The sequence below is a fragment of the Tenrec ecaudatus genome, chromosome 15 (genome assembly GCF_050624435.1).
Source record: "Tenrec ecaudatus isolate mTenEca1 chromosome 15, mTenEca1.hap1, whole genome shotgun sequence".
Classification (NCBI taxonomy): Eukaryota; Metazoa; Chordata; class Mammalia; order Afrosoricida; family Tenrecidae; genus Tenrec; species Tenrec ecaudatus.
Window position 1 is genome coordinate 61,856,694 of NC_134544.1, and position 288,358 is coordinate 62,145,051.

At 42.8% G+C, this 288,358-nt stretch overlaps 1 protein-coding gene, 1 non-coding gene and 1 pseudogene across 7 annotated transcripts; 1 reads left to right on the forward strand and 2 right to left on the reverse strand.

Annotated features, from left to right (window-relative positions):
• Positions 1–7,421: 7,421 nt before the first annotated feature.
• LOC142427480 (MICOS complex subunit MIC10 pseudogene) lies at positions 7,422–8,580 on the reverse strand (annotated as a pseudogene).
• Positions 8,581–13,620: 5,040 nt separating this feature from the next.
• Positions 13,621–185,300, reverse strand: EPB41L3 (erythrocyte membrane protein band 4.1 like 3). 6 transcript variants are annotated; one of them, XM_075533144.1, is made up of 21 exons: positions 185,141–185,300; positions 119,663–119,865; positions 112,007–112,204; positions 77,624–77,728; positions 75,366–75,408; positions 68,053–68,128; positions 60,517–60,735; positions 60,066–60,153; positions 53,940–54,092; positions 52,838–52,935; positions 51,746–51,921; positions 45,044–45,264; positions 36,082–36,135; positions 31,808–31,999; positions 19,837–19,959; positions 18,805–19,185; positions 17,955–18,086; positions 16,963–17,061; positions 16,483–16,563; positions 16,106–16,222; positions 13,621–14,739 (listed from the first exon to the last, which is right to left on the reverse strand). In XM_075533144.1, the coding sequence occupies exons 2-20, from the start codon at positions 119,852–119,854 to the stop codon at positions 16,112–16,114; spliced, it is 2,742 nt and encodes a 913-aa protein (XP_075389259.1). In that variant the 5' UTR covers positions 119,855–119,865; positions 185,141–185,300; the 3' UTR covers positions 13,621–14,739; positions 16,106–16,111. The 6 variants fall into 6 exon arrangements, with proteins under 6 accessions (XP_075389259.1, XP_075389258.1, XP_075389257.1 ...); XM_075533143.1 differs by lacking the exon at positions 185,141–185,300 and adding an exon at positions 184,251–184,593 and having other exon boundaries at positions 45,044–45,210; XM_075533142.1 differs by lacking the exon at positions 185,141–185,300 and adding an exon at positions 184,251–184,593.
• A 27,407-nt stretch (positions 185,301–212,707) lies between these two features.
• Positions 212,708–212,826, forward strand: LOC142428166 (5S ribosomal RNA). Its single transcript, XR_012780138.1, has one exon. It is a non-coding gene; the product is annotated as a 5S ribosomal RNA (ribosomal RNA).
• The last annotated feature ends 75,532 nt before the right edge of the window (positions 212,827–288,358 follow it).

Below are 288,358 nucleotides of genomic sequence, written 5' to 3' on the forward strand. Positions count from 1 at the left end.
TGTAGCAGTGAGGAATTGCTAAACTCAAATGAAGGCCGAACACGATGGTGGGAAAAGAGGAAAGTAAAAGGAAATAGAAGAAAGAACCAGGAGGCAAAGAACATTTATAGAGGTCTAAATGTAGCCATGAACATATGTAAACATAGATATGTTGTATTTTCATTCTTATTTGTTTCAAATACTCTTTTGATTATGTTCTTTATTCCTTCAGTTGCCCATGGTTCTTAATATTGTTCAATTTCTATGTATTGATTTCTAATTTTACAGCATTATGAGGCAGTACCCCCTCCCCCCAAATGGATTTTTCCCCCCAAAGCTACATAGGTATTTTTTTTTTTTTAGCAAAATGACTGTATCACCTTAAAATTACTCTCTATTACACTTAATACATTTGTCAAATCTGCAATTCCATTCTTGGAAACATTTTTCAAACTCATCTCTTTGAATGGCTGACAGCACCTCTATTTTTTTTTTTATTCACTTCTAGTCTTCAAATTGCTGTCCTTTCATGTCCCTCTTCATTTGTGGAAGCAAAAAGAAGTTGCACGGAGCAAGGTCAGGTGAGTAAGGTGGATGGGACAAGAGAGGCATGCTGTTTTTTGCCCCAAACTGGCACATTGAGATGGCTTCATGAGCAGGTGCATTGTTGTGGTGGCAAAACCAGTCCCCCATCTGCCACAAGTCAGACCTTTTTTTTTTGGGTGGGTTGGGGGGCACACACTGTTATGTAATCGTTTCAGTATCTCTAAATAGAAAACTTGACTAACAGTCTGACATGTTAGAATGAAACCCAAATGTAGCACAAGTCAACATTTTTGGCTTTTTGGGACGTTGATGGAAGTTCAGAACAAGGTTTGTCATCAAATGACATTTCACCTTTTTTGAAATGAGAAAACCACTTGTAACCTTGAGTTTTTCCCATAGCTCTGTCCTTGTAAGCTGCTTCAATATCACAACAGTTTCTGTGGCATTTTTCTCAACTAGGAAACAAAATTTCACAGATGCATGCCGTTCTCTTAAATTGACCATCACAATAAACATGGTTTCAATGAAACTGCATTTAAGAAAAAATTTACTATGACCAGAGGGAACCTTCCCAGGTGACGCCACTGGGTGCACTAACTCATAACCAGTTGCTCGATACTAACCTAGCTGGGAAAATGCATGCTATGAAAGCAGAGGTATTTCCCCTGGTTTGGGGAAGTAGGCCCTTGTATGACCTGAAAAAAATGGTTGGTATTATCTCAATGTCCTTGAATTTACTGATGCTTGCTTTATGGCCTAAAATATGATCTAGAATAGTTACCAGGGGTGCTAGTTTAAAAAAATGAAATAAATTTTTATTGGGTGACGTGTTCTATATATCTATCTATGAGATATAGTAGATTTTATTATTTAATTTTTGCATCTTTGCTGATTTTCTTTCTAGTTGATCAATCTTTAGTTTGAAGATGTACTGAAGTCTAGTATTACTATTTTATGAGCCATTTGACTCTTCATTTCTATCAGAATTTGATTAGTGTACTTTGATGGTCTTTCATTTGGTATGTATAAATTAATTATACTTATGGTTTCTTGTCCAACTAAAGCTTTCATAATTGTGTAGTGATATTCTTTGTCTCCCTTTATGCCATTAGCTTTGACGTCTATTTTGTCTGAGATTAATATTGCTCCTCCAGCTTTCCTTTGACTGCTTTTAGCTTGATGTATTTTCCCTCCTTTGATTGGTTTTTAAGTCTATGCTTACCTTTATACTAAAATGTATTTTTTGCAAGCAGCAAGCATATTAAATGTTCACATTTTTAATTCATTCTGTTAGTCTTTGTCTCTCAATTGGTGAATTCAGTCCTTTTACATTCAGTACTGTTATTGGTAAATGGTTTTTATTTATTTTTAATGCTGTTGCTGGTTTCAGTCTTCATGGGGATTTTTCATGTTGGGTTCCTGCTGTTTTTTGGTTGTCTTTTTGAGACTCTTTGCTTTTTTGTTTTAATCTTATTATTTGCCATGCTTATATGGTATTCATCTCGTTTGTTTTGCTAAAGTTTTTCATTTTCCTTTGTAGTTTGCTTGCTTTCTGTGGTTTTATCTTCAATTTCAAAACAGTCCTTATTGGATGAATGGTTCAATATCTTCTCCATTGGAGTATTTATTGTCTGCTCTTATTTATTTATTTTTATCTTCATCCCTGAATGTATTCTATGATTCCTTGTTTTAATTTGTTTAGTCTGTTTCATTTTGTATATAGCTTAAGTAAACTGTTTTCTTCATAATGATTTCTTTTCTAATATTTTAAAGTTTCTGTCTTTTGTTATTATATATTTTCTGTAAATAAAATTCCTTTTGATATTTTTTGTAAAGGTTGTTGTGCTTTTATAAATTCTTTGTTTTTCCTTATCTGTGTTTTTTTCTCCCTCATATTTGAGAGATAATTTTGCTGAATATAGATTTTGATTGCTGCCTTTTATCTTTCTGAATTTTGAATATATCATTCATTTACTTTCCTGACTGAATGTTTGGAAGCATCTGAACTTATACTGATCACTTGGTCTTTATGTAATTGCTATTTTTGCTGTGATGCTCTCAGGATTGTTTCCTTTCCTTTAATATTAGAATGCTTGATCATAATATGTTGAAGTGATTTCCTTTTAGGGTCAGTTCTGTTGGCTACTCTATGGACTTTCTCCTTACTTACTGTATGTTCTGTCATGATGTTAGGGAAACTCTCCTTTAATCTTAATCTTTCATCCAATATTTCTCAGTTATTGTTTCTTCTTTCTCTTCTTGGATATTTATCAAGTGTATGTTATTGAATTTGATGGTGTCTCATAGTATTCTTCCATTATCTTCAGGTTTTTCTGTTGTTGTCATTTTTCTAACTGGATCTTCTTGCATTTTGTTCTCAAAAGAGTCATCTTTAATATCACTAATTTTTTAATTCCAAAGCTTGCACACCTTGGTGTTTTGTGTGTGTGTGCCTTCACAATGGTGTCTAGTTCTAATATTGTTATTATTATTCTTGGAATCTGAAGCTCAGAATGTCTAAATAACTGGCTGACACCGGCAGAGTTAGTAAACAGCAGGTACAGGATTGCTGACGTTAGAGTCTTAGTTTCTTACCCTATTGGTTAAGCTGTGACAGAATTTCCTTTTCTGACAAGTCAGGGCTGGAAGTTCAAATTCAGGGCACCAGCTCTTGGGAAAGGCTCTCTCTGTGTGTTGATTCTGAAGAAAAGATCCTTTGTCTCTTTCAGTTTCTGTATCTGCTGCATCCCTTATTGATCTTTATATGTTGCTTGTTTACTTCTTAGTCTGTGCTGCTCTTTTTATCAGTTAGAAATGATTAGGTTTAGGGCACACCCATACTGATTGGACCTCACCAACAAAACTCAAAACATTAAACCTCTGCCAACTCAGAGCAACTCCATCTTTGTTTACAAGGCTTTGAATAATTATAGGAGCAGATAGACTCGTGTTTCCTCCCACAAGAAGACCCTGTATCTAAAGAGGATTCCAATCAGGACTCTGACACATGTATTAGAGGGACACAATTCAGTCAACTGCAGAGTTGATACTTTTCTCTGAAAGTCATGCTGTCTAGTGAGAGATCATTTTATGTAGAGAAGGTTAAACAAGCCCACAGATGTATTCTCTTTCACTTATCTTACGTTATCACCTAACACTTCTTTTATAGAGGACTAAACAGCATAGTTAACAAACAAATGCAAATCCTGACCTGTTGATGCACATCAAAGATTTGTCTTCATTTGCAAAGACCTAGCATAAACGGTTACTATAATTAATTTCATTATCTGTAATCACCATTCAAATTAGAATGAGACTAAAGGGGTCATTACTTAACAAAGGCACTTTATAACATTTGAAAAATTTAATGATGGCTTAAGAAGTTACAGGACAACCCATTTTCTGAAATTCTTTTAATTTACATATTTCTGAAGCTCCATTATTTTCAAGTTCTTTGACAGAATTATTTCTTTTTAAGTATAATCTTGGTGCTGTGCACTTGTTGGAGAAACTTTGGAAAATTATAAGAGCACAAAGAAGAAAAATATCACTTAGTACATCTTCCCCTCAGAGAAAGAAAAGCACTTGTTCCCACTATGCTGGGCCCAGCCATTTCCTGTCGTTATCTATGCCTTTCTAATTAGCTCCATAACAAACTGTCCCATCTACTTTTCCACTAAAGTATCATGAACAGGTCCTTGTTAAGCCAGCACTGTACAACTTTTGGTGGTTGCGTGATATTCTTCCTTAGGTGTTGTTGTTAGGTGTCACTGAGTCAGTTCCAATACACAGCGACCTTATGTCCACAATAATGAAACACTGCCTGGTCCTACACCATCCTCGCAATTGTTGCAACCACTATCCCAATCCATGTAGTTAAGGGTCTTCCTCATTGTCCTTGCCTCTTTATTTTACCAGGCATGATGTCCTTTTCTAGGTATTGGTCTCCATGACAACAGTTTCAAGGTATATTGGACAAAGTCTTGCCATTCTTGTGTCTATGGAATCTTCTGGATGTATTTCTTAGGTAAGAAGCATATATATTTTTTATTTGTAGATTTCTTCCGATGCTGAACACTGAATGTTTAAACTGCTTAAAATTTTTGGTTATGAGCAACATTGAGTTTAGCATACTTGTACCTTCTTTAGAGAAATTCTGAGAAATTGAATCTTCTGGGTTAAAAACCATTGTAAAAATGTAAGAGAATACTACTTCAAACAAAATACAAATTTATTCTCCTGCCAGCTGTCTGGCAGAACAGCATTCACCACTCTTATAATTAAAATTTTATATTGGCACATTTGGTTGGTGGAGAATGATACTATGTGACGCTATGTGAAAAAATGTGCATTTCTTTGTCATTACTTGTCTTCAGGGGTCATTTAAATTTAGTCTTCTTCAGGAAAACAGAGGAGGGGCAATCCAGCCGATTATGGTGGCTCTTATTCATGTGTGGTGCTCTGGAAGTCTACCTGGTATTATGGAAGAGAAGCTCGTTTTTTATCCTTGCAACACAAGAACTTTGCAATCTGTTAAAGATTATATTGATCCCAGAAAAACACGAGAACATGAGAAGTATATGTATGCATGTGTGGGTGATATATGTCAACCCAAACTCACTGCCATCGAGTTGACTGACTTACAGTGACCCTATAGGACAAAGTAGAACTACCCATGTCAGTTTCCAAGACTGTAACTCTTCATGATTAGAAAGTCTCATGTTTATCTCAGAGCAGCTATAGCTGCCTGTGTCAGTCCGGGTAGACTAAAGAAACAAATTCATAGACACTTATATATGCTTATAAGAGAGAGTTTTATATAAAGGATAATTGTACATTAAGAAAGCATCCCAACGCAGTCCGGCCCAAGCCTTAAGTCCAATATTAGCCTATATGTCCGATACCGATCTATAAAGTCCTCTTCAGACTCACAAAACACATGCAATGATGCCAAATGAAGGATGATCTCAGGCCAGTGGGCAGAAAACTTTTGGATCCAGTAGCAGTGCCAGCATCTCAGCTCTGGCAGGGGTCTCCATGTGGCTTCTCCTGTTCCTAGGGCTGCATCAGGGTAGGCCCATGTGGCTTCTCCTCAGGGATGTCTCACAGGGAGTCCAGTCTTGTCAGTAGAGTGTCCCCAAGGGTGTGAACCAAGAGAGAGAGAAATGTTCTGCCTCCAAACAGGAAATACAGGAGTTCCTAGAATTCTCAGGAGAAGGCCAAGCCCACCGAAGCCTCATTGGCTGTGACCCGATTGACAGTCTAGACTCCACCCCTTCCTTCACTCTTACCCTCTTAAGTGCCAAATTGACACCAAATTATGTAACTACCACACAGCCCAACCCATCATCCATTATGCCATCAGGGATTCAGACGTCCCTGGAAGTGGACATTTTGCTTGTCAAAGTAGAGAGCAGTGGGGAAAACAGAAGACCCTTGACAAGATTGATTGGCACAGTGGCTAAAACAATTGTGAGGCTGGCGCAGGACCAGGCAGTGTTTCATTCTGATGGACTTAGGGTCTCTCTCTCTCTCTAAAATATTCACAAAATTTCAGAGAAGTAATATTCTATTTAGGAGCTCTGATAGTACAGTGGTTCTAGGCTTCTAACCGAAAGATGAGAGTTCAAATCTACCAGCAGCTCCTCAGGAGAAGATGTGTCAGCCAGCTTCTGTCGGGATTTACAGCCTTGGGAACCTGTGGTGCTGATCTCTTCTCCCATGTAGGGGCACTTTGAGTTGGAATAGACCGGATAGCAGTGGGTATTTTGGTCTGCAAACAGCTGTAAAACACACACACACACACACACACACACACACACACACACCAGTCCTTTCTGAAGGACTTCAGAAAGTTAATGGAAAAAAGGAATTAAATGATAATGAAAAATTTCCACCATCTTTTTTGACGCTCACTCACGTGTGTGTTTACATTCAGAAATCTACTTCCATCCCACTTTAGTATTCTAATTTAGAATCCGGCCATGGGATGCAAATAATTTCAAAAGACTTTACTTGGGAGCAGTTTGAAGTCCATAATCCTTTTCTAATGTTTAAGAATCACTAATAAGCTCCTAGAGGTTGGGGGAGAGAGTAGGACCTCCTCCCGAGGCCACCTGTCTATTTATAGTCTAACGGGCACCAGGGAATCTGGAACCCACAGTAAAGGAGGGCCACCCAATCCAGCTCTACAGCGTAATGAACTACATCTCAGAGAAACTAAGTCACGTGCTTGTTTGGGATCCCTTCCTAGTAAGTAAGTGCAGCAGCCGCATCAGAACACAGGGTTTCTGTTTTCTAGTTCTTGGTTTCTAACCAACTACATTCAAAGTTAAGGACTTTGAAAATGTGTATCTTAACAAGTACACACATGACGGCGTAGAGACTAGTAACATCGTGACCACCCATCAGGCGAAGAAGCAGGATATTTCCGTGTCTGCTGTGCCCTTCCTGATCACATCCGGTGTCTCCCCCTCCCCCATGTAGAGGTCACCACAAGACAGACTTAAGTCCATCACTCTTTACCTTTTAGCTTTCCCACCTCCAACAAGGGGCTCACACACAGGAACAATTGTGAGGACGGCACAGGACCAAGCTGTTTCATTCTGTTGTGCTTAGGGTTGTTATGGTTGGGAGAGTCTTTTTTTTTGTTTTCAGAGGGGGGTGGCTTCCTCGTTTATTTCCTTCAAGACCATAAGACCACCTCCTTGCCATTCCTAGAGAGAAAATTATACAACAAGAAACAAACTTGGTCTCAGATGCATAAACCGTGTGCTGGAGAATGAAGCATTACTGATCACATTGTTCAGCCGAGTGGGAACTCACTCCAGGGTCCTTCAATCTTCCTGAGGAATAAACCCGTTGCCTCTTTTTCCTCCCACTGGGATGATCTCCGGTCATTGCTCTTTGACAAATTTCCCACGAAGATGTGGAGTGTGGAGAGCATGCGGGAGTATGCAGGCATTCCTGATCCCATGCCAGAACCAAAGGCTGAGGGCCACCTTCTTTTAAAGACGATGCGTGAGAAAAGAATGCCTGATCGCAAACCAGTACCTACCTTCAGGACCGCATCGGCCATGCACCGTCCACTTCCTGCTGAGCTCTGAGTCTTACGCGTGTGGACCGCCTGCACATCTCTCCCTAAACAAGGCTTGTTTGGGTAGCTGGCGCAAACCTAGCTGTGTAAAGAACACGCTCTTCTCCTTGCCATTTGGAAACATGTCCCTTCAAAAATGGGGCGCTTTTAAGAAACAGAATTATTCCATGCTCTGAAATTGCAGCTCTTTAGATAGCGCACTCCTAGATTTTCACATCGTTCGCATCTTACAATTCTTCCTAAGACATTTTGAAAACCTTCAAATTTTAATTACTGTTTTAATTACTAAACGCTGGTCATGTTCTTAGAAAGCTCCTTCCATAACCCCGTGATGTTGTGTGACTAGATGCTGCGCATGCCTTCATCTGAGGATATTACTGAAAAGTTTTTTATTTTCTTTTAAATCTACATTGTAGGCTCGGACCATCCCTTTCAGTTGGGTCTTTCATGTTAGAGATCTCCACTCCTCCCCCCTCGACCCTCCAATGCCTGCTTGTGATGAAGAGTGGGGCACTGGAGCTGGCCAGAAGCTCTGAGCATGTGTGTGGCTGCTCAACTCTGACCTTCAGAGCCGGCACTTTGAGAAAGAGCTTCACTGGCGTCTGTTTTCAGAGCGTCCGCGCGGGTTTCTGCAATATTCTCATAGGCTAATGATGTGACGTCGAGGGTTCTTACCAACGAGAGAGCAGATTGCCCGGCACCCCTTCTCTTTAGTGCGCATGTGTCACTTCATCTTCCTTTTCGGTGCGGCCTCCAACTCTCAGAGGGCTGGAGAATCTCAACTTCCTCTTCGTCGCAAAGCCTTCGAAGGTGGGAGGGGGCCACTAAGGCATGGCTGCAGATCAGAATTGTCTGGCTCTCCGTTTCTCAACGTGTCCTTACTAGTCGCACCTCCTCACGTCCCTTTCCTGCGGGTCCTGGTTCTGCACGTTGCGCAGACTCCTTTGTGCTGACGCCATGTGAGACAGGGCAGAACTATGTCCCACTGGGCTTTCTGTTGTTGCTGTTTGCCAGTTAGATCACAAACTTATTCTTTTTAAAAAAGGTTACTAACACTTCATCCACAAGTCACACAATTCAACAGTTCAATCATGAAGAAGAGATGTACAATCTTCAATTTTAAAACTTTTCTTCTTAGATGCCTCCGGGTGAACTCAAACTTACAACCTTTTGGCTCCTTGTTGAGCATGTTAGCTGTTGGCACCACCCAGGCCCTTCCTTAGAGGTGGAGAATTCTGTGGTGTAAATCGTGTTAGCGTTCAGGCTTTTTCTCTACCACTTAGAGATCCAGCTGCCCTAGTTCTGCGTTGATAACGTCTTGCCCATTTGCTTTCCGTGTTCCAAATATAATCTGGATTAAAATTCTGGCTCCCAGTTGAGTATGTAACCTTTTGCAAGTTTAGAAAAATATCTACTGTACTCTTAAGTTGTTCAAAGAACTTGAGAAAAAGAATGTGTATTCTCGCATGTGTGCCTATCGTGCCGTGTGGCTCAGTGCATTGTCGTATCCTTATTCACCCCCTTGACCTTGGTAGGCCTGCAGCTTTTGCAGTGACAGATCCCACAGGCTGTGGCCGGATTTAAGTCTTGACTGGTAAGGTTACTTCCTTTTTCAAGGCCCCCATTCTTATTTTTAGGATTGTTACCCACCCACCAATTTGCGTGGCCCCTCCCATAAAATGGCCACATGAACCACTCTCGAGATCTAGGGTCCCGTGTGGATTGTTCATGTGTTCATCACGTGCTAAGTGCATTCCATGTCTTTGCGCTTCGATTCACAACAGGGAAGGCGTTTGGACAATATTGAATAGATAAAGCTGTGGTTGAGAGGATCAGAAAATACCTATCTTCTAGGATTGTTGTGAAGGCTCTATGAACATGTAAAGTGCTTAAAACTGTGCCAGACGTAAAATAACACTCACGGCATGCTCACCCTGTATTAACAGCAAAATGAATGGCTCCATGCAATTTGAGGTCCAGGAAAGATGTAAAGTGGGGGAGGGGGTGGGGAATTGTCTGAAGTTGGGATAAGCAGAGGCAGGAGTGACTCGGGCTCAGCAGCCTTGAGAGGGTATCTGCTGGTGAGAGTATACAGTTGGAATTGTGAAACACAAGAAAAGTTAGAAAGTAAGACCAAGAAATCAAGAAAAGCAGCTACAGTGTGATTAGGTAGTTTCAGCTGGAGAGGTTAGAATTGAATCTGAGGATGGAGTTAGGAGGTACCACTGAGCCTTTTGGGGGAGTGTCATGAGCGGCAGGAATGGCCGAAGGTGTTGGGGGATGTGGGTGGATGGGTGAAGCTGGAAGACCAGTTAGCAGGTGCGCACAGTAGCTTGAGAGATGAAGGATAGAATGGTAAAGAAAGGTCAGATGCCGAGGATCTTCCACAGATGGAGGAAAAGAAGGGGCCTAACATTCTCAAGCTTGTACCCATCTCACCTCTGTGACGCCTTTTCAGGGAGAACGTGGTGAGTTTCAAATGATTTAGTCACTCTCAGTAAACACACACACACACACACACACACACACACACATTTTAAAGATCATTTTCTTGCGGGCTCTTACAGTTTCTTATTACAATCCATACATTGATTGTATCAAGTTTATTTGTACATGTTTCCATCATTATTTGCTAAACATTTACTCCATTTGAGTCCTTGGTAGCTGCTTTTTTCCCTCCCCCCCCCCCCGCTCCCCACCCTGCATCAAGCATATTTGTACATACGTTGCCATCATTTTCTAAACATTTACTTTCTATTTGAGCCCTGTTATCAGATCCTCTTCACCCCACCTCATGACCCTTGATAAATTATAAATTATTATTTTCATATCTTACACTGACGGCTGTCTCCTTTCCCATATGGTTTCTGTTGTTCATCCCCCTGGGGGAGGGGTGGTGGCGGTGGTGGTGATTTGGCCATCATTGCGATTGGCGCCCCTTTCATCCCCACCTCGCCCCACCTTCTCCTTACCTTTCTGGTAATTGAAGGAAAAGAAAAGGCCGCTGTGTATTTTACCTTTGTAAAGGGACAAATGGAGAAAACTGACAACTACCACTTTCAATTGGTTCATGCCATCCCTGAGCCTAAATATAGGACTTGTAGTTGGTTTCTGTGTCTGTTGGAACCAGATGTTTTAAAAAGGTGTCCTGATACTAACAGAGGCTTCCCTAGTCCTTCGACCCCCACTGTACAAAAAACAAGTCTACAAGCATGGGCGAGATCCGACAGCATAGTAGCTTGGTTCTCAGGCTTGCTTCCCCATAACCACTACGGACGTCATAAATGCCGTGGCAAGATAATGTTCTGTAGCCTTTCCAATAAAGGTTTATAAAAAATTGATCTTAGAAAAGAAACCTTTATCAAGACGTTCATTCGTTCATACAAATATAGTTGCCAGTGAGTAGACTCCAACACCTTGCAAATTGATCTAAACATGGTCCATGCAGTATGGGCTGATGTAAAACAGGGCCCAGCCCCATATCATCCTGGTGATCTCATCCCTCACTGTGGCAATTGTGGAAATCCAGCTTTCTGGGGTCTCTCAGCCTTGGTGGCCTCTACTTCACCAAACATAATGTCTTCCTCTAGTGACGGACCCCATAATGGCATCAGGCAAGCTGGCTGTTGTCCGGTGGTGAGCCATAGTATTTTCATTTGCTGAGGTTCTGCAGATCATCCGGCTTTGCTTTCTAGCTTTCGTCTGTAAACTCCACTGAAACTGGCCCACTCTGGGTGAACCTGATGGTACTGGAAAACAGTGGCATAGCTTTCAGTATCACAGTGAGGTAGTTAAGTTTATTGTGCCAAGCTGGCCGATAAACACATGTGGGGTTAATTGAAGGGTGGAGGGATAATTGGCTCGGTAAGCTTCACCTTTCTAGTTCTCGGGTCTCTTGCTCTCTGATGATCGGACCAGGGTGCAGCTGCCTTAGCCAGTTCCCTGCTTTAGCTGGCAAGGCTCACTTCCTGCAAGATATCCCCAAGGAAAAGCCACATGGACCTACCCCAATGCAGCTCTGGGTGCTGGAGCAGCCATATGGAGACCCCTGCCAGCGCTGCGATGCTTACATTTACTGACTCCGCTTTCCTCCTTCAGTCGGCATCATTGCGTCTCTTTTGTGAGATGGAGAAGGACTTTGCTGTTTGGTGTTGGACATATGGGTTAATGTTGGACTTGTGGGCTTGGGCAGCACTGGGTTGGGATGTTTTCTTGATGCGCATTCAACCTTCACAGTTACACACATGCCACCACAGTACAACAAATTGACAGATGGGTAGTGAGACAACTAATGAGCACAATTGTATGGGTTGAACACCTCTGTTTGGAGCTGGGGCAGCATCTCTAAGATCCATGACACTAGGAGAGATATTAGTGCAAGAACCTGGCAGAATTTTAAAAAGAAATTACAATCGCAGCATGCTCTATAGATGCTGTTTTGAAAGCTTATAAGAAAGTTTGGGGCAGTGGTGCTGGGAGTCTCGTGGACGCATCGCTGTTACTAGCAGTGGGCAGCGGCGCAGGAGGCGACGGCACCACGCACACAGCACCGGGCGCTCTAAGCAGCAGCTGCTCCTACGATCCCATTAAGGTCGAGTTAAGTCCTGACTGTCGTAGAGGGTGTGAACCAAGTCCCAGCCTTTGTTTCCTTGGTATCTAAGGCTACTTCAGTGGAGGGAGTAACTGTAGACACCATCCTTCATCTTTCTTGAGGGCAGCTTTGGCTAATAAGACAAAAACACACCTCCGCCAAAGCCATTCATCCCTCAGTGCTAAAGAGCCGCCAGGACACAGAAATCCAAGGACCTTGGAATTGCATATCCAAGATCTGTCTGAAGGGACGGGGCTGGAAGACCAGATACACCAGACAATGACCCAGAGGCTCAGGGGAGCACCTCCTAAACTATGGGGGAGCAGTTCCTCAACTGGCCCCAGGCTGGGATGGGAGACAAGAGCGACAGGGGGCCTGGCTTCATAGTGCAGAATGGCAAAAGCCAAGGGACCATGTGGCTGAGGACCAGAGCGACTTAGCTGCTGGCTGGAGAGGTGCTGTGGTAGACCAGTGTATCCTTACTGATCCAGACTGGTGTGACCCATTCATTCCCTCCAGAAAACCCTTCACTGCGAGTCTGGTCTGAGTTGTGTATGGCCATCGCAGTGACCTAGAACCCAGCATAGATGCAGAATGGTGTGGGAGGTACGGCTGGTGTCAAACAAGCTAAAGATGGACGGACCCTGGAGGCTTGTCTGTCCTCTGCCTGTGACAGTAGGGAAGCCAGAGGATCAGACGAGGCATACCACCCCCCACCCCACCCTGTTAACTGCACTAGTTATATATTTTAAACACCTGTCGGCAAGCATATTTACAAACATGCACACCATACACTGACACACATTCACGTGTGCACTCGCACATTTTGCTGCTGTCAAGTGGACCCCACATTGCCTGGTCCTGCACTAGCTTCCTGACTGTTGAGCAGGTTCAAGCCCATGGTCGAGGCCAGTGTATTTGGTCTGCCTTCCATCCAAGGAGCTCATTGTGTTTAGCAATCCTCCTGGGATCCATACAGTGCTCACTGGCTAACTGTGGGAAGCAAATTGCCAGTGCTTTCTTCTTAGTCCATTGTAGGCTTTTAAACTCTGCTGAAACCTGTCCACCGTGGGGGATCCTGCTGCTAGCTGCATTATCAGGGGCGGAGCTTGGAGCATCATAGCCGCATGCAAGCCCCCACGGTGTGACAAAGGGACAGACGGACGGATGGTCCCACATTATGGATATCCACACTACAAGTGGACTTCGGAGGGCAGCCTTTGCTCCAAGAAATAAGCAGCCTCATCCCCCACCTCCAGGATGGTGAAGGGGCCGTGCGGGGCAGAGCAGTCTATGAAAGCACGGGGTCGCTCTCCAGTGCGGACGGACGAGGCTTTGGATGCCAGGGAGACGTTACCTCTAGCGACAAATGTGGAACACGGACAGTATTAAACAGAGAACACGGGGGTTTTAACCGCGTTTGCCATTTTTATTTTGCTCTGCAGAAACATACATTCACCATGGGCTGGGCTGCAGCTGACATGTAATGGACAATAGATGCTGATGGCTATTGATAACGAAACACGAAATAGTTTAATGACAGTGGAAATTCTGTACAGTTTAAGGCTTGGCTCTGAACTAGATTGTAAATATGGACCAGATTTAGAAACAAAACTCTTTTTTCCACATAAAAGGAGAAAAATGAATTTAAAAATACAAAATACAAGGAAAGAGAAATGAAGAAAGAAAACAAAGCAACAAAAACCCATCAGATTTTTCTGGAATAAAATTTCATAATATTGTAAACTAGCAAAAATACAGGTTCTTCTTTCCCACCGTGTGAGTTACATATGTAGAACTTGTTAGGGGACTCTGGGAAGCCTTCTGGATTGAATGGAGACCCAAGCAGACACCAAGGGAGAAATCACATTGACATCCTGAATCAGTACGACTGTATAACGAATCAAATTAGATCCGTCAAGCAAGGGGTTAAGCATTCAGTATTTCTGCGGGATCAGAGAGTTGCTACTGTTCATGGGCTTGAGTACTGAAACCAGGTGAAACAAGTACAAGGTTCAAGTTGTTTACTGAATAAACTGTTGTTGGCACATCTAATCGGTGATAAACAGGGCACGCCAGACCTATACAGCTTGTAGCATTTTAGGGTAGTCTTCATGAACTGTAAACAAAAGATTCGTCACCTATGGAATAGCAGTTTGTTTCGACTTTAATAATAAAGTGTGAAAGGCATGGGTTATGTATTACATGGATCACGGTTTCTATTGTTGGCTATGAGCGTGCAGGTACAGCTGAAAACTTAGACATTTCGTGGAAATTAAAAAAGGCTGCTCTTTTGTAATTGTATCGTTGCTTCATGCAATATCAGTTGAGTGATGCTGATTTTCCGATTGCTTTATTATGGGAGGATCTCTCTGCCAGGGTCTTATTAAGGTCAAGGTCAATTCTTCTGGGTAGAAATGTTCCATGAACAGGTACAAGTCAGTTGGGTTAGAAGAGGGAACTCCGTATAGGCTCTGATTTTCCTAATGGTTTGCGTGTTGGGATTCACGTGGAAGCTAAGTTATTCCTGTAGAAAGGAGAGTTGACATATTATTCATTTGAAAACACCCAAGAGTTCTTCTCAGATCAAGGCCACAACAAAAGCATCTTGCAGATTATTCAATGCGGCTTTAAAGAAGACAGTTCAAGACACTGCCCATGACAGGCTTTTTAAAAAGTGGTTATTCTAACAGCATCGCAGCGGCTGCAGCTCATTCCAAAAAAGTTTTCTTCTCCTTCCTTCCAAAAAGATATCAATAATTTGACAATAGAAATTGGTTTTGTATTCAGTTTCTCTAAAGATTGATGTCACTCATCAATCTAAGAGTGTTAGTCCAATGTGAGCAAACTAATTCGTATCTAGTGGAGCCTATGAAGTGAGGAAGAGTCTTTGCTCATTGACCTCAGCTGGCGCCTGCAGTGTCTTCAGGCCTCTAGGAACGCCCACAGCCCCACACGGTCCAGCAGGAGGGTGAGTATCCCTGGCGAGTTTGCGCGTGCGTGCAAAACATACACGCACGCACGCGCACGCACACATACGTGGAGGACGCGGGCTGCCCATGTCCTCCAGCTGGCTAGGCATGCGCTTTCAGGAAGAAAGCAGGGCCACACAAGTGCATTTCTGCCTCCTCCTGAGACACAATGCTACACTGGGGGGTTGGGAGTGGGGGGGAGGGAAGAAGGACAACCCCAATGCATATAGGACATCCCAGGAGAGAGGGCTAAGCCTTCACAGTGAAAAGGAACAAGACCCAGCAGAGCGTAAACAAGCTGTCACCACAACATTGCAGAGCGCGCAGCTGGGGAATGCGGCTACCACCGGAGCGAGGAGTTTGCTTTCTTGTTTCTCAGTCACTGGCACCTATGCAACCTGACAGACAGAAGCGCAGAGCTCTGATTGGGCTGCCCGGAGAGCGAGGGTCAGATTCAACACTCCCCGGTTGGAGCACAGAAGTGTGCACTCTCTTCTTCATTCTCTATCTGGCAGTGTTTGCAAAATGTCCCAAGCGTATAAGCTCATTGCTGTTAGGTCCATTAAGACCCACTGTGCCCCACTGTAGAGGTTCTGAGGATGCAAATCTTTGCTGGAGCAGAAAGGCTCATCTCTCCCCCAACGAGTGGGCTTAAGGTGATGGCCTTGTGGTCAGCAGCCCGATACGCAACCGCTATACCTTCAGGGTTCTTTGTTCCTGGGTATGGGACCCCTAAATTGGGAAAACAAACGAACCCCCCAGCACCTGTGCGCTAATCCTCTCTCCTGGTTGTAACCAGCCCTACACGTAAGTGCCAGTGAGAGAAAAAGGAAAAGGTGGGGCTGACAGGTGAAGGGGGGAGAGGATGCCCCATGCCCATGCCAGGCTCGGCCAGTGCTAGCAAGCAGTGCCCCCTCTTACCTGCGGTCAATCCTCTCCATCTTCGGGTGTGATCTCGATCTCTTTATGGACCACTACTTTGGTCACTGACATGTCAGGGTGCTGCTCTTTGGCCTCTTTAATTGCCTGAGCCAGCGCCTAGCCCCAGAAAATCACAGAAGGGCAAAAACAAAAAGGGGGTGGGACATGCATGATCAGTAGCAAGGTGGAGACATATGAGCTAGATCTATATCCACAATTTACAAGTGAGGGACAATGATTACACTATAAATCATACATCAGCTACTGGAGAGTTCATCAAAAGTTTCTTAGAATGCATGCTGGACTGGAAGGACAGCACTGAGAGCAGGAGATCTAACGAGTTCTCTGCACGGGCTTTACGGTCTCACACATAGTACCTGGTCATGGTCAATGTCTGCATCCCCAGTGATGACTATCCGCTTCTCGATTCGTGTCTCTGAAATGCCTCCTTTTGCAGTCTGAAAAGAACACACAGGCTTCGTGAGTCGCCAAAGCGAGACTGTAGAACCGTAAGCAGCCACTGTTCCATGCAGGGAGGGCAGTTGTGGAAAAGGCTAGTCTCTCACAAGTGCAGGGGCAGCAGAATGTTTTGTTTGGCTCCTGCATTTCAGAGTCAACTACTGGATGGCATACACCGGAGTAAGTATAAAGCAAAGGGGATCAGCATACCTAGTCCCAAGGAGAAAGCAGCACACAGGCCAAGGGCATCCCAAATCTTTGACTAGCACTGTCAAAGCTCCCCCTGTATTGATCCTGACATCTGGCAGTCAAAGGGCTGCCTGCCAGTGAGGTCTGGCCTCGTAGAAGCGCTTCCCTCCACTTTCCCGGGCTGCGTGGCTGGGTTTCCGTTCACTTACTTTGGTGATGTGGGTGGTGGTGGTGGTGCTGGTGGTTTCTGAGGTGATTGTCTGTGCACTCATCAGCACGCCTGGCTCCAGATCGGCACCCGGATCCACCTACAGCAGCCACAGGAGACAGCACACCCAGGTCACCGTGCACGTTCCCCAAGTTTGCCCATGTTTCTTTAAGGCTCTAGGCAAGCTAGCTACTGTCTGTGTGTCCCCATTCATGGTGAACTGTGCACAACAGAACTAAATGTTCCTGGCTCCTCTGCGGATCAGACCACTGTGATCCAGGACGTGTTCTTTGGCTGACTGGTGGGGGTCTTTCTAGCCCATCGTAGTCTGGATGCTCCATGGACACCTGTTAAGCACGAGGACAACACGTAGCCTCCACTCACACATGGGTGGTGAATGAGTACGCGGTGCACTGACTGGAAATGGAGCCTGGAATTCCAACAGGACAGGTGAAAATTCTACCACTGCACCACTGTTGTTCTGTCACTTAAAGTAACGTGGCTATTGAATGCTCTCAGTGGGGTTTTCAATCAGCACTTTGGGGCTGTATATGCTCAATTAACTCTAAGCCAAACCCACTATCATCATGTAGATGGTTTCTGAGGCTGTATTGGTTATATAAGCAGCCAGCCTCATCCTTTATCCCTTAAAGCGGCTGGTGGGTTTGATCTGCCGACCTTGTGATTTAGCAGTCTAACGCTCTTCCAATAGAGCCAAGGTTCCTTACAGGCTCAAGCGGTAGCTGACTGCCGCAGTTAGCAACCATCAAAACCACGGCGTTAGAGCGGTGCGTGCTGCACAGCTGAATTAGTAGGCTTCCTCATCTACGTCCAAGAAAATTGTTTAGCAACGTTTGTCTACATTTCATGACCTGGTGACATCCTCGGCTGATCAGTTATTGACAGAGAGTCTGGCTACTGGGTCTTCTCAGTCTCACGCACTGAGTGTCAGAAACAAACATACTAAGTCATACAAATCACAGACTGACTTACCTGGGATGATTCATATGTTATGGTTTTTGTTTCTGTATGAACTATTGGCACTTCCTTGGTAGACATTTCTAGCTTTACACCTCCTGGGGAAACACTGCCAAAACTGATGGTTTCTGTTTTCACAGTTGATGACTGGGCCAAGAGAAAGTGAGCAGAGTTGTTATTGTAGGTTATACAAATAGACAGTATGCCACCCGCTCCCCCCTGGTGACTATAGCACCGATTGGTATGATGCTCATGGTTCCATGTTACATGGGTGGGGGTGGCGGTGTGAGCTGAGGAATGAGGTATAAACAGATATTTATCAAACTGGCTCCCAAAACTTCATACAACTTGTAAAACAGGGACTATTTCAGGTCAAGGAAAGTACTTTGTAGGAAATACGTCGGCAAGCCTAGACTTCACTACCGCATGGAAGAATGAACTTGACCGATTGAGAACATGTTTTTCTACAGAAACTTCTCAGAAAGCCACGGGCATTAAGACAGTGGCCCTCAGGATGCCGTAGGCTCCCAGTAGAGGCGGGCTGAGAATCTGCACCACCCTAGCTAGCACGTGGCTCCCTTTGAAGCATGGTTTCTGGTCCTTGGGGATGCCCACACTGATCGGAGGCTCTTGCATCGTATTTCTGAAGGCTGGGGCCGAGGGATCACAATGAGTGTGCATGCACCATTGGTTAGGACTTGACATTGCGATCAGTCAGTATGTATGGAGACCTGTGACTGCCACGCAAGAAGACCGGAAGAGAAGAGACAAACGGCACTTGAGAAGGAATTAAAAAAAAAATCACACTTATTTAACTTAATTCAGCTTTACTTTAGTGTTCTAAGTATTCTCAACTGCTAATTACCTCAAAATGAGGTTTTGGCTCCAGGGTCTCCAGAACGCGGCTGGCTGCACTCTGCTCCTCCTTGAGCTCCTGGGCAGCAGCGGTTACTTCTTCCTGTTCCCCGGGGGCTCCACTCGCCACCTCCTGTTTCTCCTCTTTAGCCCCCTCCAGGAGAGCAGAGCCCTCCTTCTCTTTAAGGCTGGACGCCTCCGCTGCTGCCTGTACTGCCACCTCCGCGTCGTCTCCAGCCGCGTACACAGCGTCCCCGCTGGCATGCACGTTCATCACGTGTCTTTCCTCCACCAGCACCGTCTCCTGCACAATCTTCTCGGTGCTCAGGGGCTGCTGGTGCTGGCCGGGTTCTGTCTCTGCTTCGCTGGAGACTGTCGTTGTTTCTATTTTCTGCATGGAAACAAGATGGTATTCACACTGTGATTCTCTACTGTAGATTACAACACAAAACAAGAACCCATTCACCCGTATGACTGAAGCCAGCGTCCAGGGTGGACAGCCAGAAAGGACCAGGGGAAACGGAAGTGATTTCTCATTCTTCCCACCAGAATTTCTGATGCCTATTTGCTGCTCCAGGGATCCCGGAATCTATCCTGTGACTTGAGAATGTCAGCTAACGAAATTAAAAAGCCATTTAAAATGGAAGTGAAAAAACCAAATGAAAAACCCAAATCCAAAACCAAATGAAAGCATTGTAACACTTGCATTGGGTTTGGCTGGTTTCTTAGACATAACCAACTGAGAGAAAAGGTTTTTGGAAGGAAATGCCGTTCAAAGCTTTACCAAGATCATCTTTTGAATACTGGCAGTATGTTGCTGAAATGGGATGAAAGGCAATGGCAGGTAGTCCAAGCCAGCGGAAAGGAAAGTACGTGGTGGCACTTTGGAGGTATTGCAGACACAGCCAATTGGATGAAAAACCCAGGCCTGCTTGCTTGCTTACATCAATGTGTGCGAGCGCGCCCATACACACCCCCCCTACAAAGCATAATGAAATGCAGATGGTGGGTCAGAAGCAGAAAGAATGAATGAATTGGCCACCTGCACCCAGTTTTGAGTAGAAGAAGTCACCCCTCCAATGAATTCGGTTGGCTTTCTTGCAGACTCCAATAAACTGAAGATCTCAGAGCCAGCCATGACTTTGTCACCAGAGGACTGTTTCGTCTGAGAGAACCAAGAAATGCAGAGTCAAGTACAAGAGACAGACACAAACACACTCACAGACGGTTAGACCAAACTGTAGGCAGAGGAAATAGGGCAAAGGAATGAAGGAATTTAAGGTTCTGTGTTTGTAAACAGAAAATAATGGGAAATAAAGTAGCCAATCGAGGTGACCATGAGCTCTTTTTTAGGAGAAGCAGAGTTATTGCGTTTGGAGAGATGCTGGAGAAAGCAGGTCATGTCCCCGTCATTGCAAGCCACAGCAGCGCTAGTACATCTTGGCAACAGGGTGCTGGAAATAAAACAAAGTGTTGTAAGGCCTATGCCGGACGGCGGTATTGACTTAAACCATGAGAAAATAAAAAAAGCTGGGTTGGCTGCTGTCAACATAAAGCCAGGCAACGAGAGAAACGGAAAGGCTGAGGGTTGAAGGGCACTGCCTCTAAGAAGGTCATGCTAGAATCTGAAACGGGGGCCCAAATGGACGCCACTGGTTACCACCACGCGGGAGGACGACGAGGACGACTCAGTAACGTAATGGGCAGTAGCCACGGTCACGGCGGGCTCCTGAGAGTATCTCCACTCAGACAGGCTCTTCTTCCTGGGACCAAAGAGTCCCACTTGCAAGGCTTCGCTCTCAGGGGCTTGCTCCGTTTTGCTGAAGCGCATGCTTTCCAGGCCGCTGTAGAGTCCCACGTCCTTGCCCAGTCTGTCAGCTTGCTTGAGGCCCTCCTCTTCGGGGCTCTGCAGCCTTGACTCCGCTTCCTTTATGGGGGTCAGAGACTCCGACAATTTCCTTTTGGGCATTTGCACCTCAGGCCCCGCCTTGGCCTTCTCATCCCGGATGGCCTCCAGGACCTCGTACTCTGTCATGACAGGAATGACCTTCACGGGCTCAGACGCCCCTCTCTCCAGTCTTTGAAGCATCTCCAGAGTGGAGGTGGGCACGCCTTTCTCCCCCTCTTTAGCTTTTCCCGTCATGGTAACGATTTTCCCAGACACGGTGTCATAGGATTTCCCTAAAGTGTATGTTTTCTGCTTGCTTTCTTCTCTCAGCTGCATTTCTCGAGCAATGTCGTCGAAGCCGTGCATTTCCAAGGTGCTGGATTTGAACATGTCGGCTGGGATGTCCCCGGTCTTACTGCTCACAGTCACCACCTTGTAAGTCACAATCTGTTTCGAATCACCATCAACTACCTCAGCGGGAACTTTGTCTACCATAACCCAGTCCTCTGTGCCCTATATTTGAAATATAAAAGCTAAATTAGACATTCTGGGGGTGGGTGCGGTCTCATTCTTCAAAACAGTGTAACAGTGGCATTCAAGGGTGTGATGTAACTGACCGGAGCTGACCTCATCACCTATTGATCATGGCTGTGATCTCTTCTCATCTGAAATATATAAACTACAATCTTCAACTTAAGAGCACATGTGGTCATGAAGTGCTGTGAAGGTCAGTTTCCTTAAAACCTGGAAACATATTCAGGGGGTGAAATTTGTAATGACTACATTTGATCTCCTGGTAAGCAATCATTTTGTATTTTGAGATTCGAAAGCGTTACTAAAGTTCTCTAAGTTACTTATCAGCTTTCATTTGGGCGGCTAAAAAAAGATGGGTCTCCACTTTAAACAGAATACAACATGCTTTCGATTTGTACACAAAATCTGCCAGCATTTACAGCCTTCTGTCAAAACCATTTTCCACTGAGGGAAATTACACTTAGTGATAGAGGGACGTTACTCCACCACAGCGTTTGCTCTCCACAAATCTGGAGTGGGTCTCTTTCGGGGATTGTAATGAACTACTTTCCACCAATGGGCTTCACCGAAGAAATTGAGGTCAACAAATCTTTCTATTCAGAAGGCCTAATGGTATTTGCCTAAGCAGCTGAATAGTTTACTAGGTTACAGAATACCAAGAAATCAAACCAGCAGCTGGTAAATGCTTTGGCTAACATTGAAAACTATGGTGTTGCTACTTTCCTATTTACTGCAGCCTAACGCCTTGAGTCTAGAAGCACGTGCCCTTAGGAAAAAGGACTGCAGACCTATACACATGCTGGTGTTGGAGAAAATGAAGTGAATGGAAACATAACCTCTAGGGTCGATGGGACAGTTTTCTGGAAAATTATTTGACGAGAAGTAACCACAGAGCCAGCAGAGTCTCCTTCCCACATTTTCTTTATCACACTTGGCTAGTGGGGAAAAAAATCAATAAAAATTCAGAAATTTCAACACTAATCAAGACCACCAAATTAGCTAATACCTGTCTTAGAAAAACAGACAGCAAAAGTTTTAATACAATACACAGAGTAGAATAATAAATTGTTAAAGACAGAAAATACAGATATAATAACCTTTGAGTAGAAACCATAAAGAGAAATGATTAAAAAACGGATTAACTACAATATTCAGAAAATTAGGGAAACCTCCCCAGGGTCAAAGCCAGTGGTTCTCAACCTTCCTAATGCCATGAACCTTTAATATAGTTCCTCATGTTGTGGTGACCCCCCCAACCATAACATTATTTTCATTGCTACCTCATAGCTGTAATTTTGCTATTCCTATGAACCGGGCGACCCCTGTGGAAAGGGTCACTCGACCCCCAAAAGGGTGGTGACTCAAGGTTGAGCACTGCTGGTCTAAGCAAACATTACACACTTACCTTAGTCTTAAACAGGTACATTTAAGAAGGAAAGCAACAACTAAGAGACCTATTAGTGAATGAAGTCTGAAGAGCAATTCCTGTGGGGCACTCCTTTTTGTTTTTACCTCAGACTCAAGGAATGAAGAGCTTCCTTGATGCAAAAATATAACTTTTTCAGAAATCTCCCTTTCTTCTTTCGTCTGTTTGAATAAAGGGGGTTGGGATGGAGAAGAGGAAGTAGACAGTTTCCAAGAAGGAAAGTTAGGAAGAGAGCTGGTATGGTGTTTGACATATCTTTAAATTTATATACACATTCGCATACACACGCTCAATATTAATTTTTATGAACAAGCAAATCACTATTTATGAATTCAAAAAGTATTCTGAAACGATCTCAATATTTAGCAATTATTTCCAAAGAGTAACATTATTTTTGGAAATGTGTGTGTTTATATGAGTCGAACATTTTTCACTTATGCAAACAAAAAAAACACAAAAGTAAAGCAAAGGGTTATATGTGTGGTTGCCAAGTGAGCGGGCAAATGCATGCTTAGAATTTGAAAACATTTATGAGAATAAATATCCTCACTTCTGTTTCTGACAAGTATTCGACTGTACTGGTTCCTGTGCTACCTGACAAGAGTTGCCGATCACTGCTTAGTCATTGCACTGCATCATTTGTCACCTTTAACAGTTGGTTTAAGCCTGACTTCATTATTGCCTCAAAATAAACATTAAAACTTGCTCTAGGTTTTAAGATTTAATCACACAGTGAATGTTTTTTAAGTCACTTTCAAATCAGAATTTTCTTATAGATAGTAATATGGTGAATATAATTGGGAGGGAAGCTTTAATGCAGTGAAACCACATGAGGAGATATTTTTAACTTTTTGATTCCAGCGTTAGGACTTAGTAGGTATAATGCAGGTGGGGATAACCCAGTCACTGCACCTCTCTGTGGTCTAGGTGCCCTCCATCGAGTGGACACAGAGTATGTTGAAGGATGAACTTCCGTCAGAAAAAAAAACCCAGAAAGCTCAAAGGTGCTTGAAGAAGGAACTCTTTAAACAAATCTTACCACGGTTGTAAGGAACATAGTCTATGAGGTATGCAAAACTCTTCGTGTTTCATTTACCTGCCAGGGGTTGCAATGGAGCATCTGGAAGACCCTGATACTCATAGATTTTGATAACCTGTTTCCCACGGGTTCCTTTTTCAGTATGAAACAATTAAGCCATTTTCAAATGAGGGAGGAAAAAAATCCCTGAACTACTACATCTTGGGGAAAGGTATTAGTAAGACAAAATGCATCATGCATAATTATTTAATGTGTGGGAGTTGGTTTTACAATTTTTCATTTGTAGTCTCTTTTTCAAACAGAAATGTGAATCGAGGGGCAAGGTCAAAATACCAAATCCTTTTCAGAATAGCAGTGCTAGGCTTCTAATTGTAATCACGGAGCTAAGAAATATTCCTAAAATGAACTGATAAGGAACAAAAACAAACCGGCAGCAGTGATTTTCCTCATACTCTGTTATCTGACTTCCACTGATTTAAAAAACACCTTTGTCCTGGGATGGAAACTGTCAGTGCCGACTATATTCAGAGCAGTGTATATCCACTCACAGGATAAAGTAGCAGATTGGATTGGATTGTAAAATTAAATTCCACATATAGTCAATCCCAACTCATTTTAGTTCAGCGACTAAAAGGGCAGTGGTACGGATACAGAGAGCTGAACATCTATCAGGTTTGTTAGGATCTAGAGTATAGTTAAGGAGCCCCTGGGGGTGCAAAAGGTTCAGTGGTAAATTGTGAACCAAAAGTCTGGTGATTCAAACCCACCACGATCCTTGAGAGAAAGACTGATTAGCTCCAGGGAAGATGATTAGAGCCAAGGAAACCTTAAGGAAAAGCTTTACTCTGTCACACGGGGTTACTATGAATAAAAATTGCCTTGATAGCACCTAATAACAGCAACATATACATAACTGAGTGGTGCAGGGAGCCCTACACCTGGTAGCACAGTGGTTATGCATTTGACTGCTAACAGCAAAGTCAGCAGTTTGAGCCCACTGGGTGCTCTGAGAGAAAGAAGGCTTTCTACTCCTATAAACAGAGTCTTGAACACTCACAGGGGCAGGCCTCCCCTGTTCCTTTAGTGTTGCTGTGAAGCAGAATCAACTTGATGGCAGTGAGTGAGTGAGTGTGTGGTACAACTACTTACACGCTGGACTACTAGCTGAAAGGCTGGCCCTGCAAACCAACCCGGAGGTATCTTGGATGAAAGCCCTGTCCATCTACTTGCAAGAGGCGACCCTTTGAGAACCCTGAGAGCACAGTTCTACTTCATACCCTATGAATCGGAGTTGACCGGATGCAACTGGCAGTAATCAGCCAGGTACTCCAAACATTTCATTCAGTTATTTATGTAAACATCCACCGTTCTTATCATTGATGGGAAATAAAGCCCTAATTAAAGAGCAAAATCTAGAAAGGACTCATTCACTCTTGCTGGGTTTCAGTAAGACACTGACTCGCACTTTTGGCTGGATCAGTACTCCTCACACTGGGCTTGTATTGGAGTCATGTGACAAACTTTTATGTGTGGGGCACAATCCCGAGTCTTTGATGCAAAAACGCAGCCATCAATGTTCTTAAATATTTTCTTAGGTGATCCTAACATGAATTGAGAGTTGTACCTGAGTCTTGTATATTGAAGTCATAGAAGTCAGATTGAGAGACTGGAAATAATTTTCTCTATATTCATCAATAGACAATCCATGGTGTACATAGATTTTTTGGGGGGGGGTTCAATTTAAGGCTCATTCAATATCTGCACAGCTAATGTAGAACTTAATTAGAAAGTAGAAAAATGCACAAATACTAAGTATTCAGCTCAACAAATCACTGCATGGTGAGCATCCTGTAATAAAAATGATCCAAGGGATAATACTGGAAATGCCTTAGTACTAAATTAGAAACTCAATTTATGAAGGAAGCATAATCCTGAAGCCCAAACCATGCAACTCCATTATCAAAATAGAAAATCATAGCCCACTATCCCTTATGAACACAGATGCAAACATTCTAGTCAACAGAATGGAACAAACAATTAAACAACAACACATCATGATCAAGTGGGATTTATACCAGGTATGCAAGTATGGTTCAACATTAGAAAAGCAGCCAATGCAATTTACCATATAAGAACCATATTATCATATCAACTGATGCTGAAAAGGCACCTGACAAAATCCAGCATCCATTCCTGATAAAAACACTCAACAAAATAGTAATGGAAGCGAAAGCCCTCTTTATGCTAAAGGCCATCTACACAAACAAATTGCCAGCTTCTTGCCCAATGGAGAGAAACTGAAAACATTCCCCCAGAGATTTTGAACCGGCTAGAATGCCCTTTGCTACCACCTTTATGCTCGATAGTTCAGGAAGTCCCATTCAGAGGTATTAGGACAAAAAGAAATCAAAGGCATGCAACTGGCAAAGAAAAAGCAAACCCAATTTCCAGATGATATGATTTGATACGTGGAAAATCCTTAAGACCTGATAAGAACATTGTTGGAACTAATTAAACATTTTCATAACACGGCATGCTATAAGATCAACATACTAAAATCAATACAATTCCTGTAGATCTAGGAAGAGAGCTCTAAAAAGGAAATTAGGAAAATACTATTTGCAGTAGCCATCCAAAATAGGAAATACTTAGCAATAATCCTAACCAGAGACACCAAAGACTTGTACAAAGAAAAGTACAAGCCACCAGTAGAAGGCATTACAAAACCTACACAAATGGGAGACTATTCTACGTTTCTGGAAGAGAAAACAGCATTGTTTGCTGAAGAATGACACAGGAGCTGTAACTCATTCCATATATAAAAACAAACTCAAGGTTGATCAAAGACCTAAGTGTAAACCCGAGAGCTCTAAAGATCATCAGTAAAAAAAGAGGGACAAACAAGGGCCTGACCACATGGCATAAATACACCATTAAATATCATGAAAACCACACAATAGAGAACAGCATTGCCTAAAAAGAAGGCATCTGTGTGCATCAAAAGACTTCATGAAACAAGTAAAAAGATAACCCACATACTGTGAAAGAAAACTTTGGCAATGATATATCACTCTCCAAAATCTATACAAAATAGCAACGCTTCGCCAAGAAAAACATGAATAGGCGAATAGGCAGAGGACATGAATAGTTCATCAAAGAAGACAACCGTGTGACCAAGACACATGTGAAGAGATGCTTGCTATCTATAACTAGCCATTGAGAGATACAGAACAATGCCACCACCTCACATGCTCCCTGACAGCAAATTCTCAGAAACATAAAATCCCCCTGCATGGGGAGAGGATGTGGAGCGCCTGGAGCCCTCCTGGCCTGCTGCTGGGCTGTGAGCTGCATCACCTCTGGGCAAACTGTTTCTCAAACACACGGGAATAGCAACACCATGTGGCCCAACAGTTTTCCCACTAAGCATATACTCTAAAGAAATAAGGAGCAAAGCACAAGCAGACATATGGACCCCATGTTTATCACAGTATTTCCCAGAATGGTAAGAAGATGGAAATAACCCAGATGCCTGTTGGCAGGGGAGGCGATAAGCAAAGTCTGGTACAGATGTACAATGGAATTCCTACAGTGGTGAAAATGTCCACTTGAGACACGGATGAATTTGGATGGTACACTGAGTGAAGTGATTCAATCACATAAAGACACTTCTCTAAGATCACTATCCTAAAAGGAAAAAAAATCAGGCTAAAAAGTGTTCATATCAAAAGAAACAGAGTTTGATGGTTATGGGGTATGGTGGAAGGCGGGCTGGGGGGTGAGGGAGAGAATGCAAAAAAAAAAGAAAGAAAGAAAAGAAAACCCAAAAAGGGCAAGAACATCAAAAGAAAAGGAGCAAGGAGGAAAGGAAACAGAATAGTGGTTGCTGCTCCCGAGCTGTGGCAGGACTTGGCTCAGAGACTGAATGGGGGGTTGGCTAGGTTGGGAGTTATCAAGCACACAAGAGTTCAGCTGGCCTGTGTCAGCCACACTCCGGAGACACCATCCACTCCTCCTTCTGCTGAAAGGTTCTCAATCACTATCTCAAATCTGGCTCACTGACATCCTGAGTTAAAATGGGTTTTCCACCACCTATGTGCATTTGCCAAAAAGCGGGGGGGGGGGGGGGCGGGAGGGAAGGGGAGGAAATCTGTTAAGTCTGGATAGAAGACTTACCAAAAACAATTGACCTGAACTCTTAAAAAAGTCAATATAAATAAAAGATAGGGTATTATTTTAGAGTCAAGGAGACTACAGCTACCCCTAACACAAGACACTTGATTGTATTTTTTTAAAATCATTTTATTGGGGGCTCATACAACTCTTATTATAATCCATACATGAATTGAATCAGGATTGTATTTTGTTTAAAAGCTACAAAAGCATTTTGGGGGACAGCTAGGGAACTCTGAATGATATAAACTCTTTATGAGTGAGATTATTTAATCATGATTACATGATTCAGTGTGGCATATCCTTGTTCTTGGAGAAGGCATGCTGAATTATTCAATGTCCAATGTCCTGATGGCTACTATGTACTTTCAAATGGTTCAGAGACAAATCTACTTTCTGCAGCAATAAAGCTCAATAGCAAAATCCAGGTCAACTCGTGTGTACAATATGTATTTTCAGGTGTAACTCAACTTATGGGGAAAGCTTTAAGTTTTCAAAATAAACATTTGGAAAAAAACTGGACTTCTTTTGGAACTCGCAGATAACTTTAATTAAAGTGATCCCCTTTAAATAAAATATCAAATGAGCAATCATATGCTTAGTTGGGAGGATAAAATCATCTTTTTTGTTTTTCAAGAAACAAGTAACAAAAGCCACGATTTTAATATAAAAAACAGGTAAGAATTTAGGGCAGTAGTTCTCAACCTTCCTAATGCCACAACCCTTTAATACAGTTACTCATGTTGTAGTGACCCTCCAACTATAAAATGATTTTCATTGCTATTTCATAACTGTAATTTTGCTACTGTTATGCATTGGGTGACCCCTGTGATAGGGTCTCATTTGACCCCCACCAGAGGGGTCGTGACCCACAGGTTGAAGTTGAGAACCACTGATTTAGGGTATAATCTTCTCATTTGTCTTTAGTTATACTATATCAGTTATTGTCAAGTCAATTTTAACTCCTGGTGATCGCATGCATGGGTTAGAGTAGAACTCTGCTTCATAGTTTTCAAAGGCTGCTTTTTTCAAAGGCTGCTTTTTTCAAAGGTCTTCTGAAATTCTAAGTGCACTTAAACCTCTTTCAGTTAGCAGCGAAAGAAGTTAATTGTTTACACCATGAGCCTGTTTGTGAGACCCATGAGCCTGTTTGTGAGAGAGACCCTCTAATGGAGTGAAACAAGCTTAGATGTCAGCGAGAACCACAGGGTCTTCTAGGAGAAGGCGTGGAAGGGGGGAGGCCATTCTCTACTGTTCTCCAGCCAAGTTTTGGAAAGCCGGCACCTGATCACTCCAGAGGGCTCACTTCCTACAGCACACAGCTGGCTGGAGCTGTTTTCTTACAGCTAATCAGCCTTCTTTTAAAGATATTCTTCACTTAATCAAGCTCTCTCTACAAATTTCCCCTTTCCACTGCAATGATGGTCCTGAGCGGTAGCTTCTGCCCAGCAACTTTGCCCACACTGGAGAGCAGCTACTAAGCATGCCGCTCATCGCCTTCTCCAGGCTAATCAGCAAACTGCTCTGCACCTCTGCACAGGCCATGCTTTCACCCTGAACGTGTAAAATAATAACAACAATAATAATTTATTTCCTGGGCTCATTATATCCAGAGAGGGGCCAGTGTACTCAAAGCAACATATTCTTAAAGCAATAATGCTCTTTGCGGGCATCTAGTGTGCGCTCTTACAATCAGAGAATTTCAAACACCTCCTCTAACAGCCTACACTTCTAAATCCCCTGGTCTAGTAGTCCTACCGTTTAACTTTTTGAACATACTATGAAGAGGCTTCAAAATGTTTGTGAGACACACGGTTGTCCTTTCTTTCCAATTTCTCACAAATTTTTAAAGCCCCCTCATATTCTAAAGTCTTCCATTCAAAATGCTACAACCTACTCCACTCTTAAATAAACACGGGAAGAAAGACTTCTGCTTGGGTTTGGTGGCTATTCGTTTTATATGTATAACTCGATCCAGTTTCTTTAGAAAAGACTATGCTGATAGTCTTGCTTCCTGTGGTAGTTAGATAATTTCATGTCAACTTGAAGATATATAAAAGTGTAGGGGTGGAGTTTGGCCTGTCAATCAGGTCACAGCCTGATGGTGACTCCTTGTGGGTGCGGCCTCCTCACAAAGGAGGGTTCTGGGACCCTCCCCTCTCTCTCTGCCCTCACCTTCCTGCTGTCGACACATGCTGGGACCTGTGAGAGCCTTGTGATGCTTCCACTGCTACTGGATCTACACTCTGCACCCACCTGCCTGTGATCCTCCTGCATCCTGCATCATTGAATGTGGCTCCATGAGTCTGAAGAGGGATTTAGGGAACATTATAGGACGCATGGACTTGAGTTAGACTGGACTGGGATGTTTTCCTGATTTACAATTACTTCTTGATATAAAGCTCTTTCTTACACACTGGATTTGTTCCTCTAGTCCAGGGGTCCTCAAACTACGGCCCGCGGGCCACATGCGGCCCACCAAGGACATTTATCCAGCCCACTGGGTGTTTTTGCCATTTTTTTTTACTTCGAAATAAGATATGTGCAGTGTGCACAGGAATTTGTTTATAGTTTTTTTTTTAAAACTATAGCCCTTCAATGGGACTGAGGGACAGTGAACTGGCCCTCTGTTTAAAAAGTTTGAGGACCTCTCCTAGTCAATCTGGCCCATCACACTTCCAAAGGAGGTAATAGACAACATAAACAAGGTAAGCCAAACTTGATCATTAACACAGTCAAATTTATGTGATCGCAACTGACAAACAGTCTTCTGAAGCATGCAAAGACTACTGAAATAAAATCAACCAGAATGTGAAGTTTTGTTTCTTGAAATTCAATTCAGATGGAACTGGCACATAGAGGTACAGGAAAATCTTTTGTAATGTTTCCATTTACTCCGTGTGAAAGGAACCCTTTCATAGCAATTTAAACAGTCCTATGAGGAACAATTCTTTTTAAAGCCACAGACTTTTGGCCGTCACTGTGTATGTATGTACCTCTGCCTTTTAACTGGGACTGGAGTCAAACTTGTAACTGGGGCTAGTGACATTGGGATCTTGGGTCACTTTTGACAGATAGCTTCCCCAAAAGGTTTAATAATCAACATTTTGAGTTTTATTTTCACTGAAAGGATCTAAAGAGTGTGTATCGACTACTGTTTACAAGATTTGCATCCCATTATGGCCTAAGTTTCTTTTCTCCGCTTCTTGAATAACTATCTCACAATGAAGGAGTCTTGATAAGAGACTAATCAATATAAATGCTAGTAAGATGCAGTGTCCAAAAGCTACTGTCAAAGAGAAAGCATGACAATGCCCGATGAAGTCAAATCAACATGACAGCAATCTGTGCAGGCCACAGTGGGAGCCCTAAGGCAACAGCAGAACCTTCACCCTGATCCTAAGAGGGAGAGGCTTAATTAAAAAGCCATTTCCAGCCCCTACCTTTGGCCATTAAAAACCAGGTCAGATACTGATTTGCACTCAATAGAAAAAACCTGCTATAGAATCAAAACTATACCTGAAACAATATAAGCTTCAGATTACCACTCACTCAAGCCTTCAAACAATCTGAAAAGGTCTCATAGTCGATGAAAAACATCTATGAGTTTTCAGGGGATTTGTTAATGCAGCAATAGAAAATATATTCACGAAAAGGGCCAGTTCCTTACGATAGTGTCTCGCTTTCTCCCTGCAGTAACATGTCAGGTTGGAAGGAGCCAATCTGCTGTGGAGCCTCTCCCTTCCTCAGTCACTGTAAGGATCATCGGGCTGATTTGGATAAGCCACCTCACCACTGCCTTTGCAGCCTCTCTTTGGCATACTGAATCTCTCCTTCGGGTCACACGTCGATAAGCGGCAGAATTCTCTACTCAGAAGCTCACACACTCTTTCTCACCATTTCCAGACCCTAAGGAACAGAAGACCATTCCAACGCCCAGCTACAGTACTGACCTCATCAGGCACAAGTGGTTCGATCATGGGCGCATCCTCCTGCCTGGCGGCGAGTCTCACTGGGGACGTGGAGAGCCTCTTTTCCCACTCATTTGTTATGGCAGTGTCTGTAGAGGTTTCTAAAAAGGTCCGTTTCAGCTCACTAATGTTGGTTTGATGTTTCACCAGGTCTTCTTGAGCTTTATCTAGCTCCTATGTTTAGAGCAGAAAGAATGAAAAAGCCAACATTTTTACAGGCTTCTTTTTAACCATCTGCTTTCTTTCCCTCTTTATTAACATCACGCCAATCTTATTAGTAGAATTTTCAACATCAGGGCTCATGACATGACCACAAACACACTGGTGAAAGTGTGAAATTTCCAAGGACAGAGCGAGTAAAAAAATCTAGTTCATACAAGCATAAAATCAAAAACAGTACATACCTTGTGAAGTATATAATTCACATAAAAACAGAAAGAATGAAATATGCACACAGGACACGGGATTCACATCAGGAGAGGGTAGAGTCAGTGGGGGCTGAGAAGGCCCACCCTCTCATTAGCAGGTGAGAGCACAGAGTGCATGCATCAAGGGGTGCCCATGGGTATGGCCCTACAATGCTACCACACACCAACATGCACCGGTATGTGCCAATACAAACCTCTAACATAAGATTACTATGTTTGACATACACATTTTCACCCTTTATTCGCTTAATCAGACTATTCTGAAAAAGTGAGAAAGTAGAAGGTAAGGGACACGGACCAAGGAGCAAATGTCATCTTACAGCTTGGGGAACTGACCATGGCGCATGTTCAAAGACTGGAAAATGCTACACAGACAATGTCTTATCACACAGAGATTTTACTTTACTATCTTTTTCCTTTTTACCTGTGCCTTGAGCTCGGTATCATCCTCCTGGTCCGACTGCCAGCATCAAGAGAGAGTGGGAAATAAAATCTTACCACACAGTTTATTCTAGGACTGCATAATGATGGGCTCTAGAAACTTGCTCTCTGTAGACGACTGCATGTGCAGGTCATTTCTTATGCACAAACGACAACACCCTCACAAACAAATGAAGGTGCTTGGCAGGAATATGTACGTAAAGGGTTATTTGCTCTCCGGGTCTTAGATATTTTAGCCTGGAGACTTTCAAGTGTGACCGGAAGATCCAGGTGTGTGGAACAATGACAACCTGTACTTCTGAGCGTTAGAGATGATTCAGAGAGTGACATTTGTGGGGTGACTGTGATTGCGTAACAATGAGAGCTCCCTGGCATGGCATGAATCCTCACAGCCTGAGGATTACCAAGGATAACTTGTTATCTCCTCTGATAGATGAGAGAACCCTGGCGCCAGGAATTTACCACCAAGCTCCCATGTTTTAAAATTTCTTGGAATCCTGAATTTCATGAATCCATAATATTACAAACAAATTAGGGAGGCTGACCTGGACTTAATATGGAAGGGTTTTTTTGTTTGTTTATTTTTTAATCATCAAATGTATCATTTCTTTAGAAAGATGACAGGATAATTTGAGTTTTTAGAAGAGGCAATAAATTGATCTGAAACACACTTAATTCTCATTTCACTCATTCTAAGGACTAATGTTGCCCTTTGGCTAACATCGAGGTATTGATAATTTGGGTTATTGATATCACCAGATGTACTGCGTAAAGCAAACACTACTGTGGTACAGTGATTACAGGGTGGGTTTCCATCCTCATGGTTGGCAGTTCGAGACCACCAACCACTCTGCTGGAGAAAGACTGGGCTTTCTCCTCCCGTAAACAGTTTCAGACTCGGAAACCCACAGTGGGTTGGTGATGGGTCAGCATTGCCTGGATGGCAGTGAGTTTGGTGTTTCAGCAGGGGCGTCCCAAGGAAACATGAGAAAAGCCACAATCCTAGAGTACGGCCTTCAACAACTCTCTGAGTCTACCTGGGTCTCAGTCTTCTTATCTGTCACTGAGCGTGGCTTGCCCGCCCTGCCTCTGTGACTGGAGCGTGTGGATAACTGCAACACAGTGCTGGGAGCATCCTAATTCTTACTTGTCTCATAAATTCACAGCTGTGTCTTTCTAAGCTTCAAAATCCACCTGTTGGTTATACATATGTGTACAGTTTACATGCAATATAATACAACGTAAAGCCTCTATAGACATTCCCTTCCCAGCGAAAGGTACTAAGTCATTTGCTAATTTCCTTTCTCTTAGAGAATTTATTTCGAATGTGCGGCCGAGATTGTATCCCAAAGTGAAAGAATATTTTTACTCTTAATGATGTTTTTTAAAAAAATCAAACAGGGTTTAAAAATATATCCCTATTCAATTTAAGAGCTGTGACCTGCATTCTCTCATTCATCATAGCTTGTGTACATAAAAATCCACCCACGTGGGGTAGAGAAATAAATACCTTTTTAAGAAGATATCAGTATATAAAACTGAAACGAAACTCACTTCCATCGAGTCAATGCAGACTCACAGAGATCCTATAGGACACGGGAGAACTGCCACTGTGGGTTTCTAAGAGTGGACCTGTTTAAGAAAGTAGAAAGCTCCGTCTTTCTCCCAGGGAGCAGGGGGTGGTTTCAAACTGCAGACCTCGTGGTCAGCAGCCCAACGCTTAACCACTATGACACCAGGTCTCCTTACAAACATATCGATAGAGTGTGCGGATTGTGACTCTATCAGGTTTCTGTGGCTGCAAGCCTTTTGGGAGCAGACTGCGTTCGAGGCTGCTGGGCTGAAGCTGCTAACGAATGCCTAACTCATAGTGTCACCAGGGCTCCTTACACATATACAACCAAACACTGCGACTGAGCCAATGCTGACTTATAGTGACCCTATATAAGGGCACGATGGAACTGCCTGTAGGCTTCCGAGGCTTTTAACTCTTTATGAGAATAGAAAGCCCAGTCTTTCTCCCAAGGACTGGCTGGCTGGTGGGTTTGAACTGTGGACCTTGTGGTTAGCTGTCCAACGTGTACCCATAACACCATCAGAGCTCCTTCCATATACATATATGATATACGAGGAGGTACACCCCCCAAAAAAAACTCAGATTTTTTTCAAAGCCATGTATTTAATTTTTTACAAAACAACCTTATCTCCTTCAAAGTACTCTCCATTAAACTTAATACATTTGTCAAATCTATGATTCCATTCTTGGAAACATTTTCCAAACTCATCTGTTGGGATGGCTGACAACACTGCTCTGGCTTTTTTCTTCACCTCTTCTATGTCATTAAATCACTCTCCTTCCATGTTCCTCTTTATCCGCAGAAACAAAAAGAAGTCACACAGAGTGAGGTCAGGTGAGTAAGGTGTGTGGGCAAGAAAGGGATGCTATTTCTTGCTAAAAACTGGGGCACTGAGATGGCTGTGTGAGCAGGTGCATTGTTGTGGTGGCAAAACCAGTCCCCCTGCTGCCTCAAATCAGGGTTTTTGTCACACGCCGTTAAACAATCTTTTCCGAACCTCTAAATAGAGAGCTTGATTAACAGACTGGTGGAATGAACTCCAAATGCTCTATGAGTTAACACTGTCTTCCGTTCAGGAAACTGACGGACATCCAGAATAAGATTTGTCATCAATTGATAGTTCACTTCTTTGAAAAGGGAAAACCACTCGTACTCTTAAGTTTCTCCCCATAAGAGCTCTGTCCTTGTAAGCTGTATTCAACGTCACAGCAATCTGTGCAGCCTTTTGCTCGAGGAGACAAAATTTCATAGCCACATACGGTTCTCTTAAATCGGCCATCACAAAAAACGAGGTTCGAGTGGAAACTGCTTTTATGAAAAATTTCACCGTGACCAGAGAACCTTCCCAAGCGACACCACTGGCTGCACCAAGAGCAAGTTGCTGGATGCTTGCCTAACGGGAAAAATGTGTGCTAAGAAAGCTCCACCCAGTGGAGCTTTTCCCCAGTTTTTATTGGGTACCCCCTTGTATACTATATAAATATATATAAAATTTTACACAAATGGTTTTCAAAACTGAGTTGCTACGCTTGGCGGACAGAGTTAACGTCACACCAAGGTCTGAGGTCCAAACCCACAAGCTGCTCCGTGGGAGAAGAATGAGACTGTCCGTCTGATAATGATTTGCCGCCACAGAAATTCTAAATAGGGATGCTATGAATCTGAACTAACTCCATGGCCATGGGGGTTTGATTCTTTGGGTTGGTTAAAAGTTAGATTACTCAGCAAGTTCTTCAGTAGTGAGTTCCCCACAAGGCATTTCTCTAGGCAACCCTGGCTGCCCCACCCCCAGTCCTTTTTGGGTACCAACCTCTGTGGCAGTGGTCTCTCCATCGGCAGCAGTATCTGTCCGCTCACTGTCAGTCTATTGATTACACAAGTGATTGGGTTCCAGGAAGAAGGCAGGGATAGAAAACAAACCCATCCGTTACACAAGGTATATGGCACAGGCCCAACAGCTCATTCCCTGTCTCTGTGATCTGCACCATACTACCTTCCCGCAAGAATGCAGATCCAAGTACAAGCGAAAGAAAGGCCAGTGCTGGGCTCACTCCCCACTGCAGACTCAGAGGAAGACTCGGTCACATGCAGCCTTCAGGGACTGCACTGGCCACACCCACCTGGTTGTTAGCTCAGGAGACCCAATTTGTCTCTTCCCTGCCCCCCTTTACCTAGGACACCAAAAAACAATCTCCTAAAAATGTTGAATGCAAATAAAAACAATATTTAGGTATATTTTAAAAATTTAGCCAGATGTCACATTTGAAATATGAATTTAAATGCAAATAAAAAGCTACTGTAACAGTCATCAGACTTTCAGCCCCTCATTTATACGGCTTTGATCATTTACATCCATTTATGACCATCAGAATGTCTGCATTACCCACTAATTATGAAAAAAACCCATGCCGGGAACTCACCAGCATAAGTCTTCTACATGAATAACAAATAATTTTTTCTAGTATTATTGCTAAATGAGATCATTTTCAGTTTATGTATTGGGTTTCTTTTGCCCACCCTCCCATATAAAGAAGTATATCCAACATATAAATTCAAACATTTTGTTCCAAAAATATCATTAAAATGAAGCAAAAACTAGTAAGAATAAACAGAGAGACATCTACTTGGGAGCAAATAAAACAAACCACAGCATTGACAGGGCCTCGGCATTCTGGACAGTTCCAGCCATGACAATTTCAGAACTGGTTTTAACCTGTTTCATAAACTTTATGGGACACAACAAATGCTATTTTTTCTTGTATGGAATGGAGTCATGGGCACTGACATTACGACATCTAAGTACCCCATGATGACACTGATTTTTCCTCCATAAATATCAACCTAATCATTAATAAAACTCCCTTGACCAAAGATCTGTGATGAATGTTTGAAAGCAAAAATCAGACGTGGAGCATTACGTCTGAGAACCTACCCTAAACCAGTGTCTCCCTCCCAAGAACACGGCTCTCCAGAGGGGAATCTTGGGTGGAACTGTCTGTGCCTACCTAGCTCTGGAGGGGGATTTCTTGGCACCACCCCAGAGCCTCATGCTATATAGTTCTTCCTAAAAGGAAAGGACTCAGAACCATGCTTGGCATATTCTCCCAAAGATACAATCTTGACAACCTTGCTGTTAAGCCCAAATGGGAAAGAATTTTTAGGCTGGTCAACTTCTCTTATCCCCAGCCCTACAGGTAACAACAGGGGAACGGGAAGGAACTAGCGATTTTCTTATTAGGGTGGACATTGCTTATGGGTCTTAGTCTGGCTTCACTGATGGGCAGCCTGTGGAAAAGGTCAGTGTGAGTTACTAAGAAGAATGGCCGACTCTTTAAAAGTGAGACATGTTACAATTGAAGCATTGAGAAGAACTCCAAGAAATCTAACCCAGGCATTCAATAGCAATAGTAACTTGTGCTTAATGTGTTAATTGTTTAGGTCAAATATGCCTAAAACGATCGTTCTTAAAACTATTTTTCCTGCTATGTAGAATTATTTCCTTTATGGTTTTGAAATTCACACCAGCAATTCTCCCAGCATTTAAACTTAGAAACGACAGTAGCTATGGATGCTCTGAAGTTGGACTGGCAGGAACTCAAATCCTTGCTATTCAACCCAGTTTCTTTTCCCGTAAGGAGGGAGCAATGTTGGGCAAGCTCTGGACTGCCATTCACAAGGCCAGTGGTTCCAACCACCAGCTGCTCCAGGGGGAAAAAGATGACGCTTCTCAGATGCTGTAACTATTCAAAGCCTTGGAAACTATATTGCTTGCTGTGAACTGGAATCTACCTGACGATGGTGGGCTCAGGTGGCTTTCTTCTTGTTATTTGGTTTTGTTTCTTCCCTATGAAATGGGGACAGTCGCAACCTTTACCGTCGGGGAGAGTGGACATTAACAGAGAGTGCTTCACACAAGGTCTGATGTACAATGTTATGATATTGTTAACATGTCATATTGCTTTGACTACTATTTTCCCCCTAGCTACACATACATAGTTTAGGCTAAAATCCCTGTAATTTCTCATCTGGCATCTTGTCAGTGAGTTGACTAACAAGAATAATGCCTGAATACGTAACAAATAAAATAATGGAGGAGGAATTTGTTTACACAATTTTATTCATACAATGTATGAATAATGTCAGGTAAAAAATGTGTAACTTGCTGTGAACTATGATAATACCATGTTTATAATCTAAACTGTTAAAAAAAAAGATGACCAAATGATTTTTTCCCTCTAGATTTGAATTTAACTTCTACTATTATTTTGCATTATAAAAAATTGATCTAGAAAATCCCATGAAATTATATTCAACAGAAGAGAGAGCTAACTTCCTCTTTGGCTCCTTTCTGTTTGAGCCATGGGGAGAGGGCATCACAAAGAAGACTGGCCCACGGCTTTGTGTTGGCGACGATTGTCTTTCTAATCTGATTTCACCTTGAGAGACGTTAAAGCCAATTTTTAAGTCATCCTGACACTTGAAAAAATGTAAACAGAATGCTAAAATATATTTTTAAAAATTACGTAGCCATTCGTGATTTTGGAAAAAATGACAGCTGAAATGTGTGTTAAGAAGTCACCCAGTTTCAGCTGCCAAAACGCCTGAGGCCGTGAGAGTAAAATAGGCCATGCTAGCAAATGGCACTTTTTAGAAAATAGAATGACCTCAATTTGAATCCTGTCTCAACTTGAGCTAGACCGCAGAGCCCTTAATGTGAGGGCTTAAGAGATGCTACTGAGCAGCTGGTCAGATAAGAATTGTGAGGCACAAGAACATGATAGAGGTGTAATCGGCTCAGTCTGGCTACAGAGGAGGGAGGGAACTGCAGCTGCCAGACCGACTTCATGGTCTCGGGTTTGGAACCATCAGGAGGGTTACGCACTGGGATACTCTGCTCACAGGTTCCCTAGCTTGCAACAATTAACTGCTGTGATTTGTTTTGCCAATGTAATGCAGACATGCCCAAGTTTAACATGAATTCTCATGCACTGATCACAACGAGATGAACACCCCTGGATTAGGCACAAGATCTAGGTGGTTTGCTATGTAAGAGTTCAAACAGTTATAAGGAATTTAGCAAAGCGTAAAGTTATTCTTTTTAAAATTTTTATTGACAGTCCAATGACTAACCCCATGAATAAGGAAACACTTATTTCTAGGATGGAAATCAGCTCATACAGTAAATCAGTTACTGTGCAGATAACACTGGGTTCTTATCAGATCACACATTGTAGGGCGGTCTGGACCTACACTGATAATACGGTTACTGGAAGAAATAGTGACATTAAAGTGTAAGATTTAAACTAAATACACTTTAAAAAATTGTGTGTGTGTACGAGGTAGCTTCAAAGTTTGTGGGGAAAATTGCATTTTCATTGAGTTTCATTTTCCCCCATGAACTTTTTGAAGGCCCTGTGTCGATCAGTTCCAGTGAAGGGCCGGCCACAGGGGTGCCAGGCACCTTGAAACTGGCACTAGTGCACTGCCACATGTTAAAGATTAAACTTGCTTTTAAACACCTTGGAGACCATTTGCATGTTTCCACTTTGACTGAAAAGAAACGGTCTCAGTGCCTCTGCATACACACACAGACCCCGTGATTCCTTACACTCCAGGCGCAGCTCAACTTCAGCCTTACTAGCTGAGCACAACACTCCAGAGACTTCCTTTTCTAGTGTCTCCCCAAGTAGGGAAACAAAAAAGAAATTCTCCCCCAGAACAGCAGCTGAATGAGCCCTGGGAGAGGGGTGGGCAGCACCCATTCTTCCTCCCTGGCGCTGTTGCCTGGGCCATCGCTGGGCTGCACGCACCCAGGGCAGAAGGGGTCAGGGAGCGAGCGGCCCTCTGTGAGCTGCATGAAGAAGGAGGGGAGCCCACTGGGTGGCCAGCGCAGGGGCAAGCCTGAGACCTGCCCTCTCTCTAGAGGCCTGTCCATCTTCTCTGACCTGACCATCAAGAACTCTGGGCGTACGAGGAGCTGAACGCATTATTGTCGTCAGCATGCGCACGGCCCCTGCTGGGCTTTCAGCCCATGTGTACAACAGAGAGAACCTTAGACACGCCGCCGTCTGATGCACACTATCGAAAGACCACTGCGCATAGATCTTGCTGGGGCTGTTCCTGGTTCCAGATTACTGACGCTGTGCGGGCAGCTGACGCTGGTCTAGATGTTCCTTGTGACCCAGCACACCGGGTGGACCTGATACACCCCGTCAGGCTGGCAGTGATGATCAAGAGGGCAGGGCGGGAGGTTGAGACCCTCCAGGGAGGAGGGGAGTGTGCCGCTTTGAGCATGTCCCTGGAGGACACTAACACCTTTGCTGCGGCGGGCGCCTCCTCCTTCCCGAGCCTCTGAAGAGCACCTATCCAGAGTACAGAGAAGACTATATATATATTTGCAACACTCACAAATCTTGTCAAGTCTGCCTTAGGTGTAATTTACTCTAGTGAATGATACTATCCTCTTACCATTATTAATATCCGTGTACATAACCCTAACAACCTTTCGCTTCATGCTTATTAGTCAATTCCAATTGAGGTCAGCTGAGTCCTCATCACACGGGCGCTCAGCGAGCGGGCAGCAGAGCGAGGCTGGGCGGCGCAAGCTGCTCCACACACAAGGTGTTGTGCCTAACCCTGGGACCTGTTGTCCTCCCCCCAGCACACAAGCTCTCCACACGTTGGCACAGACGATAAATGAGGCTCTGAAAGTAGGACGCCTATGGCAGCCACGCCTAACATCGTTTTGGACCGAAGCACTGAACACAGGGCAATGTGTCCTATGCCGAGGTACACACCTCTTCCTCTGAACTGTCACTCGGGTCATTGTCTAGTGAGGCACTCAAGGAGGCCGCCTTGGGCTCCAGGTAGCAGAGGCACATAGCCAGAGGGAAGGAGAGAGTGAGGGCATATGGCACTGAGAAGGAGGCGGAGAGCAGAAAGAAAAAGATGAAGAGGAAGCAGGGCACCAGGGAGGGAGAGCGGATGGGGAGGTAATGCTGCAGGCTCTGCGGGAGGAAGTTGGACTCGGAGAGGTTGGGGAAAGAGAGGTACCCATCATCATCGAGGAGAGAGGGGAATGACTCTGGGAGCTGCAAGGAGAAGGAAAACAGGGTCGCTCCTTTGCCGGCTGGCTGCTTGTAGCTAAAAGCCACCTCTGGATCCCCCAGGTAAGGCTTCCCTTTGGCATCAGTGTCCAGGGCAGGCTCACCGCGCATCTGCACGGGGTCTTTATCTTTACAAGGCTCGCAGCCCGTGGGCTTGTGGTCCTTCTCCTTGCATCTCCTGCGGAGCTTTGCAGGAGATGCAGGGGTGCTACATGCTGATGGGGGTGACGGGGGGCATGAGTCAGTGCCGAGCCCGGGTGACTGATGTGAAAAAGACAAGAGACAGCAGCAAACAGAGGTGCAAAAGGACAAAAAGAAAACTGCAATTAGTTAATTTTCTTATGGGCATCAATATAAAATCGTAAAACAAGAATTTTCGCACAAGGGTTGTTGCTCACAGGTCTTCAAGTATTCAAACTATGCCAAAGTCGTTACAAATGGCTACAATTCTCTCCTTAGCAAATCAGTGTAGGTTAAAAAAAGATGAAACCAGAACAGGACACATTTGTGAGCAATTCTACCTGTTTATGTGATAAAAAAAATCATTTGACCCACAATTCTAGAAAGTGATAAGGTTTTAAGAGCAAAAGTCAGTCTCTTGGCAACTTGAAATTAAGACTTTCAATAACTTTTTTTCTGATTTTCTGCTAAAATATCTCACTATCGTTTATTGGAGGAATAATAAAAAGCCCAATTTTAGGTTTTTTTCAGGTGCCTAGCATGAGCTCCTCCCCTGGTTAATCAATCGCCTCCCTACCAGATGGATGGTCAGACCCGAGTGTTTCTGGCCCCACTCCGAGGGGACAAGGTTATGCCCAGAGAATTCAACAATGGACACGCGAGGAACCTGACCCTCCCACCAAGAACCAAGGCTCCTTTGAAGACTTCCGTTTCATTCTGGCTCCTCTAGTCAAGCTCTAAAGGCAACTTCAACTAAGGTGAGTGGCTTCAACAACTAACTAGCAAAAGAATGTGTTTCCTGATGTTTTGTGTTTATATTATCTGTGGTCCCCATATAAAGCTAGCAACTTTCCATTCTTCTTTTTTTTTTTTTTAAAGCAGATAAACAGGAGGTTTCCATCGCTTGATCTGAGCCCTGAATGAAATAATACAAGCAACCTTTCCCCCAAATGTGAACGTAGGCTTTTGTGGGGAAAGTCAGTCTAGCTCCAGATCTCTCCAATTTCTCAAGTCCCCTCTTCAATGGGCCGAGCAGGGACTGCTGAGAAGGCGAAAAGGCAGTCAAAAGACACTGCCAAGCACCTGGGCAGCGGAAGGAAGCTGCTACAACTAGAGTTCAGGGTGGGGTCACAGGGAGCCGGCAGATAATTAGACTTCTGTTGCTTTCCTGTGAAGTTCTGTGTTTGTGTGTCTGCCTAGCAACCTGATAGCATGGCAATTACCCAGCCTGCTTTGCGGCGGTTATCCAACCCCGACTTTAGAGGCAAAGGCTAAGAAAATGCACAAATAAGATGATGAATTACTACGGCCATATTAGACTACAGAAGATTCCATTTTGTTTTACTATGAGGCCAATTCGCCTTTTCTCACAGTTACATTTGACATTAGGACTGCATTATAAATAAGAACCTACACAAATCGCAGTCAACTAAGAATCCTGTCAAGCTTGCATGCTAATTTCAGCACAAAGACACACTCATCTCCTAATGGCCAAGGGCAATCATTTGCCTACGCAACATGCCCTCCTCTCAAGTGAACCGGTAATACATTTTCATTTTGGTTAAAAAAAAGTATGCTCTATGTGACTCTGTAGGCAGACTGGCAGCAAAGTGGGTAACGAGGTGGCCTGCTAATGGTAAGTTCAGTAGGCAGAACCCACCAGCTGCCCCACGGAAGAGAGAGGAGGCTGTGTGCTCCCATAAAGATTTCCTGTCTCTGACACTCACAGGGTCCTTATGAGCCAGAATTGAGTAGCTGGCATTGAACACTTAATCAACCTATCACACAATCCAATAGTCAGTCATATCAAGATAAATGTTTTTTGTGTGCTTCTATTTCTGAAGATGGGGAAGAATAAAATTAAAGCTCAATCTTCCATGTTGCTTATTGAAGTAAGGCCGAGTACACAGCTTTGCGCTATGGGAAATAAAAACAGCCTATTTAAGCGCTAGGCTTCAGCTCTCTGAACGCATTTTAGTCAACGCATTGGCTTCTCAGAGACGCAGGAAGATGAAGGTAGTGGGTTTGTCTTTATTTTGCAGTGACAAAAATGCAACAAGGTGAAGACAGGTTACGACTATGCTTTATGCCAACATATTGATGATCTGTTAACATAAAATAAAATGAAACTGCCTGGAGTTATTTTTGCAGCAAAAAAAATCACCCACTTTTATGTGTCACATAAGTCATATTTATACATCCATGGGAATCAGAAGTTAGCATGGGTGATTTCCAGATAAGCATAAAAGCCACATACTTGCTGTTTAGGCACACCCTGTCCTATTTAAAATCTCCCTTAGCTGAACTGAAAAGGAACCACGTACATTTTAACAGTGGAAGAATCCAAATTTTCTAGCTATCACTTATGAATTTGAGTCGTTTGGAATATTGTAACTAAAGACATTTTAGATTTGTTGATCTATCCAGTAATATGTAACTGCTAAATCCTCGTCAAAAGGAAAATATTGCCATAGAATAGCAGGTGGTGCATCTCTACTAAGTAATACATACCGTATAGACTCATGTATAAGCCGAATTTCTCAGCACATTTATAATGCCGTTTTTGTGGTAAAACTAGGTGCCTCGGTTGATATTTGGGTCGGCTTCTATTCAAGTGTACATAGTAATCTGCATCCGAAGAAGCCCCGTGCAAAAGAGCATTTCTGAACCTAACCTTCTGGCTAGACCAATATCAGCATGCTATTTGCTTTTGCTCTGTACTGTCCATTCCAAGAGTCACCTATTTTCCTATTAATATCATGTATAAGCTTCCCAACCTGTCTTTTGATTTTTATATTCTTGTGCTAAAAACTGCCTTACAGCTATCGAGATCGCCGGAAATAAAAACAACCATGTTTAAAAATAAATCTGACTCTGGGTGAAATGAAGCCACAAAATATCATGAATGAAACACTTGGAGAAGTTGCTTCCAGGTTCGCTGTCTTGTTTTCCTGCGTAACCTTCTTCTAAACATCAGTGGTCAAAACAGGACCAACCCTTCTTTCTATAATTAGACTAGCCGAAGACTTAAGCAAGGAAACGGTATGTAGATGCACAGGCTACATCCTGTTGGGTAGTCAGGAGAATGGCAGCATGGCGACTGTACATCTAGAATAATCGACGGGGTTTGGGTAGGAGGAGGGGCCAGAAACACAACAGCTTAGTGGAAGTTCTGAAATATGAGCCCAAATGGAAACGTCATCAGCCAAGAAAAGCACTTTTCAGATCTACATACTAGATAGCTGTTGAAAGTCTCACAAAGCTCGCCAGTTGTTAAAATTTAAAAAAAAATTATAAAACTAAAAGAAACTTTCAGAAGGAAAATGTTGAAACAATAAGAATCGTTTAAAAATGGACCGTAGGGATGCGGCAGTTCTGAAGTGAACTGTGCGTTACCGGGACTCCTAACCCATGCCCGCTTTGCAGCCTCAAACTAGTGATGCAGGACGTCTGCTGTGCAGCCAGAGCAGACGGCTGGAGCTGTACCTTTCCCTCATGCCGCGCGGCAGTGACAGGCGTGGCTTCCTCTGCCTTTTTCCGACGGTCCTCTTCCTCGTCACGCTCCTCCTGGGCCTTTTTCTCGGGAGTCACAGTGGTGATCAAGTTGGTTTGGGAGATGCCCTTTGTTGCCGTGTACTGGCCAGTACCAACCTCTGCAGCAGACATAGAATCCTTCATGTATATTTCATGGTTTTCATTCACTGATGCTAAAAGCAAATACAATTGAAGAGATAAAATCTGAAACAGTTAATTGGGAAGACAGATGGACACCACAACTATTACTAAAAATCTAAAAAATAAAGTCCCAAATGCCAGGCTGATCTTGAAAACTGGTAGGACGCAGCCCTGCATGTTCCTTCTGCTAAGCACTAGCATGAATTCCGCTATCGGTATCACCTGTAACTGTGTTGCTCAACGATTGAAAGGCGTATCTCTAGAAACTACTATGTTGCCATCATTCCCAGGCTGGCCAGTGACGGGTGCCACAGGGTGGGGTGAGTGGAAGGAGGTGAGGCTGAGCTGCAGCCATGCCTGTTAACCCCACAGAGTAACAGCTGGGCAAAGGAGCCAGACACCTCGTACCAAGTTCCAGAATGAGCTGTGATCTAGGCAGTACATTCATCTTTGAGCAAAGCTTTGGATAGTCATGCACCAAATAGCTTTTGCTATTACAATTGTATTAATAATGGCTGAAAGATCTAGGTCTATTTCTACAATAATGAAAATAACTATCTTGGCAGATAATCTCAACAAATGCAGATAACAACTCTGTTCAATACAAGTCCAGAAATAAGTTAATTCTTGCTATGTTGTAAACCATACCCTGTGACATGCATACACACTATCATCTCTAACACAGGTATTTTGGGAAAACAAGAACAAAGTTGCTAACTGAAATCCATGCAAAAACAAGCATGCAAACATAAGAGATAGGAGACATAGCCTTTCAGCACAGCTATAACGTCTTAGTGAAAAAGATGCTTGGTTCAGTTAAGGTTTAAAAATCTGGTACCCATATAATCTTAGGCCTTAGATGCCATGAAAGTTATGTTTAAATGCTGTTTTTCAAATCCACTGTACCTAACTGCCAAGTACACGATTATCAGCATTGATAGTTCAGAAAACATTAATATCTAAACATTAGATAGGCTGCGGAAACCTTTTAAAATTGCTAGCCATTTATTTCACTAAGCATATGTATCCTCGCCTTGCTGAAAAAGCTCACGAGACAGCTGCCCACGAAGCAGTTCGGCTTGTCTAAATGAGATGCAGCGGTGCAAACAGCCGTCTCTGTGCCACCAAGCAGTGCCAACACCCAGCTGAGCGGCTGCAGAACAAGCACTAGACATGGCAGGTCCCCAGCGAGCGAGAGACACCACATACTAACGTCCCTTTGGGGCAGGGAGGAAGACACAGCATGAAACTGGCACACGTATTTCACAATTGTCTTCTGTCTTCTCAGCAGACATTAACACGCACAAAGTCGTCAAGGAAACAGTACGCATAGCAAACGTGTTTCCTTGTGTGAACATCACTGAATTCGGTCAGGGGAGGGGTAGGGGGAAAGGCTTGCTATACAAACTCCCCATTTACTCGGAGAAAATAGAAATGAGGTTAACTTCAGATTCTCTAAAGGAGAGAGGAGTATAAAGGAGACAACAACCATAAAGAAAAGGTTCAGTGCCAGGAAGATATCTTAGCACCCTCGTTTAACTATAAACCATTCTCCTGTGCATGGTATTCCAAAGACTTGGCTTTCAGGCTCGACACTCTGCAAACGGGAAACACTTGGCAGATACCCAACGCTAATGCATTTCCTGGGTCAGTCAAAAACAATAAAAACTGGTTAGGGTAATTACCAATGTCATTAGTGTTCAATAAATGACTAAGATGGCTAAAGTGGAGTCCTGAAGAGTTTCACCCATTTGCCAGCTATTGATAGAGAGTTGGACTGGACTTGGATGTGGATTTATTGAGGTGAGGCGCCATGGACAAAGGGCCTGGCAAATATCCCTGTGACACCGAGCAGCCATTGAGAGCCCTGTGGGGCTCGGGGCCATCAAGGTGGTTCGGACTCACAGCGACCCTGTGTACAACTGAAGAAAGCACAGATGTTACGCTCAAGCCCATCCCTGTAGTCACTGTATCAATCCATCTTGTGGAGGTGTCCTTTTTCTCGGCCCCTCTACCAGACCAAGCATGCTCTCCTTCTCTAGGGACTAGCCTTTCCTGATAAGATGCCCCAAGTATTGGAACCAAATTCCCCCATCTTTGCTTCCTTCTGGCTGTACTTCTTCTAAAAGTGATTTGTTTGTTCTTTGGTCAGTTCAAGGCACTTGCAACATTCTTCACCAGCACCATAAATTAAATGTATGGAATCTGGTTAAGTCTTCTTGTTCAATGTCCGAGTTTCCCATGCACACGAGGCAAGTGAAGACCATGGTGTGGGTCAGGAGCGCCTTAGTCCACAAAGTACCATCCCTGCTTTTCAGCATTTTAACGAGGTCTTGTGCAGCAGAATGACCCAATGGAATGTACCCTTTGCTTTCTTGACTGCTGCCCATGGATTGTGGATCCAAGCAGGATGAGATCTTTGACACCATGTTTCTCTTGATGTTGCCTCCTGGTCCAGGTGTGAGGATTTTGGCTTGCTTTACCATGAGTTGTAACCCATTTTGAAGGCTGCAATTCCTGATCTTCATCAGCAAGTCCTTCTCCGAGTTCTCCTCACTTTCAGCACGGAAGGCTGTGTCATCTGCCTATCGAAGCCTGTTAATAAGCCACCCTCCAATCCCGATGCCACATTCTTCTTCATGCGATCCAGCTTTTCTGATTATTTGCAGACAAACTGAGTACGTGAAGAGATTCAGCCCTGACACACACTTTCCTGATCTGAAACCACGCAGTGTCCCCTTGTTCAGTTTCCGCAACTGCCTCTCGATCTGTGCACAGGCTCCGCGCGAGCCCAATGAAGTGCTCTGTCAATCCAATGTTCTGCTTAAGACTACGCATCGTTTATGATCTGCACCAGCAAATGCCTCGGCCTAGTCGAGGAAACACAAGTAAATTCATTTCTGGAGTTCTGTTTTCAGCTAAACCCATCTGACATCAGCAACGATATCTCATGTTCCATTACCTCTTCTGAATCTGGCCTGGATCTCTGGCAGCAACCTGTCCATGTACTGGTACAACCACTATTAGATGATTATCAGTGAAATTTTACTTGTGTGTGATATTGACATTGTTCCATTCCATTGAATCACCTTTCTTTGGAATGGATACAAATATAGATCCCTCCCGGTTAGCTGGCCAAGTAGCTGTCTTCCAAATTTCCTGACATGGAAGAACAGGTGCTTCCAGTGCTTCATCAGCTTGTTGAAAGTCTATTAATTCCTGGAGGCTTGTTCTGGATGAAACACTTTCAGTACAGCTTGAACTTCTTCCTTCAGCATCATTAGTTCTTGCTCATATGCTACTCCCTGAAATATTTTTGTTTTTAAAAAAATGTTATTATTCTTTATTTTTAACTTTAATAAAAATAATTATTTATTGGGAAGCTCTTACAGCTTATAACAATCCATACATCAATTGTCTCAAGCACATGTGTACATTTGTTGTCATCATAATTTCAAAAACATTTTCTTTCTACTTGAGAGCCCTTGGTATCAGCTCCACTCCCCCCCCCCTCCCACCTTTGTGTACTCTTGATCACTTACAAATTATTTGTATTTTCATATTTTACACTATCTGCTGTCTCTTCACCTATGTTTCTGTTGTTCGTCCCCCTGGGGTAAATGTTGTGCGTGGATCACTGAAATTGGTTCCTCTTTTCCTCTTACCCTCATGGTATCGCTACTCTCATTATTGGTCCTGAGGGGTTTATCTGTCCTGGATTCTGTATGTCGAGAGCGCATAACTGTACCAGTGTACATGCTCTGCTTTAGCCTGTTGACTAGTTTTTTGGTACAATGACTGAATTCCTCCCATCTTCTTTTGTTGCTCCCACATCATTCAATATTTTGCCTGTGGAATCTTTCGGCATTCTAATTCAAGGCTTGAATTGAATTTTTTTCTTGAGTTCTTTCATTTTAAGATACACTGAGCATATTCCTTTCTGGTTTTCTAATTCTAGGGCTATGCACATTTCATGGTAATGCTTGACTTTGTCTTCTTTGACATTTTCTCTTTAGTTCTTTGGCAGCATCATTTCTTCCATTTGCCTTAATGACTCCATCATTAAGAGCAAGTTTGAGTCTCTTCTATTTTTATGGAACTCAGTCTCTCCTCTGACATACATTTTGATCTTGTCCTTCCTGTCTTTTTAATTTAATTCAATAAAATTAAATTTAAAAAACCCTCGTTGATGGGGCTAGTTGTGATGAAGAAGTCATTGGTCTTGCAAAATTCAATCATGTGATCTCCAACTTTGTTTTGATCACCAGGGACAACTACTGGTTTTTATTTTATTTCAATTTTTACATTTCAATTGCCAATAATTATCCTCACATACTGATTGTATGTTTGATCAATTTCAAATGGAGGATGTTGGTAAATTTTTCAATTTTTTCAACATGTTTTTGGTGGTTGGTGCATAAATGTGATTAATAATTGTATTGATTTGATTCCTCTGTATGTGAATAGCCAGTGCCCTACTACAGAATAGCTCTCGAAATGTCTTTGTGGATGACTAATTTGATAGCATTCCCCTTGAATGGCCACTCCTGGCACAGGGAACCATATGAATAACTTACTGAAATGGCCATTAGGAACCCATTCCAGCTCACTAATGCCTAGGGGATCAATTTCTATGGAGTCCATTGCATTTTTTCACAACTTGAAATTTTCTTAAGAGTCTTGCTTTGTACACTACAAGTTCCAATTTTTACTAAATGTTCAAATGATTGTTTTTGTGTGTGATTTTGAGCCATGCCTCATTAGCAAGTGAAGGTCCAGAAGGCTCTACTCCCCCCATGTCATTCTGGTCCACTCTGCGTTCAGAAGGCAGCCATAGTCACCTTTGGAGCCTGCCGACCCGAGGGGCTCATCTTCCGGCAGTATTTCTGACTATGATCCATTGCTATCCCTATGGTTTTTGGTGGCTACTTCTTCATATAGGGTAGTCTATGCCTTCTCTGTAGTCTGTTCTTAGTCTAGAAGCGCTGCTGGTACTTGAAACACCAGCAGCCTAGCTTCTAGCAACACAGCAACACAGAAGCCACTATAGTATGACAAACTGACAGGCCAGTGGTGGCTGGAAACCATATGGAGTAACATATCACTCTTCACCCCCTAGGAGTCACCATGAGGCGACTTACAGATAAATAACATAGCTTTAAGGAGAAATTCTGACTTTTCACATAAAGGATTCCATCAGGAAAACCCAAAGTCTTTTTTATCAGGGGATTTAGGGGGCACATAGCTTGAATCACTGTAAAGGGGCAAAGGAGAATTGAGACTATGGGGTGCACGACAGAAAAGGTAGCATGGCCCAGAGAGAGGCTGGGACCCCATTCAGTCCATATATTCAGTGTTGCTCTAGCTATCAGACAGCACACCTGCATATGACCAAGGACTGTAGGATAAAGCCATCACACAGAACAGTAAGAACGCACGAAACACACATGTTATCCCTAAGAAGTCTATGTAAAAGATTACCTCCCTACATATGTGAGCATTGACTCATTTGACTTAATGGTAGGATATGCCGAGAGATGGCTCCACACTCCCAGTACTTAATATTAACGAATTAATTAAGAGTTCCTTGCTGTTATTTGAGAATTATCCTTTCTACTATTTATAATTTAATGGACTGAGAAAGGCTACATTTTGTTCGCAAACATACTTTAGAAATAGATACATTTAACTTGCAGCTTTCTTTCTGAAATCACTTAGGATTTGTCAGCCCAGCGCAACTGCCATTAAGTCAACTTTGATTCACAGGGATCTGACAGGACAGGTGAGGGTTGCTCCCTAGTGATTCCAAGGCTATAAATTTTCATAGGGGAAGCAGCCTCAGCTTTCTCCTGCAGAGGAACTGGTGGATTTGAACTGAGACTTTGAGGTTAGCAGTCGAACATGCCTGCGATGCCTCACTGTGCCACCAGGGATCCCTGGATCTGCCAGTAAGTGAAATAAATTAGATGAACTTAAGAGTATGTGACTACGATACATATTTGGAATGAAAGTATCTTGATCCCAAAAAGGGTAATACCTTATATGAATGTTGCGCTTCTCGGTCCTAAATATCATTCTTATGCTCTTTTAGATAAAGTTCCAATAACAGAAGTTAGACTGACCGCGGCAGCTCTTTCTGACTTAAACACCTGCCACTCAGCCATACGTCAGTAACACTTCAATTCATACTATCTAAAGCAGTGCTTCTCAACCTTCCTGATGCCACGGCCCTTTCATACAGTTCATGTGGTGGTGACCCCCAACCATAACATTATTTACATTTCTACTTTATAACGGTCATTTTGCTACTGTTATGAATCCAGTGATCCCTGTGAAAGGGTCATTCGACCCCCAAAGGGTCTCCAACGCACAGGCTGAGAACCGCTGATCTAAAGGATCCCTGTTTGTCGAAAGCTTGTAATGACTTTACAGAGTCATGGAAGGAGCCTAACAGTTCCGTCTTCCTGTTTGAATAGCCATAGCCATGATCAAGAGCCAGAAGCTGAAGCTTACCTCCATCCAAGCTGCGAGACATGGTATACCGTTTGCTGGACGAGCGCTCGAAGTAAGGGGCTGGGCGGTCTATCAGCGCGCTGGCTCTTCTTGTTTGGGCCTGTGTTCTGCCACTGTAGCGGAACTTGGAACCCAAGGTAAGGAATTTCTTTGGAGGCGCCTCTGGTAATAACAGTCTAATGATACGGGGAGGGGCGGGGAGAACAAGAACGACTATTAAGTTAAATATTGGGGGATATGACCTTGATTTTTCTATGCTGTTATGGGAAGAGTTTCCAAGTGGCACAAACTGTACTCTTGTACTATTAACCGAACCGCTGGCAGTTCAAACCCACCCAGCAGGGCTGCGGGAGCAAAGCCTGGCAAGCTCGTTACATAAACATGACAGCCCAGAAAACCTTCGGTTCTCAGTTCTACTCGGGAGGACGTGGGGCTGTCACGCACCAGAAGAGACTCGACGGAACTGTTGCTTTTAATGGGGGTTAAAACCCAACATCTACCAACTCGGGTTCCTGTCGAGGGGACAGAAGTCAAAGAAGACTTGTGGCAAACTGGATGTGCTTTAACACGTCACACCACTGAGTCTGTGGTTCGCTTAAGCCCCTGTGTTAGTGAAAAAAGTAGTGACACGGTTACCTTTCAGTACAAAGTGTACGGTCTTTATGTGAGAAAAGAAGTCCAGGAAGTTGAGAAATTATTCAAGTAGTAAGGAATGGGTTGGACAATTCACAAAAATATGGATACCTTCTATAAATAATAAAATACTACAGTGTATAAAGAAAGAGGAATGAGGCAGGTAAGTACAAGACAAGTTAAGGAAACTTTTAAAATTTAGAAGTCCTTTTAGAATTTTTATAAAGTTTATAAGAATATATAAATGTACACTTTATTTATATCATCTATAAACATATAAGATATACTATAAAATATACATTTATATAATTCACAAGAAAACCTGAGATGACAATGAACTTGAAGGAACAGAAAAGACCGTGTTCTCAAACTTTTTCAGAGGAAAAATAATTCTCATTATTCTAATTCTCCATTAGAAAATAAAACAAGCTCCCCCCTCCCTCTAAGATCTTTACCTACCTGAAAAACGTATGGTGTTCAACACATACTTTCCATAAGCGCTTGGCAGCTCGATGGTTGGGTAGCTTAAATCCGATCGTACTTTCAAATTGTTCAAACTATTTAAAAACAAAAGCAAGTGAAGTTTGGCATTATGAATAACACAAAAACTTTGCAAATAATTTGCAAAATCACAACCAGCCACACCTAAATTCCTACTCTACTCTCGAAGCCAGTCCCGTATGACCGAGTCCATGCTTTAACGACAGCTGACTTTATCGGTGTGCTCTCACAGCGATGGTCCTGCTAAACCCTACTGCTCCATGGGAGATGCGTAAAATCAAGGAGGTCACGCTTTCATGTATTTCCGCGAGTATATTTCAGATGATCATCCATTTTGATTTTCAAGGTGAAATATCTAATTTTCTAGTATCTTAACATTACTTAAGGCAGAGGCACACTATTTTGCAAAGACAGTACACATCAGGCCACCAGAGGGCATCATCTTAAATAGCAAGGACTCTTCAGAAGAACACAAACCCACCAGACTAATGCCATCAATAGTAGCAAAGGTAATTTATGGGGCAAAGAACCATGGTGAATAGTTCTATGTGGGGCAGTTTGTTGAGAATGGCAGAAGGGAATGGAACATTTTGACGCTTCCATTACCGCCTATGATTTTAAAAGAGCAGGACTACACCTCAATGATTAAATAAACAATACACTGGGCTGTGGAAGATATGCAGCCATGAGTTTACACTTGGCATTGCTATTTCCAACCGTGCTTTCCCTGGATGCATCTACTCACTTTAGGGTGAAATCAGGTCTGTTCTCCTAACAAGAAAGGTAGGAAAAAGTGCTTTATTTTACTCACAAAGAGACTTACACTAAAGCCTGAAACATCTAAGAAATAATAGATCTTGAATTTATATTAATGCATGTTTAAGAGACCTTTCAATTAATGTACATAGTGGGGGGAAAGGAAACAAATTAATAAAAATGTAAAGAATGCATTATTTATTTTTTATTAGAAACCTATAATAAATTCTTTCATAAAACTCAAAATTCACAAGCAAGTAGTTTCTATTTCCCTCCATGTGCATGCACAGGCAGGCCTACTTACCTCTCCTGGTCTGATCTTGATGTAAAAGTTGTTCCGTTTGTATGAAATTTTTAGAACCTTGGGCCACGCAAATCTGTTTATTCGAAGGCGGTCACGATATATCAACAGACCACTAGCACAAACACCTAACATAATTTCTACTCCTTCTGAGTCCTGCAAAACAGTAGCAAGAAACAACAGCTCAGAGTCAGACTACTGTCTCCCACTCCTGGCCAAATACAGGAGCTGAGTTTCCTTGACAGGCCTATTAACGGATCACCTCTAGCTCTCCCGGAAATAGGAGAACTAACTAGGTTGCCACATTTGGAAAAGAAAAACCTACCAGGAATTAATGATTGTTAATGCAGGTATTTAGCAACATGGAGATTAGATATTCTGAATAAAATATGCTGCCAAAGTAAGACTTGTTATGTGAATATTGTACCCAGAGATAACTATTAAGATGAATGGGATACTATAATAAAAATAGTAATCTAATACCCACAGATGGCACCTGTTGCGCACAAGGCACTGGTCTAGCACTTGTACATATGTGACGGTAACGGTTTTGTCTTCAGAACGGTACCTTGAGGTGCTTGTTACTTCCATTTTACAGGTGAGGAAACTGAGGCGGGGACACTAAGCATCCTGCCCAGTTGAACGTGGATAGCCTTGGTTCTAAAGGAAGGACTCTTCTCTTTTTATTATTTTAATTTTTAAAAGTATCAAAAAATATACACAAGAAAACAGATCACTAATTTCTACATACATATCATTGGCACTGATTATATTATTTGAGTTGTATAATCATTCTTGGTGCCCTTTTTCTAAACTCCCTCACCACCATTAAAATAACTTCAGCACCCCCAAAACATAGAGCCCCCCTTCTTCCCCCTCCCTCCTAACCGTGGTCAAAGGTAGCACTAACGAGCACAACTAGTAATAAGAGGAACCTAGCTGTTTCATGTGAGTGTTTTGAGTTTTATTACTTTAAAAAGAGCCCCCATTTTTATGTACCATTATTATTGGAGTAAATTATAACAAATTTAATATACTTTGCTTTAAAAACAGTATGAATGTTCTCTAACAACACACTCCTCCCACATATAAGCACACTGCTCAGGGGTCACCACAGTTAACAATAGGGTTCACAAACTTAATAAAGAGATATTAATAAAGATATAATAAAAACATTTCCTACATGGCTATAGTTTCCCCCCTCCTTTTTAAAGTGGACTCATTGCAAGTTGAACACTTTGCTGCTTAAACATTCAGTAATTTCCTAGGAATGCGCAGATGTTCAGAGGACGTCCGAGGTCACAGAGGCTCTGGAGAGAGGCCACGTGCAGTTATGCCTCCTGGATGCGTGTTCCGATGGATCTGGGTAAACTCTCTCTTGGGGGTGGCCTTGGCTGGGTAAAGAAATGGCAGAGAGCAGGAAGAAGCGAGGTGGTCTCCTGTGCGCATCTCCCTGATGCTCAAGACATGAAGGGTGGTGGGCTGATCACACACGGGAGGCTACTCTTGGGCCCTGGCTACATTCACAGGCAGGGGCTGTCCATTCCCTGGCTTCCTGGAGTCCCTGCAGCTCCGGCAAAAACAGCGGGCGGTGGGGGTGGTGGTGTAATGGGAGCCTGAAACAGGAGCTGCAGAGTCATCTATATTGTGGTATGAATATACTACATAAAAGCTTGTCAATGTAAGGCACCAGATGAACATTTCTAATACAAAGTAACTCTCTTGGTTCCCTTTTAAGGAAAAGGCAGGCTTACAGATAGAACATAAGTGGGTCAAAACAGAATCTTTTCTATCGGAAATGTATCACTCCATTAGAGAGCAAATTACTCTAGAGGAGTGGAACTCATTAACCAGAATATTACAGCTTCATAAAATGTGAGAGGAAGTCGGCATTGAGTAGAAGCTGCCTCCCATTTATCTGGGGCTCTAATTGGAAAAAGAGCAATTTGAAACACTATACCCAGGTGCTGACAAGTGCTGGACTGACTGACTGACCTTTCACATCCAGGATACAAATACCTGCCTCTGCCAAGCCCTGGGGTGGCAAGGGACCACGGAAGGAACTGCTGCTTGAACCACTTGTGGTTTGCAGCCCAACACATAACCACTCTGCCCCTCGGCCTCCCCCTGTAAGGTTAGCGCAGCCTTATCCGAGGGCTGGATACCCTGCTCCTCGTCTCTGCCTCGAGTGGGCTGTAGTAGGAACAAATGGCTTTAGTCTCGGTATCCCACTGGCATGGCCCAGGGTTCGGCACTTACCAACTTGCGTGTTTTTGAAAGAACAGTAAATGCAGAAAGAAAATGTCAGGAATCAATGAGATTTTAAATTAGGCAAGTCTTCATTTCATTCATCGAAAAGCAACAGCAGAAAAAATATTTTGATATCAAATTTGCTACCACCTTATAGTTTTAGAAAGCCTTTGTATTATAAGCAGTCAATTTTGGGGGGCTTTGTTTTGAAAGTAGTTGTTTGGGGGGGGGCATATGCATTCATTATCAATAAATAAAATTAACATTCTCTTCGGTGGGGGACGAGAGCCCTGGTGGCATAATGGTTACGCATTAGGTTGTGATCCTCAAGGCCTGCAGTTCGAAACCACCAGTCATTTCTCAGGAGAAAGACAGGCTTTCTACTCATGTAAACAGCTGCAGTCTTGAAAACTCACAGGAGCAGTCCTACCCTGTCCTACAGGGTCGTGATGGGTCAGCACTGACAGAGTGAGTGGAGAAAACTGAACAACTGGATAGCCGGTCCCCTTCTAATCTAGCATCCCTAAAATAAATACACGAGTAAGTACACAGTGGTCCTAACTCTCATTCCTTTCCAAACATCATCCTTTGTTATCCCTCAGCCCATGGGATTGTGGATTTAGATCTACATTTAAGAATCAAATGGAGTGAATCCAGGACAGATGATCCCTGCTGGACCAGTGGTGAGAGTGGGGATACCGGAGGGTGGAGGGAAGGTGGGGTAGAAAGGGGGAACCAATTACAAGGATCTACATATAACCTCCTCCCTGGGGGACAGACAACAGAAAAGTGGGTGAAGGGAGGGAGATGTCGAACAGTGTAAGATATGACAAAATAATAATAATAATTTATAAATTATCAAGGGTTCATGAGGGAGTGGGGAGCAAGGAGGGAAGGGAAAAATGAGGAGCTGATACCAAGGGCTTAAGTGGAGAGTAAATGTTTTGAGAATGATGAGGGCAACGAATGTACAATGTGCTTGGCACAATGGATGTATGTATGGATTGTGTTGTCTGAGCCCCCAATAAAATGATTAAAAACATAAAATAAATGGACATTGAGCAAAGTCCATTAAGTGAGAAACAAGCAGAGACAATCTTTAAGAAAAACACAACATTCAACTTTCAAATATGGGAACTAGTCATGTAAAGTAGGTATTTATTTATTGTTATCCAGTCTGATATCACACTTCAGAATGTTTAAATGAATCCTGAAGCTCAGGGCCTTTCGAGCCATCAGCAGACAGGAGCCAGCTCACTTGTACTTGGAAATCAGCTCTAATTCAATTCAGCAAATTTCCTTTTGAAATGATGGTGTAAGCCTGCATGAGAATATGGAGTCTGTAGCCAAATCATTTGTTATAATTAATATTTGAATGAAATCTTATAACAGGCTGAATGTTCACTTCCTTAGTTCTATCTCCATTTTTTTAAATTGGCATAATTTTAAATCATATTACTGAAAGAGAAAATCAGCCATATACTTTAATTCAGTAGCTCTAGCCATGCTAAATAATTTCACTTTTACTGATAGGAATGTTGATAGATCCTGAGTTGCATTTTGTTAAATGTATCACCTAATCTTTTATTTGTTTATTTATTGCTGGGCAGTAAGTGAATCAGCACGCATGATAGAATTAAAAATCAGCTGCAGAAAAAAAAAATCAGCTGCAGATTCACTAAAATTCTCAGATAACCAGCCTTTATCTTTTAGCCACTCAACCACCATGGAAAAAATCTTGAGAGAAAAAGAAATCTTAGTGTGTGGTCCAGAGAGCAGTTTTACTTCCACTATCCACAGAAGCTACAGATCAGAGACGTTCCTCCCACCGGTCTTCAAGATAAAAGATGCTTGCTAAAAGAGCCAGCTGAAACTGTTTTCATGTTTCAGCCCTGCACCCAAATTTAAGTCACTTGCCTGCCTGGACACCAGTAACTGCATGTTCTTTTGATCTCTAGTTGATTTAGCAACCGGAAGTAACATATACATTTTCATATAGAAGAGATCTTAAAGTCTATTCCTACACAACATGCTATTTTGTCAGTTCAAATTAGAGACGGGCCCATCTTTTATGCACATTGACCTTTCCAACATTGTTCAAATACCAGGATCTATCCCCAAGGTAGATGCTCTTTGCCGGTGTAAGTTCTCATCAAACCGTGTCTGCAATTCTGCTACTGTTTAAACAGGGAAGTCATCCCATGCTCATTCTCTATCGCTGGAACGTATACTGAGACTCTAGAAGTTTGGTATAAAATACAAGCTGCTGAAGACGAATGTGTGCATAAGTATGTCTGGTGAAGAAGGCTGATGGTGCCCAGCTATTGAGAGATATAGCGTCTGAGGACTTAAAGGCTTGAAAGCAAACAAGCGGCTATCTGGCCCAGAAGCAACAAAGCCCACATGGAAGCAACACACCAACATGTGTGATCATGAAGGGCCGAGGGGCCCAGGTTTCAAACAACAAAGGCGGGGGGGGGGGCGGAAATCACATCACTGTGAATGAGGGGAGTGCGTGTTGGGGACCCAATGCCCATCAGTAGACAGCTGGACATCCCTTACAGAGGGGTAGTGGGGAGGAGATGAGTCACTCAGGGTTCAGTGTAGCAACAATGAAACTCAAAACCTTCCTCTAGTTCTTGAACACTTCCTCCCCCCCAATTATCATGATCCCAATTCTACCTTGCGGACCTGGTTAGACCAAAGGATGCACAGCAGTGCAGCAGGGATCTGGAAACACAGGGAATCTAGGACGGATGAATCCCTCAGGACCAGCAGTGAGAGTGGTGACACTGGGAGGGAAGGAGATGTAGAAAGGGAGAACCAATCTCGGGGATCTACATGTAACCTCCTCTCTGGGGGATGGGCAATGGGAAGGTGGGTGAGGGGAGATACTGGGCAATGTAAGATAAGATAAAATAATACTTTATAAATTATTAAGGGTTCATGAGGGAGGAGGGAAGCGGGGAGGGAGGGAGGGGGAGGGAAAAAAGGAAAACGAGCTGATTCCAGGAACCCAAGTGGAAGGCGAATTTTGAGAATGATGAGGGCAACGAATGTATAAGGGTACTTTACTCAATTGATGTATGTATAGATTGTGAAAAGAGTTATATGAGCCCCAACAAAATGGTTTATTTAAAAAAATTAAAAAATATACAAGCTGCTCGATTTAGATTCTCCTAATGGGGGTCCTATTACAGCCTCATTGCTACTTCTTTCTTTCCATTATTCTGTGCCTACATACATCTTCAATATCTTATCAAACAACAATGACATCCTGAACCTGTTCATTTAAGTTGAACATTAAAAAAAAAATCTTACAATAATCTACTGGTCAGTTGTTTAGTTATTTAAACTCAACAAGGATGCACTTAATGCCTGGGAGATGTCCAGAAGCCTGAACAGTGCCTGGCACAAAACTGGTGTGATACTTGGCTCTTCCATGACCAATGCAGTTCAGACAGGCAGACTGCAAGGCACAAGGCATTCAGCAAAGATGGGGCGAGAAGAAGGTCTAGGGAGCACAAGGCACGTCCCCATAGAGTGGGAGACGCTCTTGTGACAGGTGAGATGGGACGAAGGAAGAGCTTTCGTGGTCGTCTTAACTGAATCAATGGGAAAGCTGGGGCTTTGCCTGTGCTCTCTTCCCGGGGAATGAGACCCCAATGGATGGAGTGTGAGTCATGTAGGGCCAACTCCTCAGTATTTTTAACAAAGTCAAATGTGCTCATTTACCATCAGCGAGGCTGAAAAGCAGAACACAGATTTGAATTCCCAACATTCATTTACTAAAAGAGAAAAAAACCACCAGCTTAGATCAGTGACAACAAACAACAACAAAGGTCGTATTAAGTAAAAGTTTGCAGCGAAAACACATACCTTGGCATGATGTAAATCAACCCCATACATGGAGAGTTTTTTGGCATTTTCTAGGAAATGCATCTCTGCTTCTGCTGGGGTCATTCCTCTGATAGGAGAACAAAACAAAACAAAAGGGTCACAATGCTGCTTCTGCTTTCCTTGACTGGGCTCTCGCCCTCCTCCCCACGAGGTCCCTTGAGAACTAAAAATAAGCCAGCACAGCACCACCACAGCACAGACCCCTGGGGCAGGGGAAGAGGAGAACACAAAAGAACAGGTTTGGAAGAAATCCTTACAAGGAACTCCTGAATAAGAGAGGTTATCCATTTCAAGATATTACCAGGTAAAGACTCAGTAGACGACTATTCTTAACTTACTGAAGTACATGCTGGGAATGAGTTTGTACCCATGATGTTTCTCATCAAAGAAACCAAAATGCAATGTGCCCAAGGCACATTCTGCAACTCACCTGTGGCTCTTGTGCAGTTCGATCACTTTGTCTTCCAGTTCTTTCGTGTGGTTTGGTGCGAAGCGGAATTCGCTGATGTAGTCATTCCCACACTCGTCAGGGTCATAGTCCCCCAGCTCCGACTGCACAGTGTAAGAGCCCAGCAGGGCAAGAGTGACAAAGGAGCAGGGCAGCCGTCCAGACACAATGTCATCTCGCAACTGTAAGCAGAGGTAGTACCTTCCAGAAGCCAAATGCAAATTAAAAAGCTGATGTCAGGACAGAAGGAAAGAACACTCAACACGCACGGTGCTCACAAACAGGCCCTCCTCCTCAAAGCTGCTCACCAGGCAATTTTTTCACATTTATATTTTGATCCATATGTAAGAAAAAAAACCCTTAGTTATAAAACATACTATTTAAAGACATGTAAATATAAAACACGATTAATAAAATACAGAGCAAGAGGAACCTAAAGGTGTATTCCTCTAACACATTAGTTTTTGTTGTTGTTGTTTTAGGTTAAATCAACACATTTCCTCAAATCTTTGGTTACAATAATTAAAAATTTAAAATATGTTTATTATATACAATTATTAGGCTCCAAAGTACATTAAGGAGGACTCATTTTGATATCTCCATTAAAGGAATAATGAGGTGATAAAGTAATTTGACAGCTATGCCATATAAACTCTGATCTTTGTTCTGCATCCCTGAGGAGACACATCTCCTTACAAAGAAGCGGCAATTTTATCTCTTTTAAGTTATCACTTTTTGATTTAATTAAATGGCTAGAATCAGATAGAAAGACTCACTGTGAAGAAGTATTACTTTAAACCTGAGAACATCATCATTACCAGGAGAGTTTTAAACTGGGAGAATGTAACGTTAATTTTCCCAAGATGTAACATTTTAACATTAATTTTCCCAAGATGTAACCAAACTCCCTCCATTAGGAAATGACTTGTTCTCTTCGTTATTTAGTTTCAACCTCCAGAGAAAACCTCAAGGTAAGTGTTAACATGGACGAGTTTTAATAATGCCTATTACAGGTCTCCGGTGTGGGTTTGATAGTGAACTTCTTGGGATCAGGATACAAGCTGGTGCCCTGGAGAGACACTTTGCCCAATCCCTGTGCAACAGAGACACCCCCGAACCCCAAACTGATGGAAACTCAGACAACAGATGGGAATCTTGGATCTCTGAGCATCAAGCAAGAGGATGAAGAGTTGTGTGAAACACTGACTGGAAAGAGAGGGAGCACAAACACAGCGGCTGGGGAGGGATGGGGCAGGGACACACACTGCAGGGCCGCTGAGAGAGCCAGACAGAAATACACCTCATGGAATCCCTACTGGGACAGAGATAATGTGGGCAGATGCCAAGTGCAACAGTGTATACCCAGCACACGTCCCTCAAATTGGATGACTAAATGAGAGCATTTCCAGAGAAACAAAAATTAAAGGAATTTGTGAAACCAGACCACGCTTACAAAAAATTCTTAGATTGAGTCCTTTGGACAGAGAACCTGAGATTGCGACACATGACAACATAACTTGGAAACCAACCCAGAAAAATAATTCTCAAAACTAAAAAAAATTCCAGTCACAAATTCATATCCATCATTAACTACAATGAATGCCAATGCACTAACTGTATCCGCCAAGAGAAAGAGAGCGGTAGAATTGAGAAGAAATAAGGCCCATCAATGCTGCTTACAAGAGGCCCATCTTAAATACAAAGACTAATATAAATGAGAAATTACAGGGTGGGAAGAAATATAACAAGCTAATGGCCAGCAAAAAAAGTACAGCAGTGACAATATTAATTTCTGACATAAGGAAGGGCAATGAGTAATGTTTAAAGTCATTCCGAAGAAGACATAACCATAGGAAATATCCATGCACCCAAAGTGCCCTAAAATACCTAAAGCCAATCTAACAGGACTGAAAAAAGAAACGAATCGATAACATTAATAGCAGGAAATTTTCACAACCACTTTTAATTAAGGACACAACTAGAAATATATACATCAAAGACACAGAAAATCAATAAACTTAACCTCTTAGACATATATATCAAACACTGCACACAACAAAAATGTAAGTCTTTTCAATGTCCATGGATCATTTCCCACAATCAACCACAAAGAAATTATCAATAAGCTTAGAAACAATGAAACAACACAAAGCACCTTTTTTGAGCCCCAGGGTTATCAAATTTGAGTGCACACATCAAAAAGAAGGCTATGGATGTGACCTCAGAGCCCACGGCGCATTGAGGGACTCACATAGGAAATGAGCCTCCAGTGATCCCCTCTATCCATATTTGGGGAATGGGAGGAAAGCGGTTACTAAGCAGAGTGCATTGGAGAGATGAGTACAGAAGATCAAAGGGATAAACCCAAGTTGAACAATTAAGACTTTCTCAGTTGATGCTCCCTCTGATGTATGCTGAGACCTGGTCTGGTTTTCAACATTTTCTGTATTTTTCTTTATTCATATTAGGGTGTATCTTAGAGGTGTTATGTCATTGGGGGGTCACCCTCTTGAAGTTGCATGATATGTTTTTCTAGTTTTCGGTATATGGAACTCAGGATTGGTGAACCTACAGGGACAGCAAATAAATAAGGTTTTTTGTTTGTTTTTCAGGGGGTAACAGACATGGTGGGGGTGTAAAAGGGAGACGATATCAAGGAGTTCAGGAAGGAAAACAATGTGTGGAAACTGATTATGGTAGCAGTTGTACAATACTGCTTGACATGGTTGAACTATGGAATGATACATGTATTAACTCCCAATTAATAATAAATAAAAAACAACACACACATACACACACAAAAGAGCAAAAATAAATACTACGAGGATATACCCCCCCCAAAAAAACACTGAAAAAAGCTCCACTGGGTGGAGCTTTCGCAGTCCACATTTTCCCTGCTCAGCAAGCATCCAGCATCCAGCATTCAGCGACTCGCTCTGAGTTCGTGCACCCAGTGGCATCGCCTGGGAAAGTTCTCTCTGGTTACAGTGAATTCGAATTTCCTCATCAAAGCAGTTTTGCTTGAACCTCACTTTTTTGTAATTGGCTGACTTAAGAGAACAGTGTGTGGCTGTGAAGTTTTGTTTCCTGCTAGGGGAAAATGCCACAGAAACTGTTGTGATGTTGAACACGGCTTATAAGGATAGCACTAGGGGGGAAACTTGAGTATATGAGTGGTTTTCTCATTTCAAAAAAGGTGAAATGTCGATTGATGACAAGCCTCATTCTGGGCACCCATCAATTTCCCGACATTTTGACTTATAGTGCATTTGGAGTTCTTTCCCCAGATCAGCTTGTTAATAAAGCTTTCTATTTAGAGGTTCTGAAAATATAGTTTAACCGTGTGTGACCAAAAAGGCCTGATTTATGGCAGACAGGGGACTGGTTTTGCCACCACAACTATGTACCTGCTGCTTATGCAGCCATCTCAGTGCACCAGCTCAAGGCAAAAACAGCATGCCTCTCTTGCTCCACACACCTGACCTTGCTCTGTGACTTCATTTTGTTCTCGTGAATGAAGAGGGACATGAAAGGACAGCGATTTGACGACATAGAAAAGGTGAAGAAAAAAACGAGGGAGGTGCCGTCAGCCATCCAAAAAGATGAGTTTGAAAAATGTTTCCAAGAATGGAACCACAGATTTGACACATATATTGAGTGCAATGGAGAATATCTTGAAGGGGTTAAGGTTGCTTCGTAAAAGCAAAAACATAGCTTTTGGGGAAAAAGAGTCCCATTTTGGGAGGTGCCTCCTCATAAGCAGCCACAGGCCCTGGAGAAGGACGGATGTCTGGTAAAGCAGAGGGGCAGCGAAAAGGGAAGGCCTCCCACAAAATGGATGGACACAGTGGCTGCAGCACTGCGCTCCGGCAGAAGAACAATTGTGAAGAGGGCGCAGAACTGGGCGCTCTTTTACTGTGTGGCACAGAGGGCTGCTGAGAGGTGACCAACTCCATGGCACCCGTCTTCATCATCATCATCATCATCATCAACAAACCACTGCTCTTTCACACAAACGACTGAAATTACTCAGTGAAGGAAAGGCAATCTCTTCAACAAATAATAATGGAGAACCTTGATATCCACTGGCAGATTATTGAGGCCAGGTCAACTCCTCAGCCCATCTACAAAAGCTAACTCAAGATGGATCGAAGAACTCAATGTGAAAACATAAAGCTAAAATGGTCACAAAAAAAGGACCAAACTTAGGGGTCCCTAATTTATAAACAAAAATGCACAGGCAGCAGAAGTGAAACTAGCTGACTGAGAGCTTCTTAAAGTTTCAAAAGACTTCTCCAAAAGAGTAAAAATAGAACTCAAATATCGGGGAAATATTTTCTATCTGGCAATGACATAGCCAACAGGAGACTAATCTCTACAATTTATACAAGCATCAATAGCTCAACAATGACAAGGTAAATAATTCAAATGAAAAACGGACAAGACAGGAACATACACTTAGTAAGAAAGATATGTGGGCAATCAATAAACCTAAAGAAATGCTCATAAGCTTCAGATGGTAGAGAGATACAGACCAAAATCACAATGAGACATCGCCCAGCAATACCAGTGCAGCTGAGAACACTAAATGCTGGTGGGACTGAACAATGCTGCAAGGGCTACGGAAAACAGTAGGGTGCTTCCTTCCAAGGTTACGGAGAGACATACCATTCGATACAGCAATTCCTTTACAACCCCGAACCAAACACTGCCACTGAGTCATGCCGACCTACTCGACTCACAATGACCCCACAGGCTAGGGTTCGAGATTGTGACTCTTCATGGGAGTGGAAAGCTCCCTATTTCTCCCATGTCACAGGGCTCTGTTAGCAACTCCCTTAGAAGGCATTTATTTTAAAGAAGAATCACACACAAAAAGATGTAAGTACACCGATGTTCACCACAGCAGTATTCACAATGGCACAAAAATGAAGAGAACCCAAGGTTCTATCGACAGATGAACGGATAAACTGGTATGTGCACACAGAATACTATGCAAGGTTAAAGAATAATGAAAAGTCCCCCATACCTCTCATAATAACATGGATGAGCCCGAAGAATCGTATGCTAAGTGAAATGAGTTATAGCAAAAGGACAAAGACAGTCTTAATCCACTAGTATAAAAATGACAAGGGAAGGTTTGCACATAGGGAAAAAAATCTTTGATGTTACTAAGGATGGGAGGGGAAGGGAACTCAGTAGCCACAGACTAGATCCGTATTATTTTGGCTGAAAGCGTGATCACCACCACATCGCTAAGAAAAGGATGACAAAGGGAGATGTCCATGAGCCACAAATAATATGGTAAATACTATTACATGCATAACCCCGCATTCTCAGTAGGAAGGAGCATTAATCTCTAAGCAGATAAACATTGCCAAACAGGCAAGACAAACAGGTATAATTGGGGAAAAGGACAATGCCCATAACCACACATAGGCTTGGCAGACACCAATTTTTACAGACATATTTGTATGAGGTATAAATGGGCAAAATTGTGTAAACTTCTTAGTTACAACCTGATATCTTGAGAGTGTAGGAACTGGGTTTAGAAGCATAGCACCCTAGGAGGGTGAGACATTAAGTTCAACTGGCATAGTCTAGTTGGCAAAGGCAACAATTTTACATTCTACTTTGGTGAGTAGCCATGGGAGACTTCAACTCTTGCAAGCAGCCACCTAGGTAGAACTATGGTTTTCCTGTCTGGAGTAAAGAACAGTACAGAAAACCAGAGCAACAGATAGTGCCCAGCTATCACTGCTGACCACTCGGAAAGGGGTCACATAGAGAGGCCTGGACAGAGTGGGAGAAAAATGCTGAACAAAATTCAGAACCATAAAAAGACCAAGCTTACCAGAGACGGGTAGAACCTGACACAATGGCCCTTAATCTTCAGACCTGGAATTGAACTCATTTCCATGGCTCAGCTTTCAGTCAGACAATGGATGGGATGAAAGAGCACCACCAGGGAGGCACATGGTCTTAGAACAAGGAACCATGTAAGAACAAAGGGGGAGCATTTGCCCAGAGATAAAACTCACAAGGAGGAACTGGATACAAAAGAAAGATGAATGAAAACAGTTGACACAGGAGAAAAGTGCAAAGAATGCTAATACACCGTGGGGAGCAAAATCAATGCATTGAAACAAAATGCATATCAAGTGTTGAGCGGATAACCAATCAGCTCTGTAAACTTTCACTAAATGACAATTAAAAATTTAAAAATAAGTAAACACACCTGTACTGTTTATGTAAGAAGTGAACTGTCATCTGCTAGAGCAGACAATGTCTAAAAGTCCCCTGTAAGCATGATTTTGAGCTAGTGATAGAAGTAAACACCATATAATTGACAGACAAAAATTCTCCTTTAACAGGCTCTGAAAACAATTAGATGTAGAAGGAACATGCACCAATTTAGCAAATGACGGGATGCACATGCTTCGCAGGGTGTGAATTCAAAGGTCATAATCGAAACCTCCCAGTCATCAAGGTGCGTCAGCTCTGTCCTATAGGGTTGCTGTGAGTGGAACTGATCCGATGACACAACAGCAGAGGCTTGATAACAACTATTTACCTGGAGTTGAATGGTTTCTGAAACCAAGTACCTTTAAATAAGGAATTATATGGACAAACGTTCTCTGCTTTCATGCAAATATAAAAGAGATTCTGGAACAAGTTTCTACCTTTTCCCTGGTATGGCTGGAGGTGTGATTTTCATTAAACCCAGTGATTTTGAATCGTTCTGAGTAACCTCACTTTTCTGAAACCTACTAGAAAGGATGTCAGGCTGACAGAGAACAGCCAGGACACAGCGCACGTCTGCTCGGATGGCTGTGACCAACCGAGCAGGGTGGCCGGGGCTCTTGGGCAGGATGCGAGGAGATCTGGAGGAACGCAGGGCAACCCCGTACACCAGGCACCAGGCTCCCGTTCAGGCACCAGGCGCTGTCACGAAGAGAGGAGGTTTGAAAGCTAGCTTCTTCTCGTCACATCTTTCCAGAAAGTAAGTGAAGAACCATTTTCTTTTTATAAACAGGGTACAGAAAGTAAAAAAGAAACATGTGTGTGAATGTGTAGCTATATATGCGGATTTGTGGCTCTGTACGAATGTGGGTTGTTTTTAAAACAGCCGTTATGAACCAGATATATATAAGAAAAGCATAAACAGCCACAGATATATTTCCCAGCAAGTTTTAAAGTGGGGACTCTAAGCAGCACTGCAACATGTAAGCCTGAATTTCATCTGATTCGTCTGTGGTGAATGGGTTACATCTGTCAGTTCAGCATGTTTCTCCACCAGGGTCAGGCAGAAGGCAGTATCAGCCTAGCACCAAAGAGTCCACTGTGAATAGATCTGATTTGGAAAATTCTCTCGTCAGATGCTGACTCCTAATGAGTTTGCCTTTTAGTTGCTATGGGAGTGTAGATGACCTGCGGCTTCCAGATGCACGCATGTGCTTCTCTGGAGACGCTCAGCAACCCCAGTAAACCGCCTTTGAACAGTCCCCGATTCATTACCTGGTGATATCTTCAGAAAGCTGGGCAGGGTCAGGGGGGTAAAATTTCACGTTAAACGAAAAGTGCCAAGCACCACCTGCAGGGAAGGGAGAAAACATGAAAACCTCAGACACCGCAGAGATTCTTGTTCTTCTTGATGCTTCCAATGAGAGTATTTATTGCCTTCATTCTTGGCGTCAACGTCCAGACCACTTTGGATCATCTGTGCTACTAGCAAGTGCAGTAAAGTCTGAAGACTCATACAGTTTCTAACCTTCACACCGAGCAAAGCCTTTACTGGTGCGTCTATGTGGCAAGGAAATGGACCTGCCTTTTTCAAGGACAAGGGTAAATATTTGAAAGAAGGGGGACAATGAAGATACAGATAATCTGAGATTAGATGAGTCTGGGATTGACTGGATTTACTGCTATGAATTTCTGGATAGCTCACATATGAAAATTATAGCAGTAATTCCCTTTTTCTTGGTCCTTTTTGCATTGTTATTACTTTGTCATATTCTATTATAATAACTGTCAAAGTACTATTCAAACTGCTGTATATACTCGAATATAAGCCGGCCCAAATATAAGCCGAGGTACCTAATTATTACCTGGGAAACCAGAAAAACTGATTGACTCGAGTATAAGCCTAGGGTGGGAAATGCAGGATGTGAAGTAACACAGAGACCAGAGGGGAGAGACGGAGCGCAGTCACAGACACATCCTTACCAGTTCAGCTGCTGGTGTAAGTGAATCACTATGGGTGCTTCTGCAAATTGGAGCCGTCCATGTCATAGGACGGCTCTGATTGGTTAGATGTGAGTAAACAAACATTCAAAGCCCTGCAGTGTCAGGGGGGCTTTGAATGAACAGCGGAAGAACGGCAATCACGCGCGAGATGTTACACCTCGCTGGGGTACCACTGACCCATGTATAAACTGAACCTGTTTTTCAGCAATTTTTTTTGTGCTGAAAAACTTGGCTTATACACCAGTATATACGGTATCTTATGGGGGAAGATGGTATGGTGAATATTTCTTTAATAAATGTCGGTTTTAAATTCTTTTTTTGCCTCAGGGAGATTTTTTATTAAATAGACACCTGAATATATTTACTTTGCATCCTCAATTTCCATGTCTTTAGCTTATGATTTGGGCTGATCCTCTTGATGGTTTATCATTCCTCCTCATGTGTCACCTACTTTGGGGTTCTCCAACAGCGAGGTGCTCGATCTCAGGTACATGCTCACCCACTCCAAAACTAGTCTTACTAAGCCTCCTATTTTATTAGTACTCTAATTGTATATGGCTTATCATTATAAATATAAAAAAGCAGAACAGTTTGCTCCTTCCTACATTTTATCTCTACATAATTCCTCCTCCAACTCAGTCACTCTGCTCCCTCTCCCTGGCCTCTAGTGCAGTGATTGGCTGAAGTCTGGGGATTCCTTTTCTGAGACGCTGTATAGACACGCACCCTCCACCCATGAAAGCACCCTAGCCTAGGTCCAACTGTAGTTTGAAAGGACTACTGGGACATCTCTCATCATCTCCCTGGCTTCTGAAGTGGGATCCCTGAATTTACTTTAGCCACAGACTTGCTTATTCCACGATGGTGTGCTAGACTTTCAGCTTCAAATACTCTAGGACTTCTCCATATTTTCTCTTTCCAATTAGTTTCGTCTCCTAGGAATGTCATTTTTTCCATAAGCCCTTCCCACACAGTCAGAAGAAAAGCACAGTGTCACTAGTATTTCCTACTAGCCGTTCTGTGTACTGTGCCCTTGCCTTTGTGCCAATACTTCACACGTATCCCACATGTTTGTCACCAACAGCATGCACCCACTTCTTAATGAACTCTAGCTTATCCTCGACACTGAAAACCCATGTAAGGCAGGAACAATAGCTGAGCTGATTTCTGAAGGACTTACCATAGGTGTCATTTGGGGCTTAATATTATTTTAAAACCACTCAGAAGATATTACTGAATGTTACTGAAGCTGTGCTATGAGTAATATGAATCTATGTTCTGTCAAATAAATATAATTTTAGTGGATTTTTCAATGTTGTAAAAAAAGGATCTTCATTATAAAAAGTCTGATTAGTTCTCACTTTCCTATTGATTTCCAACTGAATGACATCCACTTTCTTTACCCAGTGGAATTAAGACTAAGGGTAATTATGGAAAATGAATTTACTGCCCCTTTTATAATTTGTATCCACTTCAAAGTATGCGTTAAATCAAATCCAGTGAATAGTTTATCAATGTAATTGGATGTAATCTTATAATTAATTTAGGGTAAAAAAAAACTACATTGAAAACTCATAAGGAATGAGAGCACAGGAAATGTATGTCTGTGTAAAAATTCTCATTCTGGGAAAGTAACATTCAAACCACAGTGGGACAAGAATCCTCTGTGGGCGCATGTGAAATGCTAATTGGGATTCAGCCCTAGAAATTTATTTTCCAGAGATTTTGAATCTGGTAGAAGAACTTGTGGCTTTCATCAATACTCATCTTCACGAAGATTATCACTGACGATAAGGGTGACACAGCAAAGTGTGATGAAGAAGCAGGTGGTGCCTGACTACCAATTAGAAATAGTGTCTGGGGTCTTAAAGGCTCGTATTGAAACAAGCAGCCATCTAAACAAGTTACACCAGCACACGTGAGAAAGATGACAGTAACAAAATCCACAGATGACGAAGGGAAAAGTGTCAGAGCTTAAATTGTGAACATACAATTTGTAGAAGGCTACGGAGGACAAAGGGAGCCCAAATCCATCTGCAGAGTATCCAGTCAGAGGAAGCCTCTGGCAGATCCCCTCTAGTCACGACAAGGGACCAGAACAGCTTGACTACCAACCAGAGGTGCTTGTCAATTTGATAATGGCGGATCAAACCATGCTCCATCCAGTATGATACTCGGTTAGCTGACCTCCCTCCTGACTGAATTTGCTCTACGCTCAAATGTTTCTCGACAGAAATGTCTCTGGCTTTTGAAATGTAGCTGGTGGTCTTTTCTTTCTTAGTCTTTACTTTTTATCTTTATATTATCATTGCTTTGTTTTATTTTCATTTTGTTTTTTAATTTTTTGTTAGGCTTCCCAATTTATGAAGCACAGAATGAGTGGACATGAACTGATGCAATGGCTTATCGGGGACAGGGGCTGGGGTGGGAAGGGTGAGGGGAATTAGGGAGCAAACAGTGATGCAGGAGTGGGGAAAAAGCATGAGGACTGGTTGTGATAATGTGTGTACACTTTTAAAAAATGATTTAACTATGGAAGTGTATGGAATATGAACACTGTATCAAGAAAACGACTAAAGAAAAAAGGCAAAAAGAAACCAATCTTAACCAATGGTTACCATGGGTGAAGGAGGAAGAGTTTTTGCTTAGGGGCATTGAGGTAATGGTGGTGGAATAATTTAGAAAAGCATATCAATAATGTTTGCACGTAATGAGGAGTATAATCAAGGGCACTGAAGTATACATATGGAGGTTGTTTAACTGGAGAATGTTTTGTTGTGTATGTTTTGGCCACAATTAAAACAATTACACAATAACTGAGGATAAGGAAGAGGAAAAAGATTTAGAGTTGATTGTGCTAACTCTGCTTGATATGATTGAACAACCAAATTGTATGATATGTGGACGAACCGCCAATAAAACTGTTAAACAAAAACATAAGCCTCCTATGGTTCAAATCCAGGGGTGGTGGCGGGGGAAATGGGACCACACTTTGAAAACCATTACTTCTAAGGACTCCAAATCACTTCAGGCTTTTATAAGCATAATTTTGAAAGAGTGAAAAAGTTTAAGAAAACTACAATCTGTACTGTAATCAGGTGCCTTGGTGGCCTAGTGATTATGCCTGGGCTGGTAACCACAAGCTCTGCAGTTTGAAACCACATGCTGCTTCTTGGGAGAAAGATGGCTTTCTACTCCAGCATCAGTTAGCCTCAGACACCCACAGGGGGCAGTTCTCCCCTGTCCTGTAGGGTCACTGAGGGTCAGCCTTGACTCAATGGAGTTATACTGTAGTCAAAAAGATAAAAATCCAGTTAAGTCAGACATAAAATTAGAAATTAATGAGAAAGGCAGATTAGCACTTAAATATATATCCCAGAAAAGTGAAAAATTCCACAGAAACAAATCAACTGGAAGGATAGGCTCACGTAATGAATGGGCTTATAAGACTATTTCTCAGATGACGGCTGTTCCTATTGAGCCACAGGAAATGAAGCCGCTTGAACACATTAAAATGACTATCTCTATAATGATGATAAAAAATTTATGATAAACAGAAAACTGTGGAACTGAATAGAGTCCATTCTTATAAGTAAATTCTAATTTTAGTAGGCTGTGCATGCTGAATCTTAAATTTCTTAATACAGTGCGTTTATATAATAAAATGACTATGCCATATATCAAAGTTAATCTATTATAAATTTTAAGACTTGGCATGCATAAAAGATGACTAAAATTAGAACTGTTTTATAAGGATGAATTCTTGGGTTTTATATGTATATATTTTTTATTGATCATAGATTTGCAATTAAAAATCCTCTCCCAACTCATTCTGTATTCCCCAAAGATTTCATTCTACAGACATACACTGGACCTTTAGAATAAAAAGGACGGAAACATCCTTTCATTTTTTTATACTGAGGAAGAGGAGGTGATGGTCAGTAATGACAGTAGACGTGATAAGCAGTGTCTTGGTAGCCTGCGGACTTGGTGGAAAAGGCAAAGTTAAAGACAAAAATGGTAAATGTCATCCTTTAAAGGAATTATCATTTTTCTCACCTCGTCCTTTATTTGAAGACTGTCACTTGGGCTTCTCCACAGTGCAGTCATTTGCCTAATCTGCATGATAGAAATACCCTGTAGCCCTCACACTCTGGTTGGCCTGGGTTCCACCCCCACTCTCACCGCCCCCCCTTAGAAAGGCAGGTAGGAGACAGGGTGTGGAAAAAAAGAACTCTGTTAACAATAGGAAAAAAAGATGATTTATAATGACTTTCTTGTAAGAATACTATAGCTTCTCTTTGAAAACTCTATATATGCAATTATTAGTCAGTCAACCACAAAGCAGCCAGTTCATTAGTTAGATGGATACAAAGGATTTTCTGTAGTGCTATGATATGTATTCAGCACATCTGCTTTTACGAGCTTCATAAATCACCCTTTTATTAAATATGGAGTACATATTCATCATCTGAAATGTTTTATTATGGCTCTTTGAAACCAAAAACAGTACGATTTCTCCTTTTTATCATAACTTTGGATGTAGCTGGTCAGTAGCAATTTATCTATTTCTATCAAACTATTTCAGTGTCTGGTGAGCAGATACATTACATTTTTCTTCCGGGGGTGATAAATCTCACGCAGTATAAATGCTTTAACTGTATAAATAACCAGCAAACTCCAAATACCTAGATGTGCATTTTCTTTTTCCTGAATATTATATGCTGTTAAACCATTTTAAACTACTCACTATTCATTTTTTTTAAATTAGTGCTTTAAATATTTTAATATCCCAATACTTTCAAAAGCACTAGAAATATTTGCGATATCTTTTAATAGTAAACTAAATGTGAATGCTTTTAAAATGCATTAGGTATGCAAGTGAATGAACCTTGAATGCATTGATATAAATATATATTGATTTAAAATTAACATTATTTCAATTATAAAGTTTACTCATCTTTATTGAAATGTTAACTACAGGAAAAAAAATTTTAAATTTTGTTTTCTCTTTTCCAGTGCCTCACACCAGGGGTGCCACACTGGCAGCCCATGGGCTGCATGCGGCCCCAAGGTAATTTTTGGTGGCCCATGATGCTCTGAAGTATAATGTAACGAGGGAAATGTGTGTACAGTATTGCCTTGATCTCCCCTAAGCGCTATTTTCTTCGTAACATTTTTTTTCTATTTTCTTTTATTTCAGAGCATCGTGGGCCACAAAAAACTGCCTTAGAGCCGTGGGCTGCCAATTTGACACCCCTGCCCTACGCTGTAGTCTGGAGGTAATTACTGTTGAAGTCTTTCATGGCCTCCCCAAAATTTCCCCTAAATTTATATGTACATGCCTTCCTTTAAACAAATGGGGTCTTGTTATGCTCTACTACGGCCTGATCCTCTCCAAGGAGAGCTACAACATCACTCTACCTCATTCCACTTTGACGGCTGCCTTGGACTTGATGTCATTCTACGATTGATTTAACTGTTTCCTGACAAACAGATACTTAAGTTGTTCTTAGTATTTTTCCACTGCAAACAGTATTCTAATGAAGTTTCATGTATGTACACATATACATTTTCCTTTCCTGCTCATAAATTGAATAAAGTTCTTTCTACATGTAGAAATCAGAACAAAAACAAAGTCACTGCCATCGAATCGATGCTGATTCACAGTGACCCTACAGGACAAGCTAGAACTGCCCCATACGTTTCCACGACTTTAACTGTTTACAGGCGTGGACACCCTGCCCTTTCTCCTGAGGAGTGGCTCGTGGTTTCAAACACAACACCTTTTGCGTGGTAGCCCCCCAAAACCACTACGTCACCAGGGCTCATGGCTCATGTTACATGTAGAAATACTAGTTTAATACCTCCCTGTGCTCATTCCCAGACATTTAAAATAAACACTAACAATTTGTTGTAACAAGGATTACACAACCCATACTTCTACCAACTGTATGCACACAGTTGCCGGGTACAGTGTACTATTTAAAAATTTGTTTATCCAAACTGGTGGAAAATGCATTTTAATTTAAACTTATTTATTAGTAAGTTTTAGCAATCTGCCACAGATTTATTAGTTACTTATAATTTAATGTTGTGAACTTCTCATATCAATGTATAAGCAAGTAAAAGCATGCATTTCTTAATCTACTTTTAGGAACCAAGCAAAGAGGTTAATCATAAGACAGTACATTTCCATCGGTCTTGCTATTCAATTTCTGAAACACCAAATAGCTATTTCTTTTAACTTGACTTTTATATTTTTGTGGCAGTTAGGCTCAATCTAGCCTTAGTACTTATATTTGCAAACTTTCAATGGTTAACTCCTGTTTGCAGCTTCACTTGACAAAATCATCTATTTGATTTCAGTATATACATAAGGTGATAGGCCAATGCTATACTGATTTAATCTCTGAATTCTGCTTATTGAATATGAATTCTGTCTGAGCTACCCTGACCTTCCAAAGATCAAATTTGAGCTTTTAATTTGTCTTTCAAAAAAGTACTGTCAAAGTAGTCAATTGGGGACATACTGCTGACTAAAAACCCTCACATTTCATATGAAATAGTCCAACAGAACTTACTTCGAATTTGCTTTTTTATTTCCTTAGAAGGGTCCAGCCAATTCTGAAAAGGAAATGACAGTTTAAATTTGAGTCAAGGGAGAATAAAAAACCACATCATGTTTATCAGAGACAGACGCCCACTGATGGGATCATCCCCACAGGGACACCCACTAATGAGGGTGCTGTTGGACGGCCTGAGCAGCAGCTCTTCCCTGCCAGGCACTCACGGTAGAAAGAAAAAGAGAAACCTCCTGTGTGTACACAATTTGTGCTTGGCAACGCACTTTTTCTTTTACCATTGCCTCCAGTTAGACATTCAAGCGAGCACAGAAATAGAGGGGAGCAGGACAGAATGGAGACTGATTCCCTTTCCAGACGAGTTAGCAGAATGAATTAAGAAGACATGTCACTTGCCATGCCGATGCTCTGGTCATCTCTCCCCACATCAGTGACTCCTGTGATATAAAATCTCATCTATCTACCTCGAAAACCTCCCTCACAAATGAACACTTGCTTGAAATGGGTGTCTTTGCTCATCCCAAAAACCATACAGGCAATAATGAAGTTAGAAATGTTCCTGGCAAATCCCAAAGCATGACTCATTTGCACAAGATCAAAATGAGTCATGAACAAACCTTCTGTGACCGCATTTCTATCTGTGACCGCATTTCTACCACCAATATAACAGAACCTTTTCTTATGTTTTAGCCAGTTATGGGGATTAGCAAAGCCCTGAATAAACTCCAATAATCAGGTGTTAAAATACTAGAGGGCTTGCATTAGATATGAAATGCTCATTGAATGCATTAGACAAGCTTAAGTCAGCAAATGACCCATCCATCTCAAATTATGACTTGTAGAAAATGCAGCATAATGAGATGGACTAAAAAACGACAGCAGCCTCAATCTTGCACTACTCCCATACTGTATGTCACAACTCTACTATCTTCATAGAATTTGGGGATATGAACAAGTTTTCTACCAAAGTATTAATGTACTTGATCGTCATTGGCTAAAATAATGTGGTGCAATATGGCACTCCCACCCCACTGTAGACGTTAGGAATTTAGCAGTTTCCTTCATGAAGGAATATGGTGATGAATTGCATTTAGGGATTCAATATAGAAGGTGTGGAGAGATGAAAACCAAAACTCACTGATGTCAGGTCAATTCCAACTCACGGCGATAGGACAGGATAGAACTGCCCCTGTGGAGTTCTCAGACTATAATTTTAAAATTAATAAATCATTTTATTGGGGGTTCTTACAGCTCTAATAACAATCAATTGTATCAAACACATTTGTACATATGCTGCCAGCATCAATTTAAAAACATTTTCTTTCTGCTTTAACCCTTGGTAGTAGCTCCTCTTTTTTCCCTACCTCCCCCACCCTTCTACCCTCATGGACCCCTGCTAAATTATTATTATTTTCATATCTTACACCATCCATGGTATCTCTTTACCCATGTTTCTGTTGTTTGTCTCCCTGGGGTGGGGTGCGGGGGTGCTACACATATCATTGTAATTGGTTCCCGGTTTCTCCCCCTGCTCCCCCCACCTTCCCCCTACCCTATGGTATCGCTAGTCTTATTACTGTTCCTGAGGGGTTTATCTGTCCTGGATTCTGTGTGTCGAGAGCGCTTATCTGTACCAGTGTACATGCTCTGGTCTAGCTGGATTTGTAAGGTAGAAGTGGGGTCGTGATAGTGGAGAGGAGGGAGCATTAAAGAACTAGAGGAATGTTGTGTGTTCTGTTGGTGCTGTACTACACCCTGGCTGACTCGTTCCTTCCCTTTGACCCTTCTGTGAGGGAATGTCCAATTGTCTACACATGGGCTTTGGGTATCCTCTCCGACCCCTATCATTTGCATCAATATATTTGTTTGTTTGGGGTCTTCTGATGCCTGATGAGAGGCTATAACTTTTTTTATAGCAGTAGAAAGCCTCATCTTTCTTTCTTTTTTTAAAAATCACTTTATTGTGGGCTAGTGCAACTCTCATCACAATCCATATATGCATCCATTGTTTCAAGCACCCTGTAGATTTGTTGCCCTCAACATTCTAGAAAGCCTCATCTTTCTCTGGAGGAATGGCTAGTGGTTTCAAACTGCTGACCTGGCAATTAGCAGCTCAAAGCATAACCACGATGCCACCGGGGCCCCGCAGGGAGATGAAGGAGAGGTGGAACAATCGCCCAACTCTTTCCTTGTGTTCACTTGCCTGCAGTAATAAGCAGCAGAATCCCCTGTCTTTTGTATCGCTTTTCATCTCTCACCTTTTGGTTTTCAGCATCTCGATAGGTAAGCCCAAAGTAGTCCTTTTCTAGCAGGTTCAGGTGTTCACATACTTTATCAAACAACACTTGGCCTCTGGCTCGTTTCTAAAGAAAACAAGATGGAAAAAGAAATCAACATACAAAGTCAACGACTGCCGTATGACACTGGTAATAAGGTTTGTTGTGAATGTTTAGAAAGCTAGCGAAAAGTCTGGTCATCTCTCCACCTCATGTTTAACTAGGAAAACGGTCCAGTGGAGTGGCCTACGCCTACAAATGGGTTTGCACCTGGATGGTCCATATGCCTAATGAGCTTGGTGAGGTGTACCCAGAGGTGCCTTGGAAGAGTGCCTTGGTCATCACTCTGCTTCTGAAAGCCCCGGCACTGAAGGTGCTCTGGAGCACAAGTCTCCTCTCACACACGTGGTCCGCCATCCCTTGATTCAGCTGAAAGCAATCCATTTGGGGTTTTGTTTGTTTAGCTTGGGAAAAGGAGAGTCTCAAGTATTTTGTCAAATATATAGAGCATGTACTAACGTCACATTTCACAATCCCCTGACTCAGCTCACCATAAGCTGCTGGGCCTGAGAAGAATGAGCCTGTTACTTGAATTAGGAAGATAGACGCTAAGTTCAGACGTCCTCATGATGGATGACTTTCTTGCTATGCAATACTTTCTAAGGCCTACGAAATGAGCTCTATCAGCTTATTTTTATTTTTCAATTATTTTTTTGTTTTAAAGTCTGTCATGAATTTTTGCTTTGTATTAGTTTTCAACATTCATTTATTTTAACTCACATCTTTCTAGTTACATGCAATGAGATCATCACTTTCCTTAAGGGATATTTCATTTCATCCATATAAGTATAAAATGTAAAGAAACATGCCTTTTCGCTGACGAAGGAGCTCTGGTGGCAAAATAGTGAGGCTGGATGCTACCCCAAAGGTTGGGGGTTCAAACCCACCAACCCGCTTTTTACAACGAAGGACCTAGGGACTTATTCCAATAACGGTTTCTGCCAAGGAAACACTATGGGGCAATTCTAGCCTTCCTGCAGGGTCATTATGCGTCAGAATCAACTTGATGGCTGATGGTAACAACGTATCTTTGACCATAAAAAGCTCATCTGGAGAAAGAATAGAAGTAATCAATTGGGGGAATCATTCAGCCTACTTATGATATTTTTCTCTAAGTCCAAGTGATGTTTTTCTAGTAGAAAGACTGAATTTCATTAGGGTCTTTAGTGACGATAAACCTGAATGATATGAAACCATACTGTACCACATTTTCATTTAATCCCGGCAAGGGCTAAACCTGGCCGTGGAGTCGGAAATAAATCAACTAGCAATAAGCATGCTAGTTTACTTCTGTTTGTCGACACTAGCACGACACATTTAATGCGTTAAGCATCTATATCTCTGAAGATTTAATGTAATAACAAGACATTTGAAAACTGATCAACTCTGTGCCAAAGTAAAAGCTTTCAAACGACCTGCATGTGCTATGTTACTGTGCAACCACTTTTATACTGAAAGTTAGTTAACCAATTACTTCCTTCAAGCTTATTTAGCAATATACTTTTTATGATAAAAAAGGAAAGTCTAAAGTGTAGCCAGTTAAATATTCATGATGGATCTGGAAAAAACAAAACAGTTCCACACACAGCCACGATCAAGGTGAAACCGTTATAGAAAAAGGCTGCCATCCTCCCCCTTCTAGCCGATGCCACACTCCCACTTCAAGCCTGAAGTGACCGAGGGCTAATGGAAGGTGAGCTGGGTACCATCCAAGCGCCTTCTCTTGAGTTACACTGAGCAAGTAGGTAATTCAACTAGAAATCACTGAAATGATGTACAGCTGAGGCTCAAAAGCTTAGTGTGTTTACTAACTTCAGAAGAATAAGCCCACAATCACTACTCAAACACAGCATGTGAAATAAGCCTTTCTGCAGCATGAGTGAAAAGGTCATTCACAAGATTTCTATAGTAACTTTATAAACCACTGGTTTCTCAATGGATGCCTCACCAACTGTAGAGCCTGGAAACTTCTTGAAGATGAAAAGTCCCAAGGCCTACCACAACTCTACTGAATCAGAATTTTAGGGGGTTCTATAGAGCCCAGAAATCTGTATTTTAACAAGCCCTCCAGGTGATGTACACATGCACTCAGGTTCAAAAGCCTGTGCTAGAGAAGAATCACAAATCTATAGAGTGCATAAAGTTCGTATCAAATTGTCATTCTTAGTTGTCAACTTAGAGAAGCAATTTCTGAAGATTATCTTTAAAACTGTTTTCAGTGGGGCATTTCAAACATATACAAGGGTAGAGAGGGTAATACAATGAAATGGCAAATATCTGCTACTCTGAAACATCTCAGTAGTAAATCACATGTGAAGTGGTTTAATGATTGGTAGAGAAACTCCACTTTCTTTCAACTACAATTTCTAAAACCTTTTTTGAAGCTTCCTTGAATATACAGATGTGGACACACATGTCTAGATGGACACACATGTATATATCATGGGTGAAAGCAGAGAAAATCAGAAAGATGGTTTTTGCGTTTTATTGACAAACATGGATATAACAAACTAAGGATAATATTGAGGACAATAGGAATTCCAGAACACTTCATTGTGTTCATACGGAACCTGTACGTAGAACAAGAGGTGGGTCTTTGGAAAAGAACCAGGGTTTGTAAATCACTGCATGGTTTAAATCAGGAAAGGTGTGTCAGGGTTGTTTTCTTTCACCATACTTATTCAATCTGTATGCTAAGCAGATAATCGGAGAGCTGGATTATATGTAGAACATGGTATCAGGGTTGAAGGAGTGTTTATTATCAGCCTGGGATATGTAGACAGTACAACCTCGCTTGCTGAACTGAGGAGGACTTGAAGTACTTGCTGATGAAGAGCAAGGATTGCAGCCTTCATGACAGATTACAATTCAATGTAAAGAAAATAAAAACTCTCACTACTGGACCAAATAGGTAATATCTTCATAACTGGAGAAAATACCGAAGTTGTCAAGGTTTTGGTTTGGAAACAGCAGTTAAGAAATCAAAGGATGCACTGACCAAATCTGCGGCACAAGATCTCTTTACAATGTTGAAGGCCAATGAGATCATTCTGAAGACTAACGTGTCCCTGACTCAAGTCATGGCATTGTCAATCGCCCCGAATATGCACGTCAAAGTTGGACAATAAGGAAGACAGAAGAAGAACTGAAGCATTTGAACTATGGGGCTGGGGAAGAATACTCAAAGTACCGTGGACTGCCAGAAGAGCAAGCAAATGTCTTGGAAGAAGGACAGGCAGAATGGTTCGTGGAAGCAAGGAAGGTGAGCCTCTGACTTACATTCTTTGGGCATGTAATCAAGAGAGACCAGGCCCTGGTGAAGCCACCATGCTTGGTATAGTAGAGGGTCATTGAAAAAGAGCAATATCATCAAGGAAATGGATGGACACATTGGGCGTAAGCGTAACAATCGTGAGGATGGCGAAGGCTTGTGCAGTGTTTCCTTCTGTTGTGCATTGGCTCATTAGGAAGCACCACTGAGTTGATGGAACAACAACAAATATGCATACATACATATATGAGTCTATAGATGTATAAGAATTACTTTAAAAATCTTAATGCCTTTATCACATCTTAAACAAACTACCAAGTAATTTGTTAATATTATCTAGTATTTAGTCCATCAGTCCTTTACTTTTTCCAATTGTTTCAAAGGCCTTTCCTTGTGTTTGAAAAATTCATACACTGCCATTAGTTGAACTTTCTCTTTAGTCTCTCTTACTCTGCAAGTCCTCCATTAATCCTGGTTCTTTCTTTGTGCGGCCTATAATTTGGTGGTTAAACCTCAAAGCTCCATTCTCATTTGAATTCTCCCCCCCTCCCCCACACACAGGTGATGCTGCATGATCTTATCAGGAGGCACACAATGACCGATTGCTTATTTCTGGCATTAGCAGCCACTGGTGATTAGCGCCAACATCCACTCTTGAAAGGCTGCAAAGTGGTGAAATCTAATTCCAGTCATCACTTCGTTTATTAGCAGAAATCTATCTGTAAAGACATACTTCTCTGTTTCAGAGTTATTTCACTCAGCGGCACAGTTTGATTTGGAAAGTCAGGACAAATTGTTCTCTCCTTTAATCCACTTTCAAATCATTGTGTTGGCTGACACCCCCAGACCCAATTAGAACCGCTCTTTATAATGTCACTATAAACTCAGGGAGGCCCGGGGTGGCTCAATACAGCACAAAGAGGTGTTATCCATAACGATGGTGCCAATGCCTCGGTGGGAGCATCTTTCCTGAAGCTCCTGCCCCGGACCAATGTCGATCTGCTCCGCGATGGTGTGGTCATTGCGTCTGCGTGCACTCCCCGTGCGAAGAGTGCCTTCCGCATTTCTTTTCTGGGAACACTGCTTTTCTAAATCATCCAGATGGCAAGCTTTCCTGGATCCCGCCCTCTCCTTTTCCCTGACTCTAGCGCTACCAACTGGGCTCATTTCACTGAGGCAGCAATCATCGAGCCTTTCTGTCCCCGTCCTCTGACGCCTCTCTACACCACGAAGAGACTCTTAACCACGTTCTCACCTAGCCTCATCACAACAGCCTGATTTGGGCAAGTAAACTGTATTACCTTGTTTAAAAGCTCTCCCTGGCTCCTTGCTGTCGAGTGAGTCAAACAGTCAATAATTATCAACAGGGAATCCTTAGTCTAATATATCTGTATTGGTACCTAGACCACACCCTGTGACTCCTATGCTCTGTGCTGGGACAATTTCCTGGAAAGGTGGGCATTCCTTGTGCTCTGGTAACTGTGCCCTGTCTGAAATACTGTCTGGCTCATCACCTGTCAAGGGTTCTCATCTGTCAAGACTTCTCCAGGGCCACTCTCAAAAAGCATTTCCTCTAAGGAGCCGATATTAAGGGCTCAAGTAGAGGGCAAATGTTTTGAGAATGACGATGGCAACAAATGTACATATGTGCTTGACACAATGGATGGATATATGGATTGTGATAAGAATTGTATGAGCCCCCAATGAAATGATTTATTTAAAAACAAACAAGCATTTCCTCTCCTACCAGTGACATGTGACTTTTGTCCTAGGCCACAGTGCTTTGTTGTGCTATGTGGGCACTTGCCATGGCCTTCCCCGAATCACCGCCACCGTTCTGTGTACTTCTCACCGCAGACACGCAGGGAGTGGCTGGCACGACACCCCCTGTAGTTTACTAAACATAGGGCTTCACATTTGGCCAAATGTTATTAGAAGATTAAGAAGGTAACTTAATTTGTTACCCAATGTCACAGAAACAATAATTAATGGTTGTAAATGTAAAAACCTTCACTGTCCAAACCCACCTTCGGCAGTTCTCAGAATTTCTGGTGATCGGCCCAAAGCCTTTGCATGTTTTAATACTCCCCAGGTGATGCATGCAGGCTTGACTGAGCACCACACTTCAAGCTTAAATGGGTCAATACGTTAAAGATATCTAAATATGAAAGCTCAAGTTATTACCTTAAAAAAAGTTAATTTGCAATGTTTTCTGATTGAGCTTAGGCCTGACTCAGGTCTCCTCTTACACCAAACCTGGGTTATTTACATATAGACATACACACATGCTTAAAATCGTAAGAAATCTCATCCAGTAAACTTTTGTACACGGTCTTGAGAAATGGCAAAGCAGCCAAATGCTTGAATATTCCCATGAGAAATGATAAACCACAAAATACTAAGATATCCAACTTACATCTAAAGCTATGGATAAAATGTATGAATTATAAATGTTCTGAAATTTACTGACTGTTCTTTATTATAAAATATGTTGGCCTTTCTGTAGCTAAAACATAGACTTTTACTCAAGATCCTTCCAAACTACTGGAGAATCGCACTGGTGGATTCACAAATGCCCCGGGTTCTGCTTCACGAATAGCGCACACACAGTGATGGCTGCAATGGATTGAGAGGAGCGGCCTCGGACCAGACCAGGGAAGGATGACAAGCACACGGGGCTTTCTTAAAATGTCCCTTGACATTCCCTTCTTCAATTTGTGCTGAGTGTGAAAGTAGGAATCACAAACTGCATCCAATCACAGCACAAGACTATAATAGAAATAGTTTTTTCCCTTTAAACTCATAAGGCCATGAATCAGCCTGACGGAAGCTCTCTTTGAGCAAAGGTGAAAAGCTGAAATTAGAAAACTTTGTCAAGTCCAATATAGTCTTCTACCCGTAGAAGATGGTGTACAGTTCTTATCTCTCCCACGCTGCACAATCATAAAGAAGACGAGAAAGTGCAAGCTGCTCTCCTCGAGAGCGGCAGGAACCAAGGCTAACTAACCCCCCAACTGGCACACAAGGGGCACAAGGCTCATCAGAATGTAGGCATGCAACTTTTTAACTATCGACGGCAATGAGGAAGAAGTAGAACACTCTCCTTAAGGGTAAAAAGCAATATTAATGCAAAAGAATATTTTAGAGTTGTGATAGAACTTTCTTTCAGAAAGAATTAACTATTATATTCTGTATCAGGATTTCAACTCCTGAGAGAATGTCAATAGGGCCATGTACTTCACTCTTTCTCATATATTTTCCTCAAATACACTGTGACTTTCTCATATTCTTCCCGGTATCACAGCATTGTGTGATCTATCGTTGCTTGTTAAGGACATCAAATGGTCCACCCATTTTAGTGCCCTTGATATAGTGTATTGAACACAGGAGACCACGAACATATGTGGATTTGAAAAGGTGTTTGCACATTTATCTTGGATTAACCTCAAATCAAAATATCATGTCTCCTTACCCCCATGGTATCTAGATTCCCTCAAGTGCGTTGCTTTTACTGAAGTAGATTCCATTTTCCTCATTTCTGAAGGTTGATCAAAAGTCTCTTTCTAAAAATGATTTCTATCACCCTTTACCCCAAATACAGCTGCATAAGAAATGATCATCAAAATATTTAGGTCAGAGCTTGAGCCCCAGCATGATGTCCTGCTCCAGGGCCGGGGCGCTCCTGATAACAGGCATGGAGATACAGTTCCGCTGTCCTTGCTTCTGAGGAGTATTCGTAGCTGTACTTTTCCAAGATACATGTGTTTGCTCTTCTGGCAGTCCATGGTCTTTGAAGATGCCCTTGCCCCAAATGGCCTTTAAAATGTATTGGGTAGACTTGAACATTTTGGTACATCTGACGCTGACATAAAAGGATCACATATGATCACATACATGGCAAGCAATGCAAATGAATTTTTCAAATGCAATAGTTGAACTATGTTTTGAATGAGAGCTTTCTATTCCGTGCACAAATACTTCCAGCTACACAAGTCCCCTCTTGCTCATTAAGCCCCTCTCTCTTTTCCTAAGAGACCCTTTTCTTTCAGCCACAAGCCCTTTCTGCTTTCATTGTGTTCTAGCAATCTCGGCCTCTGTTAGAAAGGAGACTTGTGTGCTCAGAGAATCCACTGTGGTAGATAATTGCTTCCCAGTGAAGCATGCTTCTTCTTGGCCAGCAAAAATACGGAGCTTGGTTTTTGACAAAGAGTTTCACATCACCCATATGAGTGGCTAGCAGGGAACTGTCAGACAACATTTCCTGCTGCTAATCTGCTAAGAATTCGGGTCATTAAGCCAATGTGTACAGAACGAATATAGCAAAGGATGCCTTGGAGAGAGGAACGTTTGGGAGGCAGAAACTTAAACTTGAATCCTGGGAAACAACCCTGACAGCTAGCTCTGTGGGGCATGGGACTTTGAGCTGTGCACCCCCTCTCCCCAACCCCGGCATGAGGAAATATGAACTCTCCTTTCCAAGACATTAAAAAAAAAAGACAAACTCAACCTAATAGTGATTTATTCATTTGGTCAAAAAGAGACCATGCAATGGAAATATTAACAATGACAACACCACTCTTAATCATGAATTTACAGTTCTGTCATTTTTCAATTCCTCTAGGCTTTGAGGATCAAAATAGTGCATGACTAATAATGTTACTGTCTTTCAAAATAAATTAACAAGTGAATTGTCTCTCTCCATCAACTGTTCTCGCCTGTTAGTAAGGTACAGCTGCAAGTCGGCAGGCAGAGGAAGGACATCAGCATTATTAAACTGCCTACCCACCTCACAGAATTAAAATGCAATGATACTATTATGCCACTTAAATATATTTTTAATTATCTTATACTCAATGTAAGGCTTATTTCTCCTTTGCCATTGAGTTGATTCTGGTTCACAGCAACCTCACATGACAGAGCAGATCTGCCCCACCGGCTCCAAAGCTGAAATCTTTACGGAAGCCGCCTGCCACATCTTCCTCCCGAGGAGCTGTGTGTGGGTTTACACCTTTCTGTTGGCAGCTGGAGGCTTAAACACTGCACCACTAGGGCTCACTGTAAGGTCTACAGTAAAGTACAAACAAGTATCTGGTAAAAGACAAACCAACCTGGATACATGACCACACTGTAAGTGACCACACTGTAAGTGTGACTTGGGTGACGCTCATTTCCCTTTGAGTATGTAGGACATTTTGGATTTCCGAGGACTTAAAACCCAGTACACAGAGGGGGAGAGCCTTTTGATTATTAATGATTTTGAGTCTGTATATATTTTCTTCACCTTTTCCTGATACCTTCGGTAACTGAAATATACCAGTCTGGGCTACAGTGAAATCAACACAGCACAGTCAGTATCATTTTCCAGCAGTCCTCTGTCAGACGCTTTCTGGCTTAAGTTTGCCTGAGCTCACAATCCTGAAAAGCCAGCACTAATCCTCTTTGCCTGGCAGTCGGTCCCCAGTCCCTCATGCAGGGGTGGGGAAGCGGCTGCTAAGCCCTGCTAAGAAGAGGGGAAGCTTGGTTCTAACTCCAAAGGAGACAGGACAAGCCCAGGTGTTCTCCCTTCACAGGCAGGGTCGGGAGAGACTGAGCAGCAGGTTGTCCTGCAGCCTATCTGCTCCAGCCTCTTCAGAACCTCAGCCGCCACTCTCACTCTCATCAGCGACGTCCATCGAAGCTATAGCGCTGTTTTCATTGAAGTATGAATGGGATCCGAGTATATTAATGGTAAGTCACATAAAACTTAAAGTAGGGCAAATAGAATCAAAAGCATATTGCTTGGAAAGCACGGACGACCTTTAGCCTGTCAAAAACCTGTACAGCTCTTCTGTTTTACAGGGAATGCACACCACTGTTCAAATAATAACATGCCACACGTTTCTTCAGATGATTGTTTTACCTCTGCCGACAAGAGAGCAACAATAGCCCTTGGTGCCTATCTGTCCTCAAGGTCGGACCACGGTGATTCAGAACTTAGGAATTTCAAATGCTACCAGAGACTCGGGCCTTCGGCACCGGGCTGCACCTAGCTGCCGTGCAGGCCGCTGGTGCTCACCAGCCACTCCACAGGAGAAAGAGGGGACTCTCTGCTCTTGTCCAGGCGGAAAACACCATGGAGCAGCTTTATTCTCTCCTGGAGGGTCACCAGGAGCCAGAGCGAACTTGCAATCGCAGTGGGACAAAGTGTTCACTGCTATCTGAGAAGTTGGGAGGTTCAAATCCACTCCTCCGGAGGAAGGCCTGGCTGCTTACTGCTGAGAAGTCTGTCATGGAAAACCCAGTGCTGCAGAGTCAATGTCGCCTCAACGGTAACTTGAATGGGTTTCTTTTTACTTAACAAAGGGTTGATGTTGTGAAACAGTCTAGCTGCTCTGAGCAGAAGATTGAGGGCTCACACCTCTGTTCCTGAAAACCCCACGAAGCAGTCTACTCTGCACATAGGCACTCGTCATGAGTGGCAATGAACCTGATGACCATGGACAAGAGCAGCCCCTCCTGGGTGGTTTCACAAGGAACAGCAGGCAGCAGATCAATCATAACCCACCTTCTTTTAACTCCACTCTCACAAGTTGAAGGAAAAAGCTCAAAGAAATAAATCCATGTGTGACGAACAGAACTGAACTATCAGATCCAGTGAGATGGTTCTCGGACGCAGCATGTGGGATCAGAACCCGCTCCAGGCCTGCATGGCCTGACCGGCCAGTTCTACCAGCTGCTTGCTGTCCACACCTCCAGTCATCCAACCCACCTCCCCATTTGCTCTCACAGGCCCCTCCACCAGAGGGAGCATCTAGACCAGTGGTTCTCAACCTTCCTAATGCTGCGACCGTTTAATACAGTTCATGTTGTGGTGGCCCCCAGCCATAAAATTATTTTTGTTGCTACTTCATCACTGTCATTTTGCTACTGTTATGAATGGTGATGTAAATATCTGATAGGCAGGATGTATTTTCACTGTTACAAATTGAACATAATTAAAGGATAGCAATTAGTCACAAAACAATATATAAGTATATATTGTGAAATTTTATTTCTAAAGACAAATAAATGAAATTTTGTCTTGAAGCATGGTGTAGCTTGGGTAACAGTCTTCACGCCGGGTACTAATATGTGGGTGTATCTGCATGTGGGCGGACCCACCTGGAGACGGACAGAGAAGCGGTGTCTCGGTTCCTAAGACCATGGGAAAGATGTGTTTCTGATGGTCTTAGGCGACTCCTGTGAAAGGGTCATTCAACCCCCAAAGGGGTCGTGATCCACGGGTTGAGGACCGCTGATCTACATGTTAGCTCCGCAGCCTGGGAGCGATCTCCCTGCTTATCCTTCAGATCCCAGACAAGGCACCTTTAGTCGGATCCCATCCTCAACTTTCCTGGCCATGCCCAGTGCTTTGTAGCTCCTGCACTGCATGTGCGGTGGGAACAAATGTACATCTTTGTCCCAGTAATTGAGAAGTGTTAAGGATAACCTCACAGATAAGCAGTGTTCACTGATAACTGTATTCTCCACACATACTACACAGTACCTGGTGATCACTTTTTTTTTCCTTAAAGAAAATCAAGCTAAATAATACATTTGGGATTTATTTCCTGCTTCAAATTTAGAAATGTGTTGTTTATATTTCTCTATCACATGGGTGTAATATTCCCTGGCCAGATCTAGAGCGCCCTTATAATTTTTTTTAATTTGTAAAAAAACCCTTTATTCTCACAAATGCAAGATTTTTTTAAATTCAACATCCCCCCCACCCCCACATGTTTCAGGTTAACTTCAAAGTGAATTTCTGGTCTGTTCTTCTTAAATTCAAGTTATCAAAAAGCAAGGGTTTCTGAATTGTCATTATTCCATTATTTTCACTTGATGGTCCTCGTGAAACCAACCAACCAACAAACCAACCCTAGGCTTCTCCTGGTTTTTAAGGATCGTCCCTTGGCTTAGTTGCCTTAGTTCAGTTTGGCCCCTCAGGTATTAATTAATGAACAGATCTGAGAATCTTTAGACGGCCTGCCTTGTCTGGACAGTCCTTTGATGGATGTGGACAGCAGAGACCCACGGGTTAGACATTTGGATGATAAGAATATTCTCTCTCTCCCTACCCAACCGGGGGGAATATCCTGTAAACATGTGGGTGACAGTTTGAAGAGTAAGTATGAAGAGTGGAAATTAATTGGTCTCATAACTGACCAAAACTCTAAAACTGGTCTCAGTGCTGTTGCAGCAGTCATCTATCACATCCAGTGAGATTTCAGTTAAAATTCCTAAAAGGCAGATGACCTCATTTGCATATCTCAGCAGACATTTTCCGTCAAGGTTATCTTGAAGTTAAATTGCTCAAGCTTAAATACGATACGGGAGCTTTAAAATGTTTATGGGACAAATGTGTCAACGACAAGCTCTGTTGAGTATGGAGTCTTCAGTTTCCTTTGGTTTGCACAACGGCCTAGATGTCAAACTAATCTTGCAGGCAAGTCGCAGCCCTGCTCCTGACATTTCCATGGCAGTCTCCAGGCAGAAAGTGGTGGTGTCCTGCTGTGGTTACGTCCTTGCGAAGCCCTCACCACCCAGGAGATTGAAATAGACAGTCATACATTATACCAACATCACAAAAAGGTGTCCTCCAGATAATTAACAAAGAACACAATCTCAAACTGTCAAGTCATCCCTAAACATTTCACAAAAGGTTTGACTCAAAGAAACAGCGGTCCCTGAAACTTTCCTGCGGGCTGTTCACAAGCCCTGCCGAGAATGCGCTAGAAGAGAGAAGTTTCCCTCCTATGACTGGACCAGGAATACGTGTGCTTCTTTTGCACGTGGGGTGTGTTTTTATTGTGTGGAGCCTGTGAGTCACCGCTTCCCCTTCACTGACTGTTAGAATTCTCAGAACACATACTCCGTGTCCTGACCTCATTCTTGGCTTCTCATGTTCGCTTGGTCCTGCTTTCTATAAATATTTCCTTCTCATTTTAATCCACATATTTATACAACTAACACACCTGAACTCCATACTAGATAGAATCTAGTGGGGAATAAGTCATAGAAACCCAAAGTTAAAATAAAATGTACTTTTAACACAAATGATCATTTCCAATGCAGTTTTTCCCCCTCCTTCCCTTCTGAGTGCTGTACTACAGAGCATGACATTCTGCGCAGCAGTTTCCCTCAAGGAATAAAGGGAGACACTGGCAGAGGCATTTTTGCTTTGGGTAATCATTTAAAGCCAAGCCTGTGCTTTACAAGCGCAGTCTCATGGAAGCTCCGTAAAGAATGTGGTGACACTTCAGTGACCTATTTGCTGTTACCAGGGCATTCTATAAGAAATAACAAGTCTTTACTCCTTCCCATTTTCCAAACATCACAACAAGAGCTAATTCCTTGAGCAGGCTGTGCATCTGCACACCGTCGCTCAGTGCTGTAACCGGCAGCGGGGGAAGGAGGTGCATTCCTAAGTGCACCGCATTAGAAAATGACTCCAATTGTGTCTGCCAGTTAGACACAGCTGCTGGGCGCACTGAACAAATACATTCCCACACGACAAGGGATCTTGCTTATTAACAAGAAGAACCCTTTGCTGGCCAAAGTAGTCTAATATACGGTCTAATCTGGCTTGCATTCCAGTTTGCCAGTTGTAGAAGTACCCTTACCTGGACTGCAAGGGGGGGAAAAATCAATCTTGGAAGAGAGGTAAATGGTAGAAAACGAAACTTCAAGCATTTAGAAATAAAATATCGGTGAGAGTTACAGGGCAAGGGGAATCACACCAACATATCAGGAAGACAGCTTTATTTTGTAGTGTCTCCCAACAAAAAGGGCACGCAACCTGGAGCTGATGATCCCGTCCTCTAACAAGCATATAACGAGCTGAGAGTTCACTCGCTGGTCAATACAGCACACAGTTGAAGAGGAAGAGGACTTCTCGGGTTCTGATGTGGTGAGAGGCAGAGAGACCAGCTGGTTCAGCACTAGGTGCCCGGTGCCCCCAGTCAGCAAGAGGTGAGGCCAGAAGGAGGAGGATGGAAGTTACCTCTGACTATAAACTTAACCTGAAGAAATGCTGGGCATTTTTCTCTACGGGTTTTCTCTTAAACCAAAGCAGAATTCATTTACTCCAAGTGAAGAAGAGTTTCTTAACACCACTCTCTCACACCTTGACGTATAATAATAGCACCTAAGATATCTCACTGATAGAGTATGCTAATGCAAAACAATGCCTGATACTCAACCCAAGTTGTTCACGGAAATGAGACATCAGTCATTCCTCATCATCAGTGCAATGCTATGGTTCTTATCACTGTGTGTAGCTGAAATTCTACGGCACAGAAGAAACGCAAAGGGCTAGAATACAGAATGAAGGGAGAACTGGCGTGAACTGGAGGAAGGCAGGGGAATAAATCACAACACACGACAACATCTCATTATGCTCACAGATAGTACCTTACACAACCCCTGGCTGCCTGCTGTCTACAGCTCATGGTGCAGCGTTGTAAATGGCATTTGGAAAATGAAGGTTTGTATACTTAGACCTGTTTTTCAAATCATTTGAAGCCAGCTCATTCAGTCATATGCCTTACTGTGATTTCCTCATGGGGTCAGACATAACCACACACATGGATTTATATATGCTGATAGATACACCCATAGGAGCCCTGGTGGTGTTGCCAGGTCAGCACTGGATTGGAACCAGAGGTTCGTGGTTTGAACCACTGAGGAAAAGATTGGGCTATCCGCAACTCAGAAATACTGTACAGAGTGGATATGATGAGTTGGAACTGGCTCAAAGACCTTGGGTTTGCCTTTTTGTTTTTTTAGAGATACGCCAAGAAATCCTGGTGATGTAAACCTTATCTATCTTTTTTCAGGGTTTTCCTTGTTAGAGAAGACTGATTTTTGTGTCTTGATCCTGTACAATCTTGATTATCACCTTGATTTCCCCTCCATATGAAAGCTCCCCATTTTGAGAGGAGCTCTTGGTGGCACAATGAGTTACAAATTGGACTAATGGCAAGGTCAGCAGTTTGAAACCACCAGCTGCTCCGTGGGAGGAAGATGAGGCTTTCTGCCCCTGTAAATACTGACCCCTTGAAAACTCACCCAGGCAGTCATTACTCTGCCCTACAGGGAGCTGATTTGATGATAATTGGTTTGATGGTGATAATTTGATTTGATTTGTTTACAGCTAATCAGATTCCGGTTTTCAAGTATTGCAGTTTCATTTGACTTTTTGAGAGCTCTTCATCTGGGTTGGCCTATAAGTGGCGCCATAGTGAGTCTTGTTCTCAGGATGTTGCCAGAGATCATCGGTTCCCTCCCAAGATCTCTAATATTTCTTGTCATGTTGACCTGGTTTTTACAAATCCCTTTTATTGATCTGAGAAGGTCCTAGTTGTGCTATGCTATCCAAAGGACAAGTTTGCTGGATGTACATATCTTTTTTTCGGCCATTCTTTCCGCCCAGGATTTTATAAATGTCATCTCACTCTCTCTTGTCTCTTCAGTTTCTGCTGAGCAGCGAGCCATTGGTCTTCTTGGTGAACTTGCTGGAGAGTCCGTGCATGGCTCTCAGTACCCTTGGTCTTTGGCTTTGGAAAGGGTGATCACAACGTATCAGTGAATTTTTTTAGGGTCGATACTGTAGGAGTTCATTGCACTTCTTAGATGGGAATTTTTCTCATCTTTCACGACAGGAGAATTTTCTGTCAATAAATCTTTTAAAATTGTGTGCTTTTGTCTCTTCTGGAATTTCAATTACATGTAAGTCCTTCCTCTGAATAGTGTCCTATTTTCCTTTCAAGCTTTTTTCCATTCTTTGATTGTGCCTCAAGCAAGTTAGTATGACAAGATGTGTGTGCTTCGTTGATTTTTCCTTCCATTGATTTAACTGCATGCCTCTGTCCTTCCATTGAGTTATCAATGTCTAATAATTTACTGCCAATCTTCTGGCTCTCTAGCAATGATTTGTGTAGGGTTACAAACGGTCTACTTTCGTCATTTTACTTCGTGCACTGCTTTCCTGAAGTCTTCCAGGCATCTTCCTGTGGGTTCCTTGGCCTCTCGAGGCGCCCACATACAGTGAGAGCACCCGACAGGAGTGGCAAAATAAGGGAGCGGGGTTACAGACAGACTTTGCCTGGTTCATTGTAGTAGAGCGGATTATTCTCTAGTGTCTAGTTTCAGTTACTAAAAGAAGTACATTTACAAAACACAAGCTGGTCCAATGGTTCCCCTGTGTAAAGTCCCTAGAGAGCACCCCTACTATGATGGCCCCGGAGCTTTCTATTCCATGATCTGCAAACCCTGCATCACGGCTGGCGCTGGGAACAGACTGGACTTTATCCCCAAGATCACTGTTGGCAGGGGCCAACAAGTTGGGGCCCACTCACAGCAACCCCATGTGCAACAGGGCGACCCATGCCCCGTCCTGTGCCACGCTCACAATTGTTCTTATGTTTGAGAACATCCATGCGGTCCTCATGGTTTTGCATGCATGTGATATCCTATGATTAGGTGATATTACATAACAGTGAGGAAGATTATTTAGGCTGGCCTGATCTAACCATGTGGGTCCTGTAGAAGCAGAGATTTCTTTGGCTGGTAAACACACAGTAGGTTTTCTGCTGCAGAAACGGGGAAGGATTTCAGAGTACACTTTGCACCTGAGAGCAATTCCTGGCCCAAAGCCAACAAAACAGTGGTGACCTCAATCCTGTAACCACTAGAAAATGAATTTGGCCAGCAATCTGAAGGAACGAGAACTTGGGTCTTACCCTATTCGTGCCCCTGATGAGGACGCAGTTAGTGAATCACTGAATTTCAGCTTTATGAGACACGAGCAGTGGATCTGCTAAGTCGTGCTACACAAACAACCCTCAAAAATCTGAGAGGCAAGACGTGTGTCGTTTTAAGTTATTGGTTTATAATACTTTGCTTCAAATGAACACATCAGGCCTGGCCTTTGCTCTCCTTTTCCAGCCTCACTTCCTCCCCTGATACTTCAAAACCTCCATGTTTAGAATGCTTCCCCTTTTCGACAGAAGGCAGTTACCGTTTTATTAACTGGGCAGTTTACAAAAGCAATCATGGCAGACACTTTGGTTTGTTCTTCTCATGGACCTGTTGCCTGTTGTCAGCATCTCCACCTCTTATGAAAGGGGTGTCCTTTTTCTTCATTCCCGAAGGTCAGTTGAAGGCCACAGGAAGTTATCTGATTCTCAGAAGTATTTCCCAACTGTACAGAGCTCTCGATTTTCATGTTTTATTATCCACATGACAAAGTTTCAAGGAGAATATGGTAAAGATCTCGAATATCACAAGAGCTAATCTGGGAAGAAGTAAACACAACTGTGAGGACACTACCTGAGTCTCACTCACTCTCACTCCGGGCGCCCTGGGGCGGGGAGAACAGCTCCAGTGGGTTTCTGAGACTGAGTAGAAAGCCTCATCTGACCTCGAGGTTCAGGTTCGCAGCCCCAAGTGTACCCCTGATGCCACCAGGGCTCCTGCGTTGCCCTTAATCTCACTGCAGGGGTAGCCCATCAACAGCTGCTAACACGATCAGCTAAGTCATGTTGGAGGCCTGTTCACCTTTTGTTACGAAGAATGAGCCACTGGTTGGGGACCTTTTTGGCCTCAGGGGCTATTTACTATCACATAAAGAGTTCCTGTCACGCTTGTTATACGGCCACTCCCAATTCATTTCAGGCCAGGGAGAAAGTTCTATGTAGTAGCAAGGATCTGTTCTGACATGAAAAGGAAGTGAGTCAGGCAGGCTTACATCTGTCTGTTTTTTCCCTAGATACTTTGAATTATGCACTTAGTATTTTATTAAAATACAGCTTTATCCAGACCTTCTAATATGATCAGAAGTATGAGCAGAACGTGAGGAGTGGCTCCCCAGAAACCGATTTCTCACCCACAATCTAACCTCAAAAAGCTTAATTTGGAGAGCAGGAAACTGATCCTACCTCAGAGATCACATACAGTATAACTTTAAGACGCTTAAAAACAAACCGAATAATTTAATAAAAAACCTCTTGAAACACTCCAGTCAGAGAGCCTAGTTTAAAAAAAAAAATCACTAAGTCCAGAGAGTTGCACCAAGTTAGTGGGATTAGAACGTTGGTTAGAATACAGGAGAGGGACCAGCATGGGGCTCCTTCCGAGGCCCCTTTACAAGAGCTTCCTCCACATTTCAGGGAGTCCACTCTCTCCTTGTGCACTCTGGAAGAGTCAGTTCAGAGTAAAAGTGGCCAGTACTGAACGTCAGAAACGGAGCGCATACAACTATTTTCAGGAGACCTTCCGTCTTGCTAAGTATCGACTGCTGTCTGCACAGCACTGTGACCTGAGCCACACTGTCTGTCTAAGCTTAGCAGGCCACAGTGGGGCAGCTTCTACATTTTCCAAGTCAGCTTCTCATTTCTACAGGCCTCTAGGTTAAGTTGGCTTTTCTTTGCCTTTTCTTTAATTGTTAACTTAAACGTAAGCACTAAAAGCTTCCCATTCCTATTTAACAAAATCATCTGCATGAATGATTATCTGGTGAAACAATTTCGATTAAATTCTAGAGTTAAAATAAATCTAGAAACGGAGACTCACAATGAAACTTACATGTTCACGTTTAGGAACTACTCCCTAATGTCTGATGTATTGTTAGGTGTCAAAAAACAAGACTCTACTTGGTAGGGATTCAGCAAGGGCAATGTAACCGAGAGAAATTACTGAAACCCAAATGAAGGCTGAGCATGATAGTGGGACAAGAGGAAAGTAAAAGGAAATAGAGGAAAGAACTAGGTGACAAAGGGTATTTATAGAGGTCTAAAGACTGGAATGTATATATGAAAATATATTTATATGAGTGTGGGGAAACAGATCTATGTACATATATTTAGAGGTTTACTATTAAGGCAGCAGATGGACATTGGGCCTCCACTCAAGCACTTACTCAATGCAAGAACACATTATTCTATTGTCATTCCAGGATGCACACCTCCCCAACACTATTGCTGAAAGAAAATGTATGCATAAGCAAATGTGGAGAAGAAAGCTGATGGTACCTGGCTACCAAAAGATATAGCATCTGGGGTCTTAAAGGCTTGCAGATAAACGAGCGGCCATCTAGTTCAGAAGCAACAAAACCTACATGGAAGAACCACACTAGCCTGTGTGACCACGAGATGTTGAAGGGATCAGGTATCAAGCATCAAAGAACAAAAAATCCTATCATTGTGGGTGAGGAGTGCAGAGTGGACACTCAAAGCCCATCGGTAGACAACCGGACACCCCCTTAATGAAGGGTTGTGGGAAGAGATGAGCCAGTCAGGGTGCTCAGTAGCAACGATGAAACATATACGTTCCTCTAGTTTTTAAATGCTTCCTTCCCCTCACTATCATGATCCCAATTCTACTTTACAAATCTGGCTAGACCAGAGGATATACATTGGTACAGATAGCAACTGGAAACACAAGGACAGATGACTCCTTCAGGACCAGTGGTGAGAGTGGCGATGCCTGGAGGGTGGAGGGAATGTGGGATAGAAAGGGGGAACCAATTACAAGAATCTATGTATAGCCTCCTCCCTAGGGGAGGGACAGCAGACAAGAGGGTGCGGGGAGACGTTGGACAGTGTAACATATGATAAAATAATAATTTATGAATGATGAAGGGTTCATGAGTTAGGGGAGAGTGCGGAAGGAGGGGGAAAATGAGCAGCTGATATTAAGGGCTCAAGTAGAAGGCAAATGTTTTGAGAATGATGATAGCAACAAATGTACATATGTGTTTGACACAATGGATTTATGTATGGATTGTGATAAGACTTGTACAAGCTCCCAGTAAAATGATTAAAAAAAAAAACCAAGCCTCTAAACAACATGGAGACTGTAATATTCTCTCTCTCTCTCTCTAATATATATATATATAAAATCATCACTCTCCCACAAAGGCCCGCATTATAAACCAGAAGTTCCACAGACTTAGAGGATCTAGCAAATGTGGCAACCATGTTCAAGCCATCAGGTGCCCAGCCTGTGTCTGCACCTGCAAAGACTTCCTCTAGGACACATGGCAGCCCAGTGAGGGCTATTTGACATGAGGCTTTCAAACTGAGGCTTTCAAACCTCATATACGATGGCGCACTGCACCCCAAATTAACCATTCTTGAAGTCAAAGTGCCAATCTCTGGTGAGAGGGAGGTGTGAAGGGGCCGAACATCTGTTAAGTCAGCGCTTCTCAACTGCGGGTCATGACCCCTGGGAGGGTGTCGAACAGCCCTTTCACAGGGGTTGCCAGTAGCAAAAGGACAGTGATGAAGTAGCAATGAAAATAATGTTATGGGTGGGGTCACCCTAACATGAGACACTGTTTGAAAGGGCCTCGGCCTTGGGAAGGTTGGGAACCACTGGGTCACGGGGCAAGAACCACCGGGGATGAGCAGTGGTGAGGGCTTACCACGTGAGGAACGTCGACACGGCATGTGTGTTCTTATCTATTTTTGTATCACACACACCAAAAACCATCACTTTGAAGAATCAATGAGGAAAATTTATTTTACTGTGCAATAATATTCCCATATAATTTTCTTCATGATAAACCCATAGAAATTAAGGTAGGTGATTCTTAAAATATTGATGCATCATCAGCAGTGTAGTGCATGGCATTTTAATGCCTGGGTGTGCATGATCCTTTTAGCTGAAATATTAAATGTCAACTCCATGGTTGAGAGAGTGGATTCAGAAGAAAAGGTGAATTAAACATTTCCACTACCCTGTCTTTAAGGAATCCTAGATATTTCAAGTAGTCTAACACGCAACATGACAAGGCAAATGTGGTGAGGTCTCCATCTATTTCAGAAAGATATACTTTTAGATATCAGAGTTTAACCTAATTTTTCAACTAATTTAGCATTCTAAGCTGATCCTCCAGTTGTCTGAATGAGGTGCCCGAGATGCTCAGAGTGGCTGACTGACATGGGAACCTTGACACAACAAGTAAGAATAGATAGGAGAACGGTACAGCACGGGAAGAATGAGTAAAATTGGTACTCCGTTCAGGTACTGATAGCCCGGAATACAGCTTCCATTAAAATTGAAGTACACTATTAGTCTTGAAACAGGAGCCCACATTAGCTGCTGCTTTTATTAATTACCCATAAAAACTAGCCATGGCATATATATTACTAACAAAAAGTATACGAAAGGAAGCGATCCTATTTCACTATAAAATATTTTAGCAGAGTTTTCTCTCCCTGATTTTGCCATGTTTCCCCCTCTCTCCCATTGGGCTACTTCACTGTCATATGCAAACAGCACACCAGACTGATACAAAGGGATACAATGAGGGCAGATCTCCTCTTCTTCCTCTGCTGTAAGGACCAGGACAGGTATGAAGAATAGTAATACCACCAAAAGTATTCCGACAAAGGCATCTTACACCTGCTTGTAGCTGCAAAACTTTCCAAACCAGTAGCTCCAAATTCTTTTTGAGAAAAAGCTTAAAAGTGCTGCCTTTCCTCAAATGTCCGTCAGGGCTGTGTGCCAGCCAACCCCTGAGACTGAGTCCTGCCTCTCCACGCCCGCTTCCTTCTCAGACGGGCTCGGCATGCCAGCACTGGGTCAGGACTTCAGTTTCCCTGAACTTGTTTCCATCTGAGCAGAAATCGTTTTCCTCATCACAATCACTTAACAAAATTTGTTGAAAACATGCTCTGTATACACACACACAAACACACACACACACACACAGTTTGGGGAATTAGACTAGTTATTGTCTTCCAAATCTAAGAACCTGAATGTTTTGATTGAATTTTGTTCCCCAAATTTATGTTGTACTCGGAACAGTTGGCACCAGTGAACATGACCTTGATTGGAACTCAAGTCTTTGAAGATTATCATCAGTTAACAGGAGGTCCTTAAAGTGGGACTCAATCTCACAGGGTCTCCTGTAAAAAGGAGAAGAAATGCCTCACAAACAGGGAATCCAGAGCAGATAACCCTCTGGACCAATAAGGGGAGCAGAGATACTAGGAGGGTAAAGACAGGTGGGAGGGAGTGAGGAAGAACCGATCACAATGATGGATGTGTGGCCCCCTCCCAGGGGGATACTCAGCAGAAAAGTATGTGAAATGAGACAGCGGTTGGTGTAAGACATGAAAAAATATATCTAATTTATAAATTATCAAGGGGACATGGGGGAGGGAGGGAAAGGAAGGGAAGGGGGCAAATGAGGAGCTGGTGTCAGGGGCTCAAGCAGAAAGAAAACGTTTTGAAAAAGATGATGACAACATGTGTACAGATGTGTTTGACACAATGGATATATGTATGGATTGTGATAAGAGCTGTAAGAGCCCTCAATAAAATAATTAAAAGGAATATATAGCAAATGTACAGCCAAAAAAAAAAAAAGAGGGGGGAGAAGAAACAAAGGCAGAGGGGAGAGAGATGGCTTTGTGATGATGGAGTTTCACTGTAGCTGTGAGCTGAGGATCCACTGGGGCTGCCTGAATATGTGAGAGAGATTAAAGGATCTAGAGTGGTCAGAGAAAGCCCAGTCTTTGGTCATTCTGAATTTGGATGACGAGCCTACAGAACAGTGAGACTATGCATTTATTTTCTTCAAAGCTATGCAGTCTGTGGTCTTTTGTTGTAGCGACACTAGGAAACTAATGATCTGTGATTCTACTGAGCTCAACATAAAATGTAAAAAGAGGTCATAGCTGCCTCAGATAAAAGGTGACACAGGCTTCAGAATTTGCGACAGAGTTAAAGAAAGTCTCCCTCTGAAATTGAAGCCAACAACAAAAGAGTGCTATTACAAGAGATGCCCCACCATGCAGAACTCTTCCCGGGCTATTCCCAAATATGAAAAGACTTTCTAAATTTGTGGCAATGTAGCCTGATTCCTAATTTTTTTTGAAGGGCCAACTGTATTTTCATGAAAAGAAAGCCATCAATTTAAATGCTAAGGAGAGATGAGCTGTAATCTTGAAAATTATATCCTGTCTTTCTTGAGGGGAAATGCTGTAATTATGAAATAAACTGGCAATTGATCAGGGAAACTGAAGAATCCCTGAATGGTGAAAACTGTCCCCTTCAGGGTCTTCAGCTGAGACTAACTTACTCTGCTTTGGGCTAGCGACGACTCGAGGGCTCTCTTTCAATCACCCTAGACTAAGGCTGAGCGCTGGGTCAGGTCTTGGACCTTATTCCATTGGCCACTTTAAAGAGAGTCCGTCTTCGATCTCTCTCCAAATACTTTCCTCTCTGGCTCAAAATAAAAAGCATTGCTTATTTTAGGAGAGTATAACCAAATTCAAAGATTTCAGCCTCATGTTTTAGAAATTAGGATCACTTAAGAAATTTTAAGAGAATAATATTCTTCCTACTGATCTTACCTGCTCCTCTTGAATAGGAACTGCTGCTAACACCCAAGCCTTCAGCTTCTTAAAAAATAAAACAAAGCAGAGTGGCCGTGGAGCAAACGCTGACTGACGGCAAATCTGCACGTGTCAGAGTACACGGTGTGCAATGGGCTCCCAAGGGCTGCTCTTCAAGAGCACATTACCAGGCCTTCATTCTGAGGTGCCTAGGGGAGCACCCTCTCCCCCGGTCTCCAATTCATTTGGTTAGTAGAGAGTACCCAGGAACGCTACATTAAAACCCTCACCAAATTACTGCAGACCATGATCAACATGCTTGGTCTCTGGATTGAAAATGGGTAGATATGAAGAAAGGGAGAATATTCTTTAAAACAGATCATAAAAGAAACGGAAAAGATTCGTTGCCTTGTTAAGAGAAACCATTTCCGTGTCCCGTATATACGCATGGATCCCTACGCCCTAGGACCTGCAGAGGAAAGCTTTCTGACATGGCGAATGACAGAGACCACGTCTGTGGGCTCTTCTGAAGCTGCAAGGGCGGTGATTTGAAGAGCTGCACATTGCATCTGCCTTCTAGACAAGAGCCTGGGAGCAGCTGCTTGGCAGCAGGCACTCCCTCCTGGGACTTGTCTTCGGGCTGAACCCATTCGAGAGGGAAGATGTGGTGTCCGCACAATGATGGGGATGACATCAGCCACCCTGGGTAGAAGAGTTCCCAGAAGATGAAAAGCACCCGTTTCTCCCTGGACTGTGGACTGAGTGGGGCCTGGACTCGGAGGCTTGGACGGTGACCTGCTGCAGGGCCGTGAGCACAGAACAGGCACCAGGCAGGACACACCGAGAAAGGGCTCCTCTGGAGTTGGGTTTGGGCAGGAGGAGTGGGAGGCGTGCTTTCTTCAAGCCTCTGGTAAAGCACAATCTCGGATGTGCTATGCAAACTAGGGAACCTCCACCACATTTCTGCACCGGTAGCCAAGAGGAACAGCAGCCTCTCCCCCAAACCTAGCAAGGGACAAGCCGCCGAGTCACCATCTAACGAGGGCAGTAGCGATAAGGGAGCGAGCAGAGAAAATTCTGAGGGTCGACTCCAGAGCACACAGGAAAAGTCCCAGAAAGAAGGTGAAGGGAGGTTCTGAAGGAAGATAATTTCTAGCAAGTAAACTAGATATGAAAAATAAATTACAGCCTGCAATTTTAGCCACAGGAGGGTGAAAAACTTGAATTATTTCAAACCTGGAAGGTTGCTTCCACCACAGCACACATACCAAGTGAAAAACCAACCACTCTTTTATACAAAATAAGGGAAAGCTTTAACGCACACAGTGCCCACACACAGCAATGACAGTGTTTTGAAGCTATGCCTCCCACCGGTTGGCAGATCCTCCAGGCCACGAAGAAAGGCCTGTGATCCACTTCTGAAAAGGAGCCGACAAAACACTCGGGATCCCCACAGAACCCTGGCCAGCCCCCTGGGTGGCCGGAGCCCTGGACTGCTGGCACGCTGGAGGGTGCAGGTGGTGCAGGGCCCCGCAGATTTCCGGCTGTACCCACATGTCAGTGAGTTAGGGACAGCTTCAGGGCAGCCGCCACCAACAAGGAAACTGAGCTTTCACACAGAGAGGAACATGATGGGCCCTTCCAGGTAACACACCTGAACATGAGCCCTCTCCCTTCCCCAGACCTACTCTAACTGACGACACTCATAAAAGGGTTTCTAGAGCAACATAATCCAAGCAGCATCATTAAATGGCTTAGAGAGGCAGCAGAGAAGCGAATACATTGACCCCGTCAGATAAAGAAAGCGAAAATATCCAGCCAAATGAGCAATGGAAACGTGGTCAGACTGCACCCTGTCGAAGGGGGTAACCTGGAGGGTCCGGAAAAACGTGCCAGTCCTATTCAAACTTTTGGCTCTTCCAGGTTTCCTTGTATCACGAAGTGATGAATTAACCTGCAAGTCACATCTGACTTACTGTCCTGAAACCAAATCAGACTAGATTAGACTAATGCCCACACAAGAAATACAGACTTTTCTAATTAGATGGCTATTAGGAAAACTGTGCACGATTCAGACAGACTAAGCACCGAGCAGAGACTGAAATAAATGTGATGAGTCCAATGTGATTGGGGTTTTTGTTTATTTTCCTTTTAAAACTTGTTTAACGAACAGCAACAATCACAGCGTGTGTTCTTTGACAGTAAAATAAAAAGAAGAGAATGGTGGCATCGGCAACTGTTTGTCAGCGTAAATGAAAACAGGGTGGGATGACCATGTTCCCCAATGGTATTGATCACATTGCCTATAAACTGGTCAGTTACCTGGTCCTTTCTTATATCTTAGATACTTGAGAAGATGAGCACATCACTGAGAACAAAAGGCGTGGTGACGAGCAAAGGATTGGAAGTGAAAATGTTGTATGCCAGGCCTTAGAGGGAAAGATGGCAAGTTGAACACAACTGAAAAAGAGCTAACAACAAAACAGGGGTGGTGAAGACCTACTAACTGCCCAATCCTGGGACCGAGTTTTCCCCGCGCAGCCCTGCAGGCAGGGCAAATGTGAGCTGGTGGTGGAAGAAAGCGGGGCGGGTGTATCTTTTGGCAGTAGGTCCTTGTAGAGAATGCTACATTCTAGAGGAAATGTGGTGGCGGACTTGAGCGTCCTTGATTTTGAAGACGGCATAATGAAAACACTGATTAAGCCACGGGGAGAAACACTATCCTGGGCATACAGAGTTCATTTAAAATGCAATCACCTATTTTAAATCCTTATTCAAGCTATAGCTGCTCTTGTCTCTCACATCCTCTCCTTAAATGACTGACAAAGTCCTCCACAGAGGGAAGCAAATCTGCCTTTAAAATGATTATTGTTACAGTTTTTGCATCTCTTTCCATGAGCCGGAAAGGGGCAAGAGTGTCTGGGAGCCTTCCCCGAAGAACTGCTGGTTTCAGAGATCGTGCCCCAGCGCCATGCTGACAGCCGAGGTAGAAAACTCCCACGTCTGTCCACTGACCACATGACTTCCTGGCACTCCTTGCCGAGTTTTGCTTTATACACATTAAAAGAGATGATGACAGCCCTTCCACAACCACCTTTTCCAGTCATTGGAAACAGTTATACTGTCCTCGCTCAACCTTTTTTCCCTCCACATTAAACACTCCTAAACAATTCTTCATGCAGAGGTTTCCAGATCACCAACGACCACAATTCTCTGCTAGTTGTGTTCACGTCAGAGACCACTGTTACTATCACCACCAAACAACAACCATTTAGCAAAATAATGCTACATCTCAAGAACGTGTTTAAGTAAATGGTCTGTGTTAATCATCTGAATAAAGCCCTTTTTTGGAGGAAAGCACATGGTTTCCTGTGGTTCTCAATCCCCAGTGTGGTGACTCTGGAGGGTCTGTCCCCCGTCTGAGCGGAACACACCACTCCAGATGTGCTCTCTGCACGCAGGGAATGGAGACAACCTACCGCCTTCTGTGAACACAACACTATACTTACATGGAAGCAGCCTATGATTATGCAGACGTTGTTGACAGCTACACGGCTGTTGGTTCGAGTTTGTCATCAACTTAAAGCCGAAGATGAAATTTACCCAAACTGTTATTAACCATAGCTGCCCCTTCCCCCAAACACATTTTTGTTTTGCACTTCCTCCTTAAAAATAGCGTGAAGTTTTGCAACCATTCCTGTTAAATGTGATCTCGCTGCTTTTGGCTTCATGCCCCACAATACTCTACAAAAAAACCTGGATTTGGACATCCAGGTTTAAAACCCCCGTCATCATGTCAGCGCGATGCATGGCGACCCCGTGTGTTCCCGAGTGGAAGGGTAATCCTTAGGGGGTGTAGTGATTATGTGTTGACCTGCGAACTGCACGGTCGGCAGTTGGAGACCACCAGCAGCTCTGTGGGAGAAAGACTGAGTTTTCTATTCCCCAAAGCAGTTACAGTCGCAGAAACCCACGGGGGAGGTTGGGAATGGGCAGTTGCTGTGAGTCAGCATGGACTCGGTGGCAGGGAGATTTTGAGAGGGTTTCTGGGTTGCAGATTGCCAAGTCCACCCTTAGCTTAATGTTACAGTTGTGAGCTGCTGTCACGCTGATTCGGACTGAAGCAACCCTGTGCACAACAGGGTACTGCTGGGCCCGGCACCATCCTCACCACCTCTGCTCTGTTGGACATCACCGCTGCAGCTGCTGCGCCAATCCAGCCTCTTGAGGGTCTTCCCTTTTTGCTGACCCTCTACTGCACCAAACACAATGTCCACCCCTAAGAAGTGAGCCCTCCTGTAACATGTAAGAAGTAGTTGAGGCAGAATTTTATCATTCTACCTTCGAAGGAGCATTGTGACTGTACTTCTTTTTTATTTTTGAACATTTTATTGGCACCTAATTCACATATACAATAGCTCTATCGTTCCATCATATCAAGAAGCACTGTACAATCACCACCACATTCAATTTTAAAACACCAGCCGCAGGGTTAAGTCACCGTTAAAATGATTGTGCAATCTCAGTCAGTTCTAGTGGTTCCTCCCCCTCCCCCATTCTTTACTCCTGAAATCCCCTCACCCCTCCCATCTCCCACTTCTCACCCAGCATCCCCTGTAAACGCTTGCATCAGTTATCATCTACACCTTCTGCGCTTCACAAACTGGGAAACCCAATAGAAACAGTAAAAAACAAAACTGAAATAAAATGGTAAGGATAAAATAATAATAATATAAAGATAAAAATACAAATAATTAGTAAGAAAGAAAATACCACCCTCAATATTTAAAAAGCCAGTGAAGAAATTTTTGTCATGGAACATGTACCTAGAACAAATTCAGTGTACTTCTTCCTGGGCGAATTTGTTCTCTCTTTTGACAGTCCATGATAGATTTGATATTCTTCTCAAAAATATATTTCCAATGCATGAATTCTCCCTTAGTCTTCTTTAATCACTGCCCAGCTTTTCAGGGCCTAGGAGTTCATTGAAAGTATCACAGCTTAGGACAGGCACACCTTACGCTTCAAAGTGACACCTTAGCTTTATCATACTTTAAAGAGACCTTTGGTAGCACACTGCCAATGCAGTATGTCATTTGATTTCCTGACTGCTGCTGCCATGACATTTGGTTGTGGATCCTAGTGAAATCCTCGACAACTTTGATCTTTTCTCTGTTCTTCATGATGTTACTTATTCATCCACTTGTGAGATTTTTGTTTTATGTTGAGATGGAATTCCTACGGAAGATTGTAGTCATTGACTTTCACCATTAAGTGCTTCGTGTTCTCTTTGTTTTCCAGAGGCAAGGTTGTACTATCTGCATTAGTAAGTCTCCGTCCAATCCTGATGCCACGTTCTCCTTCATATAGTCCGGCTTCTCGGGTCATGAGCTCAGCATACACAGTTTGTTGGAAGCATGCCCCCTTAATGAATTTAAATCACATACTAGTAATGTGGTACTTGCCTCTCTGCATAAGTGTATAATCCAGTTTCTTGCTACAAACCACTTTCTCTATAAGCATAGAAGTCTCACTGATTTTGCTTCTCTAGAGAATCCAGCCTAAGACACCCACCATAGTAGGCTAAATTATATGCCTGTCAAATTCAAAGTCATAAGTACCATTCCATATGAGCTCACTAAGGCTTGGATAGCAATGTTTATGCTTTCCATTTAATTTTTTACAATTTATTTTTCTAGATTGATATTTTGTACCTTCCATATTTCAATTATTATATCTTTACAGCGGTTTCTTCTCATTTTGAGTCACGCCTCCATCAGCAAATGAAGGCCTTGAAAGCTTACTCAGTTCATGTCATTAAAGTCGATCCTACTTCCTGTGGGCTAAGGAACAGGCTGCAGCGGAATCCCACCAGTCCCGCGGACAGTGAAAGATGAAGTGGCCACTCTCAGATTGACCGTCTCAGAAACCCTATGTTGGGCTGCTAATACCAGCTGGAACTGACACCATGGCAATTTTTGTTATTTTTTTTTTAATTTGAGGACTGGGACAGCTGTGTTTTATGTAACCTTACCTGGGCCGGGTTCTTAGTAGTGTGGCAGTGATCCCCCACGATGGGGTCTAGCACAATATAGTCAACTCCATGACAGGACTGACCTTAACAAATCAACTCTGAGTAGCCAAGCTCCCTTCATCAGGTCCCAGCATGATGCAATTAGAAGACGCCTCATGGGTGTCACCTGCTCCCTTTGAAGAAGATTCTGTCACTTCTGCTAGACACAGATCCTGCAGCTGGTTCATGAACGTCCTATCATATTGCCTGCTCATTTCAGGCGCCTTTAGCAGCCTGCTAACTTGCGAGTAATTCAACTTTGCATCCACTAGCTTGTGGTCCTCGTGCTCCTGGTTTGTCAGTTCCCAGCTACATGAATCAGGAGATGCCTCCAATTTAGCATTTAACCCATGGATATCAACTGGACGGAACTTACTCACTTCTACCACCAAGTGATCCATTTTTTGACATAGATGAATTTCTATGCACATAGAAGCCACACTGGGTCTGTTTTTGTAGAGAACCCAGCCTAACACAAGAAGGCAGTGCTTTCCTGGGGTTTTCTTCAGTGCTTTCCAGCTGAGGCGCTCACCTCCTGGTTCTGTATCCGACTCTGTTCGTCTGCCACACGTAAGGTCCTCACATATCATCAAGTAGCTTCTTCTACCCTATCTGCTTGACTCCAGAAGTTCTGCTCACACCTCCCGCCCACCCTAGGTGATTCTTCTCTATTTCACATGCCAGGGCCATAGCTTTGCACATCCCAGCAACATGCACACCCCCACTGTGCGACAAACTTGACAGACTAGTGGTAATTAGTTTAATTGGGAAGTGTAAATCTTTTGTGCCACCCAGGGATCCTGACACTAAGGGCATCAGTATTCATAAAATAGTAAAACTATATTGCTCGACTGTTTTTTGTTCCTTCAGTAGAGAGATGAGCAACGACTATAAAACATCTTCCTGGAAGAGCTAGGAGGCCAAGGGCATTTACAGAGGTCTAAATAAAGGCATGTACATATATTTATATATGAGGATGGGGAAATAGATCTATGTGCCTATATTTATAGGTTTAGTATTAAGGTAGCAGATGGACATTGGGCCTCCACTCAAGTACTCCCTCAATGCAAGAACACTTTGTTCTACTAAACTGGCATTCCATGATGCTCACCTTCCCGACACAATCGCTGAAGACAAAGCAGGTGCATAGCAAATGTGGTGAAGAAAGCTGATGGTGCCCGGCTATCAAAAGATCTCATGTCTGGGGTCTTAAAGGCTTGAAGGTAAACAAGCGGCCATCTACCTGAGAAGCAACAAAGTCCACATGGAAGAAGCACACCAGCCTGTGCGATCACGAGGTATCAAAGGGATCAGGTATCAGGCATCAAGGAACAAAAAAAAAATCTATTACTGTGAATGAGGGGAATGTGGGGTGGAGACCCACAGGCCACCTGTAGGCAATTGGACAACCCCTTATGGAAGGGTCTTGGGGAGGAAACAAGCCAGGCAGGGTGCAGTATTACACGGATGAAATATACAACTTTCCTCTAGTTCCTAAATGCTTCCTACTCCCCGCGCCCCCACGACTATCATGATCCCAATTCTACCTTACAAATCTGGCTAGACCAGGAACTGGAAACACAGGAAATCCAGGGCAGATGATCCCTTCAGGAGCAGTGGTGAGAGTAGCGATAACTAGAGGGTGGAGGGAGGGTGAGTTGGAAGGGGGGAACCGATTACAGGGATCTACATATAGCCTCCTCCTCCTTGGGGGGTTGGACAACAGAAAAGTGGGTGAAGGGAGATATCGGACAGTGCAAGATATGACAAAATAATAATTAATAAATTATCAAGGGTTCATGAGGGAGGTGGGAGTGGGGAGGGAGGAGAAAAATTGAGAAGATGATACCAAAATGTTTTAAGAATGATGAGGGCAATGAATGTACAAATGTGCTTCACACAATTGATGTATGTATGGATTATAAGAGTCGTATAAGCCACTAATAAAATGATAAAACAATCTTCCTGGGGTACTATTTCTCAATTTCTGTTTATGTATTACAGCCCCTGTATTTTGCTAGTCAAAGCTCTGCCTTCTCTAATGCGTAATCACACAAACAAGAGGTACTTTGAATTTATTTTTCAGCTAGCGTGCTATTACTGATTCTGAGCCTTTTCATGTTTTAATGCAGTCAATCAGTTACAAACGAATCCATCGAACATTGACAGCTAACTCAAATTTCTCCTCCACTCCCTTCACAAAGATTTCACTAGTGGCCCCTTTTCTGCTTCTTCTACAAATTCCTATGGTAAAACTAAAAATATTTTATTAGCAACGATGTTATATCCCAGGAAAAAAAAGTAACTCCTCAAAGTTTGCTGAATTTCTAAAGTTACTTTATTATAAAGGACACCAATGAATATTGCTGCAAGTTTTAAAAATAATGTTCATGGAAACATTAAAAGAAATTGAAATGCATCCAATATGAAGCACGAAATAAAACCTCTGTATCTCCAAACACAATGTTTACTTAAAACAAATTAAAAGCACAAGACAGCAAAATGGTCAAGAGAACAGAAATAAAAGCTATCCCTGAGGCATTTACGTGACATACCATAAACTCTCCTCTAGATTCTTCGTTAGAAAACTCTGGTAACCATGGCTGCCAGGTAGTGGTGGTTGTTGGCTGCTGTCAAGTTAATTCGGACTCATAACATTGTCATGTGTGATAGTACAACTACTCAATAGGGCTTTGGGCTATATTCTTAACAGACTCGGATGGCCAGGGTACACCGGATGATTTCCCCACTCCAAAAGTAACACATCTATATCAATAATAGAACATATTGGACTGAGAAATTAGCAAAATCAGAGCCAACAAAGTGCAAGGACCAGATCTGCGTAAGACCACTCTTAGGCTGGGTCACTGGGACATAGATGTTACCTTCTGCGGCAGCCCATCAACATTTGTCCAAGTTGATTAAATGACAAGGTAACTGAAAGTTAATACATGACAGAATAACTTTTGGATCTCAAAGTTAATTTTTTAAATTTAATTTCACATATTCCTACAATCTGTAATCATCTTAAAATCTACCCTCAACTCAACCAAAAATGATAATTTCAACAAGAAATGAAATGGAATCTTCTGATCCAAGAAATGTATCCCACATATTACATAAAATCTAAGTAATTTAAGTGGGTGACATGGCTGTCGGAGGAGACAAGATGAATGAGGGTGGAACCTGGGAAATGAGGCAGGCTGGCCTCATCATGAGCAGAGAGGGATAAAGATGAGTGACAGCTACATATTGGCACTGTCCCCTCCTGTGAGACCCAGAGAACTACAGTCCGGGCGAGGTCCAAGAGACAAGCTGTGCCAGATGGTGACAAGAGGGGGATAGGAATGAATTTGTGTGATGAAGGGCAGAGGACTGCAGGAAGGGAGAATGAGATTTTTGAATGGAAAACTGTTTATCATAATTTGAATCCCATGACACAACTGCTCACTCACTCTCCTTGCCTCATGCCTACTTCTGGAGTGGTCTTTGGCATGGAGGAGTCCAGGATGAGGCGGACTGTCCCAGTGCACCCCTACAACTTGTCTGCCAGTTGGTCTGTAGTGGCTTGTGCGTTGCTCTAAGCTATGCCACTGGTATTTCCAAAACCAGAAAGGTCACGTAAAATGAGTAGGTTTTAGTAGAGCTTCCAGACTAAGAAGAGACTACAAAGAAGGAATCAGTCGCTGATTTCAGAGGACTTGGTTGTCGAGAACCTTATGGATGGCATCAGACATTGTCAGATACTGAAGGCCTACTAAGCAGAAGCAGAACACTGTCAGAGATGGTACCAGAAGGTGAGAACCTCAGGTCAAAAGACACTCAAAATATGACTAAGGAAGAGCTGCCTTCTCAAATTAGAGTTGATCATAATCACATGGATGGAGTAATGCCCATGGGAACAGAGCCTTCAGGACATTTATCGGTTGATGGGATATGACTCAAAATGAAAAGAGACAGCTTCAAAAATCTACTATTAATGACAAATGGACATGTGCACAGTATGAATCCAGGAAAATTGGAAGTTGTTAAAAGTGAAACAGAAGACATAATGATTGAAATCCTAGGTGTTAGGGAGCTGAACTAGAATGGTATTGGCTATTCCGAATCAATAAACCCTATGGTTTACGATGCTGGGAATGACACAGAGGAATGATGTTGCATTCACCTATTTTTCAGGTGGAATGCACAGAAATCAAAAGGACCACATCTATGGGGAAAGATAATGGAGAAGCTCAATATCAGCAGCTAAAACCAGGCCAGGGTGTGTTTGTAGAACAGACCATCAATTGCTCATAACTTAAATGGAAAGAACTGAAGAAAACATTCAAACCTCAAGTTGCAATGTTGAAAGATTCTATGTGCAAAATATTGGAACGATGCAGGAAGCATTCAGAGAGTGGAAATACACAAAATCACGGCACCAAGAAGACCTAGTGATCACCCCCTCCATTTCAGGAGGGGAGATTATGAGTGCGAACCAAGCAGTAGCAAGGACGGAAGGCACTGAACCTGCCTGAAAGTAATAACCAAACACACCCCTGAGGAATAGAAATATTTCAACAAGCTGAACTGACACAGCAGTGGGCTCAAACAGAGGAACAATTGAGTGGTTGGCAGGGTACCCAGCAATGTCTCATTCTGTCATAGCCAGGGTCACTATATGTCAGAAGTGACTGGATGACACCTAACAACAACAAAATATGAATCCTGTTTTTGTTTTTAAAAAGCCACCTGGTCTTTCCAAGTCTTGGGGCAAAGACACTGTGGGTGGTTCTCAAACAGTCACGCTCCTATAGCTTGAGATCCTGCCCTATGTGAATGCTCTAGGATACTCAGCAAAACAAGAAATCTACTTCTATTAAGTTGCGTCTGACTCACAGTAACCCTGCACAGGTTTCCTGAGGAAAGAGAGTGGCTGGTGGCTATGAACCACCAACTCAGCAGTTAGCAGCCCAGGACCCACCATCAAGGCTTCTTCGTAGAACTCCAGACCACGTGTACTTTGGCCTTGCTAACCATCTCTCACAAGCCATTTAACTGTCCCTTCTCTAAGATGAATGTTCACTGTCTTTATAAAAACAACATGAAGTATATACTCTTTTAACCCCCAACAAAGCTGCAGTATGAATTTTGCAAGCCGCTCAGTAGCTGAGTGAGAAAAGCTTGTATAGCTTGACTAAGTCCTACTCCTATGGATAAACACGTACAAGTCTACCAAGTGCCCAGAGACTGGGCCATACAGTATTCAGATCGAAAAGGTGAGATTCACTTAAATGAAAATAGCTCAGAGTTAAGACATTACAGAAAACTTGATTTTTCAAACCTCAAAACGTTTCCTATCATGCGTATTTCATTATTAAAACTTAAAAAGGCAAATGGCAGTATACATTTTAACATTTTGGGATATTGCAAATAGTATTAGTAGTCTGATCCCCTATTATATATTTTGGGGGAACAAAATTTTCCGCAGAGTCTGGGTCTGAGTAATTTTTCAGTTTTGGGAAACTGAAAGAGGCCATCTTGTGTGCTTTATAAAAAGCAGCATCCCTCGGCTCTCAATCTGGGGCAACAAGCTGTGAAAACACCCTTACCTCCACATCACAAGTATATTCGGATCCATCCAGAAGTATCACTTTGCACTGCATGCTTTTGGGCTTTTTGACAATCTTCAATGGAGAACGAGATAGTTTGCTGCTAACTGATCTCTGAGAAAGTTTATCGTCTTCAAATTGCTGATATTCGAGCTGTTTCGCAGCTGCAGCGGCAAACGCCTGCTCCTTTTCAGTGGCCTGCGAAGAGCAAACAAAGACCAGTGTTCACTGCAAGACAGAAAACAAATATTGCATTGCTTGGGCACAATAGTAGAACACGTTAGAAACAGACTTTCTTATTTCCTAGAGGATTAGGGATGTTTGAACTAGGGCATTAAAACAGAAATACACATGTAGATACATATCATGATAGCCGTTCAAATAAGTAAGTTATGCTATTTAAATATACCTGCAGGATTTTACTTGAGGATTTAATTCAGAAGGATTGTGTTCGGCTGCTAACTGCAAAATGAGCAGTTTGAAACCACCAGATGCTCCTTGGGAGAAAGGTGAGGCTTCCTACTCCATCACAGGAGTTACAATCCTGGAAACATACAGGGGCAGTTCCACCCTAGCCGATAGGGTTACTTTGAAGCAAAATGGATTCATTGGCACGGAGTTTGTCCTTTCTTTGAGAGGTTTGTTATAAACTGAAACCAGTTGGAGTACAGTGGGCTGGGTTTGTTTCTGGGGTTTTGGTGTTAGCAGGTGCCATTTATAGTTCAGTGAGCAACAAAAGATATAAATGACTCCGGACTTAAAAAAAAAGTGCACCAGGTAGTATAAAAAATAAATCATCTGTAGTTTAGCTACCATACTCTATTTTCTTAATTCACTGATACTTTCACATTCAATGACTTGCTATGAATTCATCTTCGTGCAAGTTATCTTATCAAGCATTAAGGCCTGGAGTGTTTCAAAAGCCATAATCTTCTTAGTAATTTCAGTTATTAAAATATTTGATTCAGCAGCACTGAAAGTCATGACACAGCGATCCACTAACTCCATTAAACTGATAAGATTAAGAATTGATTAAATCAGCCCAAAAGCTTTTATCTGCTTTCAAATAAAAAATGCACTAGCCTCAGACAGACTCCAAATTGCACAGGATGCCTGTGAACCAATAAATGTTCCCCTTGAGTCAATCAATCCCATGGACACTTCTCAAAGCATTGCTCCAACTGCTCTCTTTGTACCTCTCTCCTGTCTATTCAACGACCACAAAGAGTCGAATAGCATCCCAGGCTACCTCTTCCACTAGCCTGACAAATAAGTCAAAGAAATACACGCAACAAAGTCTAGTACAGCCCCTTTCAGAAAGCGTGAGCATGCTAGCTGACTGGTAGGCTTGAGTGAAAACCCAGTGTGAGGACAATTTATCATTTCAACTTTTTAATTTTTTTAATGTCAGACTCAGCAATTTTACAACACTCCCACAGCATCCCAAAAGCACTCCGTTACTTTCCCAGTAATCTGAGGCAGAGTTTGAAGAGTTCTCAATAAAAACAGATCAATTGGCTGATCTTATAAGAGGAAACCAAGAAAAAATCGTGATAATCAACCTCAAAGGCCAAAAACATGGAGAAGGCAAGCTTTCGCTAAAATGAGCAAGCAACTAAAAGTAAGCTGCTCTAATACCTTGGTCCACTGCTTGTTGACTCCATGCCTTTCCAAACCTCACCCTGTGCTGCGGAGCAAGTTCCCACTCACAACATAACACAACACAACAGGATCTGGTCCTGCAGCATCCTCACGACCATAGCTGGGGCTCAGCCCACTAACATCATCTAGTTCATTAAAGGTCTCTTCCCTCTTTCACTGGCCTCTACTGTAGCAAGCTTAATGTCCTTCTCTAGGGACGGAACCTCCTTATATCATGTCCAGATTGTGTGAGACGGTCTCACCCTTCTCACTTCTAAGGACCATTCTGGCACCATTAAAATTGCACGTACCCAAAACGTCACAATGCTGTCATTAATTTTAAAGAGAAGTTTGCTAAAGTTGGAATTTCACATCAATAGCTATAACATATTTGTTAAGTGTTTTACAATTTACGTAAGATTTTTACACAATGAATTTAAATTTCAACCTCATTATTGGGTAAAGGCCACTATGTCACACTGTGATAGAAATTTCACCTAACATCATATATATATATATATGTATATATATATATATGGATTAATTTCATTTTTGTATACTACAAATAAAAGTATCTATATGAGATAAACTTTTTGGGTTACTTAAATGTCAATTCCATAATCATCTTTAACCACCAACATCCCAAGGGCAAGGCCTTGTTTCTTGGAACACTTGACACAGGAACAGATAATTGAGAGTCTCACAAACAGATCTTAAGCAACTTCAACAGCTCCAGAAGGGCACCACTGTGAAATGTCACATATAACAAGTCACAATCAGGAACAGGGGCAACCACGTTAGCAAATCCACCATTTGAGCTAGCCCTCAGAACGGCTCTGTGAGACAGGTATTATCATCATTTTCGGGACCTTAAAAAATGTTCTCAAGCTCATGAAACTTATAAATTGGAATTCAAGTCTTGCCAAAGCCTATGTCTTAATTGTTGCTGTTAGCTGCCACTGGGTTGCCTCCTACTCACGGAAACCTTATTATCCACCAGAACATAGTTTTAACTTCAACATAACTGGCTCCTGTTAAAATTAGATATCTTAGACTGCAACTATCTTCAAATATTTTCTTTCCTGAGCACTTAATTTTATAGATTCTGGGGTCCAGAGGACTTGAAATGAACTATTGCAGGAAGCAAGCTTAACTTGTCTCTCCTGACTCTGCATATGATCATATGGCCTTCTAGTGGCTACCGTATATACTAGAGTATAAGCCGACCCGATTATAAGCCGAGGTACCTAATTATTACCTGGGAAACCAGAAAAACTGATTGACTCGAGTATAAGCCTAGGGTGGAAAATGCAGGATGTGAAGTAACACAGAGACCAGAGGGGAGAGACGAAGCACAGCCACAGACACATCCTTACCAGTTCAGCTGCTGGCGTAAGTGAATCACTACAGATGCTTCTGTGAATTGGAGCTGCCCACGTCATAGGACGGCTCTGATTGGTTAGATGTGAGTAAACAAACATTCAAAGCCCTGCAGTATCAGCGGGGCATTGAATGAACAGTGGAGGAACGGCAATCACCCACGAGATGTTACACCTCGCTGGGGTACCACTGTCCTGCGTCAGCACATTTTTTTGTGCTGAAAAACTTGGCTTATACATGAGTATATATGGTAATTATTTTTCTTGCTTATTTAAAATATTTGACCATATGGATCAAAGGAAGTCTCGGAATATACAAACTCATCTTTTCCTAAAATTATCCCACATTGTTCATGTTATTTCATTTCAGAGGTAGGAGCAAAGAATAGGGAAACCAAACACTCAGCCTGGTAATTTTAAATGTTTGAAAAATTGAAACAGGGAACCACCTACCACCACCATGTCTCCTACACAAAAAGAAATAATGAGAAAAAAAAGATAAAGGGGGAAAAAATAAAGGAGAGCAACAGCTTCTCTGGATTGTACTGTCAAAGTTGGGATAAGATTCCCCAGTTCCTCACAAGGCAACTTCTTAGAACAGACAGAAGTACCAACTTCTGGAATATGAAAATAAATGTTGTTATTAATCCAGTTTAAACGCAGAACTTGTAATCCCTGGCAAAAGCAACTCAAAACCTGGCTGGAAACATAGTTAACATCACATAGTAAGGTGTGCTGCTTCCAAACCATTTCACCCAACATGCTGATTGCATCTTCCATACTTTCTGGCTACATGCATAAACTTCAAACCTATACAGGCAGGTACTCTAGGATTCTTCATTAAAGTGTGTATTTTGAAACAGTTAGTTCTAAAAGAAATTTAAAATCGAATTTATTTAAGGCACCAGCAAACCAAAACTGTGAGGTTGTTTTTAGCATGTGCTATAAAAACATACTGTGGTGAAATCCTAAACCTGTGTACTGCTACTTGGTCTGTCTTGGAAAAAATACAGCCAGATACTTGGAATCTCACGGGCATGTTATCAGAAGGGATCAATCCCTGGAGAAGAACATAATGCTTGGTAAAGAGGAGAGTCAACAAAACAGTGGAAGAACCTCCACGAGATGGATGGGAACAGCGGCTGTGCCGATGGTTTACAGCAATTGTAGTGATTGATGATGGCGCAGCAGAGGGCAACGTGGGGCTGCTCTGAATGGAACCAACGAGAGGGCGGGTAACAAGGACCGACGAACTGTGGCTTTCTGTGCTGTTCATGATGTAACCTGAACGCAAGGTTTATGTCTCTTTTTTGTGTGATTTATTATTCAAAAACTCCATTTGTATTTCTGTAGCTTTCTGACTCTGTGCCTTCAATGCTCTCACAATGACACTTTCTGCTCCTCCATAGGAGAGCCCACTAGATCCTGTCTTGGACACATTTGGCACATGTGGTCAGAAACGCAGCTGGTGATTGCAAGATAGAACATTGCAAGACTAATCATTTCTTCACAGGAAATATCTTAAAAACACAACTGGCGACTATCCACTTAAACCTCACCAAATGGAATACCAAGGAATCAAAATGACTACCTGTCTGGGAAGAGATGATGGGGAAGCGCAGTGTAATCAGCACAAAACTAGACCAAGGGACAACTGTGAAATAAACCATCAATTTCTGCTATGGATATTCAGGGTGAAGTTGCAGAAAATTAAAATAAGTTAATGAGGGCCAAAATACAATCTTGAGTATCTCCCACCTGGATTTATAGGTCATCTCAAGAACAGATTGACACACTGAACATTAGTGACCAGACAAGTTGAGGAATGACATTAGGGACACCATAGATCATAGGTTTCCAAACTTATTTGGTCTACTAACCCCCTTTCAAAAAAAAAAATCACTCAGCAACCCCATGACAATGAAATGCTTTTGTGTGATTGTCCACATGCAGGGTAAAGTTTAGCTATCTGCTTTTGCAGCGCCCTCCAGGGGGTGGCATCACGCACTCTCAGAAACACCGACACACTTAAAGAAAACAAAAGGGCATTAAAAAATGAAAAGACCAAAGTAGATGTCAGAGAATTACTGAGGCATGAAGCATCACAAGAAGGTGGAAAGAATCCATAGGGTCTTTGTACCAAAAAAAACATTGGCTGACTTTCAAGCATTTGAAGAGGTAACGATACGATTAGAAACCAATGGCACTGCTGGAAGAAGTTCCAGACGCATTGAAGGCACTAGCGGAAAGGAAGGTTCCAGAAATTGATGGGAGTGCCCAGCAACAGGCTTCAACCAGCTGATGACACACAGGAAGCACTCGCTTGTTTAAGCCAAGATTTCTGGAAGACTGTCTAGAAGGCATGGATATTTGTGCCCATGGCAAAGAAGTAGGACCCAAAGGAATGCAGAAATTACTAAACAATGCCATCAATATCACATGTAAGGAAATTTTTATGGAAGAATAATTCAAAACTGACTATAGCAGTTCAGTGACAAGGAGCTGCCGGAAATTCAAGTTGGATTCAGAAGTGAACGTTGAATGAGGAATATCATTGCTGGAAACAGATGGAACTTAGCCTTGTTTTACTGATTATGTAAACAGAGTCAGCTAGGTGGATTATAACTAACTGGGAATACAATGTTTAGAATGGGAATTGAAAACACTTGCCTGAGCGCCCGTAGAATCTGTATAGAGACCGAAAGGCAGTAGTTGTTGGAGCATAAAGCATGGTTTAAAATCAGGATTTTATTCTTTTACCATACTTACTCAATCTTATCCAAACATCTGACAAATTGGATTACAAGAAGAAGATTACACATTAGGGCTAGAGTAAGGCTTATTAATAACCACTGAAAAGCAAATGACCCAACCTTGCTTGTTGTAACGAAAAGGACCGATTGAAGCATTTGTCGATGGAGCTTCAGAGCTGCACCGTTAAGTATGGATTATATTTCAGAATACAGAAAACCACACTCCTCACAACTGATCGACAGACAGCATCACAATAAGTGAGGAAAGGACTGAAGGTGTCCCACAATCAACACTTATCGAAGCAGCAGTCGAGAAATCAAGTGCTGTATCTCATTGGGTAAATCCGCTGTAGAAAACCTCTTTAAAGTATTATTGAGGGCTCAGGTGCACCTGACCCAAGCCACAGTATTTTTCACTGCCTCATTTGCATGTGAAAACTGGACGAAGAATGAGGGAGACAGAAGAACAGATGCATATGAATTATGGTATTGGCAAAAAATATAAAAAGAACCATGGGATGCCAAAGAACAGACTGAACTGTCTTAGAAGTGCAGTCAGCACGCTTCTTAGAAGAAAGCCGGTAAGACTTAGTCTCATATAATTTGGGCCTGTTCTGCTGAGACCAGTCCCAGGAATTCATGTGGAAGGTCAGCAAAAACGAGGAAGACCCTCCCACAAGATGGACTGACCTGTGCTTCTGACAATGGGTGGGAACATCACAACAGTCGTGAGGATGGCGCAGGGCCGGGCGCTGCTCAGTTCTATTGTTTAGTTCTTCAGTTATCATTTAGTCACTATGCCTAGGAACTGAGTAATCACTTTTCCCTAACAACAAAAACTTAAGACACAAGATATCCATCCTATAAATGTGTATCAATAAAGCACTGATGGAGAATAGAGCTGGCAATTCCATAATAGGCTTTTTTATGGTTTAACCTAAGGAGTATAAACAACAGAAAAAAAAAACCTGTCTATTTAGAAACCACATAACTAATGCAACTAAGTAACACTACTATTAGATAATTTTCTTGAACCAATGACAGGACATACCTAAAACCATTACAAAATACTTAATGGCTAAAAGGAACAATAACAGTAATTATTGGTTGCTATGAATTAAGACAAATATTTTATAATCTTCAGTCCAGCTATCAGGAGGCATTTAAGTGTTTTAATGAAATAAACACATTACCAGGGAAGGTTGTGGAAAGTCATTCACCGAGAGAACTTAAAAAAACATAACTGAGGGTCAAAAGGGGGTTAAAATGGGGAGCTGATATCAGCGGCTCAAGTGGGAAAAGAATGCTTTGAAAATGATGGTGGCGGCATATGTGCAAATGTGCTTGACACATTGGATGAATGTATGGGTTGTGGTAAGAGATGTAAGAGCCCCAATAAAAGTATTAAAGAAAGTGTTGAATCAAACATGTCACCTTGTAGATTACAGTGTACTTGGCCTAACCCATGGTTTTCCCTTTTCTTTTTTTTCCACAGGGGAGAGTGCAAAAGCAGACCCCCCACTACCACAAGTTATGCAGTCGAATCTCCCACATTTGGAAAAACCACCTTCATGATCCTGGTATCTCCCCTGCCAGTAAGTATAAAACCATGTTTTCTTCCCACTGTTTCACATGTATTATACCAAAGTTGGACAATAAATAAGACAGACTGAAGAAGAAAGAAAAAGAGCATAATTGTCCATCTGCCAGGGACCAGACGCCCCTCACTGATCCTTCTGTGCTTGCATACTAAGGTTTAAAGAGCCACAGAAGACGCTCAGTAAACATCCTTTCATTGGTTTCCCATGGACGACAAAGACTCAGCTGACCCCAGAGAAACGAAGTGGAGGACGCAGTGGGGCGCTGGGTGACTAAAGACTCACCTCCTTTCGCACAGGGGTGCTGTGTGCAGCTGCGGCCTCAAACGGCTCCAAGGCCTCCTGCTGCTCCGCTCCGGGCTCTGGACCAGGCCCCGGTGGCTGTGCCCCAGCACCGCCCTGAGGAGCTGCAGCCTCCTGGGGCTCGGCCTCTTGGTCTTGCTTCGATTCTGAGTCTGAACCGGATTCTGTCGTCATGGTTGATTGATCTACAAGTAGAAAAAAGGAGACAGGATCCAGTTACACAGTGCAATTACATTCCTTAGGAGAGAAAACTAGGATGCTAAGTGATAGGGGAAAAAAATCACACTTGAGAACAAGAACAAATCTCTAAAATTCCAAAGACAATTCTTATACACCTAATAAAACAGAAACCAAAACAAAACTGTGCCATGTCAACAACTTGATGCTGACTCATAGTAGTGACCCTAAAGGACAGAGCAGAACTGCCCCACTGAATATCCGAGCCTGTAAACCTGGGACTCACTTGTATTACTTAAATCGAGCTTTAGGTGAAAGTTGACCAAGCCAATGTGGACGGTTCCCAGTGGCTGGTGTATAAACCTCAAGTGCTCTATACGCTGAGGGTCCATTCCCCACCATGAGTCAGCAAACTCTCCTTTCTGGCCCCACACTGTCCATTTCTCACCTACATTTCCTTCTCACCTTTGTTTGGGGGCAAAGGTTGTCCTTTTGCGGTCATATAATTGATGGTTCACTGGGGCATGTTCCCCTCTGTTGTTGTTGTTTGTTCTAGGGGCCCGTCCATTGTTTTGCTAGAGTGATGTCCAGAAATGGCATCAGTCCCAGATCAGAAGGGTGTGTCTTAAGTCCAGAGCCTAGAGCAGTGGTTTTCAACCTTCCTAAGGCCACACCCTTTAATATAGTTCCTCGTGTTGTGGTGACTCCTCAACCATGACATTATTTTCACTGCAACTCCATAACTGTCACTTTGCTACTGTTATGAATCGGGCGATCCCTGTGAAAGGGTCATTGGAACCACAGGTTGAGAACCGCTGGCCTAGCGGTTCTTCCCATCTCTGTCAGACCAGTTAGCACTGCGTTTTCGTGAATGTGATCTTTTGTGCTACATTTCCCTTCACTCTGGGGGAAGCTACTGGGATCTAAGTCAGAGCAGTTGGGAACATAATCGATTTCTTGCCGGCCCCATCTATAGCTCTTTGGGGAAACTCCTTCCTCCAAGGAATGCTGATGGGTTTGAACCACCACCTTTTTCTGGTTAGCAGCTGAGCCAGCCAAAAGTGTCCAAAAAGAGTTCTTACATGCACACCTAATAGATGACTCGCTAAATTTATCTAACGAATCCCCCAATTAAAAAAATCATTTTATTGGGGGCTTGTACAGCTCTTCACATAATCCATCCATACACTCATTGTGTCAAGCACATTTTCACACCATTTTCAAAACATTTTCTTTCTACTTGAGCCCTTGGTATCAACTCATTCCTCCCCCTCCTTTACCCTCCCCTCCATCATTAAACCTTGATAATTTATAAATTACTATTATTATTTTCATGTCGTACACTGACTTCTGTCTCCCTTCACCCATTATTCTGTTGTCTATCCCCTTGGAAAGGGTTATATGTAGATCATTGTGATCAGATAAGCCCCCAAATTTATAACCAACACATAAAATCATTAAAAAAAAATCAAAGCTTATTTGATTTTGCAATCCTCTTAGCTCCTTTAGCAAATCCTATTAGATTTTGCTACAGATGGCATTGTAAAAGGGCCTTATAGTCAGAAAAATTAAGTAATAGGTTAAGTAAATTTTACAAAAATGAACTTTTTGTATCAGGTGAATATGTATATATGCATATGCACATATACATATATATTTAATATGTGGAGTGGGAAGAATGATATATTTTTCTCAATTTACTCCCCCTTCAATATCTCCCCAGTCTGCCCTTCCCAACCTGAGAGTGTGGTTTCATCCACTAAGAAATGCAAACATTTTCTCATCATATTTCTCAAAAGTCTATCACACTGTTCTACACCAGCATTGACAAGCACAATTGAGGCCTGTTGCAAACACTGTCCCAGACTGAATAAGCACCTACCCCTGGCAGGGAGGGCAGCTGGCCAGCACACCTCTCCTTCTAAGACAATGCTCACATTCCCCCGTTCTAGACTCTGCCAACCCACCCATGTTTCTGGAATGTAAAAAGGCAGATTTGAAGCTCTCATGTCAATAAAGAACTCAAACCAAAGATCTTAAAATATAAGAATCGGATCTTAAATCCTGAAAAAGAAAGACCACTTAATAGATAATCACACCTCTAACAGTTGGCTAGTTAAGATATCTAAGTATTCTGTGCCTCAGTTTCCACCTCTGTCAAGTGAGGGAAGTGCATATGATCATACCTCTTGTGGACTTAGCTGTGTACCCCCCAAAAGTATGATGATGTGCTCAAGTCATACTCCCCAGACCAGTGAATGTAACCTAATTTTGAAATCGATCTCTGCTGATGCAATCAAGCCAATATGAGGTCATATTGGGTAAGGGGGGAACCCCCAATCCCGGGATGGGTATTTTTATAAGACTGCCATAGGCAGACACAGAAACACACACATGGGCCAGGCCAGGGAAACATGGAGACAGATGTCAGAGTGATGCTGCTACAAGCCAAACAATGAAAACTTAGAGTCAAGGCCGTGCTCTTCCCGGACGTCTCCAGGAGAGAGAGCATGACCTGGCCCGACAGCAGACTTTCGGACCTCTAGCCTGCAGAACTGCGAATAAATTCCTGTTGTTTGAAGTTGGTCTGCTGTTATGGCAACCCCGGAAAACCAATACAATATATCAAAAGGACTTTATAGTTCTTTCCATCTTGCCCCTTGCCCCCAACAATGCACCTGCTACTATGTTTAAAGTATTTTGTTTGCTCTGAACAAGAGAAATTACAAGGGGGCTTCAAAAAGTTTGTTGAAAAATGGAATTCAAAAATAATGGAATCCTCCCAGAGATATACTGAAAACCCCTCATCTCATTCTATGCCACCATGTCATTTTGTGTAATCTCTAATCATATGTGGGGCAAACTGAGGGATGGCAAAACTGTATCTCAGACTGTCATATAATTGCCCTGTCTCTAATTTTTATGTAAAATACCATGGCAGAGCAGCAGCATAATATTCTAAGTAAATGATATACCCCTGGTAGAATACAAAATTATGCAAAACAAAACTCCGAACTCTATAGCAAAACTCTATAAACTCTATAGCAAAAAAACACTCAGGGCGTCTCACCAATGTGTACTAGCACACTGGGGCATGCCTAATAATAATGAAGAGGTAAGGAGTGTTAAAAACACCAATCTGCTAAAAAATAAAAGCTAGATTCACGCTTTCTATTTAGGGTTACTTTTCTATGATCACCAGATAGCTTCTTCTGTTAAATGAAAGACTTATCAATATCAATCAGGTATCAAGTCCAAGCACGCAGCAAGATAGTGATCCAAATTAAGCCAACGAGCATGGTTTCCTCTCTCATTACACTTTAGGTTTCCAAACAAACCTTGAAGGTAAACTCGAGCGTCTCTTCTGTGTTCTCTCAGAAAAGCAGTGTGAGCAGAAAGAGGACGGAGGAAAAGGGTCCTTGAGCTCAGAGTTACAACCAACCCGCCCCTTTTGGAATGGGGGTGATCAACTTTTAATTCCATTCACCCACAATGTCCTGGGTCCTTAATACAAGCCAAGCCCAGCTCATGGTTTAGAAAACCAAGCTACTGTGTGCTCCCACTCCACCCCCTGGAGGCCCCCTCGTCTGTGGCCGACGACAGAATTGAACGTGTTACTGCAAGCTGACTCATCTTGGTCCTGTGCACCGGGTAAGAAACACTGCCCCCTCCTCAGAGCACACCCCCACCTTCGCAATCGCTCCTCTGCTCCTCATACAGTTTTCACTGCCTAATTTTCCTGGAAGCAGACCACCAAGTCCTCCCGCGAGTTTTAGTCTGTACACTTTGTGGAAACCTGCCTATGGGGCGGGGGGGAGGGCATCCTGTTGGTATTTGAAATGCCGGTGGCTTCGCTTCTGACATCCCAGCAATGTATAAGGCACCACAGTAGGACATCGGCAGAGAGACTAGAATACTAACTATACTGCCGTCTACTAGTTAAACTTCTACCTTCACTGCTGGTCCACCCCTCTTGACATCCCTGAGGTGGCTGCCGCTCACGTGTCCCTTGTTTTCTTTCCCAAACCCAGCCTACCTTTCTGTCCTTTAAGCCCAGATGCCAGTACTCACCCTGCTACTTCCCTTTCCTCCAGGTATTGGAACTAATACACCAGAACGGCCTGCTCATTGTGTTTCCTTGAACTGACCCCATGCAACTCTATGCACCATCATCCGCTCTTTCCTGACAGCAGTCAATGAACTCTAGCTGGCTAGTCCCGCTTCCCCTTCCTGACCACTTCAGGCCCTCCTCCACAGGGGCCTTCATAAAGGGTAACTTCGGTGTTACATCACACCTGCCGAAAACAGCACGCCTCGAATGAAATTTAAACCAAGGCTGTCTCCTTCTAGCTCATATGATCTTTGGGTTTTTAAATCACACCGAGTTTTCGTACACATGCTACCCCTTTGCTAAGAACATTCCTTCCTCTGCTCTGTGAAGGGCGAACTCCTCCTCCCTCAAGTAAAGCTGAGAATCAGTCTGATTTTACACAGGCAATCTAACTGTATCTTGTTTCCTTCCTATAATTTACCAAAGTTTGTAACAATTTCCCACCCCTCCCTCAATTCATTTATACTCAAGGGCTGTAAAACACCTGCCTAGACCTCAGTAGACTCCGTAGCAAAGCATACCCAGCACATAACAGGCAGTATAATGATTATTTGATGAATAACTATATAACATCGCTCTTTTACTTACCACGTATATGTTTTTAAAACTAAAGAAACAAGCTACATAGATGGAGAAAATATTTGGGAGCCAGATATTGGACGTAGGTTTAACATCAGAATATACTAAAAACTTTCCTATATCTCATCAACAAAACTACAAACAACCCAGGAAAGATGGTCTATGGACTAAAGACATTTTTCTTCCAGAGAAGGCCTACAAATGGCCTGTAGGCAGATGAAAAGTCACGTGTCACAGGGAAATGTAAACCAAATCCACATTAAGCTATGATTACTCCCCTACCCACTGCCAGCAACCCTATAGGACAGTGGTTCTCAACCCTCCTACTGTCACAACCCTTTCATACAATTCCTGATGTTGTTGTGACCCCCCCGACCATAAGATTATTTTCATTGCTATTTCATAACTGTCATGAATCAGATGACCCCTGTGAAGGGTTGTTTGACACCCCCCCAGGGGTCACGACCCACAGGTTGAGAACCGCTGCTACAGGACCAGGTAGAGACTAGCTTTTTCCAGGAGTAGAAAGCGTTATCTGTCTCCCATGGAGGAGCTGCTGTTTAATAGCCCAACAGGTAACCCACTACCCCACCGGGCCTTCTGCTACTTCCCTACGGACGGCAATGATCAGGAGCACAAAGCGTAGTAAGTGTGGGCAAGGATGTGGAGAAACTGAACTGCAACCCACCATCGCTGGTGGGATGTTAAATGGTGCCTTTCTATAAAATGATTCATGTCTGTAGAAAACAGATTGGTAAGCCCTCAAAAAGTTAAACACACAATTTTGCTATGACTCAGCAAGTCCACTGCTCTTAAATATAGACAAGAAGACTTGACAGCAGACCTCAAGCAGGCAGTGGTACAAAATGTGCACTATAATATTATTATTCACAACAACCAAATGGTAGAAGCTGTCTAACAATACAGGAGGATAAACGAAATGTGGAATACAAGAGGGCTTCAAAAAGTTCATAAGAAAACGGAATTCAAAGACACCGCATTTTTTCCACAAATTTATGAAGTCCTGTGTATATGCACACATATATTACTTATTTTTATGATTACATTTTATCTATATTACTATATATTATATAAACTCACTGCCATTGAGTCATTGCTGCCGTATAGGAACTCCCTGGTGGGTTCCCAAGACTAACTGTTTATGGGAGTAGAAAGCTCCGGCTTTTTCCCCTCAGAGCTGTGGTGGTTTCGAACATCCAACCATGAGGATCGCAGCCCAACACGTAACCACAGGGCTCCTCATATATGAGAGGGTATCCCCCAAACCAGGAATTGCACTGGGAGAAGCGGAGCTTTTGTAGTACGCATTTTTCCCACTAGGCAAGCATCAAGTAACTAACTCACTCTGAGTTAGTGCACCCAGTGGCGTCATCTGGGAAGGTTCTCTCTGGCCACAGTAGATTTTTTTGTAAAAGTAGTTTCCCTTAAGCTTCGTTTTGTGTGATGGCTGTTTTAAGAAAACAGCGTGCGGTGGTGAAATGTTTGGTGAAGTGTTGTTTCCTGCTGGGGGTGGGGGGGTGGTGGAATGCCGCAGAAACTGTTGTGATGCTGAACACAAGGACAGCACCATCTATGGGAAACCTCCAGTGCACAAGTGGCTTTCTCATTTCAGAAAAGGTGAAATGTCCATTGATGACAACCCTCGTTTTGGACGTCCATCAACTTCTGAAATGGACGAAAATGTTGACAAAATTTGTATTGTGCTCGGAGAATGATGATGGACCATTGAAGCAATGGGGAAGTTATCTGTACTGTCTTGGAGCTCAGTTCAGTGAATTTTAAGGGAAAATTTGGGAATGAAAAGGGTTGATATGAAATTTGTGCCTCAGGTTCTGACTGACCAGAAAAAAGTGTCAAGTGGAAACATGCGTAATATGATGAAGTAGGAGAGGTGAAGGAAAAAAAGAGGGAGCCATCCTAACAAATGAGTTTGAAAAATGTTCCCAAGAATAGAACTGCAGATTTGACAAATGCATTAAGTGTAATGGAGTATACGTTGAAGGTGCCAAGGTTGTTTTGTAAAAAAACTTAAATACTTGGCTTTGAAAAAAAAATTGGGGTGCCCCCTTGTATATTATATAATATAAATGATATATTCAGCCACAGGAAACATGAATTTCAAATATATACTATGGCATGGATAAGCCTTGAAAACACTATCATGAATGAAAATATTTAGACCCCAAAAGAACAAATTAGAGTATGATTCTTTAGCTGCCTGCTTCCTTTTCTATAAATGGCGGGGTTAGACTAGGAATTCATGATACCGAGAGTTCTCCACCATCAATGAAGTGAGGGAGGAAGTGGGACAGGAAACAGGGACAGGAGTGGGATAAAAGGCATGACACTTTCCGGGTAAGTCAAATAGTCTTGTCATCTTTTTCTGACTTCATACCAGTGTGTTCTAAATTTTAAGTTTAAAAGTGTTATTTAACAAATAAATGTTACAATAAGTATGTCCCTGGACAGATGATGTGAAAAATAGAAGGTACTAAAGTAGTAAAGTAATAACCTGTTTTCAGGTTCCAAGTTTTTATGCTAGTCAAGAGCCATTTCACACCTGCCTCTGTAATTCCATGACTTCCCTCCAAGGCAGAGTGCCAGCCACACAGAAGCAGAATAAAAATGCAAAATGAACACAGCCTAGCGACCACCTGTCAACTATTCAAGTTAAAAAGCTACCATTAGTATTTACCTGTGAATAAACCACGTTACACCTGCTTTAAATTACAGAACTTAAAAATGAATGCCTGTAGCTCTATTAAATAATGTCACATGGATGTAAAAGACGGGGAATGAAGAAGGAAGACTGAAGAATGTTACATTTTAACCATTGCTGAAGAATATTGAATATGCACCATGCACTGCCAGAAGAACGGACCAATCTGTTTATGAAGAAAGCACAGCCAGGGTGCTCTTTAGAAGCAAGAAAATACTTTGGACATGCGATGAGGAGCGCCCAGTTCCTGAAGGACAAGTCTCCTGACAAAGCAGAGGGCCCGTGAGAATTAGATCGTAATGAGATGACTAAGGTTAAGGATTCCAAGACTGGGCTCCAACCCATCGTCCAAAGTGAGGCTGTTGGTGCAGTGCTTTATTCTGCTGTTGATGGGGTGGCTATGGGTCAGAACTGACTCAACAGTACCTAACTGCAACAATGTTTATTTTCTCTAGCAGTAGATGCATAGTATAACAGATAAAAACCATTGTCTTTTGACTAATTTCAATAAAATTCATTGCTATTGATGGGCAGTGAAGGAGTAACCCTTAAATATGTAAGGCTTTCTAATTCTGGAATCTCTCTAAAATCAATATGCATTTCCAAATATCTGAAAGGGCACAGCATACAAAGGGCACAGTAAGTCCACAGCATACTTACTGGTGAGCCAGTATCAATTTCCAATCAGGAAATTCCATTTAGAACTTAAAAAAAAAAGTCTTCCTTCTTCCCATTGAAAGGATTTTGATGATTCTGTCCCCCTGGAAGGAAGCGGAAGCTGTTTGACCCAGTCAAGATTAACAACAGCCTTGCAAACCCTGGAGAGGGTCACTATGAGTAGGAATGAAATTGATGGCGGTGGGACTCTAAACTGAGTTAGGAAATCTGAAACAATGAGAACCATAAGCATCTAAATGCATGGACATTAGCTTTAATTCATTAGTCGGAGATTTGCCCTTTCCAGTATTACTTGGTTTTTTTCATCGCTGCTTTCAGGGCTGTTGATGGCGGATTGAAATCAAATGAAATCCTCGATTACCTCAATAGTTTCTCCACTAACAATGTCAGTATTTTCTCTGTTTTTCAGGCTATTGTTTCTTGGTCCAGTTTGCAGATCTTTATGTTGAGGCGTTCTCCATACTGGGGCTATATAGTCTTTGATCTTCAGCTTTCAGTTACGGGCTGCACATCCCTTTAATTTTCTGCAATTTGTTCCGCCATCTTTGCATCCTCCAAAGCCTAATGTGACGCTCCTTGTCTTCAAACGCCCTGTGCATTGGACACTCTGCCTTTCCTCCTGCCTTTTCTGGCACCTTGTCTCCCCTCTTCCACCGACTGCTCCTTCTCCTCGGGTATTATTTCTCATATACTGCTTCTAAACCTTGGTTTCACTCTTCACAAAACCAATTGCCCAAACAGCTCTTCATGAGGCAACCGTGGGCAAGCTACTCTTCCACGACACTGGTATCAAGACTGGTCATTACTTGAGCTTTAAAAGCCTTTGGCAATAAAGGATTGAGACACTCAGTGTTTGTGAGCAATCGCAGAAATGGTAGTTTTCAAAAGCTATTACAGAAGGAAGTTTGAATACTTATGAAAAGGACACATTAATTCATAGAATTTCTTTTACAGTGACCATTGTAAATCTGCCAAGGACTTCTCCCAACCTTGACTGTGGAGAGAAGAGGCCATGCCATCACTGTGCATCTACATTATTGGGCTGGGCATGACAGCGCTTTCCATGACAAAAAGCAAAGCCCTGGTGCCTGAAGCAGCAATGCAGTACTCGGAGAGGGGAACCAACCCTGGTGTCCAGGGTAGAAGAACTCAGTCGGGGGAGAGGGTGGTAGGTGTGTGGAGAGGCACTGACAAGGTTACAGAGGCAGGAAGGGCTGCTGCAGGACATAGTTTGTGTTCGATGGAAAAAACAACCACTAACCTTCCATTCCAAGGTAAATGATTAGTTGTAGGCCGTAGAAACACAATGAACAAGCAGACCCTTTGAAGAAGATGAAAGGAAACGCCCAGGACTAGGGGGCCAGTAGGGCTGTCCTGGGCAGCAGCAGAGACCTGGCCAGGAAGAGCAGTTCCCTGCCCCAACTCTGCTACATGCTCTGTGACCTCACTGGAATTTGGCTTTCCTTTCTATTCTAAGATTCTGTGGCTGCTAAGAAGCAGAGGCATTGTTTCATTAATAACATCACATCTACAGGAATTTTGTCCTCTACATGAAGACATATGGTGAGAGAACTTACTATTCATTCCCCAAGGACTGGCAACCCCCAACACCCTATTCAGTCCAGTTTCCACACAGCAACCATTGACTTGACTGCCAATGAGTGGACTTCAACGCAGGATGAGCCTCTGTTGGGTTTCTGAGACGGCATCTTTGAGGAGCAGACTACCTTTCTCCCACAGCTGGAAGGTTTGAACCATTTATCCTGTGGTTAGCACCCCTCTGCAGTGCTCATCCCACAGCCCGGCCAGCAGTCTGACCGTGAGAGCAGGAACACCATGCTCACCACAGCACTGTGCACCATCGCTTAAAGATGTGAACAACCTAAACGGCCACCAACAGATGAATGGTAAACAGAACCCGGTAGGTATATGCATATCATGAGATGTTGCTCAGCCATGAAGAAAAGGCCCAGTCCATGCTACAACCTGTGGATGAATTTTGAAAACATGGTAAGTGAAATAAGGTATATAACAACAAAAGGACAGATAGCATATGATCCCACTGAGTGAAAAAGCTAAAAGAAGTAAATGCATGGAGACGAAAGTTTATCAGTGTTTACAAGAGAAGAGAGGGCTAACTGGGGAGTCATTTCTTAGGGGGTGCTGAATTTCTCTCAAGGATGAGGAAAAATATAACTAGACAGTGGTAATGGTTATATGAACAAAATGTTACTAAACTGCATATGTAAAATAATGTTGAATTGGCAAATGTTAAAAAGATAGAGTTGCCTTGTTTTTTAAAAAGCCTACCACTGTATAGGTGGAGACCAGACTGACTTCTGAGTGGAAGGACAGAGACCAGTTAGTAGGTGAGGGCTACATTACTGGTGACAGACACTGCTGAAGCAGAGTAGTGAGAGAGGAGATAAAGAGCAGTGGTCCTTCTAGTGCTTTTGAAGAAGAGATGGCAAATGAACTGAGCTAGCAGGCAACAATTCTTATAAATACTGGGTTTCACATAAACATAGGGATCCTTAAAGAGGAAAAGATTGGACACTATTGCATTTTTTTTTGTTTCAGAGACAGGCCCATCCTTCAAAAAAAGCAAACCTAAAACATTAAAATAATTCAAAATCTAATATCAATAGAGTATAAACAAAATATTACAACCCCGACATAAAAAAAAAGCTTTGGGTTTTAGGGGTATAAAATGTGTTTCTATACATCATCTAAAAGAGTATTGGTTGTGTAGTGGGCTACATGTTGGGCTACTTAATTACAAGGTCATCAGTTCAAAACCACCAGTCATTCAGTGAGAGAAAGAGGACGCTTTCTACTCCGTACAGAGGTACTGTCTCAGAAACCCACAGTTTTACACTGTTCTATAGGATCGCTGAGTTGTAATTGACTTTGATGGCAGTGAGTTTTGAGACACCTCATCTGATCACTTAACCCTTGGCTCCATGGCACCTGTACCCAAACACTGGTTGGCACACACACACACACACACACACACACACACACACACTGGCAGAGAATTAATTTCTATCACCATGAAAGTATTAAAAATGGTTAATACACTTATTTGATTTGGGGGGGAGCAGTTTGAGATCACAACACTAAAAAAGTGGCAAGGTGGGCAAAACCCATCTTTCACAAATGTAGCAAACTAAACCAGTGAAATCACACCTATTGCCGCTGAGTTGATTGCAAGTCATAGGGGACCTATAAAGGGCTTTCTCTCTCCCGCAGAGTTGCTAGTGGATTTGAATGCCTAACTTTGAATCAAGGATCTGCGCAAATCCAATTCCCAGAAAGAGGTGGATCAATGCCTTCCCTTTCCACATTCCAACTCCTTGTCACCAGCCACTTTCATGGCTATGCCCCTCTGACCAGCGCTGGAACATCCCTAGCTACCTGAGGCCAGGCCTTCTGGGAACACAACTACAAGGCTCTATCCTTCTTCCCCAACTTCCCATCCGACCCCTTTCCTATGACCCAGAGCTGGCTCTACACAAATTGTGCTGCCAGCCGGTGCTGGCTCACTCCCCCTACAGTGGGTTCATTCATTCTCACAAAATTCACAGATTATTATTGTCTGCAGTTAAAGAAAGCCAGGGACCTGCTGCTCCCTCTTCAGTGAGAGTATCGATCCAGGAGGCCTCCAAAAGAGTGTTCTAAATCTCAGGTCCCCTAGTCAATGAGTAAGCCTGACTCTGGTCTTAATGCATAGTTGGGGTTGATTCCATCAATGAGTAGGCCTGATTGCACTGGGACCCCTCTCTTCCTGAAGTTAGGAACCTGGGTGTGGAGACAATGGCTCCCCTACTTGCTTTACCATTTTGGTATCAAAGGGCATTTTGGTTGCTTGAGTTATTTTCAGAGAGCCAAACCAAAGATTTATCAAAAACCCAAACAAAAAAAGCCTGCCTGTGCAGAAAATGTAGAATTCCCATATATGGCCTCTCCCTAGCAAGGTTTTCCTATGATTAATATCTTATGTTGGCGTGATGCATCTGTTTTAATTGACAGAATATATTATTAACTTCAGTCCCTGGATGGCACGCATGATTAAGTGCTGGCGTACTATTGGGAAGGATGGTGGTTCCAATCAATGACCTGCTTCTGAGGGTCAACGTCATGAAAACCTATAGGGGCACAGCCCTCCTCCACCTACGCAGGCTTGCCACCCACTGGAACTGACTCAAAAGCAAACAGTTTGTTTAGAGGTTGATTATTAACGAAAGTCCACAGAGTTTACAGCAGGGCTCAGTCTTTTTTGTAGAGTCTAACGGTTTGCAGGGGGGGGGCACACTGTCATGAGTCCACCTGAGGGTATCATAGAGCGCATTTTCACTGACTTCTCTATAACATGTGACAAGAGTATCACTAGGATGCAGAGGAGTGAGCCCTCGTGCTGTAGTGATTACCCACTGGGCTGTGATCCCCATGGTCTGCAGTTCAAAACCACCAGCAGCTCCTCAGGAGAAAGACTGGACTTTCTACTCCCGAAAACAGTTGCAGTCTCGGAAACCCACAAGGGGTTGCCAAGAGTCAGCATTAATTCAATTCCAGCGAATTTATCATTGGTGCAAGGAGCCCTAGTGGGTTACATCTTGGGTTACTAACTGAAAGAAAGGTCAGCAGTTCCAACCCACCAGCCACTCCACCGAAGAAAGGGGAGGCTTTCTACTTCCGCAAAGATGGACAGTCCCAGGAGCCCACGGGGCAGTTCTACTTTGTCCTTGGGGCGACGATCATCAGGGTTGACTCGCTAGCAGCAGGTGGTGATACTGGTTGATCTTTAGTGCTGTTGTTACTCAGAAATTGAGTTGACAGATACTGTTACAGTTTCGAACTGGTTTCTAAGGATCCTATTTGCACTCTTAGAGGGTTTTATTTAAGTTTCTAGGTTATCCACATTGAGAGTCCTATTGTCCCTCTGGTGAAATTCCAAGAACCGCCTCACCAAGCACAGAGTGGTGTTTCCCATATTTACATTTCTTCACAGAGACAGACATTCCCATGTATTACTCAACAGAAGAGGAAGTACTTCAAGAGCCATTCGTGACACAGAAGACATCTATATAAAGGGACTTCAAAACATTGCTGAACATTTCCCATTATCTTTAAAGTTCCATTAAATTAAAGAACTGTTTGAAACCTCTGGTGGTACTATTGGTTAAGTGGCTGGACTGCTAACCCTAAGGCTAGGGGTTCAAAACCACCAGCTGCTCCAGGAAGAAAGATGAGACTACCTACCCCTGTAAATACTTTTTTGGAAACTCTCTGCAGGGTTGCAAAGATTCAGAATAGACTCGGTGGCAGTGGGATTGGTCTTAGTTTTATGCCTATATGGTTTAAAAAAAAAAGAATTAGCATGGTATTTGAATTCCATTTCCAGGTAGTGGTCTGTATTGCAATGCATTGGTGTCTGCAAAATTGAAAAAGTCCAGAATTGACTATGGCTTCATTTCCTTTGACCAAAAGCACTCCCATCAGATTCCTGAGGTTTTAAGAAAATGCTAATCAAAATGTAAATTCCTGAGTACCAATGAGATACACCAAGTAAGAGCTAAGGAGTTGGCCCTTCTGTCAAACTGAATCCTGGAAAGTGTACGTGAACCAACTAAATATAGCTTCACTCCATTTCTGTTACCCATAAATTATTCTTTGCAAGGAAGAAATTTCCATGCCCTATGGTGAATTTTCTTAACTAAACTCGAGCCACAAAGCACTATCCTATGGTTCCTTTCAGGAGAAATTTCAATTTGAAAAATACATAGGCTATTCATGAGTATGACAGTCGGAAATGATTTCTCATAAGAAGTTATGAACTTTTATTTATTATTTTTTAAAATTAGCATGATATGGTGATTGAGACAGTGAAACTGTCACAGGGAATTCACAGTTCTGTGGGCTAATAAGCCACCTCATATGCCTTCACTCAAGTGACACCCGACCCCCTCCCTGCTAAATGTTGTGCTGTGGGAGCCAGATGGGGACAGGGAGATTAATGCATAATGTGGTTAAGGGCACATGACAAAAAATGCAGAGCTAACAGTTCATCTGAGTTTCTGTCACTACCAACAGAGCTCTTTCTCCCACATCAGTCCTATACCTGAAACTCCAAAGACAAACAAAAAAATCTACCCCTGGTTCATTGCAGTACATTCACAAAAAGGTTAATAACAACCCAATGTCCATCAACAGGTGAATGGATAAGCAAAATGCCCTGCCAACAAACAATAGCATCTAAAGAGAAAAGAGGTTTTCACACACACTACAGTATAGATGAACCTGGAAAGCTACGCGGAGTCAAAGAAGCCAGTCACAAATAGAACCACTGTAGGATCCCCTTACACGACAAGGGCCAAGGTTAAGAAATCAAACCTTATCAGTGGGTATCAGGAGTGGGAGGGAGGTGAAAGGGGGGCAGTCATTCCTCCGGTGGCACTGAGCAGCTGTTAGTGATGGTGAAATGATTTGGAAAAGGATAGGCTGTAACATGATGAACACAATCAATGTCACTGAATTATACATGTTAAACTCGTTCAATTGGAAAATGCTTCATGAGAATGCAGTTTTAAAAATCAAACCCTGGGGGGAAGGGAGACTCCGGATAGGGCAAGATATGACAAAATAACGATGTATAAATTACCAAGGGCATATGAGGGAGGGGGGAATGGGGAGGGAGAGGGGGAAAAAAAGAGGACCTGATGCAAGGGGCTTAAGTGGAGAGCAAATGCCTTGAGAATGATTGGGGCAGGGAATGTATGGATGTGCTTTATACAATTGATGCATGTATATGTATGGATTGTGGTAAGAGTTGTATGAGTCCCTAATAAAATGTAAAAGAAGAAAAGAGAAAAAAAATGATTAGGGCAAAGACTGTACAGATGTGCTTTATACAATTGATGTATGTATATGTATGAACTGTGAAAAGAATTGTATCAGCCCCAATAAATTGTTAAAATAAATTAATTAATTAATTAAAAAAAATCAAACCCTGGTGGGACAGAGGGTTAAGCACCAGGCGGCTAAGGGGAAAGTTGGTAGTTTGAACCTACCGGGTGCTCAGTGGGAGAAAGATGAGGTGGTTTGCTCCTGTCAACCTTCTGAAGTAATAGCTTTACTCTGTCCTATAGGCTTGCCTTAAGGCAGAACCAACTCAATGGCAATGAAGTTGGATCTATATTTTTCCACCATTTAAAAATATATCAAAGTTATTGTTTTATATATTAATTTATAATTGCATATGCCAATATGCCACCATATATTCTTGAACTTCACCAAAGTCCAACACCTGAAATTCAAATGTCTGTAAAATCATACTCTTTAAAAAATTATTTTCCAAAGATATAGAAAGCATCACCAACACAAGTTCCATCCTTTGCAAACAGAGGTTCCTGACTGAAGGGGGCCCTTCAGGATTCTGTCACAGGTCGCCATTTCATTCCTGGAGAGCCATCAATAAATGATCGTTGCTGCTTCCAGAGATCATATGACTGGAACCAACGCTGCTGACAGATTCTCCACAACCCATGTTGTTTACCCCGGGGTGCTTTACACCTCTCTGGGACAAGCCTAGTGCTTTTCAGGCCTTCCAACAAGAAGCCAGGACAATTCCTTTCATGGCTTAAAATTCCCAAGCGGCCCAGTGCTGCAATAAAAACGAGAGGAAAGCGGCGTCGGCGTCTTGCAGACAGCCTCCGCATGCCTGCCAACTCCAACTTAAAGCAGAACTAGTAGCAAAACGGCACCGTTGCCCCTTCATCCGGGAGCATATTTTTCTGTTACTCCACATCTGACTCTGCATCTGTGAGAAATGAAGTGTGAACCATAGAGAGAGAAGAAATTAAAATAGTCAGATTCTTTGCGGAGAAACCTACCACCAAAGAGGAGCTCTGGGACTCTTTCGGAAATGGGCTTCTGTCTCTCACAGAACCATTCCTCTTCAAAACAGAAACAATGTTACTCCTAAAATTGCTCAGGTATGTATCGGAGGGGCCTAACACCCTCTTAATATTTCAGTGTCTGATCAGGAATCCAACAAATATACATGGCTGGATGCTAATGCTCTAAATTTGAGGATAAGAACAGGAACAGCTGTCTTAAAACAAGCCCAAGGTCAATAGCTGTACTGCTGACTACAAACAGACCGTGAGCAAATAAGGAATGAATGCAGTTTCTATGGTGAATTCCCAAGAATACATACATGACAGTACAGAGGGCTGCTCATCTCTGAGAGCCCTGGAAACTGCGAGGAGCCTCCGAAGGACGGGAAAGCCTGTCTACCTTTTGTCACTTCAGGCACTGTTCAGGGCTTTTATCTCTGGGGCTGGCTTCTGACAGCAGGCTTCATTTACATAGTAGGCCAACACTGGGACAAGTGGAGAGAACTGGAAAGAAAACGAAGGGCAGGAAGATCTTTTCGGGGCCTGGAAAGGTAAGACTCTTTGGGTATTTGTGCTGCCCATGTAAAGGAGTTCCAAGTGGCAAGTCCTGAAGAGTCTCAGAGCATTAAGTTCAAGCAAATCAAGAAAGCAATATGAAACAGGGGCCTAAGGGAAAGAAAGCAAATACACAGAAATCACATAAAATCATACAACCCCGCAATTATGGACAGCATGGTGCCCATTAAATATTTAAATGAAAAAATAACTGAATGAGTAGTCTCATTAAACACACACGTCCTTAGTCTTATGTCTATATATGTATCAATATGCATAATATCTGGGGAAATCAGAGCCAATGCAACCTAATTCTGAAACCTCTTAAATTTTGGTACTACACTGTGTGGAACAGAAAGGAGTCCTACTGGTGCAGGGGGTTAAGCACCAAACTGTCCCAAGGTTGGTGGGTCCAACCCACCAGGTGCTCCCTGGGAAAAAGGTGAGGCTTTTTGGTCCTGTTGAGGTTTACAGTCTTGGAAATCCTAGGAAGCCATTGTACTCTGCCTTAAAGGGTCTCTGTGAGTTGGAACCAAGTTCACAGCAGTGGGTTTGGCTGAACAGGAATTAGTTCACATATGTCAACTCTTTTCCACATATGCTGCTGTTAGTGTGCTGCGTGGAGTCGATTTGGGATGCACAGAATCCCTGTGACGAGAAGAGCTTCCCCAGGGAGCTTTCTAGGCTATAACCTTGACATGTCTTTCTCCCATGGAACAGTTGGGTGGATTTGAGCCTTTCCATTCAGTTAGCAGCCACAACCACCTCGCCATATGTGAGGAGGGCTTCTTCCCCAGATGGAAAAGTTTAAGGTAATCAGGTACTCATCAACCGAGAGTTCTAGTTCCCTTCAGGATCCCAAATGCACATTAATATGATTTCATTTTCACAGTTCCATACCATGGTGCCTTGGCCATCCAGGATGAATGAAGAGCTAACAATATTGTTTATCTCAAGTCTTAGAGAGAGAGAATGGGTGACTCCGGGATTCAGAACCCCTGTAGAACCTTGACAGACTTGTATTTTTCTCACGCGTCAATACTAATAGGATGCCAAATACTTAATTATCTGGTTTTTGTCATATCAGCTTTTTTTAATCTCTAGGTTTGTAATTCATGACGACTATAAAGAATAAGCTTAAAAAAACGAAGAAGAAGAAAGAACCACCTCAGCAAGATCTCCTCAGGTGCTGAGAGGGATCCTCACACCAGGGATATTCACTGGGTGCTTGCAGACTGAAAGGGGTCCCCCATTTGTGTGTCAGATACATGGTAAGCAAAACTTTTAGAGATGTCTCAGTCGCCATCTTCTCTCCCACCTCAGAAGTGACTCAGCACTGTGGTTAAAACAGCACTCTCATTACGGGGGTGCATCTCCCACACAATGTGCTAAAAATGACTAGCCAGCTATAGGTATGACAGTCCATCTATAATCTTTCTTCTCCAATGGGCAATAAGCCAATAAATAGCTCTTTCCATTTTTAAACCCACATATTTCCAGTTCAGCCGGTCTTAGCTTAAAAGACCTACATACAAAAATGAACTTAAAGAAAAACTTAAAGATTGAAATGCAGTTCATCTGTAACAATTTTATAGGTTCATTACATCTAGTTTAAAAAATAGCTCAATCATTTTTTTAAAAAGCTATTTTACTCCATATGTTGACAATTTTTTAAACTACTGCAGTATTCATGATGCAGTTTTAAATTCTTAAATTTGTGTATTGAAAGGAAAGCAAAGTAAAATGTCTATATGTAATAAGTCACACTAATTCTTCATCTTAACACTCTTCTGTCCAGTACTACTCTGTATCAAAGAGAAATGATACTCCGATAAATACACCAGGGATTAGCCTTGAGAACCTGTGCTGAACGAAGTCAGGCAGGCACTAAAGGACCGATGCTGTATGCTCCCATGGAATATGTGCAAAAGGCAAATGCAGACACACACAAGTGTGTCAGTGATGAGCAAGGCCTTGGCTGGGAGGGAAAATGGAGGCATAATGAGGTAGTGAGCTTGAGAGATGCAAAACCTGGAAACACACAGTGGGTGGGTAAAAAATATTGTGCAAGTAATGAGCGTCACTGTATTGCACACCTGAAATGATTAAAATGGCAGATTTCGTTTTAATATTTAGTAATTAAAATGTTTTCTAATCTCTGCTCTTCTTATGTATTCAAGGTAAGGAGGAGGGATTGGTCCCTCTAGCAGACATTTGCAAGTACAAGGAGTAGAGCAGAAAAGCTGCACAGCAAGGTTGCTGCTCAAAGCCAGTGGAATTGAGAAGAGGGCTAGCAGGGGAGCCCGGTCTTCTCTGGGAAGGGTCAGAGGTTTGGGCCAGAAGGAGCTTCAAGGGCTCCCACTGGGTTTCTCATCTAAGCAAAGAAGATAGAGAGGAAGACAGAGCAAACATCCATAAGGGTGGGGAGGGAATTCTTTCTGAGGAGAGAGAACAACGGCTATTGACCAGGAGACAGAAGGCTGGAAAGAGAATTAAATTATAAATCAAAATATTCTTGACGATCATCTCTGAATGTAGAATAATTTTCTACATTCAGTGTTATAATCAGGAGGAAACAGTTCAACAAAAGATTTATTCTCAGAGATGAACAACAAAGTTATGTATATCATTAAAAATGTTTAAACTAAAAAAAATTTTTAAACTAGGTGGCTATCCTATTATTCTTAGTTTTAGAGGGAAATATGATTATTTCTAATATAAGTTAACATTCTGGAATTAGCCTATTTGTCCTGGTAGGTATTGCTGATTACAGCCCAACTCATAATAACAATCATATGTGAAACAGAACAAGACACTGCCCAGGCCTGTGCCATCCTCACAATGCCTGTCATTCTGTCCCATTGAGAGTCTGTCAGATACCATCATGACTTCACACACACACACACACACCATGCTGCTCCAATCAGAACATCTGGGGGCTTATTAAAAATTGATATCTTCTCCAGATCTAAGTGCACCAAGTTGGATCCATGGCCAATGTGCATGGAAGCAGGAGGAAAGAAAACAGACAACGTATGGCATTAGGTAAATCAGCTCTGCAAGACCTCGTTACTTTGAAGGGCAAAGGCATCCCTTTGTGGAGTAGAAGGTGCCTGATCCAAGCCAGGGTGTTTTCGTTTGCTTTATGTGAGAGACGGACAACAAATATGGAACACCGAAGAATTGATACACTTGAAATATGGCGCTGGCGAAGAACATTGCAAGTACCATGGACTACCAAAAGAACCAACAAATCTGTCTTGGGAGAAGTAAAGCCAGAATGTCCCTTAGAAGTCTCACATACTTTGGCACGTTATCCGGAGACTTGTCCCTGGAGAAAGACATTAGGTTGGTAGAAGGTTACTGAAAAAGAGGAACACCCTCGACCAGAGAGATTGACAACCGTGGCTGCAACAAGGGGCTCAACCATAACAACAATTGTGAGGATGGGCAGCGTTTCATTCTGCTGTACAGAGGGGGGTGGGGTAGCTATGAGTCAGAGCTAACTGGACAGCACCTATCATCAATAAACAAAAAAGCTGCAGGCCTATGAAACCAGACTGCTTGGTGTAGGTGCTTGGGTTCCACGCTACCCCAAGTCAACCCAAGTCTCTAGTGGTAGGTTCTGGACACAGGGAATTTTTAAAAGCTCCCAAAGACTCTCAACTGCAGCCTGAATTAAGGACCGTGAGAGAGATATTCAGTTGTCATGGCGCCAGATGGTTCAAACACAATGAAGCTGGACAGATGGAAATGAAGAGCCTCTCCACCCCAGAGCTATTAAGTAGCTGCACTTGGAGATAGAAGTGACACGCGGGTAACATGTCTCAATCAAGGCCATCAATTTGTGATTTTTTTTTATCTCTGCCACAAGAAGGGCCCAGCCATCTTAATCTGTCATGCACGGCTGGGGCTTATGCACAATTGTGTTTTCATTAGCTTTTGAAGGCCATGACCACTCTGCTGTTGAATTTTAAGATGGTAACTTTAGTAAAATTCAGCACTCATTATACGCCGTATTTCACAATAGATACATTCTTGCATCTTACTCAACTTTTACCCAGCGAAACATTAAATAATTATTTGTAGAAAGAATATTATTAGCACATTTAAGTAATGATTTTGACTGAAATAAACTTGAGAAATTTTTACTTCTTTGATATTAAGAAAATCTTCTTTCCAAAAGATTATCTCTGAATTTGAAATGGGACTACCATTGAGAAGAGGGCAGCTGGGGAGAAAGAAGTAGAGCCCATAGGGAAACAATACCCCAAGCAAACCCGAGGTCACCGAGCTGATTCGGACTCATGACAATCCCACACGTGTCTGAGAGTGACTGTGCTCCACAGGGTTTCTCAAGACTGATTTTTTTTCAGACGCACCTAGGGGTGGATTTGAACAACTAACCTCTGGTTAGTGGCCTAATGCTTACACATGTGCACTACTCAGGCATTCCTGAGTGGATGGAAGTAAGATTCTGCTAATTATAATTCACAGCCACTGGCTGGTGTTTGCCTCCGTGCTAACGCCATTCTGTCCCCTCCTCTTGTCACTGAGCCCTCGCAAACACTTTCATGAAAGTTGGAAAAATACTGCGGGGAATGGAATGCGGAGTCAGGGTCTTGGTCACCTGAGCCAGGTGGCAAACATGTACAAAACCTGGCTTTTTAACACGCTGACACGACTGACCCTCTTGGTTGCCTGATCCAGAACACCAGGCAAGTCTGTCAGACCCTTTGCTTGGGTTTTGCTTTTCTGTAAAGGAAACTACTGGAAATTTGGTTGGGTTTGCTTTGTATTTATAGTTAACTTTGTGTAGTACGATCATCTTGACAATATTAAGTTTTCCAAACCATTAACCTGGAACATAATTGCATTCTTTTAAGTCTTCCTTAATTCCTTTCAGCAGTGTTTCATCATTTTTGTTCTATGAATCCTTCACACCTGGTTAGAATAATTCCTAGGTATTTCATTCTTTTAGCTGCTGTTGTAAATTGTTTCCCTCAGTTCCCTTTCGGATTTCTCATTTCAAGTACACAGAAGTCCAGCGGATTTTGTATGTTAATCTTAACCTCTGCAACTATTCTTCTGTAAGTTCTAGAAAATTTCTGATGGACTGTTTGTTACAGCGGCTTCAAAAAGTTCAAGAGAAAATTCCATTATCTTTTACTGCATTTTCCATGATATTTCTGAAGTATTCTGGTATATTTTTCTGAGTACTGCTTTCATTGAATCCCATAGGTTTTAGCATGTTTGACTCTAAGGCATTTGTTATTTTTTTTACAATTTCTTCTTTGACCCACGGGTAGTTTAGTAGCATTATGTTTAGTTTCATTTCCAAATGCTTGTGTATTTTCTAGGTTTTTTCCTATGATTAATTTTAGTAGATTTTTGACTATTATTCCATTGTAGCCAGAGAAAATACTTCATATGATTACAGTCTTTTAACAGTTTAAAGCCTTCCTTTTTAACCTAAAATATGTTTTCTCAGTATTTAATGGGCTAACATTTACCTTACAAGGTTACTGTAAGGATTAGAAATGAAGCATAGAAAACATCGGGCATATAGTAGCTATTACTAGTATCTTCTTACTCATCTCTCCGAATGTTCTTGACAGATTGCTCAATGTGGACCGTTCTTTAATATATGAGGTAGAGCAAAGGTTCAGATATAAAAAAAAAAAGCCTGTGGGAGGAAGACACATCCGGGTCCTTGGCTGATGTATCTGTTGCCTAAACCCTGTAGGAGTCCTGGTGGGGTTAGTACTTATACACTGGGCTGTTAACCGCAAGGTTTGCAGTTTGAAACCACCAGCTGCTTCGAGGGGTAAAAGACGAGGCTTTCTACTCCTATTAAAAGGTACAGTCTGGGAAACCCCACAAGGAGTATTCTACCCTCTCCCATAGGGTCACAGTGAGTTAGAACTGACTCCATAGCAGTAAGAGAGAGAGAGAGAGAGAGAGAGAGAGAGAGAGAGAGAGAGAGAGAGAGAAACCCGAAAATCATAGTAGAGTAATGCTTCAGCCATGTGGCAGATCACAGATTGTCTCAAGTTAGGTGGGCTCCCTCCCTCTTTACGAATTAGGGCCTCTCTGGAACTAGGCTGTGAGCCAATCATACTACACCTTAAGAATTACCGCCATTCTTCCTCCTAAAACCCAGCTTTGGACTGGTCCTTGAATGGAGGGAGTCGCAAGATAGCTGCTTGCCTAGGCTGCACTGGGTTTAGCCCACAACACACACTGTGTGTCGCTGGAACCGAAAATGCTTGTACACGACACGTTACTCCTACTTCATGGAAAAGGCACCTGCTTACACTATTCTGTGTCAACTAACAAAGGGAAAAGCTACAGATTGGGCTACTAACTGCCAGGTCTCCTAACTATTATGACAAGCACTTTAAAGAAGCACCTCTCCCCATCCTAAATCCTAGTCCTGATGCCCCGTCAACGCTCCTCCTGTGAAAGAATGGCTCCCTAGCAGTCTGCCGGCTGCTGGCCAGAGCACTAGAGACAAATTATAAACACAAAGTGCAACAATAAACCACACACAGCAAAGTAGGACAATGTCTAAGCCCCAGCTGGTGGTGTAGGCAGAGTTGGTGGCTTGAATCCAGCCCGCGGGAGCTCCAGAGAAAGGCTGGGGGTTTCCTTTCCAGTTCAGAGTCACGGAAAACCAACTGGTGTGAAATGCAAACCCCCACCACTCAATTCACAAGAAAAAGGAAAACGCCAAGCCACCAAAGGGGATTTAGAATGAGTGTCACACGACTGTTCTGCCAAGACACACACAGGGGGCTTCAAAATAAAATGGAAAGACAATGGAATTTTTCCACCAACTTTTTGAAGACCATTAAGTATCACCAAGCTGATATTTAGCACTAGGCAATTTTATGTAAACTTCGTCTCTTTTAAGACACATTAATAATAATACCCAGGCAGATATTATTACTGAAGACATCATGAGAGATGTTAATAAGCATCATGAATAAGTTGACAAGCCCCCACAAAGTGATGAAAATAGATAATGTTCAGATTTTAGCTGTCTCTTATTAACCAGCTCTACGAACTTTAGTAAATGATATATCTCCCTGAAAACTTGTTTGCATCAATTATAAAATGCTGAAAATTAAGTAAAACAATGCACATAAAGTAGCATTTAAAATAGCACCATAAACATAGGTGGCATTCAGTAATCGGGGCTATTTTTGTTTTTAGAGTAATTTCTCCCAGCTAGAATTTATTGTACTATCAGTGAAACAAAAATCTTGTAAAAATGGAATAATGGTTGGGGCCGAGTTTCTTACAATGTGTGAAAGTTGTGGCCCCCTGGAGAGCTCAGTAGACTTTAAGAACTGCTTATGCTAATCTAATCACAATTAATAAAGCGAGCTAAGGGGCAGCTGAGCTCTGTCCCTGTCACTGTCAGAACCACCTGAGCAGCAGCTATCGCTTGCTGGCACTTGTCATTCCCAGGTGCACGCAGCACCTGAGCACCTGAGCAGAGGAGAACTAGCTGACCCCGGGACTTTCCCAGGAGGGAGGCCATAGGGGTGAGAGTTCGAGAAAAGGTTATGTGGGACAGAAATGTCCTTGGTTATCAAAGAAGATAAGGCTCAGACATTTTCTGAATATCAGGTCTCCAGACGGGCTGTGGTTCCTAAAGAACCACCACTAATAACCTGATAATATCCATATTTTGTCTCTTTTATTAACTTTCAAATTACACGATGAAACAAGTACCACACTCCACTCTCCATGCTGTTTGCTCTCAGTAAGGGGAGAAAAAGAAAACATTTAACTACACAATAATTTTTATATCAACATTGTCCACAAGAGCAGAAGCTATGCCACCCAGTGAAATATCTTGTGGACTCAGAAACCTTTGCAAAGTATCTTTCTCTTTCCTTTCCATGGCCCTTCACTGCCCGCCACCAGGTGTCTGCGTCTTATACAAAGCAGCATCTACAGCAGCACAGTCTCTGACATGGATTAGACATCTGAAAACAACACGCAGACCAGTTAGCCAATACTATACTCCCTGCCATTGCGTTAATTCCGACTCATAGCGACTCTATAAACAAACAAGCACTCTGCCAGAGAGTCCATCAATTCTGACTCAAGGTGCCCCTGTAGACAGGGTAACCCTGCCCCTGTGGGTTTCTGAGATTACAACGGCTTATAAGGGTAGAAAGCCTTGCTGTTTTCCCTGGGTGGCTGGTGGTTTCAGTCAGCAGTTCAACACATCATCCACTATGCCACCAGAGCGCCTAGAAGAGAGAGAAATAGCTCCAATCTTGTTAGCATTTGGATAGACTACTATCATACATAATGCTGAACCAATGAGCACAAGCACATTATATTCCATCTCAAATCTGAGGAACAAAACGTTAGACAGTGATTTAGAATCTGTCACTTTAAGAGTCCTTGGGAGGTGCAAGCAGTTAATACCTTCAGAGGTGAACCAAAAGGTTCAAGGCTGGGGGCTGAGTGTCCTCTCCTGGAAGGATTACAGGACCAAAGCCAACAAGGAAGGCAGGATTTCAGAGCATAGCCAGGCTCATGTGAATGACATGATCCCACCCTAGCAGACCAGTAATTCTTCACGATGTTCAAACCGATTGGACACGTACGCCCAAGGATTTAACAGAGAGGAATTCTTTGTGGATTTCTGGGAAAGGAAAATCAACCAGACCAGCCTTGTGGGGAACCAGGAAAGATGAGGGATGATCACGTAAGTCCTCAGTCAGAACAATCTCCGTTACTACCTTCCTTGAGTTACAGATGTGGGTCTCTTCCAGGGCTATACCGCAGGTATCTTTCGGACCAGGCTAACACTGATAAGTTGATCACACAGTGGGGCTCTGCGGAAGCAGGAGTAGGATGTGAGGGAAGGAAAGAAATGCTGCAAAGGTAAATGGGAGGAGAGGCCTCATTCTTCCTATTTCATGGTTTAGCACATCAGAATCACAATCATTGGAAAGGCTCCAAAGAAATGTGTAAAAGGTACATGGCTGGCTCTTTACTGCACAGGCTTCAACTGGAAGTGCTGGTTCACACCAAGGAGCTGTGAGTTCGGGGTCAGACTGCTCTGCACAACTTGTCTTCCAAAGTATATTAAGTTAATTTCTACTAATAGAGGCTGGGCTATTTTTCTGCTTTTCGGTCTACGAGATAATTCAAAATATTCTCGTTAAAACTACCTTTTAATTATAACTATTCACTCATTGAATCTATCATTCAGCAATATTTCTACACGAGGTGCAAGCTCCTGAGGATCCAAGACTGATGATATCTAACTTTCAATATGGTAAGACACTTTTTACTTTGGACACTGTTACAAACATTGCTCACATGTTATACACTATTATAAAATAGCTCACAGCACACGAACAAGTAATGATCAACAGGTGCAGGTGGGAAGGTGCCTGTAGTTCTCGGACGCACACATCCATTCCATATCACAGAGGAGCATTTGAACGTGGGGATCAAGATTGCAGTTAGCACCACCAGCTGCCACGAAGTCACTCCCTAGTCGAGCCTCCAGTGGGAAACAGTGAAACTACAAAGGCAGGTAAAAAAGTATTGCTAACAGGGTTCCAGTCCATAAATCTATATAAGTACACACAGGTTTATTCAAAACACGACGTGTGTCCATAAATCTATACAAGTACACACAGGTTTATTCAAAACACGACGTGTCTGAACATGTCTCTGTGATCAGGGAGGGCCGGAGGCAGGTTTTCTCAGTAACACATGTGTCTTGGTCTTATTAGGATGCCTTCCAAAACAGAAACCTAGTAAAAAACAGTCGCTTCTGAGAAGATCCGGTGGCCAGTTAAATTCAAGACAGAGGTCAGCTCCGGTTAGGACGATTATTTCCTGAAATTTCAAAGGGGATCGATTTTCTCAAAGGACACAGGACAATCACAGGGGTTTACTATAAAGAAGTTTTAAGAAAACAGCTTCACTGCATTGCTGTATAGCTGCACTGACAGGAACAAAGGCGAGGGAAGTTGTGCCAAGGAATTTTCTTTCCGTCATGCTCATTCTTGAGACGTTAGCAAGGGCTGCTGTTCAAAAATGTCCTTGGGAACTTTACCAAATCGACCTTATAGAACTGACCTTGCCCCTTCAGACGCCTTTTCCTAACTTCCAAACAAAAGAACATTAAAAGGGAACTCAACTGGGGTCGCTGGCAACGGACTAGCACAGAATTCTCTGAGGCGCAAGGAAATGCGGCCTTAGGACATGTGCAGCCCTAGATGGAGGCTGTATCAAGAACAAGAGCCTCCATTTTGATACTTTAATAAAGGCGTTTACTATTTTGCTGAAAATGTTGCAATGCAGCCTGGTTTGTTCCAGAGGGTTTCCAGTGGCTGATCTTTAGAAGCGGGTGGTCAGGCCTTTCTCCCAAGGAACTCTGGGTGGCATCAAACTTCCACCCAGATGAGCACTTAACCACGGCACCACCAGGGACGGGGTTACAACACAGGGCTTAAGGTAACACTTGGGAATCCGTACCGCTGAGAAAAACATTCTTTTGCACACCAAGAAAACTATGACCGTGACAGGACTGTATGTGCACTCTGTACTTTTTGTTGTAAGACCAGTCTGGGAGACCTGCATATCATGCGCATTGGTAGGATTTCAGCTCCAACAGATCACCTATTGTGCAGTCTGAACGTTGTGTAACCACTACTTGGAGGAATAGGGGGCTTCCTTCAGACCAGGGAAGCATCACCCTGGCTAAAACCAGCCCGATGCTGACTCCACATTCTTGGCATACTTTCCAGACTACTCTGAGTCTACCTGTTGCTCCCAGGCTTTCCTCAGTGGGGCGCAGGCAGGCCTTACTTCCACCCCAAAGCCGAGCACACAGCCACAAGACATGCTCTGTAAATGTACACTGCCTGGGACAGCAGCTACTTTACCGTCCAGTATACCACTGCCCAGCCATTTTGCCTGATAAGAATCATTAAATTTATATCAGTGTTGTTACTCTCAATGCTAGTTGCATATCTTGCTCATTTATTATGAGTCCATTGAAAATGAGAAATAAAAATCACTGCCAGCCCCAAATCTGCTGAAAATAAAAAGGAGACTTTTAAAGAAAACTATGTGTGTGTTTTATCCCTTTAATTTCACTCCCTGACTATGGACCCCCCCCCCCCCCAGCCTCTGGGAAACCTGGGCAGCTACAGTCGGAGGAACAGAGTAATTTATTTTTCACAAAGACCTTAATTCCCAATTAACCAGCTGCAGACTATGAATTATCATTTGCAGGCCTCCAACTTGCTGTAGCAGACCTTTTGGTATTTCGGATACGCAATAGAGCTGCCATTAAAGGGAAGAGGAGAACAGAAAGAAGAAACCTGCGAAATTCAAAATCACTTCAGCGCCTCTTCAATGTGTGCTTAACCTCCCTGGCGGTCTAATTATGTCAGTAATTTTGTACCCAAAGTAGTACATTGTTTTGCATAAAATGTTTTATATATTGTAGGCCTGTAATTCTTAAGAAATTACTCATTTTAATCTCTCTAGTAGACATTCCAGGTATGATAAACTTCAATACACAAAATCATAAATATAAAAATAATATAATTTTTTCAATAAGGTAATCAAATCAAAAACACTGCAATTTTTCAAAAAGGGTGCAGCATCAAGGGTGCATTCAATAAAAGTCCTGGGTGTGAACAATTTTGAAACATGGGGCTGCACAAAGTCCGACATCACAATCAGGACAATGGAACCTGGCTTCCTTTGTATTCTCTTTCCATCGCCATCGCCTTGAGCAACAAACCACACACAACCTTGTAGGTGCTGACGTTTTTTCGGTTGGTGGGATATAGTCCATGAATTGACAACCAGTCAGGCATTCTGGGTTGACAAGGTCAACAGCGCGACGTCCAGGTCTTTGCACAGCCATGGATGGTGTTTGGTGGTTCACAAAGATCCGTTCAGCAACTTTCCAAATGAAGTCAGAATGAACCAAAGGCTTGTCACTCTTTGCTCTGTGTAAAATGTATGTATTCCACAAGCATTGCTCGAGAAGCTACCTGAAGATCTTGTAGTATTTCTTTTGCTGTTTCCGCATTGCTGGGTAGAATATAAGTACTTGGTTGGTCTGTCGACACCTCCCATGGTTTGATTGTAGTCTGTCACTCCTTTCCTTGAGGCTTCATGAGTTCTTTCCCAACTTCCGTGCCACCGTAACAGTTGAGGGATTATGAACTGTACTCATTGGGAACATCTTTCTTGTCACCTTGCCTTTCTGCCAGGCAACCATTTCTCCGGTTTTTAGCTTCTTCTTGCCAGCCATTGCTGGCATGTCACGCCAGTTAGCCCTGATGGTTCCATAGGCATCGGTTTTGTTTTTTATAAAAAGAACTCATAAAGCTCAGGGGATGGATAAGTGGTCAGTTGTAACGCAATGGCTCAATGAGTGTTAGAACAGAAGATGTTGCCATTCCACAGTCGCTGCACTTTGGATTGAATTTTGTGCCTTTTCCAGTGTATATGACCGAATTCCAAACGTAGCCAGTTGACGATTCACAGAGCATATAGAATTTTAGGCCAAATCCTGCTCTTTGATGCAGTGCATTGTATCCAGCTGAGCCGTCCTTTATAGGCCATTAGACTTTCATTTATGCTGATGTCTCTTTCTGGCACATAGCTCTGCTGGAAATTCTTTACAATCATTTGAGATACTTGCCAAATTTTCGTTAGTTTTGGTGCAGGATGAGTAGTTTCATCAAATTCTTCATTATTTGTGAAGTGAAAAAAATTCATAATCAGGGAAATCTGTATTCTGACATGACAGTGCCAAAAAATGGAGTTGCAAGTAATTTATTGGCAGTCCAATCCCATTTCTGCAGGGTTTCCCCACCACTCCCTGAAATATTATTAGGCTCAGAAATTTCCAAATGTCATCTTTAGTCACTGGTTCCCACTTTCTGCTTCTTGAAAACTTTGAAGCAGAGTAGCGGATTGTTGCTCTTTGTATCGGTTTGTCTCCGTAACAATTTTTTCAATGACCTCAGCGGTCAGAAATAATTGTAGGTACGCCAAAAGGCTGTTGTGGTCAATGTCTACTTTCATACCAGGTGCTCCAGGAAACTGGAATCTTGGGGGAGCTGCCTGATCCGTACCGCAGACAATAGAGCACCAAGTTCTCACATCGCTGAGCTCAGGTGCGGAATGGTCACTGTCATCACTTATCTGATCGGTGTCAGTGTTGGATGATGAATTTCCCCATGAACCGCTATTGCTCAGTTCTGTGAGTAATTCTAAGTCACTGTCGCTGTCATTTATCTGGTCTAAAACTCCTTTTGTGCTAAAGTGACACTTTTTGATACCATGAACAAAAAATTTCCAGGCAAACATTTTTTCCAAATGACAGTAAAAGGGCAGACAGGCACTGGAGACTGATCTAAAGACAAATCTGAGGTGATTTGCTTTGATACAATGTAATCCTCACAAGTTACACTGTATCACTGCGAGTGTGTGTGTGTGTGTGTGTGTGTGTGTGTGTGTGTTTGTGTCTCTTTGAGACTTGCAGTTTTGAATTTCCCACCCAGTTCCGCCCGGTGCGGCGACACTGCACACAGAGAACAGAACTGAACAAGCAAGTCAGATCCCTCTGTGATCACAGCGGAGGAGACCGCTGGACCGGGGAACAGATAAGGGACTTCTCAGCAGTGTAATCCCGAGTGTGGCTTGGGGTTACCGCTTCTGACAGTTAACATGTAACCTGAGCCACACAGGGACGTTAAGAAAGAGGTAGTAAGAAGAGGGAAAAAGTACTGAGTTTCACTCTATCCTTTAATAGCTGCATTTTATGCATCAACATTTGACCTCTCCTGACTTGCAAAAAGTTGGGTAATACCTTCTTTAAGAGAGAGGACTAGACTCCATTTTGAAGCCTGGCGGCCTTATATGTGTCGGAGCAGAACTGTTCTCTGTAGGGTTTCAATGGCTGATTTTTTGGAAGAACATTGCCAGATTTTGAGATGTACATGGATGAACTTGAACTTCCAAACCTTCAGCTAGCCCAGTGTGGACATCACCTGTGCTTCAGTGGGGCCGGCCCTTAAGTTCTGGCCCCAAATTGTGAGAGGGCCTCTGACTACAGCTAAGAGATTTCCCCTCCGCCCCCCAGCTTGCTTTCCCTGGGTCCCAGGCAGGGGGCTTCCCATGCTTGAGAGGCAGGCCGCACGGCCAGGCGAGTCATCAGTGATTGTCCCCAGTCAAGAGCATCTTACAAAACCATCGCTGGGGTGTGGCTCCAGCAGGAAGTGCAACAGGCTCTTCGGGGGGCCACAGAGAAGATGCCTGTCCTGATTGCAGCGGCACAGACCGTCGATGGGGTGTGAGGGAGAGAGGAAGATGCCCACGCAGGGCTGGAGTTCACAGTGAAAAGGAAAGCACACGTCAGTCACGAGGAAGGAAGAGGGGGCTGTCTAGAAAAAGGAAGTACTTTTCTGTGATTTCGGTATTTCTGGAGCGGCTCCTCTGAGACTGTCTGGGGTGGAGGACTGCTCACTGGCCTCCAGCGGTTAAGGAGAAACAATAGCACCCAACGATTTCGAGGATGCCCACTGCAGGGAGACCGCCTGGGTTCAAACTCCAGGCCCACCTGTGGAACTTCCAGTGACTGACTGACTGACTGACTCTCTGAGCCCTAGCCGACTATTTCAAAGACAGGAAACACATCTGCAAAATGGGTCTCCTAAGAGTTTCTTCCTCACAAACTGCTGAAGACTGAATGAGATAATTCATAGAACTAAGATATCTGACACATAACAAGGACTCCAACATGGGTCATTGTTTACTAATTATATTTCTGGCCCCTAAGCCCTGGTGGCACAGCGGTTAAGCACTCAGCAGCCAGACAACAGGTCAGCAATTCAAGCTCAACAGCTGTTTCCTGGGAGAAATATGTGGCGAGCTGCTTCTACAAAGATTACAGCCCTGCAAACCCTACAGAGAAGTTCTACTTTGTCGCGACAGTGTTTTCCTGAAGCAGAATCAACACCGTGTCTGTGCGTTTTTAATGGAAACCCAATATGCACAGAATAATCTATTTTCCAGTTATTATGGTTTAACTAGACTAGAAAATCAACACGAAGTTTAATATGTGACCATAAAGAAATCGGATAACGATAAGAAAAAAATACATGAAAGCTAACGTTGCATTATATAACTTTAGACAGATTTCAATAAAAAATGACTTTGGTCATGTTAATAGGGAACCAAAAGCATAATTACACACTTATAAAGGGAAGAGAATGAGTGTCTTTTCAGTATATCTTGTATATTCAGTTACAACACTTAACAGAGACATAGTTGATATTAATCCAATTATTTCAGTCTGCAGCACTTATTTTCTGCTCTAACCTAATTAAAACAGAATGCCAGAACAGCTGTTAACAGTAGAGTCCTCACCATTGATTATGGTATCAGATTCATCTTTTCTGTACAGGATGAAATATGAAGAAAAATGAAGTTGATAGATATTTTTATATCTGATGTCCACAGTGACATCATTTGTGTGGAGCTCGTGCGTGCGTGCGCGCGCATGTGTGTGATGTGTGTGTGTGTGTGTGTGTGTGTGATGATCTGCTGCTGCTGGGAGGTGCCCTGGAGTCAGTTCTGACTCAGAGCAGGCTATTTACAACAGACATTATGTGCATGCACAGAAATATGTATGTATACATGTGCCCAGAGAGAAGAATGCTCTTGAAATATTTCATGCTCCAACTATGCATAAACATTCTAATGTGAAAAAGAATCGACGCATTTGAAGTATGGAGTTGCTGAAGAACAGTGAATACACCATGCACCGTCAGAAAATTAACCAATCGGTCTTTGAAGCGGTCCATCCAGAATGCCCCTTAAAAGTGAGGAAGGCAAGACTTCTGCCTCAGATACTTTGAACATGTCATGAGTGGGGACCAACCCCCAGAAAAGGACGTCATGCTTGGGAAGGTTAGCGACGAAGAGAAAAGACCATCCCTGAGAGGGACCGACAACAACGTTTCAAACACAGCAGCGACTTCAAGAGTGGTCAGCACTGCCCAGTGTTTGGTTGTTTTGTAGAGAGGGTTGCTATGTGTGGCAGCTAACTTGTAGGCATCTAACGGCAACCATGACCGTTCACCTACAAGTCACGGTTTCTCTGATTTCCAACCTGATTTTCTCCTCTTTAAGGGATAAGCACACAAATTAACCTTATTTCCATCAGATACCATCACCGTATGGATCTAATTTTTACAAAGAAGCAATGTAATTTTCCAGTGTACCTGTTCTGGAAAATGCGAAGTCTGCAAAATATATCATTATCACTGTTTCTTCTTCTTCTTCTTTGTAATTGTAGCAAAAATAGACACAGCAAAACATTTTCCAATTCAACGACTTCCACATGTATAATTCAGCGCTGCTGATCATACTCTTCGCGTGGCACAGCCATTGTCATGATCAGTTTCTTGGTATCTGTTCGATGCCACGGGGCTGCTTTTTTGTTTTATTTCAAAGCAGACAGAACATTATTTCTCGCACCGTATGTTTCTGACAAGGAGGTGGTATATCCTCGGTCCTAGCGACCTGCATATTCTGATATTCCAAATGACTGGTGTGGAATGTTTATTTCCTATGCTATCTTTAAACCAGCATGCACTGAGTAATCACATGTTTCCAGCATGCCATGTTGAACTGTACAAGAAATGTGTGTCTTCTCTTGTTTACAGGATTTTTTTCCAGTCAGTTATTACCATGATTTAACATCACTCTATTATTACTAACACTGAAAAGGGTGATTTTCACGAGTGGCTAGAGCCAGCATATGCTGGACAGTGTACTTTGCTTTTAGTCTACATGCACTTTGGCTCCCTGGTGCCCAAGGCAAACAGCTGTCATTTCCACCCAAGCCTTCTGCTAACACTTGTCATTCCTAAGGGGCTTCCCAGCCTATAATTAGACTTTCCAGCTGCCGCAGTTACACTGTTGGATGATACTAAGAATGCTTTACAGTATCCCCTAAAAAATCATCTTCAAGATGGTGTTGCTGGAATCATACTGCTTGGAATTCATCATGAATAGCAAATATGAATCCATCACCCTCTTCTGCAATAATCCAGTCTGCCCTACAAGCCTGGTCTCCTTTGAAAAGAACCCTAAATCAGCCACACAAGACAGGAATTGAGACTACGCATAAAGAATGAGGAAGTAGAAAATAATACGAGAAACTTCCCAATTACAGGGTGCAGAGCTCATCAGGATTGAGTCAGTTACCACGGCTCTGAGCCTCTTCCGTCAGCCTTCAGTTCAGACACCATCAGCAGGGGAATGCCCAGCAAGAAGGAACTACGAAGGACAGGCAACTCTCATCCTGCTTCAAAACTCTCAGGGTCAGAAATGCCAAAAAGAAAGTGAGTGAAATAATAAGTCAAAAGTAAAAGAGAAGGCAAACTCTAAACTGGAATTAGTCTTTAAAACAAAAAAAGTCTGATTTTTAACAAAAAATGAAAACATTTTCCACACATAGAGCTCATGCCTCCTATTCTGGTCAAGATAGCTGTTGGAAACAAAGCACAGACGTAGGTTTTTTTGTAACAGAGAAGGATTGCTGCAATGCAAAGGGGCTGATGGCGCCAAGGAGCCCCTTCAATCAACCCTAGCCCCGCCCCCCACTAGAAACAGGACTATTATAAAGAGCCAGAACTCCGGTGTCTTTGAAAGTCAGCTACTCTGAGCCTAGAACGGAAACCTTAGGTAATGTTCCTTACTAGCAACCGTCCTCAGGACTGCACAGGCCTGTCCATGGTCCATCTTTGCAGCCCCAAGTCCTGTGGGCTTGCTCCCAGGGTGGAGATTCCCAGGGACCCTCACACGGTGGATAAGCAATCTTGCCATTACTGGAAACTTACCAAGCTCCCAGGTTCTTAAACCTGAAGAATACAGCAACAACTCTCTTTAAAAAGGAGCCCTGGTGGCATAGTGGGTAATGCACTGGACTGCAAACCACAAGGTCTGCAGTTTGAAACCACCAGCAACTCTACTTTCTACTCCCATGAAGGTTTAGAGTCTCAGAAATTCAAAGGGGCGATTCTACTCTGTCCTATATAGGGTTGGTGTGAGTTAGCATTGACTCAAAAGCAGTGAGTGTTTGTTTGTTAAAGTATACCAAAAGTTAAACAAAACAGAGAATGTCTTTAAAGAAATAATTGAGAAATAGAGGTGAAGATAAGCTATCCAACCCAGCCAAAGATTATTGCCAATTAATGATCTGCCCATATTTGAAGGAAGGATTTAAGAATTCCTGTTCCTCTCACACATTCTAGGTTCAGTGAGAGAAGTTCTCATGCCAGAACTACACCTGCTAGGAGAGAGAAGTACAGCGAGGCTGCTTCCCAATGCTGCCAGTTGTTCGTCAAGCGTAATTCCCAATAAGCTAAAGGTTATTCCTCCCAGCGCTAAAGGGGGGTTTGAGATCATCTTCCGTGGGAATAATTATCTCATACTTCCACATCTCCTTAAACCAAAACACCCTGTACTCGCCCAACATTCCCTTATTCAACAGCACATAGATTATGTGTCCTCACTATCAGCTGTTTTGAATTCAGAGAATGTAAACTCATTTGGGGATTAGTTTAAGCAAAAAACAATTAGCAGAGCAGATTTTGTTTTTTTAACCCAGCAGTCAAAATGTCTATATTTATACTACTGTGTATTTCTATTAGCAGAAGTAAACAAGAATTTATTAGTGCACACAAAATCTGCTTAGAACAATTAAAGCCAGGGGATAAAAAGTTTTGAATTTGCCAATAAATTAAACTCCAAAATGCTACTTGTAAAATGGTTATCCAAAATTAAAAAAAAGAATTCAGCTTTCCATAGAAATAGTATTATAAATCAGTTAAGCTTCAAGGACTGTCTATAAGAGTCTAGGTAAAAATGCACGTGAACACTACTTTTGTAGACACACTAACCTCTTTGTGAAAGTCTGTCCTTAAAGCCAGCCTGGGACTGTGTACTTGGTGTAAGCATGGTCCTTTACTCCATAGCCCGTAACTGGCCTCCCTGATGCCACCCTTCTCTCCCCAACTCCTGGCCCCACATCATGGAACCTTCTCTTTACATGTCACCTAAAACCAACCGCTGAAAAATACAAGTTCAGGTCAGGTGAGTCCTGGGTGCAAAGGCCTCCAGGTACCTCCCAACACCCTCACTGCAGCCTCCATCCTTTTGAGAGTCAACAAGACCCCAGCAAACGTGACCCCATTCCTTCTCTGAACTGCTTGCTCACTGCTCCAGCCATACTGGCCTCCTTGCTCTCCTGAAATCCAGGTGTTAGATTCCTCCCCCTATGGTCTTCAAGTTGGGTGAGATGGTCTCTCTCTCTGACAGGTGAGGCCCTTCTCTCGCCTCCTGCTGGGTGGACTTTGCATTACCTTTTAGAAACCCTAAAATCAGCCCAATTGTCAGGGAGTCCTTCCCCACCCATAGTAACTATATAAATATATAGTTCCCATGGCTGTAAATCTTAAAGGGATTAGAGAGCATCATAGTTCTCCTATGGAGTGGCTGGTGGATTTGAACCAACTGCAGTTAGCAATCCAACACTTATCGGGCAGTGCCAACAGCCTTCCCTCATCACCCTACGTGCTCTTCCCTGTGATCCAAATGTTTAGCACCGCTGGGCGGCTAACTGACACATGAGGTGTGTCATAGATTTTTTTAAATACGTTTTTATTGGAACATAATCCACATATCATAAAATTCAATAGTTCAATCAGATCATGAAGAGTGTTCAATCATTACCATAATCGATTTTAGAACATTTCCTTCTTTCTTGTATTCATTAGCTCCCCATAAGTCCCAACCTCCCTTGCCATACCTCTAGAAACCATTGATCCAGTTACTCTCTCTATAGATTCACCTACCGAAAAACAAAGAAATGCTAAGAACAATAAAATAAGATAGAAAGCAGGAGATATTAAAAACTTTTAACAACTGTGAAATGGGTCAGAAGGGAGATCAAATGCTGAGGCGTTCAATTTCAACCTAACTACATCTGCCCATTATCCACTTTCCAATGCACTCCGCACGCCGGCACAGCCATCCCTGTGCTGGTCTCGCTTCAGCGGGGACTCACGGAAGGCTTAATCCACATGTATTTTCTCCTCACTTAAACAAACAAACAAACAAAAAAACCGAATAAAATATTTAAATGGGCCAAGGGGGGTCTGGATAAGATGTTACATTTTAACTGAACTCTATCTACTATAACCACCTCTGCACTACTCTCCGTCTGATAACAGGGCTATACACATCCCTCGGGCATGGTCAGAGGGAGGTCAGTGGAGGCTTAATTCATGCGCGACAATATTTTTTTTGTCGTAATAATTCACTGTGGGATGCCATCTGACACATAGACCAACGAGCTTTGATCACCGTAAACATTGTTTGCCTATTTGCCAAACAAAACAGGCTCAGGTGGTTTGGGGTGAGTACGATACTCTTCTACTATCGTAGAAGGCTGCCTTCCGCAAGCCAGGTGCTTATAACCAAAGCTCTGATACCATTCTATCTTACTACACTGTTTACTTCTGGTATTTTACCTCCAGCACAGAAGCTGCAGGAGGGGCCAGGATTTGCTCTCTGCCCCAGCCTAAGTTCCTAGAATATTAATGAGCACCCAGGGGAGGCACTTAATCAATCTTTGTTGACTTTTTTATTATTATTTCCTATCACGGATTCTTTTACTAGGTGGATAAACTATCTTCCTTCTTTTAAAAAAACGTGTGACTCCTTGCCCGATGAAGAGTCCTGGTGGCACAATGGTAAAGTGCGTGGATGCCAACATAGATTGGTGGTTCAAACCCACCAGTTCCTCCACAGGAAAAACCTCTGGTGCTCTGTATGAAAAATGATAGCTTAAAACACAATGAGGTAGTTCTACTCTGTCCTGTAGGCTGAGTTGGATTCATCTCAACGACACCTAACAAGAGTTGTACAGTGTAGGAATGTATACATTCATGTAATCAGTCCCTTTATATGTGGCCATTTACGATTTTCCAATCTTTTATTAATCTACAAAAAACAGTTCAATGAACACCCCTTTACATGAACATGTGTGGATAAAGAGGACGGACGATGAAACTGGAAAGAGTGTTTCCTTTTGATGTAAATCTCTCTCGAACCATCACCAATTCAACAAAAAGTTAACAGAAGTTATCATACTCACCCCAAACCACCGGAACCTGTTTTGTTTGGCAAATTAGCAAACAATCTGTTTACACAGCCAAACTCACTGGTCTGCGTCAGGTGGCATCCCACAGTGAATTATCACGATAATTATAGAGTTGGTAAGAGGGAAAAATTACAGGGAAAGGGATTCACAGTGAGCTCAGAAGAAAGGTAGGCAAGGATGGAAACACAAGCCCCAACATCAGCTTCATGGTGAAAGCACGGGAATTATGCTAGTAAAAACTGCCTGTCGCCTTGTTATGGGGAGAGAGGCAGGAAGGACAGGGATAAGTCCCACTAGGACTCTGAGATAGTTCAAACCTCAGTGTAAGTTCAGCGAAATGGAAATGACCAGTCGGTTTATTAGAAACTCTTCTTTCCTGTGTTACGCGTCTGCCTGCCCTACATGTCGGCTCTGAGTGTCCACAGTGTCTGCTATTTTCAAAACGTCTCCTGGGAAATATCTGATTTTTTAATATGTGTGTAAGCAAGAATTTCTATACCTCTATAAATCAAGTTCCAAATACCTATTTAGAAGAGAATGGGTTTTCTTAAGATGATTGAACTCATTTTTAAAAAGAAGGTATTGAGCCAACAGCTCTCAGCCCCATGCCCTTGGGCACTTAATGGGGGGACATGTCTGCAGACAAAATTGGGTATCCCCTGTGTTGAAGAATGCTTCTGATCGCGAGTCCCTCATTGTACTACTCTAGAACCTCTTGCCGGAGAAGAATGTAAGACAGACCTATTTTCCACGGCAAGAAAATCATTAGTCTATTCAATCAACATACAGGACACATTTGTCTTTCTTGAGGAAGAATTCATCTTCCCTTCCCTCCCGGCATTGGAAGTGGCTTTAGCTAAGTGATTATAGATAATGTCTCCTCCAACTCTTATCACACAAATTGACATCATTCTGCCAATCAAGAAAACCACTACAAGGACAAGCTGTCACGGTCTGCACAGCTCTGTATTCCTAGCTTGTCCACATGGACTACAGCAGGCGCTGATTCCTGGCAACAGGACTGTTTTGTCTTTTGAAGCACTGCGACATTCCCTACATCCCTGTTGGGGTTCACTGACAACAGAGTCTGACCACTCATGTTGACCAACAGCTTCGCGTTTCAAAGATAGCAATACAGAGATGTTTTATATATCCTTAAAAAATAACTTATTTCTCACAACAGACCAATGAAGATGTACTACTATTATTCCCAATTGAACAGATTGAGGCAGGCAGGTTAATTAACTTTTCTATGGCCATACAGATAGATACACACCTATTTCCAATACAGCACTAGTCACAATAGCAAATAGAGGGAAAGACCCCAAGTGCCCACAAACAGATGTGTAGAAAAGGAAAATGTGGTACACACAAATGCAGCTATTGAGAAAATGAGCTCCCAAAATGTTCTCATGTTTATGAAACGGCGCACATCGGTAAGTATACTGAAGCTAATATTCAGAGTAGGTGCCAGGTATGAGAGAGCACGGAAATCAGTCTCTCTTTAGATACCAGACATTTGTTATGTGGGGTGGTTTCGGGTATTTTTTGTAACACCAAACAGTGAAGTGGCAGAGTGACAAAGGTAAACAATGCCACTAAGATGAAGACAAGGAAAAAAACGGCCCTTAGGTAAGTGCGACGGCATATAATTCTGCAACAATCTCAGTAACAACCAACACTGTGTGTGCAGCTAGATGTGTACGTATCTAGGCATGTATATGCACAGACCTCGCTTTGTGGTACTCTGCTTTTTTTTTTTTAGTGTGGAAATTCTGCATGGAACAATTTTTCCAACAGTGTGTGAGGCTTTCTGTTCCCATAGAGTTATAAACTCAGCGACCCATAGGGGCGATTCTTCTCTGTCCTTTAAGGCTGCTCTGAGTCAGGATTCACTGGATGGCAGTGAGTGAATGAGCGAGTGGCACAGTTTGGTAATACAGTATTTGTAACTCTTAAAAATGTCATTGCAAACTTAACAGACTACCCACCCTCTGTCATCAACTCCATTCTGACTCGGCACTCTGACAGACAGCCACCCTACAGAGCAGGGGAGCCACTCCTCAGACTTCCTGATCCCATTCATCTTCATGGGTGCCCACAGCCTCTTTTTCGCCCATGCAGTGGCTGGGCCGCTGGACTTGAACTTCTGTCTTTGCAGTTAGAAGCCGAATACATAGCACACTTTACTACCAGGGTTTGTGAACAGATTACAGGATAGTGTAAACATAGTTTTATATACCCTAGAAAGAAAAAATAAATTGTGTGCCTTGCTGTATTGAAATACAGCAAGCACATTGGCATAATTTCACTTTTTTTTCCAGACAGGACCAAACATCAAACAGGAATAGTTTCTAGGTTTGAAGTCTTAGGACTGAAGTTTTGAGGGACAAGTTGGTTGACTGGCACAATACAGTTCATAAAGTTTATGTTCTGTATCCTCATTTGGTGAATAAGCAGTCTCTGTGATCTTATAAGCAGCCATTTAAGACAGAATTATTTGTCTCTACTCATCGAATGCAAAAGAAAAGGAGGAATCCAGACAGTCAGAACCAAAACTAGTCTGTTAAATTAACAGTCTACACAAACCATGGCTTTATCTCCAATCAGACCAGGAGACTAGACAGTGCCCACTGTCACTACAGGGCCCCATGGGTGGGATTCTGATATAGTGAAAGGAAGATGTAGAACAGAACGTCCCATCCTCCAGCTTGGCTGGACCAGTGGAGACTGCTGTGATGGAGCCCTCCCCAAGCCTTCCTCTGAAACCGGCCCCTTGGGTCACCTGTTAGCTAAGCAACAGGTTTGCTCACAACACAAGGAAGGTCCCATGTAAATAGCACTGCGGTCCTTTAAGAGTCATCTGGGCAAGTAGGAGGCCATGGGGAGGGAGCCCTAGAACTAACTCTGATTATGTATGTACCACTCATTTTAAAAGGGACTTAACAATGAGAAAAGAAGAAACCGATTGTGGTAATGATTACACAATTTTTCTTGATAAACTGAACTACTGAATTGTATGATAGGTAGACTACATGCCAATAAAACTGTAAAAAAAGGTAAGTAAAAAAATAGATGTGTTGACTGCTAAAAAATTACTTGTCCAAGATTAAAATGAGCAACCATTACTTTAAAAAAAAGAAAAAGGAACGATAAGGACATAGAAACCAGATTAATGAGAGTACAGTAACGAAAGCAGAAATAAGGAGAATTTTTGTGCATTCTCAAAAACCTAAGTTATTGGTGAACAATTAGTGTAGAAGTTGTTGAATGAGAAACTGCTATGCACACCCTTCACCAGAAACATAATAATGTATATATGTATATTTAATATAAAATGAAACAGAAGTCACTACAGTGTGACCTTAGTACTACATCTGAGGAGTTGTGTTCTAAAGGAGACACAGTGACTGTCAGTTTATAAGAACTGTAATGATGCTGGAACATCTACTGAAAAGCTCAACATTATTCAACCTCAGGCTCTTTTCAGTGTCAGATGAGAGGCCACAATAAAACAAGATAGCTATCAGGCAATTCCATTCCACTAGAAAACCATAAAAACAATTAACTATGCTATTAAAGACTCTCTAAGAGGCACTTCAAAACATCAAATTTACAGATACAGGCCAGAGATAGAATCCTGAGTACCCATGCTCAAGATTAATAGCTTCAAATTGAGTAATGGTTATTAGATGTCAGTGAACCCCAAAAGATGATCGAAGCAAGTAGACCAGCTGCATTTCCTGAGAAAACCTGTTCATGTGGCCCCACACCAACACAGTTCCCAAGCAATGATGACAGAGGGCCCAGGTCTGCTGCATCTTCAAATATCGGAGCATCTAACTTGCCTCCCTTCTTTACCATTTATTCTACTTTTTAACAATTAGACCCATTAAAATGACAGCAATGTTTTTAGTATCTTGTATAAGGGCAAGCTATGCTAGCATGCAGAAGAAAGGAAAGAAACGGAATGAAAATTTAACAATGACAAGAAACCATTTGATGTCATGAACATTTACTGTGTACCTGGAGCAACATAAAAACAAATCACCACAACAGACACATAGACCAATGGGACAGAATTGAGAATCCAGAAACCCACATTATCTATAGTCCGCTAAGTTTTGACAAGGATGTTAAGTCTATGTAATGGAGGAAGAGGAGTCTCTTCAATGCACGGTACCAGGAACATTTATATCTCCACATGCAGAGAACATGAAACAGGAGCCTCAAAGACACAAAAACAAATTCAAAATGGATTAAGGACCTAAATGTGCAGGCTAGAAGCATAAGATTATTAGAAAAAACAAACAGGGCCAATGGTGTCAGATTTAACTTACTACCATGGATTACTTAATATAATAACAGCATAAATAGCAAAGGCAATGTAAATAAATGGGACAGCATACATAAAAACTGTGTTCATCAAAAGACTTTACAAAGAAAATTAAAGATAACCTACCAGCAGGGAGAGTATCTTCCCAAATGCATATCCGACAGGAATGTAGTACTCAAAAGATTATATGACTTGAGAATTAACAACAAAAAGAACAATACTCAAATCATAATATAGGCAACGACCTTGAATTGACATTTCACCAGAGAACCTTTAGAAGGCCACCATGCACATGAAAAGATGCTCAGCATTATGAGCCACCAGAGAGAAGCAAATCAAAACTGCAAGATCATTTCAAGCCCAATGGGGATGGCTAAGATTTAAAAACAAAACAAAAAAAACCCCCAAACCCTAGTTATTAGCAAACACCGAGGAGGATGTGGGGAAACTGGATGCTTTTCATTGCTAATATTGTCCAATATAAAATGGTACAGCCACAATGGGAAACTGTATGGTAGTTAATGAAAGGCAGAATTAACAAACACCAGAAAAACCAAACCATATTGCCTCAGGTCAATTCTAACTCAGAGTTGTGGGGGGAGGTCAGGTGTTTACAGATATCCCTGAAAGCAATCACTGCCAGACTGCTGTCTCACACCACCACCTGGGTAGGCTTGCTCCCTGCTGCTGGTGACAATGGACTATTTCTCCCTGAAGCTTGCAACCATTAGCTTGGTTCCAGTAGGTGGGGCTTACACCCTACTGCTAATGGTTCTTATGGAGATCCAGCTGCCATCCTGACTCTAGGATTCGCCCATCATGTATACCCCCAATCCCTCCTCTTCCTATTGCATAGATACCCTAGATCACCCTCCCTTCCATTACTGTATTACCCATAGCACAACACAACCCCTTCCTAGGATGTATGTCTTCACCTGTAATTGGGGGGCTTGCATGTCCCCAGAAAATATAAAAGCCTTGGTTAGCATTAAAGATTCTCTCTCTCCCTCCACGTGGACCACCAAGCGGGGCTTAGGTGAGCATGTTACCATGAAATGTGTCTGACTCCATTTATTTCAATATTTCTCTTCTATCTCTCATGCTCTCTATAACTTTACTATAATCTTTACTTATTTTCACTGTACAATTGCACCTACCGGACCCGTAATAATGTGTTAGGGGCTGGCTGCCCCTGGCACATAGTGACTTTATATAAAGAACAGTATAACCTACAACATCACAGGGCTCCCTAGCTGGCTCTTTTGACCCAGTACTTCTACTCCTAAGTGTACACCAAAAAGATTTGAAGGCAGACATGCAAAGAGATCGCGACCTTTGGTCAGTGCAGTACTATTCACAACAGTCAAAAGGAAGAAACAGACTAAATGTCTATCAACAGATGAATGATAAACAAAATGTGGTAGGTACATATAGCTCAGCCAGAAAGAAAATTGAAATCTTGGTACTCACAACAGTATGAATGGAACTTGAACAGTTTGCTGAGCAAAATAAATCAATCACAGACAGACAAATATTGCACAGATTCTTATTAATTGCTGAAGAGGTCAAAGTATATAATTGTAAGATCTCTCTCTCCAGGCTAGAATTATACCTCAGTCCTTGGGTCCGCACGAGAAAGAATTCACGCCGAAACCTGGCTTGTGATCCAAGTTAGTTTAATGAGAGTTAGAAGAAGTTTCAGGTTTTACGCAGCATCCGTAGAATTCCTTTCGACCATGTAGCCTGGTAGAGACTGCTTGGCGTCAAAGATCTCTCTCCCAAGTTCTCTTCCAAAAAAAAGGCCTTCTCAAGTTCTTTCTCAAGTTCTCTCCCCAGTTCCATCTCCCTCCCTCTTGCTCCTGCCTTTTCAAGGATTCCAGGGGGAGGCGTGGTGGACCAGATCAACCCCATTGGCTGGACTGAATTCACCAGGCCCAGGTGGGCCTATCCAGGCTCAGCGCCCACCCATGCCCACCAGCGGGAAACCTAGGCCTCTGTGAGCATGTGCAGTCTGCTGCCCTGTGTTTTCGTTCTTGGCTCTCTTGAGCATGCATCAATGGACATCCCATCCCTGCCTATCTGCCTAACATAATGTTTAAAATAATAAAAAAGAATATCTGCTGAGACTAATTATATATAAGCAAATACCACATGGAATTTTGTTTCTTGGTTTAGAGAGTCAGGGTTAGGGTTCATTGAAATTTTCAGTTAATAATATGTTTAGTAATTTTGTTTTATTCTTTACTTCACTGTGTAGTGCCTGGGATCTTAAAAGTTCACAAGTGGACAGCCAAGACACACCTATTAGTCTCTATTCACCTGAGGAGCCAGAGGAGGGGCCAGGGACAGGAAGAGGTACTGGTATGTGTCGCCAACTGCCTCCTTCGCTAGGAGCCCAGGAGAACCTAATGGGGGCTGGCTACCACTCCGGACTATTTGATCAAAGATCCATAGAAGACTTGTTCAACGGGGGGCAATGCAGAGCAGGTTTTCAAGTTTTCATGGGTTCTATGCTTCCTGGATCCATAGAAACTGAGCAAATCTTTAACTGTAAACCAAAATACCCCTGCAGTCTTCTTAAAACCAAACAACAGTTTAGCTTTTTCAAAGTCTGCCTTGAGCATTCTGCTCCTTGAAGAACTTATCAAGATGGGATCTAACTGACAACAGCAACCCAAAGTATTAGATAGGAACCTCAGAGGCAGTGAGTTTATGCTAATGAGGAGTCACCCCAAAGAGGAGGGGAAAAAATGGTTGCCCAACTCAAGAAGGCAAACACTTGTACATGTAGAAACTGTCGAACTGGTGTATGCTTTGCACACACAGTCTCAAAAACAGCAACTATATATATAGAAAAAGGAGGGTGTAGGAACCCTGGTAGGGTGTGATCAAGGGCAATGTAACAGGAATTACTGAAGCCCAAATGAAGGCTGAACATGATAGTGGGACAAGAGTAAAGTCAAAGGAAATAGAGGAAAGAATTAGGAGGCAAAGGGCATTTATAGAGGTCTAAATATAGAGATGTACATATGTAAATATATGTATATATGATGATGGGGCAATAGATCTATGTCCATATCTTTATAGGTTTAGTATTAAGGTAGCAGATGGACATGGGGCCTCTACTCAAGTACTCCCTCAATGCAAGAACACTTTGCTCTATTTGACTGGCATTTCATGAGCTCACCTTTGTGACACGATCACTGAAGACAAATGGGTGCATAAGCACATGTGGTGAAGAAAGCTGATGGTGCCAGGCTATCAAAAGATATAGTGTCTGGGGTCTTAAAGGCTTGAAAGTAAACGAGTGATCATCTAGCTCAGAAGCAACAAAGCCTACATGGAAGAAGCCCACCAGCCTATGTGATCACAAGGTGTTGATGGGACCAGGTATCAGGCATACAAGAACAAAAAATCGCGTCATTGTGAATGACGGAGAGTGCAGAGTGGGGACCCAAAGCCCATCTGTAGGCAACTGGACATCCCCTTACAGAAGGGTCTCAGGGAGGAGATGAGTCAGTCAGGGTGCGGTGTAGCAATGATGAAACTTACAACTTTCCTCTAGTTCTTTAATGCTCCCCCTGCCCATCATGACCCCAATTCTACCTTACAAATCCGGCTAGGCCAGAGGATGTACAGTGGTACAAATAGGAACTGAAAACACAGGGAATCCAGGACTATTGAACCCCTTAGGACCAGTGGTGAGAGTGGCGATATCAAGAGGGTGGGGAGTAAGTGGGGTAGAAAGGGGAAACCATCACAATGATCTATATATAACCCTCTCCCTGGGGATGGACAACAGAAAAAGTGGGTGAAGAGAGACATCAGTGTAAGACATGAAAAAATAATCATAATTTATAAATTATCAGGGGCTCGGGAGGGAGGTAGGGAGGAAAAAAATGAGGAGCCAATATTAAGGGCTCAAGTAGAAAGAAAATGTTTTGAAGATGATAGGAACAAATGTACAAATGTGCTTGACACAATGGATATATGTATGGATTGTGATGAGTTGTGTAAGTCCCATTAAACTGATTTTTTTTCAATGTAAAGCAAAAAGAAACCAGCTCTCTACCTTCATGACATCTATAGAAAAATAATTGAAATTTCAACACAGAAAAAGAAATATCAGCAACAAAATTTTTTCCTGTGTAAGTATTCAAAAATAGTGATAAATGATTTTGCCAATGGAAAAGTAAAAATATCACACTTATACTGTAATTGTCTACCATAGTGTCAGTGAAAATGTATCATTAATTTTTATTTAATTAGAATGCACATCTAATCAAAATCTCATTTATCTGTAGCCTCACCAAAGAGCTCAGAATTAAAAACCAATGAAACTTTGATTTTCCTAGCACTGAATATAAAAAGTGAAAATGAGACATGCACAAATTAGTTTCCAAATTAATTTCCATTAAGACAATGGAATATTCATTGGTAAGGGGGGAGGCGTCCCTGTTTAGCTTACACAATGCTAAAATTAGAAGTAAGAGAGGCAGCCCCGCTAGTCAATCTAAGGAAGTATGAGCAGTGTAGAAGTAAATCCTCATTCTTTGGTTGGGGGGGGGGGGAGGGTGATAATACTATACACAGGGCCATGAAGAAGTCCAACTCCAAGTTCATTGAAAATGACCGCCCACCTGTCACAGAGAACATAGTGGAGCTAACAGCTCCCTGACATATAGTCATAATCAGCAATCCCTGTTCTGCATGCTCTCAAGACCCTGAGGCAGGGCAGGCATAGCCACTCCACAGGGACTCTCATTTTTAAAGGTATTTAGAATCTGAATTTAACTACCTTTGACAAAAATCATACCTAGTAAACGTTTTTAAAAAGTTGAATAGATCAATTATTTGTATCAGCTTATTCGCAAGTGCCAGATAGTAGAAGTCTTTCATGGGTGAATGGATAAACAAGCTATGGTTCATCTACATCATAGATTCCCAAAATTATTTGCAAACTTTTCAGGAAAAAAAAATTACTCAGCAACCCCGACCCTAGCAATTAAAAACTTTTGTTGCGTAGTCCACATAGCAACCCTATAGGATTGAGATCTCTTATGGGTTTCTGAGACTATGTATCTTTAAACCAAAGCAAACAAACCAAAATACCAAAACCAACCAAACTCACTAGCACCCCTGTAGGGAAGGGCAGAAGAGCAGAACTGACCCTGTGTGTGTCTGAGGCTATGATTCTTTGTGGAAGCAGAAAGCCTCTTCTTTTTTCCAACAGAAGGTTTTGAACACTGACCTTGAAGTTAGCACTTCAACAGTGACCTGTATGCCACCAGGGCGCTAAGATACAGTGCAGGGATCTGCTTTTGCAGCCCCACACTGGGTCATTCTAGCGCCCCCCCACCCCACCCACCCCCGGAAACACTGGGAAACATTGATCATCTACACAATGGAGTATTCAGAGATAAATAGAAACGAGTCACAAAAAGATGTGGAGGAACTCAAAGCATACTACTAAATGAAAGAAACAGATGGACAACAGGTACATGCTGTATGACTCTAATCTATGAAGGAGAGACCGTGAAGAGAAGACTGGGCATCGGGACAGAGGTGAGGGAGGGATGAGTAAGTGGAGTGCTGGATGTTCTGAGGCCAATGAAACTATTCTGTAAAATCCTGGTGGATATAAACCGTTTATTACACATGTGTTAAGACCCACTGAATTAAATGTTAAATACAACCCATGAACCTACTGGGAAGGGCCTGGCCAATAATGGGTTTGGTTTACTTATGGAGTTTAGTTAACAGTAACTTATCAATATCGTTCCATCAACTCTAACAAATGTACCACAGAGTTCAAAACCAAACCAAACTCACTGCCATCTTACAGTGACCCTATGGGACAGGGAGGAACTGCCCTTGAGGGTTCCCTAGAGCGTAAGTCTTTACAGAGTAGACCATCTCATCTTTCCCCTGTGGAGCGAGTGGTGGTTTCCAACTGCTGACCCTGCAGTATGTGCAAGATGTTAATAAGAGAAACAATGCACAAGCGGGAGAGGATGTTTATAACAATTCTTAAGTCCTGCACACTTTTTCTGTAAACCAAAAACTGCTCTAAAATACAAGGCCTATTGTAAAATAATTAAAGATTTATCTAGAGTTCTTCCTAAACCCATAGGATTGTTTGACATCTTAATTTAAATTATTCATCCAGTTAAATATTTACTGAGCTCCTTTCATATGCAGAGTACTGTCTTAAGAGTTAAGGTCTTCAGCAGTGAACAGATATAAATTCTGTCCCCAGGAAGCTCATATTCTAGTGGGGGAATTCAAGCAAAGAACAGAGACTGCCTGTAGTACATTGGAATGGAAAGCAGTAAGCAATATGAAGGAATGTGAACCGCAAAGAGGAGTAAGCAGTGCAGAAGGGTGAGAGGCAGTGAGTGGGGTGTGTGCAAGGCTCCACACAGAGGCGATGACGTGGAAAGGCCAGGGTGCACGGTGTATACATACACCAGGAGAGAAGGTTCCAGGTGGAAGCAGGATCAATTTCAGGGAACAATTAGGAAGCCACAGAAGCTTCCTTAAATGCCCAATATTTATGACATTTCTTGAATAAGAAACATATACTGGAATACTACACCTACATACATCAATCCCATTAAAGCACAGAAGGAGTAGATACATAGAGATAAGACCTGATGCAAGGGTTTACAGGGGAGGTAGGGGCAAGATGTAGGAGACAGAGGATGAGGGGAAGGGGAAACAAACTGTGTGGGAGTGGGGAGGGAGCATTAGAATGGATGGTGATTACATAACTCATTTTAAAAGTGATTTAACCAAAAATAAATAAATAGATAGGTAAATGGAATTTTAGGATACTAAATAAATAAAGTGATTCAACCATGGGGGGAGGGGAAAGAAAGTGTTCTAAAACATATTGTGGTAATGATTGTACAACTCTTCTTGATATGATTGAACTATGTGGGTGAAGTGCCAATAAAACTGTTAAAAAAAAGAAAAAAAGCAAGCTTCAGAACAACATGCCCAGTAAGTTGCTGGTAGCTTCCATCCAGTCACCCTGAGGCTCCTAGTGGCCACTCCCCCCAATGATTGATTCCAGCTGTGACTGCTGTAGTCTGCAGGGCTTTCAGAAGCACATGGCCTGGCCTTTCCCCCAGTCTGGATCCTCTGGCGACACCTGTTTGGCATGCCAGTAGCAAAAGTCTTGACTGGCAGGCAGGTGGTGGCTGCACAAGGCATGCTTGGGCTGCTCATCAAACCAGCCTCCTGATTGGAGGAGTGTGTGCCATCAACGACTGAATCATCACAGTGTGTCATTTTAAAAAAACTGTTTAAATTAAAAAAAACCCTTAAGACATGCAAAGCCATACCGCAGACAGTTGAGTGATACTACCGTGTAAGGATGGGAAGTGATAGAGAAGAGGCATGGTTCTTATCAATGTATTTGGAACAGTGACTCCGTTGGGCAGGAAGGGAGGTGCAAGTGTAGAAGGGAGTTCAGGGAGGCTCGGTGCTCGGTAGGTATGTTTGTATTTAACCTGGATCTTGGGTACACGGGTACTCATGTTATCATCTATCATTCAGCCTTCCTGTGTCGGAAATATTTCACAAGAATCTTTGTGTAAATCCTCACCGCTATCTCAGAGTCTTCCAGTTTCTTACTTAACCATCTTTAGGGCCTTTTAAAGCATTACCTTGGAGTCCTGGATAAGAGCAAACACGCAGACACCCAAATCCATTGTCAGCGTGTCAATTCCAACTCGTAAGGCTCCCATATAGGGTGGGTTTCCAAGGCTGCAGATTCTTACAGTCACCGAATGACTGTGGTAAGCAACCCAATCCTAAATGGACAAGAATGTGCCAATAGCTTGTCTTTCACTATGATCAAAAATATTTACCTAATTTCCGCCATCGGAGGAGCAGGGAGCAAGCTGAGGGCATTAAAAAGGTGTCCACATTGTTCTGGCACTAGAAGCTAACATTAGAGCCTTGTATGAGCTTTAGAGAGGGCTGCATAAACCAAAAAAGTCTGCAAACCTGTGTTTAGTGCTTTAAACTGAGCCGCCCGTCACAATTCTAAATACAGTTCCTTAAACATAGGAGGCAGGCATATTCAGCAATGTCATCTTTGCTGCTCAATGCACTTGTTAAAAAAAGAAGACAAAGATACATTACGGATAAATGAGAGATTTCCAAAAATGTGTGTATCTCATCTTTATCACCTCCAGGATGTTAGACGGGTGCTTCACCTCACCTGCTACACGCGCTGCAGTTTGCAAAAGAAGGAGAGTACGGAAACAGAAGAACAGAGCAATGGAAGGGGAGCGGACCCTGCCCCTCTGCTGCTCACTGGGGGTCACCAACAACGTCCCTGCTGGCCGCCTCAGTCCCACTACCACCCTGGCTCTCTAGAGTACTGGGCCCGCTCCCAGAAACACACTTTGCTCAATTCTTTCCCCACACCTCCTTTACAGTCTTTCTGGATTAGCTCCTGTTCAAGGCATCTGTGTGTACCTACAACGACATATGCTCCTCTACCTGGAACCCAAGTGGCATAGCAGGTTAAGCATAGGGTCAATGGTTCAAATCAACCAGCTACTCTGTAAGAGAAAGATGAAGCTCTCTACCCCCATAATTGCTGTCCAGGACATGTGAGTGTTGACGTCTTTACAAATTGAAGAACTTTAGAGAAAAAAGTATACAAAATTACACAAACGTAGGTACTATGTGGCCTTTGCCCTTGGCCCTCGGTTAAGAATCCTTGGTCTGACACTTCCGCATGATGTTGGTACATAGAGCTGGCCAAACCAGAACAGACTCACTGGGAGGCTGACACCAAGTACCCACCAAAGGGGTGATCTACTAGCGATCACACTGAACTTGCCAACAGAGGCTTGCCAAGCAGCCCTAGGCTTCAGACAGCTCCCTGCTCAGCCACCGTCAGGTGCCCTTTCTGAGACATGGCAAATCTGTGCTGTGAACCTCTCTGACCTAATCTCTGCACCTCAATTTCTGACCTTCTGCGATAAGAAAACCAGTTAAGTATATTAACTTACATACTTATATATTAACTTCTTCCTTGAGTTCTGTGAGTCACCCCAGCAAATTAACAAACCCCAGGGCGATATCCTCTTACCTTGTAAGGCCCAACCCAGCCTGCATCACTAGGGAGCGAGAAAGGGGGCTGTGTGGGTGGCTGGTGTCAGAAATGATGGAGATGTGCGTGGGTGGACATAAGACTGCTTTCTGCCTCCTGGGAATTGACTAAACCGATTCTCATCCACAAAAGGATTGTTGTTGGTCCCCACCTGAGAAAGGGGCTCTGCACAGGGGAGTATGAGTGAGTGAAAGGGGGGGTGGGAGGTCCTAGAACTAGAGCTACTTTATCCTCGTGGTGACTCCAACTGAGTGGATAAGGGAATTAAACTTGCATGAGAAAGAAGAGTGTGTAGGCTTTTAAGTGACAATGCAAGGCCCAGGAAAGAAAGGTTACAAGAGGAGAAATGATTTATTCAGCAACTGATGAGGGGCTAAGGTACCAAGCCCAAAGACACAGATGATTCAGACACGGACCATGGCAGCAGCTCCAAGTAGAACTGACAGCACACAGAGAAGGAATGCCATCAGAAATGGACGACTGAAGAGAATGTGAACCATCGCCAAAAGTGATGCCGTGTAAGGTGGCCCTCTACACCAGTCTTACCTGCGGCCTGGTCCTGCTTCAGTCATGTCCAACTCCCTGAGATCCTCCTTGCTTGCTGCCTGTCGCTCCACACAATGCAGGTTCCAGGAGGGCAGGGCTTCGCTCACCACCGCACTGCCCTCCTTCAGCACTGCCCCTCATCCACACCAAGTCCACCGTCATGTTCGCAGGAGAAGCAAACACATGGACTCGTGGACACACAAGGGAAACAACTTTACGAAAGGCTCAGAGCATCATGCATCGCCCAGTCTTTTCAGCTTAAAAATCTCGGTTTCGGCAGACTCTGGTGAGTCTTTTAATACCATTATTTTCACGGAGTAACTATCAGTCCAGAAGCGTTTTATTTCAACAAAGTGGGGATCGCAGGTGAGGAAGGAAAAAGGCACCACATGAAGACGATGTTGAGTCAAAGGGCGTGTGCCTCGGTGCGCTTGCTTGTCTAGTCTGGGAGACACTCGAACTGGCGGTATCTGCAGAAAACGGTCCTTGGGAAGCTGCCCCGAGTGAGAAGGGCTAAGTGCCTCCTGAGGGCATTTAAGTTTTCACTGAGACACGGAGGGTGGGTATCATTGGGGGGCTGGGGAGGTGCTCCGTTCAGGGGCTGCCCTCCATCTCATAAGCAACACAAACCCTAATACCCTTGTCAACAAAGATGACATTCCACAACTGCAGCGAAGAAAAACCGCAGACATGGAGATGACCAGGCTGAAATCCAACTCTTAAACAAGAACACAACAGATGGGATGATGAACTGATAGTCTAACAGTGAGCAGAAGGGGCGTGTCGCTGGAAAGTGAACAGACTAAATAAACACAATTATTAAATTGAATACACTTTTTGAGTAGTTACAGGCTCTTTCCTGTGCCAAAGACCTTGTCACATAGACGCGGGGGTCCTCAAACTGCAGCCCGTGGGCCACATGCGGCCCACCGAGGACATTTATCTGGCCCACTGGGTGTTTTAGTACCGTTGTTTTTTACTTCAAAATAAGATATGTGCAGTGTGCAAAAGAATTTGTTCATAGTTTTGTTTTTGTTTTTATAAAACTATAGCCCGGCCCTCCAGCAGGTCTGAGGGACAGAGAACTGGCCCCTGTTTAAAAAGTGTGAGGACCCCTGACATAGAGCATCTTAACACTAAAGTACTCTTAAAGGTTGAGGACACTGCTCTGGCCTCAGAAGAGATGCAATGCGGGAGAGAAAAGCCAGCATCTAAAGGTAGTTGAATAACTAAGTAGACTTGCTAACTTCCTTTATACCGACACAGGACCACGTTACCCAGAACGCTCCGTAATGTCTTTAAGGTTATACTGCAGCCACATCTTCAAAGACCAGAAGCATTTTCTTGAACTCCTCTTTGGATGGTAACAGAACGATTCTGTTTAGTTATGAGAATAACTGTCTTTTTTACCATCTCCGCCTCCTTTATGTGGCCTATATGCATGTGTTCTTATGGGATGCGACTAATTAATATAAACTATATGTAATCTGACCATTTAGCCTTTGAATTGGTCTCACTTAAAGTAGTAAACAAAAGAATATTTTAATCACTTCTTTACATTTCACAGATCTAAGAGCATCATGTCTTGAGAACATCTGTAAGATGCGGAATAGCTCAGTGTGATTTTGATCAGCAGAATGGGTCTTATGCACCGACGCACATCTTCTCTGCGCTCTGATTTCGCTCTGTTTGTCCCCATCAAGCATAAAGGTTGAAAATTAGCTCAACTGAAGGCACGTTAAGAAGGCACTTGCATTTAGAGTATAAGGTCCCACGCTTGTTTGGCCTACTGTCCTTTCCAGAAAACAAAAACAACCAAAAACCCTCAGTGCCTCACCTCTGGCCATTAAAATCTGTATACTATACCCAACAATCAAAGATAAATATGCAGGGATTTGATTTTACAGTTGCTCCTGGATCACTGCAGCACCCCCAAAGAGGGACTGGTACTGGCCACGTTGGGAAACGCTGATGTGGAGTCTCATTTAATTGCGGGGTCGCTATGAGTCAGCACTGACTTGACGGCAATGAGTTTGATTTTGTTAGTCCTCCTGACCACTTGGATATGTGATTACTATCATCCCTGTTTAATAGACAAGGATACAAACCCTTTACCCTAATTCCTTAACATTTAAAACGTTATATACTAAAGCACCAGGCTCAATCTCCCTGGTTCCAAGGCTAAACCTGACCCTTATAATTTGTTAGCATGCTCTTAAATATCCCCACAATTTACTTATTAAGACTTACAGTGCCGTGTGCATATGTTTATAGACTTGGTATTAAGGTAACAGATGGGCATTGGCCTCTATTCAAGCACTCCCTAAATGCAAAAGCACTTTGTTCTATTAAATTAGCATTCCAAGATGCTCACTGAAGCCAAATGGGTGCATAAGCAAATGTGAAGAAATCTGATGGTGTCCGGCTATCAAAAGATATAGTGTCTGGGGTCTTCAAGGCTTGAAGATAAACAAATGTCCATCTAGTTGAGAAGCAACAAAGCCCACATGGAAGAAGCACACCAGCCTGTGTGATCGCAAGGTGTCGTTAGGAACAGGTATCAGGCAGCAAAGAACAAAAAAATAATATCATTGTGAATGAAGGGGAATGTGAAGTGGAGACCCAAAGCCCATTTGTAGACAATTGGACATCCTTTTACACAGGGTCACAATAAAGAGACGAGCCAGTCAGGGTGCAGTATAGCACCGTTGAAACATATAACTTTCCTTTAGTTCTTTAATGCTTCCTCCCCTCCACTATTATGACCCTAATTCTACCTTACAAATCTGGCTAGACCAGCCAGAGGATGTACATGGGTACAGATAAGAGCTGGAAACAGGGAATCCAGGACAGATAAACCCCCCAAGACCAATAATGAGAATAGCGATACCAGGAGGATAAGGGGAAGGTGGAGAGAGATGTTGACAGTGTAAGACATGACAAAATAATAACAATTTATAAATTATCAAGGGTTTGGGAGGGAGGGGTCAAGGAGGGGAGAAATGAGGAGCTGATACCAAGGGCTCAAGTAGAAAGAAAATGTTTTGAGAATGATGAGGCAACATCTGTACAAATGTGCTTGATACACTGGATGGATGGATGGTGATGAGTTGTTCTAGCCCCCAAATAAAATGATTTTTTTAAAAGTTATAGTTCCAGCTTAAATGCTTATCTGATGATAGTTGGAGAGTCCTTTAAACATGATTTCAATAATGTATGTCAAAATGCAGCTCATGGCCCACTTGCATCAGAATCCACTGACATACTTGTTGAACAGACATTAAAAGACAATCTTTAGATGGGTCCCTAGAAATTTGTTAACAACTAAAGGGAAATTTGAAAATCCTTCCAAAGCTATTTGAAATTTCATATTTCACAAAATCATATATCTCATTGAGTGTGCTTTTGGATCAGGGAGCGTGAGACAAAATTATAAAATCATATAATCTCTTTGAAGGTATTCCTTGGATTTTCACAATTCCTACCATTGGTCTCCTGGGAATAAGCAAAGTAGCAAAGGACAAGTACTATTTGAGATAGGAAAAAACATTGATTATATGGTATCTCATTAACCACTACTCAAGAAAACTCTGTCATTAGGAGGTAGGTTACATACCTTTTTCGCAGCTGGGGTAACTGGTGCTGGAGAATCAGAGCAGCCAACCTGAAGCCTTCTAGCTAAAGATAGTAGACATGACACGCCCTGCCTTTTCTAGCTCATTATATTTTCTTTATTCTATAATACAGAATCTACATCACAGGAATTAAGGAAAATGACCTTACAAAGATATAACAGAAAAATTAAGGTTTACTTTGCCAAACCTATACTTAGACCAATGGAGCTCTGGTGGTGTAGTAGTTACATGTTAGGCTATTAATTACAAGGTCCACAGTTCAAAACCATCAGCAGCTCCTAGGGAAAAGGAGTGAGCTTTCTACTCATCAACCGTTATAGTCTGGGAAACCCATAGGAGGCCAGTATGAATCAGCAGTGACTTGATGGCATTGAGTTTGTTCATCCAGTCAATTCAGACCTACAGCAATGCTATAGGAAAGAGTAAACAGTACCACGTGGTTTTCAAGGATGTAAGTCCTTGTAGAAGCAGACTGTCTTTCTCCTTCAGAGCAGCTCATGGGTTTGAACAGTAAGACTTTTGGGGTAGCAGTCTAATGCTTAACCCACTGCACAACCCACCAAATGATGCAAAATTTTGTCAATAAAGAATTTTATGTAATAAAACTGCCCAAGTCTCTATATCTGTTATACGAGCAACCTTATAACTTATCAGCAGACTAATCTGCAGCTCATCCTTCAGTCCACCAACCCTGTATTAACATGACCTAACAGAAATCTAGGCCCACCATTCTGTTTAGCACCACCTGCAGGATAACCAGCCACCTTCAAGTACACTCTGACTCAAGACCGCCCCGTGTGTGCGAATGGAGCTATGCTCCAGTTTTCAATGCTGATCTTTCAGGATTATCAGGCCTTTCTTCCAGGTGCTTCTGACTGGACTGAAACATCCAACACCTTTTAGTTAACCCTTTGCACCAGTTTTCAGGATAGCAAAGCCATTTTCCTCAACTATGTAAACACAAAGAATAATAGACCGGGCTCTGAGTAAACCAAGGCGAAATCTTGGCTTGTCAGTAACTTAACAGAGGGCTCTAATCCTGGAGAATTTACATGAGATCTGTGCACTGAATCTGGTATTGCCAGCAAAGGGCTTGAACTCTGAACAAGACCAAGGGCGTTTTTTTCCCTCTGTTTTGGGGAACTGGATGTCCCACACTTTCTAAACTAGCTCTGATTAGAAGTTTGACCCAAAAGAGAGCTAAGCTTGACTACTGAGCTCAAACTAAGTGTCTTGAAATATTGGGAGGTGCTTGGGAAGGGTGGGTCCTTTGGAATTCAGCATTAGATTGTGTGAGGGGAGGTCAGCCCTCAGGGAATAGTCCACATCAAAGTGCAAAGTGCAGATACTATCACAGTTAAAACTAAATATTCATATACAGCATTCAAAAGTACCTCATCATCATTAGAGATTTTACTTCTGCTCAATGTCCTGCCTGTCTCATCACGCCTTCTGATGTGTGTGCTCCTAACGAAGATAAACGCAAGGAGCAGGCAGGAAGAGGAGGGGCTGGGTGACAACCCTTAAAATAACAGTAATCATTAAGTACTGAGCCTTTCACTAGTAGTTTACAAGACCTAGAGAACAAAATGTTTATTTTCCATTTAAAATAATAAGGTAGACAGAGATATTAGATTTGCGTGGATAAAAAAAGGTGCCTGAGAGATACTGTTAAACCAAAAAGAAAATGGTCGTCACATAACAGTACTCAGGAGAAAAGCTTATTCTTGTAAAACATTATGTACCTACCTATGAATCGATATATATGCAACATGATGTCACTGCTATTGTGTTGGGCTTCTCAAGACTCCCCCAGGTTTGATGATTCACCAGGAGAACACACAGGATTCAGTATATATATAGTTTGCAGTCAGAATTTATTATCGTGCCAAGATACAAAGCAAAACCAGCAAAAAGACAGAGCAAGCAGCAGAGCTGGAAAAAACCAAGTATACGATTCCAAGGGTCCACTCCAAGCCAAGTCACACACACCCCGAGCCAGCTCTCATCAACTCCAACTAACTCATGGTGACCCCAAGGGTGTCTGAGTAGAACTGTTCTCCGTAGGCTTTCTGACATAGTTTTATTGTTCCAATCTGGCCGATAAACACATGTGGGGTTAATTGAAGGACAGAGGGATAAACGGCTCGGTGAGCCTCGTCTTTCTAGTTCCCGGGTCTCTTGCTTTGTGATGGTCGGACCAGGGTGCAGATGCCTTAGCAGTTCCCTGCTTCAGCTGACAAGGCTCACTTCCTACAAGACATTCCCAAGGAGAAGCTGCATGGGCCTACCCTGATGCAGCCTTGGGTGCTGGAGCAGCCGTGTGGAGACCCCTGCCAGTGCTGAGATGTTTACACATTCACTGACTCGGCCTTCCTCCTGCAGTTGGCATCATAGTGTGTGTTTTATAAGATGGAGGAGGACTCTGTGGATTGGTGTCAGACATATGGGTTAATGTTGGACTTGTGGGTTTGGGCAGCACTGGGTTGGGATGTTTTCTTAATGTGCACTTAATCTTTATATAAAACTCTCTCTTATACATGAGTTTCTGTGGATTTGTTTCTCTAATGTACCCAGACTAACAGTTTCCAATAACTGCCATCTTCCGGAAGTAGACTGCCAGGTCTTTCTTGTGTGGCGCTGCAGGATGGAACCAAACCACTGACCTTAGTTATGCCAAGAGGAAACCATATGTCACTGAGAAACTGGAGTCACACAAACAAAAAAAACCTACTGCCACTTAGCTGACTCCAATTCATGGCAGCCTTAAAGAGGATTTCTGAGATTATACATCTTTATGGGAACAGGCACCTCATCTGTTTCCCTCAAAGGGCCTGCTGAGTTTGAACCACCAATCTTGAGGTTAATAGCCCAAAGTGAACCCACAGCCACCATAGGAGGCTCTTTGAAATCACATAACAAAAACCAGATCCACTGCCACTGAGTCAATGGGAACTCAAGGTGACCCTGTAAGACAGAATGGGCCTGACCTTGTGAGTGTCCAAGACTGTAACCCGTTAAAAGAATAGAAAGCCCCATCTTTTTCCCACGGAACACCTGCTGGTTTCAAACTGCTGACCTTGCCGATCACAATGCAACTCAAGTCACTACGTCATCAGGGCTCCTTGGAGTCACACATCCCCCAAGAGTTATGAGGACACACATCAAATGTAGGTAAGGAGGTAATGTTTGGGGTGCTGGCTCTGCGTGGGATGTATAAAATTCCAGGGTCCCAGGAGGAAAGCAGGTGTCCCACATAAATCACCTTGCCCGTATAAACAGTTAAGGCCCAGTAAGTGACTCTTATCAGTTCTAAAAATTGGTGGTACCCTCCCCCATCCAAGGTCTCAAGTGATTGCCAAAGGTCAACCTTATAAGCAGACCCAGTTTTCTTCATAGCTCGTTGCTAGGGATATGATGAAAGCATTCAGCTGCTAAACGTTAGAGGATTAGGTTTGCCCAAGGATGCCTTGACAATCTACTTCTGAAAACAAACAAACAAACAAACGCAGGCATGGAAAGTCCTGTGGAGCACAGCTCTACTCTAAAACACATGGTCCTGTCATGTTCAAAAGTGACTTCATGACAACTGGTAGCAATGGCATGCTATACCAAGTCCCCTGCTCAGTCCTCACATTGCCCTTGAAATGCAAGTATGATCTGTATTTCACAAACGAACAAACAGAATCAGAGGGATGCTGAGTCCCATTAAGATATATTTGCTACTTAAACTATCTATTTTTTCTCACATTCTTTTATCCCAAACAGCCCCAGTGTAGTATTTATTCTCAAACTAAATACAACCATGAAAAAATATGGTGAACTGCCAAAATATCACCCACTGAGAGAGAAACCATTACCTTCAATTCTGATGAAACAGTTCAGTCACAAATTAGAATTTTGGGTTAGTCCATTAACAAAAGGTCAAGTGATTGCTGACTTCCTTCCAGTCCATCCCACATCCACTGCTACAGAACATGTTCCTCCCCTCGTCAACCACCTCTCAAGGCCTGCTCCCATTAGAAGACACTAAACCCAACGGTTAACGGAGCGCAGCGCTAGTCTGACACAGCTGCATCCCCATGGGTCGGAGTCAACACAACAGCCCTCAGTACCACTCCTTCTTCCACTGTGAAGTCCAAACTACCCCCGAGGCTCACGTCATCAGACACGCTGCTCTTCTAAAACCCATCTCCCATTCCCAGAGGGGAAAGCTACCTTCCAGCTCCACGCAGACCTCTTAACTGTCCTATTGAAAATGTCTTCTCCAGCACAATTCTATCAACACCTGACTCTTTCTTTTTTCCAAGTCTCTTTCAAGGGGAAAAATGGAAAAGTCAAACTGGAAGGGAAGACCATTCAATAGACTTTTTCTATCAAAGAATGTACACTGAGAACATAATTGCTGGATCTAGGCAATGGGCCATGTAAATAAGCACTGAACATTATAAAGCATATTTAAAATAACCTTCAAAGCCCCATACTCTGTCAAACTGAGTCCTCCCAGTGAGTGGGTTCAGAGCCACAGTAACCGGATTGGGCAGAGTAGAACTTCCCCTCCAGGGTTTCTGAGACTGGAAATCTTGATGGACATAGAACGCTTCACTTTTCTCTCCTGAAGTGGTGCTGGTTTTGAACTGCTGATCTTCAGGTTAGTGGCCTAATGAGTGACCCACATTGCAACGCTGACACTATTTGATGAAAGCACTAATTGTAGGGCAGAGCCCGATAGGTAGCCATCTGCAAATCAATCTTTGACTTATGTATGCCTTAGGGATCAGAATGTTAATTTTCGACTTCTTTACTTATATACAGAACACTTTCAGACACAGTCAGGTATGCTATGCATGTAGAGAAAATACAAACAAGATACATAAATAGCCATGTGCTGGTGGTAACTGATTTCTTAACAGAATAGTGGTCACTGTCATCTCCAGAGCTTTCCGTCGAGTTTTGATGCAAAGGCAAGAATGCACAACTGTGTCCTGACTGTCACACGAACGAGGGCAACCTAAGGTACACCTCCATTCTGGAGCTTTTAAAATATGAGGGAAAAAATGTTTGTTTTAGAAATGATGAAAATGTATGGCTTTCAGAAAGTACAAAGTCATCAACTTCTCGAGAATGTACACACTAGACGAAAATGGGCCAAGAACAAATATCTACAGCAGAAAATAGTTCTTCTCTTTTTAGTTCAATGCTAGATCAATATCATCGCCCAGCATGAATTCATTTCAGCTTTTGTCAAACCCCAATCTGATCCTGCCAGTCCCCTTTGAGTATTCCCTCTACACCCAAGTCCTCCATGACGCCAATTAGAGCCGGCAGGAGGAGAAGCAGGCTGCCTGCAGTGCTTTCCTCAAAGAAGCTATTCTTTGTTCCCCTGGTACCTGCAGTATCTTCTTAGACAAAACCTCCAGAACCTACCCAATTTGAGCTGTGGACAGAGGCAGCAAGCTTCTTAGGAAGAGGATCATACCACTCAAGATAATTCCTAGACAGATGATTCCAGTAGAACCACACTTAAACAATAAAGCGTGTTTCTTAGCCTTTTAAAATTGTTTTGGTGGAAAAACCCAATTTTCAAAAGGCCTAATTTTTATTCAGTTCCATAAATATTAACTCAATGCTGACCATGTTGAGACCAGTGCTTGGTGTGAGGATAAAACCCCGTGAGGAGGAGGTTTCTATAGGCCTCAGGCGCTCACCCAGTGGAATGGGAAAGAAAAAGTCATACACGAGGCAAAGTTCAGTACTTCATTTGTTTTCTAGGTTTAATCTAGACCTCTGTTTCTTGTCTTTCTCCAAGTTTCTAAGGAAAGGCTACAAGAACAAAGTCTCAAAATGTCAGCAATCTAAAAATTAAGTTGTCAACCTTTTCTCTGTACTGCAAATTACGAAAGAATTAGGGGTTTGGTGGCAATAGAAGCCTACAATTTAACCAATCATCCCAAGGTCTAAAACTGTACTACCAAGACTCTTTAACCCAGTGATCTGCAGGGTCTGGGATGTAATTCCAACTTCTCTGCTTTAGCCATTCTTTCCTTTGTTCTTCCCTTGCGATTGACTGTGATCTGGAAAGGTGACAGAGTTAAGTAATTGAGCACTACCCAGAGCTCATACTACGCACACACTCTCTCAGAAAAAAATGAATGACCACCATCGCCCACAGGAGAAAGAGACCGAATAATGAACACTTGCAGTTATTGTGGTTCTTCATTTCTTTCAGCCTACATTAAATTCTGCAATTACAGCATGAGTGTACTTCCTAGTTTCAGGATTTCAGTCTTCTTTTTACAATTTATTCCGCACAGGCTAGATGGTGCGTGCCTGTGGCAATCTCTGCACCAGATGTCTAAATCAGGATGAAAAGGTTAAACTCTATGATAACTTTCAACTATGCCAACATCAGTGGAAATAAAATTCCTCGAATCAATGCCGAAATTTTAAATTGTGAACCCCCTGGGTATTTTTTCTTTTTTCCATCACCAACTGCAATCAGATCACTTCAAAATTATTCAGAGAGAACACTGCCTGCTCAGAAATAATGCTTATCTTTATAGACACCAAATACTTTAAAAGGACATCTCAATGCGAGCAAGAATGCTTGTTAAGTACAAAAAGTGGTGAGAAAAATATTCACTTCAACCATAAAAATCAGAGAAGCTATTCCTGCTCTTTTGATAACTTTGCAATGGCCTCTTTTGAAGATTACCAGATTTTCCTGCAGAAAAGGAATCGTTAACTAGTTCACTTAAAAAAGAAACCCATCTTCTTGGGTCTCTGAGATACATTCTCGCTTGCAGTCTCGTCTTCTTTCTACCTTCCACTTCCCAGACAATACCTTACAGTGAAGTTTGCCTGGAGAAAAGAGTCTCAATCACACAGGAGGCTAAGTTAAAGCCAGCAAGATGCTCCAGGCAGTCTGGTTTGGCCTGCCCCACCCTGCTTCCATGGAGCCATAGTGATGTCACAACCAGGGCTGAGAAATGACCACTGCCCAAGTCCTCCTTGCTGAGCACAGAATTCCTTGGGGCCAAGGCAAATGAAGTGGCAGCAAATAGCAGAAGTCTCCAGGAGCCCCAGTTTCTGGTGAATCCCAACAAATCAGCAGCTAGCCAAATAGATAAACCGCTAAAAGAAAGAGCGGCTACAACTGCATCATTCAGAAACCCTGTAGCATGAAGTGGCGCTAAAGATACAGTTGATTCACGGCTGTCAATGTGGAGCTCATATGCAAAACTGGCCATCGTGAAAATGACATTCAAAAGGGAGCATTGCGGTGGGATATATAATGGAGCTGCGAGGAGCCAAGCATGACTTTTTTAGGACCACCTAAAAAAACTCCCTCCACGTTATAGTGAAAACTTTTATAGAAAAGAAACCAGCATTTATTTTTTTTAGCCTACTCTTCGAGTTATAGTTTTATTGACCAGGGCAATGTTTATTTTTTAATTTTAAGAAAATATGAACTTAAAAAATGTGTATAGTAACATAGAAGGAAATACCTACAAGTTCCTGCTACACTTGGTCCAAAAGAGGCGGACAGGTTCATGGTATCCCATCTCACCATATATGAATGCCTGCTGCTTTTCTACCTTATTAACCCCTTACTTAAGATCAACCAGTTTTAACAAAACCATTGTCCATTTAAAGCATGGCTCAAGTAAAAGGCAAATCTTTGACCTCATATTTCAATATTGGTCAAGTATAAAACTGACCAAAGCCCAAACACAGATCAAGAACAGACAAAAATACCTTTAAAGCAAGCATTCATACAGAAACTGACTTAAAAATTAAATTTAAATATTTCGCTAAGACACTGACCTCTGACCTGAAGCTTTGCAATCTGTTCCCTAAAAGGGGAAATTAAATAAACTGGGTACTTTCTTCCTGTTACTGAGAGATCAGTCACAAAACGGCATGCTCTGTTTTGCAAAAATTATGAGCCAAAGGGATATTAACTAGAAAGAGCTTAATGCAGTAACCTGTGCATTTGCCTTTTCTAAGCCATCAAAAACTTATCATGCAAATGAGAGTGTATCCTACTCGGCTATTTTATTTTCACTAAATTCAACACATTGAAGTCACACTTCTCCAATTTAGAATCCCCAAACACATACACACACAATAACATTTTTTATATTCCAATGAAAGTTTTAAAAATTTGATGCCAAAATGAACATGCAGCGTATTAAAAAAAAAAAAAGCCCTCTCTCAGCTAAGTTATAAATCACCTCCCAGTCCCCACAGCATGCTGAAGCTGGCTCTGTTGGCTCCTGTTCTTTAGGAAGAGTTTTCTGTTTAATTGATGCGATGGCCATGGCCCTCAGAAATAAGAGACCTTAAAAAAAAAAACTAAAATTCAAAAGAATGACATGGGGTGATGAGCGCCCCCTGAGAACCTAAACTGGGCCCCCCCCCAAAAGGAAAGCAAGAGGGCTGCAGAAGTGATTCTGCCAAAGCAATGACACCCCACATTTGCCCACGTCATGGGAGCCCTGCATTACCAGCACTGCTGGACCCTCGAACGATTTCCCAGCCGGCCTTCGGCGCGTAATTCATACCATATGTGCTCTTTATCATTCTATTTGTTCTGGAACCATCTCCTCTCAACTGTAACTCTGCGGCTGCAATTGGAGGAAAGCCCTTGGAAAACTTTGGGTCGGCAAATATAAAAAACATGATAGGAAAACTGTTCCCACCGCAGAGGACCTCAGTTACAATTTACTAAGTCGCCACACCCACCGCATTGCAGAAGCCTTGAACTTGCCGAGGAGGGGGGTGGGGACAGGCAAGCAGGGGGGTGGGGCGGGGGAGATTAGAGGGGCAATCCAAGAGAGCAAGCCCCTAAAGCCAGGAGCAAAACTCGCGCGGTGAGAGCCCCGGGCCTCCCAGCCCAGGGCCGCCTTCGCAGACACCTCACCCGCGGGGGGCAGTCCGAGGCACCCCGGGCTCCCGGAGAGCAGCTCCGCTTCCACCCGGGCCATCGGGCCGAGCCCGGGCGCCGCAGGCCTTTCCGCGGGGATGCTCTGCGCACCGGGGCGAGCGCGGAGGCGGCGGGGGCGAGGCCGCCACGCAGGTGTTCAGGCCCGGAGCCACCTCTTTAGTTCGGCCCTCCGAACCGGGCCGGGATGCGGGCGGCCGCGCCGCTCGTCCGGGGGCCGCTGCCCCAGTTCGGGGCGGGAGGGACCACGGAGGGAGGGAAGTTACATAAAAGCGGCGGCCCTGCTCCCGGCGGGGATGCTTTGTGCCGGGCGCACCTTAGCGGCCCGCCCGCGCCCGCGGTTCCCCCGGCGAGGCGCCCCCCGCCCGCCCGCCCGCCCGCGCGGCGCCGCAGTGTCGCCGCCGCCTCCCCCTCGCGCCGCACCTCCCTGCGGCCCAGGCTGCGCTGCGGGGAGGGGAGGCGGCCGCCGCAGCCCGGCTCGCCCGCGCCCCGCACCCCAAGAGTTAACTTAAAACATGGCGCCCCGAACGGAGAATTTGCAGAAATTACGGAGGGAGGACGCCGCCGGGGCAGAGGAGCCCTGCAGCTGGAGGCCGGCGGCCAGGTCCGCTGGGCGTCCGGGCGATGCTGCAGCGCGGCGGGGCGCCGCGGGCTGGCCGCCGGGCGGGGCGCGGGGCGGCCGGAACGGGCCGGGGGCCGGCGAAGCGGGGCGCCCGCGGTTTGGGCACTCGGGCGACTCTGAACCCGAACCACGCGTCCTACCGAGGGACGCGCGCCTAGACCCCCAGCCCGTGGACACGTCCTCCCTCCGTCAGTCCGAAACCGGAGACCCTCCCAGCTCCCCCGAATCCCAGGCACCGAAAAGTTACCTGGGACCCGCGAGCACTCGCGGCGAGCGCGGCGTGGGAAGTGGGGCGCCCGGTCGCCTCCTCTTTGCTGTGCGCAGGGAGCGCCGGCGGCAGCGCGGGGCCGGGCGTGGGGGGGAGGGCTGCTCGCCGCTCTCCGCCCCCCTTGCAGGAGCGACGGAGGCTGGCGGGCTGCGGCGGGGGCACACGCCCAGAGCCGCGCAGAGCCAGCCAGCCTCGGTCCGGACTTCGCCTCCAGATGCGGGGGAGGGGGACACCGCAGTCCTTTAAGGACAGTGACATTGTAACAGTGCTCGCCTTCCTGGCGCAGAGTCAGGCTTCAGGGGACAATGCCCCACACAGTTGTCATTAGCGATAGCCTCTGGATTTCCGATTAGAGAGTTTATTGCCCCTGTACTCCCCATCCCCTCCTCACTCATCCCTCCCAGACTGACACTCTCTCTCTCTCTCTCTCTCTCTCTCTCTCTCTCTCTCTCTCTCTCTCTCTCTCTCTCTCTCTCTCTCTCTCTCTCTCTCTCTCTCTCTCTCTCTCTCTCTCTCTCTCTCTCCTCTCTCTCTCTCCTCTCTCTCTCTCTCTCTCTCTCTCTCTCTCTCTCTCCTCTCTCTCTTCTCTCTCTTCTCTCTCTCTCTCTCTCTCTCTCTCTCTCTCTCTCTCTCTCTCTCTCTCTCTCTCTCTCTCTCTCTCTCTCTGTTGGTTTAGGGACTGCAGTGATTTTTTTTTTTAAGAAGAAAAAAATATCAAATTGGTGGTGTCTTGGACATGGTGAATGCTCAAGAAATATTCAGTTGACAGCCATTGAGTCATGCCAACTCATAGCGACCCTATAGGGCTGGGTAGAACTGCCTCTGTGAGTTTCTAAAACTGAAAGCCTCATTTTTCTTCCTGTGAGGAGCTGGTGGTTTCAAACTACTGACCTTAAGGATCTCAGCCCAACCTATAACCACTAGACCACTAAAAAGGCCTGAATTAATGATTGAGGGAAGAAGCTTCCTGTCTTTCAACAAGTCTACCCCCTCTCCTCCCTATTCCCAGCCCAAGACGGAGTCATTATGGATCAAAGTTTCCACCAGAGGAGCAAGAAGGGACTCACATGTAGGACTCCCTATGGGCGAAACAAACTTCTGGTCAAGGCACAATATCGATGCTGGTACCAAGGTACCACAGCTCCATCCCTTACTTAAAATGTTAAGGCCTTGTCCAAATAGCCCCATATTCACCCCCCTGGGAGTTCCTTTAGGGAGGAAAAAGATTTACAAAATTGTTGCATTTACTAATGGGTGTCAGTCATGTGATGCACATTAAAGATCTGACATCTGTGGAGACAGGGAGATTAGTGGATCTGGCTTGTTGGTGCGGCTTCTGGAAGCCAGGAGCGCAGCCTGTGTTTACAGATCAGGAAACTTTAATGGGGTTTGGGGGCAGAAAAGGAATCCTGTTGGTCCAAGTGAGTTAGATATTGGGCTTCTAATTGCAAGGTTGACAGTTCAAACTCCCCTCACATGTTGCCAGAGGAAAATGAGGCTGTCTGCTCTGGTAAAGATTTACTGTCTCGAAAACCCTATGGGGTCAAATGTGAGTCAGTAGGTTTGATTTGAGTTTGGATGGGAAAGAAAGTTGGAAAATCATTGTCACTGTATTGCTAGGGAGTTTATGGAACTGCATTCTATAGAAGAACTTCAGCTCCCTCCCCCTATTAAAAAATTGCCCTAGTAGTAGTAACCATGAATCATAGTAACCATGTAGGACAGCGTAGAGCTGCCCGATGGGGTTTCCCAGGCTACGCTCTTTAGGGGAACAGTCACATCTTTGTTCCCTAGAGCAGCAGATGGGGTCAGAATGCCAATCTTCCCATTTGCAGCCTAGCACTTAATCACTGCACCAACCAAGGCCCTTTCCCTAGAAGGTGAGCAGGCAGAGCATTTTTTGGTAACAGTTTTATTGGTACTTCATCCACATAAACAATTCGGTAGTTCAATCATATCAAGAAGAGCTGCGTAATCATTACCACAATCAATTTTAGAACATTTTCTTCATCCTTGTACTCATTGTTATTCGTGTGACTATTTTTTTTCAATTGTGCAAAGATATATACAACAAAACCTTCTCCAATTCAACAATTTCTACAGGTATAATTCAGTATCCTCGATTATACTCTTTATGCTGTATAGCCATTATTGATATCCCTCTCCAAATTTTGATACCACCATTAAAATAAACTCAATGCCCCCTAAACAAATACTCTTTAGGTAAGGAAGCATGAATTAAATCATGTTTTCAAAGAAATGACCTGGTGACACAGGTTTGAACAGGGGCAAATGCCTGGGAGCTGATAGGCAGAGACTATGGCACCATTCCATGTGCCAGAGGTAACAAGGGCCCAAACGGTCTTTGAAGTGACAGGTGTAGGTGACAGTTTAACTAATGAAAAAGGTTTGGGGATTGTGTGTATTACCTTCTGATGAGGGCGTCGAAGTGTTACTATAAAGTCCATTGCAATCCACAGCAACCCTATAGGGCACGAGCCCTGGCAGAGCAGTGGTGAAAGCATTTGGAGATGCTTCAGACCTGCCAGCTGCACTGGGAGGGGGTCTGCTTTTGCAGATGACAGCCTTGGAAACCCCACAGGGCGGCTGTATTCCATCCTGTAGAATCTCGGCGTCTCGTGCTTGTTTCGGCAGCACCCGTACTCAAATTACAACCACCGCCTCGCTGAATCTACCCCAGAGCAACACGGTAGGCTTAGTTGTTAAGTTTCCTCCCAGGACTTGAACCACTACCACTGCACTGCCACCAGGGCTCCTCAGGGTCACTGTGAGTCAGAATGGACTCTGTGGCAATGGCTATACAAATGTTAGAGACATAGGCAGTAACTCCCTGGGTAAAGCAAGCTTGCCTTAGAGACAACACAAGGTTTCGAGTTGGAACACTAACCACAAGGTCAGCAGTTTGAACCCACCAGCAGCTCGTAGAGAGACACATGACCTGAGGCTCCTGTAAAGATTTATAGCTTCAGAAACCTACAGGGGCAGCTCTACTTTGTTCTGCATGGTGGCTGTGAGTGGGAATTGACTCATAAGCAGTGTGTTTCATGGTTATATCACTTGCACTTTAATATTATGTAAATTTACTCCCACTTTGAAATGACTGAGCCAGTCCTTACTTGTAACAGAGTCTTCAACATAACCACATGTGCAGCTTTTAAATCATTTGGAAGGCTTTTCTTGCACTAAGACACCAAATTAAGCCCATTGCCACGGAATTGTTTCCGACTCTTAGTAACCGGATATAAGCTTTCCAGGCTATAAATCTTGATGGGAGCAGACACCCCTATCTTTGCCCCTGAGTGGCTGGTAGGTTTGAACTGCTGCCCCAGTACTCCAATGCCTACCAACAGCAATACCAGGGTTCCTATTCTTGCCCTAAAGTAAAACTATTTGAGAACTTTATGTACCCATCCTACCTCACCCGCAAATTAAACATAAATACACATTTAGGCAAATACCTCAGGAAACAGTACTGGATGCACATATATAACTACATATATGTATATGTTGTGTATATGGTCTGAGAATGACAAACGATTCTGTTGTGTGCACACAAAAACATCCTCCTTTAAAAGTGGATGGCTTGCAATAAACACTAAGTTGGCATCATCATTCAAAAGAAACAGATGGTATCACATTTTCATTCATTTTATTGCCTATTTTTGCTATCCTTTTTTTAATTGAAAGAAAACTGTTGTATACATGACTCATTAATCTTAGACTTTCTGGCACTGAATAAAATGCAGCAATACCACAGGAATAAGTGAGTTGACACCGTTGCTGCAGACAGGGCAAAGTTGTGATGACTTGGGACCCAGGAGGGTGCCTTGCTGTTAAACATAGAGTCTCTAAGAGTCCATTAGCAACAACATGAAAATGACTAGTATCTTGGGAGAAAATGGAAAAACAACAACAACAAAAAAAACCATTTGAAATACCAGCTAACTATCCTAATCTTCCAAGTTTTAAAAATCTGGCTAAAATTTTTGCTGCATAGTTCAAGAGTAAATTTGGAAAACAATTACAAGAAATCCTTTAAAGGCTTCACAAAGGCTGTCTGCTGTCCTGTTTTTGTTTTTCTTAGCACATGATAGATAAAAAAGAAACACACACATATCCTCCACCAGCAGCAACCACTACCCCTACCCCCTCCAAAATACCAACTGATGAGTAGAAAATAGCTCTCCCAATCATTGGCTGGCTTACACCCCAGTGATAACACTCACTTCTTTCCACCTTGTTAATGTCGTGCAGGAGCCCCACTCAGTCATCTCTGTCTCCCCACAGCGTCTCACTGGGTACATTGCAAGCAGGCACTTTGTATTTTTGTCAAAGGAATGAACAGATGTCAAATATTGAACTCAGCTGTCATTTGACTTTGAGAGTTCAGATTCCTTGTATGTAAAATAAGGGGCTATTTCTAAAATGTCTTAGGGCGCAGAAATACTAGAATTCTATAAAGTAAAAAGACGTTATCACATCCTGCTGCCTGCTGAGTAAAGGCAATCATGAAAAAGCTACCATTTAACTCTCATCAGGAAATAAAATAATGAACTCTTCCATATGGAAAGGAGAAAGTAACAAAATACAGTGGAAGGCAAGGTGACGATAAAATTGCAGTTGGAATCTGCTTTCTAAAGAGATTAACTTTGCCCTCTCTAGCTTACATTGTCAAAAATAAAGCCACCTGCACCCCCAAAGAATGCTTTATTTCTGCCAGTGTGTAACTCCTTTTGTGTGTGTGTGTGTAACACACCTGATGGTGCTTTTTTCCAGTAAACTGCAGTATAATGACTATGGAGAGAGGTAATCTTTTGTACTGTCCTAGAGTTAGTGCAGATCTGGCATCAAAATTCACTTCTTCAGATTACTAGTTAACTGTAGCTCTCGCACATCATATCGAGGGCTGTGCAAATATTAATCTACCACGTCATCAAACATGACAACAGAAGCATGAGCAGCACAGGCCAAATAAGTGGAACTTCATCAAAATCCACTCCTTCTGGTCAAAGAACTTTACCAGCAAAGTGAAAAGACAACCTAGAAATTAGGAGAATATTTTGGTTCACTACTTATCCAATAAGTGTCTAACTTCTACGATACATTTAAATGCTTCTTCAATTAAGAAGAAAAAGACAAAAGTTTAAACAAAATCTGGGCCAAGGAGGTGAGCAGGCATTTTACCAAAGAGGATATTCATGTGCCAGCAAGCACATGAAAAGATGCTCAAAGTCACGAAACATTAGAGATATGCAAATCAAAGCCACAATGAGATACCGCTTACTCCCACTAGGATGGTTCAAAACAAACAAACACCAAAGGAACAGAGTAAATGTGAGAAGTACATGGAGAACTTAGCGCCATTATCTTCTGCAGATGAGAATGCAAAATGGTACAGCCACTATGGAAAATGCTTGGGCATTCCTCAAACATTGCACATATTACACAAAGAACTCTCGGACAGTCCAACAAGTCTATGCCTAAGTATACAAGGATAAGTGATAATGTAGAACTACTACGTTTCCAGTTCATATATGCATGGTCTTATTCCAATACACAGTGTTAAACCTGTCTCTGTGATCAGTGGATGGCTGCAGACAGTAATGCACTTGTCTTAGTCTCACTAATGTGCCTTCAAAAGAAAACCCACCACATAGGCCTGACCTTACTCCTTCACACTTCTTTTTATAGCTAAGCCTCAAAGAATATTTCAAAGGGACACGATTTGAGTCCCTCGAGGATAATCTTTTTGACATGCGGTAAATCAAGAAACAAAAAATTGTTTGGGGATGGGTTAGAGAGATGGAAACACTGTTCTCGGAAATGTCTAGACCTAGATGGAGTATGCTCAGAAACAGTAGCTCCTCATTTGTATCTTTTTCTTTAATTAAAGGTTTCCATGATTTTGTATCATTTTTTAACTTATTCTCATATACCCAAGAGACTTGAAAGCAATGATGCAAACATGTATACCAATATTCACTATTAGATACCCATGTCCTATTACAGGACTATCCACTATTAGATACCCATGTCCTATTCACTATTAGATACCAAGGTTCTATTTCAGGACTATTCAGTATTAGATACCAATGTCCTATTATAGGGCTATTCAATATTAGAACCAATGTCCTATTGCAGGACAACTCACAACAGGCAAAAGTTAGAAACAACTTAAATATCCATCAACCAATGAATGAGTAAACAAAATGTGATACATACATGAAATGGAATAAAGAGAAATGAAATCTTGATACATGCTACAACATGGGTGAAAGCATTATGAAGCTTGAAAGCATTATGTTGAATGAAATAAGTCCACAAAAAACAAATATTATGATTTCACTTATATTAAATAACAAGAGTAGGCAAATATATATAGAGAAAAGTTTATTAGTGGTTATTAGGAGAAGGAAGGAAGGATAAGTCACTGTTTGGAAAACTGAGTTCCTATTTATGGCAATTAAAATTTTTGCAACTATCATGTGTTCTGGTTAATATAACTACACTATTCTTGAAAAATAATGAGTTGGAAAATGTGTTATATATATTTTTCAAAAATTAATTTTTTAAATCCATCAAATATGGGTAAATATCCCACAACTCCAACCTAGGTTATCTTTGATGTCCCCCACTATACAACACTAATCTCATTTATGGACTTCCTGGAATTGCTGTGCTTTAGCTGAAAAGTACACATCCCTCACTAAGACCAACAAGCCATCTCGAATTTCAGGCTTGCTGCAGAGAAAAGGTACACAGCTTTCTATAGGTAAGAGGTATATGTAACTTCATTCTAAGCCGAAGTCCGAGGATTCCCCACAAACCTCATCCAACCACAGCTATCAAACACTAAGCTTGCTGGTACTCTTATTACCTGAAGAACGCTAACCTAGTTGTGTAGGCATGGGCCAAAATTGCAGGCCTAATTGGCCACCATGTTCTATGGAAAAGACTCCTGAAAGAAATAAAAGAGAATCTGCTTAGTGAATTTATCAGAACTTTGCCCACATCGTTAGGATTGGGAAGAATATTGAAGATTGGGCAGCTCTTACAAATATGACTCTCACAAGCATACAAGATTCATTTCAACCTATGTGCAGACTTCAGTCTATCTTTTCATACCCACTGCCATTAAGTCCATTCTGATTTTTTTAATTTAACTTAAAAAATCATTTTATTGAGGGCTCATACAACTATGTCACAATCCCTACATATATCCATTTTGTCAAGCACATTTGTACATTTGTTGCCATCATCATTCTCAAAACATTTTCTTTTCACTTGAGCTCTTGGTATCAGCTCACTTTTTACCCTCTCTCCTCCATCCCCCTTCCTCACAAGCCCTTGATCATTTATAAATTATTATTTTTTCATATCATACACTGTCCCATGTCTCCTTTCACCCATTTTTCTGTTGTCCGTCCCCCAGGGAGGGGATTATGTGTCAATCATTGTGATCGGTTCCCCTTTCTCCCCCACCTTACCCTTAACCCTCCTGGTGTCTCTACTCTCATTATTGGTTTTGAGGGGTTTATCTGTTCTGAATTCCCTGTTTCCAGCTCTTATCTGTACCAGTTTACAACCTCTGGTCTAGCCGGATTTGTAAGGTAGAATTGGGATCATGATAGTTGGGGAGATGAAACATTAAAGGACTAGAGGAAAGTTGTATATCTCATTGGTGCTATACTGCACCCTGACTGGTTCATCTCCTCCCTGACACTCTTCTGTAAGGGGTTGTCCTGTTGCCTACAGATGGGTTTTGGGTCCCCACTCCACACTCCCCCTCATTCAAAATGATATGATTTTTTTTTTGCTTTTTGATGCCTGATACCTGGTCCCATTGACCAGGGTGGCATGCTTCTTCCATGTGGGCTTTGTTGCTTCTCAGCTTAAGACCCCAGACGCTATATCTTTTGATAGCCAAGTACCATCAGCTTTCTTCACCACATTTCCTTATGCACCCACTTTGTCTTCAGCGATCACGTTGGGAAGGTGGTGACTTTATAAAGGGTTTCTGAGGCTGTTATTCTTTACAGAAGCAGATAACCTCTACTTTCTCCTGCAGAGTGACTAGTGGATTTGAAGCACTGATCTTGGGGTTAGCTGTCAAACCTTAATCTGCCAGTGACTTCAGGGGTCCATCTTTACATAAAATATAAAAATGTATGTCCTTTCATAAAGCATTGTGATATTTAAAATTTTCCATATTAATCCTGCGAGGTGAATATTTGTCATCCTAGGTTGTTATAGTAACATGTTAACAATTATGGGAATAACAAGGTGAGGCCTGCTTTATGCTCAGAATAACCTCAGGCTCCTGAGATGCATTTCAAGTTCTTCAACTCAGAATGCTAAATTTTTCACCAAAGTCCTGCAGGAGACTACAGATAAGAGAAATGCAGGAATGAATGGATAATTCAAAAGCAACAAGGTTATCTTTCTGAAATAATTTTTCCACTTTTAGACTTGAAGAATAGTCTTAGGTTTACAGCTCATTAAGGCTTCCAGATGTTCTCTTCATTCCAAGTTTACACACATCATGTCAGTGGCCTGTACACATTCAGAGCACAGATGCAAAATGAAATTTAAGACACACAATCACTGATAAATACAAATGCAGCAAAAAGTTTCAAAGTTGTATAATTTCAGAGAGAGCTAATTAAGACATGCAAATGCATAATTTAAGGAGGGGAAATCCTAATCAGAATTGCCTCCTTTCTTGCTTTGTATTCTTAAAACAACATATGCTGTAAAACTGAGGCCCTATATATACTAGGTTTGTTTCACTGTTTTAAAACATACCCTTATTAAAATTCTTCTAAATTTCTCCATTTTTCTAGTAAATTTTATAAATAAGTCTCAGAAGCTTTGAAGATGATAAATATTTGAAGTGTCATTCTAATCCTCAGTTCTTTATAAAAGTTTAAGTGTTCAATAAATGTATTCTCCTTGGCATAAGTTAAAGGAAAAATCCTTTAAGAATATTTTGCATTTGATGATTTTATGGAGCATAGTAAAAACATAAGGAAGGGATCTTGGTAATCTGTGTTATCACTAACTGATCTCTCTAACTATTCACCATCTGAGAGCACACCGATATTCAAAGCAGATGATCACTCCTGGATGGTCACACTGAGCATTTGAATCATTTTCCCAAAAAACACATAAAATAAATACTAGTAACCCGCTAGGCCTCCTTAGGTACATAATGTGAAGTTATAGTAAAATATGTAATAATGTAAAGTTGCAAATAATCCTAAATAGTCATTATATTTCATTGCAATAGTATTCAAGAAGAAGTAACTGTGGAAGGAACACATCACCACGAAGACACACCAGGAGTCTCCATATGAGCGTGTTGGCACTCATCTTCAGTTTCATGCTTTGAGGCAAACGTGTGATGGTTATCTTTATAAACGAAGAAACTGACAGGGACGAGTACTCCAGGAATAATCTCCGCTTTGTTTCTTAGTCTGACTCCTGGTTTCCTGCCCTAATTTTCCCCTTTCCTTGCCATTTCCTCCCTGTGTACCCAGGTTTCAGAAATGTGCATAATCTGAGAACATAGTCATTGCATTCCATCACTTCCAGAATGCTCTGGAAACCGATAAAAACAGCTTCTAGAACGGCTGTGTCCTTTGAAGCAGATGAGATGTGTAATAGGTCGAAACTGTTTCAAAGAAAACCTCTGCGATGGCCTGCCCTACTCAAGATTGTATCTGTGCCCTGTCTGAACATCCAAGCAGTCCTGTTGTGGGGATACAAACCTGAGACGGCGACTAGCGTTTCTCAAACCACAGTCCACTAATTGTCTGGGGAGGCCTTTCTGTGTCAATAACAGCCTGAGAAAATGATGAACGTATCACACTGCTTTTATCAGGAGCACGTAGAGGGGTTATTGGTCATACAAATATCCTGATCCTGCCCCAGACTTAACAAATTAGAATCTCAGCCATGGTGTCCAGGACATGATTCTAAAATATACTAAAGTGTTAGAACAACTGAGGGAGGTGATCGGTGTACAACTGAATGATCTCATAGGTCACAAAGAAGTTTCTTAGAAGCTGTTGGGAGAAGAGTTATAGGGCAGCAGCCTCTCTCAAGAGTACAGATGAGTTGAAAGCCTATTCCATAGCTCTCTCCACAATTTACAAGAAGAATGACTGCTTGGAGCCTGTCCTAGGGAACAGAAGTTCATTAGCAGTTAGGATAGGAATAAATAACAATGAAAGATCATCCTGTTCCCAAGTTCAACAGTAATGGGATTAGATGCCCATTGATTGAAGACAGCAATGAAACGGACACTCTGACCTTAACTTCTAAATACACACACCATCTTAGGGAGCTGCCAAGAAATGTCTAACTAATATGGCCAACTGAGGAATAATTGTGGGCAGTTTGGGTTGAATTTGTGAGTGACCATGCTGAGCCTCACACAGAAAGATCTTGCATGATGAATACCACGCGGTGCAACAAACCCATGCAAACAGGCATTCTCCTCATGGATCGGCGCAAACTAAAAAGTGAACTGCATTAAACAAGACAGGCCGCAGATGGCACCTTTCTCCCCTGAAGTCCCTATCAAAAATTGTGTTTCAACAAAACAGTTCATCACAGTCAGTTAGTGGTAACCTTGTTATGTGAGTCTTATTTTTTTTCACATCAATTTATAAGGTTTTTATTTGTTTTGTAATTCTATGAGACCTAGGCATATGAGAAATTTAAATCTAGTTTTACATCTATAGTTAAGTAACAAGAATAATTGAAGTCAGGATTGCATGAGGGTAACAGAAAAAAATTACAGAATTTCTTTCTGTAAATCAATGTTTAAAGAATGAGACTGGAGTTCAATAGGAGGCCATTTTCCCAATAGATCCATCATAAATCATTTACATTAAACCATGAATCTGAATCAACTCAGAAATGGGTTTGGTTTTGGGCTTACTAACCAAAAATGTTTGGCAGTTCTAACCCATCCCGTGGGGCAGAAGAAAGTCCTGATGGTCCATCTGCTTCCGTAAAAATAGCTAGGAAACCTCCATAGAGCAGTTATACTTTGTACCAATTTGGGTCGCAATCGTTCAGAATCAACTCAGTGAGTCTGGGTTTTCATTGTTGCCCTTCCAATACGGAACGGGGAGTCATGGTGCTGTAATAGGTTACACGTTGAACTGCTAACCACCAGGTGAGCAGTTCTAAACCATCAACAAGTCCCCAGGAGAAAAATGAGGCTGTCTAATTCTGTAAAGATTTTAAATCTCAGAAATCCAATGGGTCAGTTCTAGTCTGGTGTAAAGAGTCGCTATGCGCTGGCATGGCCTCGGCGACAGTGAATTTGGAGTTTTTAATGTGGGACAAGTTGTTGGATGCGCGGTGGGCCTCCGGCAAGAACGTTTAAAGAGACGGCAGATAACGTCTGTCAGTAAGGACACACACTGATTCCTTCTTCAGTTGGGCACTCAAGTAGGATCATCTTGAAGGTCCCATCCAACTCGGAGATAGAATTGTCCTCCAAGAGGTTAGCGTTCAGGAGCCAGGCTTGCCCACAAGTCATTGTTGGAGGGAGCAGCTCAAGCGATGGTTTCTATAACCATCAGCGCTCTGAAGCCCTCCACTCGTCACTGTGGATTCAAGCGATCATCGATAGAAATGATCCAAAGGGGGCTGAACACGATTAAGTGGTCAGAGCAATCCCCCAAAAGAGGGTACATAAAGTGCCATTTATATTGGACTGATTAGGTTTATACGGAGGCCTGGTGTGTAGCAGTCACACATTTGACTGCTGTTGGCCTGGTTGTCAGTTCAAAGCTATCAACAGCCTGGGCTTTCTACTCCCATAAACAGTTAGTCTTGGAAACCTACAGGGGGTTGCTACAAGTCAACACTGACTCAATGGCAGTGAGTTTGGTTTATATATAATCTAGAGGTGATCGAAAGAGTACAGAAGGACAGGTGTACATTATGCTGTTACCCAAATACTGTGCCCTTTTATGTAAGGAATTTGCTCTTTAGGGATTTTTGTGTTTTGGGGGTAGTACTACAACAAATTGCCCACAGATATGAAGGGACAACTATATACATAGTTACATATATTTTGATGGTCTTTAGAACTTGTCTATTTATTATGGCTATACATTACTAATTTGCTATGGGCTCAGAGTTGAATTTCCATACATCTGGTAGCAATTTCCACCATCTTCTTCCTGTGCACATGTCTCCTTTCATCCCTCAGTTTCAGTCTACTTGTTCCGCCCTCTCTCACCAGACCTCTTTCCACGGAGCCAGGCTGTACTGAGTTATCTCAAGTGGCTGAATGTGATGTTTCCTTGTGAGTCGAGGCAGATGGATTCTGAATGGAAAACTAGGATCTAAGTCTTCTTCTGAACTTCCAGAGGGCTTTTCCCTATTTCACAAAATCAAAAAGGCATACACTTCCCATGTTGCATGCTCGGAAAGGTCATTATGGCTTGATGGGAAGAATACTAGATAATCTTAAAATTAGTGTGGCCTGGGGCATATTCCAGCTTCTCTCAATGTCAACAGCCACAAGAATATTCATTCCATTATCAGTGTTATTAGAACAGAGCAGTAATTCTCAACTATGGCTGTGCAACAGTATCACTTGGGGAGACTTTTGAAAAATATCAGCTGAAGTTAATTAGCATGGGGAGGTGATGGATACATGGGGGGCTACTAAATAACTCTCTCTACATTGTGAACATGTGAAATATTTCAAAATGAAATACTGGTGCCTGAATGGTACCCCGAGTAAAATAAATCAAAGCATCTATAAGAGCCCTCAATAAAACAATTTAAAAAAAATCTGGGGATTGCAGTGTCAGTTACACTCCTCAAATGACTCTGATGTGTTGGCAGAGTTGAGAAACCCTGAAATTAAAGCACCAAATTAAAAGGGATGTGAAAAAAATCCCTCCTAAGGTAAATGCCATAAAAATAAATTATTAATAAAATTAATACATAAAAAATTACCTGAGGTATTTAGTACAAGTCACTGGATTGACTGTACATGCACCATTATCCTCTATTAAGCTGACTGCTTTTTGCTAACCTCCATTTGAACACATGTGGGCTCGCTTGGCAGTGCTGCCGTCGGATTTGTGGTGCTCACACTCTCCACAGGACACCGAGCATTGTAGCCGGCTGTCCATTTTATAGTAATGTGTCAATAATGTGCTGGCATACTTAACGACAGGCATAAAGAACTACTAGCGTTCTACACCATCAAGACTAGAATTTCAAAAAGTCTTCAAATATGGAAAAGAAGAAGAAAGCCTTCATTTCATTCCAAGTTCCTGTGTGGAGTAGAGAAGATACAAGTGAACAGTCAAGATTATTTTAAGTGATAAATAATAGATGTCTCTAGCATGTATTTTTTGGTCAATCAGATTAAAATATTTGAAAAGCCATAGTTCTCTGTGGAGAATATGTCTCAATAAATATAATGTTCATGCTTTGAGAATGGAATCTAGAACCTTTCTCCCAGGGATGCCCAGGAATCAGAATACTGTTTGATGGTACCCAGGATCAACTATATTGGGAGCCCTGGTGGTACTGTGACCAGGGAAACCTTGCACTGCTGACCACGAGGTGAGCAGTTCAAATTCACCTACCCATCAAATGCACCTCGCCACGGCTTCCTGTCCTCTGAGCAATCACCACCTAGAACAGCCCCTTGCATTTCAAAGGTCTTCAATAATTTTTTTAATGATGAATAAAGAAGGTAGTGGACATTATAAAATACTGGTCTCTGGGAGGGGGTAATTTGAGTGCATTGAAAATACAGAATCCAAGAGTGAGGCGAACCAAGACTGAGATTAGAACCAAGAAGGTGGAGGTTTGTAAGGAAGACACTAAATGAAAGAGGGAACAGCATGTATCTGACAACACTTACATTGCTTTATGCAATACATCTCCTCCGGCTCCAGTGAGGAGCTGATTCGGGCAAAGCTGAGCCACCTAAAAGGTGCCTGAGTGTCACTCTTGAACCATCCCAGATGACCACCCGGAGGGCCCATCTTCCACCACAGACCAAAGGAGGAAAAGAAAACAGTGGTGAAACTCAACCCTCCCCAAACACCATCAGATCATTTCTCCTTGTCAGGGTAGATTGAAGGAACGCTTCTCAAAGACAAGAGCGAAAGGGGCAGGGTCGGCTCTGCTCCCTCTGTGCAAACATGGGAGTGACCACTGCAGTGGAAAATGTCAGACTGTTTGGAGCAGAGTACCAGACTAATATTATTTTTCATATCAATAGTTGCCATGGTGACATTTATAAGATTTAGCCATGATCAGGCAGTGAATACTTTTAAGAGGCCGTTGGAGAAAAGAAGTCACATCTACCCTTCATCATCACAAATCACTCTCACCCCACTTGCTCCCATTAAATGGCTCAGTTCTTTTGATTATACTTGGCATGCCCATGAAAGATGAGTTTTAGATTCTATATTTCAAGCTTAGCGTCTGTACTGTGTTTTTCCATTTGGTCTGCATTAAGGCTTTATTCAGTGATTCATGGTGCTTTTTCGAAAGTCACGAGGACATCTCCTCATCTGCCCAGGATGTCTCCTGATCCCAGTCCCTCCTGTCAGTAGGGCACCCCCATTCTAGGCCTCCACCCCCCTCGTCTGTAGTGAATGCCTCCTACCGGGGATAATTGCCGCTGTCACACCGACAAGAGCAACCCCCCAACACCTTTTAGGAGAAGGAGAGGTTGGGGCATCTTCACTATCCTGCCCGCCCCCGGCACGATAAGGCTGTAAATTTTGTGAAGACAGAATTTACTCTTACTCATATTTATATATTCCAGCATAAGGCATATGGACCCTAAAGGAAATGGTAAGTCATCCCAGGCCCTGGGAACTAAAGGCTTAGTGAGTGGCACCTGCAGTCTTCCGTCGTGCAAGATAGAGGCCTGGCACTTTCCTGACACCTGTCTCTCTGGACCGTTTATCATATCCACTGCCCAGTCCTTTGGACTTGAACTTACAATCGCCTGCATCTGTCCCCATCTTTCCATGCAGCATCTTTCACCAAAGCAACTGCAAATATCTCTCAAGAGGTCACAGATCCAATCTCTCCACCACATTGAGTGAGCTTTCAGAGACAAAGGGGTGATGGTGACCACATAGCTTTAGAACGCATGGGGGTCACATCTTTGGGCCATGGTCACACCCTGCAATGCACCCTCCTACCCCCAGGGATCCCTGAGTGCATCCTGTACCATGCTCCCTCAGCCCACTCCAACAAGTCTGCCCACGTTTTCCTTTATCTTTTGAACACCTCCCCAATTAGGTCACGTAGCCTTAGAAAGGGGCTTGGTAGTGTCAGTCCCCCTGGCTTCCCAGTACCCGCCATCATGCAGCTGTTCCACTGTGTGTGCACTGGTTAGATACACAGGCTCTCCATCAGATGCAAGTCTTCTTCAAGGACCAGGGTTGCTTCTGCTCACTGCTATATACCCAGCCACAGGGGACATGCAACACCCATGACTATTGATGACAAATGAAACATGGATGGACTTTCACTCTTGGAATGGTCCAGCCTATAATGGGGACATGTCAGCCTACATGTTTAGCTTGCCAAGGAGTGAACTACACCAGCTGGAAGGACACAAATAAACAAAAACTCACAGGCGTTCTGGATCTCATGCACTTAAGCAGCGTTCAAATATTTATTCACTTCCTTTGCAAATACGGACTGAGCTGCTGGTTTGAGACAGAGCTGCTGAGCACTTTGTCCACTTTATCTTCCAGTAACCAGAGCCTTGCCATGGTCCCTGGGGGCGACCTGGGCAGGAACACTGGGCATCTGGAAAGTTGCTGCTATAGAAGGGAGACTGGCACATGACTCCTCATTTTTTTTGGGGGGGTCATCAGCTTCTAAAATTCCACACTGGTTCACACTCACCCTCTGAGTGCCTGTCACTGGTATACTTAATAGAAACCACAGTGCAGACAAATCAGAGAGATGTGTAAAGTGATCGAGGGGGTATTTTGATAAACTGGGGTTCTTTATCTACACAGGGAATCGTGGGGAAAGAGACAGAGACAGGGTGTGGAGTTAGCAGACCTGATTTTACAGCTGGGTGCCCCCACTTGACAGCCTGCAAGCCTGGATTAGGCCGCTCCTATTGCCTCTTCCTTATCTGATTTCTCATTTCCAAACAGTGACTAATCCTGCTTCAAGGACCACTGAGAGGATTAAAGGAAACAATTTATCTAGAAAGCACTCAGTAAACACTGAAATGTAATGTAATAGTGTTACAATTAGGAGGACAGTTCACAATAACACTGCCCACCACTCTTATCAGCTCAAGGGGCCCCTGAGCCCTGCTTCCCTCGGCCTCACCTCTGTGGACACAGAGACACAGGGGCTAACCAGGATGCTGATGGAGAGCCAGCTGCTGGCAAAGGGAAGATGACGCTTCCCCTCTGTGAGTGTTGAACTTACAAGTCCAGGGCACAGAGGTGCTGGGAAGCACTGTCCAGGCCATTGAAAGTCACCCTGCAGGGACTCCCACGGAGACTTTGTGACCTCGTATAGGGGAGAAGGAAGGGCGAGTGCATCTGCTCACAGGTAACATAGGTCATTGGGGAAAAAAATCATGTAAGACTTCATATCAACATGTGTGCAGTTCCGAATATGGTTCTTTCCCGGTCTCCCAGTCATTGCTCAAAACGTTTTACATTCTACGTGAGAAATTTTAGCCAGGGCACAAACCTTGTTATTTTGCAATCATTTTTAAAATTGCAAATACTCATGCTCTTGAAGGTGAATCCGTGTTTTGAAAAAGCCACAGTGATTTAGCATGAGGCTAAACCTTGTAAATAAAAAACAGAGTTTTAATTATAAAATCACTCAACCGAATTCTTAGAAGACTTTATGTGCGTGTTTGGAAAAATGTTTATGTTTGTGTATGTGTGTTTTTAAGTCCCTGTAAAAATTTCCCAAAGATTTTTAGCAATAGAACCATCTCTCCTAGCAGTGATCATTATTACTTATGTGTGCGACACTTGATAAACACTACATGTGTGACACTTGATACACACTCTAATACAGCAGTACTCAACTGGTTTCAGGAGTTGCCCGATTCATAGCAGTAGCAAAACTAGTTATGAAGTAGCAGCGAAAATAATGTTCTGCTTGGGATCACCACAACATGAGGAACTGTTTTAAAGGGTCACAGCGTTGGGAAGGTTGAGAACCACTGCTCCAATACATGCTAACCCTTAAGATTGTGAAAAAGTCCTATTATATCCATCTTAGCAAGAGAAATCCTAAATCCAGATGTTAAGTGACTTGCTCCTAAATCCTAAATCCAGATGTTAAGTACATGGCAGACTTACACTGAGCTCCAGATACCTCCCTTCCCTTCCAGAAGAACGCAACATTCCTTTAAACGGATGCCCCCTGGAACTCTCAGGCACGGCAATGCCCTGCTCCCAGTGGGAAAACAACACTGATGCAAATGTGCAGAATGATAGGATACCAGCATCCAAACCACGGAGACCAGGGCCTTGCAAATGTATGAAACCTACAAGAAAGCCCACTGGCGCTGAGTCTTTCCTAACTTATAGGGCAAAAAGTTCTAATTCCAAAGCTTTCGATTACAGCCAAGAACTTTAACGCATGCAATGCTAGACTTCCCCAATGTTTACAGAAACCACTACGAAAATCTTCCAAGTCCGAAGCAGGATTGAGCCTAATCAAAAACCTGGAAATGAGTGATAGATAATGGTATTCATATGCTGAGATATCAACATGCTTTTGTGGAGAGGTAAGCTGTTAGTACGTATGATAAATATATACTCTCCTACTTCTAATTTTGTGGAAATTGCACAGCATGGGTGTTAAGAGTTGAGTTTACTTTTAATTGTGGAAGATATTAAGTCCCTTAACCTTTCAAAATGTAGTTCCTTTAAGGAAAGTGGAGATTTCCAAATTAAATAGGATTATTTCAAGATCAACTATGTGAAGCACTTGCAGTTCTTTACATCGTAAGCATATTAAAAATGTTAACTATTGTTATTAACATGTAGAAGTATACTTTCTTTCTATTTTCTCTTAGAGTTGTTACACAGAAGAGGCCATAACAGGACACAAATTGACATTCTACAAGTGTGCCCTGACGCTGAGAGTGCTGCTTTAATTCAATTAGACTACAGGAAGCATGTGGTTTTTGAACATTAGGAGCATGTTCCTTGCCAACATTACCCATTGTCTGAAATTGATTAAATGATAGGTGCTTAAGTAAGAAGTTTCCAGGGCTGTTTTTGTAATCCTTTATAAAGAACACTTTGGCATGGGTTCCTTACGAAGATGAATACACTTTTGGGGGGTAGAAGACTTCATGATCTTCAAAATATTTGGCTACTGTTTCATTTGTATAAAGTTGAGGACACAGTTATTCCAAAGTTGCAGAAGAGTAGAATAAATAAGGCTGTATTCTACAGTAGAATGACTTTTCATCATTAAATCATTAAATCTGGACTTGCTATAAAAGCCCTACTGGCAAATAAATGCCCTAAGCTAGAACACCAGTGTTATGAAGAGAGGTAAGACAAAGTTGTGTCTATGTTAACTAGGTTTCAGTCCCTGCTCTTGCCCACAAAACTCCTGTTTCCTTCTTTCTGCCTTAAAACACCAAAGAACTCTTATTCTGGGACTGTGTGTGAACCCCCACCTAACTCACAAGATAGGATCCTAAAGGCAAAGCTTCACAGAAGCGGATGGAAAAGTGGCAATCTGTGTCATTTACATATTGCATGCAACCCCCACTTCAAACATGCTATGGGCTACACAGATCTTCTCCAGTTAAGTGGAAAGTCAACCCCCAAATTGTGTTCCTACAGGAAAATGGCTCCTTAGCTCCAAATAATTAAGCTACAAATGAACTTTTGGATGCTTATAAATCCACAATTAATCTGGTTTAATTTGAAATCCCTTTGCAGTTCACATCAGCGGTGCCACCTTCACGCAGTTCCCTCCCTCGAACAACGAATGAGGGCAAGAGAAAATTTACTGATGGCGTAAATGTCACCTCACCTTCCTTTGCACATGATCTAAATAAACTATTATCCATCTATCACCTAATTGACAGGTTTTCTAGTAAGTCCAGAGTAAATTTATTTCTACTGCTTTTATATTATGAAATTAAGGAGCCCTAGTGAAGCAATGATTAACTCTCACTCACTATCATGGTATTGATGCTAACTCACGTGACCCTATAGGACAGGGTAGAACTGCCCCTGTGGGTTTCCAAGACAGCACCTCTTTATGGGAATAGAAAGCCTCTCGTCTTTTGAACCTCATGAGGTCGCAATTAGCAGCCCAACAAGTTACCACTACCAGGTTCCTTTAATGATGAACAGGCTCAACTGATAACCAATAGATCAGTGGTTTCTATCCACCATATCCTCCACAGGAGAAAAGACTACATGAAGTGTCATTAAGATCACAGCCGAGGAAAACGCATGGACGACTTCTACTACATTCCATAGGGTCGCTGTGAGCTGGGACCAACTCAGTAACATGCAACAGCATGTCATGTGTGGCCTTGGTTATTATATTTAAAATTGAATCTTCATTTCACAGCATTAGCCTATATTTAGCTCACCTTTATAAAGTCTATTGATTTTAATTTCTATTTGATTTTGATATTTGATGCAAATTCTAGAAACTCTCCACATGTGGAAACAGAGGGGTTAGTCAAGAAGCGAAGCTACAAAGTCATCGGACCCTTATTAATCAGAAATATCAACCTGTGAAGCTGTTGTTTCTCAGCATGTCTCCTTCTGAAGGTGATCCCTCCATATTTTTAGCCTTCTTCAAATAATTCTGTGCTCAGATCATGTTCCTTTTAACTTTTCTTTGCATCTGGGGAAGAACAAGAAGCCTGAAGGGACAGGACCAGGGCTGGAGGGTGGACGGGAGATCTCCCTGGAGAACTCCTTATACGCAGTCCTTACTCAGCCCAAGGAGTGAGCAGGTATCTTGTTGTAATGGGGGAAACCAGTCCTCAGGGCAACTCTCTTGGCTTTTTCTCACCAAGGCAGTTTTCCAAAATTCGGAAAACTTCTTCCTAATAACAAACCCTTGAGATTGTCCTGTGTTCTTTCAGGAAATAAATAAAAATTATTCCTATGGAGTATCTTCCACTCCTTCCCTCTACCTCTCCTTGAAAAACCAAAGCAAAACAAAACACAATGTCACCATAGCCTTCTGAGCTGATCCCTCTGCTTTGCATTGGACCGGTCCGGCAGACCCAAGGCGGCATTCCCCGTTACAATTCATTCTGTAAGATGGCTTTCACTGGCTTTGACCTTACTTGAAAGACTGATGGAAAAAGTTCTGACTTTAAAAAAAAATCATTTTATTAGGGGCTCATACAACTCTTATCACAATCCATACAGACATCAGTTGGGTGAAGCACATTTGTACAGTCATTGCCCTCATCATTCTCAAAGCATTGGCTCACCACTTAAGCCCCTGGCATATGGCTCACGTCTGGCACTCATCCAGCCAAACTTGCTAAGGCCAGAAACTCACTTCAAAGCTTTAGTAGCTATCATAGCAAAAGCAATTCTACAGTCTTCTCCCACCATTTTAAGTCTTTTTTTCCAAGTCTCGTTTTTTAAATTAAATACTTTTATTGGGGGGCTCCTACGTCTCTTATCACAATCCATACATTCATCCAGTGTGTCAAGTACATTTGCACCTATGCCGCCATCATCATTTTCAAAGCATTTTCTTCCCACTTGAGTCCCTGATATCAGCTCCCCATTTCTTCCTCCTCCTTCCCCCACCTGCCCTCCCTCATGAACCCTTGATAAGTTATAGATTATTATTTTCATATCTTACATCATTCTCCATTGCCCCTCACCCAATTTTCTGTTATTCACCCCCCTGGGAGGGGGTTCTAGTTTGACCACTGTGATCTATTCTTTTCTCCTCGCAACATCCCTTAATCCTCCTGGTATCTGTACTCTCAGTTTTGCCCCTGAGGGGTTTATCTATCTTGGATTCCCTGTGGTGCAGGCTCTTATCTGTAGCAGTGTGCATGCTCTGGTCTAATCCAATTTGTAATGTTGAAATGTGGTCATGATAGTAGGGTAAAAAAGCACCAAAGAACTAGAGGAAAGTTGTGTGTTTCATCGGTGCTGTACTGCATCCTGACTGGCTCATCTCTTCCCTGTGACTCCTCTGTAGGGATATGTCCAATTGTCTACAGGTAGACATTGGGTCTCCACTCCATGCCCCTACCTCATTCACCTTGGGTATGATTTTGTTCTGGGTCTTAGATGCCTTATACCTGATCCCATCAACCTCATGATCACACAGGCTGATGTGCTTCTTCCATGTGAGCTTTATTGCTTCTCAGCTAGATGTCCGCTAGTTTGTCTTCAAGCCTTTAAGATCCCAGATGCTATACCTTTTGATAGCCAGGCACCAATAGCTTTCTACACCACATTTGCTTATGCACTCATTTTGTCTTTAGCAATCATGTCGGTAAGGTGAGCATCACAGAATACCAGATTGTTAGAACACAGTGTTCTTGTGTTGAGGGAGTACTTGATTCAGGATTCAAAGTCCATCTGCAACCTTAATTCTTAACATATATATATATATGAGTACATAGTTCTATTCCCTATCATTATGTGTGTGTGTGTGTGTGTATAGGTACATGCCTGTATTTAGGCCTCTATAAATGTCCTTTGATTCCTAGTTCTTTCCTCTATTTTCTTTTACACTCCTCTTGTCCCACCTTCACATTTGGCCTTCATTCAGGTTTAGTAATTCCTCGCTGCTACATTGCCCTTAATAAAGCCCCACTAGGCATCCTACGCCCTTTGCTCCATTGATTTTAGTTCACTTGTTGTTCCCTTGTCCCTAGGTTGGTTCCCCACCCTCACCCCCTTCCTTACTCCTACCTCCCCTTCTCCCTTCTCCCCCTGGAACCATTGGTCCCATTCTTTTCAGGGTTTGACAGTCTTACATGTCCCTCTTAGCTCAGCTTGGAGGTCTTCTCAATCTTACTTAAAGCCCCTGACCTAAAAACTGTTATTTTATGTGGGGCAGCGTTACGTTTGGCATAAACTCGTGCATGCATTAACGGGGACCCTAATAGCAATGGCTATGACTTACCCTTATACGTGGATCTCCACTCATCTTACCAGATATGACCTTCCAGAGTACGAATTCCTTTTCTTATGACTCCTCTCAGAGTCTGTTGACTACATAGGTATTTTTCCTATGACTCGGACTTTCATAAATGCTGAAAAGTAATCTAAGGTGTCTGTGTGGAAGGGTGGTATAAACATGGAAATGGCAGATGAATTAAACCTAAACCTAAAAATTAGCTGGGTTCCCTTGACGACTGCCATAGCAGTAACCGACAATCTATGCCAATCTAGAAGCAGTAACTCCTGGAGTGAAAAAAAAAAATCTCATCTTCACCTCAAGATTAATTTCAAAGGAAAAGCTTCTTCGGAACTACATTTAGAAAGAATAAGCAATTTGGGCATCCCAAGCTACTGGTGAAGAGCAACCTTTTCATTTTAACTTTTACAAACTTACTTCACTCTGTAAGAACAGACAACTTGTTACTGAAGTAAGAGCCGCAGGTAAAGTAAAAAATGCATCCAAATTGGGAGAATTAAGCAGCAGATAGCAACAGTGCTGGTGAACGCGGCAGGACGCCCTACCTTCCAAACGTCTTCCACATTTGTTCAGGTACATTGATCAGGAAGGAGAACATTTGCACAGTTATTGAAAGGAAATTAAATCGCAGGCATTGCTATGTGACTTGAATACTACATACCATACTTTACATAGTAATTTCTAAGGCTTTCTCTCAGGGGGAAAGAAGAACAAGGAACGTATTATCTTCTGAGGTCTTCTGATGACCTCATAAGGCAAATCCTTCATGGGAAGTGCCAAGCTTCTGAAGGTTAGTACTATCCATTGAGAATATCAGATATGAGATCTCCAATGAGAAATCTTAATTTTCCAGTATAATGCACGGCTGTCGCTGTAACTAACTTTTAAAATGTACTTTGCTGAGTCTATAGAGAGCATCTTGTGATGCTGGAACGAAAAGCAGTGGCAAAGGGGAGGACACCAGGGCCAACTTTAACGATCTCCCACTGGCCCAAACTGCAACAATTTGAGCTGAAAAATACAGATAGCATTGGACTGAAACCCAAAGATAAAGTAAATATCCACATTAGCATAACCAAGTGACCGAACAAGTAAAAGGACGAGACAGAACAACACATCCTTCCATAAGACTTCCATTTAAGGAGGAAATAGAGGAAATTAGCATTAGAAATTCACAGTAAAAATCGCTGCAGGCAAGATCCACTGATAGAAGCTAAAATTATCCAGGGAAAGTTTAAAGAGAAAGAAGATACTTGAATAATTTCAAATTTTCTCTCAAAATATTTGAGAAAATAAATATTAACTTTTAGTAGAAATATTAACTATTAACTTTATAGTACAGAAACCCAGCAGATATCACCTTAATCAAGTGATCAAAGTTAACACCATTAGTAAGAGACACCGCATGGTGAGTTCACATTGTTTCTGTGGCATTCCTTCCAATTTGCATAGCCTTCATCTAACCTTGGAAAAACTGGAGTAAGTCCAAATTAAGGGACATTCTACCTTGGACAGTCAGTCTTCAGGAAAGACAGAGAAACTGTCCCAGATTGGAGGAGACTAAGAAGATTCTAAAACGTCAACGGGTGTGTAATGTAGGATGCTCTATTGGATCATGGAAGAGAAAGGGGGCATAGATGGACAAACTGTAACGTCTGATTTAAGACTGGAAGTTAGCATCAATGTCAACTGGGTAGTTTTGGTCATTGTACTATGGGTCTGTAGATGTTGGCATTAGGAATCGTTTAGTGTGGGAACTCTCCTACTTTTAGAACTAATCTGTAAACTCAAAGTATTTCAAAGTAAAAAAAAAGAGAAAAAGAAATGTGCTGTGCTTTTATGCAGCCAGAATGAGTTGTATCATGAAGGATGGACCAGAATTAAACAATGAAGGCAGGGGTCATAATAAACTTCCATAAGATGAAGCACAGTTATATGACCTGGTTCTATCCTCATTCAATGAATTATGACCTGTGTCACATTGGGTAAGTTATTTAATCTCTTTAATGCTCAGTTTCTTCAACAACAGAAATGAGACATGACAAATTAAATGAAGTAAGCCAGCACCTGGCTCATTAGAACTGCACAGTGGTAACCATGGTGATGGTTATGATGGAGACAATGTGGCAATGAACAGGCTGGCCACAATATGAGTCCCTTCCCTCTATTAAGCCTCCAAAGGTATCACAAACCCACCCCTCAGCTGCTGAAGAAACCTCAGCTCTGGTCCACATACCCGGCTGCAAATCTGAACCGGGACCCACTGCCTCCTCTTCCATTCCACTTTGTCTATGTATTTATTGAACACCTACTGTAAGACTTAGTCCTGTAGTAGGCAGCAGGATCACAAAGATAAAAGAGCTGAACCCTGTTGTAGAAGTATGTAGTGTTCTTTATAAAAAATCAGGTGTCTATAGATATTTGGTTTTATTTCTGGGTCCTCTATTACAGTAGATTGGCATACATATCTATCAATATCATACAATTTCAGTGGCCATAGTTGTGTAGTAGATTTTGAAATCAGGATGTGTGAAACTTCTTACTTTAAAAAATATAATACTTTTAATCACTGATTTTTATTTCTCTGAATTTGGAAATTAGGTTTTCCATTTCTTTGACAAATTATTTAAGACTTTGGATTGCAATTGCATTGAATGTATTAAATGCTCTCTGTAATATTCATATTTTCACTGTATTAAACCTTCCTATCTATGAAAAAAAAGAAGTATGTAGTATAAATATATACCCAGGCATATGAACTAATTGGAGAAATCATATCATGGCTGTTTATTAAAAGATTACTTTTAATATTATTTTATTTTTGTTAGATATTTATAATCATTTGTACACTTTGATGTATAGATCACAGTGGATACTATTAATAATTATAATATTAACTAATCCAAAAGTATTTTTTAAAATTTAAGCCCTGTGGTCACATAAGATGAAAACTAAAATTTTTATTTCAATTTACATACTCATTTTATTGATGAGAATTATGATACGTGTTCAATCAAATACTTTGAAGCAAAAAAATTAAGCTAGGGTATTTCATAGGGTATTTTTTAGGGTATTTTGAGGAAGAAATGGAATGGGAATAAAAGATTAAAAGAGATGGTACAAATATCTATAAAATTGCGGTAGATATCAAATTACTGCAACATTTTAAAGATATATAGCTACATACTCATATATTTATCTCTCAATATGTAAGCTTGATGCACTTGTTTGATTATAAAAAACAATTATTTAACAGACATTTGAAATCATGTCCTCCCTAATAACATAATATTATGATGAAAATCAGATGTAAACTTAAACTATGCACAGGGCTACATAATTTTAAAAATTCTTTTGGGTATTTCACAAGTAAAAATGGTGAAGACCAGAGAATACGTCTCCATTCGCACCCTTCTTTTTCCTCCATGCTTCCCACCACCACTTCCTGGATCTTTGTTTTGTTTTTAATCAGGTGTGAGAAAAAGCTAGTTTTGTTGACATACCAAAGAATGTTTTTGAAACGCTAATGTGAAATATGGACCTAGAGTTCCCATGGGAAAATTCACATTTCCTAGGAGGCCTCACAGGGCATACACAAGCCCTGGTGAAATGCAAAACATCTGTGGGTGAAACTGATTCTCTGTCAACAGTAGGAGAGGCTAATGAATTTACAAGAACTCTCCCCAAAGCATCTCCCTAGCAATATATATCCCAAACATGTACAGGTTCTCATAGAAAAAACAGGTTCAGGATTTTGTTCTTAAATGCCCGCGTTGTCCAGAGCCTGGGTTTCCAAATTAAGAAGCATTGGATATGCTGTTATATATTAACTCCTTCTCCCGAGATACCAGAAGCAGCGCTCCTACAACCCTACCAAACTTGCAATTTAAGGAATTCTCTGAGAAACTGAAGCTGAAATATGAGGAAACAAACATCCAAACTTCCAGTTATTAAAAGTGAAGAAACTGTTTCAAGCTGGTTATGCGATTGCCTAAGGAATATTTCCATAAGTACAATTTTACAAAATGCATCTTGATTACAATCTGTATATTTGATTGGATAATGTTTCCTTTAACAGGGGTGCACAGCATTTTAGAACAATTTTCAGTAATCTAGAATAGGAATGCTTAAAATTAGTCCTTCAGATAGAGGCAAACTAAAGGAAGAAATAAGGAAGCCGAACAATAACAACAGTCTTCCTTTCGGTAAACAGAATCCTTTTACTAAGACGTCTGTATCTTCGAGGGCTAGTCAGTATTTTCTTTTTGGCAAGTGTTGGGTTTTACTATAAGAAGTTAATCCAATGCTTAATACCAACCATTCACCTTTTAATTGGGAATTAGAGTTGCTGCTGTGTGCATGGCCAAAACAATAATTAAGAGTCAGCAGGACTCATGAACAATTAGATTAATATGTTGCTGAGTTATAATATATAAATCCACTGTGTTCAGTCAGCTCTGACTCATAGAGACCCTGTAGGACAGTGTGAAACTGCCACATGGGTTTCAATGGCTATGATCCTTTACAGAAGCGTGTAGTCATATCTTTCTCCTGTGTAACGTATACCGTCTTCCCCAAATTAGACATTCCCTGGGGAATGAGCAGTCATACAATTGGCACTGGGTAGGAGAGGTGGAGATAGACATGCTTAATTTCTCTAGCACAACACACTAACTAGTGACTGACCTAAGAGTTGATGAGAACTCAAAGCATGTGTCAGGGACTGTCAATGGCTGGTTTTCTAGAAGTAGATCACTAACCTTTCCCCCTGAGGTTCCTCTGTGTGGTCTAAGCCTTGAACCTTTCGGTGAGTAGCCACACATATTTATTTACCCTTTGCACCACCCAGAGACTAGTGACTGAATTATTGATATATATATTTCTCCTGATTGGTGGTGAAAACACCTCTTCTTTTTCTCTGTCCATCCCGAAGAGCAGGTACGTCCTGCAGCTAAATTTCACTACCTTTAAGTGAGAGATGGCAGAGCCCTGGTGGTGCTTTGGGTTCTGAATTGGACTGCTAGTTTGAACCCACCAGCTACTCCATGCGAGAAGATGAGGCTTTCTACTCATGTAAAAAATTCACACTCTCTGAACCCCACAGGGACAATTCTACTTTGTCCTGTAGGGCCACTACTGAATCAAAAGATACTCAATGCCAGTGAGTTTTTGAAGTGAAAGGTGTTTTTTTCTGGTGTCCACAGACGGAACGGATATTCCCTAAGGCAACATCTTTTAAAAGTAGGTATAAATAACTGTATTTTCATGGTAAAAAGCAGCTAACTAGACTTAGGGTTTTTCCCTTATTCGAACTAGAATTTTCCTTAATCAAAACCTATCGTCATCTAGGGCCATACTACCCTGAATGCGCCCGATCTCGTCTGATCTCAGAAGCTAAGCCGGGTCGGGCCTGGTTAGTACTTGGATGGGAGACCGCCTGGGAATACCGGGTGCTGTAGGCTTAAAAACCCCCAAAAATCTATAGTCAATGATGTTGTCTCTCTTTTTTTTTCTTTTAAAAGTTGTCCTTTCATTTTATTTATTTTGTCCAACACCATTTTTATTGGGAACGAATACAGATATCATAGCATTCCATAGTTCAATCACATCAAGTAGTATTAGACAACTGCTACCACCATCAGTTTCTAAACCTTCTCTTTTTTTTTGAACTCCTTGATATCATCATCCGAATAGCCCCACACCCTTCCCCCAAATAGAGAAATTGTAAAGTATATCACTCAGATGAGGGTGATTTCATTTGTATGTAAAAATATACGTATGGCTTTCAAATAAGTTTTTAATCATTTTATTGGGGGCTCCTACATCTTATCACAATCCATACATACATCCATGTGTCAAGCACATTTGCACACTTGTTGCCCTCATCATTCTCAAAACATTTGCTTTCTACTTGAGCCCTTGGTATCACTTCCTTATTTTCCCCCTCCCTCCCCACCCTCCCTCCATCATGAACCCTTGATAATTTATAATTATTATTTTGTCATATCTTACACTGCCCGACGTCTCCCTTCACCCACTTTTCTGTTGTCCGTCCCCCATGGAGGTTATATGCAGATGATGATGTCTCTTAAATGTTATGTATGTTCCAAGCTGCTTAAGTGCCTTGGGTCTTTAGAAGGAACATCATTCTGCTGGTTACGGAATTACTAGTATAGTTATTACAAAGAGGTATAAGACACTGATTTTCTTGGGACTGCCTAGGAGTTGGTGGGTTGGCTAACTCATTTGGAAAAGTCATGCCTGGGGTTAGTTGTGGGCCATTAGCTGCCACAGACTATCTGCAGTCTTGTCTGAAGTTCGTTAGTGTGCTTCCTTGTATTATCCTTTATCACCCTTCAAATCAAATAGTGAGATTTATTAAAATTATAATTTGAAGTTAGAGTATATACCGTATGCTCTTTTCTCATTTCCTAGAAATTGGCATTCTGGATAAGGGGAGCCATCAAGGTATTTATTCTAGATGGTATTATACTTAAAAGGCATCACGAGTTAAAAGGCTTACAAGGATTGCCTTGGGTCCTGGATTGCCACTGTCAAAGGGACTTAAAAAAGTTCATGATTTGAAAGATCATGAGTTTTATCTATGAAACTTTTGAAGGTCCTCGTAACTGTAACGTGAAATATGTATCTAAAATTCTAAATATCTGGCTCACAAACTTGGAGAATATTATGTTGAGGACTGTCTCTAATCACTCAGGTTTTTATTTCTCGGCTGTTGCCTGGCAACCCCCATGAGGCAAGCAATGTCAGAGGTTAAGGAACAGACGAAAGTCATTATGAAACCTAAGCCCTTATTAGCAATTTCCTTCTAACTTTGCAATCCTTGAAATAAAAAATAGCTTTCATTGTATTTGAGAGTCTGTATTTTTTTCTTATCAAATGCCAAGTGTTCTGTCCCTTTTTTTTTCCTTTTCCGAATCTAAGTCTCCTCTGTTGTTGTTTGTGCTCTCGAGTTGATCCTGACTCCCAGCAACCCTATGCAAGCACAACAGAACAAAGACTGCTCGATGTGCGCAGTCCTCACCATCGCTGCTCCCTGTTTGCATGCCTTGTGGCAGACACTGTCAATCCAACTGCTGAGGGTCTTCTTTCTTTCTGCTGAATCTCTGCTTTATCAGGCCAACGTCCTTCTCCAGGGACTGATCCCTCCAGATGAAATGTCCATAGCCCACGAGTCAAAGTCTTGCTCTTTGTGCTTCTAGGGAGCATTTAGCTGTTCTGGCAATCCATAGGATTCTTAATATTTTTCACCAAACCATAATTCAAAGGCATAGATAGGTTCTTGTGGGCTCTTCCTTATTATCCAGCTTTTGAATGCATACGAGACGTGGTAGTTAGCAGATGATGATGGCACTAGACACTCCTGGGTAGGAGTGGAGTCAAACCTGCCAATCAAGTCGCCGCCTGATGGCATGTCCTTGATGGCAAAGCCTTTTGTATAAGAGTAAGGAGGGTGGAGTCTCTCTCTCCCCCTGCTTGCTGGGACTCTGCCACTGACCCTGAGAGCTGCCAGTTCTCAGGAACCTTGGATTCCCGCGAATCTGCATCCATCACCCTGTGATCCTCCTGCTGTCTGTGTCACTGTGTGTGGCTACAAGAGTCTAAAGAGGGACTTATGGCATTGAGTTGGGCTGGGATACCTTCTTAAGATGTGCTTTTTGATATGAAGTTCTTTCTTATGCATAGACCAGTGTCACTGCATTTTATTTCTCTAGTCAGCCGGGCCAACACATGAGGTGATTAAAAATACCACTACTTTCTGATTTCTGTTGTCACCTTTTTTGGAAAAAACACAAGTATGGTTCTCTTCTAAGTATTTAGTCGGCTAACTGTCTTTTCATTTTCTCGGCGAAGACAGTGAGCACCTCCTGAGCGACACCAGTTTGTTCACACATTCCAATTGGGGCAGTTTGTTATTTGTTTGTTTGTTTTGCAATTCTGAGAACTTTGTTTTTCTCCAATACCTGAGGGGTTGCTTGAAATTCTTCCTTCCAGTACCATTGGCTCTTGATCAAGATAAGCAACGGCCAGTCTCTTGTGGCGCAGTGACTGCGCATGCCTTCCACCTCCTTTTGCTGCATCCTGCTTTGCCCACCATACTGCTCACAGGATCCTTCCATATGCCAAGCGCACGCTTGTGCTTTCTCCCATCAGTCCTTTCTGTTTGAGAAATGCCAGGCATGTTCTCCCTTGTGGTTTTATAACCAGATAGTTGCCAATTTCATAACACTTCATCTCCTTTGGTTACCCCTTGAAATCTCCTCTCAGCTCTCTTATTTCATCATCTCTTTGGTCTTAACCCCGAGGGGCTCATCTTCTGCTACTATCTCAGACAATCTTCTATTGTTCTATTGCTAACAGTCAGGTTTGCAGTGGCACATTTTCCAGCAGTGGACTGCTACTTCCTTCTTCCTAGTCTGGAAGTGCTGCTGAAAGCTACCCACCATGGGTGATCTTGGGGGTGTTTGAAATACTAGTGGGATACAGCTCACAGTATCACCGTAACCAACCAGCCACCACAGTCAGCCAAACTCACAGCTGAATGGTAGAAGTCAATTCTACGTGGAAAATTCTAATTATGTCCATCATTTTCAATTAACCTCTCTCTTGCAGTAAGATACTTTGAAGGTCCAGGAGATAAACTGCTGGCATTCTGAAACCAGTGGATTGTATGAAAAGTGCTTGGAAGCAAATATGAAAGCATTCTCAGAAGTATAAAATAAATAAATAAATAAAAGCTGGCTCTAAGAATCTCGCTTTCAGACATTACAGTTGATTTTGGATAAAAGTTCACGTTTAAATACATTGGTCTGCTTTTTTAAAATTGTTCTTAGAGAAAGAAGTAAAAAATTTGTTCTGTAAGTTTGTGGCGTCTACTCTGAAACAGAATACTCTGTGATTAGAGCTTAATGTCATCGATGAGGTTGTTTGGTTTTCAGCTTGTTCTCCACCAAATGCTGTACTCCCAGCGGTTGCTTGATCACGGGCGGCTCACTGCATTTCAGCAAGGATGATTGGTAAGAGATCCCCTCAGACCGAGCTTTCAATATGCTTTAACGACATCTCTTAGGGAGCGGGGCTGTCCCGCGGCTCCTATTCCTTTTAATGTTTCAAAACTCTTGTCATGAAGGCAGAGCAACCTGGGCTGCTTTTTTAACAAACATTTTGAAAAGTTTAAAGGAGAGTCACACTCTGTGTTGGTGTGAAATGAACCCAGAGTTTCTTTTGTCAAGATCTTATCCCCACTTGATGGGACCCCTAATCTTGTCTCTGAAGAAAGCTGTGGTGGCCATCCACTTATCAACAGGGCCTACTCTTTGATTGGAGAAAATGAAATCGACCCTTCCTAAATTGACTCCTGAAGTACCTTGCGCCCCACATTGTAGTCAGGAATCGCTGACTAAGCGAAGGCTTTATGCTGATCATTGCTATCAGCAGCCTGACTGGAAGAAGAGATTGACAGAGGATTGCTCGGGGAAACACGGTGGCTGCTTATTCCTCCAGCGCAGCGCTTCTTTGGGGGTCGAATGACCCTTCACAGAGGTTGCCCAATTCATAACTTTAGCAAAACGACAGTGATGAAGTAGCAACGAAAATAATTTTATGGTTGGGGGGTCACCACAACGGGAGGGACTGTATGAAAGGGTCGCGGCCTGAGTTAGGTTGAGAGTCACTGCTGGAGCTGTTCTGAATGCTACAGAGGTATTTAATCTTGCCACAGATCATAATTCATCTTCACTTTTACTGTTAGCAAATTAACAGTCCAATCGCAACCATCCTCGCCTTTCTCTGGCTTTGCTATTTTCCGTCCCACATTTTCCCCAGCCCTGACCCCCGCAATGATTGATTCTATTGGAATGGCTGGATGTCTACCGAAAATCTGTTCCAGAACAATATGGATATGAGATAAGATGGTTAACAGCAAACAAAAAGGTTGCATGGAAGAGAGAGAAACTATTCCTCTTATTTACCCCTCCACTTGTGAATCCAAGTGGAAGCCGGACCTCACAGCCTGGCCTCTCCTACTTGCTGGTGCCGAGAGTCCTGAAGATAGAGTACGGAGTTACAGGAGGCGGTGGGAACAAGAAGCCACAGAAAAGGGGATACAGGCAGTCTCATGAGTTGATGACAATGAAGACAGCAAGCTGCTGTGGCTATAGTTTCTCTGCGAAGGAAAGTCAAGGAAATGCAAACCAGCAGCTTCTTGTATTAAATCTAAAGGTGACATTCAAAATCCTAACACATTCAATTTGTATAACATAAGAATGTTATTTCCATCATACATATTTATGAAGTAGTTCTGATCATATTACCACAAACTACTGCCTCTCTGCGTGGCCCTCTCACATATGCAATTCTAAAAATGATCCCAAACTTGTTACTATATTTTCCACCCCCACAAATAAAAAGAATAGCTTCATTAAAAAAAAAAACACACACAAAAAAAACAGAACACATGAGACATGAGAAATGTAGAAAAACTATCTGGGCCAAGTAAAATTGCAATGCTTCTGATCATCCGTACTCATATTCCTAATAAATAGGATGAGGTATGTCGTTCAGTAACGACAGGAGGAAATTTAACTATGAACATAGCCGGGTTCCAAGTTGCCCCGCGGCTGGATGTATGTACGATGTGGATCCTCTAGGGCACGGGAGAGCTCACCATACAGTGCATAGACTCATGTGGGAAATGTTGCATGTAGATGCTTCCTAAGAAACCACACTCACTGCCAGGGAATCAATTTAGACGCCAATGACCTGCTGTATGCATACTCGGTCCTTAATGTGCTCTCTCACTCACGGCCATTGCCATTGAGGCAATGTTGACGCACAGTGACCCACCGTGGGTTTCCGAGAATGTAACTGTTTCCAGGAGTGGAAAGCCCGGCCTTTCTCCTGAGCAACTGCTAGGGGTTTCAAACTGCCCTCCATATGGATTGTAGCCCAAAGTTCAGCCACTACGCCACCAGGGCTCCATAAACCCTAGCAACCCCCTCCATCCTTCCCATTATCCCAGGACACTCATTTGTGTGTTCCTGCGCTAAATATGTATTCATCGCATGTGGAAAACAGACCTACAGAGAAATGCTGTTATAAATATTACCATTCACATTGTACTTACAAACAAGTAAGAAAAGAATCAGCTTCCTACTTTTAAAAATTCAAGACTATATTAGACAATTTAAGTGAAGCATGACCTGAGGGTTAAACTTTAATTAGTTTCAAAGCTGATTCAGGTCCTTTGGAAAAAATACCTACTATGTGTACCTTGTAATAATTGTAAAAACATCCTCATGTTGTCCTTTACTGTGATAACAAAGCCAAAATTCTCTTAGCACGAATCACCAAACTAGGTGAATTACTTGAACTCTCTAATTAGGACACAAGAGATAGCTCATGGATGTACACTTCATATTATAATCCATTTATATTACATGTAAACTTCAAATTTTAACAGTTTGATTGTTTGTATTTGTGCTAAAAATACATTTCTAATTTGTCCTCCTCCTCTATCCCTTCAAAGTCAGTACACATCGAACTTGAAATGTTCTCTTTTCCCAACAGCCGCTAAGTAATCCTCTTCTGGCAGAAATACCACCATATATTTCATCGCCCTGACTTGAAAACTTACTCCTTCATTCTTTACCTCCAACCTGTCCATTCTTCCAGCATTTCTTGTGTCTTTCTTGGTTCTTTTATAATAATAATAATAATAATATTGTTATTTTCCCACACTGATGGCTGAGATTTTAGATGAATTATTTCTAAGATCCCCTGGTTCCAGGTTCTTACTGTAATTTTGCTACTTTTATGAATCAGGCAACCCAATGAAAGGGTTGTTCACCCTCCACAGGTGAGAACCGCTGTCATGTAGAGGCTAACCAAGTCTGAATTGGCTTGATGGCAGTAGATGGAGTATGACTAACATTTTGAGTCCTGTGAGTTTGCTAGCAAATCACTGAACTTGGAGAATCCCCTGGAAAAAAGCTCTGATTGTCTGTCACATAGTTTTTACCCTCTCTTGTCTAACTTACAAAACCCTCCCTGGTGTGCCCTGACCACTACTGCTCCAAACCCTGATCTGCAAGTTCCCAGGGAAGCCTCCTGCTTCCGTTTGATGACTGTGTATGTCAGAGAGAGAACACATTGAAAGGGCAAGTCCTCAGCCTGAAGCCAAGAGCTCTGTTGTTTCTGGTCTTCATTCCCTGTGTGTTCTGCCAGTTTAGAACACTTGTTTGCAGTTATACCCACAACTTTCTGGAGTCTTCATATCTTTGTGAGGTGAATAAACATACAGATATCAATAATAAGCAAGTGCAAGATTTTTTATTTCCTGTATAAATCATGTACTATTTTTTGTGTGTGCTACTGACAAACATGCTCTATCAAATCCAAACAGTTGTGTTTGGGATGTCCAAACGTCTCAGGTGCTCTTCTGCTAACTGGAAGTCCAGCAGTTCCAGCCCACCCACTGCTGCTTCCGAGGAAAAGTCTAGTGATCTGCTGCCACAAAGTCAGGCTACCGCAGCCACGAAAACCCAACAGAGTAGTTTTACTCTGCAATATATAGGGTGGCCAGGGGTTGGAATTGAATCAAGGACAACTTGTTTTGTTCGTAGTTGTTTTCCCTGTAATTTCCTTTTAAAAAAAAACGCGCTTCAAAAAGTTTTTGATTCACGTGAAAATGTAAGAACTATTTCAGAATTAAACATTCAAATGTAGCATATTAAAATAGGACTACTATCCAAAATAGTGTAGCATGAGGTACTTCTCCAAAATAATATTACTGCTGTTGAAAGTTACCCTCAGAAGAGGAGAATTGAGAGAGATTAGCAAACCTGTATTTGGCAAGAAGGGGGTTGGTTTCATTAACAGCCAGAGCCCCAGGTCATTATGTCACTCAGGATTAAGCAGGTAACATGGGTGGGATACAACTTCTTTGGAACATTAAGAACTTATTTTGTTAAATCCATAATCAAAATAAAAAGTTTCAATAAGAGAAGAGTCTACTGAGCTACTTCCCTAAACTTAGTGCTTCTGTATACATAGCTTTCTAATTAAGGGCTTCCAATACTGATATTTGTTGCAATTAATTATCTCAAGGATCTGAAAAACCACTAAGGACCCATTCAAAAGGATCCTCAGTCTAAGATAGCTCCTTATGGACAAAGGTATTATGATATTTTTAAAAAATTGGGTGACTAGTCTTGCTTTCTTTTTACAACTACTTAAAACATAAATTTAAATTCTATTCTACTCTTCTTTTTGTGGGAAAAGAGCCTACTGATTCTCGCCCACCCCTCCAAAAAAATCAGTCTAGGAAAGTTTTGTGTATCACAACACACCAGGGAGCCTTTCGCTCTGTTGGGCGTGGGGTCAGCCTGAATCAGGGCTGACTCAATGGCAGGTAACAACCTTCTTCTGTGTATTTATTGGCACAAAGCAAAACCGAATCACGGTTTGTATACTGCAGGGCATACGCATGAGTGCTCAGCATCTTTATCTTTGGAGAGCGTTTAAACTTTTCCTTTCAACCGCTTCCTAAAAAGAAGTTGTCATCGTAACACAAAGTGGCTCCCAAACTCTTCTAGCATGGGGCCCCACTGCACGACACTAGATAAAAACCTGGCTAACCCGTCAGACGGACAGCCGCGAAGAGAGACACGGGGAAAAGTAAGATGACCTTGTGGCTAAACTTCATCTGTTTCCCTTTTTCAATTGTCCTCCTATAAATGGGAATCCAGAACGTCTAAGCCAGAGAAACACTAGAGAATATTCAGCATACAGAGCAAAGTCAGGAATGAGCAAACCCTTATGAGTCATCATGCACTAAAGAATGATTTCCATATTTCCCTGATTGAATTTGCATGTGGGTTTGTCTAAATATTTATCAAACTCAGAGCTATGATCCCTAAAAATAGTCACATCTCACTTCTAATAAATATATTCTGAAGTTAGTAAAACAAAAATGTTACCTCCAAATCCTAAGAGGGACTTTGAACACAGATAGAGACAGAGGAAAGATGGCATCCTGCAGTGCAGAATCTCAAAGTTGCTGTAGCATTGACATTCAGCGTCCACTCCTCTAGGAATATTCTCAAAGAAACACAGAATGTGACCCGGGTGGTGGAAGCAATTGCTTCCCTGCCACATCCAATGCTCTCCTTGAATTCGTCCTCAAAACCCACGCCGGGAGTGGGGAGGAAGTTCACAGCATTTCATGGTGTCCTTCAGCCCTTCTTCCGACATCTTTCCAGGTTCCCAGTGTGACTTCTCCGCGTGACGGTGCAGCACTTGCAAAAGTGCTGTGGAAATAGATCCCAGCAGCAGGGAGAATGAAGTTGTCACAGGGCTACCTATGACTACTGGGTTCCAAGCATCATAGTAAGCGCTCTTGATTGGTACTGATTTTTCAGGTTAATTATGCAGAGGAATAATTCTCAAATCTTTGTTTTTCCAAGTGGTTACATAATACGTATTCAGACATCTACACACAAGGTTGTTGAGGTCAATGGAATAATTACACGGACAGTTATTTATTTTGCCAAGAACTCCACTGAAGCTCTTCCAAGGGAGTCGGAATTCATTTAATTTGCTTTATTCTTAGAAAAGTACAACAATATGAATAGGGCTACACCGGCCACTCCAGTAAACACAGCCTCTCCACAAAACAAACCAACAAAACCCACAACTCAATGAAGGGCCCAGAGTGGCTGAGGCTAACTGGGAACAAGTACTAACATTTCTGAGTGCTTATGCTGCTATAAGCCAGTATTACATACCACATGTAAACTTTAATCTTAAAATCAGCCAGCTGAATGGAATGTTATTTTTCCCACATTTATGGATGCAGGAATTATTTCAAAATGATCAAATAACTGACAAACCAATAAGAAAATCACAAACAACTCTAGAGGGAAGTGATCAAAAGACAGGAATCGGCGTTTCATGGCAGAGAACATGCAGGTGACAAATATGAGAAAAGTTGTTCGGCATTAGTGGTTAACAGAAAAATGCAAATTAAGAGTCCAATGATAGCCACTTTCCTTCCATTCAATTAGGAAATAAAAGTCTAACAATCCCAAGTGTTGGAGTGGAACGGAATCCATATTCTGATAAGAATGAAAACTGGGGTAATGTCTCCTAAAATTTGATTGTTAATAGACCCAGTAATCCTACTCTGACCCAAGAGAGAATGTGGCCCAAGTGCTCAGAGAGAAATGATCAACAATGGATTATCTCCACAGTAGTAACGACCTGAAGACATCCCAATATGCTTATGGGTAAGAAGCAAGTGTATAAATAACTGAATCTGTGTTACACGTTGGGATATTAAAAATGAACTACAACAATGCACAACAATACAGATACATCTTCAAAATAAAAAGGTAGCCTTGAAGGGTTACATACAACATAATGTGCTTTTCAATAAAGTACAAAAGTTAAAAATTTTTAAATTCCTGTTAAGAATCGTTATTGATGCCATGCGATTACTTAAAAGGAAACGAAAGGAATAACAATCATCAAAATGTGGATTGTTTCTGAGAAGGTCGAAGCAGAAGATGGGATTGGGGAGTAGAGAATAGCCAAATGGTGAAATGAACGCCAATATGAAAACCCTACCTGTGTTCTGGGAGGCTGCTCCATGGATGCTCCTTGCGTTACTACTGAGTCTGTTCTGACTCCTGGTGCCTGATACGAGTGGGACTGCCTCCCAGGGTTTCCCAGGCTGTCACTGCTACAGGAACAGCCTGCCACGTCTTCCTCCTGTGGAACACGTGGTGGGTTCTCACAGCTGAGCTTTGGGTTGGCAGCTGAGCACTTTACCAACTGTGCCACCAGGGTTTCCTAACTGCGTCCTTCCAGATGCTTAACTAACAACCACATGCATAAATGAGAGAATACTGATGACGGTGTACCCTTCAGTAAGGCTTATTATCATGCAGTTTGGGATGCTAGCATCTTGGGGGGGCCTGGAGACTAGAACTTGGGCTGCTAACCACAAAGTCAGTTGTTGAAGCCCACCAACTGCTTCATGGGGAAAAGACGAGAGTCTATCAGCTTCCGTAAAGATTTACAATCTCGAAAACCCTACATAGGACCTCCACAGGTTGGAATCAAATCAATGACAGTGGGTGATGGTGAACCAGTCATAAAAATATCCAGAGGAAAGACAAAATAAGCAAGTAAGCAAAAAATGTGGCCCAGATAGCAATGCATCAAAAACTCAGGTCACTCAGGCTGACCAGATTCCAAAGCTCATGCTGCCACTCGGCAGGGTCACTGTTGATTCTCCCTCTAGAGAAACCACACAAAGCAAGTTACTTTCAATAGCTCACAAAGGCAGGATGGCCATTTGTGGGTCACAGCCAGAATCAATCAACGAATTTCTTTCATACAGCATCAGAAGGCAGGAAAATGTTAACGGTCTAAATCATACTTCTGGGCAAGGTAAAAAGTGAAGGAGCTAGAATCCCTCATCTTGCAAATACTACTCATGTTATTGGAGGAAAATGCTTCACTTTCTTGGCCTGTTGCCTTCAACTGTCAGGTTCTTCAGTAATGAGACAGATGAGGGTGAGAATCACTGGCACTGTCAATTGCTTATAAGTCAATGGTTTACCAACACTGTACAATATGAATTCTTATTATTATTCCCAATTCAAAGATGAAGAGCTTGAGTAAAAGAGATTGGAAGATTTCACCTGTTATGATGGAAGACGGGAAAGAGTCTTGAACCACAGCCTCTACAGCTCCATTGCCCATACTTATAACTTTAAGATGCTCACACATATGTCTACATGTTTATATTATACCCATGTGTATGTAGATACAAAATCATACTTAGATGCAAACCAATACCCATAAATACACGTACTGTATACACATATGTAAATACCCAAACCACACTCATTTCTGGCTCATCAATGCTGACTCATCAAGACCCTATAGGACAGAGTAGAACTGCCCCTTGTGAGTTTCTGAGACTGTAATTCTAAAAGAATAGACAGGCTCATCTTTCTCCCAAAGAGCAGCTAGTGGTTTTGAGATGATGACCTTGCAGTTAGCAGCCTAATGTACAACCATCACGCTACCAGGGCTAATAGAAATATATTCACACATAGATACAGATATGCATACTTTCAGATAGACATACTCATGCACATGTATAGACACCTATACATGTGTTATTCTGGGTAAACTATAGAAACAAATTGTTGGACACTCTAAAATGTATAGGAAAGAGCTTGGTATACAAGAGCAGTTGAATATTGAGAAAACTTACCAGCCCAGTCCAGACCAAGTCCATAAGTCTGATATTAGCCCATATGCCTGATATCAATCGATAAAGTCCTCTTCAGACTCATGAAACACATGCAATGGTGAAAAATGCAGGAAGATCACAGGCCAGTGGCTACAAAGTCTTGTGATCCAGTGGTGTTGTAAGCAGCTCAGCACTGGCAGGGGTCTCCACCTGGCTCCTCCAGTTCCCAGGGCACAGGGTCTATCAGTATAGTGCCATGTGTCTGATCAGTAGAGCATCTCTCAGGAAGGGAACAGAGAGGTTCTCCTACCTCCAAGGAGGCAATCCAGGAGTTCATAGAATCCTCAGAAGGCCACGCCCACACAGAGACCGCATTGTCTATATCCCGAATGAAAGGCCAGACTCCACCCCTACAGTCTTAATCTTCAAATGGACACCAGATTATGTAACTACCACAAGGTGTATATCCATTCATAATACATGTGTATGATACACAATCAAACACACACATGCATAGATGCATACACATAGACATACTCATATGTACAGGCACACACATGAAATGCCTACATTTTCCAACCTTGCTCAAGAGATTCCTTGCTGCTGTTACGTGTTGTTGAGTCCGTTTGGATACCCAGCAACCCTGTGTATAATAGAACGAAGCATGGTGTCTTCTCCAGGGGATTAGCTGTTGTTAGAGGCTCCTGGTCCTTCTTGTACCAGCTCACATTAGATTTGCCTAAGTGAGAAGCAACTCAATTTAAAATAAATGTTGTTCACTTGAAGCAACTGGCCCTAGGGTTTCCATGCCTCATCTCCTAAATACTGCAACCATCGTTTGTGTTTTCAGGATGGTCTTCTCAGCACAGCCTGTCCCTCTGTATCACCATCCATGAGGGTCTCTGGTTGTGTCTCGGTTGCAACTCCTCCAGAGGACAAGCACCTCAATAGTGCATAGCCTCACAAATTTAATTTGATGGACACTAATCAGTCAGCATTTGAAATAAATCTATCCGGCCAATGTGGTGTGACTACCAGTGGACAACATTTCAGCAGCATTTAGAGGTACTTATGGGAGCCCTGGTGGAATTGTTGGGTAAGTGTTGACCTGCTAAACTCAAGGTTGGTGGCTCAAACCCACCGGCTTCTCTGTAGGAGAGAGATGAAGCTTTTTGCTCCTATAGAGTTACAGTCTTGAAAACCCGACAGAGGACTGCCATGAACTGGAATGGACTCAATAGCAGTGGCAGTTGGAGGGTATGCACTTATCTATAGCACAGATATAACCTGAGATAAATATATGATTAATATCTTTAAAAATAAATATCCTGCTATTTTTAAGAGAATAAAACTCATTACCATCACTTAGAGATTATCTAGTTTTTGTTATATTTGACCATCAATATCTTTTGTTGTTGTTGAGTGTTTTCATTTTAGGGGTGTTAGGAACTGATTAAAGAGGACCAAAGTTCAGTGACTTGACCCCAGCAGCTGCTCCACTGGCGGAAGATATGGCAGTCAACTTTCACAGAGATGAAACCCAATGAGAACCCAATGGGGGAGGTCTACTCTGTCCTTTATGATCACTAAGGGTCAGAATCAACCAGAAGGTAACAGCTTTAGGAGTATGGATTAAACTGTGTCCCGTCAAGCTATGTCTGAGGTTACTAACCCTTATCCTGCGGATGTGATCCTGTTTAGGAATAGGGTTTCCTTTTGCTGAGTTGATGATGCCAGACCAACGTAGGGTGTGTTCTACACCTCTTCTCTCCTGAGTCGCAGAAAAGCAGGTTCGACCTGGAGGCATGCTCGAGCCGAGAAAGACGGTACTGTGGAGGATCTCCCGGGAAGCAAAGAACCCCGGGGCTACTGACAGTGAAGGCATTCAGACTCTGATTCCAGAGCTGTAGGAAAATACACTTTTTGAAAGTGATGTACTTGTGGTATTTGCATGACTGCAGCACCAGCTAACTATGGTGATTGGGTTTACCCTCAAAGGATCCGAAGGAGTTCTCCATTGAAAGGATAGATAGATGACAGTTTTCATTGTTTTCTGTTGATGTAAATAAATGAGTTGGGTACAAGTTGGAAATGGGATAAAACAAATAAATAAAAGTAAACTCCCAAAACTTTGAGTCCCTAACTCCTATGAAGACAAGATGTAGTTATCAAAAAAAAGAAAAAAGATGTAGTTATCAGTTGGGGAACAGTAAATGGCCCCCGCTCCACAGTCCACTCCTCCCAGCCCGCCCCCCCCCCACCACCACCACCGCCACATACACACACTGCGAGTTTGTCTGCCACCTTCTATCAACATCCCTCAGGGCTCGACACACAGATTAAAGTGTTTTTAGATTAAACAAGATTAAACTTTTAGATTTAATTTAAGATTAAAATGGGGTTTCACCAGTACTTTTCATGTAAAAGGTTGAGAAAAGGGAAAAAAGAGAAAGGATTTGGAATGTTAAGTTTTATATCAAATAGAAACATTTGGTTTGTAATGTCTCAATATAAAAGTCCTCCAGCAATTGCAGATTCAAAAACGTCAGGGTTTTCTCTCAGATTGAATTCTGAGGCAATGGGCTCCACGGGCCCGCTCACTCGCCACAAAGGAGGAGCGAGGAAGGAAGGCTGCAGGATGGCCCAGGGTGGAGAGGCTGCCAAGCGCAGAGGGGAAGAAACCAGCGGGGCTGGACTGGCTTCGCACAACCTTCCATCTGCAAAGCAAGGTGTGCAGGTAAAGGAAAGGCCGTGGGGGAGGCGTATGAGGAAGTTGGCAGCTGCCTTAAGGCTGGTTAGAGATCTGTGATTTAAATATATATTTCCACAGAGAATTAGACCACATCTGGAGCCTGTGATTTAATTTCTCCCAACGGTAAACAGATGTTTACGTTTAAAATGCTAAACAGGGTATGTTTACGTATATTCTAAAACTAATACTGTCTAAATATTATAAATGAAACCTGGCATTTTTTTTTTACAATGGCCAAAAAGTACTTTAACACAGAGAACACTCATGCTAGAAAAGACCAGAGAAATGAGCTATTCTAGCCCTCATTTTAGGAGGGACTAAACTGAGTCTCAGACAGTTAAGTGCCTTATTGATTCTACATAAATAGTTTGTGATGGAGCTGAAAGTAAACTCTAAGTGGTAATTTTCACTTTAAATATTTTAGCCTCTCTTAAGATTTAAAGGCCCCCATGGAGTCAGAGGGCCTGTCATAAAAGTCTAAGTGCAAACTAAAACATTCCACGGAGATCCCTGAGGGGCACTGAGATTCAGTGGCAGTAAATAGTTCTGCGGTCTCCTCAGACACAAGACAGTTTCCCAGAATTCTCAGGGAGAGGTCACTGGCCTCACTCAGGAACCGGAGTTGCTGCAGACATCCCGGCAGGTGAACCAGAGAGGAGGGGAGGAACATGGTGGATACTCAGGGTAGCCAAGTAAACAGTGCAGAAGACTCTACTCCCACCCCTAGGGGAGAGGCGAAAGCTGTTATACCGCAAAGGGGGAGAAACTTGAAACGGTTCTGGGATTAGAAATCCAGGTAGAGAGATGAACCAGGGAAATACTGCTTTGTAATTATTTTCACTATCCTATTTTAACTCCCAGGTAGATGGCTGGGTCATAGAACATAATGACAGTCCTTACTAGACACAGGGCAAGCAAGGGACTTGGCACACGGTAGCTCTTTCAAACTTCACAACAGTCACATAATAGACCTCTCTACTCACTTTACACGTGACGTCTTGGAAGCCCAGGACATATAGACAGAGCCATAATTGGTATCCAGGTGTTTGTCTCTTGGATGTGCTTCCCTGTCCTTAGAAAGCCCACAGTCCCATCAGGCCCCATTGACTAGAATCACAGTCTAACAGGCATTGGATTCTCGATCACCAACAGGAGTGGCACAGTTCAAATCCCACAGGCATTTCCTCTTCCCCCAGAACATTCTCCGGACACATACAGTTGGCTATAGGAGAAAACGGATTTCAAGGAAACCACGTCAGACGTAACACTTCATGACCTCATTTCCAAGATGTCCTTCCTCCCACTACCATTTCAACATTCCTGAAGTCAGGAAGTGAAACTGATAGGTTTAATCTGACAGTGTCTTCTCTCCTAAAAGCTGTTCATAAATAAATGGGGCAGGCACACTGTGTCTTATAATTACTGACTATAATTTTTCAGTACCCTTGAAGTGCTCGGATTAGCCATTTTAAGGGGCAGATTTCTGGAAAATAATCCTAAAGTGCTTACCCAACATGTTCCTGACCTGAGAGATGCATTTCATATACAATCTCTCTCTCCATAATATTACTTCAAGTAAAGATAGAGCAGAAACTCATAGTTTGGTCTTTTTGTTCCTCCACGTAGAACCTAAGGCTCAGCTGAGGCCTATCTATGGAAGACCCATCTCGCTCAGGCAGCTTCCTGCCACAGGACGAATGTATGCTGTTTGGAAACAGATGTGATGTGAAAGCATCCACCAAGGTGTCTTTTGTTTTTCTCGTGGTACAGAATTTAACATCAATGGATAATCACTGGCATTTCTGCTGGATATTCCTCAAGGTTTGACTTAAATATTTGGGCCATTCCATTCTTTTATAAATTAAAACAATTAAGCTCTCAGGCCCTCCCTCCTTCATCTCTAAAGACAAAAAAAATAGCATTTACAGCCTATGGCCGATGTGAAGATTGAAGAGGTAACAACCACGCCACGTCATTGTGAAATGAGGTATGAAAAACAACACACAAACGGAGAACAAAAATACTGTGGGATGTAATTGATATTCAATAAATGCAGGTTCATGTCTCTGAATAATATTTTATGCTTCTTATCATGAAGGGAAGGATTTGCCACCCTCGTCAGTGGACATATGGAAGTAACTTACCACCATGAATGAGAGATATCCCAGAGTATAAAATGAGTTCATCTGCTCCCAAGTGAAAATATGTAACAAATTAAGACCCAAGGCAGGGCTTCAAAGAGAAGACAGATATGAACAGGGAAATGAATACAGTGCTAGGCAAAGCATCAGACCATGACTCAGAAAATCGGATTGCAGGACTGTGTGACCTTCTGAATGGTTGCCTTGTTCAGAAGAGGGTGCAATTTCCCCCCAAATTTTGATAATGATCTTTTTATCCTTTCAGGAATTGTGTAATACTTTTTAAGAAAGAATAGTCACAAGCCAAAATATAAAAGAAAAGGGAAATTAACCAATGTGATTAAGAACAGTAGTAGAAGTTAGTTTGGTTCTTCTCCAGTTCTTATAATTTTGTCTGTAAACTGTAAGAAACAGATTTCAGTTTTGGCTGTGGTAAACGACTATAAATGTCTCACCATCCATCCACTTGTTATTACACATCAAATCAAACTTAAGTAATTTCTCTGAAACAACTCATGCAAAAGTATCTTCAAAATAAGCTACTCTGTTGTATACCAGGAGTCCTGTAGATGCGGAATCGCATGCCCTGGGAGAAAGCCGTGGTGATTGAAAACTCCATGGGGCTCTGAGGTCACCACAAGTCAGATGAACTCCACAGCAACTGCCAGCACATAGTATACTCTCTTGAAGCTGTTTCCCAGTACACTTCCTCCAAAGGAATCGAAAAATTCAATTGTGCTAATTTTTCTCCCATTAGGCTACCATATCCATTTTGCTTTGCCGTTGGGCTGTGATCTGCTTGGTCAGCAGCTTGAAACCACCAGCAGCTCCATGGGAGAAAGACCGGGCTTTCTACTCCTGTAAACAGTTACAGTCTCAGAAACCCACAGGGGCTTCCTATGAGTCAGCATTGGCTGGATGGCAGTGATTCGGGTACTAACGAGGAGCAAAAGGTGTAGCTTGATGAAGCACATCTCTCGGGCTCCCATACGCTTGGCTTTACCAATGGGAGACATCACTGAGATTGAAGTAGCAGAGGAGAGAGATGCTCAGCACTCCCCGAGGCTTCCTCCCTGCTTGAGGACCAAGCCACAGCTAGCGGCAACATCCCCACGCGTTCTCTCTTCTATTGCTAGTTGTCTGGTCCCTCTCCATCCATCTCTGGTTTTCTTGGACCTGATCACACCTCCATGCGATCCTCTGCATTATATCCCCGCAGCCCATTCGGGCGGCATTGAAAACTCACAATTGAATATGACTGCGTCCTGTAAGGTTCCAGATGGATAAAACCACGAATCAAATAAAAATGAATGAATTTTTTCTTCTCTCATAATTCAGTTCTAGCAGCATTCTCTCTTTTGTCCTACGCCATATAAGTGCTTCAACCAAGCCACACTAGGTAGCGAACTGGAGAGATTCAGAGTTCATATGCTATAAAGTTAAGTAGTCTAAGTATTTTTTTAAATCAGTGCACTTTACTATTTTGTGTTTTTCTCTGTGTCATTATTTAAGATAAATAGGATTTCAAGTATGGTGATTTAGGTAATTTCAATAGACAATTACTTGGCAGTTTGGTCATTCATTTTGCCCAATGAAGCCTGACAACAGGATACCTTTACAGACATGTGTTGGAAAACAGCCAAAGGCTTTGAACCCTTACTCTCCTAGGCAATTCTATTCATCACTTTTTAATCTGTTCAGAAACTAAAATTAATCTTTAGCTTTACAGGCCCATGAGATTTTAACTCATTAAAATATTCTGAGTAAACGGGAATGCATTATTTAGTTTGGTCTCTAAATTTTTTCAAGTAACTAGAACATGTTTTAATATACATAATACACCTTGGAAATGAAATGTAACTAAATAAATCATTTAGTAAGAAGAAAGAATTGAGGAAATCAGGAAGAAGCAGGGAAGGGCAGACGTTCATCAGAGACTACAGACCTCGTCATTGGCAACGGACCGTCACAGCAGCCGCGATCCAGCCAGGATGGAGCCCTGGACCGGCGCAATCAGCTGCTTCTTTGCCAGCTTCTCTTCACTCACACAAGGACCCACAAGACTTTCCAAGCGGTGTAAAAGTCACCAGCAAGTGCTTCACAGAACACCATCGGATTTTAATTCAGGATGGGCGCACGGATTATTTATCGGACTCTTATGCCTTCTTAAAGAGAGTGGTTTCAATTTTGGCAAATAAAATAATTATGTGTGACCCCAAAATGGCCAGTAAGATGAAAATAGAAACTGCTCAACTCACAAAAAGTTCCCCATATTACAGGTGTAGGCCTATTTGAAAGAACGAGTTAACCCCCGATGACAATACTTAAACTCGACCTGACTGTAGTAAGCTACAGGTCACACCAAGAAAGTGCGAAAAGAACTTATTTGAGAAAATAGCTTCGGAAACAATGAAGGCCAGGAAGATTAAAATGGATACAGGGTATCAGTTCATACCTCCTGACTGACGCAGGCAACACAGATTAGTTTAGCGTTGGCAGGAGCTGCAGCGTCACAAAGTCCTGCACTCTTGCCCCCCTCAATGTGGAGCCCAGCCTTTCTCAGGGCAACCGGGGGCTTGGTAATTCCAATTTAAGAAGCACACTGCAACTCGAGAAAAGTTAGGTGTACAAATATTGGTCCCGGTGGAGATCGTTTTTATGCATCTTTTTAAATGGTCTTTTTAAAGTTAGTAGATAAAGAATGTTTTTTGACAAATGTTTTTATGCATCTTTTTAAATCGTCTTTTAAAAGTTAGTAGATAAAGAATGTTTTTTGACAAATGTAAAAAAAACATTTAAAAATGAATATGCAAACCATGTACAACCTGGAAAAGTATTTATGTAGCAATCTTGAGTGGAACAAGTAGAAATACAGATTCTTTCATTTATTCAATACTTTCTCACATCTGCGTGCATTTTTCAAATGAGAACAGTGAGGCTTTGCGGGGATAAGGGCATTGCCAGAGGTTTGCGTGGTGAGCAAACATTTGGAATCTGTAGCCAGTACTGAGGTTCAACGAGGTCATCCCGTCACTATCATTACATAGGTTCCTGTTTCTAGAAACTTTGTGACGAGTTGGAAAAAACACCCAAATACATAGAGAAACTTGGAAGCTATGATGTGGAATTTACTAAAACATATGACCATTTTCCTTTTTGAAGACACTAAAAGTAGAGGTCAATTATTGTAAGATGTGATTCCAGGCACCCAAGTATTCATGACTTACTTCTTAGTTCAATTAAAAAATACTGAATACTCTGTAGATGAGATAGTGTATTTAATTTGAGAGATGGACGTTTCAAAACCTGCCCTATCTTGCACTTAGAGGGATATAAGTACAGTGTGTTCCTGTAAATAATTAAATGGGTAATCAGATGGTATTAGGAATTTATTAAACTAAAGATATAAAGAGTTGATCCATAATTTCTTCTGTCCTTTGAGGAGAATTTAACGCTTATTTTATAGTGTCACCTCATTGCACAATGTACTTTTGTAAATGATAATGATTATGGGATGCTATTAAAATATTAAGCAATCATATCAGTTTCTTTCCCTATCAACCACTCCCCTACCCCCTCCACCAGGGTATAAAGCATTGCTACAAACTTAATTGGGTCAATTCTTTATTCTTTGGTACAAGATTCATATGGGTGGGGTCTGATTTACAAAAACATATTTTTCTGTATCTCTTACTCAAGGTGGTGATGGACTGACTTTTAAAAATAGCTAAGAACCTATGTAATTTTTCACTTACTTTTCTATCACAGAGCTGTACAAATATGAAGACACCGAGCTCCATTAGGCACATTTAATGATGTAGTCTCATCCCAAATGACTATGAGAACAACAGCAGAAACAAAGACAAATTCGTTTTATATTGTGTGTGTGTGCCAGGCTTCTCCTACCCATGCTTCAGTTCCTAATTTCCCACATTCCAAATTGTGCCAACATTTTCCTCCAACATTTCAACAAAGAAAAAGGGAATCCACCTTAGGGTGCCTTCTCTTAGGTGCTCCTGTCCTGCACGAGGACCCCCAGCAGCGGAGCCACTTTCTGATACTACCGGACACGACTCACAGAGATGAAGATAAAAAACAGAGATCTTTTGATTATTTCAACTTCTTTTTACTAGAATGTTCTCCCATCACCATTTAGTCAAGTCACGTGTCCTCCTGAGAACGGACATCAATTGGATTTAAAAGGAGTAATTCCTGACTTTTTCCGCTAAGGAACAGAGGAAGGAGGAAGGAAAGCGAAAGAACAATATAAACCTTGTTGTGTGGCTGTCTCCCACTCTGTTTCCTTACTCTTCCCCTTCTGCTTGGGCTCATAAAACTGGCCAGGAGTGCACTCGGCCAAGGAAGATCCCCGAGTTGCTAGATCAGAAGGCTGGGGAAGGCAGCTCTCAACGTGTAATGGTTCAGTGTATTTGCAGTGAAGCCAGTGAGCTAAGAGAGCATCCTTCCCTCCTTGGAAACCCACGCCTGCACTACTGTACATCGTCTAGACAGTGGTTCTTAACCTTCCTAATGCCACGACCCTTTAATATAGTTCTTCATGTTGTGATGACCCCAACCATAAAATTATTTTTGTTACTACTTCATAACTGTAATTTTGCTACTGTTATGAACCAAAATGTAAATGGCTGATATGCAGATGTATTGTTACAGATTGAACATAATTAAAGCACAGTGATTCATCACAAAACAATATGTAATTATATATTGTGAAACATTAATTTCTAATTACAAATAAATGAAATTTTGTCTTGAAGCATGGTATATAGCAAGGGTAACAGCTTCATGCCCGGTGCTCATAAGTGAGCGTATCTGCATGTGGGCCGATCCACCTGGACACCTACAGAGGAGCAGTGTCTCAGTTCCTAAGGCTGTTGGAAATATGTGTTTTCCTATTGTCTTAGGCAACCCCTGAGAAAGGATCATTCGATCCCCGAAGGGGTCGCGACCCTCAGGTTGAGAACCGCTGTACTGGAGTAACATGAAAAATACTGATAATATCAAGCACGACTGAAGATGTGGAACAACTGGAATGATTGTATATTGCTACTCAGAATGTAAAATGGTAGACAGTAAGTCTGGAAAACCGGTCGGCCATTTCTCATCAATATTTTATCGCATGTCCCAGTCTATGTGTCACACTCCTGGGCATTTACTGCTCCGAAGTGAAAACTTAAATTCACATGAAACCCCCTGGAAGAATGGTTTTAGCAGCTCTATTTACATCATCACTAAAAACTATTAACAGTCCAAATATTTTCTTGGAGGAAATGAATAAACAAAGCATGATAGACAATAACAATCATTTCTAAAAGGAAACTAAGAACTGCTATCTCTTAACATTTTGGATACATCTCAGACATATGCCGAGTGAACAAGTCAGGCTCAGAAGCATGACACCCTAGAAAACACAACTGTCGTGAGAGGGAACCGACGGCTGTGTGATGGAGCTCTAGGGAGGGGCCCCGGGGGTGTTTACAAAGGGGAAGCATGAGGCCATTTTTGGTCGCATTGTTATTGTTTTTTATCTTGATTATGGCGTGAGGATAGTTACATATATTCAAGCAGATGGCCTAATGACACAAAAAATGTCAAATTCAAAAGGAAAACATTACCTATTTAGCATCTTCTCCTGCTCCCACTCTTTATTTCATAAACATTCATGGCATCTGGATATGCTAATGTCTTAGCTTTCAGGCCCAAAACGAGTGATATCATTCGTCCCAGGGGGTGGGGCAGACAGAAAAGCAGAAGACATACCAGGAACACCAAAGCTCCAGTAGCCTGGCAAGGCCTGCTAAAATGTGGATGTGTCCTGTTTCTGTGGCCAGCCTTGCATCAGAATTGCAGCTTTATTCTGACCTCTAACTGAAGCAGAAAAGGCAGGAGCTCAAAAACCAAACCGAACCAAAAAAGCCTTTAAACGCCATTTGCAGGAACAGGAGAGCACGACAGCAGAGGGGTGGGATGTAATCCCTTAGAGCACCCCCCCCCCCGAAAATGAAATTGCCTCTAAATACCAAACAGACCAACTGCTGTAACAAACCTACTGACTGCTGTCGGGGAGCCAGCGCTGTTCCTTTCCTCTGAAAGAACACTGATCGCGCTTGGAGCCTGCACTAAATTCCACATGTTTCCAGTCTGTGTCTCGCCGTTTGCACACAGAACGCCATGGGCTCATCAACCATCTCACCACTCGTCTGCCAGTGTGTGGTGGGTTGCAAGGCGCTCTGAGGCTGCAAGTTATGCCCCTTGGATTTCATATACCATCAGCATCGCCCATGGTGGACACGCTTCAGGAGAGCCTCCAGACTAGATCAGACTATGAAGAAAGCCCCCCTTGATCCACTCCCTAAAATTAGCTACTGGAAATCGTATGGATCACAACAGAACATTCTCTGACTCACTTGTTTGGGCCAGGTCATCCGTAGGGATCAGCTGATGGCAGAGGACATCATGGGTGGTGAAGTACAGGGCCACCCAGCATGAGGGAGGCTCTTGGGGAGCTGGATGGGCACAGCAGTGGATTCCAACTTGCTAGCACTGGTGGAGATGATGTAGGGAACCCAGGCGAAGTTTCAGTCCTGTCATCGAGTCACAGTTGATTCAAGGCACCTGGCTATCTTTATCAAATAATGATTAATGAAGAATAATTTACCTAAAAATGGTCTGACACCTAATTAGAGACTCCAATTAGAAAATTCATTCAAATTCTTAAAATAGAAGTTGAATAAACTGCTAATAAGCTGGCTGAGTGGCGCTCCCGGGAGTTACTGCAATCTCCCAGCACACGCTCACCATGTTGGAGGGGAGGCATGCCCAGGCCTCCTGTGAGCAAGCAAATGCTTGGCTTAGTCTGTCTTCCCAAGGCAGTGACAGACACACTAACCAAGAAGCCAGGTAAGCACAGCTCACTGGTACTTACTTCCTAATCTGTAGTGAATCCTTTCATGAGTTTGTCACTGCTTCCGGGGTTCCTGTGGGGGATTGTAAATTTGATAAGAGGCTTTGATTGTATAGAAAGGTACCCTGTGATTGGGAGGGAGACAGGTGCCAGCCATGCCTAGAAGCTGGATCTTTGAAGTGCTGAAAAGATGTGAATTTCTTGGCTATCACTTAGTAAACAAGCACCAGGAAATCAGAGTTTACTTTGCTGATTGAGTAATCTGACACTGATTGGAAGTTATAAAGATCTGCTGAGCTCAGAGTGGCCAATGATGCTACCTGCCTGTGCGGTCCTTGTTGATCCTGTGTTTGGCCAGCCAGAGCAGAGCATTCTGAGAAGCCTAGCCCATCATAACCCCTGGGACATGCGGTGGTACCTCCTGCCTTGTGAAATACCTCTGATGTTTCAAACCAACGGCCATTATGAGGTTTTATATTTCACAGCTCCTCCTGTTAGCATCTTTTCATTGAACACATCCCTGCCCAAATGTGACATTCTTATACTTTCATGTAGACCAAGGAGCCTCAACCTAGCTGTATTTGAGGCTAAGGCCTTAAAAAGAGCCATCAGCGCTACATTGCTCTAGGTTGAATTGTGCCCTCTACGCAAGTTGTGCTTACGTTTTAACCCCTATACCTGTAAGTATGACTCTACTGGAAAAGAGAATTTTTCTTCCATTATGTAATGAAATCACATTAGAGTAGAGAGGATCCTAAATCTCATCCCTTTTGAGTGGTATCTTATAAAAGGGAGTGCAGACAAGGAAAGACACATGGGGTGGGGGGTGGGGGAGGCAACCACTTAAGGGGCCTTCTACAAGCCAAGGAACACCTGGGGCTGCCCGCAAGGAGGACCCCTCCCTTAGCTCAGCTGTCCTGATTTGGGTTTCATAGACAGGTGAGTCCCCTTTCATTAAGGCCTCACACTAGGTTGCTGAGCTAGGTCCCCTGCAGAGATGCCACCTTCATTAGTGACACCCAGGCAGCAGCTTCGTAATCCTCTGATTGGTTGTAATGATGAGAGGCACAAACACAGTGAGCCATTCTATTGTTTGGGGTTTTTTTTAGCACCATATAGCATGGTGCTGATGCATAATTGACCTCACTGCATTCTAAACTGTGTTCCAAGTTTGCTGCACAAGACTTCTTTAAAGTATTGGAGAATAAGGATGTTACCTTTAGGACTAGAAATGCATTTAAATGGAGAATAATTTTAACACTGGACATTTCATTTTTAATTGTTATCCTAAATACTAATAGTGGATTTTGTATCTTGTACCTTCATAAGCAGGAATGATTATGAGGACGGCACAGGACTGAGCAAATGTTTCATTCCGTTTTACATAGATATCTGTTATACAGAAGGTCGCTAGAAGTTGGAAATGTCTCCATGACATTTAATAACAATACCTTCACACTAGGCAATATTTTTTCTCACCTAATTTTACAGAAGGACCTCTAAACAAAATCTTTAATTATTTTTTCTATCAATACTAAAGTTTTAATATAGTCTAGCAGTGTGTGGTAGTTACATAATCTGTTGTCAATTTGAGACTTATGAATGAAGGGGTAAAGCTTAGCCTGTCAATCACAGATTTATGACCTCATTTGGAAGTGCTAAGGAGATAAATAGCTTTCTGGAGTCGGGACACAGGCTCACTCCCTGCGAGACATATCTGTTGACAAGACAATGGAGTTTCGATAGAGCTTTGGAGTCAGAGGAACCACGTGGAGACCCCTGCCAGTGTTGAGATACTTACATCGACACTGGATCCATAAGACTTTCCATCCACTGGCCTATGATCTTCCTGCATTGAGTGTCACTGCATGTGTTTCATGAGTCTGAAGAGGAATTCATAGATTGGTATCGGACAGATGGGCTACTATTGGACTTAGGGACTTGATCTGGACTGGGCTGGGATGTTCTCTTAATGTACAATTATTCTTTATATAAAGCTCTTTCTTATACACATGAGTCTCCCTGGATTTGTTTGTCTAGTCCACCCGGACTAACACACATTGAATGGTAATGATGATCAAATCAAAACACTTTCAAATCATCCTATTTCTCCTAGAATTTACAACCAAATTCAGACATTGAATTCCATGACTGTACTCTGAGTTAATCAAGATAAACTGTTTTCATGATAGTTGAAAAGGTCTAAGAAATAAGCAGAAACTTATCTTTCTTCGAAGAATTCATTAAAATTTGGGTAAAAGTCCAAGAAAGCCATGGTTGGTGAGCACTTATGAAAAATGTCAACGTAATCAGTGGACTCCAGTTGTGGGTAGTAGGATGTCCCTAGATGGTGTGAACCGTTACCATGCTTGGCTGCTGGCCGAGAAGTTGGGGCTAAAGTACACCCAGAGGCAGCTTAGTAAAATGGCCCAGTGATCTGCTTCCAAAATATCAACCATCAGACATTCTCTGGAATACAGTTCTATTCTGATACATACGGGGGTCTCCGTAAGGCCGAGTCGATTTGACACAACTGAGACTGGCAGTAAATCACTAAATAACTCTCTAAAAAGACCCACCTTGGAAGTTGACATAAAAATATAACTCAAAAGTACAGCTGGCATAACTCTTTACAGTCCCACATGCTCGGCTGGAAGATGTGTTTCCTTTTCACGGACGCAGAGAAGTGGCAATTGTGTGTCTTAGCAGAAGTATGGGGGGGAAGGGCTCCTCTTCCTCTACTTCTAAAGATTGGTACGTACTCCCTCAAGAAATCTTCAAATGAGCTCCGGGGTCCTCATGGAAAGAGCTCCCACCGGTCTAGACCAGGCCCAGGTTCCGCTGTTCGCATTGCTCAGGTAGTTCTCTCAGCCAGGAGTGAGTGGCTCCTCCACCCTCACTCTCCCCCCAAGACCAACCTCAAAGGCCCACCTATGCATCCTCTCTTTTGAGGAGACCGCCCTCCACCCCCGGCCCACATAGATGGCAGAAGGAATTTGTTGCTAACTTGGAACTTGTATTTTCCCCTGTTGAAGGTCACTGTGTAAAGACTCGCAGAAGGTAGGAGGTCTACCCCCACAGGATCTAAAAGAGTACCTTCTCCTGTCAATAAGTGTTTGATAAATATCTGAACCCAAAGTGAAAACTGAAAGAAATTGATAGGGTGCCTCTCTGTCTCAGACCTTCTAGAAGTGTGCTTATTTTCCTTTCTCAAAATAAAGGAACGAGTTTACCAAAGATTTTCTGAATCAATTATTTTAAACCAGGGCTATAGGCATATGCATATATGCATTGGGGAGTCTATGAGTCTCTTGAAATTATATTTTAAAATTGAATGTAAATTGCCTTCCACCCACTCCCACCCCACAGGTACATACACACTGTGGAGAATCTCTGTTGCTTCCTTTGCCTTTAAGGTAACTAAAATAATGAACTGGAAATCACTGCTCCAAATATATTGTGGCACAATGAAATAAAAGGGCTTCCTAGATGGAGAAATAATCATATGAAACACCTCAGGGAGTCTCCATCTGTATTAGTTTTCTGTTGCTGCTCTAACAAATTGCCAGCGATTCAGTGACTTAAAATGTCACGTGTAATTGCTTACTGCTCTGGAGGCTAGGCTCTCGGGGCTAAAGCCAGGTGTTGGCAAGGCTGGTAGAGGCTCTAATGGATAATACAGGCCCGTGCCTTTTCCGATACCTAGAGGTTGTTCACGGTCCTTCCTCGTGTCACTCCAACCTCTTGTTCCATCACTATCTCCTGCTTGTTCCTTTGACACTGCATGGCTCATTCCTTTTGGAAGGATCAGCACAACGCTGCTTTCTAAGGTGGGGACTGAAGGTGTCCCAAATGTCCAACTTTTCCAAACTTTTGTACGATTTCATTCCTAATATCAACTACTCATCCTCCCCAGGGCTCTCCCTCTCTTCTTTGCCTTTGAGTTCTCTTATTCTCTGCAACATCTCACAGAACACACACACACACACACACACACACACACAGCACAGAGAAATGAGTCACTTGGCTGTGGAGGTTGGCAGGGCCCCTATGTGTGGCTCAGTGTCAATCTAAAGGCCTTTCCAGATCTACCTGGCTGCAGGGACTTACGCACCCAAATGGGCAGGTTAGTTGAAAGGCCTTTCTCTCACAAGGCTGCAGAAAGAAGCTGGTACATCAGGTCCAATGAAAAGCTCAGGTTCACCAGAGGTTTAGGTGAAGGTGAGCCAGATTCAGGATCCAAAGCAAGAGAGATCCCTTTGTTATAGCATAGCTATATATGTTGGCTGCAGACCACACCACCAAGGACACTAAGGGACCTCCGTACAACCACCTAGAGCCTAAATTCTGCCTCATTAACTTAACATACAACTCGCTCCAGCCGGACAACCACCACAGGCACAAAAACTAGGATGTACAGAATATCACAACATAGAAGACCCCGTTCATTATTTCATTGCATAAGGACTCCTTTGATATTTGGGTCTTACTCAGATAATCAGCAATAAACTTCCCTTCTCAAGATCCTTAGGACTTAATCACAGCTGCAAAGTTCTTCTTTCCATATAATTTAACATGCAAAAGTTCCAAGGACTTGAGGTTGATACCATGTGTTCAGCCTATGACCACATTCTGAAGAGTTTCAAAGAGTTAACTGCTCTCTGTTCTGCTTGGTAGAGACAATTCCTACGACTTGCTTGGTAGAGACCTCACTTCCACTTAGCAAGGAAGCTAGAAGGGTCTTAGAGATTAGCTAGACCAGCAGACCTCAAAGGTTAGCTGACACACAATCACCAGGAGAGCTGATTGAAAACCAGAGTCTGAGCCTAAAGCGGAAGCTTCAACAGGTATTGGATGAGGCCAAGGAATGCATGTTTAATAATCTTCCAGGAGACCCCGATGTCACAGTCTGAGAAGCATTGCTCTAACCGTCCCTCAGCAGCTGGCTGTGACCTACAAAAGTAGCAAACAAAGTAAGAAACCTGGGAACAGTACTCTAAGACAGGTCACCCTCATTTCCTGAAACTCAGGTGACCATCACCGATATAAAATGAGTTGTATCCGTAGACATTCAAATTTGTGGACTAGATTGGTTTTATTCCAAGCAGCGAACTGAGCTGAGATAGTGTTGTTTTTATTTCTTCTAAATTACAGAGCTCTTGTGGCACGTTCACTGCCGTGGCTAGAGTGTTCTTTTCAAGTAAAAACATTATGTCATCCTCCTGATAATAAGATCATTTTTGTGGGGTCACTTTCACAGTGTTCTAATAATGAGGTATTTTTCCATAAATCTGTTGAAAACATTTCTTAAAAATTGTTTTTTAAGAATGAAAGATTTCCAGCATCTTTCCAACTTTTCCCCATTAAGTAAGTAGCAAGGCCGCCTATGGAAACACAGCCCACAAAATTTTGCTGGAACCAAGTTTCTTTACACACTCGTCTAGTACCATCCAGGTGGCTAGGGGTTCTGAGTTTAGTATACAGGTTGTTCTTAACTTCCCCTCTTGACCCCACCAGACACACTCCCCCAGAGGTCTCTGGGCCTAGCACTTTGGTCTTTCAGCTTCTCGGATTTCTGACCCTTCTTCTGAATCCATGTCATCATGTCCTTTCTGACTCAGAACACCCAGATTCATCGCCCTAATTTATAGCATGTCAAGAAAACTCATACATGTGCAACACTTGCCAGACAACAAGCAAACAAAAATTAATATTGCTTTCTCATGCAAGTGATGTATGAATTCCCCATTTGATTGCCAACCCCACCCTCTGCCCCCAACCATGAGGCTTTTATATAAACTCACATGCCTTATTTTTGTTTTTGCAAAACCCAACCAAAACTCACTGAGACTGAGTCACTTCTGACTCATGGTGATCCTGTAGGACAGGGTAGAACTGCCCCTATGGGTTTCTGAGATGGTAACTTTATGGGAGTAGAAAGCTTCATCTTTCTTCCAAGAAGTGTCTGGTGGTTTCAAATGGGGGTTCAAATGGTCAGCAGCCCAATATGTAACCACTATGTCCCCAATTGGCATAGCACACTTAAGAAAATAGCTCAGAGGAGGGGCACAATTGATAAACAAACCTCACACATGTATTCTTTACATAAAATGCAGCATTTACATTGGGAGAGCCAAGGGCCAGTTCTAGGGAGAACTCCAAATTTAGGGAGATGGCTCTTTTCTCAAATTACGTTCTCAGCTATCTACATTACTTGGCTATCGATATCATCATCACATTGGGTCATCTACCTGCATGTCACAACCCCAGGGTAGTATTTACTTCTTTAGAGAGATCAATGCATTTCTGAAGGAACTTTGGTGGTTAGTGGATTAAGCATTGCTTCGTCAACTGCAAGGTCAGCAGTTCAAACCCATTAGCCACTCCAGGGCAGAAAGATGAGATGGTCTATTGCATGAAGATTTATAGCCTCGGAAACCCTGGGGAAAGTTCTCTGCGGTCCTATGTGGTTGCTGTGACTTAATGGCAGTGGGCACGGTTTGTTCTGGGATTGATATATTCTCTTGGAACTCACTGGGAAGAGACCTAGGTACACATATATACACACATTTTTTAGGTACATATATTATTACACTTTGCTTTATTGTGCTCTAAGCCTGTGTTGAGCAAATGCTATTTTTTCTAACGGCGTAGGCTCATTTTATGCCTTAGTGTCAGATTTTGGTAATTCTCCCAATATTTCCAACTGTTTATAATACTACTGCACACTTGATAGACTGCAATACAGTGTGAACATAACTTAGGATCACTGAACTCAACTCAGCTCACTGCCATTGAGTGTCAACTCATAGCAACCCAGTAGCCAGAGTAGAACTGCCCCTGTGGGTTTCGGAGACTGTAACTCTTGGTGGCAGTTGAAAGCCTCTTCTTTCTCCCTCAGAACACTTGGTGGTTTAAAGCTGCTGACCTTGTGGTTAGCAGCCCAGCTTGTTACCACTGTACCACCAGGGCTCATGGGGAACCCCCGCCCTCCAATGTGACTTAGTTTATTGCAGTGATCTAGAAAGGAGCCCACACTGTCTCAGAAGCACATAAAATTTACCTCTGCCAGAAAAAAAAAAACCCATAAAGTAACTGGATCTTACCTCTAACTATATTTTCAAAAGTATCGATATTTTCAGCTTTGTATTCTAGTCAGAAAGTAAAGGATTAAGACACACACATGAGCTAAACCCACTGCCACCGCGTTGATTCTGACTCATTTAGACTTCATAGGACAAAGTGGAACTGCTCCTTAGGATTTCTGAGATGATAAGGAGGTAGGGTACAATCAATCTCATCTTTCTCCCATAGAGTGGACCACCAACTGGCAGTGAGTGCCACCCCACCCCCCAGCGCTCAACCCACAAAAGTATCAGGGCTTCTTTTATAAGGAAGTAAAGCAAATAAAAAACCCAAACCTAACTCTCTGCCACTGAGTCTATTCCAACCCACAGCGACCCTGCAGGACAGGGCAGAACTGCCCCTGTGGGTTTCTGAGACTTTTATTCAACAAGGGTGGTGGGGTTAGAAAGCCTCAAATTTCTCCTGCAGAACAGATGATGGTTTTGAACTGCAGACCTTGGGGTTAAGCAGCCCAATTTGTAACCCACTACCCTGCCAGGGGTGCTTTTCCTAAGAGAGTACACAGAGCTAATTTGTCTTTCTCCTACAGCCATAGTAGCTGTGTAACCGAAAACTTACACTAGGTGGAGCCCCTCTCCTAAGATTTAGGAGTGCTTAGAAAAAGAAAGAAAAAAAAACTAACAAAAGTAAAAGTAGGAAGTCACTCGTGTTTCATTTTTAAAATGTATGTTTAAAATTCAGTGTCCCTAAGGAAAAGCATTTCTTTCTTACAATTAAAACTGTTAAAGTGAATAAGACCATTAACATCTATTCTTAGGGAGAACTAGGGTTAAAGCTGCTAACTACCTAGCCAGGGGTCGGAATTCCAGTGCAATCTCTAAATGTCCTTTGGGGAGGTGTAGAAGGACAAGGATACTTGTGAAATATTTTCACAAGGTAAATTCTGCCTGGTGTCTAAGGGTGTGGCACTCAGATCATCCCCCACATCCAGTTAGAGATATACTGTTGTAAAAATAAAAACACCATGCCACTAGCAAAATGCACAGCAGCCAAAGTCATGATATTCAAGCCTCTAAATATAGGAAACCCTTAATCAGGCACTTGGGGTGCCAGATGAAGGTGGGTTCCTTAAAGGCCCATCCCTTCCCTGCCTCAAGCCTTCACTTATGGGTAAGTAGGGTTTGCAGTTAAAAATAGGCTTTCACTGTACTCTTGAGCCCCACAGTGAGTTCTAGCTAGAGAAGCAGATAAGACTTCTGAGATAACGCCAACTCCTGATCACTCATGGCTACAGGATAAAACCACTATTATCTCTCTCCAAGTCAGCCTGGCTCCCTCGTGCTATCTCAGGGTTGGCTTTCAAGCCTAGCCTGCTCAGAATGCAAAGTACAGAGCAGCAGCAGGATAACCCTTGCCCAATTTCAAAACACTTTCGCTGACATATTCTACCTGTAGTTGTCAGTTCACTAGGCAATAAAATTTTGTGGAGCCTTTTTTTTTTTCCTCGCCCTTCTTTCAGATTGATAGACAATCCTGGCCAGGCAGGCAAAGCAGTTCTGCTGACAGCGGGAGTACGTGGCAGAGCAACCTTTGGGCAAGTAGGAATCATTGACCTCACATAAGTTCTAGTTCAGAGAGTCCAAGACACTGGGGTGAGCAAGGTCAGGTAAGCATGAAGGCGGCTACAACTATAGGAGCTTACATCCGGAAAGCCCAAAGTGAGTTTATATCGATCATAATTAAAAATTCTCTTAGTTTGCGCCTTATGTTTCCTATGCATTCTGAGTTCGAATCCTTCGAAGATTACTATATATGAATGGCTACCCTGAGGAGTGGCGTTCTACTTCAGAAAAGTCCACCACTGAAAAAGCCTCTGGAACACAGTACTACCCTGACACACCCCAAGCGCCCCCAAACCTGAACAAGACTCTGCAGTCGTCCACTCTGGCTCACAGAGAGTCCATAGAACAGGCTAGGGTTCTGGAGCCGGGACCTGGCTATGGGAGTAGAAAGGCTCTTCTTCCTGCCTCAGAGAGCCTGGTGGTCCTGACTGTGGACTTCGTGGTGCACAGCCCATGAGCGACCTCCTGTGCCATCAGGGCTCTCGAGGCTGCCACCAAACCAAACATCAAACCCACTACTTCCCAGTGAACGCTGACTCACAGGGACCCCTGGAGGTTTCCAAGACTGTAACCGCCAACAGAGTAGAAAGCCCAGTCTTTCTCCTGAGAGCTGATGGTGGTTTCAAACTGCCGACCTTGGGGATCGCAGTCCAGTGCGTCACCACGACACCACCAGGGCTCCCTGGGGCTGTCACCAGATGGGACCAAATCAGCAGCAACTGGGAGTGTTTGTCTAGAAACAATTTAAAGATTCAAAGCTAATACTAAAGTACAAGAACAGCTTTTTCAAGAGGATCATCTCTGAAGACACGTGATTTCAAAACACAGAAGAAGAGAAATTGGTTTAGAAGACCTGTGGTGTGGACCTCTCAAACCATTTCTTTGCTAAAATCACGATCACATGAATCGGGCACGGCCTCTTAACAGAGATGTCTTTTCACACTATCTTCAAAACGAACAGAAGCTACTGCGTAAAATTCGCCATCGGACTTCATATGTCTCGGTGCTGAAATCTCATATTGATGGTAACATATTTTAAACTTTTGCTAAAATTTAATTAAAATTACCAATTCCTTTTTCGTGAGTAGGGTGGGGGCAGCATGTTCTGTAGCATCGAAAATACTTGGTAATAATACCCTCATAAGTCACCTTCCCCATCCCTCACGGATCAATATTGTACCAGCACTCACAATAAGGCAACGGATTATCAAAAACGTAGCTTCTACCCAAGTTGTCTGTCTGAAGACAGAGGTTAGCCAAAGGCCTCCTGCCCACTTCTATTACCCCGGCAACCGGGAGAGATGCTATCCCGTCAGAGGAGCCGTATGCTCATCATGGACCTACTATCTCTCTGTGCTCCACTTGTTACCTTAGTGGAACAGCTTCAGAAGAGTCTGGAGGAGTATGGGGAACTGATACTTTAAGTGGTTTAAATATAGGACAGAACTGACAGGAAAATGGTTGATACAGAAAGCTACAACTAAAATAAATTTTAGAATAAATGTTATTAGCCTCATAGTTTCCTTCTCAATGTTCCAGGGAGAAAAGAACTGGATGAATCAATTGTTTTCCGTTTTGCTGACACACAGTATTGGTCTTAAGAACAATTCGTTACAAGCCAAAAAAAAAAAAAAGTTTAACTACTTCCTTATCATCCACACTGCCTCATAAGCACAATTTAGACCTCTGCTATTGTAATTCAGTGTGTGTCATTCTTTCTTTTTACTACACCCCTGAGATGCACATTCTGTCTTACTCATGGAATTCAAGATAAGGTAGGAGAAACAAAGGACTTGCATGTGCACTAAACTCATGGCTCACCACCATCAAGAAAATCAATGCTGACTCACAGTGACCTCCTGTGGGTCGCCCTAACTGTGGAAAGTCCAGTCTTTCTCCCTCGGAGCTGCTGCTGGTCTCCAACTGTCGACTGTGCGTTTTGCAGGCCAACCGGAACCACCACACCACCCCAGCCCCCCCCACAGGAGTCTTCCAAAGTGGGGGGTGCAGTCCTTTCTAAGTGCAAGGCCACGAGCAAAGGCACTGCATTTGCATCCAGGCAGGGACACAGGTCTCACCTGCTCTGCTCCTGCCCCTGAGCAGCAGGGAGCCCCAATAAGCCTGAGGAGGCCAAGAGATGACACACCATCAGAAGGCACCCTGCGTCTGCTGGTCAACCCCGTCCCAGAATCGAACCAGAGTTTGGGACAACCAAACCTGTGTCAAAAGGGTCATTCATTATCTTTCTAGATTCTGGGAGGGAAATAAAAAGGACGAATTCTGAGGCTGATGGCAATGGCAACAACAATCCAGTGTCAGGAACTACAAACGTTGAGGGAAATATTATTTCAGACAAAAGGGTAAAAGCTAAAGTCACTCACACACATACACACTCTCTTCCTCCTCCAGCCAAGTCTGACTTAATACAGCCATTCCCTGGCACACTGCGCCTGGACTAACATTGGGATCATTTTGTCCTGCTTCGTATCATGATTTATTGCTTAAATGCATTTAACTACCAACGATTTGCAATCTCCTTGATTTTTGACTCTTCTTTTTTTTTTTTCTTTTTAAGTCCCAAGCCAGTCTGCTGCAGTTGTCTGTGTGCCTTTGGAATATCCAATAAATGTATATAGAATGAGTAGCAGAAGTTTGAATACTTAGAACACTAAGATCCAATGCATTCACAGATTCTATGCTCGCAAGTCTTAAAGTTTAAATCTTATCTTCCTTAGCGAGAAATCATATTTCCTTTAAAACAATTCTTATTAATAGAGCAGGTAGAAATGTCCCCCTCTTAGCACCAGTTCCCCAGCCCCATAGTCCTCATGCTGCTCTCTGTTCACTTCACAGTGACGGCGCGCCTATGGATTCTGCCATGGAGACAACACCAACACTGATCCCTGAGAGTTTCCATGTTTATAGGAGCAGAAAGCCCAGGCCTTCTCTCAAAGAGAGCTGGTGGTTTCCAACAGCCGACCATGAGAATCACGGCCCAACTTCATAACCCGTACACCACCAGGGCTCCCCCTGGTGGGACTGAATGAAGGACTGACAAGCCTTCAGTTACTACAAGTGCAGCTGCAACACATCCCTCCTGTGGATTGCCTCCGCCAAAGAAAACAGGCTCACTCAGGTCGCCTGTCCTAGTTAAAGACATCCTGGAAGGAGGTGGTCCAGTTTTGAGCTCCCCAGAAGTAAGCTGAGGTCTTTGTTGAGACTGCAATGCCGCAGCTCTCATTCTCTCGCTTCCCAGGTAGGTTTCCTCCTCTAGTGGCAGCCCCTCAACTCTCCCTAGCAAACATCTTGCCGTCAATGTCCAGGTCAGAGTCTACTTCTCAAGAAACACAACTTACGGCAGTCTATTTTGGTGTAAAGGACAGATCCCTCCCCCAAACCTCAAACTCGGATTCACAGTGACCCCTATAGAACAGAGTAGAAACCCCAATGGGTTTCCAAGACTGTAAGTAACTCTTTACAGTGGTAGAAAGCCTCATCTTTCTCCCACAAGGCAGCTGGTGGTTTTGAACTGCTGACCTGTGATCAGCATCCCACGACACCACTAGGACTCTCCAAAGAATAAAAATGTTAGATAGCTAACATAAAGCCTGGGGTATCCATTACGCATGCTCAGAGGTTTGAGCTTGTGGCCAGGAAGGGGTGGTATACCTAGGTGGACCTTACACCTGAATTGACCCATGTGAGCCAGGTAAATTTAATTCAGCCAGTGGGGTCTACCAGTACCATAAGAGCCAGAAGTTTTGCTCTCTGGCTCTCTCTCCCAGTGACCCCAATACACAGTGCAGCATGGCAGGGCTGCAGTCCCGAGTGGCTGGGCCGCGGTCTGTGCATTTGTGCTGCTTCTATCCTCTGTAAACTCAGTTGGATCACAAACCAGGCTTCGTGCAAAGCCAAGGACCTAGGTATATCTCTCCCATGAGACACCTAACAGATATAGGTGATTTTAAAAAGAGAGCACAGTTCTTTCAGAGTTTAGAAAACACTGGGGGGAAATCTAACCCCAGCTTTCCCATTTAAGATGGAAAGTTACATACACAGAATAAGAATCCAAAGAATTCTGAAACCAAGACAGGGTGGTGAAAAGAAGACAGCAGGAGGTACCCCATCAAGGAGGAGATAAGAAGGTTGAAACAAAGGGCAGGTGACTGGGACACCTGGGAGCCCACAGGAAGGGCCCTGGCTCCCTGGAGAAACCAGAGCTGGGAGAAGGGAAGGAGGCGGATTCCTTTGGCAGCAGTGATAAGATGAAGGAAACACTTTTGGGCAACCTTGAGGAGGTGAGCTCTTGACTTCTATTTTTACACAGTGACAGAACACAGATAGCTTTTCTATGCAGCATAAACTTCCAGAATATTCTCTGGGGAAATAAAGCAACAAGCAACAGAGCATCTTTGAGAAGGCAAGCATAGCACTCATAACATTTCTATATAAACATTAAAGTAGTAACATGATCTGCTTCTCGTGCTATTTTATGAAATAACCACTACTGCTAATATAGCTATTATTATTAAAATAACTACTAATCAGTCATTTTATAAGGAAAAGGACATATAATCAGTTTTTAAAAAAGCATCTTGTTTTATTTTGAAAACAGAAACTTGCATTTTGAAATGGGAAAAATACTGATTTTTAACCTTTTATTCATATGGATTATCTTCTTGGAAATTTTACTTTGCTACTTATTTGGTAGAGGAGCCTTGGTGGCATAGTATTGGGCTGCTAATTGTAAGGTGGGCAGTTTGAAACCACCAGCTGCTCTGCCGGAAAAAGATGAGTGAGGCTTTCAACTCCCATAAAGAGTTACAGTCTTAGAAACCCACAGAGGCAGTTCTATCCTGTGCTGTATGGTCCATATGTGTTGGAAATAACCCGATAGCAACAAGTTTGTATGACTGGCTTTTTGCGTAGTTGGTAAGCATTGTCATCATGGGTAAGAATGTTCCCAGTACTGTCATGTACCATACGATGTTGACACTTTTCTTCATCTATCATTGTATTCCTTCTTACCTAGAAATTGTCCATGAGTAAAATTACCTAGGCAAACTCTAAAATTATAAATCATAACTCACAATACTATAGGAACTCTTGATAACCGTAATTACTCACAAGAAACCACAATGTTGCCAATGCAACACATCCCAAGACCAAGCTAGCCACAGGATCATCTCTCCCTCCCACTCAAGAAACCATGTGGCCATCGAAGTGAGTGCAAACAGGGTACAGTATAGCATCAATGAAACATATAACTTTCCTCTAGTTCTTTAATGCTTCCTCCCCTCGACCCCGCCCACACTATCATAACTCCAATTCTACCTTATAAATCTTGCTAGACCAGAGCATGTACATGGGTACAGATAAGAGCTGGAAACACAGGGAATCCAGGACAGATAAACCCCTCTGGACCAATAATGAGAGTAGCAATACCAGGAGGGTAAGGGGAAGATGTATGTGGGGGCTGGGGGAGAGAAAGGGGAAACTGATCACAATGATCAACATATAACCCCCTCCCAGGGGGATGGGCAACAGAAAAGTGGGTGAAGGAAGACGGCGGTTGGTGTAAGACATGAAAACAAAAAGTATAATTTACCAAGGGTTCATGAGGAAGGGAGGAAAAAAGAGAAGGAAAGGGAAGGGAGGGGGGAAATGAGGAGCTGATACCAAGGGCTCAAACAGAAAGAAAATGTTTTGAAAATGATGATGGTAACATATATACAAATGTGCTTGACACAATGGATGTATAGATGGATTACAAGAAGAGCTGTAAGAGCCCCCAATAAAATGATTTTTTAAAAAAGTGAGTGTAAATAATGTTGCTAGAAGGATAATTCAGCCTATCTCACTGGATATGAATATACTGAAAAAATAGTTTACAACACATGACCTACAACAGCCCTGTCGAAGGACCAACTATTACCAGGTTGTTGCAGGGCGCTCTTGGAGATGCACGGCCGGAAACAAAATGGAGTCATCGGGCCATTGGAAATAGGAGAGAGAGTTGCAGTCAGATTTGCCGTCTGAAGTCAGGTCGAGGATGGAATGCAAACCAGGAGGCCCATTTTCACAAAATCCACTGATGGTGTGAGTAAGGAGGTCTGTCGATGTTTTTCTCCACCCCACCCCAACCCAACCTGACCCCCAGCCCTACCTAGTTACACTGCAGTCAATCCCAACTCATGGTAGCCCCAAGGGTTTTGGAGGAGAACAGTGCTTCTTACGGAGTTTTCACTGGGTGGTTTTTCATAAGGAGGATGCTGAGCCCTGCGTAGGTTCAAACTTCCAGCTTTCCCTGAGCAGCTGAGTATACTAGCTGTTTTCATGTCCCAGGGACTCCTATATACACTGGCTGATGAGACTGGTCAACATTCTGGCTGAACACGTCCATCACTGTCTCCCCATTAATTCTTACACTTGTCGTTGGAGTTCCTTGAAAGATTCAATCCAGGCAAGCTGACTGACCAAGATAGCTTTCGGCTTTTCATGTCTCTCTGATTTTGAGAAGGCCCTTATTACTCTGACTAATAAAGCAGAAAATTAGCTCTTAACAGGCTCACGATTAGATCTAGAGGCCTAGCACTCAATAACTAGAGTCAGAAACCCACATGGAAATCTGCAGGTAGGGTTTGACTCCATTTAAAAATTTTTAGATTATTTAAAACCTTTTCTATAACTATTAAAATATGAATATATTGTCAGATGCAAAGATGTTCACTTCTCTAGAACAGAAGTCGTTTTAGGAGAATGAATCACCCCCTTAACAGTAAGTCTTTTGCTAATCTCTCTCATCTCCAGACCCAGCCACACTGTAAGATTGTCATTCTGACTCATCAATGTACTTTCCAATGGCCAGATACAAGGCAAATTTAGATGTCTATGAGTAAGCATTGTCTGGGATACACCAAAATTCCATCTTGGAAGAAGGAAAGAGTTTTTAAAAATACCGTGAACTAGCTAAATGGAAATGTGCCCAGTGAGAACCCTTAGAATAGTAAACAGTCTATGAATTGGACTGTAGTCAAACCACGAAGGTTACACGAGACCTTTCAACTTACTACTCAGGGGGGCCTCCAACAGGCTAAATCGTGCTTCAGTTTGCTCACACAGAATGTTGTTGTTGCTGTTTGCTCTGGAGACCACCCTGACTCCTGGCACCTCCATGAACAATGGCAGCAGGGAGCTGTGCTCTACAGGGTTCTTGTTGGCTGAGTTTTAGAAACAGGTGATCAGACCTTCCTGCTTAGTCCTGCTTAGACTGGATGCTCTGGTCAACCTGTCCCAGAATGTAGCAACACGCAACCCCCACTGACAGATAGATGATGGCTGCACAGGATGCACTGGCCAGGAATCAAACCCAGGTCTCCAGAATGCAAGGTGAGAATTTTGCCGCTCAGCCACCTTGGCTTCACTCCACAGAACTCATGTATCTTGAAGTAGTTCGTGAGAATGAAATGAAACACATGTAAAGTCCGTATTGAGCACCTTGTAGAGAGGAAAGAAAGTGATGGTGAATTCGAAGATGGTGGTGATCCTGTGCTTCTGCAGTCACCGAAACGGAGCTGCGCCAATGGAATTCATCTACCAGGTTTTTTTGGTTTTGTTTTGTTTTTAAAAGGAAACTAGTAATTCTTAAGTATGCACAGCTGGCCTTGCCCCTTTCATCAGCCCAGAATGGAGCAAAACCATGCAAATAAGAAGACCACATAACCCCCAAAACAAAAGCCTCTTCAACAGCAAGCTGTGAAAGGAAGCCAGAGCTAAAGCAAGCTGGCAAGGTGACACACTGACCGGCAACGGGTCTGCTTGGAAAGCCATAGCAAACGCCTGTGCTCACACTGCGCTATTTTTAGGATTAGAGACTTGTGAAGCTTTCGTGATCAAGTTTGGAAATAGGTGATACCGATTATTACTGGAAGAGAATTGGGGTTTGGGGATGAGTATGCAGTTGGTTACTATTGATAAGAAGGGCTGGAAGACACATAAAGAACCCAATCCCCTCACAGCAAAAACCAAACAAACCGAAATCACTCACCCTGAATCCAGAAAGGAAATTTTATATGTGGAACTGATGAATCACAACATAACCCAATAGGCAAAACAGCTGATTAGGCGGTAATTGTGTCAAATCAACATCTCACTACTCAAGAGATTACATTCAAATGACACAGATTCCTAAGGATATTTATGGGTAACTAAATCATCAAAGATAAAGATTCCCAAGTCACTTACACCAGAATAGAAAGCCATAGAAACATCAATGCCAAATTTTATGCTAACATTCCATATAAGTTTAGAAATCTCAAAAATAACAGATTGCTACAACAAATGTGTTTGCTTCCAGCAAGTGAAATCCTGCCACTTCAGCCTGCTAAGACAGTGACATGGCAGCTTGAAATATACTGAGGGGAAGTCAGGATAAAAGTGGAATTGATCATGGAGACACAGTCTCTCTAAGGAGATACCTTAACTGATTTCCTTTTTTCAAGGGTCAGCCAAGTTAAATACTTTGAGGAGTGTCGAAAAGGTATCGAACCAGCTCTTCTACAATATGATGCTATTCGAAGGCTTTGCTCCAAACTTTTTTCCCACATCTTCAAGAACCGGGAAAAGTGTTCAATATTTCATTTGTACTCCAAGACTACCTGCTACCTAGCCTTCAGTTTCCAACACACACGTCCCATGAGCATCGGACAGCCATGGCATTTTGCAGGACTGCCAAGAGCACAGTGCACACTGTTACTGATCAGTTGTACAAAAACAAAGTTGGAATCTGGTAGATAACAGTGTTGTTACCTTAAATTGCGATACTCGCTATTAAGGACTAATTGTTCCAAGAAGCTCTCACTGAAAGAGCCATGATTCATTCAATGTACACATTCCGACAAACTCTGGTAAGTTGATATTAGAAACAGTGCCAGCATCACAAACACAGACATTTGCCTGGGTCATATGGTCACAATGATGATTTGAACAGTACTGTGAAAACAGGACTGAGAAGTACTGTTGAAACAACTGTTGAAACGCCTTAAGAAATTCTAATCCAAGCAATACGGTATATGCTCAAAATGCCTTGTCATGAAAAAGCCTATTAAACACGGCAACACCCCCGCCACCACCACCAAAAATAAAGCAAGCCCCCAAAACCCTAAACCAAACCAAACCAAAACAAAACAAAAAACCCCACAGCAGCAAGGGTTTTTTAAATAGCAGCTTGTGTCATTGAAAATGATTCATCTTGTTGCATTTGCCTCTGGAAGCTGCCAATAGCCAGCCTCGGGAGTCCCCCTCCCTTGTGCTGCAGGATTACCTCCACAGAAGGCACATATGGCTGGGCCTGCCGACGGCACAGGGTGCTCAAGATATTTCCCATCAAACAATTTCATTTGGCACTTGTCTTCTTCCACAAACACAGAAGGCAATCAATAGCTTAAACATTAAATTCAGGACTCACCCATGGTATTCACCGTCCGACACACGGAGATAACATTTTTTCCCAGGAGATGGACAGGTCCGTGTTCCATGTTCCAAGAAGCAGTGAGGCAGGAAGGCAGAAATAAAAAAAGAGAGAGAGAGAAAAAAAAAAGTTTAGGAATAAATCAACAAATGGTGGTTACTTACCCAAAGCTAAGCTGGTAATAGGAGCTGCCTCCTTTTCTAGAGATGGATTTACTGCCAAAACTTTGTGGTTGAGAAACCAGGGAGATCACTCAGGAAAGATCCAAAGGGATCTCCCTTTGAAGCAGATTCAAATGTGCACTAGATGTTTCCAAAAAGCTACTAGGAAAGCATTCTATGAATGTATAGGACATAAAAGTAATTAAAGCAGGTCTGGGCTAGAATGAGGGAAAAAATGCTTTAAGGTAAAGGGTTAAGGCTGGTTCAATATAACAATAAGAAAACCCAGTGAGGCCCCTTACCCAGTCCACCATCAAATAGCATAAACAATTACCTCGTTCAGAAGTATTCTAAACCAAACCCATAAAATAGAATTAGGGTATTTTAAAGAAAACACCGAAGAATAATAGAATAATAAATTGTTATTATTATTTTATTAATTATTTTTATTAAGACTTAGACAAAAATTTTCAAACTGGCATAAAATTTCTGGGATACATTATTAGTCCCTCATACAAGTCATGCTGTAAAATACATTTTTAAGTAGATGGATTTCCCCAAACTGAAAGCTTATCTGTCACAGGCTTTTCCCATGTGCCTCAAAGTTATGGAGAAGAATCACATGATTTCCAGTTCCACTCAGCCTCCACCCCTCTGGCTTACTGCTGATCAATTCCATCTGAAGCTAACAGCAGAGTGGTGCCTGAAACTAAGTGTCTGTCTCGCCTAGACCCAATCCACAAAAGAACGAATGAGCAAGCAGATACTTGATGCAAGGAGTCTAAAAGCTGTATCTTATCCTAGAGCAATATGATATGAACTCCAGAAATTGCTGGTCAAATGGTTAAGACACTGGGCCACTAATAGAGAGTTGGAGGCTGAGGTCACCCAGAGGAGCATCGGACGTAAAGCCTGGTGGTCTACTGTGGAAACATCAGCCACGGAGAACACTGTGCAGCACAGTACAGTTCCATATGACACACGGGGCCCCTAAGTTGGAGTCAACTGGATGGCAGCTGGTGGAATGAAACTAGTTGGTCACTGGACTCACTCAACCTAGGAGACCTGGCTTCAGAACCACAAAGGACCATGTCATCAGCAGGGGGGAGCTGTCTTCGCCTGGCCTATACTAGCTTCTTCCCCCACGCCAGCTGCTTCCACAGACACTGTGGTTTGCGTCTAGGAGAGATCTTTGTAAAGTTCTTCAGATATGTTAAAAGTGAACAACGTGTGGTGTGGACACTTGTTTTTAATCTACTCCAGGCAGTAATTGAATAGGAATTCTTCTACTTATAGACATATGAGCTTGAATTCAACAGGCCTGAGAATATAGTTGGTCCTCTCTCAGGTACTAACTAATTTTATTAGCTAAAGAACCAGGAAAGGGACATACTGGTGCACAGAGGAAATACTATGATGGAAGTAAGCTTCAATAGCTGCTTTCAAATGCCCTCTGCATCCAAGTTCTCTCACTGTGTACCTTGGCCTCTTTAACAGGGGGTCAACCTTCCAACGAGCAGATCCACATTCTCTGAAGGATATAGGAACTGTGAAGTGTGGGTTCAGTCAACTTTTAAGAACCCGAGGGCCTTAAGTGAGTCACTAAATGTCCAGCAAATAAGTGATGCCCTGGTTTTCTAATAGGATTGTTGTAGAGATGAAACGCAATGATGTCTAGAGAGGGCCTTGGAGAATCACAAAGCAATTGACCCTGGGGTGAGCTCTCAATGGCCCTAATTGACTGAATTAGGCAGGAATGCTGCATTCTTTCTCATGGATGCCCAAATGCACCACCAGATGCTGCATCAGCGAAACTTTCCAACTGTATCTCCCATTATTCCCATCAGCCACCCTGTTCACTTGGTCTCTTGGCATTTCTCCATAGAGACTGCTTTCCCGTACTTTCAAACGGGAGACATTTCACAGTACAACATCTCCTGAAACAAGCATTTATGTTCCTTCCACGTGCAGGCCCTCCCACCCCGTCACAGGTCGGATCACGCCCCTCAAACTCTATCAATTTTCATCTCCTCCTGGAAGCCTTCAATGACCCACCTCTACTTCCTCATTGCACTTGACGTTAATAAAACATCGTGTATGCTTATGAACCTTCACCCAGTAGTGCAGAGTACAATATAAGCTTTCATTCACAAGGTTTGATTCCCCATAAAATACAGGAGGGCAGGGCCTAAGTCTTACTGAGCTTTGTCAATGTAGCATGTTCCTGGATTAGTTAGTACTGCACATCCACCCCTCGCTCACTGCCGTAGAATTGACTCTTGGTCATAGTGACCGCATATAAGGTTTCTGAGGCTGTATTTCTTTATGGGAGCAGGCTCGTCTTTTTGCCACACAGTGACTGGTGGGTTTAAACCACTGACCTTATGGTTATCAGTCCAAAAGTTCCAGAGTCCTTCAGCAAACACATAGCAGGCCCTAAGAATTTGGGAAAGCACACAAGGCAATCTCTCTCCCATCCTTACCTTAGCTCACGCTCATCCCTTATATGTACATTTATGGCGGCAGAGACGATTCCTTAAATATCAAATTCTACTGATAAGACACATGGCACTATGTCCTGGGAGCTGGCAAAACCACCTGGATGATGCAACCAGACCTCTGGAGCCAGAGAAGCCATGTAGAGACCCCTGCCAGCAGTGAGATGCTTACAACCCCACTGGACCCACAAGACTTCCAACCCACTGATCTGTGATCCTCCTGCGTTCAGCATCATTGCATGTATTTCATGAGTTGGAGTTTGAAGAGGACTTCAAAGATTGGTGTCAGACATACGGGTTAATACTGGACTTATGGACTTGGTCTGGACTTGGCTGGGACGTTTTCTTAATATTCAATTGTTCCTGTATATAAACCTTTCTTATATACATGAGTGTCTATGGATTTGTTTCTCTAGTCTACCCAGACTAACACACTGCTCATTCCTGTCAGATTAAAAACCCAGGAAGCCCTTTACCAATGAGTCAAGTCCAGCTCAGAGTGCCTCCAAATGTGCCAGCTTAGAGCTGTGCTCCACAGGGCTGCCAGTGGCTGCTTTTTTTCAGACTTCAAAAGCCAGGCCTCTCTCCAAGGCACTTCTGTACTGAGTAAGATCTGTATTGTTTATCTGGTTTTTTGATGCCCCCATACCTCAGAGCCTCTCTAAATTCCTCACCTCATTCCTCTCTGGCTCCCAGATGATCTAGCTACCTGTCATCAAAGCAACCCCCTTCCTCCTCCAGACAAAAGAAGAGACATAGATTTCTATGCCAACCCTTCAAGAAGTTAGAATTGCATAAAGCCTCATGTTGTTTCAGGATGATATACAGTAAGATGTGTAATAGAAAGTATTGATTGACTATTCACTTAACTTCACTTACAATTCAATGGAGGGCACCTTTTCTCCTCTGTCTACTGCATCATAAACTGTGAGGTTGGGTAGCAGTTCAGCCCCCAATGCATGCCACCCCCCCATATGAGTTGAGCTACATCTCTTCTCAGCATGAGTCCAAACCAGGCGATGTGGCATTAGAGAATTCCAGAATGGCACAACAATTAAAGCTATGCTTTTCTGTGGCCTAGGGGGAGAGTATAGCTTCATCATGAAATTGCAACAACAAAAATATCACACTGTCCCGCTCATCCTAACTTTCAGAAATGTAAATGCTTTCAGATTTTATATTTTTCAGAATCAATTTAGTCCAACTGATGTTGTATTAAATGGTATTTTTCAACAGGGAGTGAATGAAGCAGGGAGATGGGTGCATACATCTAATTAAACATTTATTCCAAAGTGGTTTGCTTATTCATTCAATAAATATTAGATATCAATGGTGTTAAACACAATGCTGGGTGATCAAGATAAAAGACTAAACAAAATAAAAAACGGTCCTTTCCTCATGACACTTAGAATCAAGCAGAGGGAACAGACATAGCAGCGCCTAGGCCAACGCATTTGTAATGGAGATAAAAGCAGGATGTAAAGGAGCCTAGTTTTAGGAGAGAATAAGAAGGCTTCGCTGAGGAGTGGGGAGAAGCTCACTGTGTGAAGAAGAAGGGAGGAGAACGTCCATCACAACAAAGGGTATGCTGAGCAGCACATCTGAGGCATTGCCGCAGGATGGAGGGGCCCTGCTGGTGTAGTGGTTACGGGTTGGGTTTTGATCTGCAGGTCAGCAGTTCGAACCCCCCTACAGGAGAAAGACTGAATTTCCTACTCCGCTGAACAGTGCAGGCTCAGAAACCCACAGGGAGTCACTATGAGTCAGCAGTGACTCGGTGGCAGTGATTGAGGTTGAGAGCGGCAGATGGAGATGGATGGGATCCTTCAAGCAGCCAAGCAAAGGCCCAGGTGCTCAGGGCAGTGATTCTTGATGCGCAATTCAGGAGGCCCTGAGTGGAACCCAAGACCTGCTCAGGAGGCCACTGGGGTATTTTTCTTATCATCCATGGATTGATTTGCCTTTCACTTTCATTCCCTGGATACACAGCTAACCGTCTCTAAGCTACAGACTTTCCAAGGCAGAAGCAGACACAAGAGTCTGCTCTCTCCTCTGAACTCACTCACTGCCATCAAGTCGATTCCAATGCACAGTGACCCTCTGCTCGTGGTGAGAGGTGAAGGAGACTTCCAAGGTTACTCTTATCTGTAATTACATTTGTTTTAGAAAATACAGTTCACTTTCACAAACATATGTATGTTCACATGGGGTGGATTTATCATTGCTATTTTTCAATGAATGTGTTAAAAATTTCTCAGCTTTAAGCCAGGCAGAGGTTCCTGATCTGAGGACACTCTGGGGAACGGAGGTCATACAGCCAGGCTGACGGTTTCTGCTATGAGAGATGGATTTCTCTAATCACATAGAGTCTGGCACTCTGGAATCCTTTGGAATCCTCTTTCCCCTCCCCAGAGAAAAGTAGCAAATATCACCTTTTTTTCAGTGCCCTCAGTACCCGTCCCTCTCTGGAGAAAGTCTCGTGCCTGCCTTCATAGAGAAGCTGGAGACCGGAGACTATGGAGTTAAATTATGACTAAAATTTATGACTTACACCTTTAGGGTTGTAAGATAAAAATAATTATTTTAACATGCAGTTCCAGGAATAGGTAGCAACGGAAAGTATGATTATAATAATGAGAAAATGATCTGATTTTATAAATCAGGGAGGAAAGGCACATCTCTGGTCCTGTCAAGTAAGGGTATCTGTGTGCTGAGGGACAATGGAGAATGGCCAGGGAAGAAGACTGGCCACAGCTTTATCTAAGTACATGCTGCAGAGACAGCAAAACAACATTGACGGATGGAGGAGACATGCTGCTCCCCAAAGAAAGCAACTGGTACTGGACTGGAATCTTCCATCCACACAGAAACAGCAAAGCAACAAGAGATCAAACCTTTAAAAGGTGAAAGACTTCTGAGCCAAAATAAAAAAGATGTATATTTCCTTGGAGCAAGGAGGGAAAGAGCAGGCTCAGAGATGATCTGTCCTTTTTGACTCGAGCATACCATGGTTTTGTTATCTATTAATAATACACATCACCGAGTAGAGCCTGAAAGTAAAGCCCTTCTTGCTCTCAGACAGAACCCTAGGCATGGAGTAGGCCCTCATGGCCTCCGGGGCACTTCTGCTGCTCTGCCTTTTCTTCTGTCTCTTCCTATCCAAGAAGCCAGGCCAGGAGCAGTTCAACTTTTAGGTAATCATGAGCTACAGAGAAGCCCTCATGGCCCTGTGGATTAACCCAAAGGGTGATCATTCAAACCCGCCCTCTGCTCCATGCGAGAAAGATGAGGCAGTCTGCTTCTATAAAGATGTACAGTCTTGGGAATTTTATGTAGCAGTTCCATGCACACTCTCCTTTATATTCCTTATGAGTCCAGCTCAGCTGAAAGGCAGGGATGGGTATGATCTACGCATATATGGAACAACCTTCTGGAGCACTGGTTGTAGGCGGCTGCCCACAAAGTCAAATCCACCAGCGGCTCTGCTTTGGTAAAGACTTATCCCCTTAGAAATATTACAGGGTAATTCTTCTCTATCCTATAGGGCTGGCTATGCGTCAGGATTTGACTGGATGACAATGGATTTATTTTTTATTGTTATGTGCATACAACATGTTTTATTTTTGTTTTGAACACACATGGAGATTTATTTTTGCTTTTAAACACACCTACATGGAGAAGATTGAAAGTCCATAACTAATGAGTAAAATAAAATCAGTCTTCCATTCGCTGATTGTTTGCTTTTAAAAAAAATAATTTTATTAGGGGCTCCTACAACTCTTATCACACAATCCATACATACATCAATTGTGTAAAGCACATTTGTACATTCATTGCCCTCATCATTCTCAAAACATTTGCTTTCCACTTAAATCCCTGGCATCAGCTCCTCATTCCTCCCCGTGCTCCCCCCTCCCTCATGAACCCTTGAAAATTTATAAATTATTTTGTCATATCTTGCATTGTCTGACGTCTCCCTTTGTCCACCTTTCTGCTGTCCGTCCCCCGAGAGGAGGTTATATGTAGATCCTTGTAATTGGTTCTCCCTTTCCACTCCACCCTCCCTCCACCCTCCTGGTATCACCACTCTTACCACTGGCCCTGAAGGGAACATCTGCCCTGGATTCCATGTGTTTCCAGTGCCTATCTGTACCAGTGCACATCCTCTAGCCAGATTTGTTAGGTAGAATTGGGATCATGATAGTGGCGGGTGAGGGGGAGGAAGCATTCAGGATCCAGAGGAAAGTTGTATGTTTCATCACTGCTACACTGCACCCTGACTGGCTCGTCTCCTCCCTGTGACCTTTCCGTAAGGGGATGTCCAACTGTCTACATATGGGCTTTGACTCTCTACTCCGTACTTCATCTCATTCACAATGATATGATTTTTTGTTCTGATGATGCCTGATACCTGATTCCTTTGACACCTCATGATCGCACAGGCTGGTGTGCTTCTTCTTCCATGTGGGTTTTGTTGTTTTTGAGCTAGATGGCTGCTTGTTTACCTTCAAGCTTTTAAGACCCCAGATGCTATATATTTTGATAGCCAGGCACCATCAGCTTTCTTCACCACATTTACTTATTCACCTGCTTTGTCTTCAGCGATTGTGTTGGGAAGGTGAACATCATAGCATGTCATTTTAATTGAACAATATATTCTTGCATTGAGGGAGTACTTGAGTGAAGGCCCAATATCCACACTGATGGTTTATTTTAAGCTCTCCTGATACTGGATATGGAATTTCCAGATACTGCACCAACAATGAACTTTCTCAATTTCAATTTTTGTTGACCATTTGTCTAGATTCAATTCGCCCTGATTGTCTGGTGGTTTTTCATTAAGTCCTCCTTGCTGTGGAGTCCCACCTTCCTGGGTATGAAATGCCCTCTGCCTGGAATGCCTGTCTTCTTTCTTTGGGGTGTCTGAATTCAATCACTCTGCCAGTGGGTTTCCTTGTATTCTTTTCCTTGGTTCCCTTGACTCCCCCACGTTAGATCTTGGGATTCTTGTCTTTCATTCTATGGCATCTGCCTGATTGGTTCTCCAGGAAGGCTATTGCCATCCCATTCTCCTGACTGCCCTGTGGCATGCCTTGTCCCTCACTCCTTCCAAGCTCAGCATCTGCTCCGCTTGGTCCCACAAAGCCCAGCTGCAAGTCACTCCCACTGTTCCATGCTCTCTCTCTCTCTCCACACTATGAACTCCAGAGCCTTCATTCTCCTTCATGTCAGACTCCCCTGGGAAGCTTTGCGCAGAATCCCAGTCAGAATAAACTGATACAACATCTTGGGTATTTCCCAGGACTAGGGAAGTCACTAGGAAATAAAAAGAACTGTTTTTATTATGGAATATTTAATACAAGTAAAATATATCTGTAAGCTAGAGACTATAACAGTAAAATACACACCTGTGAGAACCCACCACCTAACTTAATAACAAGAGGATTGCCTATCTCATTGCACCCACTCCTCTGTCTTCCTGCCTCTCCATACATATGTTTTCTTCAACAGTGGCTTGTTAAGGTTTGCATGTTTTGGTACATTGGGAGAATTGTAATGGATGCATTTAATTAGAAAGTGTATGGGTTTCTTTATTCAACACTCTCACCTAATTGAAACAATTTTAAAAATGGTATCATACAAGGATAAGTCAAGAAGTATCATTTCAAAAACCATAAAAACCTTTATTAAACAAAAATGTCAAAATGTTTCTTAACACATCTTCCATTTAAGTCTATCCACTTCAGAAGGTGGTATTTCCATCTCACTAACCATCTCTCTAGATGGATCTTCCTACTTCTGTAAAGAGTCACAGTCTCAGACACCCACAGGGCAGTTCAACCCTGTCCTGTAGGGTCACTAGGAATCAGTATTGACTCAGTGGCAGTGAGTAACCCTTCCTCAGGAGCCCTGAGGCTTTCTGTACAGATTTACAGTCTCAGAAACCCACAGAGGCCGTTCGACTCTGTCCTATTGGGTGACTGTAAGTCAGAGTCAACAAGACGGCAGGGAGTTTTGTTTTGTTTTGAATCCATTCATTGGGAATTCTGTACTCTTCAATTTATGCCATGTCAAATTGGCCGTTTGGGCATCCTCAAAGGTCTCAAATAATGTCACTTTTCAATGTTCTTTGTTTTGGAGACCAAGAGAACTCTGAAGGGGCAAGTTTGAGGCCTTAAGCTGGATGGAGTAAGGCTTCCCAATGAAATTCTCCTTGGTCAATCCTTGTTCCAGGTACATTTTCATGATGGAAACAACTCCTCGACACAACTTTCCTGACAATTTCCCTAAAGCCTCTTCATCACAAGCCTCCACAGTAATCCTGTATGCAAAAAAACACCCCTATCACGATTACCTATTTGGAATCCCAAAAAAGCCCACTATCTTCTGAGCTGACCTTTCGATATTGAATTAGACAAGCATGCATATCTCCCGAGAAACTACTATGCTGATTTGATCTTTTGTAAAGGCATCTGAAAAGATGAAGGTAAGCGTATTACTAAGGAGATTTGCCTAGAGTCACCCACGGATTTCGGAGACGTGCTTAAACACAATTGGTTTGGAATAAACCTGTATAGATATGAACTGGAATCCCAGTAGCAAAATTGTTTACTTCCTCTCCTATTATACATTTTTTCTGCCATATATTTAACATTTCTAAATATTCATTTTTGTGGCTATTTATAGTTATAATTCACTTGTCTTTTGTGACTAAAATCTTTTTTTGTGAATATGTCATAAGTTATTTATACATCGCTTCTCTATAGACATGCATATTAATTCCAATTCTTCGCTATCATGGATATTTAAAAAATATTTCTTAATGCACATGTATCAGTTTCTCAATCGTATATAATGGAACAAAATTCCGACTTTGGACAATATACATATAATGATCTTTATAAGATAAGGCCTATTTTTTAAAACATCATTCTATAAATTTACCTGTTTCTTTTCAACCTTCTATAAGTTTTGACAGTTTCATGCCATTCTCTTTTATTTCTTTTTGACTCAACATTATCACACTTTACATTGTGTTTATTGGTGCTTGTAAATTGTCTCCCTGTAAGATGGTAAGATCCTATTTTATTCACATTTGTGCTCTGATGGGTGTGTCAGTACCTTGTTTGTAAAAGAAATTAAGTGGAAATGAAATTGATGCAACTACAGTGCCTGTATTTTATTTGAGTTTTAAAACATTATGCATTTTAAACACAAAATGCAAAGAAGGGTTATGGGGTAAACAATCAGACTTTTTTCATACTATTAACATGTCAGCCCAGTTACACTAAGAACATGGGCGTTTCATTTGATAGAGAAAGTAAGGGATTTTGGAAAAGGAGACTGTCTTGGAAAGTAAGAAAGCCTGACTATGGGCACAAAAGTGTGACTTCGGACAACACATGGGCACTAGAACGCAGTGAACTGTGCACTCCAAGGGATTCAGAGAGGGAGCCGCGAAGTCTGTGCTGTAGGCTCTTCAGGTAACAAAGGTTACATGGTCCAAGAGCCACCATTGGACTTCTGGTTCTTAGATCCCACAACTAGCATTGCCAATTCCCAAAGTTACTCATAAAATGGACTGGATAGTTGTCTGGGCTAGGCTGAAAGCGAAACTATCATTTATAACCTTTTTTTTCTCTCAGGGCAGAAAATTCAAAGTTCCAAACAACTCCTTGCAAATGCACTCTTGGCAAAATGACTCATCTTTAGAGTGGGGAATGCCTGTATACAGAACTAGACCTCTGCCTTTTTTCACGCTCATCTTTTCACCCATAAGGCTGAAATGCCAGAGGCCAGGGAAAGAAAAGAAGTGTCTCAGGGTTCCTAACAACAAAATGCACAGCATCCATTAAACTGCTCTTTGATCATTGCTGTCTGCTTTGAAAAATACGCAGGAAAGTAGTGCCAAAACCTCCCCCAAAAGGAGATGTGCTGGCATTCTTCGGAGGAAATGAGAAAAAGTTTAAAAGAAGACTAAGAAAGGAAAGCCTATGTCCTCAGCATGGTTCAATCTGTGTCTAAGGGCACGAACAACAGAACCCAAGCCTTTCCTCCTCGTGAATCCATGAAAGAGAAGTTACCAAACACGAGGAGGCAAGACTTAGCCTTTACTTCCCCACATCCTTGACGCTGGCTTTCACATCCCGTGCAAAACGATACTTCAGTAGGTCAATGTCGCCACACAAACTCCTGAATTCAGCAAGTATCTTTGAATAGAGAAGAGTCAACAAAACGTGGCTAAGAATGACACCATAAATCTAGAACAAGCTACCCCATGCTGACAAATTCAGCTTGTCTAGGCAACAGCGAAACCATCCAACCGTCAAGGAATATGTGCTTAGGACTGAACTCATCTCATGTGTTTTCAGCCCTGGTAGAAACTCACATGCTCACATGCATCCTCGCCCTTAGTTGTTCAAGGAATAAGCCAATCAAACTGCTTGCTGAAGGTACACAGAGAGGTTTAATAAAGTCACAAGATCTTTCCTTTTTAAAAAAACTCACTAATTAGTGTAACCACTTAGAACTTTCTTAAAACACACGAACAGTTGTGTTCTATTTTGATCCTGACATAATGCTGAATAGAGTCACTTAATTACTTGCACGTGCATGTATTGAACAACTACTATCTGCTATATGCGAAAAGGATTCCAGGTGGTACAGTGGTTCGAGTGTTGAACTACTAACCACAAGGTTGGTGGTTCAAACCCACCAGCCCCTCTGAGGAACAAAGATGAACCTGTCTGCCCTGGCAAAGATTGGTCCTTTTAGAACCTGCCCTATGGGGTCACTACGAATGGAAGTCAGCTTGGTGGCAGTGGGTTTGGTTTGGGATATATGGAAAGGGATAGTCTTACAATAATCTGACTTTGGGCTATACAAAACAGAGACTTGTTTTCCTTCATTCTTTTTTAAATTTTTGCCTAGGTTGTTGGTCAGGAGTAATAGGATGGCAGCAAAGAGGAAGAGCAGGCTGGCTTCCTGCATGGGTTTCCGATGGGCAAACACACCCTGCTCCAGACAGCACATGCGGTCCACCTAGAGCACAGCCAGGTGGAACATAGGGAAATGATTCTTTGCCTTTGTACATCTTTTCCCGTACTCTCAGTCTTTTCTTTACTCTTGCTCCCACAGAACTTTAGGTCAAGGTAATAATTTGGGTCAAACGTCCCCCCTCCACCCCCATCAACTCATTCCCTGCAGTAAGTCACCTGCACCTCCCATGGGAAGCCACTGACGGCTTGTTTGGGTCCACTGGTCTTTGGAGCCTCCTCTAGCAGCTCACAGATGCAGCAGGAGCATTCCCCTGACTGTAGTCTAGACTGGCCTGCTGTGGACTGCTCTGTTAGGCCCCAGACTCACTGCTAGCCAGAGGTACAAGCACCCTCTTTCCTTACACTAAATGGAGGCCAAGAGAACACATTTTTATGAGATAGGTTATCATTCAGTCATGTATTTTATCATGCTAATGGCTTTTCATGGGAATTACCCAGATAAATTCCCTTGGTATATTTTGAACAGATTATCCAGGACCTCTTTGAACTCAACCAAATCTGCAGAGTGAAATGGATGGAGAGAAAAATAAGAACATGAGATTCCAGGTAACACGGTTGAGCAATGAAGGGGCCAAGCAATTCAGAGAAACAACAAATTAATTGTCATCACTTGGATCAACATAATTAATTATCCAGATAATAAAGCCTATGTTATTTGTGCTTATGATATTGTTATTAAATATTTTTTAACATGGCACATTGTGCAAAGTGAGATTTTCATTACCTCACCTCACAATTGAGTGTCAAGAAGGCTGAGGTGTAAAGACAATCCCAGAGTTTATGTTACGTACGCTGTCAGGTTGACAAAGTGAAGGCTTTACTTTTTAATAAGCCTTAGGACGTCCGCACAATGGAATACTAAGAATAAGGAGGAACCCTAAGACACCTCTCAACAGGGATGGAAATGGAAGAATTGTACCGTGTGAAATGAGTCAATCACCAAAGGACAAACACTATTTGAGACCACCATTACTTTTTCTTAGCAATGAAGAAGAGGTTTGCACCCCAAAAGCAACAGACTTTGATGGCTGGCAGGGATGGCAGGGGAAGGGAAGAAAGGCAAAGCAGTAGACTAGAATGCAGATAAATGTTAAAATAAATGAAGAGAAAAAAGGCTTTAATTTATGATGATGATGATTTAGAGCTGCAGTGCAGATTTGAAAGCTGAAATAGCTTAACTACAACGTAAGGAAGAATAAACTGTCATCCGGGGAGACAAGGAGCCCGCACCCTGAAAAACTCCATCAGTGCGGATTTTTCTCTTGGAGCCCCATTAGGCTTGTTATCCAGCCATATACTAGCAGGGCCAGGGTTACAGTTAAAACAATGTGCTATGTGGAGTGACCAAAAGATAAAGATAGATGCAGATGAGTAGATTAAAAGTATGAGACAGAAAACAAAACATCCTGATTTTCCCTTTTCGCTCAGTGAGATGGTTTGATAACAGGTCACAGGTGCACTCATCGCTGCATTACCTAATTCATTCTAATCCTTGCTATTTTTTTCAAAGGAAGAACATAGCTGTGAATAGCACAAATTACTCATCCTTTATGAATACAACGTATTTATGTTGAAACATGTAATATTCTCCAAGATTCATACATTTTGTAAGAGGAAATTATCTATGCTATCGAACTTTTTGAAAATAAGATGGGTACATATGTCACTTTTGTTATTTCGATAGCTATACGTAGGAAAAAAAAAGTACCACATCTGCTGGAAAAGAACTCATTTGGGTCAAGAGAAAAAGACTCAGGGCATGTGGCGTGCAACGCTTTCTGGACAAAACCCCTTAATATTTGAAAAAGTCCTAAATGTCTTAAGCTTATCAATTGGGTACATTTGCTTATTTACCATGCTACATGAGCATGTGGGCTCTGGGGTATGCTGTGGAGACGAACACCCCATCCTTGCACCCAGACTCTGTACCTGAGTCCTGTCTAAAGGGGCTGCCTGGCTGTTGCCACTGAGCCCACACCCTCCCATCTGTCCTTTTTTGGACTGTGTCCTTCTGGATCCTGGGCCTCCTTCGGCATGAGATCAAACAGCAGCCTGATCAGTGACTCAAGTTTGCAACCACCCCAGCGAATTGGGGGAACACAGACCCTCCTGGCCATGTGGTGATTCTCTACTGGGTTGGGGCATAATAGGTTTAATGGTGCCCACTGGCGCCTTTGGAGTCTTTGATGTTACATATGGTGACCTGCAGAGAATCAAATTAGTATGGCAGGGTCAACATAGCCAGGGCTAAAGGCAAGAATAGAAATATTGAGATTAAAAGTTGATCTAAGTATTGATCTTTTCCTACTGAAGGCAATGCACATAGATCATGTATCATAAGGCACACAAGAAATGGGTACATGTCTTGGAGCATTTGCTAGGTCCTAGGCATTTTATAAGTATTATTTGTAATTTTTACAACTCTGCAAGGCAGGTATTATTGAGCTTGTTTTGTAAAAGCAGCAGCTTTTGATTCCTAAATACTCCACATATCCAGCTTATGAATGTCTGAGCTAGAATATGAATCCAGGTCTGTTCAACTCCAAAGCTGGAAGCTTGCTATGCATCCAGTCTCTGTGGTCAACTGAATTGGAGCTCAGCCCAGTGTGTCCATCAAATAACTATGCAACCCAATGTCTATGCAATGGAATACTATTTGTTTGCTTTGTCCTGATCTTAAGGGATAGCAGGTTACATATTTTTCAATATTCTTATTTTGTGTATTATTTTCTTGTTCACATTACAACCTAAAGAGACCATCAACATTCAAAGTAACAATTAGTTTACAGGGAATGCAAATGTGATCTTGATCTGTGATAGCAATTAGTTTTAGTTGAACCTCTCTAGCTTTTCAAAATGGTTTAACAATGAAACCTGGTTATCTGGTTTCATTATTTAACTCTGCAAAATTTCATGGCTATGAAACCAAACCAAACCAAACCAAAGCAAAAAACAAAGGAATAAACAATCCAGAGCCTCACTGCAATCCCATTGATTCCAACTCAGAATGGCCCTCTAGGGCAGAGCAGGACTGCTCCACAGGTTTTCCAAGGCTGTAAATCTTTATGGAAGCAACTGCCTCCTCTTTCTCTCAAGAAGTTGCTGGTGAGTTCAAATCACTAACTTTTCTGTAGTAGCCGATGGCTAACCCCCTACACTACTACACTACTCAGGCTATTATGCGACAGGGTATTTATTTAAAGGTGAACATGACTTGTTCTGATTAAACATGTGCTGGTACTTAGATTTGTTCTCTTGAATTTTCTGTGTTGTAGTTTTATATCGCAGGATCCTGTTTCAAAATCTCCTCACATGTTAAAAGAAACCCAGACAGTCCGGCAACTTAAAAAGAGAGAGAAGTGTATATGGCCTTGTGATCATTTAAAAACCTACCAGACACCACATTATAACACATGACGTTCTTTTTAAAATCCTCTTTCTGATGTAGGGAATACGATTTCCTTTGCCAGTGAGGAAGCCGAGACGGAGAGGCTCAGTAAGCTTCTGGATTAGCTGGCTTGTGGATCTCTGTCTTAATGTGGATCACAAATATGTGGCCAGATATTTTCACTCAGTGAAATGTCCTTTCCATTTTGTAACACTTTTATGTAAACTTTAGAGAGATCCTCTGTGAACATCTCTATAACTCATGACCAACAACTCTCAGTCATTTAAAAGGAGAAGGAGAAAAAGCAAGTTGCTATGGAATTGAGCGCCACCCGTCAACCTGCAGGGTGCTGTGGTGGAGGGCCCAAGCACACTCCGGACTCGGCACTCTTTGGGGACCAGATCACCAGGCCTTTCTCTGGAGGAGCCTGTGAGTGGGTTTTAACCTCCAATCTTTTGATTGTTAGCCAGGCGCTTAGCCATTTGCACCACTCTGGGGCACCTCTTACCACTCAGGGCTATCCAATTGCTCCTCTCTCAGAAGAGGTTTGGGGATGTAATTCTAACATCATTTTACAGTAATGTATTTAAGACCTCAGTATCTGATTATTCCGTTTCTTTCATTCCCCCATTTGCTCATTCCTACCTACTAAGCAGTGGACTATTGATCAATATTTGGCAAAAGTGGGTTTTTCCTTTCAAGTTTGATGGATTGAAAGCATTTCTGTCCACGGAATGTAAACGGTGGTATCTTTTCACAATAATGTACTCCTCTTGCCCTCAAACACAGTGTAAACATGAGGAACAGTTTAGTCTTGTGGTGCTTGAAAGAAAATAAGTGTAGAATATTAAGAAATCTTATTTTCTAAAATTAAAAAAATTATCTAGAGTTGAAACTTTTAAATAACTACACATGCTATTCAGCACATAATTCAAACCCAAATAAATCCCACTGTCTTTGAATTGATTCTGACTCATAGTGACCCTGAAGGATACAGTGCAACTGCCCCCTCAGGGTTTCCAAGGGGTAAATCTTTATAGAAGCAGACTGCCACAGCTTTCCCCTGGGGAGTGGCTGGTGGGTTTGCACTAAAGCTGGGCACCAGCGGGACATCATTGATAAAACTCATATCCTGGCGAAATAGAGACAGTGCAGCCGAGAACCATATACCCTAGCTTGTCATGCTTTCTTTCCAAAAATCGGGACTTTTAAAAAACGCTGTGGGATGTGGGAAAAATTGTTAAAAATCAGGACTGTCCCTACAAAAATGGGATGTCTGGTCACTTAGCCAAGCTGGTGAGCACTGCCCCACCAGGGCTTCTTAAGGAGTACAAACACACTGCCAGTGAGAAGATTCTGGTTCATTGAGACTCTATAGAGCAAAGTAGAACGTACCAAGGAGTTTCGAGGCGGAATCTTTAAAGCGGCAGATTACCACAGCTTTCTCTACCAGAGTGGTTCATGGGTTTAGAGAGCGCACTTTTGGTTAGCAGTCAGGTGCTTTAAACAGAGCACCACCAAAGCTCCTAACCAGGACATACCTGATTATATTTTGTAAATCAAGGAGCCATGGTAGAAATCAGCTAAAAATCTTCCCATAAAGGATCCTGGAAGCCCTGGTGGTGTCATGGTTACTCGGTCTGCTAACTGCAAGGTTAACAGTTTGAAACACCATCTGCTTCCATAAACAAACTAGTCTTGGAAACTCACGTGGGCTGTTCTACCTGTCCTATAGGGTCACTATGAGTCAGCATCAACCCGATGGCTGTGGATAAAGGATCATAGGTAAAACAAAGCCAGAAAGAAAAAAAAAAAAAACAACCCAGGAGCTCCAAACCCAAAATTCCCTGAATGCACTTAGTATTGATCAGCATCTTGCCTTTTAGGTCTCATTTTGTACTTTTAGCTTAGTCATGTTCAGCTTGTCTTTTTCCACATTCTATTCTTCTCACATGACCATCACCTCATCTCTATAATCAACAATGTTAATAATTATACAGATTCTTCTACCTTCCAAAGCTTAAAATACCTGGGCAATTAGACAAAAACTGGGTAGCAGGTGGTTTGTGAAGTTTCCAGAAACTGGTCTATTGCTGCTTTGTCAGGAGCCAACTCTTCCTCCCAAATACCCACTAGACAAGGGCTTGGAACACCTTCTCTCCTGTCCTCTTCGCTTCTTAGAAATCACTAGACAGTCCTTTGCCTAGTCTGGGCAAATCTCAGTACGAAATGTAAAGATGGCTAAGATGATGTCCCTGCTCTCTCAGGCAAGCACAAACTAAAGAATAAATATATTATTGGTGCCATGTCAATCGGAAAAGCAAGGAACTGCAGAAATTTGAGGGATAGTGACCTTCTGGGAATGACTGAGAGAAGTTCCATGTGGGAGATGGTGTTGCAATTGGGCCTTGAAGAAGTGGCCTAGCATGTTTTATACTGGCTTTGGGTTATGTGAGAATTGTGGCAGGGTAGACATTACACTAGAGATAGATCAACCCTACTCTTTGACATGACACAACAGTGAGTACTCATGACATTAAATCCTCCAAAATGAAATGACACACTACTCAGTAGCATGAAAATAAAGAAACCTCTCTTTTTCATCCTCAGCAATTTGCTGGCTATGATGATAGCTATATTACCATTTGTTCTATGCCCAGGAAATTTGAAAAATCATTAACTATTTCCAATAGCCATCTGTATTTCTCCATCTTTATTGAGAACATCACAGTTCAGTACTTTCAAATCCCCCAGCCTTTTTACCATCTCTGCACTGAAAGCCGCATTTGGTTAACTAGTTCTGAACAACAACCACAAAAAAATGATATATTTTATATGCTGAAGGTCTCACATTTTTCATCCAAGGACCTCCGTTAGCTCTGAAGTCATAAATTGATTCTCACAGTCTGGTAGGTGAAAATTATTATTCTACTTACAGATGAGGAAGTAACTGCCAGAGAGGACTGTGACTCATCCTGCACTTTGGATCTTTTAAATGGACCATTCTTGGTTCAGCTTGGACTTAAAACACTACGAAAATTATCCTTTGCTTTAGCTTATGCTTTTAAAATTTGGGGTCAAAAAAGCAGCATGGAAGCATTCAGTGTGGAGAGTGAGCAATGTAGGACTGACTGGGTTTAGGATAAAGAATTCATGGCTCGTTGGCATAGAGAAGAGAAGAACTAGGCAGACATAGAGATTGCTCTTCAGCGTACGAAGGATGGTGCATGTACAGGCTGGAGAAGACTGAAAGCTGTAGCCCGGTAGATAAAACTGGAAGGATGGATGGCTATGCAGGCAGATCTTAAGGGACTTTGTTATTATCTTTATATTGTCCTCCTGGGGGGCTTTTCTTCCTCCAGCATCCAAACTACAGGGACCGCTCCTTGCTGCTGCTGGTCAAAACAGAAGGACCTCACCAAGAACCTCTCGCTGTCTCTTTGTCTGTACACTGGCACCTTTATCATAGCTTCCCTCTTTGACCTGCCAACAAGGATAGGAGCTTTAGATGGCCAGAGATCATCCTCGTTTCTGAATGTTCCAAATTAAACATTTGGAAATAAGAAACTTACTTAAAATGCAATAGAATGCTTCTGAAAGTAGTGAGATGTCCATTTCAACCATGAAACTCTTGAGTATTTTGGTATTTCTAAATTTCCTAGTATATTAAGGTCTTTCTTATTTATGGTGATGTTATTAATCCCAAAGCTAAATATGTACATATAAACACTGTATGCCAGCCCGCAAAATGACTATAATTAGTTGTATATAAATTAGCATATAATTTCCTAATTTTAATAAAGATTGGTCTAAGGAATGATTAAATGTCTTTTCACATCAATGTTTTAAATTATAAGCACCTACTATGTGTGAGACCCTGGGGATAAAAGGATAGGGAAGAGAAATTAAAATCAAACTCATGGCCATCAAGTCAATTTCAACTCATGAGTGATCTTCCAGGACAGAGCAGACCGGCCCCTGTGGGTTCTTGACGCTGCAGGAGCAGAGAGCCTGATCTTACCCCCAGGCGCCACTGGTGGTTCTAAATGCTGGCCTTGGGAGGAGCAGCCCCACATGGCGGTCACAGGGTTCCTGGGGAGGCCAACAGCCCTTCACCACTTCACATTCTCCCCTATTATTGGGCCTGGGAGGGCATGATCTGTCCAGGTGTGAAACTTCAGTCTGATTTGAAGTGAATGTGCTCCTCAGATTACAGAAAGTTTTGCCAAGGTCACTTACACTTTCCCAATAAGCCTATTTGAATGCTCTCTTTGGAAATTAAAGTTACAGGAGAAGATTGTTAACCCCTTGGTGCCACCCAAGTCTGAACTGTATACGACCCCGCTGGGAAGTGCCCATGGCAGACAGGGTAACTGGTTGGTGGTTCACAGGGTCCTTGGAAACCAATGTGGATTTGAATCTTCCCTTTTCTAAAGTATGTGTGTGAGTGAGGCCAACGCCTGCCCACATGTCCCATGCCCATTAGCACGCTCGCGCGCGTATGTATGTGTTTGTGTAAACCTTGCCTGGCTGACTCACGTGCGTGTGTGCGTGCGTGCGTGCGTGTGTGTGTGTGTGTGTGTGTAAACCTTGCCTGGCTGACTCACCTGAATCTGTTCTTAAGAGAAATGCAGTAGAGGGCCCTCATCTAGAATCTGCCCCGCCTCCCCATTAGAGTTTCTGATCTAATGGGATTTAGACAGAACCCAAAATAAGATCTGGGATTTAAGGTCGCTTGTACGGTCATTTCTCTGGAAACACAACACTTACAAGGAATTTCGGCAAATTGTCTGAGAACTTAGAGCCAAGCAGGACGGGGGAGATGGGGCTGATTGCTAGTGTGGGCCTCTAGCACTAACCCTGGTCCCTTGGGGAGAGCGGCGCCGCGGGTCCAGAGCAGGTACTAGAGACCGAGTTGGTCTGGCCTTGCCTCGGAGCGCGTTGCCTCTCCGCGTCCGCCGCTTTTAGGACCCCGCTTCTGCGGTGGAAAGGGTCTCGGCGCCAACACCCAGACTTTCCCTGCGCCGGGCCGACCCCCACGTGAGCTCCGGGGTAGGCTTCTCTTCAGCTGAATGATAAGCGAACGCCGCAGCCGCGGGACAGAGATCTGCGGACCCCGCCGTGGCCACCTGGGCATCTGAATCCGCAGCGTCCCGGCGAGAAGGGCGGAAACAAGGCTGGGGCACCCCACCCCAAGGCCGCGCACGCACCCAGATCTCAACTTAGCGCTGCTGAGTTAGAGGTCTCGGGGCCAATCTCAGCCCCGCCCGGCCCGCGACCCCCCGCAGTCCTTGGCTAGCGCTGCCAGCTTGGCGCCCAGCTTTCCCGGCATGTGGATGCTCTGCTGCCTGCGACTTCGGCTTCCAAAGGACAGGACGCCCTCCCGGGAGGGAGGGCTGCCTCCGCGAGGGGAGGCAGGAAATGCCCGCGCAGGGGCGCTGCCCGGGGCTGGCAAACCGCTGCCTGAGCCTGGAGAGCGCCTCGGCGTCCCCCGCGACCCCCCCCCCCGCCCTCCGAACGATGATGTTGATCCCAGGATATGCTTTTACCGAGGGAATCTGCAACTGGGCCAGGGAGGACGGCAGGACTGGCGGGCAGCAGCCTCGGCCCCGGGTGGCCACACTTGCCAGCCCCCTAGCACTCACGCAGGCGGTCCTCCGCACGCCTGGCCGGCCGCGCCCGGACCCCGAGCGTGGACACCGGGGGTCGGAGGCACTGCTGGCTGTAGGGCAAGGTGCCACGCTGGGCTGTGGCTTTCACCCCGCGCCAAGGTACGAGGTCTCCCGAGAACCCGGCCCGGCAAGATCTGGCTACGGCTACAGCACGCCGGAGGCAGCGACGGTCGGGCGGCTGGAGTGGTTCCGAGCACCCAGGGATCCCTGGAAAGAGAGCCGTCGCTCCCCGCTGCGCGCCGCTGCAGGTCGCTCCAGCGCGCCGAGACCCGGCGCGCCGCACTGGCTCCTGGGCGCGCGGACCTTCCCGGAGCACCCGAACTCCGGGCCCGGCGCGGGGGCTGGGGGGCTGCAAGCACCCCGCACGCTGCGGAGGGGCGGGAGCGCGGGGCGGGAGGCGGAGTCGTCTGAACAGAGAGGGATGACGTCCTCCGTTTCTCGGGCTCCGAGAGACTAGCCTGCTGCTCGCCCGGTGCAGCCGGACCCGCTGCGGGGGGCGGGGATGGGGGTGCTTGAGAAGAGGCGCCCCGGAGCCCGGTCCCGGTCTCGGTCCCGGTCCCGCTGCCGCTCCCAAGCCAAGCGGCGCGCCCCGAGGCGGTCCTGCCCAGCGGGCGCAGGGCGACCAGCCGGTGTCCACCAGCCGAGCCCCTCTCGGCCGCTGCTTCGCCTCGGCGTGCCCACGCGGGATTGCCGTCCTTTCGAAAGCGCCCTCGGGGGAGCCCGGCAAACCGGCCCCGGCAGGCCGGCCTCGCCCCTTCTCCGCACTTCTCCCCAGCGACCTCGAGCCAAGGACAGGCGCCCGCGCCCGGCACCTGCCCACGGGGAGGGCTGCCGCTCCGAGCCCACGCCGGCTGCCAGGAAGGTTGGGACGCTGGAAAGGAGAGGCGCTTACCTCAGTCGCCCGGAGCCTTCCTCGCCTGCAGCTCCCGGAGCCTGTTTGCAACTCCCAGGCTCAACCTTCTGAAGTAGCGAAAGGACAGAGGCGGATAGAGCTGTCCGCCGGGCCCCGGGCAGCCGCGCTCTCCTGGGGCTTCTCCGGAGTCCAATCTCGGCCTTCTCGGTGGGAATGGGTTCCCGGAGGCTGGAAGGGGCCGCCTGACCCGGGGCTCTTCCCGCAGCTCTAGCGAGCCACCTCAACTTCCCACCTGCAGCGCGCGAGGGGCTCCAGTGACAGCCCGCGCTGCTCTCTGGCGCCGCCCCGCCCCGCCCCGCCCCGCCCGGGCCTCCCTCCTTGACCGCTGGTTGGCTGCGGCCAGAGCCGGGGCGGGACTTGAGTCCCGCCCCTCCCAGATCTCTCTCACCCTCATCCGCCCTAGCCGCAAGCTGGGAAAGTGTGGTTGGCTGCAGGGCCTCCCTGGACCTTACAGGGTTTTGAGCCCCTCAGCCCTTCGTAAACTGCTAGAGTCCCAGCGCACACACATTTTTCGGTGGCCTAAGGACTGGAGGAAGGAGAGAGGGTATGGGAAATAGAGTCGCTGTGAATCAGAATGGACTCAATAGTAGTTGATTTGATTTGGATTTTTGACCTGCCTAGTAAGGAGTCTTGATGGCTACTTGGGTCAGCAGTTCGAACCCACTAGCTTCTCAATAGGAGACGGATGAAAGTCTTTATTGCCGTGAAGACTTACAGCCTGGGAAACTCTCAGGGGGAAGTTCTACTATGTCCTATAAGGTCCATGTGAATTGAATGTTTCGACAGGAACGTCGTCTTTCATTTCCTTTCCACGTGTACCCCAAACCAGAGCCGGGGTTCCTGCGCCATCTTCCTAGGCATTCAGGCGCACTTTTCACTCACTCTTACTTGTAAGATTTACTAAAGGCAGACTTTCCAGGAAACTAATTTGATAAAGCTTCCCAAAGTAGCACAAGTCTGGAAAGCACTATACTCAAAAGAACTGGCTGAAACCTGGGGCATCTACCTGATGGAGATATATTGTTAAGTACCTGGGAGTTTGATAGCATTTAAAGGGCCAGAGAGCGTGTTGTGTGGCCACTAGGTTCTGAGATGGCAGGTGCAGCGCTGTTCAATGTGACTAGACGGCAGGCCCACCCATGCATACCCATGTTTGTAGTGTCCTCAGGAGAAAGAGGCTGAGGCAAGAGGGAGGAAGTCAGAAGTCTCTCCACAAGGGCACATCACGACAGTTGGCACCAACCGAGATGCCACTCTTGTGAACTGTTGCTTGAAATATGTCTTTCCAGCACCAGACTCCTGTGTTTCCACCCAATGGTTTGGTCATAAGATTCTAACATGTTGAATCCACTCAGTCAAGTGTTTCCTCTGATCTCCATCAGAGGAGGCAAGCTATCCCCCTTCTTTCTTGAAACTCAAGAAGACGTGGGCAGCACGGGCCAGTGGCACAGCTCTCGTGAGAAGATTTGAATGTTCCAGGTTCAATGCTTGCATAACGAATTGAACCTCCACTCTGGATAGGCCAAACAGAGTAGAAAGACAGTGCAGCGTTCTTGGGCTTGAATGCCGCTTGACTCAATAACTGGAAGAGTTCTTGATAAAAGTGAGTACGAGGAAGAAGGAGACAGCATTGACCTGTCAATTCAGATATGCGTCTGATGAGTTCACAATCAAGAAGCCCTGGTGATGCAGTGGTTAAGCGCTTGGCTGCTAACCTCAAAGTCCACAGTTCGAACACACCAGCTGCTGCTCAGAAGCAAGATGTGGCAGCCATGGAAACTCTGTCTTAGAGCATCTCCTTGAGTCAGAAGCAACGTGACAGCAAGAGTGTGGAGGTTTGGTGTTGGTGTTGACAGGTGAGGTGCAACAACACCGTGGCAAGGCGCAGTCGCAGTCCCCTGTAAACATGGTTCCTGACATTGACATGATAGATCTTCCTCTGGAAAATAGATTTTCTTAAGATCCTAGGGTGAATCTCAAAGTTTCTCATGAAGGAGAAAGCAGGATATGGGAGGGAGAAGAGGAAAGCAAATCAGAATTGGACAAGAACATTGGAGATGTTGATAAAAGAGAAACCAGTTGACGTTTGAAGTGTTGCATGGCTCGGATCCTGGAGGAGACGAAAGATTGAGAGCTGCAATAATGTGCTGGACTGGAGCATACCAAAGATCGATGATAAGAGCTTTCAGGGAGAGGGAGTTTTATGGACCCTGGACTCCTCAAGGACAGGAGCTCCTCAATGGCAGCTAACAGCAATGGCGACAGAGCTAAGATTTCTAAAATGGCTTCAAGAGTTCAGACACAGCTGTGTCTTGGCTTTGGACGTGTTACCTACCAGCCTCCAAAACCATCCCAGCCATTTCCTTGAGAGTGTGTGGGTTCTGTGAGATGCTGCAGTTTGCTGCAGCATCCTAGGACACGAGGGAGAATTCTGTGGGGAGGAGTGGTGGTTGATATCGGGGGTAATGGAACGGTAAAGCCTTTTGGAAAGCCATTTGGGACGACAGCAGCCTCCTCCTCATTAGGACCAATCTTGTAGTAACCCTTCTAAACAAAATTATTTCTGCAGATGCTCACACAATAAAGAACAACTATTATCCTAAACTCACTGCCATTGAGTCTATTCCAAGTCAGAGGGACCCTATGGAACGAAGCAGAACTGCCCCCATGGGTTTCTGAGACTGAAACTGTTTACTGGAGTGAAAGCTTCATCTTTCTCCCACGGAGCTGCTGGTGGTTTCAAATTGCTGACCTTGAAGTTCCCAACCCAACTCGATGGCTTAGCAGGGTACGAGTTGGGCTACTAACCACAAGGTCAGTAGTTTGAATCCACCGGCTGCTCTGTTCTATAGGGTCACCATGAGTAGGCATCAGCTCGATGGCAGTGAGTTTCATTATCCTAAACACAGGTTTTTAAGGGCTCAAGGTCACCTAAGACTTCAGATATTATTAGCAAATTACCCTCTTTGGGGGCTTAGGGGGGTGCTGAGTCGATTGCCAGATCATCCTTCAGAAGCACTCCTGGGTGGAGTTGAACTGCCAACCTTTCCACATCAATCGTTTATGCCACCAGGGATTCCCTAGAGGTTGTGAGAGGGACACTGTTTCCATCAAATGACGAGCATCTCACTAGCCCTGACTTACTTTGTGGTGCAATAAGCCTCACTACATTTTAACCGGTTAGTTCCATTCTTATCCACGATGATCATCCAAATGTCGAAACCCCATCTCAACACTCCTTTGACAAGAAATCCCTCCAGATTTTTACCCAGACAAATATCCAATCCCTTTTCTGATGTCTCTTATCCAGGCTAAACCTGTCCTGTTTGTTCAGACTTTCCTCACAGGATTTGCTTTTGCAATCTTCACCATCTCCTGCACTCCAAACTCCCTCTGCCTTCCTTCTCTGTTGTGATAATCTGTTGTCATTAAAAAAAAAAAAAAAAGATCTCACTGCCCTGGAGTCCATGCTGACTCATACGACCCCCTGCTGGTTTCTGAGGCTGTGACTGCTTACAGGAGTAGAGAGCCCAGTCTTTCCTGAGAGCTGCTTGTGGTTTTGAATTGCTGGCCATCCAGATTGCAGCCTAACTCCTAACCACTATACCACCAGGGATCCTGGCCATATGGAACCCACAGATCATTCCTACAGTTAAGGGGTGTCAACGTGGCTGGCCATCATTCTCAATGGTTTGACAGTTATGCAATGATGCAGTTATGATATAAGCATCCCATAATGCGATCTGATGTAATCAGCCAATCAATTGTAAGGGAACTATGGTGAAATGCAACATACTTATGTCACAACACCCTTACTTTGTTCCCTGGGGGGGTGGTGACAGGTGTCCTTTTAGCTTGCGCAAGCTGAAAGGACAGAGAAAGTGAGCAGAGGCACGACCTCAGTACCACCAGGAAAGAAATGCCAGGAGTGGTTCACATCCTTTTGACTCAGATTCCCTGCACTACGAACTTCCTCAACCTGGAGAAAGACTGATGCCAAGATACCTGGACATCTCCGGGGGACACTAGGCCTACAGAGGCTGAAAAAAGACAAGGACTGTGCCCCCGAGCTAACAGACAAAGCCTTCCCCTCCACCTGTGTCCTGAATTTGGATTTCTAGCCTCCTAAATTGAGGCTGGTGCACGATGAGGCAGGCATTCCTTCTGTTGCCCATCGGGACCCTGTGAGTCAGAACTGACTTGATGGCACCTAATAACAGGAGCAAACGGAAAGAATACATTTCTGTGAAAGCTATCTTCTTGTGTTCCTATACAGCAGTGCTCCATAAGTAAGACCAGTGGTTTTTGAAAGAATCATCTGGGTACAAGTTGGGGTCAGGATCCATGGATTACATACACCTCTGAATCAGGACATGTGATCAGGAGGGACGGTCTCAGAGCAGGACGCGTGCTTAGTGAAGTAGAGGGGCAGTCAAAAAGAGGAACATTTTCAACCCGATGGATTGACACATTGGCTGGCACAGTGAGTTTAAACATGGCGATGCTTGTGAGGATGGTGCAGGATGGAGCAGTGTGTCCGTCCGTCACTCCCAACGCAGCAGAACTGATTCGGGAGCACTTAAAAACTATAGAGATCCACGCAGAACAGGTCTCCCAGCCATGCAAGCAAACTGACCCTGCCCTTCGCCGTGCACATCCCTTCCCAGTTCTGCCGGCCTCCTCTCAGCCCTCTCAGAACAGACATCTTCTCAGCACTCCGACACAGGGCTCGGCCTTCAATTTCCCTGCTGCCACCACTGACTCTACTTCAATGCCCCTTCCAGGTCTGTCCTCACTGACTGTCACAACACTCCCTTTGGGCCCCTTGCTGTGTTCAGTGTCCCAGTCCTTGACCTGTGTTTGCAGCTGTTGTTAGAAATTCCTTGTTACCTCTCTCTTTCCTTCTCTCTTCTTTCATCTGTCTGGAACCCCTCTGTGCGCTTGTCTGCTTAAATACACAAACTCCTTGTCAATTTTAAGACATGGCCCTCCCACCAGGACCATGTGTTAACCAACTTCCTCTCAGTGAGCTTCTCACGCTTCATTTGCATAATAAGTGAGACACTTTATTTGAGTCTTCCCTTGGCCAATCCTGTGTTGTTGTTGGTAGGTGCCATAGAATCGGTTCCGACTCACAGTGACCCTATGGTGGCATAGTGGCTTTGAGCTAACCTCAAGGCCAGCAGTTCTGAACCATCAGCCGCTCATCAGATGAAAGACGAGGCTTTCTACTCCCGTAAAGAGTCACAGCCTCAGAAACCCACACGAGCAGTTCTGTCTGGCCTATAGGGGGCTGTGAGTTGGAATCCATTCGTTGGCAGTCAGAAAATCCTGCACAGTGCAGAACAGTCATCATCAGGCTAAAGCCCAGGCAAAAAGCATTGAACCAAGATGTTACCATGTTACAGAGGAAATGTAACAACACTTTTGGAATGAAAGCTAGGGTTTAGGGGGACATTTTCTCAAACCATTCTTTTCCCCAAGGAATCAAGGCAAAAGGCGCCTAAAGGAGCTCATGTCACCCCCATATCAAACATTCATCTGGCCCCATATTAAAAATTGCAACATCTTCCTTCCAGCTCACCTTCTCTCCCTCATATACTTTACTGTATAATGCGGAAAGCAACCCAACACTCTAATCTAGAGCCATCTATTGCCATTGTTTGCTGTCTGCCTTCTCCCTCTCTCTCAATGAAATGGGAATTTCACATTGTTTTATTTACTGCTAAGTAAGCCCAGTGCTACCAAGTCAATTATGACGTATAGTGACCACTTGGTTTCTGAGACTGTAAATCTTCCTGAGAGCAGGAAGCCTCATCCTTTTCTCTCAGAACAGCCGGTGTGTTCCAGTTGCTGATTTTGTGGTGAAGCAGCACAAAGAGGAATCCAGTACCTCACCAGGACCCCAGGCTCAATAGTATAAAGCCTAATAGATAATAGAATCTTGATAAATATGTGTTAAAATAGATGAAAGGACAGAAACATAAATACAAATTGAGCTAACTATGTAAAGGGGTACCCACCCCCAAACAGAATAAAAGCTCCACTGGGCAAAGTTTTTGTATTTTACCTGCCAGGCGAGTATTGAACAACTCACTCTGAGTTTGTGCACCCAGTAGTATGGTCTGGGAATGTTCTCTCTGGTCATACTGAATCTTTCAAAAAAGCAGTTTCACTCGAACCTCACTTTTTTGTCCTGGCCAATTTCAGAAAACAGTATGCCATGAAATTTTGTTTCCTGCTCAGGGAAAAATGCCGCAGAAACTGTTGTGATGTCAAACACAGGACAGCGCGATCTATGGGAGAAACTCCAGTGCACGAGTGGCTTTCTCATTTCAGAAGAGGTGAAATGTCCATTGATAAACCCCATTCTGGACGTCCGTTAACTTCCCTAATGGGCAAAAATGTCCTCTCATCATGCATTTGGAGCTCATTCCACCAGATGAGACTGTTAATCATGCTTTCCATTTAAAGACTCTGAAAAGATTGCATCACAGTGTGCGACAAAAAGGCCTGATTCGTGGCAGGCAGGGACTGCTTTTGCCACAGTGACAATGTACCTGCTCACAAAGCCATCTCAGTGTGCCAGTTTTTGGCAAAAATCAGCATGCATCTCTTGCCCCACACACCTTACTAACCTGACCTCACTCCAGGAAGCTTCTTTTTGTGTCTGAAAATGAAGAGGGACGTGAAAGGATAGTGATTTGATGGCACAGAAAACGTGAAGAAGAAAAACAAGGGAGGTGCTATCAGCCATCCAAATAGATGAGTTTGAAAATGTTTCCAAGAATGGAATCATAGATTTGGCAAATGTATTAAGTTTAATGGAGAATACTTTGAAGGTGATAAGGTTGTTTTGTAAAAAAAAAAAAAAAAAGAAAGAAAGAAAATTAAACACATAGCTTTGGTGGTGATGGTGGGATATTCTGTGTTTTGGAGGGGTACCCCCTTATATGTAAACTTACATTCTCTGAGGCTGCTAATGTGATTTGAGGGATTGAAGCTAATTAGTGCTAATTTAAAGGAGCCCTGGTGGTGGTGTGAGTTAGACATTGAACTGCTAACAACAACATTAGTGCTTCAAATCCAGCTGCCATTTCATGGAGGAAATATGAGGTTGATTGCTTCCATTAACGATTTACAGTCTCAGAAAACCTAAAGAGGCTCATTATGAGTTGGAATCGACTTGATGACAGTGGGTTTATGGTGTTAACTTGAATACCTGAGGAGCCCAATATAAAGAAGTATAGTAAAAGGCTATAAAAACACACATGTCAAAAGAATATGTGTTTCATGAATATGAAATCAAGTAGATAATCTGTAAGCAAGGTGCTTCTTGGCATCAGATGACCACTTATTGGGTCAAACGGCTGGATTATATGCTAGGTTTCATCAAACAGTAAAATGAAATATTATAAAAATATTTCCATATATGTCCTTAAAAATCAGATCCTCTGTGAAAAGGGCTTTAAGTATATATCTTTTCTTGTGAAAATAGACATCTCTTGGAACAGAAAATGCTCATTGCAGGAGCTTACAGTATTGCAGATCTAGTACTTTCTTCCCTCCCCCCACTCATTTTTTTAAGGTGGCTCCTCAGCTCACAAGAGAAAGCAAGCCCTTCCTGGTATTATTGAAGCCGATTTTCAATCTGGGCCCTTGTAGGCCCAAGGTCCTCAGAAAACATTTGTACAAAATAAAATGGAGTGTCATACACTTTGGATACATTTTCAGTATTGATTAGACATCCACATTTTAATGCATCTTTTACGGCATACTTTTAGAACACTCCCGGGGCACATCTGAGAATGATTTAGAAATCAGGTTTCAGTGAGCCCAGCCATACAATTATTTAATGACTATACGGATATATGCATATAAATCATGAAAATTCTCCCCCAAATATTCAGATCACCCAAAACTTGATGAACTGAAGGAAAGGTCTAGCTCTGATGGAAATTGTAAGTATTCTAACTGTTAAAGATTTTCAGCACACCCTTAATGATGGGATGTTAGGACGAGGGTTACCTCTCTTAAATTGATCTCATTAGTGTGTAACCTTCTAAATGAATTTCAGGTTCTGAAAAGGCAGCTATCTGGTTTATGCAGTGAGCTTCTTTTTTTTTCAAGAAAGAACTTTGCATGTTTTCTCAGAGGGGATATCCGTACTAATCAGATGGCTGGCGCGATCCATCGCTGGCCTCCTGGGCCCACGGATGCCCAAGCAGAGGCTGGCCGTTCCTGCATCAGTCTTTTCCTCCGGATGCTGCTTTTCTGTTGCTGGTAGTTTCCAAATGAGAGGCAAAAAAATCAAATAAAGATGATTTATTGATGTGTCCTCCACGTTCTTCTCTGGTGTTCTATCTGTACTAGCTGTGCGAACTCAGGCTTAAGCTCTCAGAATCTCAATTTCCCTATGTGAATTGAGAACGGTATTGAGTACCTCACAGAGCATACAGGATTAATGAAATAATTCTGTGAAAGTGCTTTGACAACTGCAAAGGGCGTGTGAATACAAGTGCCACCATCACCCCTCCTCCCTCCCCCTCCCTCTCAAGCTACCTATAGTGAATGTTGGTAAACATTGTGAAATATTTTTTAATCTTTAAAAACATTTAAACAAGTTTATTGAGATATGATTCATATATAATGTCATCCGTTTATCTAAAATGCGTGGTTTAATGGGATTTGGTATAATTCACAGCACTGTTCATCCTCAGATTTCTTAAACTGAGATTATGGTAATATCCCCATTTCACAGCACGTTTCCTAATTCATTAAAAAAAACTTATGAATTAGGCGAAGGTTTATAGAGCAGATCATCAGTTGTATATTCAACAGTTCAAACCCACTTCGTTTCAGCTCATCCACTGCAATCCTGTCACGATACCATCACCCACTGGGTTTCCTGTTTCTGGTATCTTTTACAATCTCAGATTTAATGAAAATGATTGACAAAATTGTCAATTTTTAATAGAAAATGATTTCATATGATACTTGCACATGTAACATTAATCTTTTACATTGCATAGGACAGAAGGAGACACAGATTCTAATTTTTTCCTGAGTAGCATATTGTACTCCTTCATATTAGAAATTTAACAAATTTATTTTTTTAACCAAGGAGCTGCTACTTATTGGGTATTTCTAATGGTTTTTGACAGTTTGTTAGTGACCTGTGGATTTATATTTCTAGCCAAATTAATAGTGCACTTAATGGAGTAGACATGAAGGAAATAGCACATAATCTACATTTTGCTCTAGATGTATATAGTCTAATTTATGAATGTGAAATATTTTTGATGTGCAACCTGTATGGGTGTTTGTTTGACAACCAGATGCTGCTAACCAAGTTTTCCTTTCAGAGAAAAGTCGAACTAATTTTGTTGCCATCAAGAAGACCCTTACTCCTGGTGTCCCACTGTGTGGAGAGGGGGGCCATAGGGTAGTCAATGGTTGTGCCCTCTCATGAGCAGACTACCAGGCCCTCCTTCTAAGGCACCACTGGGTGACTTCGAACTGCGAACCTTTCAGTTAGTAGCTGAGCAATTGATTGATTGTTCCACCCATGGACTCCTTTTCCTTAAGAGAAGCCCTGCTCTCTATAGAATCAGCGATTCCTCTGCACCTGGAACTTTCTAGGTTTGACATGGCATGAACTGGTCCCCGAATGATTTTTTAAAAAAGAGATTATCTTTAATTTAAAATAAATAAAAATTTGTCCCAGTTGTTGATAGCAGAAAGTTTTTGAGTAAGTCTGCCCTTTTCAGCAAAATATCGAACTCCAGTGGCTGATCAGTAAATGTCCCATGTTATTGTGTATCACATGGTAAAGCTTTGGGACTGATGTTTCATGCCTCTTGGCTTGATGCATGCCAGCCTGTGAAAGGAGAACTCTGAATACAGGGACTGTTTCAGTGGTTTTCTGAACTCAGTAATACCTGGAAATCTCTGAAAAATGAATTCCTTGCCAAACTTTAAAAAGTAAGAAATATTCAGGCTACAATGTGAGATTAATATAAGGTTGGCAGCGGTTGACATCTTTATTAACCTGAGTCAATGCTGAAGACCAGACTGAATATTAACAATCTGAATTTCCCCTCCTCTCTTTTTAAAGACAGAGAAGCATCTTTGTTATGAAGAACCAAGTGTTGCAATTGGTTAGTGATTGTTGATTTGATTTGCCGAGGTTTAATTAATTGCTATTTTTACTAGGAGATCACTGAACATTTTCAGGCTGCAGAAAACTAGGACCAGAAGCCTAGTTACTAAAAGAGGAGGGTGGTCTATGGCCATACCACCCTGAATGAGACTGATTTCATCTAAAAGAGGAGGCTCCACCTTCCTCCCATTGACTTCTTTTAGCATAAACATGCTCCATTTTCGTTAAGGCAATGGGTAATGAGCTCAGGGTCTTGGGGCGGGACCACTACTAATGAGAAGGCTGCCTTTCCTGAAACATAGATGCTTGTTTTTCCATCCATTAGAATACCTCCCCAAGGACACACACCTGTCTTGCCCCAGGGTCAGCTTGACCAGCTTCTAAACCTCACTGCTTCCTCAACAGTTACCTTTCTATTGCTCAGGAGTTTTAAGATTTGGGTCCGTCAGAAACCTCCAGGGAGCTAGCTGTGCACTGGCAGATCTTCACTTTGATTGCGTTCGGGAACTTGAAGGTCACCTTTGGTTAATTAGTCATAGTACAGGTTGAGTCCCCTTTACTTGACATTATGTTTGGAGCAGAGGGAAAAGGAAAAAAAAATTTCAACTGGGGCAGAAAAGGTCTTTATGGTTGAATACACATTTTGTAGACCTAGATGGATAATCTATAAGTCGGTGTATTACTCTTTTAATGCATCTTTGTTCAAAATCTCATGAAATATGTTGGGAACAATGTAGCTACAACAAATGACTGGCCAGTGTAATTGGTGACAGAGCAGAATAAAGTTGACTGGCTGGCACTTGGAAAGGGTTTGGTAGCTCTGCCCACAGATAGCCTGGAAACGTACAAGACTTTCTTTGGAATGACAGAGAACCTGTTTTGGGTTGGTTCATTTTGACAAACTTAATTTAGATTTAGTAGAATTTTTTAATATATTTTTTTAGAATTTTTTTAATATTATAGACAACTTTATTTGGTATTTGGTAAGTTCAGTTTCTTATCTTAAATAGGCCTGCTTCCATGTTTCTTAAGTAGCTACTGTGTGAGTGACACTCTAAAGTGACAGCTTTGCTCCAGAGAATTTTTCAGTCATCAGTTTTTAAGCAAATGTGTTAGTGTTATATTTCACAAATCATTGGACAATATAAACGAACAGTATTTATTTTTGAGATAATTCAGAAATTAAAATCTATAATAAGACATCCAACTCTTTAACTTAGGTGTAGCAGTATATAGCAAAAATGTCTGCTAGGCTTGAGGTGCCTGGACATCTGTCCGACTTAGCTCTGCTCCAAATCATATTGTGAGTGTGTCCACTTTTTCCACTGCCCCAGTCTCCAAACCTCCATCTGCTCTCACTGGACTGCCAGTAGCTACTTAAATGCTCTCTTGGCCTCTCTTGTCACTCAGGCAGCCCTGCAGCCATTTTCCACATACTACCCAATGGGTTCACTTCTTGGCTTAACGCTTTTCAGTGAATTTTTATTTCCGTCATATAAAACATTTAAAAATGCCTAGCGCAACCCAGTGTGAGGTTGCCATCTACCTACGTGGCAGCTTGAATCTCCCTCACCCTCGTCTCATTTCTTCTATTCCTGTTGGTTCACTTTAGGGCTCTAGAATTGCAGTAAAGTTTTACCAGCTTAGATACATTTTCATTGTCACTTGCTGTCCATCTACCAGAATCCAACCTCCCTAGTTCTCCATCTTGCTGAGACCTACTGTCCCAATCACTCCAGGGAGGATTGCTGTCTCAGAGTTAACTTGCCTGACTCTTTTGTCCTCTTCATTCCAATGAGATGTCATGCATTTCTCCCAGGACTTATCCCACATTGATTGTTGTTGTCAGGGTGTCACTG

What these genes read in the sequence shown, in the direction of transcription:
- EPB41L3 (XM_075533142.1), bottom strand. Translation starts at nt 184,314, where the DNA reads ATGGCCCGGGTGGAAGCGGAGCTGCTCTCCGGGAGCCCGGGGTGCCTC. An exon ending in AACCACTTGTGCCTGATGAG is followed by an intron (nt 19,960 to 31,807) that starts GTCAGTACTGTA and finishes TGGTTCTCTCAG; the next exon opens with ACGAAACAGTCCTCTGGTGA. An exon ending in TAACATATGAATCATCCCAG is followed by an intron (nt 17,062 to 17,954) that starts GTAAGTCAGTCT and finishes TGGCTGCTGTAG; the next exon opens with GTGGATCCGGGTGCCGATCT.